The sequence below is a fragment of the Bufo bufo genome, chromosome 1, assembly GCF_905171765.1.
Source record: "Bufo bufo chromosome 1, aBufBuf1.1, whole genome shotgun sequence".
In the NCBI taxonomy this organism is placed as follows: Eukaryota; Metazoa; Chordata; class Amphibia; order Anura; family Bufonidae; genus Bufo; species Bufo bufo.
The window spans coordinates 661,674,686-661,963,043 of NC_053389.1; the positions used below are offsets into that span (position 1 = coordinate 661,674,686).

A 288,358-nucleotide genomic window follows, 5' to 3' on the forward strand; every position below is an offset into this window, starting at 1 on the left:
AAATTTGGTATAACAGCAGCTCTGGTTGTGAACGGAGCATAACATAGATGTAACAGCTACATGAATGCAGTTCTTGAAATGGGCCTGGAAAGAACCTGTAGTAGTATAGGACGTGTGAACGCAGCTCTGGGTGCGAGTAGAGTTAACCCGATATACCGAAAGAGTGGGGTATGGCAGAGACTTATTCTAACAACAAAACATGATATATAGCGTAGTATCAGCAGCGGCTGAACCTGACGGTCCAGTTGTCACCCAACATTTAGCTTGTCCTGGGCGATCCAGGTAACAAGACAAATGACATAGCATGGTATCTGCAGTAGCTGAACCTGGGCGATCCAGGTGACATACAACATTTAACTCGGCCTGGGCGATCCAGGTGACATACAACATTTAACTCGGCCTGGGTGATCCAGGTGACATACAACATTTAACTCGGCCTGGGTGATCCAGGTGACATACAACATTTAACGTGGCCTGGACGATCCAGGTGACATACAACATTTAACTCTGCCTGGGCGATCCAGGTGACATGTGGTAGGCAATTAAGAGTGCCGCATTTGTGGTATGGTATCTGCAGTAGCTGAACCTGGGCGATCCAGGTGACATACAACATTTAACTCGGCCTGGGCGATCCAGGTGACATACAACATTTAACTCGGCCTGGGTGATCCAGGTGACATACAACATTTAACGTGGCCTGGACGATCCAGGTGACATACAACATTTAACTCTGCCTGGGCGATCCAGGTGACATGTGGTAGGCAATTAAGAGTGCCGCATTTGTGTGAGGGGAGGCGGGGCGTTCACTATTTAAACCTGGCCCTCCTGCCCCCACTTGTCGGTTCGAACGATTTCGAATCGGCTTGTGGGTTGGTGCCAGAGAAGGGCGTGCGTCACTGGAGGATCGGGGGATCGGCTGCGTCGGGCTCGTCGCTACGGTGATTAGGTAGGCAGGGTGGCTTGCACACCCGTCTCGCTATGTATAACATATGGGGCTGCCGAGCGTGCCGCCGGTCCCCACGACTGCTTCCGGCACCCCGAGACAGGCACCCCGATCCGCTCCAGGCCCTGCGCTAAGCACCCCCGCTCCCACATGCAGCATCCCCCAGGCGGGCACCCCTCACCTGTGGCTCAGCAGCGACGGGTCACGACGTCCGCTCGCGTACCCTGAGCATCGGTCACGCCGGCCGTCGGCTCCACGACGCAGCGTTATATATCACTCACTCCCGTATCAGAACATAAACATTCGTTCCGCCGTAGAGGAAAACGCCTCCGCTCACACAGGGATTTATTCATTAGCTGCAATAAGTAAGTGGAGGTCCAGCTGCAGGATCAGGGGGCGGAACCCGAAACCTATAGGCGATTAATACGCCGCGGCTTTCCCTGTACAAATAGTCGATAGCGGTGGGCACGGGATGCAATGTTCCACATGGCGGAGCGCAAATCCCTCACAGCCGATCCTGATGCACGTTCTCCTGGTAATTACAATTAGCGAGGCAGTGAAGGTGGACATGCTTATGTGACTTTCAGTCGTGTCTAGGAATCCGCTGCAGAACAAACTCGTCTTCTTTACTGCGCCAAACTCAGGCAAGACAAGATAAGCAGATACTCAGACATGTGCACTGTATAACAAGTTATGATTTCAATGGTTAATCCTAACCTAGAAGGGAATCACTGGCTTGCTGCGCTCCAGCAGGTCCTGGCTTGATAGAGGGTGACACCTACAGGCCCATACTGGTACTGCAGTCCAGGTGCAGGGCTCCTCTGCTCAGGCACAGTGGCTAGGTACTAAGGCAGGAGTATAAAAATAAAAAAAAATAAAAATAAATATATAAATATTTAAATAAATTTGGAATATGTTCAAGGATCAAATATAAAGAGGGCTTCAAGGAGGGGGGCTGGCCACGTCACTTTGCGCACGCAGCCGGGCCGCCCGTAAGCCCATACGGTCAGGGGGTTGGTTCGGGCGCAGTCACAATAATCCGGTGGTTAGCTAGGGAGCGGTGGCATGAGTGAAGGGTCGCCCAGCCGGCGTGCGCTCACTCACACGTCTGTCCTTGGTTATTCAAGTCCACAGGTGGTGGGCTAACTTACGATACTGTGGGGTTCGTGGCTGTCATGGCCACCAGGTGAGTCAGGGGTGGTGCATGCGGGGGCCAACCCCCTCTTTTCTCCTGCATAGGCTTAGGGGACGGGGGATGGTGGACTATTATGTCCAGGCCTCTGGCGCATCTCTTACAGGGTGGCGCCTACAGTCGTGGCCTTTGGTGGGGGGGAAAAGAAAAAATTTTATAAAAATAAAATAATAATAATAATAAATAAAAAAAATAAATAAATAAAATAATAGTATAGATAGGAATGTTGCTTTGCCAGGTCTGTCACGACTACAGACTCCTTATAAAGCCCTGCCACGACTGCAGGCATCAGTCTGTCACGACTACAGACCCGCTCTAAAGCCCTGCCACGACTGCAGGCAACAGTCTGTCACGACTACAGACCCATTATAAAGCCCTGCCACGACTGCAGGCATCAGTCTGTCACGACTACAGACTCGTTATAAAGTCCTGCCACGACTGCAGGCATCAGTCTGTCACGACTACAGACCCGTTATAAAGTCCTGCCACGACTGCAGGTATCAGTCTGTCACGACTACAGACCCGTTATAAAGCCCTGCCACGACTGCAGGCATCAGTCTGTCACGACTACAGACTCGTTATAAAGTCCTGCCACGACTGCAGGCATCAGTCTGTCACGACTACAGACCCGCTCTAAAGCCCTGCCACGACTGCAGGCACAAATCCGTTACGACTACAGACTCATTATTAAGACCGGCCACGACTGCAGGCATTAGTCTCATGTCAACAGACTCGTGAGGTAATACTACCACGTCTACAGGCGATGGTCCGTTACCGCTACTCTCGATGTAGGGTCCCCTCACGACTACAGGGGCTAGTCGGTCACATCCACAGACTCGGTCGCACTCCCGTTAACTACAGGCACTGGGTGGGCATCTACGGGTAGTTGCGTCACGACTACGCACGTGGGTCAGCCACGGCCTGGGAGGTCAGCCTTCACGGTCACAGGTAGGTCCAGTTAGGCTTCAGTCTCCCAGCGGGTTCCAGTCACAATAACCAGCCCCTAGGTGAGGGGGGGCACTCCCGCACCGGCGCACAATGCCAGGGAGCTGTGCGGCTCCTCACGCGGCACACGGTTCAAACCAGCGGGGGCCGGGGCCCACGGTAAAGGAAGGGCTCCCTCTGATCCGGTGCACATTGCCAGGGAGTGGCGCTGCTCCCCACGCGGTACGAGTGTCCAGCCGGCGGTGGGTCGGCCCTAGCTGAGGAGGGGGGCTCCCCCGCACTGGTGCATTCTGCCAGGGAGCAGCGTGAGCTCCCCACGCGGATGGGGGGTAAGGCTCCTCATCTTCAATAAAGTCTGGCACGGGCCGCCGTGCCGTTAGGTAGGCAGGGATCAGGGGAAGGAGTACTAGGCTCGGTCAGGGGGAGCAGATCATAGGCGGTGGCTGGCTTCCTGCTGCCGGCCATACATAAGGTTCCAAGGGGGTTATTTAGGCACAGGATGTTAGTTAGTCCGTGCAGGTGATCTGCGTTATACCATGCTCTTCATGCTCGTACTCAGAGCTGTGCCCATACGGGAGCTGCTTAAGTGGTTGATAGTGAGAAAAAAAAAAAAAAAAATACATTTTTCAGTCTCTCACGTATGGCTTCTCCGTTTTAGGTTTACACATATGACTCCGCCATCTGAGCCTCTCACGCATGGCTTCTCCGTTTTAGGTTACACATATGACTCCGCCATTAGAGTCTCTCACGCATGGCTTCCCCGTTTTAGGTTACACATATGACTCCGCCATTAGAGTCTCTCACGCATGGCTTCTCCGTGTTAGTTTTACACATACGGATCCGCCATTAGAGTCTCTCACGCATGGCTTCCCCGTTTTAGGTTACACATATGACACCACCATTAGAGTCTCTCACGCATGGCTTCTCCGTGTGAGTTTTACACATATGACTCCGCCATTAGTCTCTCACGCCTGGCTTCTCCGTTTTAGGTTGGCACATATGACTCCGCCATTAGAGTCTCTCACGCATGGCTTCTCCGTTTTAGGTTACACATATGACTCCGCCATTAGTCTCTCACGCATGGCTTCTCCGTTTAGGTTCACACATATGTCTCCGCCATTAGAGTCTCACGCATGGCTTCCCCGTTTTAGGTTACACATATGACTCCGCCATCTGAGTCTCTCACGCATGGCTTCTCCGTTTTAGGTTACACATATGACTCCGCCATTAGAGTCTCTCACGCCTGGCTTCTCCGTTTTAGGTTGGCACATATGACTCCGCCATTAGAATCTCTCACGCATGGCTGCTCCGTTTTAGGTTTGCACATATGACTCCGCCATTAGAGTCCCTCACGCATGGCTTCTCCGTTTTAGTTTTACACATATGACTCCGCCATTAGTCTCTCACGCATGGCTCCGCCATTAGTCTCTCGCGCATGGCTTCTCCGCTTTAGGTTTACACACAGGACTCCGCCATTAGAGTCTCTCACGCATGGAGGTAAAAAAATAAAAAATAAAATAAAAAAGATTCCTCACCAGGCCCAGCTGCGCTGGGACTAGTCTCCCATCTCACCATAGCTAAGAGACTGATGGCCAATTCCTTGGCCAGTAATACTCTGAGGGCTTACAAGACAGCTTGGCGCCTGTTTCAGAGATATGAGAACACCTACCCGGCCGCTGGCCGGGGGCCTATCACTCACCTATTGGGCTTTGTCAGGGTTTTTGCCACTCTCAATTAAACCTGTCCTATAGCATTGTTAACTATACATGGCAGGTATTCAGCACCATTGGTACAGGCTACATCCGGACCTACCGTCACTCTTCTCCGCCCACCCGATCAAAGCGGCGTTGAAGGGTTTGCGCAAGATGTCTGTTGTGAAACGACATGGGCGTCAGCTATTTACCAGTAGCTTGTTCAGGCCGTGACAGGCAAACTGCAGGTGCAAACCGTTCGGGCCGCAGGTTAGCGCTCTGGTAGAAACAGCCTTGTACCTGGCTTTCCATGGATTCCTCAGGTCAGGCGAGCTCATGGGCACCAATACGCTGGCTGGGTGCTTGCGGAAAGGTCAGCTCATCCGGCGCGGGTCCATCTATGTCCTCACCTTGGCCTCGTCCAAGACGTCACGGCCGGGGCAATCAGTGGCGGTCAGATACTTTCCCACGGACAGCAGATGGTGTCCGGTGCAGGCCTTGGAGGCTTGGCTGCGTAGTATTTAGTCCAAGCGGCATGTTCTCCCGTACTCGAACTAGGCAATGCCCGGCTAACCACCGCGGCCTTTCTTACGTACATTCAGGTTAGTTGACAGGTTCAGGGGTCGATCACAGGACATTCCTTCCTCATGGGCGCGGCAGCGGCAGCGTCCATGCATAAGGTGCCAGTACATGTCATCAAACGGTTGGGTCGTCGCAGTTCCGCGTATTCCATGCGTAATATCCCGGATCCTTATACGAAATATCGTTGGCTTTCGAGTTTTGGTCTGTAGTTTCTGTTATCAAGTTTTCAAACTCCTATGCATGGTTCTTTTGGCCCCTTTAGGCTACCCTTCGATAAGCAGTTCCGGCATAACTCTGCTGCTTCTAGGTTGGGGGGGTGGAGTATAGGCTTAGGTAGGGTACCCTCTCAGCATGAGCCGATCCGAGCACAAGTGGTAGGCAATTAAGAGTGCCGCATTTGTGTGAGGGGAGGCGGGGCGTTCACTATTTAAACCTGGCCCTCCTGCCCCCACTTGTCGGTTCGAACGATTTCAACCCACCCAGGAGCCCTCCCTTCTTTCAGGTCTCATCATTGGGGTAGCCCCCTTTAGGCTACCCTTCGATAAGCAGTTCCGGCATAACTCTGCTGCTTCTAGGTTGGGGGGGTGGAGTATAGGCTTAGGTAGGGTACCCTCTCAGCATGAGCCGATCCGAGCACAAACAACATTTAACGTGGCCTGGGCGATCCAGGTGACATACAACATTTAACGTGGCCTGGGCGATCCAGGTGACATACAACATGTAACTCGGCCTGGGCGATCCAGGTAACAAGACAAATGACATAGCCGTGATCTGCCGTGGCTGAACCTGGACCATCCTGGTGACATACAACATTTAACTCGGCCTGGGCGATCCAGGTGACATACAACATTTAACTCGGCCTGGGCGATCCAGGTAACATGTAACTCGGCCTGGGCGATCCAGGTAACAAGACAAATGACATAGCCATGATCTGCAGTGGCTGAACATGGGCGATCCAGGTGACATAAAACATTTAACTCGGCCTGGGCGATCCAGGTAACAAGACAAAAACATATAGTATCAGCCGTGGCTGAACCTGGACGGACAAGGTAACATGCGGCCTGTGCACCTGAGAACCCACGCCTGTGAGTGAGGCTGTGGCTCGTATATGAAGAGCCTCCGCCCCTCCCACAAATGCAGGCTGACTAATCAGCCTTACCAACTTGCCGTTCAGCGGTGCAGTTATATGTTCTAAAGCCCTTTTTGCCGTGCATTATTGGCAAAAGGAAAATATATTTGCCATTCAGAGGTGCAATTATATGTTTTAAAGCCATTTTTGCAGTGTATTAGTGGCAAAATAAATATATATTTGCCGTTCAGTGGTGCAGTTATATGTTCTAAAGCCCTTTTTGTCATGTATTAGTGGCAAGAGTAAAATATAATTGCCGTTCAGCGGTGCAGTTATATGTTCTAAAGCCCTTTTTGCCGTGTATTATTGGCAAAAGGAAAATATATTTGCCGTTCAGAGGTGCAATTATATGTTTTAAAGCCATTTTTGCAGTGTATTAGTGGCAAAATAAATCTATATTTGCCGTTCAGTGGTGCAGTTATATGTTCTAAAGACATTTTTGTCGTGTATTAGTGGCAAAAGTAAAATATATTTGCCGTTCAGCGGTGCAGTTATATGTTCTAAAGCCCTTTTTGCTGTGTATTAGGGGAAAAATAAAAATATATTTGCCGTTCAGCGGTGCAGTTATATGTTTCAAAGCCTTTTTGTGCAGTGTATAAGTGGAAAAAAATAAGGATCTTTTTGCCTTTCAGCCGTGCAGTTATATGTTCTAAACCCTTTTTGTCGTGTATTAGTGGAAAAAAATAAGGGCCTATTTGCCGTTCAGCGGTGCAGTTATATGTTCTAAAGCCTTTTTATGCAGTGTATAAGTGGAAAAAAATAAGGATCTTTTTGCCTTTCAGCCGTGCAGTTATATGTTCTAAACCCTTTTTGTCGTGTATTAGTGGCAAAAGAAAAATATATTTGCCGTTCAGCGGTGCAGTCATATGTTCTGAAGCCCTTTTTTGCGTGTATTAGTGGCACAAATTTTTTTATTGCCATTGTGTGGTGAAGTGAGAAAATTACAGCCCTTTCTGGCATGTATTAGTGGAAAAATAAGGGCTTATTAGCCGTTGTGTGGTGAAGTGAGAAAATTACAGACTTTTTTGGGGTGTTTTAATTTTATTTTTATTTTTGTATTAGATTTTTTGGGCAATAGCAATACTGATGGATTACTGACCAAATCTTGACCGAGTGAAGGCAGATGCTCAACAAACAGGATCTGTCTTTTGGCGGTTATTGTTTTGACGGATCAGAGGAAGGGCAAAATAATCAGTGATGTCAACACAAACTTACTGCTGACACCCTCTCCACTCTGTCGGGGGGCTCTACTTGTATAAGCGTTTAATAGAACAGGTTCTGTAGACATCTATGTGGAATGAGCTGCCAACGGTGTAAAAGGAGTGCGCTTCTTCTTGGCGCTAACGTCGACCTGTAAGGCTAAGTTCATACTTGAGTTATTTGATAAAATTTGGCCCCGTAACTACCAAAATAAGTGAAGTGTGCAGTGATTCTAAGAGCCTGTTATCTGCATGTCATACTGACTCACAGTATTGTTTCACTACCACAGCTGACTCCCTATGCATGTTCCTGCGAGGCACAGTGTTCTACACCAGTGTTTCCCAACCAGTGTGCCTCCAGCTAAAGGCTGTCCGGGCATGCTGGGAGTTGTAGTTTTGCAACAGCTGGAGGCACACTGGTTGGGAAACACTGTTCTACACTATAAAGGCTCTCTGCAGCCAGGAAATAGCCGTCTTTTAACGCAACTCGCCGCTCATCTCTAGTTAACATGTTAAGGACCAACACCATAAAGGTTTCCTGATGTCGTTTTGGAAGCCAAAACCAGAAGTGAGTAATAAAAAAGAGTTGTTTCTGTTCTTTATACTTTCTATCCTTTTATGATCCACTCCTGGCTTCCAAAACTGCATCCAGAAACCTGACCATGTGGCCGTACCCTAATAGTGCAGTGCTGTCAGCTGTCTAGAATATTCGAAAATACGAAGATATATCACTATATACTAAATATTCACGAATTCTCGAAGTGCTGATATTTGTGATTAATATTCACTATTTGAATATTCACACCCAACACTAATTAACTACAGGACATGTAAGTGTTTTTTGCCTAGAGGCCTTTTTCTAATTGGTGGCATTTTTTTGCTCTGTATTTTTTCTTTACTTAAGTGCAGCATGTTGTAGCTCTTGAAGTTTATGTCAGCTATTTTTTCATCCCCTTCTCTATAGGGAAAAAACTCCTGAACAAAAAATGCCACCCACACATTTATTTAGCAAAAACTGAACTATAAAACTGGTATAAAAATTGCATGCAGTATGGAAAAAAGGCAAGCATTTTCTATGGTGTTTTTATTAGTGGTAAAAAAGTGCCCATTCCAAATTCTTGTGTGTAGGAGCCCACAGGCAGAATTTGCACAAAAGGGGAATTTATTATCCTCTTATGCCTCGCTTTTGGCATAAATAAGTCACCAAACCTGGTTTTGCAACTTTTTAAAATGTCATTGGGACTACATTTAGCCGCAACTGGTTTATTTACACTGTCCTCGACAGTTTTCAAAATCTGAGCATAGTGAGGTTGGCATGTGGACAAAGTCATCAGCCCTGACACATTTATTATCATTTATATCACAAACTGGTGTAAATGATGACTGAAATCTGGGATAGCTACAAGCTAGAGTAGATTTGAGTTTGGCGCATGAACTGCCAACAGAGGCTTTTAATTTATGACATGGCCTGCAACTCTTCATACATTGAATGCCTCCTCCAGCTACTTGGGACCCATCAAGACGAGCAGAGCACACGCCTGTCTTCATAAATTACGACCTTGTTTTTTTTAAAGGGTAACTGGCATGTTTTCATCAAAAAATATATTTTAGCATATGTTACTGCTGCAGCAGCATTATGCATAAAGCAATCTTTAGTTTCTTCACATACCACTGTTTTCCTTGAGTTTTTCTCTTTACGGCTGTTTAAACATTTACAATATGAGGACCTTCTCAAGGTGGCTCCTCTGCCAGTTCTCTGAGGCCAAAACTGCTTTCCCTCACTTCCCATACACACTTGCTGTAGCCAGCAGTTCCCTGCCAGCCAATTAGATAGGATTACTGAGAGACACGCCTCCTCACTCTGAAGCCTAATGCAGGTATGCAGTGTGAAGGACCGCCCCTCTTTCTTCTGTTTACATTAAGTTGGGAGACAGACAAGCCTTGTAACGGTCTTTTAAGGGAGCAGTGGAAAAGGACAGGAGACATTAATGAAAGCTGTTATTATAAGGTAATTACAGATATTTTGACAATCATTGACAGACTAACTCAGGTACACGTGCCTAGCTCTAATAAACTAGCAAATAAAAAAAATGACAGTTACCATTTAACCAGTAGATAACACAGAGATGAGACTTATCAGCTGTTCCATTATTTTTTAATTCCTTAAATGGATTGTCCAGGCTACAGATATTGATCACCTATCATCATCAGTATCAGATCAGCGGGGTCTGGTATGTGTCCTCTTCAGTGTTTACCTGCACACTGTCTATATGGTATTGGGGGTAAAGTGTAATTACAACTATTCATCCCATTTAAATGAATGGGAGTTGAATGAGGACTGCGCCCCTTCAAACAGCTGATCGGCAGGGGTGTCGGGAGTCAGACTCTTGCAGATCTGATATTGATGACCTCAGTATCTGAAGCATGAATAACCCTTTTAATGATCCACTTTAAGGGCACTAGAGTTCGACACATCGTGGATCGGGTTGACAGATTACTGGGAGGGGCTGGAAAAGATCCAGCGGTCATGGTCCATATTGGAACTAATGACAAAGTTAGAGGAAGGTGGAGAGTCCTTAAAAATGATTTACGATTTACACGAAATTACGTTATAGGATGGGAAGATAGTGCAGATAGAGACCAGGGGCAAAGTAGTGTGACTGGGGGAGGAATGGAAGGAGGGACTAGAACAGTTCAGAAGGAAAGGTGTAGGGTAAAAAATATACATAAACCTCTTTTTTTTTTTTTTATACTAATGCCAAAAGCCTGACTAATAAAACTGGGGGACTAGAATTTGTGATGTGTGAGGAGGACTATGACATAGTCGGAATAACTGAGACATGGCTGGATGATAACTATGACTGGGCAGTTAATGTACAAGGTTACAGTCTGTTTAGAAAGGATCGTCAAAACCGGAGCAGGGGAGGGGTCTGCCTTTATGTAAAGTCCTGTCTAAAGCCCACAGTCCGAGAAGATATAAGTGAGGGACATGAACATGGGGAGTCACTGTGGGTAGAAATACATGGAGGCAAAAATAATAATAAATTACTAATAGGAGTTTATTATAAACCACCTAGTATACCAGAGTCCACAGAAAATCTACTACTAAATGAGATAGACGAGGCGGCAAATCATAATGAGGTGGTTATTATGGGGGACTTCAACTACCCAGATATAGACTGGGAAACTGAAAGCTGTACATCTCATAAAGTAAACAGGTTCTTGGCAATAACCAAAGACAATTACCTCTCCCAGCTGGTTCAGAACCCGACTAGAGGGACGGCCATACTGGACTTAGTATTAACCAATAGACCTGACAGAACAACAGATGTGCAGGTTGGGGGACACCTGGCAAATAGTGACCATAAAGTAATAACTTTCCATTTATCCTTCAAACGAGCGTTTCTACAGGGAGGAACAAAAATATCAAACTTCAAAAAAGCTAAATTTAGCCAACTAAGAGAGTCCATAGGCGTAACTAACTGGGACAAAGCCCTCAAAAATAAAAATAACGCCACAAAATGGGATATTTTTAAAAGCATCCTAAAATCTAATTGTGAGAGGTACATACCTTATAGGAATAAAGGGTTAAGGAACAAGAAGAAACCAATGTGGATAAATAGAACTGTAAAGAAAGCAATAAATGACAAAAAGAAAGCATTTAAATCACTAAAACAGGAGGGGAGCTAGGAAGCACTGAAAAGCTATAAGGAAAAAAATAGAATATGTGAAAAAAAGCCTCCAAACTAGAGACCGAGAGACTAATTGCCAAACAGAGCAAAACTAACCCTAAAATATTCTTCAATTATATAAAAGGTAAAAAGTATAAATCTGAAGGTGTCGGCCCTCTACAGAGCAATGAGTGGGGAGTTGCAGAGAGCGACGAGGAGAAAGCAAAGCTATTAAATATTTTTATCTCCACTGTAATCACTGAAGAAAATAAACTGTCAGATGAAATGCAGAATGTAAAAGTAAATTCCCCATTAAAAGTGCCCTGTCTGACCAGGAAGAAGTACAACAGCGACTTAAAAAGATTAAAATAGACAAATCACCAGGACCAGATGGCATACACCCCCGTGTCCTAAGAGAATTAAGTAATGTCATAGCCAGACCCTTATTTCTGATATTTACAGACTCTATACTGACAGGAAGTGTTCCACAGGATTGGCGCTTAGCAAATGTGGTGCCAATATTCAAAAAGGGTCGAAAGACAGAGCCCGGAAACTATAGGCCGGTAAGTTTGACATCTGTTGTGGCTAAACTGTTTGAAGGTTTTCTAAGAGATGCTATCTTGGAGGATCTCAATTAAAATTAGCAAATAACACAATATCAGCATGGCTTCATGAGGGATCGGTCATGTCAAACTAATTTAATCAGTTTCTATGAGGAGGCAAGTTGTAGACTTGACAGCAGCGAATCAATGGATGTCGTATATCTGGACTTCTCCAAAGCATTTAAAACTGTACCACATAAAAGGTTAGTATATAAAATGAGAATGCTTGGACTGGTAGAAAATGTCTGTATGTGGGTAAGTAACTGGCTCAATGATCGAAAACAGAGAGTGGTTATTAATGGTACACACTCAGATTGGGTCACTGTCACTAGTGGAGAACCTCAGGGGTCAGTATTGGGCCCTATTCTCTTCAATATATTTATTAATGATCTTGTAGAAGGCTTGTCCAGTAAAATATAAATTTTTGCAGATGACACTAAACTGTGTAAAGTAATTAACACTGAAGAGGACAATATACTGCTACAGAGGGATCTGGATAGATTAGAGGCTTAGGCAGAGAAGTGGCAGATGAGGTTTAACACTAATGTAAGGTTATGCACATGGGAAGGAATAATGCAAATCACCCGTACATACTAAATGGTAAAACACTCGGTAACACTGACATGGAAAAGGACCTAGGAATTTTGAATCAATGTGTTTTTATTGACTTTTAGACATATTACTGATCAACAATGGACAGTTACAGAGTCAGCGCTTCACATAGCCACATTGGCAGCGCCCACTGAACCGTATTGCGGTACATCATTGCATAATCATAAAACAAACAAAACAAACAAATAATAAATAATAATAATGAACAACAAAAAGTTCTCAGTACATCCATAGGGTAAACGTGTGCATATGAAATGCCTAATACATCAGGTCTAGATTGAACAAGCAGACAAAGCAAGGTCAGTCAGAGGATTGCAATGCAAGCGGGGAAGAGCTCCATGAAATCCATTCTCTCTCAAACGCTGCGAATGAGCAACCAGCCCTCGCCCACATCTTCTCGTGTATGTAGGTGGAGTTAAGTTTGCGGGTGATATCTGTTAAGCTAGGGATAGTTTGGGTTTTCCAGTTTTGGGTGATAGCCAATTTGGTAGATAGGAAGAGATGTCCCAGCACCACCCTGACACCACATGGCATTTTATTCAAATCAATGTAAAGGAGGGCTAGTTCAGGAGTCGGCGGGAGCTGGCTACCCAATAGATCCGAAGCCAGGGAGAAAGTGGATCCCCAAATACCCTGCAGCAATGGACAAGACCAAAGAATATGATATAATGTGCCTCTCTGGCCACAACCCCTCCAGCAAAGGTGTGAGGATCCTGGGAAAATATGGCATAGGCGGTCAGGGGTGTAATACCATCTCAACGTTGTTTTCATTAGAGATTCATAATGTAAAGTGCATCTAAGGTTTTTGGAGATAAAGGCAAATGCTGAGGACCACTGCTCATCTGAAAACGATAGTCCCAGGTCTTTTTCCCAGGAGTGCAGAGGGGATGTTTTAGTGAAAGACCCTTTATCTCTGAGCATACTGTATAGGGGCCGGAGGCGTGTGCAATATGGGGGAGCTAGTGACCAGATTTTGAATACTTCCTGGTTACATAGAAGCGTGAGGGGAGCATTGGCTGTAAGGAAGTGCCTAATACACAGGTATTTATAGAAATCTGTATTTGGTATCTGGAATTCCTTGTGCAGTAACTCAAAGGAACATAGGGTGTCAGATGAAAATAGCTTTGAGAAGAGATCCAATCCCTTTGTCGCCCAGGATGAGATTGAAATGTTGGGGATTAGATGGTCGAGTACCATTATTGGAGTTGAGGGTAGGAAGGGTCCAGATACCGGGGAGCTTAATTTGTGGAATTGGGACCAGTTTCCTAACGCCATGGAAACTAGTGTCGAGGATGAGGAGGGTCGGTGGAATGATGGATGGAGAGCTGCCAACAGGAGAGATTTAAGGCTACCAACCGAGGATAGAGTTGCTTCCATTTGTACCCACTGTTTGGATTGGTTGTCTATCCACAATTCTCTCAACTGGGAGATTTGTGAGGCCAAAAAGTACTCATATATATGAGGGAGGCCAAGTCCCCCACGACGCCTGTCTCGCTGCATTATTGTAGTTGCAATCCTAGGCCTGTGTCCCTTCCATACTAGTTTATTAATCAGCGAAGTGCATTTCCTAAAGAAACTATCAGGTGGAGTAATAGGTAATGTTTTAAATAGGAACAAAAGTTTGGGAAGAATAAACATTTGGAACGAGGCGATTCTACCCACCCAGGACATTTCGTATTTGGAGAGATTGGAGAGGTCTTTCTCTAATATTTCTAAGAATGGGATATAGTTTATGACATATAGCTTCTTGAATGATGTTGACAGCTTTATCCCTAGATAGTCAATCTGGCTATCTTGCCAATCCAGGGCAAAAGTATTTTTAAGCGTTTTTAACTGTTCAGGGGAAATATTGATTGGGAGGGCCTGGGCAGCATTAAGTTTATAGAAGGAGAGGTCTCCAAATTGAGATATGATGTTGATAGCTGTTGTAAGAGACGTTTGGGGATTTGTCAATGTCAGAATAATGTCGTCAGCATATAGGCTGACCGTGTGTTCTTTGTCTCCTATATTAATGCCTGTTATTCCCTGGCACTGTCTCAAGGCCTGGGCTAGGGGCTCAATAGTCAAAATGAATATCAAAGGGGATAGGGGGCAGCCCTGGCGGGTACCATTGGAGATGTCAAATGGGTCCGAAAGTGCCCCATTGACCCACACCCTAGCACTAGGTTGGGTATATAATGCTTTGATAGCTGCCAGGATGGCCCCAGAGAATCCCATCTTCGATAAGACTGCGAAGGCAAATGACCAATTAATACGATCAAATGACTTCTCGGCATCTAATGTGACCAGCAGAGTAGGAAGTTTCGATCTCTGTACATAGTCCAATATATTTAGGGTACGTCTGGAGTTATCTTGTAGCTGTCTGCCTCTTACAAAACCTACTTGGTCAGCGTGGGTAAGGATTGACATATAGGGTGCTAAGCGATTCGCTAGGATCTTCGCGTATATTTTTGTGTCGGTATTTAAGAGCGATATCGGGCGGTATTTCTTTGTGTCATCCGCGGGGGGGTCAGTTTTAGGTATAGTGACTATTGTAGCTTCTAACATCTCTTTGGGGAGACTGCCTGTGTTCATAGTTTGGCAGAAAATTTGGCCTAGGTATGGGGAAAGTTCCTTTTTAAATTTCTTGTAATATGCGTTCGAAAACCCGTCTGGGCCGGGGGCTTTGTTATTAGGCAGCCTAGAAATGACACCAAGGATTTCCTGTTGTGTAATGGGAGAGTTTATGGCTTCTAGTTGGGTTTTGGTGAGGCTAGGGAGAGCAAGCGAGCTTAAAAATTGGTCAACCGCTGCTGCTGTTTGAGGGGGAGTGTCGTTCTGTGGCTTCAAGTTGTAGAGAGCTTTATAAAAGCTTTTGAAGGAATTCGCAATTCCCTGAGGGTCAATTATCTTTTTACCCGTCTGTTGTTCCGTAATGAAGGGGGTCTTAGCTTTGGCGGATCTCTCCTTCAATCTACGAGCTAGTAACTTTCCTGATTTGTTGTCTTGCGCGTAATATGTCGCACGAACTGTTTTTAGGTGTTTCTCATATTTATAGAGGAGACATTCTTTTAGTTGGAGGCGCAGGTTCTGCAGTTGGGTTCCAACAGTATCGGAAGTGTTGGTTTTATTGCAGGATTCTAAGGATCTGATCTGTTGGGTTAACGCATGAATTCGCTCCTCTCTATCTTTTTTTGCCCTGTATCCAGCTTTTATAAATAGTCCCCGCATGAATGCCTTGTGGGCATTCCACAGCGAGAAGGGGTTTGATACAGACCCATCGTTAATGCGGAAGAATTCCTCCAGGCCTTCAAGCAGTGTTAGTTTGTATTTAGGATGTTCCAACAGGAACGTATTATTGCGCCATGGGGAGTAGGGGGGTCTATTGGTGGTTTCACTAATAGTCAAAGTAATGGGCGCATGGTCAGACCATGTGATTAATTCTATGGAGGAGTGAGTGGCATTCCGCAGGAGGTGGCGATCAACTAGGAAGATGTCAATTCTGGAGTAGGTTTGGTGGGCATTCGAGAAGAACGAATAGTCCCTTTCTCTATCATGGTGTAACCTCCAAATATCATAGAGATCTTCCCTCAGTAAAATCTGGTTGAGACTCTGTGGGTGAGCTCTGGTCTTGGATGTTGAATCCAAGTGAGGATCTGAAATAGAATTAAAGTCTCCCCCCCCAGAGGACCAAGCCTTCCTTCACTGCGTTCACCTTATTCATTAATTTACGTAAAAAGTGCAATTGGTGTTTGTTAGGGACATATACAAACACCATCGTGTATGTCACATAATTTATAGATGCTATCAGTATAATATATCGGCCATTCTGATCTTCTATAGATCTGGACAACTGAAACACAACTGAATCCTTGATTGCAACCATCACACCCCTCTGTTTTTTCTTAAAATGTGAATGGAAAATATGGGGGAAGTGAGTATTTTTGAGTCTATGGGCATCCTCTTTCAACAGGTGTGTCTCAGTTGCGCAAATGATATCCCCTCCCAAAGCTCTCGTCTCCCTCCACAGCATAGACCTCTTAAATGGGCTGTTCAGGCCCTTAGTGTTGATGGCAATCACTTTAAAGACCATGTTGGAAGAAGACTATGCTGTGCAGGCGTAGCGCACCCATAAGATATAGAGCATTGCAAATAAAGGCATTTTATAGCAGTAGAGCCTATTAACTTCCCATCATGTGAGTGTACTGAGTAACAGGACATACAAAGAAAAACATATCTGCATAACTCAGATAACAAAATCAAAATCAAAACTGAAAAGGGACTAATAAAAACACGGCATATGGTGCCGCGAAACATTCGTTAGGGCAAATATCACGGCTCCTGGCCGGGAAGGACTGCACAACACTACCACAATCAGTAGTGTGTCTGTAAACCCACGATCACCTGTCACGGTGAGATTTCCTCTTCTGGGATACTAGTTGCCAACCAGAGTCCACGGGAGCAGATGGGCTGTGTCCCTGGTCCGGGACCTCCATCAGGATGTTCCAAGAGTCCAGAAGTTTCTTCCCGGATTCTAAGGAGGTGACGACGTGAACGGTTCTCTGGTGATGGATCAAGACTTTGGTCGAGAACCCCCACCTGTATGGAATGGTATTGTGCCGTAGAGTGGAAGTAAAGGCACTGAGGGATCTCCGCTGTTGAAGAGTAACGGCCGACAAATCCGCGAAGATCTTGATTTGGCTGTATGGAGAAGGCAGTGCGCCTAGTTTCCTGGATGCTGCTAATATGGCTTCTTTAATATGGAAGAAATGGACTCGCACCAGGACATCTCTCGGCGACGTGCTGGGAAGGTGTTTTGGCCTCATCACCCTGTGCGCTCTATACAAGGTAAGATCATGAGGAGAGAGATCTGGTATCAGGGCCGACATGAGGCTCTGTAGATAAGGGGTTAAATCCTTAGGTGCTATTTCCTCGGGGACCCCCCGGAATTTAAGATTATTCCGGCGCGACCTGTCCTCCAGGTCCACTACTTTAGCTTTGAGCCGGTCTATTTCTTCAGATAAATCGTTGTGGGAATCAATAAGCTGGTTATGTGATGAGGCAAAATCCCCCATCTTGGTCTCAATATGATCCACTCTGCCCTCCACCGCCACCACTGCAGCTTGAAGTGGACGGACTAGGGCGGTTAAGTCCTTATGCATGGACTCGCTAAGAAGGACTAACATGTCCTTTAATAGGTTGCTGGAAGCAGGCTTATCATCTGTCAGAATCGACTGTATAGCCGGGGTAGTGTGGTCACTCACCTCCCCGTTCGGTGCCTCTTTGGCCTGCTGCATTCGTGTTTGACCTGCCTTAGGCGAGTTTGAAGATGGCGCCTGTGTATTGGCGCGCTTCTGTGGGCTCCCTGCTTGAGATCCGCGGGACGCTCCGGGCTGCACATACCCCGTCGGGGATCCGAATGAGGCAGGTGGGAGCTGGTCATACGTGGCGTCTGCTGAGTCAACTGTCGTGTCAACCTGAGAGCCGTTCCGGGCCTCTGGAACATCGAGGCTTTGCTGGCCGGGATGAGGAGAAGCATCTCGAGGAGGGACGCCTTTACCCAGGTAAAAGTCCAGCTTTCCCTGGTTTTTCATGGATCTCTTGCCTCTAGTCATCATCCGGACCGTCTGTGGTCTCTCGGCTGCAGTTGGAATCTTGTTTGTGGGTTATATTATCCCGCTGTCGCTGAGGTAGTGCCGGAGCTCAAACTCACGCAGCCATCTTGCTCGGCCGGCAAACCACCAGGACCTAGGAATTTTAATAAACAGCAAAGTAAGCAGTAAAAACCAGTGTCAGGCAGCTGCTGCCAAGGCCAATAAGATAATGGGTTGCATCAAAAGGGGCATAGATGCCCGTGATGAGAACATAGTCCTGCCACTTTACAAATCACTAGTCAGACCACACATGGAGTACTGGGTACAGTTCTGGGCTCCTGTGAACAAGGCAGACATAGCAAAGCTGGAGAGGGTTCAGAGGAGTGCAACTAAAGTAATAACTGGAATGGGGGGACTACAGTACCCTGATAGATTATCAACATTAGGGTTATTCACTTTAGAAAAAGAGGGGAGATCTAATAACTATGTATAAATATAATAGGGGTCAGTACAGAGATCTCTTCCATCATCTATTTATCCCCATAACTTTGACTGTAACGAGGGGACACCCTCCGCGTCTGGAGGAAAGAAGGTTTGTACACAAACATAGAAGAGGATTCTTTACGGTAAGAGCAGTGAGACTATGGAACTCTCTGCCTGAGGAGGTGGTGATGGCGAGTACAATAAAATAATTCAAGAGGGGCCTGGATGAATTTCTGGAGTGTAATAATATTACAGGCTATAGCTACTAGAGAGGGGTCGTTGATCCAGGGAGTTATTCTGATTGCCTGATTGGAGTCGGGAAGGAATTTTTTCCCCCTTAAGTGGGGAAAATTGGCTTCTACCTCACAGGTTTTTTCTTTTGCCTTCCTCTGGATCAACTTGCAGGATAACAGGCCAAACTGGATGGACAAATGTCTTTTTTAGGCCTTATATACTATTTTACTATGTTTTGGCTTAGAAAAAATGCATTAAAACTTCATGTGTGTATTAAGTCTAATAGATTTGGTTTTGGCCTTACTCAATTTTATTCTGTTGAGAGAAAATAAATATCATTGAATGCATTTTAATTTCAACCAGGATCTATTTTCCAATAACCTTAATAACTTTCCTCACTAACATTCAAGCGTGCGTTATCAATAGCGTGTTACAGTTATAAATGCCATTGCATTTTATTATGTCATTTTACATAGGTTGTAAATCCAGTTAAGGTTCTAGATTGGGGATGTAATATTTTTTTGAGGAATGTACAAGTGTCCTTCTAGTTTTCCTCCAAGTACACTGGAATTAGTCTATTTGTCTGCAGGTTGATGTTTAACAGTTGGATTGTGCGAGTAAGCCATTAATGAGCTCCCTTCCAAATGGTGCTACTGGGCTTGTGACTGGTAGAGGTGCATTGGGTTTTCTATTGTGCTCAACCAATAACATCTTCCACTGACTAATGAAGGGCGGGGTGGTGTCCAGTCAGGATGATATAAAAGGTCAGGCACTAATTTCTAGTGCATTTCTGATTCAGAGAGCACCCCGCATTCTGCAAATTGGAAGGTTAGTAATATCCACAATGATCATCTGTGTTTTAGTAGATATTTATATTTTTATGTAGTGTCTTAACTTATAAACTCGTGATTGATTTTCATCCTATGTATCACTTTGTAATCTATCTATTTGATTGATACAAAGGACATCTAGAGTCTCATGACACAGCTTGTACCAGCTTCCTTGTTTTTACCTTATTTTATAAAGTGTAAGCATAAATAAGCATAATTGTGATATCACATGTAGCATCTGTCTCAATGCCACATGATTCGAGATGAGCGAATTTCATATTTTGAAATTCGTTCACACTTCGTTTGTTGGTTAAAGGTGAATTGCGTTTTGGATTCCGTTACCACGGACCATAACGCAATTCTATGACGGAATGCATATCGGAATGCCTTTAGAGGCATCCGTCCCGTTTCCGTTATGCAGGGGGTGGCATCTCAGAAAAATCGGGCACTAATGATTCATTCCTGATAACTGCCTGATGTTTTCTGCATGGGGACAAGTGATCAATACTATAATCACTCATCCCCATACAGGTTCTTTGTTTCCAGGCAGCAGATCCTGGTTTAGACAGGATGATCTGTCCAAAAACAATGATTTTGGGTACCACATCAATGATGTGTTTGCTTCTTTATCGGGTGATCTGTGACACCTTTACACAGTTCCGTTACAGAGAACAACCATTCCTAGCAATGCTCCTTCCTAATACATGTTCCTATCATCAGCCAGCTTAAAGGGGTGTTTAAAGAATAAATCTAAAAGTAAGATTACTATTAAATGGATGACCACAATATAGAGAACTCTGGTCCAAAGACTCATTGCACCCTCCTTTATCAAAATTTCTATTTCTATAAATAAGGAACATTACCTTAATTGAGTTTCTTTTATTTTTTGTTTCCTTTTTTTTAGACTTGGAGAAAGTGAAAGAGGGATACAGAAGAATATACAAGTTCTGCACTAAAAATAATGAACTTATAAGATATCAGAGGGAAAGTTCTATAGTTTTAGCATTGGGCATTCTCTCGTCAGTATAGTGTCATAAGATCACAATGAATAATTCCCCACAGTCATTTGCAGACACAGCTCCCCTTAGTCCAACACGTTTTCAGGTCCATGTGATCAGTGAAGGTTATGACAATCCCACCTGTGAAGGAGATAAGGACCCTCCACAGTATGAAGAGACATCTTTTGCTGGTGGAGACAGGCTTAGAATGTTCAATATCCTGCACAATGGAGACACTATTAAGACAGAAGGAAGTTTCCATCCTTACGACACTCACAATAACACATATTACATGAAAACATTTGGTCACAACACCATGGATGCTGTTCCCAAGATTGACTATTATAGAAACACTGGCAGTGTCTCCGGGATCAAGAAAATCCGACCGAGTCTGGCAGAAATCCATGAGCAGCTGTCAAAGGTAAGTCGCTTAGTAAGTACTCAGCGTTTCATCTGATTTCTTTTCTTTATTGCAACAGCATCCATTGGTCAGATGGCCAATTCCACACACAGATCTTTTGTTATACACACCAACTATTGGTCTGATTGTATATTGGTCAGATAATCTGTTGGTGTAATACAGCCCTGCTCCGTACAGTATTAGAACAAAGTTTTATGCGAATCGACTTCGAATGTTTCATCCGAAGTCGATTCGCTCATCCCTAATTATAATATGTATTCAATGCATTTGCATTAATGATGTGAATACATTTCTAGGTGTGCGGGAAGGTTGATTTATTTACCCACAGCAATTTTCTTACGCAAGATATCCGAAAAATCTGTCCAGAAAGTGGATTTCTATGTCTTTGCTACTATTACTGTATGTACAGGTGAACAGCTGTATGGGGAAAATCTGTGAATAAGGCTTTATGCACACGAGTGTATTTTTCATCCGCGTGCTATCTGCATTTTATGTGGATAACACACTGGCCCATTCATTTCTATGGGGCCATGCGCACGTCGGCATATTTTGTGGATCCGTGTGGCTGTTCTGCAAATTATATACTATATTCTGGTCCATTTAGCAGATGAGAATAACTATTTCTATTGATGGGAGTGAGAAAACTTTTAGAATAGACACGGAAGGTATCAATATTCTGCGGATCCGTGGTTTGTGGACCAACCTATAGGGTTGTGTGAATGAGGTCTTAGACACAGAACTTAACTAGCACAGTTTCTCCTTCATTTTGAGGATTGGTAAGTGTCCTGGCCGTTGTAATAAGTAGTGGCACCTTTAGTCCTAGTAGCGGTACGGCACAGTAGTGACAAGTTGCAGGACAACCATTTAGAAGGTTAGATTGTACATACAGTGATGCATTGTTATCTTATGTTTATGAAAGAACGATCAGTTTAATGTATGAGAAACAATGATTTTGCCTTTTATTATCCCTTTGTTCACCGCACAGAGACATTGCCAAAATTTTGTTCAAGTAATCACTGCAACTATTTACAAACAGGTCTTAAGTGATAATATCAGTTGATTCCTTAACCCTTTCATGCTCCTTGATGTAGATGTATGTCACAGGTGTGTAATGGTCTACACACCTATGGTTACACGGGAAGATATTACAGCAGATTGTAAGCGTTCCTTCCCGACAATCTGCTGATCGCTAGTGTAGGAGACCGCTGCATTTACATGCAGTGATCTCCTCCAGAGTATGGGGAGGAGCGATCGCTAATGCCATCGCTCTTCCCCATACTGACTTGTTTGCCGGCAGCAGATCGTGTTTATGCAGCACAATCTGCTGTCAAGTAAGGAGGATTTTTGTGTTCACCCAAATAATCCAATTACCCAATCAATGAGCGTTTCACTCGTTCATCAGGTAGTCGGCGGGACATTTACACCGCCAGATCATCGCTAACAGGCTTTACTATGAAAACTCGTTAACAATGATCTATGCGATTCTCGGCCTGCGTAAAGGGCCCTTAAGAAGTGTGTGGAGCAGGAGCTGAGCTTGCTGCATACATGGCAAATGCCAGGAGTGTTACAAAGCTGACCCCCACCTACAGCGGGCGAGATTGGAAATAACTCTGATCCTGGCTGTTTAACCCCCCAATAGTAGTGCCATCTGAGTGGTTAGACAGAAGGAGGAGACTTCCTATGTACATGATCGCCCCCCTTGACCCAATTGTGGGGTATTGCAGTGTATTATACAAGCAAACACAAGTTCACATCTCTTAAGCGGACTAAAAAAAGTAAATTTATATTTTACAAAATATAACAATACATAAATATTTAAAATTTAAACCCCCATTCCCCATTTAACATAAAAAAATAGCAGTAAAAATGTTTATAGAATTGGTATCACTGCGTACAAATATGTCCAAAATATCACATTATTTATCTAGCACAGTGAACAAAGTATAAAATAGAAACAAATCAAAAATTTATGATAGTAGATAACAGTTATTGGATGTTACTAAATTCTTAAATTAAAAAAATAAAACTGTAAAAAATAAAACCTTAAAACAAAAACATAAAAATTTGGTATCACCATAAGGCCTCTTTCACACTACCGTTTTTTTTTTCCATTTTGCAGGCCGTTTTTTGCGTTCCGTATACGGTACCATTCATTTCAATGGGTCCGCAAAAAAAACTGGAATGTACTTTGTATGCATTCCGTTTCCGTATTTCCGTTTTTCCATTCCGTTAAAAGATAGAACATGTCCTATTATTGCCCGCAAATCACGTTCCGTGGCTCCATTCAAGTCAATGGGTCCGCAAAAAAAATGGAACACATACGGAAAAGCATCCGTATGTCTTCTGTATCCGTTCCGCTTTTTTCTGAACCATCTATTGAAATTGCTATGCCCAGCCCAATTTTTTCTATGTAATTACTGTATACTGCATATGCCATACGGAAAAACGGACCGGAAAAACGGAACGGAAACAAAAAAACTGAACAACGGATCCGTGAAAAACGGACCGCAAAACACTGAAATAGCAATACGGTAGTGTGAAAGAGGCCTAATTGTATTGACCTGTATTTTCATGTCATTTGTACCACATAGTGAACACACTAGAATTGAGCGAAGCGAGCTTCGAAAGCTTAATCCGAAGTCGCTTCGTTCAAAACTTCGGAATAATACTGTATGGAGATTCGTCTCCATACAGTATTAGAATGTATGGGCTCCGATGTGCCAAAGTTAGTTATTCACAAAGTTGCGTGTGACTTCATTGAATAGTTTCGGTAGTTGATTTTTAAAGTGGAAAACCACATTGAAATTTGCAACCGAACTTGGCTTCGGTTCCGACTAGTACCTCGGACCCGAAGCCGAGTTCGATTTCAAATTTTAAAGTGGTTTTCATGTGTGACTTCGTGAATAACTAACTTTGGCTCATCGGAGCCCATACATTCTAATACTGTATGGAGATGAATCTCTGTACAGTATTATTCCAAAGTTTTGAACGAGCATCCGAAGCTCGCTTCGCTCAACTCTAGTGAACACCATAAAAATAAAAACAAAAAACAATGGTGGAATTACAGTATCACAAAATGTTACATAGCGCAGTAAATGGCAATCATCTGTTATCCCTACTGGAATATGTCTAGAAAGTCTTAAAGGGTCACTACTATGTCACCCCATATATTCTACTTCTTGTCCTTGCTGTTTAACTTCCTCTTTATTTGAACTTTTGGCACTGCAAATAGATTTCATTGACTTTTTCAGTCAATTCATTCACTGCGGCCAGAGAGTGCACCCCGTGACTCAATTAGAGCATCATACGTTTTACTGATAAGTGCAACTGCTGTTCTGTGGACATCTTTATCTAGGCCAATCAAGAGAACAACAGAGCTGTCATACTGTTATCCTAATTCAATTAATCTACTATTATACAAACAGGAAAAAAACTAAACAAATTAGCCTCAAAAAACAATGTTACGAAGCCTGCTCTAATTGAATAACAACCAATACAAAAACCCTATAAAATGGAAAAAAAATAAGCAGGACTCAGAACCTTGGATATAAAAAGTATTATATTGCAGCATATATAAATAAATATGTAGAGATAAATCATGTAAAATGGGGACAAAACATCTAGATATGGAGCAATGTCCACAAACGCGGTACTGAGTATGAATCCCAAAGCACCCACATAGCTCCCACAAAAGATGGAAATACATGTACATAACACAAAGGTAGGTAAGCCTGTGCCAATCTAAATAATATCAGGAAATAATGATAGATCTATGTAAATAAAGATGCTGGGCACTCTCAATCTATATGAAACCATACAATATATTAATAAATAAGATATGGGAATGGATAAGTAGGTAAAGACGTAGCATGCATTGATAATATTATGCGATTTTAGGATTGCTACGTCTTTACCTACTTATCCATTCCCATATCTTATTTATTAATAAATTGTATGGTTTCATATAGATTGAGAGTGCCCAGCATCTTTATTTACAAATTTTAGCCCAACAGAGGAAGGGTGATTCCTCTTTACTGTGAGCACCTCTACCTTGATTTTGTCACTCCAGTGCGCTACATATTTCCCTATAATGATAGATCTATATAGCAAACCTAATCCTACAGAGGGGATGAAGTAACATACCCACTCAAAGGAAAAAGAAAAAATCCAAATAAATATAACAAAAACCTAGGTCAGGACAATAACCAATCTGTGAACATGTTTGAAGGAGCGTGGTGCAAGGGGTCCAAGAACACACCTCAACACGCGATTCGCCTTCGCTTCATCAGGAGGCTTAATATGGACGCAGGCGTATTTCTGTTTGATAAATTACCCCAAAAAAGTTTGTCTTATCCTTGAGTCAAAAAATAGTCTGGTCCTTAAAGGGGTTGTCAGAAATAATTCTAAATCTCGAACAATCCATACAATGTCTTAAAATAAAAAATTATATACTCACCCGTTTCTCCAAAGTTGTTCTCAGAGGACGGACTAGCCATAGACCCTACAGGGAAATTTCCTGGTGGGCCAATTACCAGCCCTCCTCATGACCGCCAGCCAGGTACATAAAGATCTGATACTCTCAGCATTAATTAATGTAGGAGCATCAAGCATTTATGCACCTGGCCAGTTGCTACAGGTGCCCTCCTGAATTCAACTGTATTGTTGTCCTCAGGACGATGATACAGTTTGATACTCTGGCAGGGCGGCAGCATTTTGTGTTGCACTGTGGTATTTTGTTCTGTTTTGGCAGTATTTGGTTCTGTAGTACAGTATTTCTGGCCCTGCCTACTTATGTTGTACCTGTCGACTTGTGTTGCCGTCTTCTGTCTATCTGGCCCCATCTACAACATGGGGCCACTTTTAGTTTTTTTTTTCCAGGACCACATTAAGTTCCCAGCCCACACCTGCTGTTCTCTACTGCACTGGTCTGTTAACCCCCCCCCCCCCCCCCCCCCCCTCAGTTGTCTAATATAAAAATCATGTTATACTCACCACTTTCTCCAGCACCATTGGTCCGCTTTCCCTACTGCTGCATGTCTTTTAAACGGCACATGACTACCGCAGCCAATCACTGTCCTCAGAGGTCTACAGCTGAGGACAGTGATTGGCTGCAGTGCTGAGGTACCGAATCCAGGCACATCACAGCAATCAGCAACGTGTATGGTTATGTCCCTGAATTCAGCACCTCATCGTTGAAGTCAATCCCTGTCCTCATCTGTAGACTGCTGAGGACAGTGATTGGCTGCAAAAGTCATGTGCCGTATCCAGGCACATCACCACTGCAGTTTTGCTTTTGTTTCTTTTTGCCAATTGGGGGGGGGGGGGAAGGGGGTGAGCAGACCAGGGCAGCAAAGAACAGTGCTGTAGAAATGGGTGAGTGTATACATTTTAGGGTTGTCCAAGATTATTAATCATCTTTGGCAACTCCTTTAATTGGTTATTGATTAGAACATTTCAATATTTGTCTGTCTCTATGATTTCCATGCACTGTGGAGGAGACAGTCAGCGTGGCCCAGATTATTTGCCTCCTGCCACAGTATTGTGGTACTAAAACTGGGTCATGCAAATAAAACGGCATGTTAGATTTGATGCCAGAATTGTACCTAACTAAAATACCATACTAATGGACAGGATCTCCTCTAGTAAGGCCAGCTTCACACATATGCGGCAGTCCAGCTCAGTTTCCCTCCGGCGAGGTGCAGAAAACACCAGAGGGAAACTGAAGCTAGAAACGATCCCATAGTTTTCTATGGGATCATTCACGTTCATCTGGTGCATCACTGGTGATGACGGATGTCAGATGGCGTCAGACAGAAAAACGCTGCATGCGGTGTTCCTCTCTGTTGCCGGATCTGTGCACTGAAGTGCGGTACACATATATCAGTTGCTGGTATATGAAGTAGCTGGCCGGACACAACTAATATATGTGAAGCGGGCCTAAGACATTAGCAGGGATACAATAATGCACACTTACCACTGACTAATGTTAACAATACATACATTAGGAAATTGGAGGCCAGTTAGAAAGAATGATTATTGTACATCAGGATCGTCACTTGATGAGAAAATCCCACAGAAAGGGAACGCTTTTGCTGTTTTGTTAGGCAGCCAGACACTTGTGATAGATTTATCAGACGCTCCTGTTGTTGGGGTTATTTGCAGTGTCTGAACCAGCCATACAATTTCTTGATTTGGATACATTATCATAAAACACTTTGTTGCTGCATTTTGATCAGCCGGCATCTAAAAACTTTCAGGTGGAACCAGATTAAGAAAAAAAAAAGGGGGAAAAATTGTATATATAATAGAATAGAAATCATCCATCTACTGAAGGCATGGGACATTTATTAAGAAAAAGTTCTGGGCATACATTAAGGGCGAATAGTATAATCTTGTGTGCATACGGGAGAACATTGAGCCTAGCGCTGTATGAATTTCCATAAATAAAATCAGGTTGGCAGCCCCTGTAAATATAGAAGAAGGTGATTTGCATAATGGTACATGCTGAAATGAACAAGTCAATGCGTCAATCCATCTTCACCAAGATGACATGTTCTGATGAAGTTGGATTGACAACACCCAAATGTTGATTAGTTTATGTGAATAAATCTTTTCAAAATTGAATGTTGTCCGAGGTTTATTTCTTAAGCTGAGATGCGGGGACAGAGATATGTCAGCTGGTATCAGTACATTTACTTGTGTTAATAAATAATGACATTCAATATCGTAGACCCTGTCTGAGGAACGAAAACGCATTCCATGATTTTGCGCGCAGTGCGCTTTTAGTTCAGTATGAACTTCTGACTATTCCGCCTCAAGGATAAAAGGTTATTCTTCTAAATTCTATATAATTCACCGACAACTGACCAAGTGGCGTTCTTAATCAGTCTGTAGGTACTGATCCTGACTTATAGACTTTGCACCAGGGCCGAGTAAATAACACGCTAACTGTGCCAAATGGCTGCATAAATTTGAAACTTTTTGTGCACTAAACTCTAACGGGACATCTATGAAAGAAAGTGAATCTTACAAAGTTTATGGGAAGATCAACGATTAGAAATAACACCGACCATTTTTGAACAGGTTACTGCGCATGTCTGAAGATCTATTGCATCTGCACTATATTACGGACTATCTGTTTAAATCTTACCTCGTTCAACCTGGGAGAAGAATATCAAGAAGTCAACATATAGCTACATTGTGTAGCAGGATCCCATCTTACAATCTTTCTGATAAGTCTGATGAGTTTGTGATAAGGCTCATTTGCCCAACATGGTGAGATCTTGATAGACATTCACCATAGTGCATACCACAGTTACCAACAGAATAGACCTCTACCCTTCCACCATTCTCCAATAAGTAGATTGGGAGGCACATGTGGTTCTCAAGTCCCTGTATGTGACCACCCAGTGATGTCACAGCATTAGTAGAACCAGTAGGGTCAGAACCATTTTACTGGCAGTTAAGATTAGGGTAAAAGCCATATTGTCCGATCATATATTTACTTGGCTTTTTCCATTTTAATATTCAATGTAGCTCAGCTCATTCTGCTCCACTGTTTCTGTAACTTCCATTCACTACTATGGGAGTTACGGAAACAGCTTAGCCCATTCACCTTGGCTGTTTCTGTAATCTGCGGCATACAAGGGGTATTCTGATCTCAACCGTATATAGCTGAAATGGGAATAACCCTTTAATGCCTCTTTTGGTTTGACCCCAAAAATTTTTTTTTTAAACAATGTACAACTGAACGTTATTTATATATTAACGGGGTATTTCTATTGTGGCAAGTTATCCCATTCCACAGGATAGGAAGTAACTAGATGGTGGAGGCTCTACCACTGGGATCCCTAACGTTCACAAGAACGTGGACTCGTGGACTCCATTCCCCTGCGGGATACTCGAAATGAACAAAGTGGCAGGTCCTGCATGTACATCTGCAAAAAAAGGGGGGTTAGTCAGCACCTCCCAGTGCGCAGGTGCACGTTGCCATGGCAAAGACCTAGAGGAAAAAAAGAGACAATGCAGCAGCACCCTGCAAATCAGATAAAGTACAATAATGCCCAAAATTATAGTGCTAATGCTACTCTTATTTATAAAGGGAGATGCTTGGCCAATGCATTTTGTACAAAGCCATCTGAGCCCGTCTGCTGTACGTCAAGGTGATCTCTGTTAGACGGGTCCTAACAAAAAATACTACCTGTTATGCGCCATAATGGCTGCCATAAAGTTCAGGGTGTGTTGGATCCACATGCATGCTGGATCCACTCAGCTTTTTACCATTTTTGTGTCACGGCCTATGGTGTGCACTGTGACACTGTTGCTTCACTTGCAGTTGCCCGCGGCAACATGTAGATTTCCATGCTTGTGTGTGCACTTCCCCTTTAAGTGGCTTCCTCCCCTTGTCTGGTGTTGGAAGGGTTAACTCCCTTCCTAGTGTTTTAACACTGGGTTTATGTGTGTGTGGGTGTGGCTGCTTGGGCTATTTAGCCTCTGCTGGATGCCTGAAGCTGAGGGGTACTCCAACCATGATGTATGCTGGAGTTATCCTCCTGGTCTTCATTTGCCATCTGTCCAGTGAGGGCCACCATTGTGGTCATAGAAGATAGAAGATGTTCTATGTCATCCCGGTGTCTCCTTCCCTTCCTGTCCCTATGTGTATGGAGTGGGTTATGTTCAGGGTGTTTGTATGTCTAGTTGGTGTTACATGTCTGGTGGTGTTGGGTGCATGTTTACTAGACATTCCCCTGTCATGTTAATTGCAGCTATGTGTGTCCTGTGTCCCTGTGTGGTTGTGGTGTGTGCTGTGTCCTCTTATGTTGGTGTGGACACCAGCACTTGTGCACGGGTTCCAGTCAGTGTGTCTGTGGCAGGTAAGTGTGTAGTAGGTTTCACTTACCTGCCATCTCCATATGCTGTATGTGTTTTCCCCTCCTTGCAGCTTGGCCGGTGGAGACTCCTGTTCGTCCGTGTTGTGGAGGAACAGGTCGTCTTACCCTGCTCCTAGACCAGGGACTTCCTGAGGGTTAGTAGGGCCCGAGGTTCCGGAGTATGAGCCCTCCTACCATCTGGGTTGGCTCATACGGTTAGGAGTCAGGGTCAGAATTAGGGACGCATTAGGAGGTGACCTGCTCCCGGCGTCCTGGCCTAGCAGCTACCCGTTACCCACTGACACCGCACGGTGGGGGTTTTCCCCCACTCCCTGCCATGACATTTTGGTGCCATAATGGCCTCCATTACAAGGGATGCAGGTACCAACATGCATGCCGAGCCCACTCTATACCTTTCCTTGTGCCAGACAGCTTCCAATGAATGTAGTGAGAGCAGGCTACAGCTTTATACTGAAACTAATTAAAATCAACCTATGGGGCAGACAGGCTAATCAGGAGTGCACGACTCGCTGGAGTGCCACATCTCCAGCATTGTAAATCTGCAAAAAAAATGGGGGTTAGTCAGCACCTCCCAGTGCGCAGGTGCACGCTGCCATGGCAAAGACCTAGAGGAAAAAAAGAGACAATGCAGCAGCACCCTGCAAATCAGATAAAGTACAATAATGCCAAAAATTATAGTGCTAATGCTACGCTACGGTACCTGCATCCCTTGTAATGGAGGCCATTATGGCAGCAAAAATGGTAAAAAGCAGAGTGGATCCAGCATGCATGTGGATCCAACAGTCCCTGAACTTTATGGCGGCCATTATGGCGCATAACAGGTAGTATTTAGTGTTAGGACCCGTCTAACAGAGATCGCCTTGACGTACGGCAGACGGGCTCAGATGGTTTTGTACAAAATGCATTGGCCAAGCATCTCACTTTATAAATAAGCGGAGCATTTGCACTATAATTTTTGGCATTATTGTACTTTACTCTATCTGATTTGCAGGGTGCTGCTGCATTGTCTCTTTTTTTCCTCTAGGTCCTGCATGTACTCCACCCTTCCTGCAGCCCCATTCATCTCTATGGCAGATACTGAGACAGCCGTATACAGTGCTCAGCTATTTCCAGGACTCCCATAGAAATGAATAGAGCAGCAATGAGCATGCCAAACAGAGGACCTCCGTTCTCAGGATCGGTAGGGGTCCCAGTAGTACTAGTTATCCCTTATCCTGTAGATATCCTGGTTATAACTTGCCACAACTGGAAACCCCTTTAAATATTCTGCAGAAAAATGATCATAGTAAGCGGATATTCACATGCACATTTGTTGTAGAAATCTCTGTGAATCAGTTCCATTAATCTTTATGGGGTTATTTTGGTGGCATAGATTTCTGCCAGTCCCGTGGAACAGTCACAGAAATGTCTGCAACAAATATGTTAGACTTCATCCAGTCAAAAAGGACAAAGAAAGTTATTTTAATAACATAAATGTGGTTACTATTATTTTAGCTCCAGTTATGGATATATTCAATTGTCTATGTGAATGTTACACTACATTATACATTCCATTCCACTACCTTTTATATGGGGCAATGCAAAATAAGTGGAACTGCCTGTGTGGTCCCTCAGGGGATGAATCTATAGAGTTACGTGCTTTATGACTTATAGGTTTCTTAGGGCAGCTCTGCTGGTAAATGAGTAATTGTAGCTGCAAACACAGGAATTCAGAGCGCATTAATAGGACATTAAGAAGCGTTATTTATGGTAATGGAGTGTGAAAGTATGCATTAATTCTGATAATGCAGGAATCAACTGGTTTCAGGTGGCAATAATTGAAGGATTTTCTTTATCGGTTAAAATTTGGCTCCGTGCTTTTGCTACAAATAGAATTATACATATTCATTGGTTGGGATGCTTTCCTGCGCATTGTGTTAACCACTTTCCTATCAATAAAAACAGGAAAGCATTGCATAGTTGTACGAAGGGCAACTCGACATTTTCATGAATAATCACCATTTCTGTGCTGGATGAATATTAATATACCAGGGTTGGGCAATGAAATATGAGTTATTTATACAGTGCCATCATCTTCTGTGCCACTGCCCTGCAGAGTACCTCACATATAGCTTTATACTTGCAGCGAGCCCAGAGGAGAAGAGCAGAGGGGAGCACAGGAGTGATAGTAGCAAGAATGGTGGTCATAGTACTCCCTTGCTCTGTCGCACCCCTGGGCAGTGATGGGAAGGGCACCCCTGTTCTTTCCTTCTGGGCATTCTCTGTTCTTGGGGTTCTTCTTCCTGGTGTTGGCTGAGGTGCCCTTAATGTTAAGGGTTGCGTTGAGGTGCACGTTTAGTGTAGCAAGTTTCAACAATCAGTTTTGTAACCTGTCCAGAAAGGCCCTGTGACAGTATCCAGATGTCTGCAGCTTCAATTGCCAACATCATTGCAATTCATAGATTGCTACCAAATATTGTTATGTGAGTCTGCCACTGACCTGTATCTATCTATCTTGCTCATAAACGTGTGAATTCAGAAAGTCTGCTCAAGATTCCAAATAGAGAAATAATCTTTTGGCCTTTTGCAGATTTGCTTCTGCCTTCTATTTTGCTGCTGTGTATGTTTTTTCATTTACTCCAAACCCGTTTATATCCTGCAGAGAAGAGATTTTTGTTGGCTTTGTTTTTATCTTCTCTGTGAAATGAAGCATAATGCTATCAGCATACACTCTATCAAGTATTTCATAGCTCTTTGTGGAAATAATTCACTTCAATCTCTTTTTCCCATCTCCTCTACATTTTAATAAAGCCACCTAGGTCCAATCTCTGTATCTATAATCCTTTATATTTTAAACTCATATGAGTGTACTTGTTTCCTACTGTAGCTTGGAGGCCGTGGTTATACTGACCATTGTACTTCTGTACTGTGTTACACGTTTTCATCTGTTTTGAACCATATTATACAATGCTATTATTTATTCCTGTTGCTTATATAGGGCCAAAATGTTCTGCAGCCCCTCCCCCCAGCGGTGCTAGGAATCTAAGGCTAGCTTCACACTAGCACTAAAATCTTCGAGCAGACTGTTCATCTGCCAGAGTTCATTGTATTTGGCATAGCCAGAAAAGCCCTGCCAGGCCCCATTGACCCAGCGGGGATCCAGCCTGCAAGCAGTGCTTTTTGTCTGCTTTTTGTCCCCACCGTATCCCATTATAGTCAAAGATATTATCTGGCTATACCAGATACTATCAACTCCGGCAGGCTGCTCCTCTGCCGTTACAGCCTGCTGAAAGATTTTAGCGCTAGTGTTAAACTAGCCTAATATCTTAATGTCAAACTCGCACACTATATAGCACAAACAATATATTATACTTAGGGCAATTATAGGGAAAGAGCATTCATCTGAACGTTCGTTCATGATAATTAGCCCTTGTAAAGGGGCCGTTTCTAGCTCTTAGGCTAAAAGCTTACCTCTGTCTTATCGATCTGTAGAGTTCTGTAAAATCAGCCCACAGTGTACTTTCCTCAGTCTCTAGTTTTATTCTGAGGCATGCAGAGCTTATTTCATGGATTCAGTAGAAAAAAAAAAAAAGAGAAAAAAAATTGAGGCATGGTTCATCACTTATTGTATTATGGATCTATTCTGCCCTAGAAGCATGGATTCTATTGAAGATTTTGGTGACTCAATATAAGACAGTACACTTATTTCTAAAAGGTCTGTAATTTGGACCTGTAGGGGCAATCTGCATCATCATACAGGGTCCAGGCATGTAACTTTGCCATGTGCATGAGCCCTTAGATTTATTGATATTAATTTACTATAAAATTATAATTATAATATTTATATAATATAATATTTCTATAATTATATTAATGTACTATTAAAAATATTTATGATAAATACCCTCTGTGTATCAATAGCTCCAATGCTACATTCACCATCTTGTGAGCTCAAGAAAGCCCACTCAGCTATTATCAGTGACTAGCATTCTCTGTGTAAGTGTGTATACATACAAGGCTGTCAGTCACTGATAGCTGTACACAGGGGAGGTGTCATCAGTCATTGATAGCATTTTCTGTGTAAGTGTGTATATATACATGGCTGTCAGTCACTGGTAGTTGTACACAGGGGAGGTGTTATCAGTGATTAATGGCATTCTCTGTGTAAGTGAGTATATATATAGATAGCTGTAAGTTACTAATAGCTGTGCACAGTGGAGGTGTTATCAGTGATTGATAGCATTCTCTGTGTCAGTGTGTATATATAGATAGCGGTCAGTCACTGATAGCTGTACATGGGGGAGGTGTTATCAGTGATTGATGGCATTCTCTGTGTAAGTTTGTATACATAGATAGCGGTCAGTCACTGATAGTTGTACACAGGGGTGGTGTTATCAGTGATTGATAGCATTCTCTGGGTAAGTGTGTATTCATAGATAGCGGTTAGTCACTGACAGCTGTACATAAGGGAGGTGTTATTAGTGATTCTCTGTGTAAGTGTGTATTCATAGATAGCTGTCAGTCATTGATAGCTGTACACGGGTGAGGTGATTGATAGCATTTTCTGAGTAATTGTCTATATACCAATAGCTGTTAGTCATGGCCTTGTGTACAACTGAAGTTAGAAAAGCAGAGATATAAAAGTATAAATTACAAGTTTTATTGAATGTTTTAACACTACCACAAAAAATAAATCCATAAATAAATATATAGCAATCTTCTCATCTCTTTCTGCTGTATAACATGATGCCTGCAGGTTGAACTGCATTTCGTGATGACAGGTTCCCTTTAAAAAGCCTTTGCAGTGCTGCAATACTTATTATCCCCTTCTTTCTTATGGGAAAACAAGCTGCAGACAAAGCTAGTTCATTGCAGGTGAAGTAGAAAATCACTAGAATATTCACACAAACCAAGAGCATTAAACTAAAAAACCAATAAGATCACTGTAAATGTCATAGCAAATATCAAGCAAATGTCATTTCCCATAAAGAGTTAGGGTACAGGGGTGACTCTGAATAAATCATAACCGTTGGGGCTCTGTTCCTATTTTCAATCAAATGAAAGTGTTTCATCAAAAATGCTATAGTATTGTATCACAGTTCCATAGAATTGCCAATGGATTTCTAAGACAACAAGGACTTTGACATTTTCCACAATCTTATTCTCATGTCATTCTCACATCTTAGGGAACGGCCATATCGCAATAGTTTTTTAAGTAAGGTTTTATCTTCCTCCGAATCAAACCAGGTTTGAGAAAGCTTGAACCTGAGTATTTGTTTTAACTGTGTGACTATAAAATAGTGCTACTATTCTTCAATGTGAAATAGGTGACTATACCAACATGAATTTTATTCTTAATTATATAGGATGTAGCAGTGACTCCTGGCTCTGTTTCAAATGGAGAAGGTGCTTTGGGCGATGAAGAGCAGAATGAAGAGGATCAACAGAAGGGAGGATTTGTAAAATTTGGATGGATAAAGGGTGTTCTGGTCAGTTGGCAGCCTCTTGTGAAAAATCCTTGTGAACAATAGTGAAGGGGTATTCCCATCTGGACATTTATGGCACATTAATATGATATGCTATAAATGCTCAAAGGTGCAGGTCCCACCTCTGGGTCCTGCTCTTACCTCAAGAACCGGGTCCCACCATAAATGGAGAGCAAGCTGCACATGTGTGGCTTTCTCCATTCACTGCCATGGGACTTCTGAATATAGTCAAGTGCTGGCTCAGCTGTTTTTGAAAGATCCATAGTGGCGAATGGAGGGTTGGCTGCACATGCATAGCGTTGTCTCCATTCATTGCTAGAGGACTCCCAAAAATAGCTGAGCGAGCTCTCATAAGTGTATGGAAAGGAGGTTGCGAATGCACAGTGTGTTCTTCATTCATGTTGAAGGCTTGTTCTTGAGATGGGAGAAGGTCCTACAGGTGGCACCGGCACCTATCGGACATTTATGGCATATCCTATCAATATGCCATAAATGTCCAGATGAGACAACCCCTTTAAAATCTTAGCTTATGCAGATTTTTAATTACAAGATATTTTTGTCTTTTATCTTTACTATTCACATTATAGTACATTGAAAAATAAATAAATAAATTCAAAACTCTGCTAGCTTCTGTGGACCAGAGAGCAGTGTATTGTGGGAACTTATAAACTTAAGGGTCCATTCACACGTCCGTGTGTGTTTTGCAGATCCACGGATCCGCAAAACACGGACATCGGCGATGTGCGGCACTTAATAGAAAATGCCTAATCTTGTCCGCAATTGCGGACAAGAATAGGACATGTTCTATTTTTTTCGGGAACGGAATTGCGGACCCGGAAGTGCGGGTCCGCAATCCCGGATCTGGGCAGCACATCGTGCGGCCCCATAGAAATGAATGGGTCCGCAATTCCGTTCTGCAAAATGCGGAACGAAATTGCGGACGTGTGAATGGACCCTTAAACGTAGCCGCTAGGTAACATGTCTGACAGTGGTGTAGAGGAAATCTGCGCTCTGTTTTCATGGCAGCAGATATTTGAAAGCAACTAGTAGCAAATCTAGTAACTGCAAATACTTTCCTTTACATATTTCATCTACTTTTATCTAGTTATGTAAATACATAAATAGATAAAAGTAGATGAAATATGTAAAGGAAAGTATTTGCAGTTACCAGATTTGGAATTTTAAAAAAAAAGTTAATTCTGTGACTTGAGAGCTGCTTACATTCTTGCCTTTTAGACTACATTATCTTACTTTAAAAAAGCAGTGAGTAAATAGTCATATAGTGAGTAAAATGTAATAATCAGATATTCATCTAATATTTCGTATATTTTTCTAATAGGTCAGATGCATGTTAAATATATGGGGTGTGATGCTTTTCATTCGACTCTCATGGATTATTGGTCAAGCAGGAATTGGTAAGTGTGTACATGTAGCCTCCACCTGTCATGTGATAGGGCAGACAGCAGTGCTTAAAGGGTTATTCCTATCTCCCTAGCCTTTTCCCCCAGATCATGACTATAGGTGAAAATAAACATATCTGGCATTGTAATAGTTTTTTCCTGCTATCCATCTTTTTCACTTGTGCATGGACTGCTGCTTGTTCTCCAGCTTCAGCTGGATTGTGGGTGGCACTAATCCCTTACCAGCACATACACAGCTAGCGGTGCTGCGATGGCATCACATTAGAAGTGCTCACTCCTTGCAAGGAGGTAATATGCATGCACAAGCACCATCGCAATTGCCCGGCCATGTACAAACCAAAATGCTGAGTTGGAAGTGCGCAAGAGCAGCTGTGACCATAGGCAACAGAAGAGATACGTAGCTGGGGACAAGGGGGAGGGGGGGAGGGGGGGGGGGGGGGGGGGGGAGAAGCAAGAACTAAACATCAGTAAACTGTTGAAAAATCTGTGCATTCGCAAATATTAATATATTTTTTTTATTATCTATCATGTTAAGCTGGATTGCTGACATTAGAATACCCCTTTAACTGAGTGCCCAATAGTCCAGGAACAATTACCATGACATTATATTGAAACATTTCTACTGTATTTTTTAAAAATTTTTTTTAACTTTGCTTGATACGGGACAGAAACATTCCTCCTAGCGCACACCCCAAATTTCATTGTTTACAGTTGTATATATCTTTCACTGACTCTCATTGTAATATATAGTTATATCTTAATGGGTATATGCACCTTATGCAGTCAGTGCAGATTTTCATGCCGTTTTCACTGCATTTCTACACCAAATCCCCACCAAAAACTGCACAGATTTTGATGCAGATTTGCACCAGATTACAAAATCTGCACTGAAAATCCACACAAAGTACTTTCCTGGCACCGACCAATTATGTTCCTACAACTGTGAAAAACCCTTTTAGTTGAGAATCAAATGACCATTATAAACTTGCAAATTCCCCAATAAAACCAACAATGTATTATGATCTTAATAGGGAAGTACTTTATACATTTCAAAATATACAATACAAACTGTGGGGGTCATTTACTATGCTGAAGTACGCCTAAATTAGGGGTATTTCAGTCGCTATGTACGACTTTGCCCCGCTCATGCCAGGTCTAAACAATTGGGTGTGCTGTGGGCAGGGAAGAGGACAGGCCGGCAGGCCCGTCTCATTCACCATTTTATACGCCTGTCTTAGGTGTAGCAAAAGGTCTAAATGTAAGGCTACTTTCACACTAGTTAATATTTTCCAGTATTGAGATCCGTCATCGGGTCTCAATACCGGAAAAAAAACGCTTCCGTTTTGTCCCCATTTATTGACAGTGGGGACAAAACTGAACAGAACGGAGTGCTCCAAAATGCATTCCGTTCGTTTGGTTGCGTTTCCATACCGGAGAGAAAACCACAGCATGCTGCGGTTTTCTTTCAGTCATGGGATGACACAATAGAAAACGGATCCGTCCCCCATTGACTTTCAATGGATTTCATGACGGATCCGTCTTGGCTATGTTAAAGATAATACAACTGGATCTGTTCATAACAAATGCAGATGGTTGTATTATCAGTATTGGAAGCATTTTTGCTGAACCCTGCCGGATCCAGTAAAAACGCTAGTGTGAAAGACAGCTCAGTCAGAAGCTGTCTTACATTTAAAAATGGTGCTGGAGGCGCAGAAGTTATGGAGAGTCCTGCGCCTTTTCATAACTTCAGCGGATCCACTGCCAGTTTAGGGCTTTATTAGGAGCAGAGTCTAAAACGCTGGTCTTAATAAATGTGTCCCTGTATTTTTGGCGTTAAGTACAAATAAAAACATATACATTTGTCCTTTCATTTTTTGAATATATCTATATATCATAAAAAAGTGCAGCTGTCTTGTATACAAGTTACTAGTATTAATAATCACTGCAGTATAAAGCAATAAGCCCATGATATTACTTATGGTCCTAATTCTGCGCGTCTGACTACATTATTATGGGCTATTACATTGCCTTCCTGGCGGGCTTCTCCCTGGGATACTCATTACTCACACTCAGTGGCTGCGATAAGGAAATGCAATGTTATCTGGTCTTTCAATTTGAAACTGAAATCTCATAACTCAGCATTTCTCAAAAGTTATGTGTATTATGTAATGTTTTCTGTGTGTGTGCTATTGTATGTTATTGAATAAAATCCCCTATTTCTAATGTTATATTTAGATCATATTTTGTTGGATTAAGGTGGGTTTCACACCCCACAAATGCTGCATTTTTGTAGTGAAATTTTAAGACAGTGGTGGAGATTTATCAACACTGGTGTAAAGGAAAACTGGCTTAGTTGACCATAGCAACCTATCAGATTCTACCTTTCATTTTTCAGAGCTCCTTTGGTAAATGAAAAGTGGAATCTGACTGGTTGCTATGGGCAACTAAGCCAGTTTTCCTTTACACCAGTTTTGATAAATCTCCCACAGTTTTTGTCTCCCTCTTTATAGAGGAAAAAAATGTCTGATAAAAATGCAAGAAAAACGTATAACTACAAAACACTACACCAAAAAATGCTTGTAAAAAAACGCATGACTTTTAGTATGGGAGCACATTTAGGCTTCATTCACAAATAGTTTGTAGTAATTTCATATGGGCTTAAACAATGCCCTGAAATTCATGTTTTTTTTTTACAATTGTTTGTGCCATTTTCTGGTCACATATTTTTTGCGTGTTTTTTATACATTTTTGTTCCTATAAAGAAGCCTATATGAAAATGCATGAAAAAAAATAATACTTACAGTACACTGTGTGGAATATTTGAGAACAGGTATTGGCTGCAGAAGAAAAATGGTTGAACTTTTAAGAAAAAACAATGGAAACAAGTTTTTAGTGCACAATTAGAACAAAGCAAAAAAAAAAAAAAAATTATCCAAAGGTGTCCATAGCCTTTAATGTTGAGTACTGTGAAGGGAAAGAAACATGAGAAGAAAATTTAAAGGGGTTTCCCAAGCTCCTGATATTGATTACCTATCCTCTGATAAGCTGATCAAATTCCAATCTGGGGGGTCTGACACCCTTAGGTACCAGTACTAGCACTTTGATCGGGGCAGGAAGCGCAGCTCCATTCAAAGTGTAGTAATTATACTGGGTTGCTGCAGCTCAGCTCCCTTTCATTTGAATGGGACCTATCCTGAGGATAGGTCATCAATATCAGGAGTGTGGAAAACCTCTTTAACTGTAAACGTTTTGAGATAGGCAGATTTCTTCCATTTTTCTTATACACATATAACATGCAGAAGCATATACATGTAGAGTAAAGAACATCTCATCTAAGATACTTTACATACAGAATTTAGTGTAAGGGATTGCGCTCTCTCAGGGGGTCGCAATCACAGGCTTCTCCTCTGACAACGGAGTTCAAGTCCAAAAGGTGCTTTATTTTGGCACTTCAGCACCATCACACACATAAACATCGAAAATAAACACCTGCCCGTCTGGGCTCTACCTAATAGATGTGTTGTCTCTACCTCACCGCTAGAGCGCCGTTCACACACAGGATTAGATCCGGCTTCCTCAGCCATATACGGTCCAGCAGCCTCCAGGCTGTGACAAAACCACCACCCTTGGGGTGAGATGGTCCAGAAGTCCTCCTGATTCTGACCGTGCGACCCTCTTTTCGTAGGCGTCGCTGGGCCCCCCAAACTTCAGGCTTTACAAAGCCTCGTGGCCCCTCAGCCCTCCTGGCTAAGACCACACAGAGCCTCTCAGGCTTCCTCAGCCTTTCTCCCTCCAAGTCATACACAGAGGGTTGTTTTATCCCTCCTTGATGACAGCAGTAGGCCTCACCTGCGATCACCTCCGGCAAAAGACAATACATGTAGTGGAAGGGTGTGGACTGGCAGATCCCACTACCAAACCTATCCCCCACTCCACATGAAATCCAGCCCAGAACAACAGCTAGACAAAACTCTCTCAGCAAACTACACTTAGCTGAGACCACTGCAGCTTTCTGGATTTCAGTTATCTCACCAAGCTGAGGTATCTGGGTGAGATATACACGCTGTGTACACCTTCTGGGGCAATTTTTTTTATGATTGCATTTTACAAATTTTTTTTTTTCAGTTGGTCTTTATTAAAAATATTGAGCCGTTCTGTCACAAAGGGTTAACTTTTTGTCTAGCTTTGTTAATCCTAATTTTTACTTTCACTTTGTGTCGGTCATCTATTACACCTTATCTCTAAACTACTAAAAGGTCATAAACACTTATTTAAGCCACATTCTTATCAGTAACATAAGAACTGAGTTATAATGAGTGTTTATAATGTCCGATAGCAGAGATAAGGAGCCCATCAGCTGAGCTGCCTGATGGGACAGAGTGAAAATTCAGAGTCTGCTACTAGAGAAACTCAAAGCTGCAGAGAGACAGGGGTTCAAAATGTTTAATAAAGACCAGTTAAAAAATGTTTAGCTCAAAATGAGTACAATGCAATAATTCAAAAAATTCCCCCCAAAGGTGTACATAGCCTTTAAAATACAGGACCATAAATGTTGCAGTGAGGGTACCACACTGACACCTTGCACTGCACATTTTTTTTAATTACAGTTATTTATTCTTAAAGGATAGAAAAGGTTCCCTAATTTACAACAGTCTTTGTGATATAAAATATGTCTCATGTGCAGGGGGGCATAGCTATAGGGGAAGCGGCTGCTTTGGGGCCCGAACTCAGAAGGGAAACACCTAGGAGGACTAAAAGATTTTATTGTCAGGGCTTCTAAACAGTATTATAAAATGACATTATGTACAAAGACACTGTAGGAAATGGGCGGAGCTGCTGCCGTGCCTTGTCTGAGAGAGATCTTGACTAGCGTGGGGGTTGCATGGGAGGAAAAACATTTGCTGTGGGGCCCAGTCATTTTTAGTTACACCACTGCTCGTTTGAATGGGGAGTCAATGGTTTTGGTTATTGTAGGTGTTTATTTTTGATATTTTCTATGGTATTTTATTTATGAGGTCACAAAAGACTACTTTCAAAGATCCCCAGGGTGACATTTTACACTGGCAGAACTGATCTGGGTCTGCTAAGATCCAGCAACTCTGCTACGCCCAAAGAGCACATGGTGATCATGTGATCACTGGGTCCAATAGAGGCATTTCCTCTATTCACTGCATAGAGCTCATTGAGCACTCTGGGGGAGATTTATCAAAAATGGTGTAAAGGAAAACTGGCTTAGTTGACCATAGCATCCAATAAGATTCGACCTTTCATATTTCAGAGCTCCTTAAGAAAATGAAAAGGTGGAATCTGATTGGTAGCTTTGGGCAAGTAACCCAATTTTCCTTTACACCAGTTTTGATAAATCTCCTCCATTGTACCCTGGAAAAGAGAAGGGAGAAGTAGTTATAAACCACTTCTGTCTTCTCTGGATACCTGGCTGCTAGTCTTGAGCAAACTTCAAGTTTGGCGTACAAGGTTCGGGTTATCTAAGGCTACTTTCACACTCGCGTTTGGTGCGGATCCGTCATGGATCTGCACAGATGGATCCGTTCAGATGATACAACCATCTGCATCCGTTCAGAACTGATCCGTTTGTATTATCTTTAACATGGCCAAGACGGATCCGTCTTGAACACCATTGAAAGTCAATGGAGGACGGATCCGTTTTCTATTGTGCCAGATTGTGTCAGAGAAAACGGATCCGTCCCCATTGACTTACATTGTGTGCCAGGACGGATCCGCTTGGCTCAGTTTCATCAAACGGTCACCAAAACGCTGCAAGCAGCGTTTTGGTGTCCGTCTCCAAAGCGGAATAGAGACTGAACTGATGCAAGCATGCATTCTGAGCGGATCCTTTTTCGTTCAGAATACATTAGAATGCAAACTGATCCATTTTGAACCGCTTGTGAGAGCCCTGAACGGATCTCACAAACCGAAAGCCAAAACGCGAGTGTGAAAGTAGACTTAGAATTCTGTTATGGATTCCGCTACCATGGATCATAAGGTATGGTCCGTGGTAGCGGAATCCATAACAGAGTTCTTAGATAATCCCAACCCGAACTTTATACGCAGAACTTGAAAACACAAGTTTGCCCATCCCTACTAGCTTCCCGACAGCTGGTGACCTAACCTGTTCTTGCTAGATTGCAAAAACAGGATCATTTCTGCAACGACAGATTGGGAATCGCCTGTTAAAAACAGAGGCTGGTGTCCTGAGCTTGAAACTTTAGACATTTTGACACCGTAAGTGTGCTTGCAGATTCTCTTTAAAGTGTTTCTGAGCCTGGGCAGGTCAGATCGTGCAGTATAGGACCCTAATTAATATTACACCAACCTGGATAAACAGTGCCGCTGGGCCAGAACATCAGTAACATGACAAAATAGAACTGTTGCTTTGACTGGATTTTGGCAGGTTCATAAATGATTCTTATTTGCTCAGCAGGAAATCTCTACTGGCCAGTATTATATATCTAGGACGTGACATAGACGCAGGTTATGCTACAGTCTGCATTAAAATATGAAAAAAGTTCATAATGCCACATGAGAAATTCAATCAAGCAGCCTCGGTTCCTAAAAACAGGAATTAATTTCTCAATCTGTGATGAAAAAAACCTCCTGTGTGACCTTAGTCTTGAGAAACAGGATTTTGCCCATACATCCTCCTAATTGCACAGTGTGCACCGATTGTGGCATAAGGACATTCTTACCCACTGGCACTTTTTAATTGTGCGCTCATCATTCACTTAATGAGAATAGCTTATGCCGGAGCTGTAAAATAGAATTGGGTCATTTGGGATGTATAGAAAGATTGTTTCTTACCAAAGACAAATATTACCAATCGAAAAAATTCTCATTTTCTCTGGCCTGCACTTTAGCATATGTTGTGCCTGACAAATAAGTGCTCAGTGATTTTATGATGCATATCAAATGAAACCTTATAGCCACAGGGGTACAGCCACGTCTCTGTCCTGCCATTAAAAGGGAGCGTTTGAAAGCTGCCAATTCTTAGCTTAGGGCTTTCATGCACAATTAGTTTTCTAAGGGCAGTTTGGTAACTTATTTGGGTCATTAAGAAGTATTACTTTCCTCCCAGGTGTGAGAAAAGCCAGAAGAATATTCCTCTTAGAAGTTATTTATCTTGTGAACTGTGATGAAATTGTTAGATTTCTCTCCAAACGTGCTTCTATCAGTAGTAAACATTTCATATGGTCCTTAATTTAACATAAGCATTTTCAATCTTATATGAACATGGCTGGGCTGGCAGTCTCTCTGGAGTTGTGTAGAAGTATATTATTTGACAAAATAGTTTTGAATCCATAAGTCCGAGGGACAGGTTAGTCTTAAAAGCATATATACAGTAGTCCTGTAGCCATTTCAGTTTGTAGTTTAAGATTACGTTTACATGACTGGTGCAGTCTGGTCTCGGATGATAAGCTTGAAGCCTAGTTCTAACTTCAGTGATTTCTATCAGTGATTCTGAGCCAAAAAACAGGCAAGGCAATGTTCACATATGCGCTGTGAAGTCTGTTCCGGCGCATAGCCGGATACCATTGTGCACCATCAGATCCCCAGTCACTTTAATGGGATCCGGCGAGGATATATGCAGTGACTGGATCAAAGTGACAGAGTTCACAACGCAGATGTGAACCCGGCCTGAGGGTCAAAAACACAGAACATATGCAGATCTTTCCATCTTGTGCCCATTCACAAGAAAGGTAGTAGGGAGGAATCGAGCAACTATAGACCAGTGAGTCTGACATCAATAGTAGGCAAATTAATGGAAACCCTATTAAAGGATAGGATTGTGGAACATCTAAAATCCCATGGATTGCAAGATGAAAAACAACATGGGTTTACTTCAGGGAGATCATGTCAAACAAATCTTATAGATTTTTTTGACTGGGTGAATAAAATAATAGACGGTGGAGGTGCAGTAGACATCGCATATCTAGATTTTAGTAAGGCTTTTGACACTGTCCCACATAGAAGACTTATCAATAAACTGCAGTCATTGAGCATGGACTCCCATATTGTTGAGTGGATTAGGCAGTGGCTGAGTGACAGACAACAGAGGGTTGTAGTCAATGGAGAACATTCAAAACAAGGTAATGTTACCAGTGGGGTTCCACAGGGATCTGTACTGGGACCGATTTTGTTTAATATCTTCATAAGTGATATTGCAAAAGGCCTCGCTGGTAAGGTTTGTCTTTTTGCTGATGACACAAAGATATGTAACAGGGTTGATGTTCCTGGAGGGAATCACCAAATGGAAAAGGATTTAGGAAAACTAGAAGAATGGTCAGAACTCTGGAAACTGAAATTTAATGTGGATAAGTGCAAGATAATGCACCTGGGGCGTAAAAACCCAAGGGCAGAATATAGAATATTTGACACAGTCCTGACCTCAGTATCTGAGGAAAGGGATTTAGGAGTAATTATTTCAGAAGACTTAAAGGTGGGAAGACAATGTAATAGAGCAGCACGAAATGCCAGCAGAATGCTTGGATGTATAGGGAGAGGTATAAGCAGTAGAAAGAGTGAAGTGCTTATGCCGCTGTACAGAACACTGGTGAGACCTCACTTGGAGTATTGTGCGCAGTACTGGAGGCCATATCTCCAGAAGGATATAGATACTCTAGAGAGAGTTCAGAGAAGAGCTACTAAACTAGTACATGGATTGAAGGATAAAACTTACCAGGAAAGGTTAAAGGACCTTAATATGTATAGCTTGGAAGAAAGAAGAGACAGAGGGGATATGATAGAAACTTTTAAATACATAAAGGGAATCAACTCGGTAAAGGAAGAGAGCATATTTAAAAGAAGAAAAACTACCACAAGAGGACACAGTTTTAAATTAGAGGGGCAAAGGTTTAAAAGTAATATAAGGAAGTATTACTTTACTGAGAGAGTAGTGGATGCATGGAATAGCCTTCCTGCAGAAGTGGTAGCTGCAAATACAGTGAAGGGGTTTAAGCATGCATGGGATAGGCATAAGGCCATCCTTTATATAAGATAGGGCCGGGGGCTATCCATAGTATTCAGTATATTGGGCAGACTAGATGGGCCAAATGGTTCTTATCTGCCGACACATTCTATGTTTCTATGTTTCTATGTTTCTATATTTGATAATTATGTCTCCATTCCTGGTTTTGGTTCACTATGGCCTCATGCACACGACCATGCCATTTTTTGCGGTCCGCAAACCACGGATCCGCAAAAAACGGAAGCCGCCCGCGTGCCTTCCGCAATTTGCGGAACGGGCGTCCGTCAATATAAATGCCTATTCTTGTCCGCAAAGTGCGGACAAGAATAGGACATGTTATATTTTTTTGGGGGGGGCGCGGAACGGAGCAACGGTTGCGGACAGCACACGGAGTGCTGACCGCATCTTTTGTGGCCCCATTAAAGTGAATGGGTCCGCATCCGAGCCGCTAAAATGGCGGGTCGGATGCGGACCCAAACAACGGCCGTGTGCATGAGGCCTATCACTGATGGAAATCACTGACCAAATCACTGAAATGTGAACTAGGCCTAAGTTCTCTTGCAGATTCTGACATTTTTGCCAGCAAAAGGTCAAACACCATGACTGAACCTGACAGACCCTATTATAGGTCAATTAGGTCCACAGAGTCTCCTGTTTTATTAGAATAAGGCCTCATGCACACGACCGTTCTGTTTTTTGCTGTCCGCAAAACACGGAAGCTGCCCGTGTGCCTTCCGCAATTTGCGGAATGGAACAGGCGGCCGATTGTAGAAATGCCTATTCTTGTCCGCAAAAGGGACATGTTATATTTTTTTTGCGGGGCTACGTAAGGGAGCAACGGATGTGGACAGCACACGGAGTCAATGGGTCCGCACCCGAGCTGCAAAAACTGCGGCTCGGAAGCGGACCAGAACAACAGTCGTGTGCATGAGGCCTTAGGTCCACAGAGTCTCCCGTCTTATTAGAACAAAAAAACAGAAATGATGCATACTGTATGTGTAGCCAGCCTACATTGTAGTTCTCCTGTAGTCAGGGCCCTGTCCAGATACTGAGCTATTGTATATAAAAATATCATTTAGTAAACCATCCTGGTATTTGTAAATTAAAAAAAATCTTGCATGAAAAATTAATCTCCAGATCTAAGTCGTGAAATTTCTCGCCCCATACTTTTCAGTCATATCCTCTCCTCACCCCTGGTTGAGCTAACTGATAGAGAAGTAGCCCTGCTCACAGCTGAGACGTGGATACAATTGTATGCAATCTAGGCAATGCTCTGTAAGCTAAACGGTCTAGAATCCAGACTGATACACAGTAGCAAAATAGAAGCTAGATTTGTGCAGCCGCGAATGACGTCTTTAGATCACAGGGCATTGTTATCCAATAGCTGTCGGGCAACACTTATCTCTCTCGACCCCCTTTCAGCTCCCCCATTCTCATACACTTTTGATTTGGCTTAACATGTATGTGTGTTCTATGAGGGCAGAGGAGGAAGCTGCTGCCAGACACATCTGGTGGCGACTTATCTCCTGGGAGAACAAAAGGATCGGGCGAAAATATTCATCTTGTCCGATACTTCTCTCCCCCGACATCATCTGTTGGGGGAGAGTCAGGAGCTCTCCATGCATATTACAGTGTAGTCTAACAGTACACTGATGTGTATGGGGGTCTTTACGACTAGTTCACAGTGCCATCTGTCCAGATACCACACCAAGAACGGTCATGTTTTTTGTTGATGGAGTCACAGCTATAAACCTCGGCTGCATGAAGTGCAGCATGGCCTCCCATTGAAGGCAATTTCAGCGCTCCTGCCGGTGGCTTTTCCACTCATCATTTGCACCAAATTCTGCCAGCAAAAAAAACCCTGTGTGATTGGGACCTTAGGCTGCCCGTACATGTTCAGGTTTTAAGAGGCAGGTCCTACTCTTCTTTTCTAAATCCACAACTGGTTTATATTTTTTAAAGGGATCCTGTCACCATAAAATGCAGGCATTATGTTATAGAGCAGAAGGAGCTAAGTAGATTGGTCTACTGTATATAGGTTTGTGGAAAAAAGGTTCAGTAAAACTTGTAATTTATACATTCATTCAATGGCGCTGTACGGGAACAGAAGGAGAGAGGACCCTGCCCACGAGGGCTTACAATCTACAAGGTATGGGGAAGTGATTCAAGTACAAGTCTCAGTACAATTGATTGATAGCATTCTCTGTGTAAGTGTATATACATAGATAGCTGTCAGTCACTGATAGTTGTACACAGGGGAGGTGTTATCAGTGATTGATAGCATTATCTGTGTAAGTGTATATACATAGATAGCTGTCAGTCACTGATAGTTGTACACAGGGGAGGTGTTATCAGTGATTGATAGCATTCTCTGTGTAAGTGTGTATATATAGATAGCTGTCAGTCACTGATAGTTGTACACAGGGGAGGTGTAATCAGTGATTGATAGCATTCCCTGTGTAAGTGTGTATACATAGATAGCTGTCAGTCACTGATAGTTGTACACATGGGAGGTGTTATCAGTGATTGACAGCATTCCCTGTGTAACTGTGTATACATAGATAGCTGTCAGTCACTGGTAACACCTCCCTCGGGTGCTGATAACTCTACATGGGGGCAATCTTAAAGCAGCTCTAGATCACCCCTATTAAACTAGGCACATAGCCTGGTAGGGGTGATCCTACAGTTTCACATAATACCTTCCTCCTCACTGTTGGTGCCACGGTTGTTGATAAAATTATACTTTTGTTCCTTTGCTTGCAGGCAATTTCGAGCACCAGGAGGCAGGCTTTTTCAGTACGAGCACCGCTATGGGATGCCTACCGACGTCTAAACACCCCCTACCCCCTTGATTGACAGTGCTAGACCAAGTCAAAGTCATACTCTAGCGCCGTCAATAAAGGAAGGGGGTGTTTAGACGTCAGTGGCATTGCATAGCGGTGCTCGTACTGGAAAAGCCTGCATTCTTGTGCAGGAAAGGAATAAAAGTACGATTTTATCAACAATTGTGGCACCAAAAGTGAGGAGGAAGGAATTATTTTAAACTGCAGGATCATCCCCACCAGGCTATGTGCCTGCTGTAATAGGGGTGATCTGGTGACAGAGCTGCTTTAACTTTGAAAAAGCAAAGATATAAATGTATAAATTACAAGTTTTACTGTATATCAATCTGCTCAGCAACTTCTGCTTTATAACCTGCTGCCTGTAGCTTACACTTAATTTCGTGGTGACAAGTCCTTGTTAAAACTATCAGAAAACCTGATCAAAACCTGAATGTATATGGGCAGCCTTAAAGAGGCTCCCCCTTTTGCAAATATTAATCTAGTTCTTGTGGTGATTGGTGAATATGATAATTTATTTCAATTATTATCTATCCAGTCCCTATTTAGGAAAACAAGTGGGTCAATTATCAAAGTCTAGCGTTTTACGCTGGTCTTTGTAATTCCCCGCACACAGACAGAGGATGCACTTAATTTATGATGAGGTGCAGGTCTCAACATAAATTAGGCGTATCCTCTGCCAGTCCGTGTGCTTAGATTGAAATCTACTCCAGTCCCTAGCTGGAGTAGATTTCAATAGTCATTTACTACAGGAAACTGTCGCAAATGATGAATTGGCTGGGGGTAATGGTCCCACTTCCACCAGGCCCCAGTGATCAGGGCAGCTTAGAAACGTTGCGTGCACTTAGGGGGTTCAATTTATGTCACTTTCTGACACAGAGGGTCATAGTAAATCACCCCTAAGGTCATTTTGAGCCCTGTGTATATCTTGCATTTGAGAAAAGTATTGTCAAGAAGAGAATTTCTAATAGTAAAGGCTGTAGGCTTAATGGAGAGGTATGCTCTAGATAAGGCTCAAGAGGAAGTATGTTTTAATAGTTAACATACTGTATTTTTCTCTTCCCACTGAGGTCTTGGTGTCATTATCATCGGGTTAGCTGTGACAGTAACTACTATAACTGGCCTGTCCACCTCTGCAATTGCCACAAATGGATATGTCAGAGGAGGTAATAAAATATGAGCCATGAATGTTCTAAAGGTCGATGCCAGTTCAGAATCTCATTATTTTAAGGTAATCGCATACTTGACTTGCTGGAGGCTTTTTTTAGCGCCTGTTGGAGTATAGAGCAAAAGTGAGAGAAGAAGATGAATTCAGGATTTTAAATGTGGCCAAACGCTTCCAACAGTGGGTAATTAAGGCTTTCTCCTAGGATCTTAATTTCAGGATTTACATGAGAAGGACTGCTCTGCTCTTCATAAGTTGGTATTCAGTCACTTCTTCCTTTACAGCCCTTTTCGAGACCTTAGGCCAAGCTCATAAGTTCAAGGCATCAACATTCCCAGAGTTATACTGTATTAAAACACAAGATGCACACATAAAATATTTCATTTTCTTTTGCTACTGACAGGTCTGGGAGTTGTCATAATTTTACTTGCGACCATGGTAACTACAATTACTGGGTTGTCAACCTCTGCTATAGCGACCAACGGTTTTGTCCGTGGAGGTAAAAAGTTAAGGCTACTTAAGATACCGTGTTATTGCATGGTAGGAGATTACATCTATTCTTTTCTCAGCTATGGAAAGTCTCCTTGGGCCTCTGGGTATGGAGAACAAAGGTCAACAAGGTGTAAGGTAATGTCATCTTGCAGGATGCCAATATGTTACCAGACAGTCATAAGGCGTTCCAAACACATCATGAGGACAATGTCTTAGGATGGCCAAGGATAAATTGGCCCAATTTTACAATAATGGACAAAAGTTTGGTTTTGGACCTACAAGAGTATTTTTGGTCAGTTCCATTCCTATGACAATGAGATGATGTAATAAGGTCCCTTCCTATTTTTGTATCCTGTGAGAATGAGGTGAGTCACATAAAAATGGAAGATGGGCTATCAGTGACACATTTGTAATGAAGACCATTTCAGGTGGTGTCCATTGTACAAGAAATGATCTACTTGTTGGTCTTCATCACGGCCATTATTGTTTCTATGGTATGTATTATGCCCTATTACACTTCAGTGGTGCAAAATGCAAATAAATAAAAGTGTTACAAAATTTGAATGGCTAAAGGTCTTGTTAAACACTTTATTTATTTGCACTAAACATACCTTGTATGACTACGTATCGTTCGGCCCTGACCATTTATATACATAAGGACCAGTGTCTCATACATGGGGTAAATTTATTAGAGTGGTCTTCCAATGTCAAATCAGATTTTCAATTCGGTCTGTATTCCTTCTTTAGAGCTACCATTCTTTGAAAAACCTGATCTTCAGCACACGGCGCACAGTTTTTACAGGTGAAGCCTATGGTTTCAATATGTTTTTACCTGTACATGTTTTCAGCCATACAGCACACTACTAGTATGGGTGCCTTCACACATGGCAGGTTTTTTTGTAGCAAATTTCTAGTTTGCTTTAATATTTTTACCCCTGCTGAACACTAGTAAGGTAAGTGACCATAACCTCAGTGCATTTCAGGAGAAGCATGTTTTTTCTACAGCTGAATTCCAGGGAAAATCAATATTTGATGCTTTTGTTGGATGCAGGTAAATGTTACCTTTCTGCTGTTTTCAGGTCTTGGAGTGGTTGTCATTGCTCTCAGTGTGGTGGTAACCACACTGACAGGTCTTTCTATGTCAGCTATATGCACCAATGGCATTGTCAGAGGAGGTAAGTGCTTTTAAATACTGTGGACTATACATTTTCATTACTTCTGTTGCTATTGCTTGTAATTCTCATCACTTTGACAGGTGGTATATTAACTAGACCGACACGATCTTGGTAGACAGTCATCTGATGAAAAACCATAAGATTCCTGATACACATTTGTTGGCAGGAGCAAAGTGGCCATAGACACAACAGGGAAATTTTCCGGTGGGCCAATGTCCAAGACATCCTCAAGGCCGCCGGTCAGGTACATAATGATCTGATGCTCTCAGCATTAATTAATGCTAGTAGCATCTGGTACTCATGCACCTGGCTGGGAGAAGAAAGTGCCCTCCATTCAACTGTATTGCTGTCCTCAGAATGGTGATAATGGCTGCGGCAATATTTAGTGCTGAACTGTGTATTTGGTTCTTCTGGGGCAGTATTTTGTTCTGCACTACAGTATTGCTGGTCCCACCTACTTATGTTGCTTTGACTTCTGTCAATTTGGACCAGCCTATAACTTGGGGCTACCTTTAGTTTTTCCCAGTCTGCCCCTGTTAGTTGGTTTATGTCATCTTCTTCTGCTGTACCAATAGATTGAAAATTGGGACTGGGATGTTTTAGAATTTCCCAATTCAAAACTTTATAGTGATTTATATAGATGTATATGTTACTATATCACTTTTAAAACAGTTGTCCTATCCTCAGGATATTCCATCAGTATCAGGCAGGGTTCCACTAATCCGTACTCTGACAATCAGCTGTTACTTTGTGGCTCTGGGACTGGACGTTGGCTCCAGAACTACATAGCTTCATATCAGATGTAGTTAATGAAGTTGGTAACTGCAGCGCTGCTTCCAGCACTGCTGTTACCAGTTCCATCCACTATACTTTGCAACAAGGTAAAAGCTGATTGGCTGGGTTGTGGGGTTTCAGACCCCCGCTGATCTCTTATTGATGTCATATCCTAAGGATAGGCCGTCAATATCAAAATCCTGGACAACCGCTCTCAGCCCAGTAAAACATAAACGGCCACAAGTTCACATTAATTTTAAATTTGCTTATAGATCAGATTTCTCTTGTCAACACAGCATGGCCTTTCTCACAAAGCCACCCCTTTTTCATTAAACCACACCCTCTTTGTTGGGCTAGTCGCAGATAATTTTTCAAAATATAGATTCACCAAATTGCTCCACATTTTGGCGGAATATATGCCAAAATCAAGGTGTACTCACATTAGTAAATGTGGCCAAATGTCTTTATATAATAGAGATTGTAACAATATAACATTACCGGTTTCATCGCTTTGATGATGGGGACGAGGTATTTAGGCTACATAATTGTAAAGGTAAGTAAGTAAGGACAAAGGCTAATTCTTTGATGATGCCTTATGACAGAAACAAGTGAGACTATGTACAGTACTCATATTTGTCAGCTGGCCTCCAAGATAACCTTACCGTAAGTTTAGTAGAACCACATCCAGTTATGGTTGTTGGTAAGTTTAGTAGAACCACATCCAGTTATGGTTGTTGGTAAGCTTAGTAGAACCACATCCAGTTATGGTTGTTGGTTGGATGGTTGGTTGGTTCATGTTGTACATACTAATGGAATAAGGTAAGTGTAGATGAGTCCATTCACGTACCTGTTTTCTTTGCTCCATTAAAAGGGTTTTCTAGTCTGATTAAGTGAAAGCATATTGCCCAGATATGCCATTAATTTATGATCGGTGGGGTTCTGATCTCTGCACTTCCACCTTCTATGCTTTTCCTGCACACCAGCACTGATGGCCATCCAACCATGTAGGAAACTGTTTCTGGGGTGCTTCTGTGTTGAGGAAAACCATGATTGATGGGAAGATAGGTGGGAATCTGAGAAGCCAGACCCCCACTGATCATAAAATAATAGATATCCTATTGATATCCTAACACTTTATGATTTGAAAGCCTCTTTAATTTGTTAAGCTCTGTAATGTTGAAGAATTATTCCCAAATTAACTATACTGGCCCTTGATTTATGAAAACTAGTAGAAACCAAAACTGAGGTAGATTGGCTGATATGGATAACACCTTCAGTTCTTATCCATACATGAGCCCTAGTGAACCTTTTCCTTTATTATTTCTCATAAATGATAATTATTCGTATTTAATTTGAATAAAAATAAACTAAATATTTAATCAGGGAATAATTATTTTACATGTTCCACAATAACCAATAAAATATGAAGAGGAAAAAACTGGTAGGTCTGTACAATACTACAATCATACATGGACACATTCCTGTACTGTAATCTCAATTTCATCTCTAAATCATTCAGCTCTACTGGTAATCATGTCTATTGGTAACAAAACCAAATCTAAAGAGATAAATGTAACTTTATATACCAATGGCTCCTCCAATTCTCAAGTTCCATGAACAGACAGGATTCTTTGGTCATATCTGAAGGCAATATCAATTACATTTGAAGCAGCTTCATAGTTAAATGTTTAACAGAATAAATATAGAAAAACATAACAGGAACAACTTCAATACCTAACTTTTTAAAACTGCTCCTGTCTAAGCATAGATTAGTCATTTCCTGGCATGTTCTCTCAGTGACGTAGGGAAAGTATGGCAGGAGGAAAAATACCAGCTATTGTATACAGAGCCAAGGGATGGCGGTGAGCTTGAATATATTTAGGATGGCCTGTGCTGGAAGTTATTGAAATGTGATTTCATGGGCTATTTACTTGTGTTTGTTAGGCTCTGTTCACATCTGCCTGATGGCTTCCATTTATAACAAAGCCAGGACACAACGGTGGTGCTTGACGAACTCCATTGTGGTTTCAGCTGACCCAAATGTAAAAAGAGTTTAAAAAAGTTTAACTAAGCCTATGTGGTGCAAAAATTCATATGCCTGTCTCAACAATGGGATACTGAAAAGGTCTGTTCATGAAAATTGAAAATCTGAGTGACGCCAACTAACAATCTCATATATATCCATGTACTAAACTAAGTTATTGCCTCTTTTAGGTGGAGCATATTATCTTATTTCCAGAAGCCTTGGACCAGAATTTGGTGGATCTATTGGACTTATCTTTGCTTTTGCAAATGCTGTTGCTGTTGCTATGTATGTGGTTGGTTTCTCAGAAACTGTTGTGGATATTCTAAAGGTGAATACTGTGACCCTTGGAAAATATGATTTCGCCTTAGCTAGAATTACATACATGGTTAATGATTCTTGGTAGCAATAAACAATTAGAGTATATTGCTTTATTGTGGTATGGCTTCTACTGGCTTCTGCCAGTAGATGTTCCACCTTCTTGCCCTTCTTGACTTGTATCAAAGACAATGATAGTTTGCTGCTGTTTTCAAAGTGCTATCAAGGGCAATAGATTTGTCATTACAATATATTACTAACATTTGGACTTATGTCCCTGTTTTTATGCAACTACTAAAGCGTTGATGCCTCTGCTCATTGTACTTAAAACCAGAAATAGCTATGCTTCAGGTCCTTACAAGAGGCTAACTGCAGATTTGTTTGGGGAAATGCAATGAATCTTTGGTAACATAGTAAGCATTACGACTGTAAGGTGATACGCATACTCAGCGTGGGCATTCAATGTAGTTAGAAGGAAATAATTTGGTTTGTATGTAACATGCACATACTGTAGATCATATGTGTGACCTAAAACTCTACATGAAAGTCTTGAAAGCATCTTAGTCCATATCTACCACTTGCTAATGTAACAAGTAGCAGTTACATACTAATGCCAAAGTTGAATACCCTTGGTTAGGGGTGTGCCCCTGCACATTCTGACATTATGCAGGCAGTGCTGTCAGTGGCAGACTGTGCAAATACACAGCGCCAACTGGTAACACCCACTTGGACCTTCAGGCCTAACTGCTAGTAATACATTCATTGCTTCTAGAAGGGATAATAAGGGAATGGCATGCCATAGAGTAATACGAATAGATGCTCCACAATTGTTATTACTTTGGAAATGCAAGTAGTTACTGAAACAGACATGTCAGGAAAGTCCTCTTTAATGGACATAAACAGAATATACAGTAAAGTAGTTTTAGTTGTGGTGGCCCCCGTGTTTTTAGCGAGAATGACATTTGCAAAGTCAGAATCACCCATGTATGGCTTGTTGACATTGCATATGACAGTCCCAAGATTTTGATAAAGCTTAAATGGTTGACTTCTTTCACAACAGGATAATGATGCAATCATGGTGGATGACATGAATGATATTAGGATTGTGGGGACAATAACAGTAATCTTACTGCTTGGCATCTCTGTAGCTGGCATGGAATGGGAAGCAAAGGTAAGGCAATGAACTGCAAGGCTCTGCAAATAAATTGTGCTTTATATGAATTTGATTTATTTTTATCTTTTGCCTGCCACCATACAACTATATACGTTGTGGCAATAAGCTCTTAACTGTAACCCAACGTATAAAAGCGCCAGGCTACATTGGGATATTCCGGCGCCACATGGCGCTGCAGATCTCTGTGACTGTGCTGTCATTAGACCAGCAGACGTGGTCTCCCTTCATGGCATCATTGTAGCACCCTGCTATAACGATTCATCGCAGTGTAGGAGTGCTCTTCTTGATGTGAGAGTGCCCACTGCTGGCTGTAAAATTAACTGTGAGCCTGCAGGCTCTGAATTTACACCAAGAAGGGGTTAATTCCCTTTTTTCATAAAAAAAAACCAAAATAAAAAGTTTAAAAAAAATTATAAATAAAACATTAATAAAAAATTTATAAAAGTGAAACATAGAAAATAAAAAATTAAAAAGTTATAGCTATTGTTACTAGTTTTAGTTAGTGTAGCAGACTAAGTAAACACACATTTTTCCCCTTTTCATTCCTAAAAAATAAAATAAAAAATATATTTATTACTTTTAGCAATAGTGTAAAATATACAAACGTACACACATTTGTTAGCCTTTTTGCTTCTTAAAAGTGTAAACATTTAGAAATGTTTTATCGTGAAATCTTTGTAGGAGATACAAAAAAAATTGAAAAGAAAAAAAAGAACGTTTTTTTTCTGTCATCGAATGGCACAAAAGAAAGATGTTCCGTGAAGAATAATATCACATACATGTAGGTTTGATAGGCCCATTGCTACGAGGAAATGGAGTAAACGCTCTGGTAATGAAGAGGTTAAGAAATCCAACGTAAACAATGTTAATGGTTATGGTTCAGATCATAGTATCTGCTGAAAAGATACTACATATGTTTTCTCCAAATTATAAATCTTTGTACCTAAAAAAAGATTATTGGTTATTATCCTAATATGTCATATTATATACATATGCTTCAAGGAATTGCTTCTCAGTAGTAAGCCCTGCACATGAAAACAGTGTCCACATGACAGCAGTGACTATGACAAGAATGGCCTTCTTATCAGCTTGTTGCCCTCTAGGCTTCTATGGAATGACGTCCACATCAAGGACATTTGGTTTAAATAGTTGAGATACAGTATTAAAAGCCATATCAGGAAACACCTTGTAATGTGAACTTTGCATCATGGTTGTTTTACTTACGAATAAGCTACTAATGGATTATAAAACTTAAACTTTACTACTGTAGTTGCTTAACTTTTTGCAATGGATTATCTGAGCATGACTCCTTTGTCCTCTCTTGTCATCTCTTATACAAATGTAACATTTATGCAATATCATTACGGCAAGTAGTTACAAGATAATCTGCCATAAATGAGTAACTGATGCCAGACCTGTCTCTATACATTTACATTACAGACAGATGGCTAGACAGACAGAGAGATAGCTAGATTGATGTGTGTAAGAAGTTGAAGTTACAGAGGTTGTGCAGCCTGTTTGTATTAATGACCTATCCTCAGGATAGGTCATCAACATCTGATCGGTGGGCGTCCGACACTCGGCACCCACTCCGATCAGCTCTCCATGTGAGTGCTGCTTCCTCTTCATTACGCTACACGTCGTCTCGGAAGCACCGTGTAATTACAAGTACTCTATCCATTCACTTTCAATTACACTACGCCACCACTACAAGGAGGACGACGTGCAGTGTAATGAAGAGGAAACAGCACTGGCATGGATTGCCACCTCTTCTTCACACAGCTGATCGGCAAGGGTGCTGGGTGTCAGACCCCCACCGATCAGATATTGATGACCTATCCTGGGGATCTGTACAAAAAGGCTGCACAACCCCCTTAAAGAACCCCATGATAAGCTAATCTTAATAATTGAGTTACATTTTTTCACCCACTAATACCCTTCTGCAATAACAATGTACTATCTAAGGCTCCTCAATCTGTGAGCTATGGAGGCAGTTTCCACAAACACATGCTGCACAGGCTTTTCTCTGTTTGCCCTATTGTCAGGTTTAGCAAACTTCTGTACTTATTTTTCTGTTAAGATAATTCTCTTTCATTTTTTCTTAGTTTCTGATCTGAAAAATTCTCTTTTGAAATCTTTTGTATTTGAAATATAACATGAACATCTGCACAACCATCACATTTTAGGCTGCCAATGAAATAGGTCCCATCTTAAAGTCACAGATAAAAATGAATAAATGCATAGACCATTGGGATGATGCAACGTGCATTCTGTATTGTTATTAAGCCACAATGATGTCTCTTTTTTGTTTGAAGGCTCAAATTGTGTTGCTGGTTATCCTGCTTATCGCCATTGCCAACTTCTTTATCGGAACTGTTATCCCTACCACAGAGGAGAAGAGATCAAGAGGATTCTTTAATTATCAGGGTGAAGTACACAAGAGTCAAACCTAATTTAATGTTTCTGTGTAAAATTCTGTATATGTTAATGTCGTTATTTTTCCTTGCTCCGCTGCTGGACAGCGGCACTAGTGGTATTAGTCACCGATCGGCACGTCGTTGACCAATCCAAATTCTTAGAGCTACAAGCTTACTTACAGTTTAAAGCCTTATTTCAGGACTTGAGAATTGTGATGACTAGAAACCTCAATATCATTTTATGGCTATTTTTTTTTATATGTTTTAATGTCCCAAGGGCTTGTGGGTTTTAATAGGGCTCAATATGGATTATCACCATAAATACTTTTATAGCAGCAAGTGGTTACAAACTATAGCCAGTAAAAAACTAGTCATGGACAATAAGACACAGACTCTGATTCTTACATTTGGAACAGACATGACTAAATCCAGTTTATGGGTTACTTAGCTCCCCTTCCTGCATTCTACTGATCACTATCTTTATGCTCCAATGTTACAGGTTACTAAACATCATCTACTTTTATTTTAGCTGCAATATTTGCTGAAAACTTTGGTCCAGAATTCAGGAACGGTGAAGGTTTTTTCTCTGTCTTTGCTATTTTCTTCCCAGCCGCTACTGGTATTCTTGCGGGGGCAAACATTTCAGGAGATTTGGAGGTACATTTTTGCATTAAAACCTATCATGTTTTGTGTCCATGTTAAACAATATTCACTATTTATATAATGTACAGGGTGAATGAAAAGTCTCCGTACATACAGTGCTGCCCATAATTATTCATACCCCTGGCAAATTTTGACTTAAAGTTACTTATATTCAACCAGCAAGTAATTTTTTGGCGGGAAATGACATAGGTGTCTCCCAAAAGATAATAAGACGATGTACAAGAGGCATTATTGTGGGAAAAAAAAACATTTCTAAGCTTTTATTTACATTTGAGCAAAAAGTGTCCAGTCCAAAATTATTCATACCCTTCTCAATAATCAATAGAAAAGCCTTTATTGGCTATTACAGCAATCAAACGCTTCCTATAATTGCAGACCAGCTTTTTGCATGTCTCCACAGGTATTTTTACCCATTCATCTATAGCAATGAGCTCCAAATCTTTCAGATTGGAGGGTCTTCTTGCCATCACCCTGATCTTTAGCTCCCTCCACAGATTCTTAATTGGATTCAAGTCTGGACTCTGGCTGGGCCACTCTAAAACGTTAATGTTGTTGTCTGCTAACCATTTCTTCACCTCTTTTGCTGTGTGTTTTGGGTTATTGTCATGCTGAAATGTCCACTGGTGCCCAAGGCCATGTTTCTCTGCAGACTGCCTCATGTATTGTTTTTTCATGGTGCCGTTTACTGTGATTAGGTTCCCTGGTCCATTGAAAGACAGACACATGCAATGCGACAATTAACTGCAATATAGAGTACAAAATTGCATAATAATAACAAGTGCTACACTATAAGTGCGAGATACTTGGCAAATTGTTTTGTACAAAATTATTTGAGCCCGTCTGCCGAGCGTCAAGGCGATCTCTGTTAGACGGGTTCCTACGCTAAATTCTACCTGTTAGGTGCCATGACGGCTACCATACACTTCAGGAAGTGTAGGTTCCACATACCTACGCTAAATTTTACCTGTTAGGTGCCATGACGGCTACCACTTCAGGGAGTGTAGGTTACACGGCAGGCCCACTCCACGACATCACCGGCGCCAAATGGCTACCAAGGACTGCAGTGAGAGTCCACAAACTATCCCACTCCTGGTGCCATGGCTTCAGTGAGTGAAGGGGAGCAGGCCTGACTATGTACTAACACCAATTAAAATCAGCCTATAGGGCAGACAGGGTGGTCAGGAGTGCATGACTGAGGAGGCAGCCACACCTCCAGTACAAACTGCAAAGAAAAACCAAAAAAGGGGATCAGTCAGCACATACCAAACCGCAGAAGCACATTGCTATGGCAGGGAACAACATTGAAAGACAGAAACATGCAATGCGACAATTAACTGCAATATAGAGTACAAAATTGCATAATAATAACAAGTGCTACATTATAAGTGCGAGATACTTGGCAAATCGTTTTGTACAAAATTATTTGAGCCCGTCTGCCGAGCGTCAAGGCGATCTCTGTTAGACGGGTTCCTACACTAAATTCTACCTGTTAGGTGCCATGACGGCTACCATACACTTCAGGGAGTGTAGGTTCCACATGCATATTATTATGCAATTTTGTACTCTATATGTCTTTCAATGTTGTTCCCTGCCATAGCAATGTGCTTCTAAGGTTTGGTATGTGCTGACTGACCCCCTTTTTTTGTTTTTCCCTGGTCCATTGGCTGAAAACCCCCCAAAGCATTCGGTTCCCACCACCATGTTTGACAGTGGGGATGGTGTTCTTTGGGTTGAAGGCTTCTCCTTTTTTACGCCAACTGGACACTTTTTGCTCAAATGTAAATAAAAGCTGAGAAATTATGTTTTTTTTCCACAATAATGCCTCTTGTACATCGTCTTATTATCTTTTGGGAGACACCTATGTCATTTCCCGTCATCAAATTACTTGCTGGTTGAATAAAAGTAACTTTAAGTCAAAATTTGCCAGGGGTATGAATAATTATGGGCAGCACTGTAGGTAATAGAGGCAGTCATAGTTTCCAGGTTCCTGGATTATTTGCTGTGGTCCAATGATGTGGCCTCAGTGGTCCCTAGACACAGCTCACTCCATTCTCAGTTGTGCCTACATGTAAGCATACACGAAAAATGAATAATCTAGAAAAAAGCATTCAAAGTACAATTACACACATAACACCAGATTTGTTAAAGCAAGTTCTCCATGAGTGGAAGCGAGGCATCCACATGTATTTATAAAGAAATGACAACCATGTAAAGCATGTTCTGAGAATCTCTCAGCAGGATCAATCCTATTAAACCAGGCATTCTGCTTGGTAGGCTTGATTATGCAGAGTAAAACAACGTATGTTCCTCTATTGCACTGATCCTGAGAAAAAATTTCATATTTATATGCAAATAAGTTATTTGGTACATCAAGGGGCAGACCCAAGCCCTTTGAGCACCAGGAGTCACTTCCATCTCCTTGATTGACAGAGCCATGCATCTTGCTCCTGTATCATAGACTGCACTATTGGCGCATGCACAGTGCATCTGCCTCTGCTTCCCCAGCGGCACATATGACTACTGTGTATGCATTAATGACATCATCCTTCACCTGAAAGAGTAGACACATGGCTTCGTTCGGGGATGGATGACGTTATTGGCATGTTCACAATAGTCATCTACGCTGCTGGGGAAACAGAGGCAGACGCACTGCGCATGCACCAATGGTACATACTACAGAGCAGGCACCAGATTACTGTGACAGACGCTATGCGTGGCCCTGTCTATCAAGGGGATAGGGGAGTGGTTCTCTGCAAAACAGAGAACACCTAATTTACATATTTAAAAAACATATTTTTCTTAAGTATGGCGCAACTCATTTTAACTCAGCAGAATAAACCCTACTGAGCCTGGTTTAGTAGGGTTGATTGTGCTGACAGAGGAACGAACAATTTGGACTGTTTAAAAGGGCCCTATGGATGAGTCATCAATGTTAAAGTCCCAGAAAACCACTTTAACATGAAAATGATTTAAACCTTTAAGGGGTCAATGAATGTGCCCTATGTTATCTTTAAAAAAAACTGACATCACATCAAATCATTTGTCAGGATCCACAAGCTGCTATTCCAAAAGGAACCATGCTGGCCATCTTGATCACAACCATCGCCTATTTAGGAGTGGCTATTTGTGCAGGTAAGTGATGTAACCTATAGTGAATGGTACTTACGTGTTCTAGTTGTAAGGTTAATGATAGTAGTGCTCTCTACTTTCTGGTACCAGATTGACACAGTGGAAATGGCTGCTCAGCCATTCCTTGGCCGCAGTATTGACCGGCCTCAGCCAGTGATTTGCTGACTGTGCATTTACAGTCATTTTCCGTGTATCAAACTGATAAAATAAAGTAGAGAACATCAGGGACCGAAGCAGCATTGGAACAACTGTAGTTTTATTTTGTGGCAAACAGTGTCTTGAAAAAGTATTCGCAAGTCCAGGCAACCTTTTGTGATTTTGTGCACATGGTGGTTTAGTGACCGCAGCTTTTTTTTATTTGTTTGACTACCAAAGTTATTTTAGTGATTTTTTTTTTTACTTGACTTTTTTTTTTAGAATGTTTTTTTTTTAGTTTTTTTTTTCTTATTTTAGGTTTAATTTGGAGGAAAACCGCAAATTATTATTAAAAAGTATTATTTTTTTAATTATAGCTTTTTATTTCTTAAATATTAAAACGGACACAAAAATTAATTATTGAAATGGGTTCCCTATTTTGTGACAATCGTTTTCATATTTAACATGTATAGGTTTCAGAGAATTGGGCGATTATGGTGACGGTTTCTGCTAGCGACTGCATTTAAAAAAAAAAATTTTACTTGTCCCCCAGGAGGTCACATTTTTATTAACTTTTTTTTTCACTGTTTCCACTGTAACTGGGGCCTCCACAGGATCCCCAGTTACAGGAGAAAACAGCCCCCTGTGGGGGCACGACACACAGGCAGAGGTGATCAGGGTCTCCTTAGACCCTGAAGCTCTGTTCCTGCCCCTGCTCCAGACACCCCCGTCTGTCACGTGACCACCGGGACTAATAGAGGAAGCTGCTCTCTCCACCATGCGCTCGTACAGCGCTCTCCTGCGGGCACAGGAGAAGGCAGAAGCAGTAACAAACCACTCCTGGCTTCTCCTCAGGGTCCCCACTGTGTCTGTCATGACCTGCTCCTGCTAGATTGCTCGATTGCAGGAGCTTTAATCCCAGCCCTGATCATCATAGTTCATCCGTCCTGTACTAGTATATTAGTTTGTTATATAAGTCTGTCTGTGTTAAGTGTTCTTTTTATATAGATTTTTTTCAAATATAAGTCTGAAATATTTTATTTAGTTAGAGAGATTACACAGGAACGGTGCAAGAGTGCAAATGAGGAGCCGGGGACTGGCAGACTATAATGGCTGGGTGAATGAAATTAAGGAATTGATAAAAAAAATAAAAAATTATATCCTATCTCCTTTCCCCCTTCACTTCACAATCAATAGCAACCCGAGTCAGAGATTATCCCTTACATGAGGAAGTATCTCTGATCTCCATTAACTAATCTACTCCTTTTGCTGCTCCACAAATGCACATGCAGATAATCTGAAGGGAACAGCAGGTTACTGCAGCACCCTTAGGCTCCATTCACACGTCCGTGGTGTGTTGCAGACCCGCAAATTGCGGATCCGCAACACACCCGCCCGGCACCCCTCTAGAAATGCCTATTTTTGTCCGCAAGCTGCAAGCTGCGGACAAGAATAGGACATGTTCTATCTTTTGCGGAGCTGTGGACCCGAAGATCGGGGCCGCGCTCCGCAAATGAGGATGCGGACAGCACACTGTGTGCTGTCCGCATCCATTCCATCCCCATCGAAAATGAATGGATCCGCACCCGTTCCGCAAAATTGCGGAACGGATGCGGACCCATTTGCGGACGTGTGAATGGAGCCTTAGGCTACTTTCACACTCGCGTTTGGTGTGTATCCGTCATGGATCTGCACAAATGCTTCCGATCAGATAATACAACCGCATGCATCCGTTCAGAATCATTCTGTAACATAGCCAAAACGTTTTCTATTGTGCCAGATTGTGTCATTGAAAATGGATCTGTCCCCATTGACTTACATTGTGTGTCAGGACGGATCCATTTGCCTCCCCATCATCAGGCGGACACCAAAACGCTGCAAGCCTCCAGAGCGGAATGGAGGCTGAACGGAGGCAAACTGATGCATTCTGAGCGGATCCTTTTCCATTCAGAATGCATTGGGGCTGAACTGATCCGTTTTGGACCACTGGTGAGAGCCCTGAACGGATCTCACAAACGGAAAGCCAAAACGCCAGTGTGAAAGTAGCCTTAGCTGGCTGTGTATTAACCCTTTCTACAGTGCAAATGAACATGATATCTTACAATAAACATTTAAAATGCAGTTCAACAATATAAAACAGTATAAATGGACATAACTACTTAAATCATAGTACAAGTTGACCCTTCAAAGTGCAGTAAAGTAGGGAGTTGATGACTTTGCATATCAGCAATAGGGGAAAATGTCCACAATAGTCCATACTCCCATATACCCTTGCTCAAGGGCACTACACATGTTGGATCAATAAATTACTATCTGGATCATTATTGACTGGCACCTGCACCTCCTTTTCCCATTGAGGTGTCATCCAGCCTCTTTTATTTCACAGCTTTTTTAAACTGCGAAAAGTAGTAAAGCAAATTTGTGGAATTGCTTATTTTTACATTCTCTCCACACAAAAAAAGTTTTTCAATACATTATATGTATTCTAAAAAAATACAGCTTGTCCTACAAAAACAAGCTATGTCATTGGAACAAAGTTATGATACATTCCCTTTAAATGGATGGTATATCTGCATACCTACCACAGTGCAACTCCCTGTTTTATGCTGTTTTATCTGATAGATGAATTAAAGGGGTTGTGCCATAAACTACTTTTCTCTCTAAAGTTTATTTTCATCAGTTACTCAGCCTCCCATTCTCCTTAGTCAGGGTACTTTCACACTTGCGGCAGAGGATTCCGGCAGGAAGTTCCGTCGCCGGAACTGCCTGCTGGATCTGGCAATCCGAACGCAAACTGATGGCATTTGTCAGACGGACCCGGATCCATCTGACAAATTCATTGAAATACTGGATCCGTCTCTCCGGTGTCATACGGAAAAACGGAATCGGTATTATTTTTGTTTGCATTTTTAAAGGTCTGCGCATGCGCAGACAGGAAAGGCGGGTCCGTTTTGCCGGAACACTAATACACTTCAATGTAAATTAATGCCGGATACCAGCAAGTGATCAGTATTTTTGGCTGGAGAGAAAACTGCAGCATGCTGCGGTATTTTCTCAGTCCAAAAAAACATAAGAGGGACTGTACTGATGCATCCTGAACGGATTGCTCTCAATTCAGAATGCATTAGGATAAAACTGATCAGTTTTTTCCCGGTATTGAGCTCCTGTGACGGAACTCAATACCGGAAAACAAAAACGCTGGTGTTAAAGTACCCTTAGTTTTTTTTATTTACATTTTTTCAAATTGACCCCATTTGCGGTTTTCTCCTATCCCATCTGGCTTGAATCCTACTTCCTGGTTTGCTATGTGTCTGCTGTCCCATACCTCATACCTTAGGGCAGATGTGTCTTTACATCATCAGGACGTGGGACACTAACCATGTCCCTTGTTCGCACCAGTGATGCTTCCTACATCCAAAGTTACAAGACTCCAATGCAGGACGTAACCTACAGCAACTGAATATCAGAACAGATTTGCCACAGGGTGCAATGGTAGGCTAAAATATTTAGAACCAAGGAAGTTTTTGGTGGTATTTAGGGAAAGTGATATAACAGATATATCTGTTGGGTGGGATACATTTATATTAGTGGCACAACCCCCTTAATCTTAACCTGCACTATTGAGGTTTTTTTTAAGCAGTAAAAGTAGACTTTTATACAATGGAGTAGGGTACCATCAGATTTGTACTACTAGACAATGGTAAAAGAAAAAATATTATTAAGACTTAACTAGAGATGAGCAAATTTCTTGAAAAGCATCTTTGGAAAAAATTAGATTTAGGTCTGAATCAATTCTACCCCAGTGAAATCTGTTCCAATTAGCCTGAGAAAGTTTTTTCCAATTATTGCTCTGTCACTCCCACCCCATTTTAGGCTGCATTCACACGTCCGTGGTGTGTTGCGGACCCATAGAAATGCCTATTCTTGTCCGCAAGCTGCGGACAAGAATAGGACATGCTCTATCTTTTTGCGGAGCTGCGGACCCAAAATCGGGGCCGCGCTCCGCAATTGCGGCTGCAGACAGCACACTGTGTGCTGTCCGCATCCATTCCGTCCCCATAGAGAATGAATGGGTCCGCACCCATTCAGCAAAATTGCGGAAAGGATGCAGACCCATTTTGCGGACGTGTGAATGGAGCCTTAAGCTCTTTAATGCAGTGACAACAATAGCTAATTAGGACACTGACATATATAGCCATAGGTAAACGCATGGTTGATGGTGTTAACAAACAGTCTGTTTAAAAACACACTGTGCCATCGCATTTGTCATTCTTTTTCAAATTAAAAATGTTTAAAAAAATTGTCCCTTATTGGGGTAGATAGTGTTTATACACACAAGGAGTTATCAGGAAAAAAAACGGTGGCTTTTTCTAAACAAGCAGCCCAAAAATGATGCTTAAGGCCTCATGCGCACGACCATATGTGTTTTGTGGTCCGCAAATTGCGGATCCGCAAAAAAAGGATGACGTTCTGTATGGCATCCGTTTTTTTTGCGGATCCGTTTTTTTTGCAGATCCATTGTAATAATGCCTATCCTTGTCCGCAAACTAGAAAAAAATAGGACATGCACTATTTATTTTGCGGAGCAACGGAACGGACATACTGTGCGGACACGGTGTGCTGTCCGCGTTTTTTGCGGACCCATTGAAATGAATGGGTCTGCATCCTATCCGCAAAAAAAACGGTTCGGACACGGAAACAAAATACGGTCGTGTGCATGAGGCCTTAATGGGAGTAGATGCCTGCTCCTGTTTATACACACAAATATTAATGTCAAAAGAAACAGTGGTGTCTACCGAACAGACCTTGAAAAATTCTGCCTTTTTTGGGAGCAGCACAGAACAGTGTGGATGTGGAAATGGTAAGCTGTGAAGGAGTAAAATTGGTAGCAATAGTAGAGGCAGCAGTTGCAGCACAGCATAGAACATACAAGGCAGTAGATGTACAGCTGTGAATTTGTATTAGTAGTAGTGGCAAGGCAGTAGGTGTAGGAGTAATAGTAGTGGTAGCAGGGGCCATTGCAGTGGCAGCAGCAGTCATATGGTGTGGAAAATTTTGGTAGACAGCAAGATAGCAACAGTGACATGATCAGTCCGGCAATAAATAGGCACTGTCTGTTATGGCAGATATATTCATCGTCACAGAGCCATGCCTTGTTGGGCCAGTTCTGGCCACTTTTCCAATTTGTCTGCCCAAAAGTCTATGGGGTCAGGGAAGTGGTTATGGGCTGGAAAAAGGACACAGTCCAGGTAGGACTGTCCTCGTTGTTCAGTTGGTACATATCCATTTGTTGATTTGCATCAGCCTGGCGAGGCACATGAAGAAAACTGCTCCATCATGTTCATGAAACTGAACTGGCTGTTGCTGGTGCTGCTTCAGCTAATTATAGTAGGAGGGACAGCGGACAGTAGTTGACTTGGGGGGGGGGGGGGCGGAGAGGGGCATTCTGTTCAGACACACGGGTGGCAGGCTTCTGCTCACTGCAAGCTGCGGCAAGCTGCATACATAGTACTTCCTGGTAATACAGCAATTTTACCTCCCTTTAAACATCAGGAAAACATTACCCCATTTCGCTTTGATAGTAAGGATCTAAAAGCATGTCTATCCAATAACCATCAGATTGCCTGATGCTAATCATACGACTGTCAGTACGTACGCAAGCAAGCAAACAGCTCTTTCCAGCTCCACCCCACACAGAGATGATTAATCATCATGGCTAATGTCATCATCATCAGCCTTATCTTCCTCTACCTCCCTCAGCCTCATCTTCCTCTACCTCCGCCTTCAGTGTTAGCTCCTCATCTTCCTCCTCCACTTCCTCCTCCATGGGACTTTATCCATATAGTTCCCCAACAGCTACAGTGTGGCCAGCACCATGCAAAAGCTGCTCTTCTTCCAATGACCCTTGTTGCATCATTGTGAGTGTTTTATATAAATATCACAGGGATGACATCATTGATGCCACAGTTGTTCCCACTGAAAAATCTGATGGTCTCTTTGAAGGGCCTGAGTATACGACACGTGTCTCTGATGAGCTGCCATTGCCTGACCTCTAAACAACACATGTTCCCTGTTGAGGTGGTCTAGTTCATGACAAAATATTCACAGCTTGGATTTCTTGCGACTGCCGCAGCGTTTCATTTCTATGGGATCACCGCTACTTAGTGATCTTGGCCGCATTAGGTGTCCCGTGACCAGTGTCGCCGTGTAGCCCTTGCCTAACATGTACCTACCCATGTATGCCTGAAATGTAGCCAATATCTGACTTCTTGAAACAGTCCTGAAATTCAGCAATTTTGAAAGGAAGAGCTCCGTGCTTTATATGGTATTAAACCATTAGCAAACCCAAAAACATCCATAGATGGATATTTCACATTCAGTATTGCATATTTAAAGGGCTTCTGTCACCCCCAAAACACATTGGCGCAGGCGCTCTGAGAGAAGGACGCTCGCCTCCTCAGCACTCCCTCAGTGCGCCTGCGCCGATGACGTCTTCTCTTTCGGTGACGTCATCGGCGCAGGCGCACTGAGGGAGTGCTGAGGAGGCGAGCGTCCTTCTCTCAGAGCGCCTGCGCCGAATGAAGACAGGCGCGGGATTTGAAATGCTGACAGGGCCAGCCAGAGGAGGAGAGCGCTCGCTGGCCTGTCAATCAACAGGAGGAGGGGGCGTTTTTTTGCGGCGGCTACCAGCAAGTAGATGCCCTACTTGCTGGTAGTGAAGTGAATAGCATATTTTAAAAGATCTATTTTTAAGAAAAAGAAGCCACAGACAAAGGTAAGAGCCCTATATAGGGAATAGTCGTTCAATAAGGATTTTAACAAGCCCAAAAAAAAAAATAATTGTTTTGGGGGTGACAGAAGCCCTTTAACATTTTGCTTTCCTGCTTCTCATCTTCCTTTGTCTTTTATGAACCAGGATAACATCACACTTGTATTAGAAAGGCAATAAACCTGCGTTTGTTTTACTCTACAGCTGCATCAGTAGTGCGTGACGCCACCGGAAATATCAACGATACAATCACTTCTGCCATAAACTGCAATGGATCGGCCGCCTGCAGCCTTGGTTATGATTTCTCCGTATGTGAATATGAGAAATGTAACTATGGGCTGATGAATAACTTTCAAGTACGTATTGATCATCGGCTTCTGAAACAGCAGCCTACATTGTATTAGGCATAAAACATAATGGGCCGTTTTATAGCCTATTTTCATTATTGCCAATAACTTTCTATTTAGCTTCTCAACGGTCAATATAATTTATAATGGCAAAACGGTATACATTAATTCCTACAATAACCAACTCTTCTCTGTTCTGATGTTAACCTCTTCCTCACCATAAAAATAAGCAGATAGCGCAGTAAATAACATGGCAGCGCCCGAAAATGACACATAACCTACAGTACGACTACAAACACACACAGCAAACATATAACTGCAGCTTGATCTTATTATCATGGGTACTTTTAATCTGTTTAAGGCTAGGGTAACACAGCAACATGAGATGTGCGACAATAAGGCTAGGGCTACATGGCGACATGTGTCGCGCAACTTCTTATTGCCGGAAAGTGACACATTTTTCATAACAATACTCAATGGTGTCGCACTGCGACATGCAGCGACTGCGACACGACAGCCAAGTTGGATTTTTGTGCAACTGTTGTGTCGTAGTCACAGCATGTTGCATGTTGCAATGCGACGCCATTGACTATCATTTAAAAAAATGTTGCCATGTAGTTGTTCCCTTTTTTTTGCTTGACTTATTGTCACACGACACATGTCACCGCGTAGCCCTTGTCGAATCATGTGTAGCCTATCATGTGTCATGCAACATTCATGTTGCACCAATGTTGCGTGACATTTTTTGTAATAATAGTCAATGGAGTCGCACTGTTACATGCGACATACTGCCACTGCAACGCGACAGTGGCACAAAAATCTAACTTGGATGGACTATCATAGATATTGACTATCATTATAAAAAATCTTGCATGACTTTTCAGCGACAAAAAGTCATGTGACACATGTCGCTGTGTAGCCCTAGCCTAACCCTTTATGGACACAGACTAATTCAATTTTTTCAATTTCATTTTTCCTTCCCCGCCTTCCAATAGCCATACTTTTATTTATTTATTTTCTGTTACGCCGCTGTGGCCCCCGTTACATTCTCCCACACTGTATGCTAAGTAACAGCATCGGAACACCAGGGAGGAGACATCAACTTTTCTCCCTGGACGTTCCTTCTCCCTGGCTGTAGCGCTGTCCAATCGCAGCGCAGAACGTCACAGCCAGGGAGAAAGGAACGTCCAGGGAGAAAAGTTGATGTCTCCTCCCTGGTGTTCCAATGCTGTTACTTAGCATACAGAGCGGGAGAATGTAACGGGGGCCACAGCGGCGCAACGGAGCGGCGCCCAGAAATCATAGTAAGTTCAGGGACATCCCCCATATATGCCCTACATGTCCTGCTACTTAGTTAATAAAGTATTGACCCATAAAAGGTCCTCCAGTGGCCAGGGGGGCTCAAGAGGCAGCTGCTGGGGGCTCCCCAGGAGCAACTGGGCCCGGGGCAGCTGCCCCTTTTGCCCCGCGTTATAGACGATCCTGTACATATGGAGTGGGCTTAGCAAATGGACTTAGCGCACTCCATACACTGTACAATGCACAACAATGTAACTGTAGGTCACGGTGAAAGGGTTAAAGGATAACACCACCCAAAGTGTCTAAAGATTATATTAAAGAAGTGGGTGCAAATTTTCCACAGATATTCCCAGAGATGCAGAATCTGTGTGGAGCCTGTAAGCATGTTCTATGCATCTGCTGTATGATATATGATTATTCACAGTGGTGCTTGAAAGTTTGTGAACCCTTCATAATTTTCTATGTTTCTGCATAAGTCCTAACACCATATAAAGATAGTAATTTTTTTTTAAAAATGACTCCAAAATATTAGACATGTCTGTAAGTGGCAAAAGTATGTGAACCTTTACTTTCAGTATCTGGTGTGATCCTCTTGAGCAGAAATAACGGCAACTAAACGTTTCTGGTAATTGCTTATTAGTCCTGCACATTGGCGTGGAGAAATTTTATACCATTCCTCTGTACAAAACAGCTTTAACTCTGTTGGAAAAAATAATAATAAAAGCCCCATGTTGTAGGCAGGTCCAAATTGACAGAAGGCAGGGCCAATAAAGGTAGGCAAGAGCAGCAATATTGTAGTGCAGCACAAAATACCGCCCCAGCAGGACCAAATATACAATTCAGCACAAATTACTGCCACCCCCACCACTGCATTCAACTCAATCACTGATCTGAGAATGGGTCTGCAAAAAAATGGAAGTTACTCCGTGTGAATTCCGTTTCCGTATGTCCTATTATTGTCCGCATTACGGACAAGGATAGTACTGTTCTATTAGGGGCCAGCTGTTCCGTTCTGCAAAATATGGAATGCACATGGACGTCATCCGTATTTTTTGCGGATCCGTTTTTTGAGGACCGCAAAATACATACGGTTGTGTGCATGAGGCCTTATTCAATGAGAACCAGTACACTGGCAGACCTTGGTAGTGAAACAGTTAAAACTTTAATTATGATTGGAAAAATGAAAGAAAAAATGTCAAATGTAATTGTTCTGTGACCTTTTCAGGCAGAGTTATTATATTCTGTGTTCTAACCAGGATTCTTTTCAGATGTGACTTTTTATACTGACACAGGACTGTCACAACATCGCACACAACTTACAGTATTACATTTGATTTTTTTTTTGTAGGTCATGAGTATGGTATCAGGATTTGGCCCCCTGATCATTGCTGGCATTTTCTCAGCCACCCTGTCCTCGGCTCTGGCATCACTTGTCAGTGCACCCAAAGTATTTCAGGTAAGGATGCCATTATTTTATCGTCTCCTAGATGATCTTATATCTGTTGTCATCGGTAACACAGGGAAATGTTCTTGTACTTGTACTCACTTATTACTTATTACTTTTCTTGACAAAAAGGACCTGGTGCAACAATTCTTCTGGTCCTATTCCCAATCAGCTAACCAAAAAGATAGGGCTCGTTCACACGACCGTGTGAAGCCCGTGCCTGTGCTGTGGACCGCAAATTGCAGTCCGCAATGCACGGGCACCGACCATGGCCCAGCCGCATGGGGATCGTGGACCCATTTCACTTGAATGGGTCCGCGATCCCTCCATTCCGCAAAAAGATATAGCATCTTTTTGCGGGTGCGGAGGCACGGAACGGAACCCCAGAAAGCGAAGTGAATGGGTCCGAATCCGTGATGCGGAATGTACACGGAACGGTGCCCATGTATTGCGGATTTGCAAATGCGGTCCGCAATACGGCAAAGGGCAGCACACGTTCGTGTGAACAAGCCCTTAGTGAGATTCTGATCGACATATCTTCGGGATACAAAATATTTAGTTAAATAAAAATTATTTTAGGCAACATAGTAGTATTATTGATGAGGTGCAAAGCTGCACTAAAACCACATGCTCTACATCCATTTCTTTTCTTCATAAAGCTGTTCAATGAAACTGTATGGGCTTTGTTGCCACAGTCTAATTTTGTAATAACATTTTTTATTTTAGAAAATGAAATTTAGTAGCATACAGGCATTGCATCAAAATATGTCGAAATTATCCTATAAAGAAGAATAATTGCATACAAAAATATTTGGCATATAAAATAAAAGAGTTTGGCATAAAAAATAAAAGTGTACCAAACGGTACAATTATAGCAGAAGTTATAATCTGTTAATACAGGGTAATACAAAGCAAAATCAGCACTGAAGTCTTTATTATCCGCATTTAATGCTGAAAAGATAAAGGGGTTCAGAAAGAGTTATTGCATCCAAAAGTATGAGTTCTTCCTTTAGAATTTTGCTCACTTTAGACTCCACAACAAGCTTTGTATCAAATCAAAAACTATGCCAAACTGCCCTGTGTGAATTTGGTCTGATCGTATTTGCATACTCGTCATTTCAGTCACATCTTATAAGCAACTGTTTAGCAATAAAAGGGGTACAAAGATCTACTTGGTTACAGAAAATAGATATCATGATAGTTTACATTCACATCACGTACAGGATTGTGTATAATTTGTACATCCACTCTGCTCTTTAGAATCATATAATACAGGCACAGTACACAATTCTCATATTGTAGGGACTCTGCAGTAACTCTAGTAACTCTAGTCAGATAGTATCTCTAGTCTTAGGCTTGTTTCACATTTGCGCTAGATGCCAGAGATGTCTGGACCCGGCACTGCCGGACGCAACCAGATAACCACCGGCTCCATTAACTATAATGGGGAGTAGTGATGAGCGGCATAAACAAAACAATATTCGTTTTCACGATATTTTGCTAATTTTTCGCATAATATTCGCAATAAATTTGCAAACTCTAGAATTCGAGATCTGCAGTCATTATTTTGACAATTGCGCAAATTGGTACTAATGATGCGTATATTTTTTGCGCAATATATGCAACTTCACATTTTAGCAGGTCCAAGTAGATATTACTGATTGGTGCACTATGTATTGTTGTGACATCACAGCACTATGTCTGTAGTATGTACGTATGGACAGCAGAACCTATCACACTACCTAACACCCTGCACTGCAACAGCTACACTATATCAGGATATAACCTACACTGGCCATCTCTCACTAACTATCTGTATTATATATATAAGTTATCTATCTATCTAAAGTAATTTGATAAGGAATAGGATCCAGATGAAAGCACAGAGCACAGCAATGACACTGCTCTCTCTCTCAGAACTGCAAAAAACTGCAGAAAATGGCTGCTGGGGGGTTTCTTATATAGTAAGGGGTAGGCAACTTTCCTATTGGTTGCTAGGGATGTTGCTAAGCTCTGACAAAGATATTGCAGCCTTCTCATTGGCCCACAAGCAAGAAGGGAGGTTACTGATGAAAAAAAAACTCTAGAATATTCGCGATTACGAAAATATAGCACTATATTCTACATCCTCGCGAATTCTCGAAGTGCCGATATTCGCGATAAAAATTCACAATTAGAATATTTGCGATCAACACTAATGGGAACTGGTGTAGATCCGGCCACAAGCAGGCAAACATGCTGAGAAGCGGGCGGATGAAAACTGCTGCGTACAGCGTTTTTTATCTGGCTGATTATGTAGATATTTGCCAAGCTGCGGCCGGATCTCCGCCGGACCCGGACGGAATTCCATCAGCGCCCGGCAGTGACAGATTCGGCAGGCTGTTCATGGCCAAAACAGAGAAGATAGATGGGTAGCTAGATAGATAGAAAGATAGAAGAGATGAGATATGGATATATAATAGACTAAAGAGGTTATAGATAGATAGATAGATAGATAGATAGATAGATAATAGAAGAGATGACAAATAGATAGACAGATGGATATATAATAGAAGAGATGATAGATAGATAGATAGATAGATAGATAGATAGATAGATAGATAGAAGCAGTGGCGTCTCTAGCTTTCAAATTTTGGGGGGGCACACTGGGGGCCAGGACAAAAGTAGGGGGGGCAGCTATAACAACGATAGATTTACACAAGTACGCTTAGAAATGCTGCGATACTTTACCCAATACCTAAAACCGCAACAGGGAAGAAAAGTCCAGCTGTCTGTGGATGACACTTTTATAGAGAGGGGGATCTGTGGATGACACTGCTATGGGGGGGATCTGTGGATGCCACATACCGTATATAGCATCTTATGCTATATGTGTCATCCACAGATCCACCCCATGACAGTGTCATCCCCATTTCCCCCTCCATAACAGTGTCATCCACAGATCTCCCTCCCTATAACAGTGTCATCCACAGATCTCCCTCCCCGCCTCTCACAGGAGTGTACATATATAAAATAAACATATTTCACATGAACACTTACAATTACTTGGCTTGGCCCTTGGGGATCTCGGACGCCACTTCAACACTTTGGCCGGGGGCTCGGTGGAGCTGATGTTGTGTTTTATCCTAATGAGAAAGATTTCATAATAAGGATTTGGAGAAGAGGCAGAGGGATAGCAGAGCAGGGAGAGGCTGGTGCTGCTACTAGGGGGTCATACCATGGGTGAGTAATAACACCCACCATAATGCCCCCCAGTAGAAATAATTCTCCTTATAATGTGCAAAACATACCCCCTTATGCCCCCAGTTGAGCTAATGTCCCCCATAATGTGCCAGTATAAAATACTCCTATATAGTGCACCAGTAAATGCCTCCATAGTGCTCCTCTCCCCCCTTCCTGCTAGTGCCCCCCATAATGTACCAGTATAAAATGCCCCATATATCGTGCCCCAGTAGATGCCCTCAGTGTCCCCCATAATTTGCAAGTATAAAATACCCCTTCTTAGTGCCCCCCGTAGATGACTCCATAGTACTCCTCTCTCCCCTTCTCCATAGTACCCACCATAATGTGTCCCAGTATAAAATGCTACTGTACAGAGCCCCCCATATAAAACACCCCTTCTTTGTGGCCTCAGTAGATGCCCCTATAGTGCCCACCAATAATGTGCCAGTAATAAGTGCCCTCAATAACGTGCCAGTAACAAGAGCCCCCCAATGTGCCAGTAATAAGCCCCCATCATGTGCCAGTAACAAGAGCCCCCATCATGTGCCAGTAATAAGCCCCCCATCACGTGCCAGTAATAAGCCCCCCATCACGTGCCAGTAATAAGCTCCCCATGTTCCAGTATTAAGTCCCCCCATCATCATGTGCCAGTATTAAGTCCCCCCATCATCATGTGCCAGTATTAAGTCCCCCCATCATCACGTGCCAGTAATAAGCCCCCCATCACGTGCCAGTAATAAGCCCCCATCACGTGCCAGTATTAAGCCCCCCCATATTCCAGTATTAAGTCCCCCCATCATCATGTGCCAGTATTAAGTCCCCCCATCATCATGTGCCAGTATTAAGTCCCCCATCATCATGTGCCAGTATTAAGTCCCCCCCATCATCATGTGCCAGTATTAAGTCCCCCCATCATGTGCCAGTATTAAGTCCCCCCCATCATGTGCCAGTATTAAGTCCCCCCCATCATGTGCCAGTATTAAGTCCCCCCCATCATGTGCCAGTATTAAGTCCCCCCCATCATCATGTGCCAGTATTAAGTCCCCCCCATCATCATGTGCCAGTATTAAGTCCCCCCCATCATCATGTGCCAGTATTAAGTCCCCCCATCATCATGTGCCAGTATTAAGTCCCCCCCATCATCATGTGCCAGTATAAAGTCCCCCCCATCATCATGTGCCAGTATAAAGTCCCCCCCATCATCATGTGCCAGTATTGTAATAAGCCCCCCCCAAAGTGCCAGTAACACTATTGTAAAAAAAACAAAAAACAAAAACACTTATACTTACCTCAGTCTCAGCGATGCGATGCAGCCTCTTCCTGTGTCCCACGCTGTAATGTAAGGCTCAGGCGGCACGATGACGTCATTGCGCCGGCCTCTGATAGGCTGCCGGCCTAGTGCCTGCAGCCAGGGGCGTCCATAAAAATCACTGGGCCCCATAGCAGGAATCTAAATAGGGCCCCCATTCCCCTTTTATAGCCCCTCCCTTTGTTCCATGAACTATTCTAGCTGCTGCGTTTTATAATTTATGCCATCAGGGCCAGATTGGGATTACAAAACAGCCCTGGCACACAAAAGAGGTATAATAGATGCAGTGTGTACAGATGTATATTATATACAGCAGTGTACAGTTATGTGAGGTACGCGGTATAATATATGCATTGTGTACAGGTATATAGTATATTCCCTAGTGTTCTGATATGTGAGGTACAGGGTATAATAGATGCAGTGTGTACAGGTATATAGTATATACAGCAGTGTACTGATATGTGAGGTACGGGGTATAATATATACAGTGTATACAGGTATACAATATGTACAGTAGTGTAATATGTGAGGTACGAGGTATAATAGATGCAGTGTGTACAGATATATAGTAAATACAGCAGTGTATTGACACCTCGTACCTCAGATATCAGTACACCGCTGTATATACTATATATCTGTACACACTGCATCTATTATACCTCGTACCTCACATATATAGTATATACAGAAGTGTACTGATATCTGTACTAGGGATCGACCGATTATCGGTTTGGCCGATATTATCGGCCGATATTGAGGATTTTGAACGTTATCGGTATCGGCATCAATTTTGCCGATATACCGATAACGTATGGGGAACACAGAACGCGCTGCTGACAGCGCTCTCTGTGTTCCCTCCGCAGCACAGGGGAGAAGGAAGCAGCGTCTCCTCCCCCTGTGCTGCTGCTGCCGCTGCCGCCAATGAGGGGATAGAACATAAGAGGAGGGGAGGGGCTGTGGCCGCTGCGCCACCAATGAAGATAAGCCTTTCATTCATTCATATATACAGGAGGCGGGAGCTGGCTGCAGAATCACATAGCCGGCTCCCGACCTCTATGAGCAATAGCTGCGGTCCGCGGTAGTTAACTCCTCAGGTGCCGCGGATCGCAGCTACCGCTGATAGAGGTCGGGAGCCGGCTATGTGATTCAGCAGCCAGCTCCCGCCTCCTGTATATGAATGATCGAGAGACTTATCTTCATTGGTGGCGCAGTGCGCCCCCCCAAGCCCCCCAGTATTAATCATTGGTGGCGCAGTGCGCCCCCCACCCCCATCCCAATCCCGGCCAATAGTAAAAACATTGGTGGCGCAGTGCGCCCCCCCCCCACCCAGTATTAATCATTGGTGGCAGTGGCCACAGGATCCTCTCTCCCCTGCTCCTCCGATCGGAGCCCCAGCTGTGTAAGCCTGGGGCTCCGATCGGTTACCATGGCAGCCAGGACGCTATTGAAGCCCTGGCTGCCATGTTCAGCTCCATGCTGCTGTGTGCACTATGCACAGAGCAGCAGGGACAGTGTGAGATCCTATTCACCCTGATAGAGATCTATCAGGGTGAATAGGACAAAGGTTCTAGTCCCTAAGGGGGTTAAAAGTTAGTAAAAAAAAAAACACAAAAATATTAAGTATAAATGAAAAAGATTTATAAAAAAAAAATACACATTAACAATAAACAAAAAAAATACACATTAACAATAAACATATTAATTTTCAGCAGATTTGTGTAGGAATTTTTTTTTTTCTCAAAAATGAAAATTCCCAGAATATCGGTATAAATTATCGGCTATCGGCCTGAAAGTTCACAAATTATCGGTATCGGTATCGGCCCTAAAAAATCAATATCGGTCGATCCCTAATCTGTACACACTGCATCTATTACACCTCATACCTCTCATATCAGTGCACTGCGGTATATACTATATATCTGTACACACTGCATCTATTATACCTCGTACCTCACATATATAGTATATACAGAAGTGTACTGATATCTGTACACACAGCATCTATTATACCTTGTACCTCACATATCAGTGCACTGCGGTATATACTATATATCTGTACATATTTCATGTATAATACTGTGTAATATATGCAGTGTGTGTGCATGTATGTGTGTGTATCTATATATATATATATATATTACACACAGAGCAGTGTATTGATGTGAGACATAGAAGGTATAATACTGTAGATGCAGTGTTTATAGAAATATGTGGTCAGTTATACATTATGGTCACTGTGTGTGTGAGGTACATGAGGTAGTGGTCCCTGTAACTGTCTGAAGTGTTATACATGAGTGAGCAATGAGTAAAAACAGGGCATGGAGGGGAGGTAAATGATGAAAAGTGGAGGACCTCCTCTTACCTCTCCATTCCAGTCTGTATGGATCAATGCAGAGCTGCTTGTGAACTTCTAATACTTGCTATTAGGGGTTGAAGGACCTGTGATGATGTCATCACAGGTCCTGGCAGATATACCTTTGAAACCTAGGAACTACACCATTTTTGGTGCAGTTCCTTTGCTAGATTCTGCAGGACCTGTGATGTTGAAGATGATGTCATCACAGGTCCTGGCAGATGCACTGTTCTAACCTGGGAACTACACTTTACACTGTGCAGTTCCCTTACAGGACCTGTGATGACATCATCAAAGGTCCTTTAGCTTTAGAAAGATAAACAGGAGCAATTAGGGGGCGGGGCCTCTCCTCCACTTCGGGGCCTGCCTGCAGCCTATCAGAGGAAGGGGAAGGGACACGCCTCTCCCTCCCCTGCACCTCCGCTCAGCTGGCACAGGCAGTTTACAATGGAGATGAGCGCAATGGAAGCGCTCATCTCCCTGTGCTTGGCGGCGGCTCACTAGGTGGGGGGCATTTTAGTTGGGGGGGCACAGCATGATGTAGGGGGGGCCGTGGCCCCCTCTGGCCCCCCCCTGGCGACGCCACTGGATAGAAGAGATGAGATATGGATATATAATAGACTAAAGAGGTTATAGATTTGGGATAGATAGATAGATAGATAGATAGATAGATAGATAGATAGATAGATAATAGATGAGATGATAGATAGATAGATGATAGATAGATAGATAATAGAAGAGATGACAAATAGATAGATAGACAGATGGATATATAATAGAAGAGATGATTGATAGATAGACTGTATATACAGTAAAACTGCCATTGTCAGTAATAAATGCATAAAACTACATTATAGTTTATCAGACAGTCATCTAAAATAATATTAAATGCACACACAAAAAGATGACTAAAATAAAATGCTAGCATAAAATATCCTTATATCGGCGCTCAGTCTCCAGCTTTTGCTCTTGTGAGATTTCAGATTATCTTGCAGTTCTGTGCCAGAAAATTCTGTAACACTTTAGACTTTTAGCACTGATTTGATTATTTACTTGCAAAAATAGCATTTCTTTACTGCAAATAGTAATGGGCAATTGCAGCCTTCCAAAAACTAAATATAATATAGAAAACAGATTATGTATGTATGCATGTCTCACCCGGGGCACATAAAGAAAAGTAGAATTGGAGGTCATTGCAGGAATAGATTCCATTTACTCTATAGGATTTGGACATCATTATTTCATTTCTCACAGCCATTAAAGACAATCTGTCGGCCAGTAATTAGCATCTGCACCAGTGCAGGCATTAACTAGTTTTCATGTAGGCACAGAACATTTTGACCTTAATGTCCAGGAAAGCAGCATTCAGGTGATGGGTTAATAGCACGTAATATCACTTGTTAAGCCTGAGAGAGCCACTTGTAGCACAATCAACACCTCTAAAGTCCTTTCAAATTACCCGAGATGTTAGCGTCTTTATACTGCCTCCTCAAAAGGTTCAGTCTCAATAATTATCTGGTTAAATATTATACGGTTGTACCCATAAAACTGAATGCAACCTATGATGGCAGCTTTTTTTGTAATCACTTCAAGACCGTGAATCATCTCAGTGATGAAGGGTCATATAGTGGACTGGAACATTTTTATTGCAAAGAAATAAGTTAAGTGCGCGTGTATTGATTTCCCCACAGGCTCTCTGCAAGGATAACATTTACAAAGCACTTCACTTTTTCGCTAAAGGACATGGAAAGAACAACGAGCCAATCAGAGGATACGTTCTTACATTTGTCATTGCACTGGCCTTTATTCTGATTGGTTAGTGAATTAAATTTAATGCTAAATAGTAATTTTTTGAACATATTGGACAAAAATTCCATTATAGTACTTGTCTATAAACCTCAGTTCATCTTTGCACATAGAACCAGGAATGAATTAAAGGGATTGTGTCAAGTTTTTAAGTTGTTCCCTATCCACAGGACCTCTGGGTCCCGTTCGTATGTATCCTGATGGAGCTTACAGGCCAAGCATGCATTTGGTCGCTCTATTCATTCTCTATGGGAGTGCTGAAGATTGCTGAGTACAGCACTCAACTATTTCTGGCGGCCCCGTAAAGAATGAATGACGAACGGCCAGGTTGCCACTCCATCAGAGCAGGGGATAACTTGAAAACTTGGCACAAGCCCTTTAAAGCAAACTTTACTGTATGAACATGTAATTCTTGCTTGCACATAGTTGTACTGGTATCCTGGACTGACTGTGTTACATAATATAATGGTGCTTTACTGTCGTAATATGATGCTTTGCAATGTAGCCTATATAGCTCCACCTAAGGCTACTTTTACATTAGCGTTAGCAGGGTCCGGCAGGCTGCGGTTTTTGTCCGGCCGCCTTTCGACATGTTTGTCCCGTCCCCATTATAGTGAATAGGGGCGAAGCGGACTTCCGGCCGCACACGTGGGCTACTGTTAGTACAGATCAGGCAGGCTGTTAGACCCTGCTAACACTAATGTGAAAGTAGCCTAAGACAGGTTTGTGAGTGGTATTTATTTATCCATATACTCAATGAAAATAACGGAGCTTTTACTGAATTAATATTATGGATATTATTTTGTTTGCAGTATGGGGTGATTTAACAAGTGATAACCTATCCATAGGATAGATCACCAGTATCAGATCGGCTGAGGTCCGACACCCTGCACCCCCCATAGATCCTCTCTTTAGGGAGTAGCTCCCACCCTGGAACTACACAACACCGTTCACTGTTTAGTGGACAGAGCTGGTTACTGCAGCGCTACTCCCATGGAAGTGGATGGAGATATGTAGTTCTAGAGCAAACTTCTGCCAACAGACTTATTGCAGCAAAGCTGATCGGCACAAGGTGTCAACCTCTACAGATCCTTACAAGTGAGGATAGACCATCACTTGGAATATCCTGGACAACCCCTTTAAGTAATTAAAGGGTCTGGTTCACCTCAGACATTGCTGGCATAGCTAAGATATGCCATTAATATCAGATAGTTGCGGGTCCCACCTCCGGAACCTGCTATCTCCAGAATTGGGTCCCTAAAGTGAACAAAGAACAGCCATGCATGCACAGCCTTCATTGTCCACAAATGGAATCTAAAAATAGCCAAGCGCCAGATCGGCAGTCCCTTAGTAGTGAATGGAGCAGTGGCTGTGCTTGCGTGGTGCGCTCTCCATTCACAACTGAGGGACTTCGGAAAACAGCCAAGTAAGCTCGCGCAACTATTTTCAGAACTCCCATAGTGATGAACAGAGAGCACTCCGCGCATGCGCGACATGGACTCCTTCGCTCTGGAGGGCCCGTTCTGGAGAAATGAGTAGGTGGGACCCACACCTATCTGAAAAGGATATGTCATCAATGTCTAAGATGAGACATAAGATAAGCCAGCCACTTTAAGGTCTGCAGCTATTTACATATACTACTAAATAAGGTAAAGCACAGCATAAAACACCCAAGATTCAGCAAATGGTATGTTAAAAAGTAAAATGACAGAATAAAGATGAAAACAGAGACCCAGCGTTAAAACATTTTCTTTCCTCATACAGCTGAACTGAACACCATTGCACCCATAATTTCCAACTTCTTCCTGGCTTCTTATGCCCTGATCAACTTTTCCTGTTTCCATGCGTCATATGCAAAATCACCAGGTCAGTATAATGAAAATAGTCAAATCATGTGTAAGTGCTGGTATCCTGTGATAGCCCTGGGGCACATCCACAGCCCTCAGTCACACTTAATATTCAAAATATGTACCAAACATGCAACTGCTAAGCTTTCTCTACAGCTGCACCCTAGGGCCCATTGACAAAAGCAAATTATCAGGGTAGTTATTGGGAATGAATGTTAGTATGGACACTCGTTCCCAATAATTGCTCCGTGAGCAAAATAAGCTGATGTGTTGGGCAATGCAATCATAAAATCATTACTTGTCAGCAGTACTTTGCCTTTTGTAAACAGGGATGTGCTGCCGATAAGCAATGAATCTGTGTGGGGATGAACAATCACTACTGCAATCATCCATCACCATACACAGGGGGTGACTGGTGGGTGCAAATGCAGTTGAATGAGCTAGCATTAAAGGGTTCATTTCTGATCATTGCCCTGTGTATCGCTTCGTGTAGGGGGTACAGAGGTAGCAGGTACTACTGTGCCCAGGAGACTTATGGGGGCTACATAATAAGACACCAGTATTATAAAAAAGACATGGTAGGTGAGGGGCTCTGTTACAAAAATTACACGGAAGCCTGGGATCTTCAAGTTATGCCTCTGGCCCCTTGAAAGGTTCATGCTTCCCATAGAAAAATTGAATGGGACCATCTGTACCTAGTTCCTCACCCACATTCACCTAGTTCCTCACCCACATTCACCTAGTTCCTCACCCACATTTGCCTAGTTCCTCACCCACATTTGCCTAGTTCCTCACCCACATTTGCCTAGTTCCTCACCCACATTCGCCTAGTTCCTCACCCAAATTCGCCTAGTTCCTCACCCACATTCGCCTAGTTCCTCACCCACATTCGCCTAGTTCCTCACCCACCATTCGCCTAGTTTCTCACCCACATTCACCTAGTTCCTCACCTACATTCACCTAGTTTTTCACCCACCATTCGCCTAGTTCCTCACCCACATTCACCTAGTTCCTCACCCACCATTCGCCTAGTTCCTCACCCACCATTGGCCACCATAGGCATAGTGGCCATAATTAGGTAGGTGAGGAACTAGGCGAATGGTGAGTAGTTAATATAATTAGTCTGTCCTTATTCAAAACTCTACAAATCTAATTTAACAAATCTAAACAAATCTTAACAAATCTAATTTACAAATTGCTAATACTCAAAAAAGAATATAGTATCTTGCTGTACGCTGTTCTAATTACAATAACTGTATGCCGCTGAGTGACAAGTTCTATATCTGAGTGGTACAATATTTTATAGTCAAACTTTGTGACAGTTTATTAATGACCATCCCCTCGGCCTGCAATAAGTTCTAATAGGATATATGCAGGGCTTGGGAGCCAACATTACCACGTTTTGAATGTCTGTACAATAAGAAGTGACAAGAATGTCGATATTCTTCTTCCAGATCTTATCTTTAAGACATACAGTTTGGCATCACTGTATTGATTATGCATTTAAAATATGACACAATATGAACTAAGCCAGTAATGCAGGTATAATAATTGGCATGACGCAGGCAATCGGGAGATAAAGGGAATTAAATAAGACATCATTCTTCAATGTTTAAGATCCTTTTAAAAGTCTTGACTCCATAGTCTGAAAGAGATATGAGAATGTTACACAGGTTTTGGGACACTGGTCCATTAATGCACAATTGGGGCATTTAGTTGAAGGAAATGTCTGAGGGTAAAAACACTCTTTTATACTTAGGTTGTGTCTGGTATTGAGCTCAACTCCTTTCAAGTGAATGCTGCTAAATGGCAATACTAGACAGGGCCTATGAATACAATTGGAAGCGTTTCTGGAAAAATAAAAAAAAACAGCAGACAACCCCTTTAAGGAGGACCTATTACCTCTCCTGACATCTCTGTTTTAGTGACTACTTTCATTCCCCATGCAATAACAATTCTGTTTCATCTTTTCTTATGATTCTATTAGGGTCATTTATTACCAGATATATGCCCTTTTTGTGGTGTACACTGCGTGCAGAATTATTAGGCAAATGAGTATTTTGACCACATCATCCTCTTTATGCATGTTGTCTTACTCCAAGCTGTATAGGCTCGAAAGCCTACTACCAATTAAGCATATTAGGTGATGTGCATCTCTGTAATGAGAAGAGGTGTGGTCTAAAGACATCAACACCCTATATTAGGTGTGCATAATTATTAGGCAACTTCCTTTCCTTTGGCAAAATGGGTCAAAAGAAGGACTTGACAGGCTCAGAAAAGTCAAAAATAGTGAGATATCTTGCAGAGGGATGCAGCACTCTTAAAATTGCAAAGCTTCTGAAGCGTGATCATCGAACAATCAAGCGTTTCATTCAAAATAGTCAACAGGGTCGCAAGAAGCGTGTGGAAAAACCAAGGCGCAAAATAACTGCCCATGAACTGAGAAAAGTCAAGCGTGCAGCTGCCAAGATGCCACTTGCCACCAGTTTGGCCATATTTCAGAGCTGCAACATCACTGGAGTGCCCAAAAGCACAAGGTGTGCAATACTCAGAGACATGGCCAAGGTAAGAAAGGCTGAAAGACGACCACCACTGAACAAGACACACAAGCTGAAACGTCAAGACTGGGCCAAGAAATATCTCAAGACTGATTTTTCTAAGGTTTTATGGACTGATGAAATGAGAGTGAGTCTTGATGGGCCAGATGGATGGGCCCGTGGCTGGATTGGTAAAGGGCAGAGAGCTCCAGTCCGACTCAGACGCCAGCAAGGTGGAGGTGGAGTACTGGTTTGGGCTGGTATCATCAAAGATGAGCTTGTGGGGCCTTTTCGGGTTGAGGATGGAGTCAAGCTCAACTCCCAGTCCTACTGCCAGTTTCTGGAAGACACCTTCTTCAAGCAGTGGTACAGGAAGAAGTCTGCATCCTTCAAGAAAAACATGATTTTCATGCAGGACAATGCTCCATCACACGCGTCCAAGTACTCCACAGCGTGGCTGGCAAGACAGGGTATAAAAGAAGAAAATCTAATGACATGGCCTCCTTGTTCACCTGATCTGAACCCCATTGAGAACCTGTGGTCCATCATCAAATGTGAGATTTACAAGGAGGGAAAACAGTACACCTCTCTGAACAGTGTCTGGGAGGCTGTGGTTGCTGCTGCACGCAATGTTGATGGTGAACAGATCAAAACACTGGCAGAATCCATGGATGGCAGGCTTTTGAGTGTCCTTGCAAAGAAAGGTGGCTATATTGGTCACTGATTTGTTTTTGTTTTGTTTTTGAATGTCAGAAATGTATATTTGTGAATGTTGAGATGTTATATTGGTTTCACTGGTAAAAATAAATAATTGAAATGGGTATATATTTGTTTTTTGTTAAGTTGCCTAATAATTATGCACAGTAATAGTCACCTGCACACACAGATATCCCCCTAAAATAGCTAAAACTAAAAACAAACTAAAAACTACTTCCAAAAATATTCAGCTTTGATATTAATGAGTTTTTTGGTTTCATTGAGAACATGGTTGTTGTTCAATAATAAAATTAATCCTCAAAAATACAACTTGCCTAATAATTCTGCACTCCCTGTATATCTGGGGCAGATTCTGTCGCACGCCATGGTGTGGCAGAATCTGTGACTTCTTCCTCTCTCACGAGAAGTCTCAAAAAGGGGGGGGAGGGAAGGCCAGCAGGCCCGTCTCATTAATCATTTTTTAAGCCTGGTTTAGGCGTAGAAAATGGTCTAAATGTAAGACAGCAAGGAAGCTATCTGACATTTAGAATCGGTGCTGGATGCGGCGAAGTTATGTAGAGGCCAGTGCCAGCTATAGGGCTTATTAAAACGCTGGTCATAATAAATGTGCCCCTATGTTCTGCTATTACCTGCTAGAAGTTTATCAATAAATGTACAACTGGGTGGCACAACATAGTGGCATAATAATAAATGCTCCAGACTTTGTCATTTCACGTGGAATACAATTGTCTAGACATGTCAGGAGAAAGTCAGGTTCTGTTCAAACAACTGTAATTTGAAATTACTTGCATTCCAGCTACCCCATGAGCAGCCTGTTGTGGTAAGTGCTAAAGTAACCCCCTATGCACAAAATAATGGATAACTATCTGATTGATGTGGGTCCAACAACTAGGACCACTACTGATCACAAGAATAAGGGTTCCCTAGTCCCATTCATTCTTTATGAGACTGCCGGAGACAGCCAAGTACAGTGCTCTGCTATCTTCAGCAGTCCTATAGAAAGGAATGGAGTGGCAGTGATTATGTGTGACCTGATGGTCCATTCACTGGTGGACCCCCATTCTTGTGAAGGTCCCAGTGGTTAGACACCCATCAATCAGATGGTTATCCCCGATCCTGTGCATAGGGAGTAACTTTAGAACGTGGCACAACTCCATTAAGTCTGTTTGGAAACGTCCATTTATTTAGTTCCCTAATAGTTTCCGTACAGTTCCTTTCTACTTTTAACATTACGTCTTTTACAAGCACTCTGTAAAGGAAGATATACATTATCACATAATGCATCAATCTTGTATCAACAGGATGGAGACCTGCATTTAAATATTACAACATGTGGGTATCCCTCTTTGGAGCGCTGCTGTGCTGTGGTGTGATGTTTGTCATCAACTGGTGGGCTGCTGTCATCACTTATGGGATAGAACTATTCCTGTACATCTACGTGACATACAAGAAGCCAGGTATGATAAACTGTACAATAAATGGGTTAATTCAAGGTAAATTAATATAAAGAATATAACAACACTCTATCTGGATCGCTGGCACCTTCCATTCAGTTACAAGAATAATTAATGGTTTTAGAATTTCTTTAGTTTTGCTCTGAAAATATTTGTAGATGTTAATGACCTATCCTCAGTATAATTTATCAATATCACATTGATGGCACCCCCACCAATAAGTTGTTTTTAGCAGCCGCTAGCGTTGGAAACAAAACCGTAAATGGAGCCAGAAGCAGAAGGTTCCCTCCACTGGGTAGTGACCAAGCTGGTGTACAGCAGATCAGCTGATTGTGGGGATGCTGGGCGTCTGACCCCCACCAATCTCATATTGATGACCTATCCTGAGGATAGGTCATCAATATCTACAGGTTGAACCCCTTTAAAGAGAAGATGCCATGCTAAAAATGCAGTCCAATCTGCAGGCAGCAGGTTATAGGTCAGGAGGAGCTGAGAAGATTGGTATATAACTTGATTTATTTAATCCTCTGTATAATCTGGGATTAGGAGACCAGTGGGTGAGTCATACTACACAGTCATACAGAGAAGGCTGTCAGTCACTGACAAGGACCGCCCTCTGGTCTCCTAAGCCAAGAATGAAGAGAGGGTTAAACAGATAAATTACAAGTTATACAGAATCTTTTCTCACATATATATATATATATATATATATATATATATATATATATATATATATATCAATCTGATCAGCAACTACTACAGATATTCTGAAAGTGTTATGAGAAAGACTTGAAAGTGAGTGGAACCCACAAGTATGCTTGCACATTTATTCATCTGGGAAGGAGAAGTGATAACCACAAGCTGGTTATCAAAATTAAAGGTGCATTGGCACACGCCGACCGAGCAGAAAATTAACGGGAAGGGACCATTCCTTCCATGAGTGGAGGTAAGAGCTGCATTTACACGCAGCAATCACCTCCATTCTATGGCTACTGCAATATCTCGTCCTCATACAGATTCATTGTTTATGACTGAGATGTCTACATGAAAGACCGTTTCACCTGTTTTGCCCATTCATCATCCTGTGATCTGCGGCACATTTACATCTGCAGACTATTGGGAATGAGCATTCATACTAACATTCGTTCCCGATAATCGGGCCAACAATTGTGCGGTGTAAATCCACCTTAACTTGTCCACTCCATGTAGTTAACTGTAATGTAATATCATTGTTTTCTGGACAGATGTTAATTGGGGATCTTCAACCCAGGCTCTTCAGTACACAAAAGCCTTATCCAGTGCTTTGGACTTGAACATTATAGATGAGCATGTGAAAAACTTCAGGTATTCCCTATGATTTATCTGATTTTGAATGTGTTAGTAAAGTAAAGGTTATGTACCACTTAAAATAGTATTAATTTTAAAAAATCATACCGTTTTGTGTCTACAGCTCTTTGTAGATCTATAAATCTCTATGCTTACAGGCTACAAAGAAGCACTGTGTAAAGTGATCCAGCAGTCATACTCCCTTCCATCTGCCCTCTTTCTTGTTACTTACCAAACGTATGCTAGAAAGAAGTAGGGGAGAGATTAAAGGAAGAATGTTGAGACTACACTGGGTTTCTTTGTGTTCCATAACCATGGAGACACATTGGTCTGCATAGGAGCTGAAGACACAAATGGCAGGGACGAAAGATCTTTATGGGAACATTCTTTTAAAGAAAGATCTTTCATCTACAAATTATCTTTCTTTTAACAAAAGAATGTTGTCCAACTATCAGATAAAAATATTAAACACGGCCAACTTCTTTTCAGACGATAGTGCTCTGACATTGGTCGGTTAAAATGATTGTTCGTTTTTAGATTTCACCGACAAATGTTCATTTTGGTTAAAATGGTCAATTTTGACCAACTTCAGACTAATGTATATCGCCTCCTTTACTTCTCTTTATTTTGCAGACCTCAGTGCTTGGTTTTAACTGGTGCACCAATGGCGAGACCAGCCCTTTTGGATATTGCTCACTCCTTCACCAAGAACATAGGGCTTTGTATCTCCTGTGAGGTGTTTGCTGTAAGTAGAGAGAAATAATTGTACACACTTTGTATATTTCTCAGTTGCAAATAAAATCTTGTTTTGCCAGGAGAGAGGCTTAAACATGCCCTAATTGGGCCAGATTTATCATTAGCTCAAATCAGAATAATGGAGTGAAAAATGCGCAAAAAAATGCGCAAACGCTAAAACTGCGCACAAATTTGAAAAAAAATTTCTGCTCTGCACTATGCTCGCCAGTTTTCTGAAAGTGGGCGTGATTTCTTATGTAAATTAATCTCTAGACAGATTTACTATTGGGACTATTTAAAAAGTCGCAAAAAAGTTGCAAAAAAATGCGCAATTTCACTCCAGTGAGGACCATGCTTATCTTATGAGACTTTTTAATAGAACATGCAACTTTTTCGTAAGGACGTGCGACTTTTGTAAAGCTGCTTACTGACAGATAAACTGCTACCGTCAAACCACATTTATTACAGTCTTAAAGGGCCGATCATAAATCTGACTTGGCTAAAACTGACTTTAGCCATATGTGAAAGTGGAGTGAGCTGTCAGAGTCATGATAAATCTGGCCCATTGCTTTTTAGTCTTCTCCTTTTCCAGTTTGCTACTGGTGTAAGCATTCAGGCAGATTCTGGAACTTGTAGCGTAAAATACAATCGAGTGACGTTTCAGTACTCTGGTTTTAATGATTACATTAATTTATTTATTTGGGATAGGATATTGAACAATTTTCTAATATACATTAATTTAAAATTTTGCTCACATGCCTTTAATATATCCATGTAGTAAACCTTTCCCTAAAGAAGAAAATGGTACGGCCCGTTTTTATTCCTGTAAAATGCATGCATAGGAGAGCTGGATAAGACCAAACATGGCATCAGCCATGTTAGCCGTCATGTTTCAGCCATGGATACATTACAGATGACTGATACATGAGCTATACCATTCTACTGCATATAGGGGTCAACTGCCTGGTATGCAGAATTTTGAATACATGTATATTAGATAATTGTATGATTGCCTATTATTTAAACAAATAAGTAAAAAAAAACTGGAATGAATGACCCTAAGGATGTCAGCACAGGCCATTAAATCTTAGTAAATATCTATATATAAGATATTGCCCTTAAAAACCAAGAACATATATTTGAGAAAGAAAACACTTAAAAAAATCCTAAATTAAAATGAATAAAGAACCAATATATTTTAAAATATAATTTTATTAATAAAAATGTATTTCATTTTAAAATAATAAGATTCAATTTACAGTAATCCAAATCTTATATAATGGAATTAAAATTCATATATAGGTCCAGAAAAACTAAAAAGTAATTGATGTCCTATGCCAGGATTAATACATATCCTGCCAAAAAAGTGCAAAAGACTAAATATAATTAAATAAAAGCTAATATAATACTACATGTATTATATAAAATTTGTATTCATATATTGCCCTTTATTATTACATATAATAAAGTGCAATACGGTATATGAATAAAAATATAAGCTGAGAAATAAGTGAACACACAATATAAGTGAACACACAGGAAATGGATACGGGTTAGAAAATATCAGCTATAGTATACGACCTCTTAATAAAGTGCATATGCTATATTGCAATTAAAGAATACCGACCAGGCTGGGACATAGTAAATTGAAGTGTGGACCCAAATATCTCAATTCGTTTTGCTCATATGAAATATTAAGTCATAGTAAAACATGTCTTGGGTTATTCGCCACTAAAAATAGATTATTTCTATAGATAAGACCTTCAGAGTTCTTAAACATCAGTATTAGTTTTACTGCAGTTCGATGCTTCCAGCAATAAACTAGTTAATAGATCAGTATGGACTGAAGGCTCTGATATATCAGCTACATTACAGTTATGTTTTACAATATTCCCATCACTGGGTAATATGCACTCATACAACTGTGCTCTTCATTGTGGATAATAAAAGCATTTTATTTTCAGTTATAACATAAAAACATTTTCCAAAGATTGGGTTGAGCTGTAACGGTTCATTTTCATTTTGGTTTCATTCCGCCGAACCTATTTTATTGTGTTATGCAGGGACCACGCAAACAGGCTGTGAAAGAAACGAATGGTGGCATGATCAAGAAGCAGGCATGGTTATCTAAAAACAAGAAGAATGCCTTTTATGCTGCCGTTGCTGCTGAAAACTTCAGGGAAGGTGCAAGAACATTCCTTCAGGTAAGTTTCCGGCACAGAAACTGATCTTTTACCATACTGTAAGTAGCTGTATATAAACCTATATGTAGATTTATTTCCAGATGTCTTACTTATTAGTTGTTTGAGGTTTACATGATTAATTTGAAGTCCAAGTAGCAGAGCACTTAAAGAAGCACCTTGGGCGACCTTAAGTGATCAAGTGGGGTCCTGCCTCATTGGCCATTTTTTTTATAAAAAAAAGCTTGCTAAAGCAAAATTCGTATGTTAAAGGAAACCTGTCACGTTGGTACGTTAAAAGGAACCTGTCACTATCTGATTGGTGGAGGTCTAACACCCGGGACCCCTGCTGATCAGCTGTTTGAGATGGTATTGGCACTCGCAGTAGCTCTGTGGCCTTCTCTCTGCTTTCCCTCGGGCATGTGGTGTCACGTTCATCGGTCACATGGCCTTGGCGCAGCTTATCCCCATTAAAGTGAATGGGGCTGAGCAGTTATGCCAAGCACAGCCGCTACAAAATGGATGGCAATGTGCTTGGTGAGCAGAGAGAGGGCCGCAGTGCTACTGCATGCACCAGTGTCCTATCAAACAGCTGATCGGATTCCCAGTGTCGGATAGGTCATCAGTTCAAAAATCTCAGAAAACCCATTTAAAGTAAGCCCAAAGAAATGTATGAGTAAGAAAAATTTGAGTATAAAAAAGAAAACATTTACAGAGTGGTATAGGTTTTCAGCAGTTGCTCATAGAAAAGAGATAACGTTAAAAACAAAAAGTCAATGGCAACCAGTCCAAAGGAGGTCAAAAGGCCACTCTTTTGCCCTTTATCGGGTGCATGGGTCCCATAGATAAGAGTATGCACCAGCAATGACATAACAAGTAAACAATAATAGCTTTATTGCTTACATCCCCACCTGGCCATAAATCATTCAATATCTGAAACAGTTCATTACGGACCAACTGCATATTTTTCTCAAGACCCCAAAAGTTCTCTTCTGTTTACTGGAGCATCATCAAGCAATAATAAAAATCAAATTCCTGCTTAGAGGAACGTAGCTTCTAACCAACTATAGCAGGTAAGATACTGAGTCTTCTAAACCTTGCATACAACATAAACATGTCACGGCAAGTGATCCACGACTTCTAGTAATGAAGAAAAAGTCCTTGCAACATAAAAACTTCAGAACGTTTTCTGCTGTCATTAAAAATCTAACAATGTGTACCAGTGCTAGCGACTGACTCCAGAAAGCTCCAGGGCTGACATATTTCCTCACTGTTTTATACACTATTACATTTTTAATGAAGGCCAGATACACTTGGGAGTTTTTATAGATGGAGACTTTTTGCTTGATTATAAAAAGTTGAGGGTCACTTTTAATAAATGTTCAGATATCTGGAGGTAGCAAGTTATGAAGTCATTTTTCTGCTTCACAGAGAAACATTTACCAAATATATATATATATATATATATATATATATATCATTATCTACATTTGGGTGAAGGAGAATTTCACACAATTTTCTGGTTTTGGAAAAATATAAAAGCAATTATTCTATGAACCCCCACAAAGTTGATAGTCTCTTTTAATGAAACTGCTCTTATCCAGTAGTGGATAATTATGGAGTCATATTTCTGCTTCACGGAGAAACATTTAATAAATAGAAATAATTATTTAGATTTAGGTACAATATAGTATCGTTTTTAATATGATTTTGGAAAAAACATACAAGCAATAATTAACATGCACAGTTCTTACAGCTGAAAGTTGGACTTCTAGATACAGTCTAAATGTTTACGTAGACTGTGTCTCTAACAAATTGTCATATATATACATATATATATAGAGTAAAAAACCACTGGCAGCACCACCCTAGGAAGTATGGAAAAATAGACGGGTGCAATGTCCAAGTACGGTAAAAGGTGCTTACCCACTTATAGAAGACATAAATCGGACTGCACTCCAAGCATTTCTTCAAAAAAGTGTGTTTTTATTCACCCATATGGTGGCAAAAGCGACGTTTCGGCTCAAGCATGAGCCTTTCTCAAGGCTCATGCTTGAGCCGAAACGTCGCTTTTGCCACCATATGGGTGAATAAAAACACACTTTTTTGAAGAAATGCTTGGAGTGCAGTCCGATTTTTGTCTTCTATATATATATATATATATATATATACACTGCCTGTCCAAAAAAAATGTCACCACCTGGATTTAACTAAGCAAATAGTTATGAGCCTCCTATTGGATAATTACTGCATGGGCGATTATTTTTCAGCTGGCAATAAGTTATTTAACCCCAACTGGTGCAATGAGTTGCTTCTCATTTCTTAAACAACCATGTCAAAAGACACATCTCGTAGTCGTGGATGTTAGTCTGTTTGAGAAGGGTCAATTCATTGGAATGCATCAAGCAGAGAAAACATCTAAGGAGATTGCAGAAACTACTAAAATTGGGTTAAGAACTGTCCAACGCATTATTAAAAACTGGAAGGATAATGGGGACCCATCGTATTCGAGGAAGAAATGTGGCGGGAAAAAAATCCTGAATGATCGTGATCATCACTTAAACGTTTGGTGAAATCAAATTGAAGAAAAACAACAGTAGAACTCGGGGCTATGTTTAATAGTGAAAGTAAGGGCATTTCCACATGCACAATGCGAAGGGAACTCAAGGGATTGGGACTGAACAGCTGTGTAGCCATAAGAAAACCACTAATCAGTGAGGCAAACCAGAAGAAAAGGCTTCAATTTGCTAGGGAGCATAAAGATTGGACTCTGGAGCAATGGAAGAAGGTCATGGGGTCTGATGAGTCCAGATTTACCCGGTTCCAGAGTGATGGGCGCACCAGGGTAAGAAGAGAGGCAGATGAAGTGATGCACCCATCATACCTACTGCCTACTGTACAAGCCTGTGGGGGCAGTGCTATGATCTGGGGTAGCTGCAGTTGGTCAGGTCTAGGTTCAGCAACAGTATGTGCTCCAAGAATGAGGTCAGCTGACTACCTGAACATACTGAATGACCAGGTTATTCCATCAATGGATTTTTTCTTCCCTGATTGCACGGGCATATTCCAAGATGACAATGCCAGGATTCCTCGGGCTCAAATTGTGAAAGAGTGGTTCAGGGAGCATGAGACATCATTTTCACACATGGAGTCCAGACCTTAACCCCATTGAGAATCTTTGGGATGTGCTGGAGAAGGCTTTGCGCAGCAGTCAGACTCTACTATCATCAATGCAAGATCTTGGTGAAAAATTAATGCAACACTGGATGGAAATAAATCTTGTCACATTGCAGAAGCTTATCGAAACAATGCCACAGCGAATGTGTGCCGTAATCAAAGCTAAAGGCGGTCCAACAAAATATTAGAGTGTGTGACCTTTTTTTTTTTGTGGTGGACAGGCAGTGTGTATATGTTTGTTTGTTTTTGTTTTTCATCAGCCGTCATCTTTTGTCTCATTGTCCAGCATAATAGACATGGTAAATAATAAAGGGACATGGTTTTGCAAAGCATCATGTGTTGGTGGATGTGGTAGTATTTGTGCTACAAAAGTGAACAGTTAAGTGATTGTAATGTAATGTGAATTCTAAAGATTTGAGACTGAATACGTTTATGCAGGCTAAGTGAATAAATATAGTTACTAAGTTTGATTAAATATAGAAATCACAAACAGAATAGTAGAAAAGTAAATAATCCTCACTGGCATACAATATGGGTTGGGACTCCAGTTGCCATGTCGTAGCACATGGACGACACCCCAGGGTGTACAAGAGATGAGGCAAATCAATAATTGCATCCTACCTAGAATTAAATCTTCAATAGAGTGCCCCGGAATGTATGTGTGCCACAGAGTTTAAACATTTTAGCGCCTCCTCCAGTGTGCAGTACGCATGTCTCTGAGATCACTCAGGAATGTGATCTTATCAGCACAATGGGGGATGGGTACTACATTACAAGGCACATCACTACACAGAATGGTAATAATAAAGGGGGACAGAATTAAAGGGACAGAACCAATCAGTACTTAAAAAATACACTTACAATACGGTGATGCAGAGGGTACCTTATGGAGAGTGCCTAGTAGGAGTATGGAGTCTTATGGTCCTCTGGGTTTCTGAACCTTCAGATTGTGTAAGATCAGTACAAATAGCATAACCCCATGACCCCCAAATAATTTTCATTCATACAATGAACCCTCAAGTTACAATGGCTTCAGCATACAAATTCCAACATAAAATGGTCTTTCCTGAGTCATTAGAACTTGAATCCTGGCTCAAGATACAATACCTCAGATAGTACTGATCTGCAGCACATTTGATTGACTGGAAAGCCAACAAGTCAATATGGGCATTTCACTGGTAAAACATGTGTACTGACTGTCTAAGGTTGAGTAAAGCTTTCCGCTATTTGGTCAGTTATTGTGAGCCAAAACCAGGTGTGGCTCTAAACACAGAACAGGTACAAATCTTTACATTATAACTCATCTCTGAGTAGGTTTCACTACTGGTTTTGGCTCACAATAACTGATGGAAATAACTGACCAAAATAACTGGTGTGAAGTCAGTCTAAAGCCTCATGCAGACATCCGTGGAACATGATCCATGAGATACCAGACTGGCATTGCAGGAGCGCATGGCGTCATTGGTTGCTATGGCGCCGTGCGCTTTGTGCCGCAGTACAGTAATACACTCGTATGATCTATATGAGTGTATTACTGTACAGCCGTGGCGGCACGAAGCGCACGGCGTCATAGCAACCAATGACGCTGTGTGCTCCTTCAATACCACTCCGGTATCTCACGGACCGTGTTCCACGGATGTCTGCATGAGGCTTAATAGTGTCTCTTTACAGTACAGTACAGTACTGAATTTCATGTTCTGTACTGCTCTTTCCTGTGTCAGGATGAGCTGTTACTTTGGACACCAGGTGAAGGTGGCTGTATGTTATTCTTCTGGTACACTGTGTATACCATACAGGAAGGACCCTGATGAGGCTCCTGTCCTCATCATACATTTTTTAAATCTCCCATTCTCTCTTACCTTGGGATGAGATTTTGGGGCTATGGAACCAATCACTAGTATTCCATAGGGTTATTTTTGACTTTCCATAGTTGTCCCAGAACCAATTAATATTGTAACTTCAGGGGCCACTGTACTTTAATTGACTTACCTAACAGAAAAGCTTGGAATTAGCCCTTTGTCACACTTGCGTGTAAACTTTAGTGCATTATACATTAGATGGAATTAAAATACGCAGTGCGTATTGGAAAACATCCACACAAAATTTCAAGATGCCATACAACTGTCAGCAAATGCTCATTCGGCCGATTCCTTATGAACCTCCATACACATGCACACTCAGTAGGTCAAGCATGAGTGTGTCCTCAATGGAGAGATACAATAAACCACTGCAAGACGCCTCTGCTGGGGCTTATCTCCCCTGAGAACAAAGTAATGTGCTTGTTGAACTTCAACGTCAATTATCTTTTTTCCCCAACATAAGAACATTGCAAACATTTTACACACATTAGATAGTGGGTTCAGACGACAGTAAGTCTAGTGCGTATGTTCATGTTCAGGTTGACTGGGTAACTCTTATGCAGAAACAACCCAGTGTTAACATATTCAGAAATGTATCTCATCAATATGGCTGCACATTGGACTTTACCTTCTTATTTACTGATAGATGGCCATTTAAGGGCTGGGTGGGAATCCTCTTTAACATGACAGGTCCTCTTTAAAGTGCTTTCACAACCTATGTGTTCCAATAAAAACGGACTCATCCTACGAAATGGCTATTTTAGCTGTCCAAAGATGACAGGTTTGAGCTAAATGTTCTCTTGGAAACATGATCCTTTTCAGTCAAGTGTTCTAGTGGAAACTTCAGTGAGCAGATGATTTTTTTTCCCCATCTATAAAGCAGAATGTAAAATAAGCAGATTGTACTTGTTCCTGAAAACGCCCACAAAATCATTATGCCTTTTTAAATCTTTGAATGACAAAAATCAATAAAACTAAACATGTGATTGTGGAGAACATCGCAGCTGCACACTCATAAAGTCGTCCAGGAACAAACTTGTCATTTCTGTGACAATAAAACCCCTGGAAAACAGCATGTGCTCTGGAGATAGTAAGTTACAGATCTATTGAAATGACAGCTTGACAGCTGAAATCCGAATCCTTTTAATTGCGAGGAAATCATTTTTGTACATCTGAAGTCATTCATGAATAAAAGGAAACTTCCCCTTCCACAGACAAACAAGTGGGACACTGGTGCAGGCTTTATGGTGCTTCCTGCCAGATACAATACAGCTGTTTTGCAACCAGGATTTAGTTTTACCATGGTGCTTAAAGGGGTTGTGGGTTTAGTTAATATAAGGCACTTACTAATGTATTGTGAGTGTCCATATTGCTTCCTTTGCTGCCTGGATTCATTTTTCCATCACATTCTACACTGCTCATATCCATAGTTACGACAGTCCTGCAATCCATCAGAGGTGGCCGTGCTTCCACACCAGTGTCGGACTGGGGTACCGAGGGCCCACCAGTAAAATTTATTTTGGGGGCCCACCATACGGATACATTCAAATATAATAAATAATTTAACAAGTTTTGTATATGAACATAGACCGGTTGAGGTGCTGTACATTGAATATATGTATGTAGTGCAGTAAATCTAATGTGTTATGTGCCTCTTGTGTAGGGGGTGGGAGACTAGGGGCCCACCTTGCTCATGGGCCCACCGAGGGATTCCCCTGTACCCCTGTGGGCCAGTCCGAGCCTGTTCCACACTATAGGAAAAGCACTAGCCTATGTGCACTCCCACAGTCCCAGCCACCAGAGAGGCGGGTGCTTTTCCCTATTGTATGGTGCACGACCACCACTGATGGATTACAGGGTGGTGGTAATCATGGAAACGAGCAGTGTACAATGTGATGGAAAAATGAATCCAGCCAGCAAAGGAAGCAATATGGATAATAACAATACATTACTAAGTGCCTTGTATTAACTTCCTCTACATAATAAATTGTATTTGCTGAAGTGAGACAACCCCTTTAAAAAGAAACAACATATTCTGCGGCACTGTACAAAGATTGTCCTCATGCACCATTAGGCCTAGTGTGTGATCCGTGGCCGTATTGCGGCCCGCAATACACGGCCACAGTTCCGTGTGCATTCCGCATCACGGATGCGGACCCATTCACTTCAATGGGTCCGCAAATCCGGAATAGCGGAACGGCCGCACGGAACGGGACCCCTCGGAAGCACTACGGAGTGCTTTCGTGGGGTTGCGGCCTGTACTTCCGTTCCGCAAAAAGATAGAACATGTCCTATCTTTTTGCGGAACGGGTGGATCTGGGACCCCTTAAAGTGAATGGGTCCGCGATTCGATGCGGCTGACCTACGGCCGGCGATCGTGCATTGCGGCCCGCAATTTGCGGGCCACAGCACGGGCACGGGTCACACACGTTGGTGTGAACTCGGCCTTAGGGTCAAATATTTCTCTGACTGTCAACTGTCCTACCAGTATACTTTTGCAGTGTTGGAAGAAACGCATGCAGACCCAGAAAGAACAAACAAACTTCATGCAGATGTTGATCTTGGTTGCCCAAGATGCCAATGCTGCATGGTAATAGTAATAAATAGAGATGAGAAAATGTCTTAAAATTTTATTCAGGTCCGATTAGGCCAAATCAGGCTATTCTATTTGGGTCCAAATAAATGTGACCCGAATCAAAAGATTTCTGAAGAAGTCTATGTTTCACATTTACTAGAAATGCATGCATTAAAATGATGTATGCTACTGTTATATAACAGAATTGCTAGAAGTATCCAGATTCTCTGAATGAAGCCGTATTACATGGCATTACTGGTCATTATCAGGAGCCCTTCCTCTATGACGTCCATATACCCTAATAGGGCATATAGTAACGGTTGACCAGTTGGAACAGTTCCTTTAAATTAGGAACAATTAGATCATAACAAAAACATATAAAACCTCGAAATTATATAAATGTGTTCAATACCCAAAGAACCTGTTTGACAGTACATGGAGTCCTTGTTGCTCCTCATTAGGAAGGGGTAGACATTCCATGTGTCACCCGCATTTAGTATTGTGTTATAGAGGTATTTTAGGGGAGATTGCCTTTGCATTATATAATTCAATATGTCTTTGAAACTGGAAGATTAAGAAGGTACAGTATGAATCCATACATTGCTGTAGATCTTGTCCTAAGGCTAGTTTTACACTAGCGGTATGAGTTATTGCAGGCTCTCCTGGCAGAGAACAGCCTACCAGAGCTCTCTAAATCAGGCATTGCTGGATGGTACCGCAATGCCCACTGACCCTATTGACTATAATGGGGTCCGGGGGAGATCTGGCCTCTACCCGACAAATATGCTGTATTCGGCAGGACAAAAAGACTGTTGCAACTTAAATTTGTAATACTGTCCCTTAAGTCCTTCAAAAGGAATTAGAACTGCTGAGGTGGCACACAATGCGGTCTCCACTGTTTTAGGCTGGGGCAGTACAGAGTAGTCATAAAGAAAGTATGCATTTAAGGCTTCATTCACAGGACCGTATTTTTCATCCAACCTATTAATTTCTATGGGGCCATGCACACATCCATATTTTTGGCGGATCTGTGTGGTCATTCTGAAAATTATATCCATATTGAAGACAAAGATAATCCTTTCCTAAGGCCTCATGCACACGACCGTTGTGTGCATCCGTGGCCGTTGTGCCGTTGACTTTCAATGGGTCCGTGGAAAAATCGGAAAATGCACCGTTTTGCAGCCGAGACCGTGATCCGTGTATCCTGTCCGTCAAAAAAATATGACCTGTCCTATTTTTTTGACGGACAACGGTTCACGGACCCATTCAAGTCAATGGGTCCGTGAAAGAACACGGATGCACACAAGATTGGCATCCGTGTCCGTGATCCGTGGCCGTAGGTTACTTTCATACAGACGGATCCAAAGATCCGTCTGCATAAAAGCTTTTTCAGATCTAAGTTTTCACTTCGTGAAAACTCAGATCCGACAGTATATTCTAACACAGAAGTGTTCCCATGGTGATGGGGACGCTTCTAGTTAGAATACACTACAAACTGTGTACAACACTGCCCCCTGCTGCCTGGCAGCCCCCGATCTCTTACAGGGGGCCGTGATCAGCACAATTAACCCCTTCAGGTGCGGCACCTGAAAGGGTTAATTGTACTATCATATCCCCCTGTAAGAGATCAGGGCTGCCAGGCAGCAGGGGGCAGACCCCCCCCCAGACCCCCCCCCCCCCCCCTCTCCCCAGTTTAAATATCATTGGTGGCCAGTGCGCCCCCCCCCCTCTATTGTAATAATTCGTTGGTGGCACAGTGTGCGCCCCCCCCCTCCCTCCCTCTATTGTAATAATTCGTTGGTGGCACAGTGTGCGCCCCCCATCGGCCCCCCCTCCCTCTATAGCATTAACAACATTGGTGGCCAGTGTGCGGCCTCCCATCCTCCCTCCCCCCCCCCCATCATTGGTGGCGGCGGAGTTCCGATCGGAGTCCCAGTTTAATCGCTGGGGCTCCGATCGGTAACCATGGCAACCAGGACGCTACTACAGTCCTGGTTGCCATGGTTACTTAGCAATAGTACAATAGTAGAAGATTCATACTTACCTGCTGCTGGCTGCTGCTGCGATGTTCGTGTCCGGCCAGGAGCTCCACCTACTGGTAAGTGACAGGTCTGTGCGGCGCATTGCTAAATGAACTGTCACTTACCAGTAGGAGGAGCTCCCGGCCGGACACAGACATCGCAGCTCCCAGGTAAGTATGAATCTTTTACTATTGTACTATTGCTAGTAACCCGCTGCCACCAATGATCGGGGGGGGGGGGAGATGGGAGGTCGCACACTGGCCACCAATGTTGTTAATGCTATAGAGGGAGGGGGGGCCGATGGGGGGCGCACACTGTGCCACCAACGATTTATTACAATAGAGGGAGGAAGGGGGGGGGGCGCACACTGTGCCACCAACGATTTATTACAATAGAGGGAGGAAGGGGGGGTGGTCTGCCCCCTGCTGCCTGGCAGCCCTGATCTCTTACAGGGGGATATGATAGTACAATTAACCCCTTCAGGTGCGGCACCTGAGGGGTTAATTGTGCTGATCACGGCCCCCTGTAAGAGATCGGATGCTGCTAGGCAGCAGGGGGCAGTCATGTACACAGTTTGTAGTATATTCTAACTAGAAGCGTCCCCATCACCATGGGAACGCCTCTGTGTTAGAATATACTGTCGGAAATGAGGTTTCACGATCTAACTCATATCCGACAGTATATTCTAACATAGAGGCGTTCCCATGGTGATGGGGACGCTTCAAGTTAAAATATACCATCGGATTGGAGAAAACTCCGATCCGATGGTATAAAAGGGACTCCAGACTTTACATTGAAAGTCAATGGGGACGGATCCGTTTGAAATGGCACCATATTGTGTCAACGTCAAACGGATCCGTCCCCATTGACTTGCATTGTAATTCAGGACGGATCCGTTTGGCTCCGCACGGCCAGGTGGACACCAAAACGACTTTTTTTTCATGTCCGTGGATCCTCCAAAAATCAAGGAAGACCCACGGACGAAAAAACGGTCACGGATCACGGGAAAACGGAACCCCGTTTTGCGGACCGCAAAAAAATACGGTCGTGTGCATGAGGCCTAAGAAGGAGTAAGAAAAGGTGGAATGCACATGGAAGGTATCTGTATTGGCATTGTTTGTGGACCAAAATATGGACACTGTGTGCATGAAACCTTAGTCTAGGCTTAGAAGCTTTTACCAATACAGTCTGAGCCTAGTGAAGGCTTTCTCATGATTTAGCTCACTTCTGTATTTTTCATTAGAAATGTTTGAGATTATTGCACATTATTATTATTATTATTAGTGTTGAGCGAACTTCTGTTTTAAGTTCGGCGTCTAAAGTTTGGCTTCCGGTTAGCGGAGAATCCCGATATGGATTCCGAATTCCGTTGTGGTCCGTGGTAGCGGAATCAATAATGGCCGATTATTGATTCCGCTACCACGGACCACAACGGAATTCGGAATCCATATCGGGATCCTCCGCTAACCAGAAGCCGAACTTTAGACGCCGAACTTAAAACAGAAGTTCGCTCAACACTAATTATTATTCATATAAAAATGTTATTTATTAATTGTATATTATTCTGCAGGCTGCCGGTTTGGGAAGAATGAAGCCAAATACCCTTGTGATGGGCTTCAAGAAAGATTGGAGACAGGCCAGCACAGTGGACTTGGCAAACTACGTGGGCATATTGCAGTGAGTGCTCTTGGTTTTTGTAGGCCACTAGTGATGTTTGTTTCCATTTAGAAAACATATGTAGACATATGTTACCTTCATATATTTTCATATTTGATGCAGAATACTTGCTGGTCTACATTAATGATAACTGAGACAACAAGACCTGTATTTAAAAGAAATCATCATTTAGGATAAGGGTGCATCTAGCTGCCAACACCTGCTCTCAAAGGAATAGTCTTGCCAAAAATAGAGAAGCGCCAACATAAAATAACAGACCAAACACTCATGCCATAATTACATTTACAATGTATAATGCATTTCCTCTGCTCTGGGCCTTGAATTTTCAGATTCTCTGTCAGAAAAGCAACCCAACTGTTACAGTGATAATGAGAAGTCCACATGAAGAAAGCCACATGCTGTGTAACTGTAGTTCCAGTCACATTAAAGTCCAGTTCTTTATTTTAGCCCAAATAATGGATATTTTGTTGAAGGTAGTGATTAGTGGCTCAGAGAATGAAGTTTTTATATTCTAATACACATTGAAAAAGCCCACTAAACAGGAATAGAAAAGTGACATTGACAGAGGGAAAGTCTTTAACCCACAGATTACTTGCTACTCCAGTTTGTGAAGCACAGGTGAAACATGGTAGGGATGAGACTGAAGAACTGAAGAGAAAAAACACCAATAACAAATACATAAAGTTCTTGAAAATTGTATTCAACCATTTTTTAATTCTATCTTTTTTAAAGTGACAACTATATGGATACCATTTGTAGGACTTATGAATCTATCTAGGTTTTATTCAAATGACTGTTGAAATGCAAATACATATATTTTTACTCATCTGCAGGCCTACAGGGATTGAGCTTTCTTGACTAATTATATTATGTCATTCACTGTTATGTTTCATTTTTCATATATTTTATCTTCTGTGCTCTTCACACAGTGATGCATTTGACTTTGAATATGGAGTTGTAATTGTAAGGAATAATCAAGGATTCGACATCTCTGCAGTTCTTATGGCTCAAGGTAAGAATGTGAACATCCACAATGCTTAGGGCTTCTTCACATATGTCTGCTTTCTCTGCCACCTCCCCATACACATGCATGCTGGACTCAGCTGAGTGTGCGTGTGTTCTAAACAGGGAATAAGCTACTGCCAGACACCTCTGACGGTTGATTATCTCTCCAAGAACAAAAAGATTAGGCATGTTGAAAACCAACAGCCTCCTTCTCTCCCCTGACAATACATATTAGTTGGTTGGACGATCCCTCTGGGATTCAGCCAACAGTAATCTACTGTGTATGGCCAGCTTAAATGTGTAAAGTCAAATATACAACTTGCTTGTCATCTGAAAAACTGGAAAAGCTTACATATTAATAAACTATTGCACTGTGCAACAGCTATGCATTTTGGATGCTAAATGGGCAATGAGAATGAATATACACCCTGTACAGAATTATTAGGCAAATGAGTATTTTGACCACATCATCCTCTTTATGCATGTTGTCTTACTCCAAGCTGTATAGGCTCGAAAGCCTACTACCAATTAAGCATATTAGGTGATGTGCATCTCTGTAATGAGAAGGGGTGTGGTCTAATGACATCAACACCCTATATCAGGTGTACATAATTATTAGGCAACTTCCTTTCCTTTGGCAAAATGGGTCAAAAGAAGGACTTGACAGGCTCAGAAAAGTCAAAAATAGTGAGATATCTTGCAGAGGGATGCAACACTCTTAAAATTGCAAAGCTTCTGAAGCGTGATCATCGAACAATCAAGCGTTTCATTCAAAATAGTCAACAGGGTCGCAAGAAGCGTGTGGAAAAACCAAGGCGCAAAATAACTGCCCATGAACTGAGAAAAGTCAAGCATGCAGCTGCCAAGATGCCACTTGCCACCAGTTTGGCCATATTTCAGAGCTGCAACATCACTGGAGTGCCCAAAAGCACAAGGTGTGCAATACTCAGAGACATGGCCAAGGTAAGAAAGGCTGAAAGATGACCACCACTGAACAAGACACACAAGCTGAAACGTCAAGACTGGGCCAAGAAATATCTCAAGACTGATTTTTCTAAGGTTTTATGGACTGATGAAATGAGAGTGAGTCTTGATGGGCCCATGGCTGGATTGGTAAAGGGCAGAGAGCTCCAGTCCGACTCAGACGCCAGCAAGGTGGAGGTGGAGTACTGGTTTGGGCTGGTATCATCAAAGATGAGCTTGTAGGGCCTTTTCGGGTTGAGGATGGAGTCAAGCTCAACTCCCAGTCCTACTGCCAGTTTCTGGAAGACACCTTCTTCAAGCAGTGGTACAGGAAGAAGTCTGCATCCTTCAAGAAAAACATGATTTTCATGCAGGACAATGCTCCATCACACGCGTCCAAGTACTCCACAGCGTGGCTGGCAAGAAAGGGTATAAAAGAAGAAAATCTAATGACATGGCCTCCTTGTTCACCTGATCTGAACCCCATTGAGAACCTGTGGTCCATCATCAAATGTGAGATTTACAAGGAGGGAAAACAGTAAACCTCTCTGAACAGTGTCTGGGAGGCTGTGGTTGCTGCTGCACGCAATGTTGATGGTGAACAGATCAAAACACTGACAGAATCCATGGATGGCAGGCTTTTGAGTGTCCTTGCAAAGAAAGGTGGCTATATTGGTCACTGATTTGTTTTTGTTTTGTTTTTGAATGTCAGAAATGTATATTTGTGAATGTTGAGATGTTATATTGGTTTCACTGGTAAAAATAAATAATTGAAATGGGTATATATTTGTTTTTTGTTAAGTTGCGTAATAATTATGCACAGTAATAGTCACCTGCACACACAGATATCCCCCTAAAATAGCTAAAACTAAAAACAAACTAAAAACTACTTCCAAAAATATTCAGCTTTGATATTAATGAGTTTTTTGGGTTCATTTAGAGCATGGTTCTTGTTCAATAATAAAATTAATCCTCAAAAATACAACTTGCGTAATAATTCTGCACTCCCTGTAGCCTTACCTGTAGTATTCAGTCAGTATCTGTCAGCCAATAGGCTAAGCCTTCTATTTTGTCAATATTGATGCAAAAACAAACAATATATAATAATACATCCAGGATTCCCCATAAAAAAGTTTACAATGTACGGTTAATAGTGCTAAACAATCTATATCAATAGGCCACATAAGGTGACTATAGCCAAAATATACAATTACCTACAAAAGAAGGCCAGTCCGCACCAAAAAATCTGGATTGTAACACTAACATGTTAAAAAAACTGTAATTTTAAAACAGTCCAAGAAGTGGCATTACTGGATAGAAGACACATGGAAAATAGTAATAGTCATAGTATATCACAGTTTTATATGACCACAAAACCTCCATGGGGGACAGCACATAATACGTACCAAATTACAAATCCAAAACCCTGCTAAACTAAGAGAAATTCAGAAAGTATACAGTATTTGTTCAGTTATTACCCATAATGTGTCTCACAGTCCCGAAGGGCACCTACCCTGACACACATTTTGGCATGCCTTTGGGGCTTCTATTTTGTCAGCCTGTTTTAAATCAAAATTATTTTCAAAAAAAGCTAGTGGAGAGCCTAGGAAAAGATCTATACAATGCCAAAAGAAACACGCAGGCATTTTTGCCTATACAGTGCAGCATAGGCTGTTCTTGAAAAATAGGGTAGAGTCTCCTGTATACATTTTATGGATTTTTTTAGTTGATGATCCGTACTATACAGTATCTCACAAAAGTGAGTACACCCCTCACATTTTTGTCAATATTTTATTATATCTTTTAATGGGACAACACTGAAGATCTGACACTTTTATACAATGTAAAGTAGTCAGTGTACAGCTTGTATAACAGTGTAAATTTGGTGTGCCCTCAAAATAACTCAACACAGCCATAAATGTCTAAACCCATGGCAACAAAAGTGAGTACACCCTTAAGTGAAAATAGCCAAATAGTGCCCAATTAGTCGTTTTCCTCATGTGACTCGTTAATGTTACAAGGTCTCAGGTGTGAATGGGGAGCAGGTGTGTTAAATTTGGTGTTATCTCTCTCACACTCTCTCATACTGGTCACTGGAAGTTAAACATAGCACCTCATGGCAAAGAACTCTCTGAGGATCTGAAAAAAAGAATTGTTGCTCTACATAAAGATGGGCTCGGCTAAAAAAAGATTGCCAACATCCTGATACTGAGCTGCAGCATGGTGGCTAAGACCATCCAGCTGTTTAACAAGACAGGTTCCAGTCAGAACAGACCTCACCATGGTCAACCAAAGAAGTTGAGTGCACGTTCTTAGCAACATATCCAGAGGTTGTCTTTTCAAAAAAGACATATGAGTGCTGCCAGCATTGCTGCAGAGGCTAAAGAGGTGTGGGGGGGCAGCTTGTCAGTGCTCAGACCATTCTCCGCACACTGCACCACATTCATCTGCATGGCTGTTGTTCTAGAAGGAGGCCTCTTCTAAAGATGATGCACAAGAAAGCCTGCAAACAGTTTGCTGAAGACAAGCAAACTAAAGACATGGTTTACTAGAACCATGTCCTGTGGTTTGATGAGACCAAGATAAACTTATTTGGTTCAGATGGCGTCAAAAGTGTATGGCGGCAACCAGATGAGGAGTACAAAGACAAGTGTGTCTTGCCTACAGTGCTGCTGGTTGTGGGGAGCTACAGTTCATTGAGTAAACCATGAATGCCAACATGTATTGTAACATACTGAAGCAGAGCACAATACCCTCCTTTCAGAAACTTGTCTGCAGGGCAGTATACCAACATAATAACAACCTCAAACACACCTCCAAGACAACCACTGCCTTGCTAAAGAAACTGAGGGTGGAGGTGCTGGACTGGCCAAGGATGTCTCCAGACCTAAACCCTATTGAGCATCTGTGGGGCATCCGCAAACGGAAGGTGGAGGAGCTCAAAGTCTCTAACATCCACTAGCTCCGTTATGGAGGAGTGGAAGAGGATTCCAGTGGGAACCTGTGAAACTCTAGTAAACATGCCAAAGAGAGTTAAGGAAGTCCTGGAAAATAATGGTGGCCACACAAAATATTGACACTTTGGGCACAATTTGGCCCTTTTCACTTTTGTTGCCAGCGGTTTAGACATTAATTAGTTATTTTGAGGGCACACTAAATTTACACTGTTAAACAAGCTGTACACGGACTACTTTACATTGTATCAAAGTGTCAGATCTTCAGTGTTGTCGCATGAAAAGATAGAATCAAATATTTACTAAAATGTGAAGGGTGTATTCACTTTTGTGAGAGATTGTATATAAACCATCCTTCTCTCCAGGGGCAGACTTAAAGTTGTCCTGGAAAAAACCTAAAAGCAACTCCACGCTGTAGGCATGTGCAAATTGGCAGAAGGTGGGTCAACTCAAGTAGGTGAGGACAACACAAGTACCGTAGATGGGAAAAGCTGTAGTGCAGCACAAAACACCGCCCCAGCAGAACCAAATACCACAGTGCAGTACAATATACTGCCACCCCGCTACAGTATTCAACTGTATCACAGGCTTGAGGATGGCAATACAGATGAATTCAGGAGGTTACCTGCGGCTGCCGGTCAAGTGCATAAGTACCTGATGCTCCTGGCATTGATTACTACTGAGAGCATGAGATCATTATGTGTCCAGCTTCCCCTGGTCTTCGGCCCAGCGGAAAATTTCCCTGTCGGGTCTATAGCCAGTGTGCCCCTGGTTTTCTCCTTGATGGTTTTCCTCTAATGCAGTCTCCTTTGCAGCCCTGCAGCCAATATCTCCTACTATGTCTATGTGGTTTTAGATGCAAAGGGGACAGGTTATCATCCCACTGCACTTATCAGCAAGTGATAGAGCTGAGTGACATAAAATCTAAGTCCTTTAGTTAAAAAACTCCCTTAACTCGCGCTGCAGGATCTCCAGTGTATTCTGTGTGATGCAGAGTCACACTGCTCTCCCCTGCATGTAAGCTGAAAGGGAGAAATCTATCATTTACAAGCAGGAGGTAGGGGAAAGCAGTGTGAAGACTAGGACAATAAGAAAGTTCTAAAACACTCCTAAATCAAGCTGTCACTATCTGACAGTGGTGTTAAGCTGAATCTCATAGGAATACAGTGGACTTTTGTACTCAGCATTCACAGACAGCACAGAAAGCAGTGTGATTCTGGGGACTTTTATAACTTCTAATCAATGTATGCACTCACTGTGTTACAGCAATACATTAACATAAAATCAGTATCCGAGTAAATTTTCTATAAAGTTCCAAGTTTTATTACATTGCTTGTTAAAAGTCCTTGTCCCAGAACCCTCAAAACCAGGTGTGCAGGTTCCAGGACATGGACTTGTAATCTAATAAAGTTTGGGGTTCTATGGAAGAGTTTCTTTGATGCCAGACTTTACATTAATATATTGCTGAACCTATTTTTGTGGTGTCCATGCACACAAGGATCAGCTGTGATGAGTTATGAGCTGACTAGAGGTACTGTTTTACTTTATCACTGACACTATGGTTTTAATGCCGTCTGTGTGCTCCTACTGACTATTCATTTTTCCATTGTCACCAATATATTAAGATATTTTGCATGGAACTAACATATAGGTTTTAGAAAAAGCTGCAGTTAATTACTCGGTCACAATTAAGCTCAACAAGGTCACCGGCCTTTATAAATGAAATATCTGCAGACCAACTAGGAACTAATCACAGCATCAGACACCAAAATCTCAGCTTTCTGGCGCTGCTATATGAAATTATAGGGGATAAAAATATTGAATTACAGTTTTGTTTTATTCCTTCTCAGGGATTGATGCTTACAAATTACCGGTTTTATGCAAAGCTATAATTAATTCTGATTTGAGCTGTGGATTTCCTGTAATCTGTTTATTGGAAAGCAATGAAATACACGTTCTCTTGTTCACCTTGCGTTGCCATAACTCATTTTATGATAGTGGAGAACAGGGTGTAAAGGAAAATGTTACATTCAATGAAAGTGACATCAATTATGATAGTAATAAATGTCCTGGAACTGGTGGACTGAACCAGTATAGTAATGGTTTGTAGCACACAGTGACACATTCAGTTATGATGATAACATGCATGATTTATACTTTGTCACTTGTAATTCCCCATTCCATCTTCTCTAAGAGACAAAAGCTAAGCAATGTAAAAAAAAAAAAAAATAGGATTAGAATCGGAAATGTACATAGAATTAAAGACAAATGTAGTGATAACAGGAATTACATTAGTAAAAAATAAAATGGGTTGCTAAGTGCAAGAGTTTAGGCTGGGGCTCAGAGACTAAAGATCATTGTATAGAAATGCAGCCATGCAACATAATGCAAGGGGAATGGGGTTGCCACAACTGCGACCCCAGAATTGTAAAAAATTGCAAAAAAAAGATCGGATGCTGCTGGATTTTTGCTTTTTTGAGTTTACAGTCTTGTTGTTTGGTTGCACAGCACTTGTCATTGCTAGATTTGCCATGTAGGCCAGGCTTATAGTCCATTCATTGCTTTTGGGTGGTGAAGAACAGGGGCATACAGAGAGCAAGAGTGGCCTCAAAATGGAGTTAGCCCCTAGCGCTCTTGCCTTTCGACCTCCAAGAGCCAGAATCAGGACAGGTCTCAGGTATCATTCAGATCAGTGTTTTTGAAGCTACAAATTTTCTGCTTCCCTTCACAAAGCCATAGAGTTGAATAATACAGTTGCAACTGCCTGAAGGCACATGTAGGCACAGCTTTGGCTAAGTTCCTATATGCATCAAAATTCTAGTATTCTCTTCAGACATAGGAAAAGAAAACTGGAGTCACCAGATCTAGGATATGCCAGACACTGCAGGCACCTGACAGCTCCCACTACCTCGAATGGTGTATGTCAGGCTTCTGATGTGGATACCGGCATTCTACAAGACAACTGCTAGAACTTCTGCCACAGATGTGAACCTAGCCTTACTGAGGGAAAAATTATAAAACCATTTAAAATAAGCTCCCCCTAGTGGTTTTATCATTTGGCTGTGTAAAGGAAAGAAAACAATGGTACATTATTATTCAGCACAGAAGTTTGTACCTATTTAAATACAAAAAGGCCAATGAACAACACAAAAATGTCAGAAACCTGACATTAATAAGTGATTCCAATCTCTAATAACAGATAGCTCTATGTTAGGTATTATTGGGTGCCTTAGGGAATTCTACAGTTTTACTTTATACTGTACAAATATATTTTTGGATGAACATTTCTTAGAAACATGGTATACTGGTATGAGGTGTAGGCTAAAACCTGTCGGGAGATGTAGAAATCCTAAAGCATTGCAAATTCTGGCGCAAGCAGTATGGCATAGATTTAACTTTCTAACTTTATGCATGTGGCTTTTAATAATTGTGGACCAAAACATTGCAACAACATTTTTTGTAAAGTGGTGTAGGTGGGCCTAAAATGTAATAAGTCAAGAGACTGCTAGCAATATGTACAATGGTATCCATTTCCTCACTGATCCTGTTCAGTTCTGTATAAATAAGTCTAAAGGTGTCCATACATAGCTGTTCACCAAATGCTTGTTCAGCCAATACCTCAGAGGTGCATTGTGTTTTTAATTTATAATTTCTTGGTCTTGTCCTATTTCAATTAAAGAGTATAATTGCACACATGCTCAGTACAGTTCAATTTTTAGCGAACTATAATAAAAGTGAAGTATTAATTTGTACCTGGGTCAAGACAGGTTCTATTGCCCAGTTGGGCATCTGTAAATAGTATAGCCAATACCTCATAATACACATGTACACTTCGCTCAGTTGAGTGTGCATTTGTCTTCAATGGAGGAATAGTGAATAAGCCGCTGCCAAATTCCTTAGTCAGTGGATTATCTCCCATAGGAACATGGATTGGGCATGTTGTACGCCAAGATGACCAATCCATATTTCCCCTGAACCTTTCATTAGGGGAGAGTCAGGACACCCCCCACACATTAGTTGGAGTAAGATATATTATATGAATTGACCTCTTGGGTTTGTAAGATGTGTCCATTCTGCCTTCTCGCAGACCTCAGATCTGGCCAATCCTTATCTGGGAGGCAGACTGCTGCAGAAGAAAACATCTCACATTGCTCTGTCTGTAAGGGTGTCTAGATTAAATACATTCACTCCTTACATAAGACCCACCTTAGGCAGTCTCAGCTGACATAAAACTATAAGAGACTATAAGAAGTTGAACATTGTCTCCTCTGAAAGATTTCTGCAAGTTCTCAAACTTTCAGGAAAAAACTCAATAGTTTCTTTTATCCTATTTCATTTTAGTCCCTTTCACAGTTTAAAACAGCATTCTCATCATACTGCAATCCCATCAGGCAAATATGAATGTAATTTTGAAAGAATATAGGTTTTCATACAGGATCGTATATTTCCCTAATGACACCAGTTAAATTCCCTTCATTTTAGTTCCACTAATGACACCAGCTAAATTCCCTTTGGCTGCTATGCACTAATAATTTATACCCACATGCAACAAATTTGCAGAAATTTTTACAATTGAAAAACATTTTTATTATTCTGATTGGGTTGTTTTGGAAGAAAGTACATGGCTTTCTGCAAGCTTCATTCAGAAAGATGGGACAGTGGCATACATTTTTACAGTTTACATTGTGTGAATATACTCTTAGCTGTAACTCTCTTAGGGACAATTTACATGATTATCAGGCCATTTATTGGAGTTTAGCTATAGGAGGTGCAGAGGTAGCAATCGCTATCGGGCCCAGGAGTCTGAGGGGGCCCAAAGACCCTTGTGCCACATAAGATTACACTGGTCAAACGTGTAGAAACAAAAAAGCCACAGGCGGCACCGCTCCGTACTTTCTCCACCAAAACTGCATCTTCCAATACCTTGTATAATACAGTGTAAGTGGTGCACTGCCCTGAAGAAGGTACAGCTTCAACAATTGATTGTAGACATAGAATAAACAGGCGGCACTCACCACTGGAATCATCAATCTTCTTTATTCATCAATATGAGTAGAGATAAAAACAGGGCTGGGGCGGACTTGCTTCTCCCACAGCGCTAAGTCAAAAATTTGGCCTAAGGGGGTGCCGTTTCAATTTTTGCCTATAGCAGGAAGGCTATGTGCTCCCCTGCCCCTTGCCACAAAGCACTGAGGGAAGGGGGGCCCAAGCTGAATGCTTGCACCAGGGCCCATGAGCCTTTAGCTACGCCCCTGATTGGGAATTAACATTCCTACCAACACTCATTCCCAATAATTGCCTCATGTAAACGTGTTGGCGATCATCCAAGAAAAAGGCAAAATATTCATTCATTGGGTGATCTGGTTGTTTATGTAGCACGTACAATCATTTGTTGGCAGCTCATCGTCTTGTGTAAACAGGGAAGCGCTGCAGACAAACAAAGAATCTGTATGGGAACAAACAATTGTTCCTGATCATTGTCTTGTGTATCAGCCAGTGTAAATGGGTCCTTACTGTTAAAGGGAATTATTAGGATAGTAATTATATTGTGAGGATTATTAATAATGTGAACACCTAATAAACAATTTACAGTGGCTTCTAGGGAATTATATATTTTATGGCAATGTAACAGACTGTAGTGCTTTAGTGAGTCCTAATGCACATGTAGCAGGATGCTTAGACTGTAAAATCTTTGACATTTTATCTTAACACAGCATTTCCTAAGAATGTATCTGCTGCCATCTGCTGGACAACATAATCCATAACATGTCCCTGTAGAAACGGATACAAAATTTACAGACCACTGGGCTACAGGAAAGTGGTATAGATTTTTACTTTGTCTTGTATCACTGGTACATACTCTGACTCAATAGAAAGCTGTTTATTACATGCAACATAACCAGGGGAAGTTTGGTGCTTGCACAATAACTGAGGAAGCCATGTCAATCCCTTAGTGACTGCCAAGAGGCGGTGGTCACCAAGGGACCTTAGTATAGGGAGCTGCTTTTTTACAGCGGTCCAGTCTAAATGCTGCATGAGTCTCAGTTCGGTGACTGATTTAACGGTCCGGACGGGCAGAACCACTGATCCAAGCTATTTAACCCCTTACCTGCCACAGTAAATAGCGACCATGGCATCTAAGTGTATCAGAGGGAGGTAGCTACCTCTTTTGGGCATCTGTAAAATTGAGAAATTGCAAGGTGCCAATGACTTTGCATGGCAGCTGGGGGCCTAAAAAATTCCCCTAGGCCTGCCCTCAGAGTATGCCTATCAGGTTGTATCAGTGTACTACCCTGTACTGCATAAGTGGAACAGTGTATTATACAAGTGATCAGTAGAGCGCCTGTCAAAGTTCCCTTGTGGGACTAATACAGTGCATACAGAAAGTCTTCAGACATTTACATTTTTTTCACATTTTGTTATGTTGCAGCCTTGTGCTAAAAAAAAACAAAAAAAAACATCAACCTGCATTAAACACCCCACAATGAAAAAGTGAAAACAAAATTTGAGAAATTATTGCAAATTTATTAAAAAGGAAAAACAAAAATTTCACATAGACATAAGTATTCAGACCCTTTGCTATGACACTTAAAATTTTGCTCTGAGGCCACCCATTTCTCTGGATCATCTTGAGATGTTTCCACACTTTGCCTGGAGTCCACCTGTGGTAAATTCTGTTGATTGGACATGATTTGGAAAGACACAGCCCTGTCTATATAAGGTCTCACAGCTGACAATGCATATCAGAGCAAAAACCAAGCCACGAGGAGGAAAGAATTATTCGAAGAGCTCAGATACACGGTTGTTTGACTGCACAGAGCTGGAGAAGGGTACAAAAAAATTTCAGCTGCACTGGAAGTTCCTAAGAGCACAGTGGACTCCATAATTGTTAATTGCAAGAAGTCTGGAACATCCAGGACTCTTCCTAGAGCTGGCTGCCCCACAACACTAAGCAATCGGGTTGAACGGGATTTGGTAAGAGAGATGACTATACCATAAAAGTTGGGTGACAATGTATGGTCTAAGACTGGACAAACAGCTGTAGTCATCAGAGGCCTACTGATTGATTGATTGATTGATTGATAGTTGGATAGATAGATAGATCATAGATAGACAGGATAAATCATATCTATGTGTCATGTAGCTTTGGCTGCAATATGACCTAATATGAAAGGGCTTTCCACTGAACAAACCCTTTCAACATGTATGATGTGAGCCATACATACAATAGATTCCCACTAATTACAGTAAGTGCCATCCTATACACTATGGGTATAAATATTGTGGCTTCCAAGTGGCAGCATAATCAAACATTTACCTTGTAGGAGTGAAACCCACTATCTGAGAGGAGTTCAGGCAACAAAACTTCTCTGCATTAAAAAGTTGATTTCCCACATCTCATTGGGTAGTGAAGCGAATGCTTCATTCAACCTTTACAAGAACTTTAAAGGGAATTTTAATTGGTTTTTACTATGCTCAACTGTTGACAGCACTAGGTAGGGACTGGGGAGAACAGGACATACATACCTATCAGGAGCAGTGTGAATGTAAACTTAGATGCCAGATTCTGTTCCTGTGAGTGCTCTGGAGACAGAGCTTCACGGTGAAGTTTCTCTGCATTCAACTGCTTCAGAGCTGCTTAGGCCCTGTACCCAATTTATGGTGTTATTCCACTAATGATTTTGTAGATTAAATTAGTGTTGATCACGAATATTCTAATCGCAAATTTTTATCGCAAATATTGGCACTTCGAGAATTCGCGAATATCTAGATTATAGTGCTCTATATTTGTATTTGCGAATATTACATTTTTTTTTTCATCTGAACCCATGATCCCTCCCTGCTTCTTGCTTGTGGGCCAATGAGAAGGCTGCAATATCTTTGACTTTAGGAGTAGTGTTGATTGTGAATTTTCATATCGCAAATTTCTACTGCGAATTTTCCGATTGCTGATTTTCGCAATCAAGAAAATAATGACTGGAGATCACAAATTCGCAAATATATGACGAATATTTGCAAATTCGAATATTGCCCCTGCCGCTCATCAATGGATTAAATAAAATTCTGATCAACCTCTTTGATTTGCCTACACAAAACGTGGTGAGAATAGACATGCGCAAACCTGTTTTGTGAGCACAAAACATGAGAAGAGATTGTTTGATGGAAACATTGAGAAAGAAGAAGTGATTACCTTTCTAACTGAATCATAAGCATGATTAACGTTATATCCTATTGAAGACAGTCATCATGTTATTATAGCGGAGCCTAATTAAAGAAGAAGCATTAGTGATCCTAAGTGTCAGATGGGTAATTGAAGCTGGTATCATTTGGCTATGCACTGTGTAGAAACCATTTTATACACCATTTGCCAGGCAAGGAAGATTAGCTCTGTACTTCATTCTTGTACAATAAAAGGTAACTTTCCCATTGAGGAACCTTTACCACAGTCTAGTGCTCCTATCACATTAATGGATAACAAACTTCTTTATGCTTAATCCTGAATGATGCCCTTTTCTCTGAGAAAAATATGAGCCATTTGGGATAAAACTGGATATTCCATGTGCAATCTTTTTGTGATTCCATCTATATTTTAATGCTCAAAATATTAAGACAATAGAAATGTATGGATGCATCTATCTGGTAGAGGCACTTGTTGAAGGGAACTATGTAAATTAATTAGACCAGGTTACTTAAAGGACATCTGTCAGCAGATTTGTACCTATGGAACTGGCTGACCTGCTACATGTGCACTTGGCAGCTGAAGGCATCTGTATTGGTCCCATGTTCTTATGTGCCTACATTGCTGAGAAAATGTTTAAATATATGCAAATGAACCTTTAGGAGGTACGTCACTGACTTACAAAACAAACCGGCCTTGCCCTGCGCAATGCGGCGCAAGGCAAGGGGAGCATCGGAGCAAGAAAACTTAAAGGAGTGAAGGGGAGCTTATATTCGGTTTCAGCCCAAAACTTGGACAACCCATTTAGGTATATTATAATTCCATCCTGTTATTGAAGACGCAATCATAGATGCGCAAACTGATTCTACATTAATCTAATTTGTTCCAAATTTTCAAAAAGATTCAAATTTCAGCAAATAAATAAAAAAAGTCTGCCAGTGCAAAACAGGCTGTTTGTTACCACTGAATATCATGCGTTTACCTATAGCCATATATGTTGCTCTCACTTTGACTGCCAATTCAACTGAATTAGACCCAATTTTTGGGAAATTGGCTCACCTCTACTCTTAATATCGTAAATCATATATTAAAGGCCTAGTCATTAATAAATGTGTTTATTGCAGTAGAAAGGTGGCCATACACCTTAGATAGTAGATTGATGGTTGAACAACCATTGAACAAACGATTTGGTGAACAAACATTTTGCATACACAACAATACACATTGTAGTCAATATTGGCCGTTACAGTTGTTCAAATTAGCCATATATGTTAAATGACACTGGGCGACCAATGAACAATCTTTCTGGGAACATTCTTTTAAGAATGGTCTTTCGTCCATGAACCACCTTGCTGACAAGTTATAAAATTAAAAATAGAGGTGGATGTAGGACAACCCCTTTTTAGGTTTCAAGAACTTACTCTGCTCATAATTACTTCTATCTTCGTTTCTGGTTTTCTAGAGGAGTTCCAGAGACTAGAAAAAGAGAGACTGGCGCTTGAAGCAACTATTAAGGAGAGTGAATTTCAAGATGGAAATAGCAGGATTCGCAGGTTCTTCTCTAAATCTGACAAGCTGAATATTTCCAGTGAAGCTACTAAGAAAGGTAACAACATTACAAAGTTTCCACTGGCTTTCTTTAAGAAAAATCTTATGTGTGTGCAGTTGTAAGTCTGGGAATAAAGCTAACTTTATCCTTTTAAGAGGGAAAACCAAACAAAAAAGTTTCCCATTTTGTTTGTGTGAATTATTGTGTTTTCTGAATAATTTACAAAATGTTACCCGGAAGGAAAATATATGACTTCATCTAAATTAAAATTAGAGCCTGAAGGAATAGCTGTGCCATTTATATACATTACAAGTATTTCTACTGAGAACTATTTGTGCTATGTTCAGCTGTCAAAATAGCTTCCACTAAATAATAGCGTACTTTAGCTATAGCGACATTTGCATTTAGCTTGAAAGGAGTTCACACTTATTGCATGGTAAGCAGCCTGATTTCCTGCTTATGTATTCACAAATAAAGTGATTGCAGGAAAATATATAAATTAGATGTGATGTAGTATATTCTATTGTGAACCAGCCTCCAGTATTAGTGGCTATTGACTCATTTTTCGCAACTGACAGCAATACTTTGAATGCTCCATTCAGCATTTTTGTGTCTTGAACAAGTTCGTAAAGTTCTACTATACAAATGTATGCTTTAAAGTGAAACTCTAGGAAAATTTTAGCATAATAAAATGGACATAATGGGACTGTTAAAGCTTTTTTTTGGGCTCAAAATATTGATGACCTAGCCTCAGGAGGACATTAATGTCAGTGGGGGTCGATTTAGCCTCACAGCAGATCTGCCAATGTGTGGCCTCTTGTTTATATCAGTTCGCCTACCAGCATGTCATCCAGACGTCCACATAGTGGTGGTGGTGGTGTAGGGTGTTGGAACTTCGTCCTGTTAACTTGAATGGGACAAAGCTGATGTATCTAATGTATTAAATAAGGCCCTATTGAAACGGTCTGTTTTTCATCCATGATGATGTCCATATGGAGTCTTTTTTTTTGTTTGAATCAAATTCATTCCGCTTGAGCAACAAGGGGCTGTCCTGCTAGAAAAACTCCCCTCTTACTAGTGACTGACATGGCCAGACATCTCGAGATTAACAGAGCCAGGTGAGATGTCTGGCCTTGTCAATCAACAGGAAGAGGGGAGTCTCTTGAGCAGACGGGAAGGCCCCTTGCCTTTTCTCAGAGTAAGGGCGAATTTCATTCAAACAAATCGATTTGCTCATCTCTAGAAGGTGTTCTATTAGCACTGAACTGTGTGAACCGCTAGACTTGAAAAAGAGATTTCCTGGGCTTTTTAGTAATGGTCCAAACACTCATGGCATCCATGTGCTAATTATGGTTTTCCCAGATCCATAGATGTGAATGGATCAAAGTAGTGCTTGCTTCAGTTTTTTTCTGTGGGCCATTGGGCATCTGAATATACCCAATGGATTCAAAGGCTCCATGTGGTGTCCATGGAGAACACACACAGCAATCGTCTGTGATTCACTGACGTGTCAATAAGGCCTTAACTATTATTTCACAGTGGAGCTAAAATGTTCACAATCACACAAAAAAACTGATAGCAGCTACACATATAATTTGTTCACTGACACAAACTACACGTTCACACATTAAATAATCCTCTACCTAATGTAGTCTTCTAATATTTAGAAGAGAACCAGAGAATTTTTTTTATGGGAAAAGCCAATTACAAGGCTGCTCAATAAACCTGGAAGAATTCAATTTTCCTGTTTCTTGTAGAAATGCAACAACTTAGTACATAGTTTTGTGTCCATTTTGAAAACATTTTTATTTTCATTCCAAATTAGGCAAGACGCTTAGACAGATAATATGGCAGCATACAAAACCCACAAATATTAATAAATATGAATCACCTTCTTGAGGAAATGAACTTGAACTAAAAAAGGAATCTTTCACAAAAACAAGTCAATTTAAATATATTATCAACTTTTCAGATTCAGAACCATGTCATGTTCTCTGCAAACTGATCGCACATTGTATTTTAATGTAATGTTATTCCTGACTAAATTGATTTTATACACAAATATATGCATTGAATTTGTGATAGCTGGTGTTGACAGGGTCGGTGAGCTAGATTCACGGGCATAGACTGTATGATAACATTAGAATAAACTTGTCAAGAGCTATTTATACTCTGAAATATAAAAGCGAGCGGTCAAACACAAATGATAAAGTGTACACAAGTATGGATGTCTGATGCTCAAGAAAATGTATATCTGTCTGTAGAAAATGTATATCCCATAATTACCTTGTCAAATTATCATTCATTATGCCATTATCATGGAAATAATGCATTCTATATTATCATGCATTGTAATATAAATAGCCCATGACTGCACTTTTACTTTTACAATATTGTTTGTATATGAGAAGGAAAAACTTTCTCTGTGCCCCAGGCAGGGGTTCAGAATGCGTACCCTATCACATATACCTTTCATCATGAAGCTTTGCTTAAAGTGGACGTGTCCTGTCCTCCAGTGGCAGCTCTCTTTACCTGGCTGCAGTCTCTGATTTACAGATTCTGCTGGTATTTTATTCAAGTGCAGATTGGGCACTTAAAGTAGCCCTAAAAGTGGCCCCCATGTTATAGGTGGGTCCAAACTGATATAAGGCAGTACCAACACAAGAAGGCAGTACCAACACAAGTATATAGCGCTGACACAAGTAGGGGGGTCAGCAGTACCATAGTGCAGCATGAAATACCACCCCCAGCAGAACTCAATATCACTGTAGGGTCTATGGCCGCTCCTGATTTTATTTCTACTCCACCTTTCCCAATACAATGCAACTGGTGCTATTAGTTTCAGCTCCTAATATGCTACTGAGACCATGCACTGTCATTATGGTGGTAACCATTGCTAATTCTCGATAGGGAGTCAACCGGAGTGCTCCGACACAGTCCAATCAGTGTGGACAGCGTCAAGGTGCTATGTTTCACCCCTCTGTCAGTGGATGGCCTCAAAAGTATATTGAGAGCCAAAACTAATGGCACTGATTACTCAGGAACAGGGGAAGCTAAGGGGAAAAAAACAGCAGTAGAACAGTAGAAGCTGTGAAACAGCGGTTATGGCCAGGTAAAAAGAGCTGCTGTTGTTTGGAAACGTGACTTTAATGGCAATCATTCAACTATCAGTCCTGATTCACCCATTAACATGCATAGTTGGCTTTTATACACTTGCATTTGATGCTTGTGTGTGTGTGTGGATATATATATATATATATATATATATATACAGTACAGACCAAAAGTTTGGACACACCTTCTCATTCAAAGAGTTTTCTTTATTTTCATGACTATGAAGGCATCAAAACTATGAATTAACACATGTGGAATTATATACATAACAAACAAGTGTGAAACAACTGAAAATATGTCATATTCTAGGTTCTTCAAAGTAGCCACCTTTTGCTTTGATTACTGCTTTGCACAATCTTGGCATTCTCTTGATGAGCTTCAAGAGGTAGTCCCCTGAAATGGTCTTCCAACAGTCTTGAAGGAGTTCCCAGAGATGCTTAGCATTTGTTGGCCCTTTTGCCTTCACTCTGCGGTCCAGCTCACCCCAAACCATCTCGATTGGGTTCAGGTCCGGTGACTGTGGAGGCCAGGTCATCTGGCTCAGCACCCCATCACTCTCCTTCATGGTCAAATAGCCCATTCTTTCAAAGTTTTCCCAATTTTTCGGCTGACTGACTGACCTTCATTTCTTAAAGTAATGATGGCCACTCGTTTTTCTTTACTTAGCTGCTTTTTTCTTGCCATAATACAAATTCTAACAGTCTATTCAGTATGACTATCAGCTGTGTATCCACCTGACTTCTCCTCAACACCACTGATGGTCCCAACCCCATTTATAAGGCAAGAAATCCCACTTATTAAACCTGACAGGGCACACCTGTGAAGTGAAAACCATTTCAGGGGACTACCTCTTGAAGCTCATCAAGAGAATGCCAAGAGTGTGCAAAGCAGTAATCAAAGCAAAAGGTGGCTACTTTGAAGAACCTAGAATATGCCATATTTTCAGATGTTTCACACTTGTTTGTTATGTATATAATTCCACATGTGTTAATTCATAGTTTTGATGCCTTCAGTGTGAATCTACAATTTTCATAGTAATGAAAATAAAGAAAACTCTTTGAATGAGAAGGTGTGTCCAAACTTGGTCTGTACTGTATATATATATATATATATATACACACACAGAGAAAACAGATATATTAACATACTGTGAATTGCAGATTGATTATTGTGTGTGCCAAATAGGCCCATTTCTATGTGCCAATCAGCACTACCTACAGCACTGTAAAAAGCTTGGACACGGGGTTTGGCTGACTGTAAGAAATGCATTTAAAGGCAGAGCATTGTATTGTTTTTAGCGGATGAAGATGCCAGTATGAGGTTGTAAAGCAATGTACAAATGTAAATAAACTGTTGCTTTCATCCTCCATAAGACAGTCGGTCCACAACCACTAATTCAGGTTTCCATATTCTTATGTTGGCCGGTGTGATTGATATCCCCTGTTGAGAATGCTAGTAGTAGTGTCATGGGGCCTGATTTATCATTAGGTTTTCTTTTTACTCCATTTCTTTGTCTGTGGAAAGCTGGTTTGATGAAAATCAAATTCATCATTCCTTGGCTGGTCTATTGATAAATCTGGTTATTTTTTTCTTTCGGTTCCCTCAGTGTGATCTTAGTGGACCATTTTTATGCCCGGTTATATTAATAATACGCTATGTCCTGTCTGGAGTGAGTTTTCACTTTTTTTTTGCGACTTTTTAAAATGTTGCATGGATACATCTGGAGCAAATAAAATTTACATATGTAGCCACACCAGTTTTCACTCATTGCAAAAGTGGCTAAAGTGGAGTACTTTCAAAAAAGTCGCAACATTTTTGCGCAATTCAAATTGATGTCAGAAAACTGACAAACCCCAATGATAAATCAGGCCCATAATGTTTTCATGATAGTAAGTTCCCTGGCGCCATGAACCTCAGGCATTTGTACTGCCACAACTTATTTTCCTGTTTGGAGGCACAAGACCTCCATGAAAAATATATTATTTTTTTTTCTAAATTACTGTAGATACTGTACTCTTGGAACATGAAAAAAACTGGCAGACAAATTTTAGGCACAACAATTAAGAATATATGCACATTAAAATACAGATACTGCTTATACATTTATTGCAATTTTTGCTTTAACAAAACACTCCAAGTACACAAGGACCAGTGAATTGTTTCTGCCAGTATTCTGAGAAGATAACAATTTGTGGAAAGATGCACTTCAGATGCTTGATGGTGTTATCACCTCTCCCATTACGCTATGTTGTGCAATACTGAACATGTCAAGAGCTACTAATCGCCACTCTTAGTGCCCACATGACAGACCATCTATCACTGTAATTGCTGTCAGGCTACCAGCTCTCGGAGAACTGACGCAGCAAAATAAAAACTCCCAGATCCTACCAAAACTTCATGTCTAATAATGCTCTTCTTTTAGCTAAAGTCATAGGCATGGAGTATTTTAAGTTGTAAAATGTTTCATTTGCAGGATTTACCTTTAAAAGAGGACAAAGAAAATGTAAGGTGTTCAGAGTGCAATGATCTTTGGAAAACTTTATCCAGCTCACCTTCCTGGTGGAATGTGTAATCCCGGCTCCAGAGGCCCTAGGGGAGTGTTCCCGTAACAGGCTGCAAATAAGTGAAGAAAAAGGTCCCAGAGACAATAGAGATCCTCTGTCAGCTCTTCTTTATTAATCACATGTAGAAAACGGACATAGCCACCTCATACACGGCATGGACGTTGACGCGTTTCGGGTGAGTACCCTTAATCGTAGCCATTATGTCCGTTTTCTACATGTGATTAATAAAGAAGAGCTGACAGAGGATCTTTATTGTCTCCGGGACCTTTTTTTTCACTTATTTGCAATGATCTTTCTCTCCAGTTTTCCTATTGAAGATACTGCAATCACCCAGACTGAAATGGGTGAAGAAATCTCTATATTTCTGTATACAGATATAGGGGGTCATTTATTAAACTGAAATACACCTATTTTAGGCATATTCCTGGAGCACATTGCAGTGCAACGGCTAGTTGCGCCGCAATCTGCGACTTCTCGCTGCTCACAGTCTAAAAAAGTGGGCTTGGTGTGGGCACGGCGGAAGGGGACGGGCCGGCATACCAGTCACACTTACCATTTTCTACACCTGTTTCAGGCATAGAAAAAGGTCTAAATGTAAGACAGCTCAGAAGCTGTCTTACTTTTAGAACTCGTGGAGGATCCGCCGTAGTTATGTAGAGGCCTGCACCTCTTCATAACTCCGGTGGAACCACCACCAGCTTAGGCGTTTAGTAAGACCAGTGTCTAAACGCCGGTCTTAATAAATGTGCCCCATTGTATATAATAAAATGTTTCTGAATTTAGGGGGTATTGCCATAATTAACCCTTGGGACATGTAAAGTGGAAACAACCTAATATTCAGCTAATGATCTTTAGCATAAGGGTGCGGATTTTGTTGACGAAAAGTTCTGTGACTGAAAATCAGTTCCATTCCATGATTTCTGCAAGTCCCATTTATATGAATGGAACTCAGGGACCAACTGGCCATAGACCCTACAGGGAATTTTCCCAGTGGGCCAATGCCCAGGGGGCTGCCTGAGCCCTCCTCATGTCTGCTGGCCGGGTACATAACAATCTGATCCTCTCAGTATATATTAATTTAGGAGCATCGGGTACTTATGCACCTGACCAGTGGCATTGTGTTATTTGGTTATGCTAAGGCAGTATTTTGTGCTGCACTATGGTATTGTAGGCCCTGCCTACTTGTGTTGTCCTGCCTTCTGTTAATTTGGATCTGCCTACAACATGGGGCCACTTTTAGTTTTTTTCTAGGGCCGCATTAAGTTCCCAGTTCCGCCCCTGATGGCACTGATTTGCAATCACAAAAATGTTCTAAAAATTTGCAATGTGTAAAGGCACCCCAACAGCTCCTGATCTCAGATTTTAGTATAAAGGTGAAACCAAGGGTCAGTTGTTTTTTTTCTTAAGAACAGTGCTATATCAGTCCATGTACTATTTGGCATTGGAGCTCAGCACCATTTACTGTATAGTCTCTACTGAAATCTGGTTACCATATGCCGACCTCAAGCATTGCAGCTCTGGAGAGTTTGAACAGAATAGGTAAGAAATTCCAATAGAGGTCCTACCTAGGGGCACAGGTATAAAATCAGAATTGGAGTCTGTGAAATATGCAACGGGAGTGAGATTTTAGTCATAAGTACATGACAAAAATGTTGGTAGGACCATATTTATCCTGTTTAAAGCTATGAGATCCCGTCTATAATTCATCTTACATGTCACGGTGAGTCAGGATAAAAAGAGGAACATTTTGCAAACTTGGTTGCAGTTTTGATAGCAAATATGTTAAACAACCTACCAATAAAGGATGGAATGTGACAGATGGACTGAGCATCTGCAAGGCTAAAACATTACGCAAGTCAAGATTGATTCTTTTAAATAATATGGTCTGCGATCTTACATCGACTAAATAATTTAAGATGACATTTCCTAAACTGTTTGCATTGTTCTCATTTCAGCCTTCTGCTTAATTTGACAAATCCATTTCCTTTGTTCTAGGCAGCTGAAATTTCTATTTTTTTCCTGCATAACATTAAATGTGTGACATTTTTATAATCAAATTCCGTCTCAGTCTTGGAATATAAAGATACATTTTTAATAACACTGCTGACACTGACAGTTGAATCACTGAAGTCTGGCATCATTTAGACCAGTGTTGTTTCTTCATATTTTAGATGTCAGTACAGCACCACCAATGCACATGGGCGAGTATAACCAGAGACTTGTAGAAGCCAGTGAACAGTTTAATAAGAAGCAAGGGAAGGGGACTATTGATGTTTGGTGGCTGTTTGATGACGGAGGTAAGATTTACTACAGGGATATTTAAGAAACAACTCACTGCATTGAACAAATAATTTCATCTGTTACTTTAAACTTAAGGTATACCCAACCCAACATGAACTAACATACCCAATGACTATCCAAAACAGACAAGAATAGGACATGTTCTATAATTTGCGGAAAGGACATATGGATGCAGCCAGCACACGGATAACATAGAAATGAATTGCGTCCATGTGCAATCTGCAAATAATATGGTCATGTGCTTGAGGCCTGTGTTATAGTGTTCCTCTGTTAGTCCTAAAAGAATTTATGAATAAACTGATACCTGGGTGTTACCAGTTGCACACTCTCACACTGTCTAATCAATGTTGACAGTTTTTGACACGGACAACTGTAACACCCGCGGTCCATTTAGTCATAGATTTGTAGTAGGAGCAGCACATTGGAGAGCTGTACAAGAAGAGTTGCTCCAGAATTTTTACTGCATAGGGAGTAAAATTGTTCACCAAAGACTTGTCAGGGGTGGTGACAGATCCTCTTTAAGGCTAGGGCGGGGATGGCCAACCTGAGGCTCTCCAGCTGTTGCAAAACTACAACTCCCAGCATGCCCAGACTAACTACAGCTATCAGCCTACAGCAGGGCATGGTTGGAGTTGGAGTTTTACAACAGCTGGAGAGCCGCAGGCTGGCCATCCCTGGGATAGGGCTACATGGCGACAAAAAGGGTACAACTACACTGCAACATGCTGCAACTGCGACAGACGCTCAAAAATCCAACTTGGATGATCACAGCATTTCACATGTTGCAGTGCGACACCATTGACTATGATTATAAAAAATGTTGTGTGACCTTTCTGCGACAAGAAGTCGCGCAACAAATGTTGCAATGTAGCCCTAGCCTAAATGATGATTTACTGCCATTTCACTGATGGGTAAATTTCCGATTACATATCTTTATAATAAACAGATAAATTATGATCACAGTTATTGGTGTTTCACTAATGTCAAACATTAACATTCAAGTCATAACCTGAACTTTACAGACAGTAATAATGTCATTGTTGCCTCCATTGCCATGCTACCAGAGCAGATACAAGAGCCTTGCTGAATGGCATAGTACATAGAAGGGGGAAAAGTTGGAAAGACGAGGGCAGTAACAGTTGGCAATAGCATATTGGCTTCCTGTGTCTTAACTGATTGTCTGTCTCAGTTTTCACTTTGCTCTTTTGTCTTCAAAACCCCTGGCCTCTAGGGACTGCAATTTGAGAACGAGGCAAAGGGGGAGAGAGAATAAGATCGAATTTCAGGCTAACTAACTCATAATTTTCTGGTCGGATGTACTCAACTTACATCTATTGTTTTTTTTTTTTCTAGGTTTGACGCTACTAATTCCACATATTCTGACCCTGAGGAAGAAATGGAAGGATTGTAAACTGAGAATCTTCATAGGTGGAAAAGTGAACCGCATTGAGGATGAAAAATTAGTGTAATTATGCACATTGTTTGTCCAGCTTTAGTTTATAAACTTCAGACAGAAAGTAATCTTATGTAAATGCAACACATCCTCATTTTTCTCTTTAAAGGGGGTCATTTATTATGGGAAGTACGCCACTTTTTGGTGTACTTTTGATGCAGGTTTGGTCCCAAAGGGATTTGCAGACTGTGAAAATCTGCGACTTTTCGCCCCCTTACACCACTTTTCCGAGGTGGGGGTGGGCCAGCAGGCCCTTCTGATTCATTACTTTCTACGCCATGTTTCGGCCACCCATAAAGCGCCTCTGCATAACTTAGGCACATCAAGCGGCAGCGGACATGGAGTAAGACCAGATTCTAAATCGCCTGTCTTAGGAAATGTCCCCCTAAATGTTCATTATATATATATTTCCCGAAGGTCCATGCACATTTCCTTTCTTGCAAGCATCTAACAGTAGAAGGAAAATATATCTTATCTAAAGCAGAATTTATTTTGTAGCTTTTCATTTGGATGGAAATTAGTTTGGAACCGCAGGTACATTGCATTCATATTTTATGCTTTATCTTCACAGGATGGCCTCAATGCTCAGTAAGTTCCGCATTAAATTTGCCGATGTATATATTGTTGCAGACATTAACACTAAGCCTAGCAAAGAAAGGTATGTAACAGTGGCATATTGTCAGATTTGCTACACCAAATTGCAAAACTTTTATTACCTGTTTTATGGACAGAGAAATCTCAGTAAGCAGGAGTAACGGAAAACTCATTTAGCAATGCAGCAATACAGGAGCCCTGTGGATCAAGTACATTCAGAATGGCCTAATAACCACACATTTGCTGTAAAGTTTAAGAGTTTATAAACCACGTACTTATTATTAACTATCGGTAGTTTTACAGATCTTATTAATAAGTAGTCATGATTATCAGTCATTTTATACCTTTTATTCCCATTATTATTATTAGTTCTTTTTCAACGCTGCTTCACAATACATAGCCATTGTGTGCAAGTACAAAGGATTTATTAATTTTATTATTCTATTTACCTTAAAAACTCAACAAACCGGAATGAACTCACTGTATAAGATATATAAAGATCATTTGAAGTGAATCTATCAGATCATTCTGCCACCCTATCTGAGGTCAGGATATGACAGAAAGGTAAAAGCTGGATATATAGATTTATATGATATGGAGCAGGATTTCTCAGCAGGAAACAGGGCTGAGTTCACATTAGCATTCAGCCTTTCCGTTCTCCTATTCCGTTATAGGAGCAGGAGAACGGAAAGGATGGGTTCGGCACAAACATGAACCAAACGGAGCCTACGGACCCCATAGACTATAATGGGGTCTGTTAGGATTCCGCTCAGAGGAAGATTTTTGAAGTGGAGAGAAAAGTTGTGCGCGCAGGACTTTTGTCTCGCCTTCAAAAATCTTTCTCCGAGCGGAAAACAAACGGACCACATTATACTCAATGGGGTCCATAGGCTCCGTGCGGCTCAGTTATGTTCCAAATCCATCATTTCCATTCTCCTGCTCCTATAGCGAAGCAGGGGAACGGAAAGGCTGAACGCTGATGTGAACTCAGCCTAAATCGTGACGGGACTCCTAGGAGAGACAGAGTCCTGATTAACCCGCCCACACCACAGGTAGAGCTATCAATCTCTTAGGAGTCCTGTCAGGATTTACTCTACTTTTTACTCAGAGATCCTGCTTTAATTCACATAAATCTACATATCACAGATCTCAGCCTTTCTCCATTTATCATACACTGCTCTAAGATAGGGCAGCAGAAATTATTTTGACCATGCTAAGCTACTGACAGCACGAGGTAAGGGCGGAAGAAAAGCAGTATAAAAATACAATTTCTAGATCTTTTATCAAGTAGTGTGAATATGAAATTTTATTCTGCCAGATTCTGCTCTTTAAAGGTACACTAAACCCCGAAAAATAAGGAAAGAATCATAACCTACTAAGGAAAGTTTGTCATTAGCTCTTTCTGCATTGATATCTGCAAGCTGCTACAGAAAGCAGTATTGTGAAGTCTTGTGGAGCTGTACATACTGTCCATATAGTGTTATCCATACATTGTGACAGTAACCCAGCTTTCCCAGGATCCTAAAAGACAAATCTGTCTTGCTATGACAATATTTGAGAGTGAGGATTGGAATTTATCTTGGTGGATTAAGTATTCTGCAATATTTATTACAGCTCCACATAGTTGTAACTATGTAAGATCCTGAAAGGCAAATCTTCCTAGCTATGACACTCTTTAGGAATGAGAAGGGTGATTTGTTTTGGTAAATTTAGTATTCTACAGTGTCTATTAAAGCTCCACATGGTGGTAAACTAGCTTTAACAAAAGTCTGAAAGGTAAATTGGCCTACCTGTGGCACTATTTAGGAATGGGGAGGGGGATTTGTCTTAGTAGATTTAGTATTTTGCATTTTATTACAGTTCTACATGGAGGTAACCTACCTTTCCGATGAACCTTTGGCAGTCCATAAGCCAGAATGAAATCTATGGCATAGCTGCCGTAAATTTCAGTCAGTACTTATGCCACTTTCTGGTGTAAATAATGATGAATGACCCGCGGCCAATAGCCCTGCCCACACCTCACCCTCACCACAACCCCTTTTCGCAAACCTGGCGAGGGTGGTGTAAAATGCCAGTTGCAACTTAAAAAGTCAAAATGGCATTTAAAAAGGCGTAAGGTGAATGATAAATGTCACCCTTAATATTTAGCAGTCCCTATTACAGCTCCACATAATGTGTTACCCAACTTTCCCGAGACCCTGAATAACAAACCAGTCTAGCTATTCTACAGTATGGAGGATTGGTCACTAGGATTCTTACTCAGGTATTCCAGTCTACTGGCTAGCAAATATAGCCATGTATTCTACAATACTGGGAATTTACCATGAATAGGCTGATCTTGCATTCTGCAGTCTGGGAAAGTTGGGTAACAATCTCAGTGATGCATACTGCTTATATAAAATACAGTGCTTCCTTGATACATCATAGGAATCTATCATATGGTGCCACGGCAACATAATCTTTTGTCACCAATGCCACTGTACAGTATTCTCAGCTTGTTTTTCCAGAACTCTGAGCAGCAAGTTGGTATAGATATATGAAGAGACTAATCAATACATACCTAGCTAAATTTGCAATTCAGCAACCTGGGAAAGCTGAGTAACATCCTCTGCAGAGATGTAATGGAGGCCACACTTGGTACATACATTCTGTATACACTATAAGGCACATTTATTAAGACCAGCGTTTTAGACGGGGGTCTTAATAAATTACTGCACTGATGGTGGATCTGCCGCAGTTATGTAGAGGTGCCGGCCTCTACATAACTTCGGCGGATCCACTGCTGCTTCTAAATGTAAGACAGCTTCCTAGCTATCTTAAATTTAGACAATTTTCTACGCCTAAAACAGGCATAGAAAATGGTAAATGAAATGGGCCTTACGGACCGTTCCCTTCCCCAACCATGCAACGCCCACATTTTTAGACCTGGCGTGAGTGGGGGAAAAGTCTCATATTGCAATGCAAAGGACCTTTGCGTCTCAATCTGCGCCAGAAATACGCCTAATACAGGTGAATTTCTGTTTAATAAATCATCCATAAATATAATATCAGAACAACCATGAGTTTATATTTTATATATATATATATATATATATATATATATAGCGTGATCTACTGCATACCTCCACATGCTACCCAGTTTGCCAAAGCTACTTAAAGGCAAATCTGCACAATTATGCAGTGAAAGAAAGAATTATCACTGCATAACTAGGCATATTAGCTGTATTCAGCTGTATGTACTATGGCTGGTACTGTGTATATACTGTATGCTATTGTCACCACGGCTGGCACTGTTACAAAATCCCATGTTTACCATTTGTAACTAGGATATTCCTTCTAACAAAATGGTCATGCTCACTGTGTAGACAAAATATCCAGACTTAACCCATTCCCCTACTCTTAATTCCTGGCTTAAGTGCACTAGAATCTGAGTGGGAGAGGGAAGGGGAAAGACATGGTTGCAGCTTGAGAAAACAATGCACTGCTTTTCTAAATTTATTTGTCATGGTCTGCAGTTGTGATATTTGACAAAATAAGAGCAAATAACAAAGAGAATTAAGAAGATTATGTTTTGCTTTGTTTTTTGGAATTTTAGGTTTAGTGTCCCTTTAAGTGCATAGGAGATAGAACTTCACTGTTAAGTACTCTCTTCATTGAGCTGTTCTAACAACCCTTCTCCTCTATTCTGAGTGACACGAGTAGCATCCAACCAGGAGACCACTACAGCTGTGAACTGGTTCCTTCTTAGTAAAACTTATCATTCAGAAAACATTAGACAGACAACTTTGTAACTCATCAAGTGATACAACTTTTTTAATACAAATATACATGCATCAAAAAAGACAGTCAAAATGTCAAATTTGCTTCTATAGTTAGTGAAACTTATTGACAACAGTATTGTTCATATTTTAACAGCTGGAAATTTTTTGAAGAGATGATTGAGCCCTATAGACTCCATGAAAGTGCCAATGATGTACCCACAGCAGAGAAAATAAGGAGAGAAAACCCATGGAAAATAACAGATTCAGAACTTGAGATGTTCAGAGAAAAGGTATATGGCTTTTGTTTGTCATAACATAACTGACACTTCACATTACTTGAGTGTACAATATTGTTCAATCAGTACAATACAGTACATCCATACCTTCTAATGGCTATTTATAATCATCTCCTGTCTATGAGATCCTAGCGGAAAGGTTCTCGAGATAATATCTCTGGAGCTTTTATTATTTCCCTCTGTGTTCCCTCTAGCATCTCTTTAGATACTCCACTGAAGTAAAATACATATAGAACCACTTTCCTTTAGCTCTGTTTTATGGGCAGATGAAACCTGTGAAGAACAATTATCTACTGTAGCGAAAGAGGTATCTCCAAGGGTAAGAGAACCGTGTCACTAGGGCCACCTTTTGGAAGTGGCTCCAAATCAAAGTCTGACTTTTTAACAAGCCTCATCTGCATCTGATATTTGGCTTGGCTATTTTCCTTTGTTGTATCCAAAGGCTTGTTAAAAAGTCAGACTCTGAGTCATAGGGAGCCACTTCCAAAAAGGTGGCACTAGTGAGATGTTCTCTTACCCTGGGAGATATCTCTTTACATATTATTTCCCCATGGATCATTGCCATCGTCTTCATACACAGCTGGTCTCCTTAAAGGAAATCTGACACCAGGATAATCGCTATTGAAGTAAAGTCATAGCCTAATAGCACTTAGTATATTATTTCCAGATGTGCCTTTGTTCCAGCAATTTTTTTTTATCCTTTGAAAATCTAGTTTATTTGGTATGCAAATGAGCCACTAAAGTGCCCAGAGGGGCGTCCTTCTTGCAGGAAGGAGCCCAGGCACGCATCCTGCCACAATGTGTCCACCCACCCCTCCTACATCACATTCAAGCCACAACTCTGCCCCCCTTTCGATGCTCCCAGCATGAGGGCGGGCTTGGGCACTCGCAGGAGGAGTGCCTGTGCTCCTTCCTGCAAGAGTGACGCCCCTCTGGGCACTTTACTGGCTCATTTGCATACCAAATAAACTGGATTTTTAGAAGATAGAAAGCGTCTATTGCTGAAAAAAAGGCACATCTAGAAATAAGGTACTAAGTGCTATTAGGCTATGGCTTTACTTCAATGGCGATTATCCTGGTGACAGATTTAATTTAAGGAGAGCCAGTACCCCCCTAAGCTACTGTATTGAAAATGCTTCTTTTTTTAATGAGTTATTGACTTCTGGGCTACCTTTTCTTAAGAGTTAAAGGGTTTCTACCACCACATTTTGACCAAATTAGCTGTCAGACACTAGCGATGTGCTAGTGTCTGCTCTACCTAACCATGCTTTTGTAGTTCCTTTCTCTGCAGCGGTTACCCTAAAAAACGTAGTTTTATTGGTATGCAAATGAGCCTCTAGGTGCTATGGGGGCGTCTTTTCAGCACCTAGAGGCTCCGTCCACTCACCATTTCTGCCGCCCAGCGCGCTCCAGCCCGCCCCTCTCCTCTAGATTGACAGCCTACTCGCGCCTGCGCCGTGTGCTTCTGTATTCGGCGCAGGCACAGTGACTGTTGGACTGCTCCCTGCACCGTAATCGGCGCAGGCGCAGTGAAGATGCCGGCGCAGGGAGACAGTCACTGTGCCTGCGCTGAATACAGAAGCACACGGCGCAGGCGCGAGTAGGCTGTCAATCTAGAGGAGAGGGGCGGGCTGGAGCGCGCTGGGCGGCAGAAATGGTGAGTGGACGGAGCCTCTAGGTGCTGAAAAGATGCCCCCATAGCACCTAGAGGCTATTTGGCATACCAATAAAACTACGTTTTTTAGGGTAACCGCTGCAGAGAAAGGAATTACAATAGCATGGTTAGGTAGAGCAGACACTAGCAGATCGCTAGTGTCTGACAGCTAATTAGGTCAAAATGTGGTGGTAGAAACCCGATTATTGGTCTATGAGCACAAGTGAGAGCAGGAAATAATCCGGTACTGGTACAGGAGAAGTTGTTAAGGCAGCAGCATCGAAGGAACACAGACCTTGTTACAACCAGCATGTATTACTGGGAGTGACATGGCCACATGAGAAAAGTTTGTATTTAGGAGCAAATTGCAAACTGGAAATCAGGAGGTCTAAAATTTAGTGCAATTTTTTTTTTTAACTCAATGTAACCACTAACAAAAATACAAAACTCTATGTCAAAACGGTGTCACTAGCTTTTAAAAAGGTTGTCCAGCTTTCTAAGCCTTTTTTGCTAACTACCCACCCCACCTGACTTGCGGAGGGAAACATACCTGATTCCCACAGTTGGTTCTGACTCCTTTGGTCCCTACTGCCATTGCCGTACTCTGGTCGACGCTTGTAAACAGCTGGTGAATGGGGGTGGACACATTTGCTTCTTTAGCCAATGATGGACGCAGTGCTGATGTGTCCCCCAAGCTGAAGGTGACCCACTAGCAATTTCAGGGGGAGACTGAAGGAGCTGGAACCGAGGAGCAAGTATGTATACTTCCCTTTGCAGGCCCAGTAGTGTAGAGGGTTCATCCAAACAGACTTAGAAAGTTGGACAGCCCCTTTAAAGTCAAAGCTGTAATATTTAACAAAAACAAAGAATAAATAAAGTTATAAAAGGACTGTGGCAGGGCTTCATGGGAACATAGCGAAATTCTTATAGAATTCAATGTTTATGACAAAAGCGATCTGATGATCACATGAACTTTTAAAAAGTGTAAAAAAAAGTTATAAAAAAATATAAAATCTCACATCACCCCCCTTCTCCAAAAGTAAAATAAAAAAAATAAAAAGAGATTAAAAATTAAACCAAATAAACGTCATAGACAACGATCACACCCATACCATTAAAATATAAAAATATTTATCCCAAGTGGCAAATGGCGTAATGAAAAAAAAATCTAAATGACCAATTTACTCTTTTTTGGTCGCTTAAAAAGTCAAACACACCCCAAGATGTTATCAATAAAACATACAGATAATCCTGAAAAAAGTGAACCCTCCCACAGCTTTGTAGATGTAAAAATAAAAAAGTTATGAGGGTGAGAATATAGCGATGCAAAGAAAAAAATTCTACGTTTTTATTTTTTTTTAATATTACCTTAAAACACAAGAAAAACTATATACCAGTAAATGTGGTATTGCTGTAATCATACTGACCCAGAGAATGAACACTGTAAAAACAAAATTGTACACTGTATGCAAAAGTGAATGGTGCCATTAGAAAATACAACTTGTCCCATAAAAAAACTAACAAGTTATGGCTTAGTCCAGGATGGCTTAGTCCAGGTGTGAAAAAACAGAAAATTGCGGCTGAAGGGGCTAAGCAAAGAAGGACACTTGGCAAACATTAAAACAGGATCTCACATAGAGTGTGTGTGCCAATATATTAATTTCTGAAATATAAATTTGTACATCCACTATACGGTTTACTCATAAGTTTACTTTGTAATATTCTTCTGCAGTTAATATATTTACAATATGTATATTTTTACAGAGCTATCGCCAAGTGCGACTTAATGAACTTCTACAAGAACATTCTCGTTCTGCTAACCTCATTGTTCTGTAAGTATGATATAGTTTTGGGTCAAACAGGAAACTTAACTTTTAGTTCAATGCAAAATAATACAGGTGCATCTCAATAAATTAGAATGTCATAAAAAAGTTAATTTATTTCAGTAATTCAATTCAAAAAGTGAAACCCATATATTATATAGATTCATTACACACAGAGTGATGTATTTAAGAGTTTATTTATTTTAATGCTGATGATTACGGCTGACAGCTAATGAAAATCCAAAAGTCAGTATTTCAGAAAATGTAAATATTGTGTGGTGTTACACTCCAATTAGCTAACAACATAAAACACCTTCAAAAGTCTTCTAAGCCTTTAAATGGTCCCTCAGTTTGGTTTAGTAGTCTACACACAATCATGAGGAAGACTGCTGACTTAACAGTTGTCTAGAGGAAGAAGATAGCTGTTCAGAATTCGGTATCCAAGCATATTAATGCAAAGTTGAGTGGAAAGAAAAGGTGTGGTAGAAAAAGGTGCACAAGCAACAGGGACTACTACAGCCTTGAAAGGATTGTCAAGAAAAGGCCATTCAAGAATTTGGGGGAGGCTCAAAAGGCGTGGACTGTGGCTGGAGTTAGTGCTTCAAGAGCCACCACACACAGACATATCCAGGACATGGGCTACAACTGTCCCATTCCTTGTATCAAGCCACTCATGACGCAGAGACAATATCAGAACTGTCTTACCAGGGATAAAGAGAAAAAGGACTGGACTGTTGCTCAGTGGTCTGGAGAATTGTTGGAGAGGCACACAATCCAAGTTGCTTGAGGTCAAGTGTGAAGTTTCCACAGTGAGTGATGGTTTCGGGAGCCATGTCATCTGCTGGTGTTGCTTCACTGTGTTATATCAGGTCTAAAGTCGGCACAGCAGTCTACCAGGAAATTTTAGAGCACTTAAAGAGGACCTTTCACCAGACGAAAGCCTCTAAACTGACTATACAGAAGTGTAGAGCGGCGCCCAGGGATCCCGCTGCACTTACTGTTATCCCCGGGCGCCGCTCCGTTCTCCGGTTATAGCCTCCGGTATGTAAGTAGTTAGGCTCCACCCACTTGATCCTGCCGGTGTCTTCTTCTCCTATGCTGTAGCGCTGGCCAATCACAGCATAGCCAGGCTATGAGCTGAGCGCTGCGATTGGCCAGCGCTACAGCATAGGAGTAGAAGACACTGGCAGGATCAAGTGGGTGGAGCCTAACTACTTACATACCGGAGGCTATAACCGGAGAACGGAGCGGCGCCCGGGGATAACAGTAAGTGCAGCGGGATCCCTGGGCGCCGCTCTACACTTCTGTATAGTCAGTTTAGAGGCTTTCTTCTGGTGAAAGGTCCTCTTTAATGCTTCCCTGTGCTGACGAGCTTTATGGAGATGCTGATTTTATTTTCCAGCAGGACTTGGCACCTGCCCACACTGCCAAAAGTACCAATAGCTGTGCTTGATTAGCCAGCAAACTGGCATGACCTAAACCCACATATTGTCAAGATGAGAAGATGAGATACACCAGACCCAACAATGCAAATGAGCTGAAGACCGCTATCAAAGCAACCTGAGCTTCCATAACACCTCAGCAGTGCCACAGGCTGATCACCTCCATGCCACACTGTATTGATGCAGTAATTCATGGAAAAGGAACCCCGACCAAGTATTGAGTGCATACACTGTACATACTTTTCAGTAAGCCAACAATTCTGTATTAAAATTATTTTTTAAGTGGTCTTATATAATATTCAAATTTTCTGAGATATTGACTTTTGGGTTTTCATTAGCTGTGAGCCATAATCATCAACATAAAAAAAAAAAAGCTTGAAATAGATCACTCTGCATGTACAGTAATGAATATATATAATAGTGTACATGAGTTTCACTTTTTGAATTGAATTACTGAAATAAATTAACTTTTCAATGATATTCTAATTTACTAAGATGCACCTGTATATATGGTGATTTGTAGTCTACAATTTACAATAGAAAAAACATTATGTAGCTTCAGATATACATGTACATTTACATTGTTGTGCCTGCATATGGTTATTCACCCTCTTCGATCAGCAGGACACTTAGTTGTGATGCTGACACTGACTAGATGTCATACCATAGCCTCAGGATCTTCTGTACTAAATTGTTATTACATTGGCAATGCAAGTAGTTACTAAAACCAACATGTCAGGAGAGGTGACAGGTCCTCTTTAACCTGTATGAAACTAGCAATCAACAGGCCCTCATTGCTAAAAAGCCACATAGCTGAGGTATTGACTTTTGTGTTTACTGTATGTAACGAGTCTCGACTCGCTCTGCTCCACTCTCCCAGCACTCCCCAATTTCAGACCATAATGTCTGATTGTTTAGTCGTCAGTGATCCGGACCCGAACAACAGCTATGTGTCTTCTTAATTCTTGCAGAACAAACACCAGACAGGCTGTATGTGAGTTCAAACGGAAAATCACTTTATTGAATGAGCACAACGTACCAAGGGATTAGTTCGAAAGCTTGGCTGGAAGGCAGATGTGTGTGGCCATGCAAATGAGGATTTGAGAGATTAAAACCTAGGGCAGGACAGAGGACCATTACACTACTTCCCCCTTTGGAAACAGTCCAACAGCCTGGACATGGGGTTGTCGAGTCGGGGTAACGTAGGGGGGTTTGGTCTTACCTGGGTCCCCATAGAAGTGGAGTTGCCTTGAAGTTGGCTCTGTCGTCGGGTGGTCACGACCATGACAGTCTTTGGGGCATATGAGGTATTTAAATACCCCAAATCGTTCCCCAAAAGTACTTCCACGGGTATTTCGCGTAGCAATCCCACTCGCACTTGTTGCTCCCCTGAGCCCCAATCCAAGTGTACTCGGGCGGTCGATAAACGTAGTACCTTGCCTCCTGCTACCCTGACTGCAACAGTCTGGCCGGTCTGAGCCGACTGGGGAACCATGTGAGGCTGAATGAGGGTAATCGTAGCCCCAGAATCGCGAAGTCCCTGGGCCGGCTGTCCATTAACCCATACTGCTTGACAATGGTGCTGCCGATTATCTCCGGCAGCAGCCTGAACGGGATCAGCCTCGAAAAGCTTGCCACACTCTTCTTGAATATCCTAAGGGTTAGGCCCGTTCTGGAGGCAATGAGCCGCCTGCCTGGATGGATGGGTAGTCTCGCGGTACCTCGTGGATCGAGTAGGGCAATATCTCTGAAGATGACCCGTTTGGTTACATGTATAGCACTTTGGGCCAGTAGAAGGATTTGATCGGACTATGGGCCTAGAGGCAGACCACTGAGATACCTGGAGGGGGATTAGAGGCTGGTAGTCTGGGCCAAGGTAGTGGATAGCGCTCGCCTCTGCCGGACCTCCGAGAGTCCAGATATTCATCGGCCAAAGTAGCCGCTTGCTGCACAGTCTATGGTTGCTTGTCTCGCACCCAATCCCGTACTGTCGGAGGGGTGTGGTCAAAAAACTGTTCTAAAAGTACTAGCTGGGTGATGTCCTCTACGATATAAGCGTGGCTTCCCTGAAACCATCCCTTGAGGTTCCGCTGCAGACGATGTGCCCACTCTACGTAGGTTATGTTGACTTGTTTCTGGGATTCTCGAAACTTAACCTAACTGGTCTCAGGTGTAATGGCAAATCGGGCCAGCAGGGCTTCTTATAACCAGTCATAATCCATTGCGTCCTCGTCCTACATGGCCCGATACGCATCCGTAGCTTTCCCAGTTAAATTACTTATCAATAAAGCGACCCAATCTTAGGGCTGCACTTTATTTATCTGACATAATCTCTCAAAATCCTATAGGAACGCTTCAATTTCCTCTTCTCCCTCCTTAAATAGTTTGAACACGAGAGGGGGCAATTTTCGCCATTCTCCACTTATGTAGCCACTCTAGTTCTCTCTCGTGACGCTCATCCTGCAGCTGGATGTCTCTGATGGCATTCTGTATGGCGGTCTCGGATGGTTTAGCCCCATATAATGCCAATCGCTCTCGAACTCGTTGCTGAAACAAGTCTTCAACTGTCACGGTGGGGAGTGGGGGAAACCCCCCACCGTGCGGTGTCACAGGGTAAAAGGGGATCAGCCTGGCCTAAAGGAGTAATAAGGGAGCAGTTCACCTCCTACAGATTCCCTAATCCTCTCCCTGACTCTTCACCGTATGAGCGGACCCCGATGGTAGGACGACTCATACTCAGGATTCCTAGAAACCCTAAGTCGCCCTGGTAATCCCTCACCAAGGAGCAGGGAAGAGACGACCTGTTCATCCCAGTAATGGAGGAACAGGAGTCTCTATCTGAGGCCAGGCTGCAAGGAGATGGGAACACATACAGCATATGGAGATGGCAGGTAAGCGACACCCATAACACACTTACCTGCCACAGACACACTGACTGGAACCTGTGCACAAGTGCTGGTGTCCACACCAACATAAAAGGACACAGCACACACCACAAACCACACAGGGACCCAGGACACCCATAGCTGCAATAAACATAAGACAGGGGAATGTCAAGTAAACATGACACGAAACACCACCAGACATGTAACACCAAGCTAGACATAAAACACCCTGAACTTAACCCACTCCATACAAATAGGGACAGGAAGGGAAGGAGACACCGGGACAACACTGAACATCTTTGACCACAAGGGTGGCCCTCACTGAAAAGATGGTAAAGCCAGGAGCCGTGAACCACCAGCACACACCAAGCCTGGAGGAACACTCAGCTACAGGCTTCCAGCAGAGACTAAATAGCCCAAGCAGCCACACCCATAAACACATAAACCCAGTGTTCACAAAACACTAGGAAGGGAGTTAACCCAAACAGAGGAAGGAAACCACTTAAAGGGGAAGTGCACACACAAGCAAACTAAGCCACACATTACCACTGGCAACAGCATGCGTGGCAACAATGTCACGGCAATCACCCAGAAGGCCAAGACACTGCCACCGCATGCTCTCACAGCAACACGTTGCCACGGGCAACCGCAAGTGTGGCAACAGTGTCACAGTGCACACCAAAGACTGTAACATTAACGGACTGAGGTCCAGCATCACCATCCCTCTGATCCATCTCGGCTAACTCACTGATCAGGGTGGCCTTGTTCTTTCTCCCAGTGGTCCCTCCTCGGCTCTCAAGTAAGTCTTTCAGCATGTCTCTCCTGCAGGCTGCGTAGCTGGTCATTCCTTGTCGTGGTTTGGGAGTGTCCCAGTAACTGGAGAGTAAATCCCACCGCTGGCACTAATGTAACAAATCTCGACTCGCTCTGCTCCACTCTCTCGGCTCTCCCCAATTTCAGACCATAATGTCTGATTGTTCAGTCGTCGGTGATCCGGACCCGAACGACACCAGGCAGGCTGTATGTGAGTTAAAACGGAAAATCACTTTATTGAATGCGCACAACATACTGGTGTATTCAACAGTTTGAACACCTCCCCCAAACAACCACTCCCTATTGGTCCCTTGTAAAACTCCCTTTAAATGGACATGTAAATGAGGGCTTGAAACAGGGTAAGTAGGGATTGGTCCGAAAGCTTAGCTGGAAGGCGGATGGGTGTGGCCATGCAAATGAGGGTTTGCCACAATCACAGTGAGATTCAAATTTAGAGCAGGACAGAGGACCATTACACTGTATATACCTAGTATTTGGCATCTTAAGAATTACTGCAATTCACAGTAAGAAAATATTTCCAAGTATTCATTATCAGTGACTAGCATTTCAAATCAGTTTTGCTCTGAGCTACAGCTTTCAATCTCACATTCTGAAATGTTCTGTATAAGTAGTAGCAGCTGCTTGCTCTTCCTCAATCTGAAACATAATTTGGCACCAACTACTTAGCTATTGTCAGATAAGCATCCTACCGACATGTCTTCCCAGTTCTCTTAGGGTGCTGTCACTTGAAGCGGCTGCCACTTGGCCAAGCAGAAGTTGCAATGCGGCTACAGGCAGACAGAAGTGGCAACCATTGCAGTTCCATCTACTGCCTGTGGGTTAGAAAGAAGAGGGGTCAGACGGAATACAGTAACATAAAGCCTCTTTCTCAAAAGTGATGCGGATGGTGTCAGGATCTGTTCAGGGAAAAACTTCTGCGATTGTAGTGTGTTTTTGAAATTCAGTGTGTTTGTTTTTTCCCATCCGGATTGTATCTGGATGGCATGCATTTTTCACGTGAAGAAAAATTGAAGAATAACAATCTACATCTCATAGCAACCATTGGTGAAAAACGCATTGCATCTGGTTGCCTTCCTTTTTTCACTTCTATGGAGCCAGGGCTGTGTGAAAAATGCACAATATATAACATGCTGCCCTATAAGAGCTCTTTCACACGAGCGAGTTTTCTGTCCAGATGCGATGCACGTAGCGAACGCATAGCCTCCGGACTGAATCCTCACCCTTTCATTTCAATGGGTCTGTGCACATGTGTATCGTTTTTCGCTCATCATCTCTGCATTCAGGAAAAATCACTACATGTTCTATATTGCACATTTTTCATGCAGTCCTGGCTCTATAGAAGTGAATGGGGCTTGCGTGAAAAATGGAAAGTAACCAGATGCAATGCAGTTTTTATTGATGGCTGCTAGGAGATGTAGTTATTGATGTTGTTATTCTTAAGTTTTCCTTCACACGTGTGAAAAACGCATGCAATCTGGACACAATATAGATAGAAAAACGGAAAACTGATTGAAACTGCCTGCAAAACTATCAGTTTAATGTCTGAACACAATCCGTATCACTCATGTGAAAGAGACCTAAGACTGCAAATCAGACTACAGGATCAATGATATTTTTAATTAAGATTATTTCCAAAGTTGTTTAACTTTTTTAGATAAATTGGAGCAGAATTGCAAAAAACACATATGTATGGTACGATTGAGGATCCAAGCTATTTAAAAATATTGGTGAAATTAATTTTTTGTTCTTATTTGATTGATAGGAGCCTCCCTGTTGCAAGAAAAGAAACAGTTTCTGATCACCTGTACATGGCATGGGTAGAAATCCTTTCTAAAAATCTTCCAACTGTACTACTGGTCAGAGGAAATCACAAAAGTGTACTGACTTTCTACTCTTAACACCGAAAGCCTCAATTTCCATGCGATTGTATTTACTGCGTCTACAAAAAAAAAAGTGATATACATATTCAAAATTAATGCCAAAAACTAAAAAGGGAAATTTAAATTTGTGTGAAAATTCAAATTCTATCTTATATGGAAAACAAAAGCGAATTCAAATGACCAATGCTGAATGATATGGCTTGACAGGCACATAATTGTATTTTATAGTCTAACATTCTTATAATCAGCTCTCTGTCCTATTTTATTGAACTCAATATATTATCTTAGATCTGTTGTATCAATGGAATAGGAATTTTTGGCAACTCTATTATTGGGTTTTCTCAGTCTTGTTTGACCACCTATGAACTTAATGCTGTATTTTTATGGAAACACAGAAATTTTATAAATTTTATCAGTCCTATTGATTCACCGCTAGACATCTGAATGTATGTAAAGAGAATAAATCTATCTAAAAATGTAGTTTCAAGTTTTTAAATTCTTAATTTCATTTATTTCTTAAAAGGGTTGGCTGAGATTTTTCTCAGGATAGTCCATCAATATCTGATTTCTGGGTCCGACTCCTGTCATCCCTGCAGGTCAGCTGTTTGAAGAGGCCACCGAGGTCCGGTGAGCGCCATAGCCTCTTCCTAGGCCAGTGACGTCACATTCATCTGTCACATGGTCTAGGCGGAGCTCAGTCCCATTCAAGTAAAGCAAGACCAAGCACAGCGGAGGCCTCCACACACAGTTGATCAGTAGGGCTGCAGGGAGTCAACCTGATTGGATCTAACATTGACGACCTATTCCGAGGCTAGGTTATCAATATTAAACACCCGCACAACCCTTGTTCACATTTCTTTGGTTTACTATTGTTTGATTTCTTTGTCCATTTAGAAATGCTTCAGTCTGATTTAGGTTTCTTTTGAACAATCAATAAATGTAATAAGATATCTAACTGAACATCTGTCATATGTATAAAATACAACAGCTATTTTTAACAAAACAATAGGAAATGAAAGTACAGTCCGCGTGCTTATTCCAGTAATGTTATCATTATTATACTGCCTGTGAAACTGAGATCTCAACATAGGCATTTTCAGATTTTTACCTTTTTAATTCAAACAAACTACAATAAAGTTTTAGTGTAAATGTGAAAATATACAAAGTGCACAAAGTAGTTCCAGGTTGTTATTATTATGGACACAGACAGGGCCATATAAAGCATGATGAAGGCCTCTGGGCAAAAAAATCTGGTGGGGGGTTAACATAATTAAAAATTTTAATGAACAGTATGTCACAAAAGTGAGTACACCCCTTACATTTTTGAAAATATTTTATTATATCTTTTCATAGGACAACACTGAAGATATAACACTTTGATACAATATAAAGTAGTCAGTGTACAGCTTGTATAACAGTGTAAATTTGGTGTGCCCACAGCACAGCACACAGCCATTAATGTCTAAAACAAATGAGTACGCCCCTAAGTGAAAATGGCCAAATTGTGCCCAATTAGCCATTTTCCCTCCCTGGTGTCATATGACTCGTTAGTGCCAAAGGCTCGACCACTGGTCTAGTTTAGATGCTGCAGTCAGCTCATAGTTAGGTATAAATGCTGCAGTCAGTCCACAGTCTAGTGCAGAGATAAGCAACCTCCGACACTCTAAGGCAGCGGTGGGGAACCATTTTGCTGCCAAGGGCCATTTGGATATTTGTAACATCATTCGGGGGCCATACAAAATTCTCAATAAAAATTTTTTACTGCTGTATTTGGTCAAACATATAATTGACTTAGGGATAAGTTACAGAAATTGCACTTCAATTAAAATAATCTAGAGGGCTGTATTTTTGCAGCACAAAATAGCGCCTGCACTATATATATACAGTATATTACATACAATACAGGCGCCATATTGACCACACATAGCAGTCTAATTTTTAAGTTCAGAATGTTACTTATTTGACATTAATGGCAGGAAGCTAAACCCAGGGGGTCCAGAGAGGGGTTCACCCAGCTTTCACTCTCCCTGCCTCTTTCTTCGCAACTGTCCCTGCCTTTGTCCCTTTCTCAGCAAAATATCTGCCCCCACCTCCATCAGCCTGAAATCAGCCTCCTATCAGACCCCCCAGGCCTACATCAGCCTCAGATCAGACTCCCATCAGACCTCTAAGCCTCAGATTAGACCCCAATCAGACCCTTCCTAGCTTCAGATCAGACTCCCATCAGACCCCCAGCCTCAGACCAGACCCGGATCAGACGCCCAGCCTCAGATCAGCCCCCATCAGACCCCCCAGGGTCAGATCAGCCCCTATAAGACCCCCAAGCCTAAGATCAGACCTTCATAATACCCTCCCTAGCCTCAGATCAGCCCCCATCAGACCCTCCCCAGCCTCAGATCAGCCCCCATCAGCCCCCCTAGTCTCAGATCAGACCCCTATCAAACCCCAGCCTCAGATCAGACACCCCCAGCCTCAGATCAGACCCTCCCAAGCCTCAGATCAGACCCCCATCAGACCCTCCCCACCCTCCTTTAGCCTCAGATCAGCCCCAATCAGACATCAGATCAGATACTGTATTTAAGATAAACAAATAAACTTACCTCTCCAGCTCCGTACGGCGCTGCCTCTTGGCAGATTCACTTACCCTCCCTGTTCTTCTTCCTGCCGCACTATATTGTCACCTCACACCGCACAGCGTCAGGTCATAGTGCACGTCTACGTGCACTGCGTCCTGACGCTGGATGTGTCAGGACACAGTGTGGGGCTGAAAGAAGACCAGGGAAGGTGAGGACAGCCAGTGCAGTGCTGTTCTCACCTTCCTGTGCCTCCCGTATGCTAATGACCGCTTCCATAATGGAAGGGGTCATAAGCATTTTCACATTATGTTCTGGCAGGGGGCCGGGGGCCACATGAAATGATACCGTGGGCCCATTGCACAGCTCAGCAAAAAAATTAAACATGTCCTATACTTGTCAGTGAAAATCAGGACATGGCCCCATTAAAGTCTATGGATCGGCAAAAAAACTGAATGCAATCCGTTTTTTTGCTGACATGCTGAACTGTCCGCAAAAAAACGGATCCGCATTTTTGCGGACAGCATACGGCCATCTGATTGAGCCCTAACTGTGGTGAGACTACAACTCCCTGCATGAACAATTGCTTGTCTGTTCTCAGATCTCCCATAGAGGTGAATGGAGCATGCTGGGAGTTGTAGTTTCACAGCAGCTGGAGTGCCGGAGGTTGCTAATGTCTGGTTTAGCGTGAACACTGCAGTCAGCTAGTCCATTGTCTGGTGCAAACACTGCAGTCAATCAGTCCATAGACTGGTGTTAATGCTATGGTTTCCCCTAACTGAAATTCTTCCCTAAGGCTGAGCTCACACGGGCCAGTATTCCGCCCGGGTGCAATGCGGGAGTTGAACGCATTGCACCCGCACTGAATCTGGACCCATTCCTTTCTATGGGCCTGTGCATATGAGCTGTGATTTTCACGCATCACTTATGCGTTGCGTGAAAATCGCAGCATGCTCTATATTGTGCGTTTTCCACACAACGCAGGCCCCATAGAAGTGAATGGGGGTCTAGATCCTTATTACATGTGCCGAAGGAAAGGGGGGGCCTGGGGATCCCTGATCTAAGAAAGTATTATGCAGCCTCTATGTTTCAACGTGTGGTAGATTGGTCCCGGCACACTCAGTTCAAGCAATGGATCTCAATTGAGCAATCCACATCACGAACTCCTTTGGCCCTCCTTCCATGGACGGATAGGAAGGTCCCGAGTGACCTTTCTTCCCATCCTCTCATAGGTCCTACCTTAGCTCAATTCCGTAAGTACCAACAGATATCTACAATCTCCCCTGCACCATCTCCAATGTTCCCTATCCTAGGACATCCGGACTTCCCAGCGGGTTGCTCAGGGGGTCCGTTCGCACAGTGGAGGTCGAGTGGTAGGTGTAGGGCACCATTCTTCAGAACTTCTGGCAGATGGCTCACTTACTCTGAACTATTAGGTAGGACAGACCCCTGTCCTCTAGGTCCATGGAGATCAAGGCAGCTACATCATTTCCTTTCTTCTATCCCATCCACTCAGGGATATGATAGGGCACTCACTTCTTTTGAAAAAATATGTATAGGTTCCGGATTATATCGGCACTCTCTCTCAGAATTATACAAGGCATTGGTAACGCCGGGTTCGGACTATCTCCCACCTTACTCAGCAATATGGGCTCAGGACTTGCAGAGGGATATCTCCTCCGACCAGTGGCTTAGAATTTTCCAGTTTACTCATAAATCTTCCATTGCAAGTAAATATCAGGAGGCCAGTTACAAATTACTATCAAGGTGGTATTATGTTCCTACCCGTCTTCAAAGAATGTTTCCGTCGGCTTCTCCTCTATGTTGGAGATGTGATGCCTACCAAGGTTCCCTTCTGCATATTTTCTGGCAATGTGACAAAGTTAAACCATTCTGGGAGGCGGTCCAAAAGGCCCTGGCCTCAATTTTTCCCTTTTCAATCCCTAACACACCAGAGTTTTTCTTACTCTTTCTTTCGGACTTGCCGTTGATATTACTTCGACGATCTTGTCTACGTTATCTGGTCATAGCAGCTAGAGCTTGTGTCCCTGCGAGGTGGAAGTCTGGTTCGCCTCCCTCGGTGGGAATGTGGATTCAGAAAGTAGAAGAGATTCGGAGAATGGAGGAACTCACAGCATCTTTGAAAGGTGGTAACAGAGCTTTTGTTGCTATGTGGTCTCCTTGGTTCACCTTTCAGGACTCCACGGAGTATCGGAATTTGCTGTCCTAAGAGTCTAGGCCGGACACTACTATACTCCTCATTTATCCCCCCCTGCCCCCCCCCCTTAAATCCTTTCCCCCTCAATTCTTCCTTTTGTATCCTTGTCTTGTGCCCCCCCCCCCCCCCATTCATGTCATTGTCAGTCAAATTTTCTTTTATTTTTATGCTATGGCTACATTTTCTATGTTTTTTTTTTATTTTTGTATGGTTCTTGTTGATGAATCGATGTGCCTTATTGTCACCATGGGCTGAACACCAAACACAGATGTATGTGTTATATTTGTTTGTAAATTGTTGGATTATGCTTCATGATATCAGTCGGCATGGACTCGACTATTATTTTCTAAAGTATGTGATTCAACATGCAATAATGCTGTTATTTTTACAAAATAAGAAATAAAGAATTAAAAAAAAAAAAAAAAGAAGTGAATGGGGCTGCGTGAAAATCGCAAGCATCCGCAAGCAAGTGCGGATGCGGTGCGATTTTCACGCACAGTTGCTAGGAGATGATCGGGATGGAGACCCGATCATTATTATTTTCCCTTATAACATGGTTATAAGGGAAAATACACTGCGTGCAGAATTATTAGGCAAATGAGTATTTTGACCACATCATCCTCTTTATGCATGTTGTCTTACTCCAAGCTGTATAGGCTCGAAAGCCTACTACCAATTAAGCATATTAGGTGATGTGCATCTCTGTAATGAGAAGGGGTGTGGTCTAATGACATCAACACCCTATATCAGGTGTGCATAATTATTAGGCAACTTCCTTTCCTTTGGCAAAATGGGTCAAAAGAAGGACTTGACAGGCTCAGAAAAGTCAAAAATAGTGAGATATCTTGCAGAGGGATGCAGCACTCTTAAAATTGCAAAGCTTCTGAAGCGTGATCATCGAACAATCAAGCGTTTCATTCAAAATAGTCAACAGGGTCGCAAGAAGCGTGTGGAAAAACCAAGGCGCAAAATAACTGCCCATGAACTGAGAAAAGTCAAGCGTGCAGCTGCCAATATGCCACTTGCCACCAGTTTGGCCATATTTCAGAGCTGCAACATCACTGGAGTGCCCAAAAGCACAAGGTGTGCAATACTCAGAGACATGGCCAAGGTAAGAAAGGCTGAACGACGACCACCACTGAACAAGACACACAAGCTGAAACGTCAAGACTGGGCCAAGAAATATCTCAAGACTGATTTTTCTAAGGTTTTATGGACTGATGAAATCAGAGTGAGTCTTGATGGGCCAGATGGATGGGCCCGTGGCTGGATTGGTAAAGGGCAGAGAGCTCCAGTCCGACTCAGACGCCAGCAAGGTGGAGGTGGAGTACTGGTTTGGGCTGGTTTTATCAAAGATGAGCTTGTGGGGCCTTTTCGGGTTGAGGATGGAGTCAAGCTCAACTCCCAGTCCTACTGCCAGTTTCTGGAAGACACCTTCTTCAAGCAGTGGTACAGGAAGAAGTCTGCATCCTTCAAGAAAAACATGATTTTCATGCAGGACAATGCTCCATCACACGCGTCCAAGTACTCCACAGCGTGGCTGGCAAGAAAGGGTATAAAAGAAGAAAATCTAATGACATGGCCTCCTTGTTCACCTGATCTGAACCCCATTGAGAACCTGTGGTCCATCATCAAATGTGAGATTTACAAGGAGGGAAAACAGTACACCTCTCTGAACAGTGTCTGGGAGGCTGTGGTTGCTGCTGCACGCAATGTTGATGGTGAACAGATCAAAACACTGACAGAATCCATGGATGGCAGGCTTTTGAGTGTCCTTGCAAAGAAAGGTGGCTATATTGGTCACTGATTTGTTTTTGTTTTGTTTTTGAATGTCAGAAATGTATATTTGTGAATGTTGAGATGTTATATTGGTTTCACTGGTAAAAATAAATAATTTAAATGGGTATATATTTGTTTTTTGTTAAGTTGCCTAATAATTATGCACAGTAATAGTCACATGCACACACAGATATCCCCCTAAAATAGCTAAAACTAAAAACAAACTAAAAACTACTTCCAAAAATATTCAGCTTTGATATTAATGAGTTTTTTGGGTTCATTGAGAACATGGTTGTTGTTCAATAATAAAATTAATCCTCAAAAATACAACTTGCCTAATAATTCTGCACTCCCTGTAATAGCATTCTGAATACAGAATGCATAGTACAATAGCGCTGGAGGGGTTAAAAAAATAAATAAAAAAAATTAACTCACCTTAATCCACTTGCTCGCGCAGCCCGGCATCTCTTCTGTCTTCATCTTAGCTGTGTGCAGGAAAAGGACCTGTGGTGACGTCATTCCGGTCATCACATGATCCATCACCACAGTAAAAGATCATGTGACGGACCATGTGATGACCGGCATGTTCCCGCAACGCACCCGCTTTTCCCCCAACGCGCCCGTGTGAACTCAGCCTAAGGGCTTGAAATGACTTCAATTCTCCACCTATCAGCACCTGATGAATACTGTATATAAGATTCCTTTTTCTCTCCATCTTCCCGAGTTAACCACTGGAGCAACATTACACTTCCCTTTTCCCCAAATCGGCGTGTATTCCCAATAGCCTTGTATCCCCAGTCCAACTTTAATTGTATCTCAAATCTTTTGACACATGTAACCTGTAGGAAACCCCTTCCTTATTCCTTTCATTTCTAGTAATCCTGCTTCTAAAAATCCCCAAATATTATATTTATACACATACCGAATACCCATTTCCTTCAAAAATAATCTGTCTAACCTTATTCATGCTATTTTCCCATTCTTTATAAATTCTCTTATTAGTCCATTAATTGCATTAAAGAAAACCTATTCTGTAACACAAATTAAACTTGCGGTAATGTGAGCCTCACCGCCATAAATATAAACATCTTTCTCCATATCATCAATTGACCTCTAATTTTCTGTAAAGGTGGAAACATATTATCCTCTCTTTATCTTTCAACCTTACTAGGGACTACAATATATAAATACCTAAATGACTGAACTACCCGTAAATTACCCCATATCTGATCCAGCTGAAGACAGAAGGATTATCCCCAGTGTATTCTTATCCCAGAGTGCTCTCCATGTTTTCCAATCATATTCATCACCACTGGAATCGAAATCAATGGTTCATGTAGCAAGCGCACCAGATCATTCACATATAACAAAATACGATCTTCTATTTGAACATTTAAGGCTACTTTCACACCTGCGTTCGGGTGTCCGCTCGTGCGCTCCGTTTGAAGGGGCTCACAAGCGGCCCTGAACGCATCCGTCTGGCCCCAATGCATTCTCAGTGGAGGCGGATCCACTGAGAATGCATCAGTCTGCCAGCGTTCAGCCTCCGCTCCGCTCAGTGAGCGGACACCTGAACGCTGCTTGCAACGTTCCGATGTCCGCCTGGCCGTGCGGATCCGTCCAGACTTATAATGGAAGTCAATGGGGACGGATCCGCTTGAAGATGACACTATATGGCTCAATCTTCAAGCGGATCCGTTCCCCATTGACTTTCAATGTAAAGTCTGAACAGATCCGCTCAGGCTACTTTCACACTTAGAAATTTTTCTAAGTTATAATGCAGACGGATCCGTTCTGAACGGATGCAAACGTCTGCATTATAGGAGCAGATCCGTCTGATGAAACATCAGACGGACCCGCTTCGAACGCTAGTGTGAAAGTAGCCTTAAAGATCTCTAATTGCTTGATTCTCTCTAATCAGTTTAGCAAAGGGTTCTGTCCATCCAACTGCCATAGCAGCGTGATTCTTCCAGTGGAGCATCAGACACTTGACTTTGTGCTTGGTGATATAAGGCTTGCATTAACCTACTTGGCCATGCCATGAAGCTTTCCAAGGCACAGTTTTTACGCTGATGTTAAGGAGGTTTGGACTCTACAGTTACTGAGTGACTTCTATGAAATATGCACCTAAGCACTCTGTAAGGCCTTATTCAGATGTCAGTGAATGACAGATGTGTGCTGTCTGTGTTCTCCTTGGACAGCACACGTATCCATTGATTTTAATGTGTGTATTCACACATTCATGATTTACCACAGTCCGTGGGGCTGTGGTTACTTCATGGAAGCATGCCCTATTTTTGTCCATGTTTATCGATCCATCACGCCCATTATAGTCAATAGTCAATAATATGAAAAAAATACGGACACAACACGGATAGCATCTGTGTTTCATCCATGTTACACGGATCGCTGCTAGGATATGCTCTAGAAATAAATTTTCAGCTGAGCATTGTCCGTGGAATACGGATCAGTGCTCCAGACTAAAAAAAATATCAAGGAGCCATTGGCTCCTAACCTGAAAAATTTAGGAGCCAAATTAAATTTTTAGTCGCCAAATTTAAAATACATATAATTACGGTATAATAAAAAAAAAAAACATGTCTTACCTTGTGTAGTTGCCCATTTGTCTCTCCTTTTGATTCGTTCTTCTAACCCCATCAATCTTGAGGCTCACAGTCCTTCATTACACCCCCTCACTGTTCCTCCATTAAAACCCCCACCTACTCTCACCCACATGGCTACTGTAGTGTTCCAATAAAAAAACCAAAAAAACAACTGGGATGCTTAGGAGCATGAGGTTTCCTAAGCTACAGCCCACACAGTTAAAGGGGTTGTGCACTAATTTTTCAGAACTCTCAGACTAGCCAGATTCGCGTTGCTGATCATGCTTCTTTGATCGCTAGGTGCTGGGTCCTGGCTCATTCGCTTCCAGGCCTCCTCTGCTTGTCTTGGTTTTCTCCATGAAAACTTTTATCTTAATGCCGCTGCAGCCAATCACTGGCCACAGTGGAGATTTGCTCCCCTTACATCACAAGACCATTTAACATAATGCAAGGGAAGCAGTGGTCAGTTATTGGCTGTAACGGCGTCAAACAGGACGTTTTCATGAAGGGACTCAAGACACGGGGGCTGGGGAGCAAAGGAGCCAGGACCCAGCACTGGGGATCAGGTAAGTATGATCACCAACAAAGGTCTTGCCAGTCTCAGAAATTAGTGTATACAAACCCTTTCAAGGAGTAAATTTTTTAAGGGTGTTTCAAACCAGTATTCTTCTATATGTGACACAGAATGGGTTAAAATAAACTATCCCCACTGCAATCCTTAAAAGGCCAATCACTTACAAGGGGTTGTCTCATTACAGACAATGGGGGCATATCACTAGGATATGTCCCCATTGTCTTATAGGTGCGCGTCCCACCGCTGGGAACCGCACCTATATCAAGAACCGAGCCCTGAAGGTGAAGGAGGGCGCACTTACTATGGGGCCGACGAAAATAGTTATGCAGCCAGGTGCCCCCCATATGTTAGTTATGCCCCCCTATATATAATAGTTATGCGGCCAGGTGCCCCTATATACTAGTTATGCAGCCAGGTGCCCCCTATGTACTATTTATGCAGCCAGGTGCCCCCCTATATACTATTTCTGCAGTCAGGTGCCCACTATATACTATTTATGCAGCCAGGTGTCTCCTATATACTATTTATGCAGCCAGGTGCCCCATATATACTATTTATGCAGCCAGGTGCCCCCCTATATACTATTTCTGCAGTCAGGTGCCCCTATATACTATTTATGCAGCCAGGTGCCCCCTATATACTATTTCTGCAGCCAGGTGCCCCCCCCTATTTACCATTTCTGCAGCCAGGTGCCCCCTATATACTATTTATGCAGCCAGGTGCCCCTATATACTGTTTATGCAGCCAGTTGCCCCCTATATACTATTTATGCACAGCCAGGTGCCCCCTATATACTAAGGCCGACTGCCTTAATGAATACTTCTGTTCAGTTTTTACAAAAGAAAAAGGAGAAGGACCTCCACTAGAAAGGATGACTAATAAATCATTTGATGCATGTGTCTTTACAGAGGAAGATGTTCTAAGTTTGCTGTCTAAAGTGAAGACAAATAAGTCACAGGGGCCTGATGAGATACACCAAAATTATTAAAAGAGCTTAGTGGTGAGCTGGCAAAACCGTTAACAGATTTATTTAACCAATCATTAGTAACAGGAGTCGTCCCGGAAGATTGGAAATTGGCAAATGTCGTGCCCATTCACAAGAAAGGTAGTGGGGAGGAATCGAGCAACTATAGACCAGTGAGTCTGACATCAATAGTAGGCAAATTAATGGAAACCCTATTAAAGGATAGGATTGTGGAACATCTAAAATCCCATGGATTGCGAGATGAAAAACAACATGGGTTTACTTCAGGGAGATCATGTCAAACAAATCTTATAGATTTTTTTGACTGGGTGACTAAAATAATAGACGGTGGAGGTGTAGTAGACATCGCATATCTAGATTTTAGTAAGGCTTTTGACACTGTCCCACATAGAAGACTTATCAATAAACTGCAGTCATTGAGCATGGACTCCCATATTGTTGAGTGGATTAGGGAGTGGCTGAGTGACAGACAGCAGAGGGTTGTAGTCAATGGAGAACATTCAAAACAAGGTCATGTTACCAGTGGGGTTCCACAGGGATCTGTACTGGGACCAATTTTGTTTAATATCTTCATAAGTGATATTGCAAAAGGCCTCGATGGTAAGGCTTGTCTTTTTGCTGATGACACAAAGATATGTAACAGGGTTGATGTTCCTGGAGGGAAACGCCAAATGGAAAAGGATTTAGGAAAACTAGAAGAATGGTCAGAACTCTGGCAACTGAAATTTAATGTGGATAAGTGCAAGATAATGCACCTGGGGCGTAAAAACCCAAGGGCAGAATATAGAATATTTGACACAGTCCTGACCTCAGTATCTGAGGAAAGGGATTTAGGAGTAATTATTTCAGAAGACTTAAAGGTGGGAAGACAATGTAATAGGGCATCACGAAATGCCAGCAGAATGCTTGGATGTATAGGGAGAGGTATAAGCAGTAGAAAGAGTGAAGTGCTTATGCCGCTGTACAGAACACTGGTGAGACCTCACTTGGAGTATTGTGCGCAGTACTGGAGGCCATATCTCCAGAAGGATATAGATACTCTAGAGAGAGTTCAGAGAAGAGCTACTAAACTAGTACATGGATTGCAGGATAAAACTTACCAGGAAAGGTTAAAGGACCTTAATATGTATAGCTTGGAAGAAAGAAGAGACAGAGGGGATATGATATAAACTTTTAAATACATAAAGGGAATCAACTCGGTAAAGGAGGAGAGCATATTTAAAAGAAGAAAAACTACCACAAGAGGACACAGTTTTAAATTAGAGGGGCAAAGGTTTAAAAGTAATATAAGGAAGTATTACTTTACTGAGAGAGTAGTGGATGCATGGAATAGCCTTCCTGCAGAAGTGGTAGCTGCAAATACAGTGAAGGAGTTTAAGCATGCATGGGATAGGCATAAGGCTATCCTTCATATAAGATAGGGCCAGGGACTATTCATAGGATTCAGATATATTGGGCAGACTAGATGGGCCAAATGGTTCTTATCTGCCGACACATTCTATGTTTCTATGTTTCTATTTCTGCAGCCAGGTGCCCCTATATACTATTTATGCAGCCATGTGCCCCCTATATACTATTTATGCAGCCAGGTGCCCCCTATATACTATTTCTGCAGTCAGATGCCCCTATATACTATTTATGCAGCCATGTGCCCCCTGTATACTATTTATGCAGCCAGGTGCCTCCTATATACTATTTCTGCAGCCAGGTGCCCCCTATATACTATTTCTGCAGTCAGGTGCCCCTATATACTATTTATGCAGCCATGTGCCCCCTATATACTATTTATGCAGCCAGGTGCCTCCTATATACTATTTATGCAGCCAGGTGCCTCCTATATACTATTTCTGCAGCCAGGTGCCCCCTCCTATTTACTATTTCTCCAGCCAGGTGCCCCCCTATATACTATTTCTGCAGTCAGGTGCCCCCTATATACTATTTATGCAGCCAGGTGCCCCCCTATATACTATTTATGCAGCCAGGTGCCTCTTATATACTATTTATGCAGCCAGGTGCCTCCTATATACTATTTCTGCAGCCAGGTGCCCCCCTCCTATTTACTATTTCTGCAGCCAGGTGCCCCCCTATATACTATTTCTGCAGCCAGGTGCCCCCCTCCTATTTACTATTTCTGCAGCCAGGTGCCCCCCTATATACTATTTCTGCAGCCAGGTGCCCCCCTATATACTATTTCTGCAGTCAGGTGCCCCCTATATACTATTTATGCAGCCAGGTGCCCCCCTATATACTATTTCTGCAGTCAGGTGCCCCCTATATACTATTTATGCAGCCATGTGTCCTCTCAAAGGAAGTAAAAAAAAAAACTATAAATACTCACCTAGTTCCTCACGATCCCAACTCCAGCACAGTCCTCCCCAGCAGAAGCGCGGTGTACAGTTACACATGGGGCTGCTGTGTAGGAGGACGAGCTCACAGCTCATTCCCAGCCATACCCCTCCTGCTACACAGACCAGCAGCGCCATGTCTGACACTACATCGCGTTGCTGCTGGGGATCGCTGGCTGTGGTAAATGGTGGAAAGGGAAGCAGACTTCTTCCCTGCTTCACCATTACTATCAGCTATCTCTGCGTCCATAGGACTCAGAGACAGCTGAGATAAGGATATAAAAACACGGGGGAATAGCAGTCAAGCGCTGGAGGTGACAGCCATAAAGTTAGCTGATGGGGCCAAAGGGAGGGTATACTAAAAAGACAGTTTTTCTTAGTGCAATACCTATGTAAATTAAACTGGCAGGCAGGAAACAGAATCCTCGCAGACAGGAACCCAAGATGCGGGAACCCAAGCCACGCCCACCCTCTATGCCGGGTAGTGAGAGGGGCAGATCTTCACCCGGCAGACATCTGCAGCGTGTGTCTGCTGGATGAAAGCCTTTTCTTCTTAAAGAGGCAGAACAGCGGAGGGTCTAGGCACATTGGCAACCATTTTGGTCGCCATCTGGAGCCCTGCGGATGACACATGGAGGGCAAAAACTGGACCCACTAACCAAACAAGGACATCTTAACAGATGAACCACTGACCATCTTGTCACTGATCTCATCATGGGCACAGATGTGTGAATGAAGCCTAACTTTACGTGGTCTACCACTATGTGGCTGAGTTGCTGTGGTTCCTAAACACTTCCACTTTGCCATAATATCACCCATAGTTGATCGTGGAATATCTAAGGGAGAATAAATTTAATGAACTGACTTGTTACAATGGTGGCATCTCATTACAGGACCATGCTGAAATTCGTGGAGCTCTTTCAAATGACCCATTCTTTCACAAATGTTAGAAAATGCAGACTGCATGGCTAGGGGATGGATTTTTTATACACTTGAGGCAATGAGACTTATACAGGGAAAGGTGTCAATCACTCTTACTCTTACTGTTCCCTCATTCTAGGGATTGATGAGAGTCTCAGAGCACAGAACCCCACTGATCTAAACTTTTGATATGTCTCTATGACAAATTAAAAGTTTTCTGAAAAGTTAGTGACCCCAACAAATACTGCTGTCAGATCTACTACTCAAGTGTATTCAGTGGCTGTTTACTCTCTATACATGTGACCTACTGACTCATCAGTAACCATTATAAAGATATTTGCATTTATTGTGGAGATTTTGCTGTTTGTATTGCAAAGGTTGAAAACTGCAGCATGAATTGACATGTTGCAGATTTAAAATCTGCACTGAATCTCAAATTACCGAAGATCAGACCCCCCAATCCTCATCAGACCTCAGATCAGACCCCCAATCAGATCCTCAATTTTCATGAGACCTCAGATAACACCTCCAATCCTGAGACCTCAGATCAAACCCAATCAGACCCCCCAAATCCTCATCAGACCTCCGATGAGATCCCTAAATCTTCTTCAGGAGTACAGCCAGCACCAGGAGTGCTGTATTCACCGCTCCCTGGTCCTACTGTGTACTAGTGACTAGTCACTTTACAGGTAATAGTAATTTAAAATTTATTTTCACAAATGCCAGAAGTCTAGCTAGCAAAATGGGGGAGCTGGAGGCTATGGTACTAGAAGAAGACATAGATGTAGTTGGTGTGGCTGAGACATGGTTGGATTCTTTGCATGACTGGGCTGTAAATATTGAGGGTTTTACACTATTTAGAAAAGACCGGGTCAATAGAAAAGGTGATGGAATGTGCCTGTATGTGAGGAGTGATCTGAAGACAAGTGTGAAAGAGGCAATTATGGGTGAGGATGTGGAAACATGGGTGGAAGTTCAAAGGGATATAAACATGGAAAAAATAATACTTGGTGTAATCTATAGACCTCCTAACATCACAGAGGAGATAGAAACGCAACTGTATAACCAAGTAGAGCAGGCTGAACAGGCTGGTACAGTGGTCAGATTTTAATGGGAGATTTTAACTTCCCAGATATTTACTGGGGTCATGATTCTGCCTAAACCACAAAGGAGAGAAAATTCCTCAACTTGCTGCAGGACCACTTTATGGGCCAGTTTGTACAAGCTCCCACAAGGGGCAATGCTCTGTTGGATCTGGTAATTTCTAATGATGCAGAGCTTGTTGGAAATGTTACTGTTCGAGAAACACTAGGTAATAGAGACCACAATATAATTATATTCCCCCTACACTATAAGAAGCAAACTCTGCCAAGCAGAGCAAAGACACTGAATTTTAAAAAGGCTAATTTCCCTGGGTTGAGGGCAGCATTTCAGGGCATAGACTGGGAGCAGCTATTGTCACATAATAATACAGAGGATAAACTGGAGAGCTTTAAATCCACATTGAGTAATTGCACAAAAAATGTATTCCTTTAGGTAACAAGTATAAACGGCTAAAATTAAACCCCTCATGGCTTACAGCTACCTTAAAAAGGGCAATAAAAGACAAAAAAAAGGGCATTTAAAAAATACAAATCTGAGGGGTCAGCTGTAACGTTTGAAGATTACAAAGGGCTTAATAAAATCTGTAAAAAGGAGATAAAATTAGCAAAAATACAAAACGAACAGCAGGTGGCAAAAGAGAGCAAAACAAATCCCAAAAACTTCTTTAAATATATAAATGCTAAAAAATCAAGGTCCGAGCAGGTAGGTTCACAAAATAATGGTAAAGGGGGGTAGTCATTGAAGATAAGGAAAAGGCAGAGTTGATAAATGTTTTTTTTAGCTCTGTATATACAAAAGAAAAGAAAGGAGCTGATATCTGTGGTGCTGGGGCTGTTAGTACATCCAGTAATATACTCAATTGGCTAACTGTAGATATGGTCCAAGACAAGTTAAATAAGGTAAATGTGAACAGGGCTCTGGGTCCAGATGGATTACACCCAAGAGTGCCTAAAGCGCTCAGTTCAGTCATTGCTGTGTCCCTGTTTATAATTTTTAAAGATTCTCTAGGTACTGGTACAGTGCCAAGTGATTGGCGCAAGGCAAATGTGGTGCCCATATTCAAAAAAGGATCTAGGTCCTTCACAGGTAATTATAGACCAGTTAGTTTAATTTCTGTTGTGGGAAAAATGTTTGAAGGACTCTTAAGGGACTATATACAGGAGTATGTGACTGTAAATAATATTATAAGTCATAACCAGCATGGGTTTACCAAGGACAGAAGTTGTCAGACTAACCTGATTTGTTTTTATGAGGAGGTTAGTAGTAGCCTGGACAGAGGAGCAGCTATGGATGTAGTGTTTCTGGATTTTGCAAAGGCTTTTGATACTGTCCCTCATAGACGTTTAATAGGTAAACTAAGGTCTATAGCAGGGGTGGCCAACCTTACAGACACAAAGAGCCAGAAAAAAAATCATATGACTGCCAAGAGCCACAAGCTATCCGTTTACATAAATATGCGTGCACACGGCAGTATTACTGCAATTGAGTTATCAAATATTTAAAAGTGCATTTAAACCACCTTTCCTACCTGTAGTGTAGACAGCTTTAGTGAGACTTCTGGCAATCTTTGTTTTTCACAATGTGTTTCAAGATTTCTAAGATGACACCCTCATGCTCAGATGACCGCCCATGCTCAGATGACCGCCTTATGCTCAGATGACCGCCCATGCTCAGATGACACCCCATGCACAGATGACACCCTAATGCACAGATGACATCCTTATGCACAGATGACCGCCCATGCTCAGATGACCGCCCATGCTCAGATGACCGCCTTATGCTCAGATGACTGCCTTATTATCAGATGACCGCCCCATGCTCAGATGACCGCCTTATTATCAGATGACGCCCCATGCTCAGATGACACCCCATGCACAGATGACACCCTTATGAACAGATGACACCCTTATGCACAGATGACACCCTAATGCACAGATGACATCCTTATGCACAGATGACCGCCCATGCTCAGATGACCGCCTTATGCTCAGATGACCGCCTTATTATCAGATGACGCCCCATGCTCAGATGACACCCCATGCACAGATGACACCCTTATGCACAGATGACATCTTTATGCACAGATGACCGCCCATGCTCAGATGACCACCCATGCTCAGATGACACCCTTATGCACAGATTACCGCCCATGCTCAGATGACCGCCTTATGCTCAGATGACCGCCTTATTATCAGATGACCGCCCCATGCTCAGATGACCGCCTTATTATCAGATGACGCCCCATGCTCAGATGACCGCCCTATGCTCAGATGACCGCCCTATGCTCAGATGACCGCCTTATTATCAGATGACACCCCATGCTTAGATGACGCCCCATGCTTAGATGATGCCCCATGCTTAGATGACGCCCCATGCTCAGATGACGCCCCATGCTCAGATGACGCCCCATGCTCAGGTGACCGCCTTATTATCAGATGATACCCTCATGCTCAGATGACACCCCATGTTCAGATGACGCCCCATGCTCAGATGACTGCCTTATTATCAGATGACCGCCCCATGCTCAGATGACACCCCATGCTCAGATGACACCCCATGCTCAGATGACGCCCCATGCTCAGATGACGCCCCATGCTCAGATGACCGCCTTATTATCAGATGACCGCCTCATGCTCAGATGACACCCCATGCTCAGATAACGCCCCATGCTAAGATGACCGCCTTATTATCAGATGACCGCCCCATGCTCAGATGACGCCCCATGCTCAGATGACACCCCATGCTCAGATGCTCAGGGGTGATTTGACATAGGGGAGATGTGAGCATGGGGTGTCTGATTTTTAGTGTCTTATGTGAGCACTGGGGAGGCTTATTTTGTGGGTCTGATGAAGATTTGGGGGTCTTATCTGAGCTCATACTACCCCCATGTCAGGTAAGACCCCCAGATCAGTACTTTAATAAAATAAAACTGTGTAGGAGCCGGCTTATCCTACCTCTGCTGCCGCTGCTCTGAAGACTGTGGCGACCTCTCCACGGTGACCTGACGTGCACAGCGTCAGGTCAGAGCGCGGGCCTGCATGTATTATGGGGGGGGGGGCACCAATGACAACCTTTAATACAGATACAGGAGGCAGGTGCAGGCAGAATCACATAGCCGACACCTGGCCTCTATGCTGCGTTCCCCGGCACTTAACCCCTCAGGTGCGGGCTATATGATTCTGCAGCCAGAACCCGCCTCCTGTATTTGAATAAATGAGTGAGTTAACATCATTGGTGGCAGTGGAAACAGCCCCTCCCCTCCTCTTCCCCTCTGCATTCTCATTGGTGGCAGCGGCAGCAGCACAGGGAGGAGGAGGGGACTGCTTTCTTCTTCCTTCTCCCCTGTGCTGCTAATATTTTGAAAACCTGCGACATCCCTGGCCCGCTCCCCTGCGAGCCGCATATGTAGAGGAGACCGCGCTCCTCTGAGAGCCGCAAGTGAAGGTCCGAGGAGCCGCATGTGGCTCGCGAGCCGCGGGTTGGCCACCCCTGGTCTATAGGCTTGGAAAGTATAGTTTGTAATTGGATTGAAAACTGGTTGAAGTACCGTGTCCAGAGAGTTGTGGTCAATGATTCCTATTCAGAATGGTCCCGGGTTATAAGTGGTGTACCCCAAGGTTCAGTGCTGGGCCCTTTATTATTAAATTTATTTATTAATGATATCGAGGACGGGATGAATAACACCATTACTATTTTTGCAGATGACACCGAGCTATGTAGTACTGTACAGTCTATGGAAGATGTCCATAAACTACAAGCTGACTTGAACACTCTGAGTGTTTGGACATCAACTTGGCAAATGAGGTTCAATGTGGATAAATGTAAAGTTATGCATCTTGGTAGTAATAATCTCTGTGCTTCATATGTCCTAGGTCAGTGGTGGCGAACCTATGGCACGGGTGCCAGAGGCGGCACTCAGAGCCCTCTCTGTGGGCACCCACACCCTTGAAAATGTCTAAGCCGTATCAATATGCCTTAGACTCTTCCTGCCATTTATCAGCGCACAGCGCGCTATGAACAGCACAAGCAGCGCACTAAATGTAGGCAGGCTATTATACCTAAATGATAGATATACTATACTGGACTGTAGTATTCAGGTTACATTGCGGTGTTGGCACTTTGCGATAAATATGTAGGTTTTGGGTTACAGTTTGGGCACTCGGTCTGTAAAAGGTTCGCCATCACTGTCCTAGGTGATGTAGCACTGGGAGAGGACTAGAAAAGGATTTGGGTGTCCTTGTAGATGGTAGATTAAATGACAGCATACAATGTCAATCAGCTGCTTCTAAGGCCACCAGGATATTGTCATGCATTAAACGAGGCATGGACTCGCGGGGCAGGGATGTAATATTACCACTTTACAAGGCATTGGTGCAGCCTCATCTGGAATAGACAGTTCAGTTCTGGGCACCAGTCCATAGAAAGGATGCACTGCAGCTGGAAAAAGTACAGAGGAGAGCGACTAAACTGATAAGGGGCATGGAGGGTCTTAGTTATGACGAAAGATTAAAATAATTGAATTTATTTAGTCTTGACGATGTCTAAGGGGGATATGATTAACCTATACAAATATATAAATGGGCCAAACAAAAAATACGGTGAAAAACTGTTCCATGCAAAATGCTCTCAAAAGACAAGGGGGCAGTGCCTCCGACTGGAGAAGAAAGAGTTCAGTCTACAGAAGCGTCAAAGCTTCTTTACTGTAAGAACTGTGAATCCGTGGAATAGACTTCCTCAGGACGTGGTCACAGCAGGAACAGTGGACAGGTTTAAAAAGGGTTTAGATGAATTCTTAAAAGTAAAAAACATTATTGCTTATGAAAACGTGTAGAAAGCTGAGTCTCACTTCCTTCTGGGATTCGTGTCCCCACCTATCCCTTGGTTGAACTTGATGGACTTATGTCTTTTTTCAACCGTATCAACTATGTAGTGACCGCTTACATAATGAAAGCGCGGACTAGTATTTGCTCCATAAGATGCACTGCCATTTTCCCCCCACTTTTGGGGGGAAAAGTGTGTCTTATGGAGCGAAAAATACAGTATGTTTGGATTTCATTGCGAGACTTTCTGCAGCCTGTTTATGAGATATTATAATTTCTCATCTACTTTGCTGATACTATAAATAGTGTAAATCTGTAGCGCTTACGCCCCGAGACGCAAGACTACATGCTAAATAAATGTCTAAAATGCAACTTAAACATAATTTTGTACATCTCTAAAGAAGAAAACCAGCTTGTTTCTGAAACATGTTGGAGGGTATTGTGTCCCGTTCTGATTGATCCAAGGATTACTGTTGCATACAGAACACCATCAACCATGGCTAAATTGCTATGGTACATACTGTACCCCTCTTGATTATCTTGTGGAGGGTCTTCTGCAAGCAAGTTGCGGATTAACAATAAAGGATGCTGGAACCCAAATGGTTGTGTGAACTGCTGCTAAGGTCAGCAAGCCTGTTTTGTATGCAGACCTAGAGGCTCAAAAATGGATTGCAGTTTTGTCATTTCTGGCATGGTGCATGCATTCTCACATTTTGATCACCACACTGTCCTTACATTAGTATTTTCAGTGCGGCTATGAGCAGGACTGTTAAGGCCAAACTGGAGAAAAAGAGTACAATAGATCTCTAGTCCCCTGCCTCCCCAACTGGGCATTCAGTTGTCTCCTGTCATGTCTTTCCCTTCCCATTATGTCATGCTAGGTAGGAGCTGATGCTGATCACATCATCAGAGTGGGGGGGCTTCCTCTCTCACCCCATGTTCTCTCACAATCGACTGTGAGCTACCGTGGCTATCAGGGGCCTAACAATGGCCCCCAGGCCTGCCATGTACAGACGCTTATTAGGCCTTGCCAAAGCCATTATGTCAGCTTTACTGTGACTGACCTTATACACTGCAGTATTATTATTATTTATTATTTAAGTGGCATTTATTCCATGGTGCTGTGCATATGATAAGTGGTGCACATACATAAAGACAATTGCATAAACACGACGAGTTACAAACTGGTACAGATGGGCTTTGCCTGCAAGTGCTTACAATCTACAAGGATGGGTACAGAAGTACTGCAGTTTATTACATGGTTGGTTTAGAGGACCCAAGGTTCAAGTCCCCTACTGGATGTAAAAAAAAAACTGTTTGCAAAACTAAATAAAATAAAATATAATACAAGTCTTTAAAAAGTAAAAGCAAATAAATCTCTTTTTTTGTTTATATAACAAAATTTAAAAACTATACCTAATTTACGGGGTAGATCATGTGACGTTTGTATAGAGCCGGTTATTACGGATGCAGTGATACCTAATATGTCAGTTTTTCTTATTTTTTCAATTTTTTACAACTTTATTGTTTGTTTATTATGGGAAAGGGACGTGTTTTTTTTTTTTTTTAACTTCAAACTTAAATTTTTTTTAATGAAAAACACTTTTTTCTTTTTTCTTTTTGTCCCACTGTGGGACATTAACTTTTGGGGATCTGATCCACTGTACAATGCATTACAATACATTGGCTGTCAGTGTATTACCAGCAAAGAAGGGAAGGGAAAGAAGGTGTGGCAAGCACCAGAAAAAACACAGACGTTATTTGATCCAAACGGAAAACATGTCAGATCAAACCACGTGTTCCCAGTCTCACCGATCTCCTGCCACCTGTAACGGGAATGTCCCTGACACCCTGCCGCTGATCCAGTGGAAATTAGCACACTGTACCTGAATGGCGGCTGTTGGGAAGTCACTTCCCGATGCACCCTACATGTACAGCGGATGTTAGGAAGGGGTTAATGTTCTGTTACATGTTGTTCCTTGCCCCAAAGCAGTTTCCAATAAAAAAATTAAAAAAAAATGTAAATAAACTTTCAACAAACTGCAGTTGTCTCAGACATGGTGGTGAAGACTAGCTGCCATCTACGCACACAGAAAATAGAGGAGAATCTACTTCCTAACCTTCTCTTAGGCCAGTTTTACACTAGCATCATTAGTTAAGGTAGGCTGTTCTGGCAGAGAACAGCCTGCCGGAGCTGTCTGCATCTGGCATTGCCGAAGATCCTGCTGCTACCCAGCATTTTTCTGGACAAAAACTGCTGCACAGGGCAGTATTTGTCTGGCTAAATCCCAACATGGGCAGTAGTAGAATCCCTGATGAACTCCATTATAGTCAATGGGGCAAGTGGAAATTGTAGTAACATTCGGCAATGCTGGAACAGCCTGCCGGAGCTAATAACGATGACGTGAGATAAGCCTTAGTCACTCAGAAGCAGAAGCAAGATCATGGAGGACATTACAGGAAAATACTGACCTGTATGGTTGTGTCCTATGTAGCAGTGGAATCTCTTTGTCTGTGTCTGTCTCATTCCAGTCCTGCTCACTCCTCCCCCTCTCCATAGACTTGTATTGACATGCGTAATATGATACTTCAGGAGAGCTGATCTGTCCTGGGCAGGTTAAAGACATTTTTCTGAATGAAAACAAATTAGGAAGGTGGGAGGTAAACAACTGATAACATGAGTAGACATTTCTCTCTTATAAGACTTATTACTAATTTTCTTACGGTCGCCTGTATTATTGATTTATTGCAAAGTTGTGTGGAAAGTTAGTGACCATTTAAAGGGCGTCTGTCAGCAGATTCGTACATATGAAACTGTCTGACCTGTTACATGTGCTCTTGGCAGCTGAAGGCATCTGTGTTGGTCCCATGTTCATATGTGCCCGCATTGCTAAGAAAAATAAAGTTTTAATATATGCAAATGGACTTCCGGTTCCGGCGCGCACATGTAAGGAGGTGAGCAGAGCTAGCTCCGTTTCCCCGGACACAGACAGCGGGTGTAGCCGAGACCCGGGGCTTCGTTACCCCGACGGATTATCTCCTCATCATACCGGAGGGTAGATGGAGAAGTTTGTAGTGCGCAGTGGCACCCCGCTGACCAGCTCACCTCTCCCGCCGCGTGACTTGGTTGACCTGCAGAGGAGCAAGATGGCGGATGCCGGCAAGAGAATGACCCGCTCAACCGCGCAAAATCCTCAGTCGCAGGAGACGGCAGAGTCGATATACTCTCAGCTGGACACGGCGCAGCAAGCTGGAGATTTGGAATCCTCCTGTAAAGACATGGCCATAGCGGTGGCTAAATTACTAGCGCCAGATATTAAAGCCACTCTGGAGGCTACAATCTCCACTTCTTTACAGCAGCTCCAGACCACCGTGAACCAGCATACAGAGCAAGTGCAGGAACTCGAGCAGAGAATGGGTATGGTAGAGGACGAGCTGGAAAGAGTTCACACTCAACTTAGAGACGTAACGCAGTCTAATAAGGCGCTCCGAGACAAAGTAGAGGACTTGGAGAACAGATCCCGCAGAAGTAATCTGCGTATTCTCGGCCTACCTGAAAACATCCCAGCGCACCAGCTATCTCATATCTGCTCGACGGAGCTGCCGCAAGCGTTGGGACTTCACGACCCCGCGATAGTCGAGAGAGCGCATAGAATTGGCCCGCCGCAGGATAACCTGGGGGCTGAGCCTCAGAGACGACCCAGAACGACCATAGTGAAGTACTTGAAGTATGCAGATAAAGAGGCCATCTTGTTCAAGTATAGACGGCTTAAACAGCCGCTCAAGCTGCGTGGCCATCAGATCCTAATCTTTGGGGACTACTCCATGGAGGTATCCAAGAAAAGGAGAGCCTTCTCTCACATTTGCACCGAGTTAGTGCGCAAGAAGGTCAAGTTCGCCCTAATTTATCCGGCAATACTGAGAGTCTTCAGGAATGATGGGGGAGTGGACACTTACCTCACGCCTTCGGACGCTGCAGAAGCTCTAGAAGACTGCAATCCACCAAGGGAACCAGCCACAGGGACACCAGATGACGGAATGAACTCACCAAGAGGAGGACGCTTTAGGAATACAAGACGTATGCGGTCATCAGCATCCCCTGAAGCTTCTCCAGGAAGAAGGAGAGACCCTGCCGCCAGTCCGGAGTGGAGATGAACATTCTATCTACAGTCTAGAGGGGTGATAGTCATGATTCTTTGCAGCAGAAAGTATTCTATACTCTTGAGAAATTAAGTGGGGAATGTAAGGGATTTTGCTACTTATGTATTGTTTATGTTTGACGGGGAGAGAGTTAGCATACCAGTTTCATAACGGGATTATGTTTTGTCCGGGGAGGGGAGGTCGGTGAGGATAGAAGTGAGATTCGGGAATGGACTCTGGGCTACAGGTATGCAGCGATCTAGCCCAGGTCGGTGCGAAAAAAGTGAAGTCCACAAAAGATGTGATGCATTGTTTGAGGTTTATTGGGATTTTGTTGGGAGGGGGGGTTATGTTTGCTATGCCTTTCAATGTCGTATTTGTTATGTACCTAACGGGTAATGAGAAGGGGTGTTCGTCGGGGTCGTCCTCCCGGAGGTGTCTCTATTTCACCAATACCACCTACTCAGCTCAAATGATTAAATTGGTTTCCTGGAACGTTAGAGGACTGAGGTCCCCACATAAAAGAGTAATGGTACTACGTCACCTAAAGAAACTTCAGGCTGATATAGCCTTGATCCAAGAGACGCACCTCGGGGAGGCCGACTTTTGGCGGATGCGCCGAATGTGGGTGGGACAAGTGTACGGCTCTCCCTCAGATGGAAGGAAGGCGGGTGTGATGACATTGATCCATAAGAGGCTTAGATGTGAGATGTTGTCAATAGAGGCAGATGATAACGGCAGAGTATTGAAGCTTGATCTAGATACGGATGCGGGCAGGCTGACATTGTTTAATGTATATGGACCTAATGCCATGCAAACTAGTTTCCTCTCAAAGTTAGAGACGAGAGTAGTACAGGAGAGTCGTACGGGTGTGGTAGTAATGGGCGATTTGAATGTAGTACATGATACCCAGGAGGATTGTAAGAAGGTAGAATCACGGGATAGGGGAAGGCGGGGAGCAGGTGTTCAGAGAGTGACGCTTGACTCCTTCTTGCAATCTACTGCCCTGACAGATGTATGGAGGCATTTAAATCCGGCAGAGCGTGAGTTTACTCATTTTTCGGCGGCCCACCAGTCCTGGTCTAGAATAGACTATGCTCTTGTCTCACCGGGACTGATGGGAAAGGTGAAAGGAGCGGAGATACTAGATATTTTAATATCAGATCATGCCCCTGTGTCCCTATCCCTCTCGGAAAATGTGCCCAGAGGTACAGATTTCATTTGGCGTATGCCTAGTTATTTGGCTACGGATGAGGAATTCCTCCTACAATTGAAAGGATGGTGGTGGGAGTTTGCGGATACCAATAGGGAGCACCGAGACAACTATACCCTATACTGGGACACGGCCAAGGCAATTATTAGGGGACGCATAATTTCTTATGCTGCAGCTAAAAAGAAGAAACTAGCCCACAAATTGACTGAGGCGTCAGGTGAGGTTAGACGTACCTATACGTCCTTCCTAAACAGCCCGACAGATGCCAATAAAGTTCATTGGGTTACGGCTAAACACAATTATGATTTTTATGTTGAGCAGATTGCAAAAATGTCTGGGGATTATAAAAAAGCACAATTATTTAAATATGGAAATAAAGCAGGGAGGATGCTGGCTAATCTAGCTAAACCTTATGTGCCCACCACTAATATCAAAAGCGTGCTGAATACGTCGGGACACAAGGTCACAGACCCGAAGGGCATAGTAGACTGCTTTGGGCAATTCTATGCTTCTCTATATGGCCGAGCAGACTATGATGCTTCATTAGCGGAGGAGCTTATTTCTAAAATCTCACTGCCACGGCTCACAGTAGACATGTGCACCCATCTTAATGCCCAGATCACGGAAGATGAGGTAAAAAGTACCATTAAATCTCTTGCAAATGGGAAGGCTCCGGGCCCTGATGGATTTGGAGCGGACTTTTACAAGGGACTCAATGCGGAAATTGCCCCTTTTTTAACATTGTTGTTCAATAGCTGCATGGAAGGTCATAACATTATGCAATCTGGGAACATGGCATTTATTAAACTTATCCCCAAACCAGATAAGGATTTGGCGCAGCCGGCCTCCTACCGACCTATCTCTTTAATCAACCAAGACCTCAAAATACTGACCAAATTGTTAACAAATAGATTGGCACAACATATGCCATATCTTATAGGGCCCCATCAGGTAGGATTCATAAAAAATAGAGCGGCGGTGACAAACATTCGATCGGTACTGGTGGCGCAGGACTATATACATCACGGTCCTGGTTGTGTGGGAGGGGGCCCTGCCTTGTTGTCTGTCGATGCGGAGAAAGCATTCGACACTGTGAATTGGAACTGGTTGTGGAGAGCCATGTCTGCCTTTGGCATAGAAGGACCATTCAAGTCACTAGTTGAAAACATTTACCAGAACCCGCAGGCTCAGGTCAATACACCTGGCTTTCTATCGGCTCCTTTCCGGCTCGGCAGAGGCACGAGGCAGGGCTGCCCCTTGTCTCCCCTCCTGTTCAACTTGGCTCTGGAGCCACTAGTACAACATCTGATCCAATCGGATGTTTTTAAAGGGATTCAGATAGGTAAAAAAGAGATTAAACTGGTCTGCTTTGCAGATGACATCCTGCTGTTTATAGACTCCCCTCACCTTCACCTTCAAAAAATACTAGACACTTTTGAGTATTATGGAGGTACTACTGGTTACAGAATAAATGTTGCTAAGAGCCAATTGCTATTCCTGGATAACAGAAGTCCTCGAGTTCAGCTAGGGCGTGACTTTTGCAACGTGGAGGTGGTACCACAATATCTGACCTATTTAGGTATCAAGGTAGGGCGGCATCCATCCTCACTGTATAAGCTGAATTATGATCCCCTAATTAGGAAAATAGAACTGGAGCTAGGCAGATGGAATAATTTGCCGCTTTCGCTCTTCGGGAGGGCATATCTCTTAAAAATGATAAGTTTCGCGAGACTACTCTATCCAATTCAAACAATACCCCTCTTGCTGACGCACAATGATGTCACCAGAATCCAAAGAGCGTTAGTGCGGTTCCTCTGGCAAGGGAAGCGCCCAAGGATAGCGTATGACAAACTTTGCCTCACTAAGTGGGAAGGAGGAATTCAGATGCCATCGATAAGAAGATACAACCTGGCCTCACTATTTAGACATGCTAGGGACTGGCTAAAAGGCACCTCGTTTTTCTCGAATACCCCACTAGAAAGTGAATTGGTAGCGCCTTGGGATTTAGTAGCCTTGTTACATACTAGGATAAGGGACCTCCCTAGACCGTTCAAAAACTATGTAATTTTGAGGGATACTCTGGCAGCCTGGCGGAGCATTCATAGACTATACAAATTGCCCATGTATATCACTCCCTATATGCCATTATGGAATCTCCCTGCATTTCCGGAAGGTGGGCGATCTGGTCTTTTTCGACTGTGGAAAGGCAGGGGGATTCTGGTATTGAAACATTTGCTGAACGAGGGAGGTACTGGGCTTTTATCGTGGCCTGAGGTTCAATCCAAATATCAAATCCCAGCTTCTCATTTTCTGTCATATAAACAATTGCAATCATACTGCGGAGCGCAGTCAGTGAGTCTGGGTGATCCTGACAGATTGAACTGGTTTGAGGCCCTGGTGAGAACCCAGGAACTCTCTTTATCTGACCTCTATAAAAGAATGCAGAATATTCTCTCTACTCCCATAGGAGATAAAGTGTATAAGAAATGGGAGGAAGAACTAGGGGACGGCGCAGTTACTCCCAAGTTGAGGGAAGGAATGGAAAGAGTGAGGCAGGCGATTACGAGTGAACCGTGGAGGGAGATGCATTTTAGGATACTCCATAAGGCTACGTATGCCTTTGATCTTTCTTATAGAGATGCACCCGCGCACTATCTGAGATGGTGCCCTAAATGTCTGCACCAGAAAGCTAATCTGTTGCATGGGCTTTGGCATTGCCCTCACTTGAAGTCTCTATGGGAGGACTCTGTCGAGTATATCCAGCAGGTCTGGGGTATAAAGATTCAAATGATACCTTTGCATTGTATTTTCCATTATATCCCACTGGATCAGGGGTCTCCAAACTTTTCAACAGGAGGGCCACATTGAAGATTTTACAAGTATTCGGGGGCCGGAAAAAAAAATCAGTTATGTATTAAATTAAATGTATATATTTTACATGGATCGTTTTTGTAATCAGCATGATATGACTGAGAACAAAAGAGAAAAAACTTTAGCAAAACAACGCAAAGACACCCGTGTCCCTATCAGCGGTGTCCCCATCAGCACAAAAATGTCCCCATCAGCACAGCAATGTCCCCATCAGCACAGCAATGTCCCCATCAGCACAGCAATGTCCCCATCAGCACAGCAATGTCCCCATCAGCGGAGTCCCCATTAGCAGCTGATAGGGGCCACCACTGATGGGGACACTGCTGTTGGGGACGCGGCTGATGGGGACACCATTGATGGGGACACCCGTGTCCCTATCAGCGGTGTCCCCATCAGAACAGCAATGGCCAAATCAGAACAGCAATGTCCCCATCAGAAAAGCAATATTCCCATACAAAAAAAAAATATTCCCATCAAAAAAACAATATTCCCATCAGAAAAACAATATTCCCATCATGGGGACACCCACTGATGGGGACGCTGCTGTTGGGGACATTACTGTGCTGATGGGGACACCACTGATGGGGACGCTGCTGTTGGGGACATTGCTGTGCTGATGGGGACACCACTGATGGGGACACCATTGATGGGGACACCCGTGTCCCTATCAGCGTTGTCCCCATCAGCACAGCAATGTCCCCATCAGCGGTGTCCCCATCAGCACAGCAATGTCCCCATCAGCGGTGTCCCCATCAGCACAGCAATGTCCCCATCAGAACAGCAATGTCAGCATCAGCACAGCAATGTCCCCATTAATGATGTCCCCATCAGAACAGCAATGTCCCCATCAGCGGAGTCCCCATTAGCAGCTGATGGGGACACCACTGATGGGGACACTGCCTTTGGGGACGCGGTTGATGGGGACACCCGTGTCCCTATCAGTGGTGTCCCCATCAGAACAGCAATGTCCCCATCAGAATGGGGACGCTGATGGGGACATTGCTGTACTGATGGGGACACCATTGATGGGGACACCTTTGTCCCCATCAGCAGTGTGCCAATCAGCGGTGTCCTCAGCAATGTCCCCATCAGCACAGCAATGTTCACATCAGCAGTTTCCACATTAGCAGCGTCCCCATCATTGCTGATGGGGACGCCGCTGTGCTGATGTGGAAACCGATGATGGGTCACCGCTGATGGGGATACCCATGTCCCCATCAGCGGTGTCCCCAGCAATGTCCCATCAGAACAGCAATGTCCCCATCAGCAGTGTCCACCGCAACATCCCCATCAGCACAGCAATGTCCCTGTCAGCGGTGTCCCCAGCAGCATGTGTCCCCATCACCGCTGATGGGGACACCTCTGATGGGGACATTGCTGTGCTGATGGGGACATCGATTATGGGGTTACCGCTGATGGGGACATTGCTATCCTGATGGGGACACCATTGATGTGGACACCCATGTCCCCATCAGCAGTGTGCCAAACAGCGGTGTCCCCAGCAATGTCCCCATCAGAACAGAATTGTCCCCATCAGCAGTGTGCCCATCATCGCTGATGGGGACACCTCTGATGGGGACATTGCTGTGCTGATGGGGACACCATTGATGGGGACACCCGTGTCCTCATCAACGGTGTCCCCATCAGAACAGCAATGTCCCCATCAGCACAGCAAAGTCCCCATCAGCAGTGTCCCCAGCAGCACAGCAATATCCCCATCAGTATGTGTCCTCAGCAGCTTGTGTCCCCATCAGCGCAGCACAGCAATGTCAGCGTTCCCCATTGTGTCCCCATCAGCGTTGTGCAACACTTGCCTCCGCTGTAGCCGGCTTCTGCTCCTCTTCTTTTTTTTTTCTTCTTGGACTCCTGAGTCCCGACTCCCGCCCGCTGCTACACACGTGGATTTGTTATTTCAAACAGCGGGCGGGAAGAGGGGAGGTGCCGCACCTGTGACGTCACTGGTTGCCGGGACATCGGCGGTCCCAGCAGCCAATCAAAAAGCACAGCGTGACAGCATGGGCGGTTGTGCGGCTTTCGTTCCTGCAACCTGTCAGCTGCGGGCGGGCGCGGAATCGAACACACAACACAAGCGTGACAGCATGGGCGGTTGTGCGGATTTGGTTCCTGCAACCTGCCAGCTGCGGGCGGGCCGGATCGAACGCACAAGCGGGCCGGGGTTTGGAGACCCCTGCACTGGATGAAAGGGGGGAAATAACCCATTCTACTAATATTAAGGGGATACACTTGTTTCTTTTGGCAGTGGTAAAGACCATACTCAGGCACTGGATATATCCCACAGTTCCTACATTTCAGGAGGCTCTGGGGACCATGAAATATGTTATGTATCTGGACAGGCTAGATGTGGAGGGTAGCAAGGAGAAGTCTGCAAAACGATTCTTTCATACCTGGAAGAGTTTTATTGTATACTCTTTGACGCCGACGGAAATTTCAGAGGTCGTCAGACCTTTTGTGCACACTAAGTGGTATCTAGAAGGGAAATTGAAGGATACTTTGGGAGGACTAGAGGTGGATTAGAGGTGACAATACTAATGATTGATGTCTCTACCGCGCTAGAATATGTGATACTTTACCCAGGGGACTCACAGCGAGATATTGTTATGGCATTTCGAGTTGGGAAGCAGTTGGGAGGGAAGGGAGGGGGGTGTTTACCCGGGGGGGGAGAAAATTGAAAATTCGGATTAGGCACGTATTACTTGCATGCTGGACAATCATGTATTCATGCCTGCGAGCATGAGCTGTTGTGATATGTATACTTGTACACTGCCTTTTTATTCCGAAATAAAAATTGTTTTAAAAAAAATATATATATATATATATGCAAATGAGCCTCTAGGAGCAATGAGGGAGTTGCCGTTACGCCTGGAGGCTCCACTTTGCCTGCAACTGCTGCTCCTTCTCCATATTAATTGACAGGGACAGGGCAGTGAAAACGTCATCACTCCTGGCCCTGTCAATCAAAGTGGGTCAGCTGTCTCTGTATGGACATTACTCCTAGAGGTAGTGGCTTGGTGGCAGAAAAGTCCAAATCCCTGTACGAGGCTGAAAGAATGAAAAACAGGGTTCCACCTTGACAACTTCCTCAGGAGTAGCTCCCAGCCAAATCCATTCAGTGGGCAAAGTGGGTCGTCCATACCTGCTGCATTACATCCTGCTTGTTAAAGAGAATGTGTCCCCTGTATTTTTTTTCTGCCAATTAAAACCAAACTGTGAAACATATTGTTTTTTTCTAATCAGTTTTTATTTTCTGATTGTAGATTTTTTTTTTTATACTATTCCCGGAACACAATTATGGCGGCTGCCATCTTGCCTGAGCGGTTGATATGCCTTACAGCAGCCTCATGAACCACAGGCACAATAGAATGGAGGAGACTTATTATGGGAGAGTTTACTAGACATGCTGTGTGACCTGGGCTGAGGTCATTGTGAAGGGAGGGGGAGTAGATAAGCTGTGACCGACCCCTATTGTTAATGATGAATTCTGTTATCTATGTATAGGTGATATTTGTCATTGTTATTCTGCCTCTGAGGATTTAACCAATTGCCGCCACGCTAACGCCGAAAGGCGTCATTGCGGCGGCTCTCCCAGGCCAAGCTAACGCCGATTGGCGCCATCTCGCGTGAGCTGAGATTTCCTGTGAAATCACATTCCGATCACAGGATCGGAATGTAAGCGAGTGGATCTCCAGTCTGCCAGCGGCGATCGTTCACTGGCAGGCTGAAGATGCGATTTTTTTTAACCCCTAACAGGTATATTAGACGCTGTTTTGATAACAGCGTCTAATATACCTGCTACCTGGTCCTCTGGTGGTCCCTTTTGTTTGGATCGACCACCAGAGGACACAGGTAGCTCAGTAATATGTAGCACCAAACACCACTACACTACACCCCCCCCTGTCACTTATTAACCCCTTATTAACCCCTGATCACCCCATATAGACTCCCTGATCACCCCCCTGTCATTGATCACCCCCTTGTAAGGCTCCATTCAGACGTCCGTATGATTTTTACGGATCCACTGATACATGGATCGGATCTGCAAAACACATACGGATGTCTGAATGGAGCCTTACAGGGGGGTGATCAATGTCGGGGGTGATCACCCCATATAGACTCCCTGATCACCCCCCTGTCATTGATCACCCCCCTGTAAGGCTGCATTCAGATGTCCGTATGTTTTTTACGGATCCACGGATACATGGATCGGATCCGCAAAACACATACGGACATCTGAATGGAGCCTTATAGGGGGGTGATCAATGACAGGGGGGTGATCACCCCATATAGACTCCCTGATAACCCCCCTGTCATTGATCACCCCCCTGTCATTCATCTCCCCCCTGTAAGGCTGCATTCAGATGTCCGTATGTTTTTTACGGATCCACGGATACATGGATCGGATCCGCAAAACACATACGGACATCTGAATGGAGCCTTATAGGGGGGTGATCAATGACAGGGGGGTGATCACCCCATATAGACTCTCTGATCACCCCCCTGTCATTGATCACCCCCCTGTAAGGCTGCATTCAGATGTCCGTATGTTTTTTACGGATCCACGGATACATGGAACGGATCCGCAAAACACATACGGACATCTGAATGGAGCCTTATAGGGGGGTGATCAATGACAGGGGGGTGATCACCCCATATAGACTCCCTGATCACCCCCCTGTCATTGATCACCCCCCTGTCATTGATCACTCCCCTGTAAGGCTGCATTCAGATGTCCGTGAGTTTTTTACGAATCCACGGATACATGGATCGGATCCGCAAAACACATACGGACATCTGAATGGAGCATTATAGGGGGTTATCAATGACAGGGGGGTGATCACCCTATATAGACTCCCTGATCACCCCCCTGTCATTGATCACCCCCCTGTAAGGCTGCATTCAGATGTCCGTATGTTTTTTATGGATCCACGGATACATGGATCGGATCCGCAAAACACATACGGACATCTGAATGGAGCCTTATAGGGGGTTGATCAATGACAGGGGGGTGATCACCCCATATAGACTCCCTGATCACCCCCCTGTCATTGATCACCCCCCTGTCATTGATCACCCCCCTGTAAGGCTCCATTCAGATGTCCGTATGTTTTTTACGGATACATGGATCGAATCCGCAAAACACATACGGACATCTGAATGGAGCCTTATAGGGGGGTGATCAATGACAGGGGGCTGATCACCCCATATAGACTCTCTGATCACCCCCCTGTCATTGATCACCCCCCTGTCATTGATCACCCCCCTGTAAGGCTCCATTCACACATTTTTTTGGCCCAAGTTAGCGGAAATTTTATTTTTTTCTTACAAAGTCTCATATTCCACTAACTTGTGTCAAACAATAAAATCTCACATGAACTCACCATACCCCTCACGGAATCCAAATGCGTAAAAATTTTTAGACATTTATATTCCATACTTCTTCTCACGCTTTAGGGCCCCTAGAATGCCAGGGCAGTATAAATACCCCACATGTGACCCCATTTTGGAAAGAAGACACCCCAAGGTATTCCGTGAGGGGCATATTGAGTCCATGAAAGATTGAAATTTTTGTCCCAAGTTAGCGGAAAGGGAGACTTTGTGAGAAAAAAAAAATATCAATTTCCGCTAACTTGTGGCAAAAAAAAAATATTCTATGAACTCGCCATGCCCCTCATTGAATACCTTGGGGTGTCTTCTTTCCAAAATGGGGTCACATGTGGGGTATTTATACTGCCCTGGCATTTTAGGGGCCCTAAAGCGTGAGAAGAAGTCTGGGATCCAAATGTCTAAAAATGCCCTCATAAAAGGAATGTGGGCCCCTTTGCGCATCTAGGCTGCAAAAAAGTGTCACACATCTGGTATCGCCGTACTCAGGAGAAGTTGGGCAATGTGTTTTGGGGTGTCATTTTACATATACCCATGCTGGGTGAGATAAATATCTTGGTCAAATGCCAACTTTGTATAAAAAATGGGAAAAGTTGTCTTTTGCTGAGATATTTCTCTCACCCAGCATGAGTATATGTAAAAAGACACCCCAAAACACATTGCCCAACTTCTCCTGAATACGGCGATACCACATGTGTGACACTTTTTTGCAGCCTAGGTGGGCAAAGGGGCCCACATTCCAAAGAGCACCTTTAGGATTTCACAGGTCATTTACCTACTTACCACAGATTATGGCCCCTAGAATGCCAGGGCAGTATAACTACCCCACAAGTGACCCCATTTTGGAAAGAAGACACCCCAAGGTATTCCGTGAGGGGCATGGCGAGTTCCTAGAATTTTTTATTTTTTGTCACAAGTTAGTGGAATATAAGACTTTGTAAGAAAAAAAAAAAAAAAAAAGAAATCATCATTTTCCGCTAACTTGTGACAAAAAACAAAAAATTCTAGGAACTCGCCATGCCCCTCACGGAATACCTTGGGGTATCTTCTTTCCAAAATGGGGTCACTTGTGGGGTAGTTATACTGCCCTGGCATTCTAGGGGCCCTAATGTGTGGTAAGTAGTTTGAAATCAGAATCTGTAAAAAATGGCCGGTGAAATCCTAAAGGTGCTCTTTGGAATGTGGGCCCCTTTGCCCACCTAGGCTACAAAAAAGTGTCACACATGTGGTATCGCCGTACTCAGGAGAAGTTGGGCAATGTGTTTTGGGGTGTCATTTTACATATACCCATGCTGGGTGAGATAAATATCTTGGTCAAATGCCAGCTTTGTATAAATAAAATGGGAAAAGTTGTCTTTTGCCAAGATATTTCTCTCACCCAGCATGGGTATATGTAAAATGACACCCCAAAACACATTGACCAACTTCTCCTGAGTACGGCAATACCACATGTGTGACACTTTTTTGCAGCCTAGGTGGGCAAAGGGGCCCACATTCCAAAGAGCACCTTTCGGATTTCACCGGCCATTTTTTACAGATTTTGATTTCAAACTACTTCGCACGCATTTGGGCCCCTAAAATGCCAGGGCAGTATAACTACCCCACAAGTGACCCCATTTTGGAAAGAAGACACCCCAAGGTATTTCGTGATGGGCATAGTGAGTTCATGGAAGTTTTTATTTTTTGTCACAAGTTAGTGGAATATGAGACTTTGTAAGAAAAAAAAAATAAAAAAATAATCATTTTCCGCTAACTTGTGACAAAAAATAAAAAGTTCTATGAACTCACTATGCCCATCAGCGAATACCTTAGGGTGTATACTTTCCGAAATGGGGTCATTTGTGGGGTGTTTGTACTGTCTGGCCATTGTAGAACCTCAGGAAACATGACAGGTGCTCAGAAAGTCAGAGCTGCTTCAAAAAGCGGAAATTCACATTTTTGTACCATAGTTTGTAAATGCTATAACTTTTACCCAAACCATTTTTTTTTTTTACCCAAACATTTTTTTTTATCAAAGACATGTAGAACAATAAATTTAGAGAAAAATTTATATATGGATGTCGTTTTTTTTTGCAAAATTTTACAACTGAAAGTGAAAAATGACATTTTTTTGCAAAAAAATCGTTAAATTTCGATTAATAACAAAAAAAGTAAAAATGTCAGCAGCAATGAAATACCACCAAATGAAAGCTCTATTAGTGAGAAGAAAAGGAGGTAAAATTCATTTGGGTGGTAAGTTGCATGACCGAGCAATAAACCGCTAAAGTTGTGGAGTGCCGATTTGGAAAAAAGGGCCTGGTCACTAGGGGGGTATAAACCTGTGGTCCTTAAGTGGTTAAAGACCATCTGTCAGAATGATCAACCCATTAAACTAGGCATACTGCCTGGTAGGGATGATCATGCTGAGTTAGGGTGCCTTCACACGCGCAGATTTTGTGGCAGAAAATTCTGTGACTGATAAATCATTTCCAGTAACCTTAAAGGGAATCTGTCACTAGCAATTTACCCAAATTTTTTTTTCATGAATCCATGTTTAACAGAGTACCTTTTTTCCATCGGTCTTGTTCTTTTGATTGTCCGTCTTGTCATTTCTTCAAAAAATCGATTCTTATGATGTGTAAATGACGCTGTAAGGAGCCCAGAGGGGCGTTCTTCTTTCTCCACGGTGCCCAGGAACGCCCCTCTGAAGTGCCGTGCCCGCCTAAATTTGAAATCTAATAACGCCTCCAAGTTCATCTAAATCCCCTCCCAGAGGCGCGGCTAAGTGCTCAACAACGCCCCCTCCTCAGCGCCGCGCTCTGCGGCAAACACCCCGATCCTCCTCTCGCCGGCATCCCAAATCCCGCGCAGGCGCAGTGCCGACAGTCATCTTATCATAGCCCAGGAAATCGCCGGCACTGCGCCTGCGCGGGGATTGGGATGCCGGCGAGAGGAGGATCGGGGTGTTTGCCGCAGAGCGCGGCGCTGAGGAGAGGGCGTTGTTGAGCACTTAGCCGCGCCTCTGGGAGGGGATTTAGATGAACTTGGAGGCGTTATTAGATTTCAAATTTAGGCGGGCACGGCACTTCAGAGGGGCGTTCCTGGGCACCGTGGAGAAAGAAGAACGCCCCTCTGGGCTCCTTACAGCGTCATTTACACATCATAAGAATCGATTTTTTGAAGAAATGACAAGACGGACAATCAAAAGAACAAGACCGATGGAAAAAAGGTACTCTGTTAAACATGGATTCATGAAAAAAAATTTGGGGTAAATTGCTAGTGACAGATTCCCTTTAACCCTTTCCTGATGAGATTTTCAGTTTTTGCAATTTAGTTTTTCCCGCTATCTTCCCAGAGCCCTATCTTTTATATTTTTCCGTTCACATAACCATGTGAGGGCTTGTTTTTTGCAGGACAAGTTGTATTTTCTAATGCCACTATTTAATATTGTATAGGATGTAGTGGGAAGTGGGAAAAAACTTCCAAATGGGGTGTAATTGGAAAAGAATGCAATTCTGCAACAGTTTTATAATTTTTTTTACAGTGACTTATGCTCTTTATTCTCCAGGTCAGTACAAATCCAGCAATACCTTATCTATTTCTTGCATTTTGATACTGAAAGAAAATAAAAAAAACGTTAAAATTTTTTTTTTGCGCTTTCGGCACCATTTTCCGACCCCTATAACTTTTCTGTAGTTATGTGTACAGAGCTGTGTGAGAGCTTATTTTTGAAGGGTGATCTATAATTGATACCATTCTGGGGTGTGTATGACTTTTTGTCACATTTTTTGTGGTAGGAGAAGCGACCAGAAAATGGCAAATCGGACATTTTATCAGTTTTTTCGTTTTGACTTTTCCCATATGGGATTTTAGATTTTGATAATACAGGCATTTTCACTCGCAGCGATACCCATAATGTGTATTTTTTATTTAAATTTGAGTTTGAAAGGGGGTGATTTGAATTTTTATTACTTTTTTTTATAGATCCCATAGGGAACTATAACAAGCAATCATTGGATTGCTATTCTTATAGCCTCCAATGCACTAGCACATGAGTCTATGAGAAATGTACTGTGTTTCTAGGGTGCCCCTGCTATGCAGCAGCCTCCTGTCATTCTGAATGACAGGGTCTGCCGCATACATGCTCTGGCTCCTCCGATCGCCACACAGGGGAGTTGGAGCATATTCACGTGGCATCTGAGAGGTTAAATGTCCATGATCGGCATTACCGCCGGTTAAGGACATTAGATGCGGGTGTCTTCTGTATGAAACACCCGGCTGGAGCTGTCTGGAGCGTTGCAGATTATGTACAAAATATTTGTACCCTGCATGTTAATTAATTTTTTCTTGCAACACAGCAAGGCTCAACAGCAAACTAAACCTCAATATACACTCACCTAAAGAATTATTAGGAACACCATACTAATACAGTGTTGGACCCCCTTTTGCCTTCAGAACTGCCTTAATTCTACGTGGCATTGATTCAACAAGGTGCTGATAGCATTCTTTAGAAATGTTGGCCCATATTGATAGGATAGCATCTTGCAGTTGATGGAGATTTGAGGGATGCACATCCAGGGCACGAAGCTCCCGTTCCACCACATCCCAAAGATGCTCTATTGGGTTGAGATCTGGTGACTGTGGGGGCCATTTTAGTACAGTGAACTCATTGTCATGTTCAAGAAACCAATTTGAAATGATTCGAGCTTTGTGACATGGTGCATTATCCTGCTGGAAGTAGCCATCAGAGGATGGGTACATGGTGGTCATGAAGGGATGGACATGGTCAGAAACAATGCTCAGGTAGACCGTGGCATTTAAACAATGGCCAATTGGCACTAAGAAATTGGCCCAGAAAACATCCCCCACACCATTACACCACCACCACCAGCCTGCACAGTGGTAACAAGGCATGATGGATACATGTTCTCATTCTGTTTACGCTAAATTCGGAATCTACCATTTGAATGTCTCAACAGAAATCGAGACTCATCAGACCAGGCAACATTTTTCCAGTCTTCAACAGTCCAATTTTGGTGAGCTCGTGCAAATTGTAGCCTCTTTTTCCTATTTGTAGTGGAGATGAGTGGTACCCGGTGGGGTCTTCTGCTGTTGTAGCCCATCCGCCTCAAGGTTGTGCGTGTTGTGGCTTCACAAATGCTTTGCTGCATACCTCGGTTGTAACGAGTGGTTATTTCAGTCAACTTTGCTCTTCTATCAGCTTGAATCAGTCGGCCCATTCTCCTCTGACCTCTAGCATCCACAAGGCATTTTTTCCCACAGGACTGCCGCATACTGGATGTTTTTCCCTTTTCACACCATTCTTTGTAAACCCTAGAAATGGTTGTGCGTGAAAATCCCAGTAACTGAGCAGATTGTGAAATACTCAGACCGGCCCGTCTGGCACCAACAACCATGCCACGCTCAAAATTGCTTAAATCACCTTTCTTTCCCTTTCTGACATTCAGTTTGGAGTTCAGGAGATTGTTTTGACCAGGACCACACCCCTAAATGCATTGAAGCAACTGCCATGTGATTGGTTGACTAGATAATTGCATTAATGAGAAATAGAACAGGTGTTCCTAATAATTCTTTAGGTGAGTGTATATTACTCTGATTCTGCAGTTTACAAAAATACCCCATATGTGGTGGTAAACTGCTCTATGGGCACGTGGCAGTGGTCAGAAGGAAAGGAGCACCATATGGTTTTTAGAGGCAGATTTTACTAGAATGGTTTTTGGGCACCATTTTGTATTTGAAGAGATCCTGACGTACCCCTACAGTGGAAACCCTCAAAAAGTGACTCCCATATAGTAAGGGGGATACTGAGCACCCCCTAAGCGTTTTATGGAATTTGAAAACACTTGGCTGTAAAAATAAAAAGTTAAATTTCTTCCATTAAAATGTTGCTTTAGCCCCAATTTTTTCATTTTCACGAGGGGTAACAGGAGAAAAAGCATCCAAAATTTGTTACCCATTTTCTCCTAAATACGGCAACTTCCCATATGTGGTGGTAAATAGAGATGGCCTTGCGGTTCGCCCTTGCGATCGGTTCGCGGCGAACTTTGCTCGTTCGCTGTTCGCCGAACATGTGAACATATGGCGATATTCGCGCCCGCCATATTCTTTTACATTGTGAAGAACTTTGACCCATGACACATCCATCAGGTGGTACAGGACAGCCAATTGAGACATTTTAGCACATGGACATACCCCCTACCTTATAAATAGACCTGATCTGACTGCCATTTTACATTCTGTCTTTTGTCAGTGTAGGGAGAGGTTGCTGTGTGGAGCAGGGACAGACTGTTAGTGACACAAATCGCTAGCTAATAGGTCCACAAAAGTTCTTTTAAGGACTGGTATAGGTGTACTATTGTTTGGTGTGCAGTATATAGGTGTATAATACACTTATAATATACTTTCTAACATAGAAAGCATATTATAGTGGATTTGTATTGTGCAGCATTGTGACTGGTGAGCGGTTCTGCAGCGATACTACAACTACAAAGAGTGTGATAGACCAGTGGCCCCCCAAAACGACATATTGAAGCGGGGTGTTTTATACCAATATACACTGCTCAAAAAAATAAAGGGAACACAAAAATAACACATCCTAGATCTGAATTAATTAAATATTCTTCTGAAATACTTTGTTTTTTACATAGTTAAATGTGCTGACAACAAAATCACACAACAATTAAAAAATGGAAATCAAATTTTTCAACCCATGGAGGTCTGGATTTGGAGTCACCCTCAAAATTAAAGTGAAAAAAAACACTACAGGCTGATCCAACTTTGATGTAATGTCCTTAAAACAAGTCAAAATGAGGCTCAGTAGTGTGTGTGGCCTCCACGTGCCTGTATGACCTCCCTACAATGCCTCTGCATGCTCCTGATGAGGTGGCGGACGGTCTCCTGAGGGATCTCTTCCCAGACCTGGACTAAAGCATCTGCCAACTCCTGGACAGTCTGTGGTGCAACGTGACATTGGTGGATAGAGCGAGACATGATGTCCCAGATGTGCTCAATTGGATTCAGGTCTGGGGAACGGACGGGCCAGTCCATAGCATCAATGCCTTCGTCTTGCAGGAACTGCTGACACACTCCAGCCACATGAGGTCTAGCATTGTCTTGCATTAGGAGGAACCCAGGGCCAACCGCACCAGCATATGGTCTCACAAGGGGTCTGAGGATCTCATCTCGGTACCTAATGGCAGTCAGGCTACCTCTGGCGAGCACATGGAGGGCTGTGCGGCCCTCCAAAGAAATGCCACCCCACACCATTACTGACCCAATGCCAAACCGGTCATGCTGGAGGATGTTGCAGGCAGCAGAACGTTCTCCGCAGCGTCTCAAGACTCTGTTACGTCTGTCACATGTGCTCAGTGTGAACCTGCTTTCATCTGTGAAGAGCACAGGGCGCCAGTGGCGAATTTGCCAATATTGGTGTTCTCTGGAAAATGCCAAACGTCCTGCACGGTGTTGGGCTGTAAGCACAACCCCCACCTGTAGACGTCGGGCCCTCATATCACCCTCATGGAGTCTGTTTCTGATCGTTTGAGCAGACACATGCACATTTGTGGCCTGCTGGAGGTCATTTTGCAGGGCTCTGGCAGTGCTCCTCCTGTTCCTCCTTGCACAAAGGCGGAGGTAGCGGTCCTGCTGCTGGGTTGTTGCCCTCCTACGGCCTCCTCCACGTCTCCTGATGTACTGGCCTGTCTCCTGGTAGCGCCTCCATGCTCTGGACACTACGCTGACAGACACAGCAAACCTTCTTGCCACATCTCGCATTGATGTGCCATCCTGGATAAGCTGCACTACCTGAGCCACTTGTGTGGGTTGTAGACTCCGTCTCATGCTACCACTAGAGTGAAAGCACCGCCAGCATTCAAAAGTGACCAAAACATCAGCCAGGAAGCATAGGAACTGAGAAGTGATCTGTGGTCACCACCTGCAGAACCACTCCTTTATTGGGGGTGTCTTGCTAATTGCCTATAATTTCCACCTGTTGTCTATTCCATTTGCACAACAGCATGTGAAATTGATTGTCACTCAGTGTTGCTTCCTAAGTGGACAGTTTGATTTCACAGAAGTGTGATTGACTTGGAGTTATACTGTGTTGTTTAAGTGTTCCCTTTATTTTTTTGAGCAGTGTACTTTCATAATAGCGTATTTTGGTACTGCAGAAATTTTGCCTGTTTTGCTGTGTTCCCTCTGCTACACAGAGTGACAAACGTTACTGGAAAAAAAGTATTATAACTGGTGGGATAGACCAGTGGCCCCCCAAAACGCCAGATTGAAGCGGGGTGTTATATAACAATATACTTTCATAATAGTGTATTTGAGTACTGCAGAAATTTTGCCTGTTTTGCTGCGTTCCCTCTGCTACACACAGTGACAAACGTTTCTGGAAAAAAACTATTTTAACTGGTGTGAGAGACCAGTGGCCCCCCAAAACGACAGATTAAAGCGGTGTGTTATATAACAATATACTTTCATAATAGTGTATTTGGGTACTGCAGAAATTTTGCCTGTTTTGCTGCGTTCCCTCTGCTACACACAGTGACAAACGTTACTGGAAAAAAAGTATTATAACTGGTGCGAGAGACCAGTGGCCCCCCAAAACGACAGATTGAAGCGGGGTGTTATATACCTTTTTCCACATATACTACGCTTCTCTAAAGACTTTTGTCACAGGGTGATTTAAAAAATGACAGGCAGAGGAAGAGGCAGGCCCTTCCGCAGGGGTGGTAGGGGTAGGGCAGGAGCACCAGGCCGGAGCCAAAGTGGGAAGTTGCAGAAGGTGCGTTCGATTACGTCAAAGAGCGCACCAGACTTGGTTGAGTGGCTCACTCAGCCTTCCGCTTCCACACCCTCCTCATCCTCTCCATCTGCACCCTCTTCACTCTCTGCTGTGTGCACCCCCAAAGACACCAACACCACCACCACCATATACCCTCTGCTTGACTCACAGGAATTATTTTCCGATCCATCACAAGACATTTCCGATGCGCAGCCATTCTTGGCATTGGATCATGAAGAGGAGGTAGCAACGGCCACCACTCAGCAGTCTGACAACAGTACCCAGATCAGCCCAAGGAGGTTGGTCCCCGCTGTTGCTGCCTACTCCGAGATCTCTAATGTTAATGGTGGGGAAGGTGACGTCGATGATGACGTGTCTATGGACGTAACGTGGGTGCCCACAAGAGAGGAAGAGGAGGGGAGTTCAGAGGGAGAGATGGACCAGCAGATAGGGAGGAGAAGCAGGCAGAACTTACATTGCACAGGAGGGAAAAACCAGACTGCTAATGTATCAGGAGCGAGCCATCAACTATGTACGGTCACATCTGGCGCTCCCAGGACGCAGGCACATGGCTCCGCAGTGTGGGCTTTTTTTAACGTGTCTTCTGCTGACAATAGTGTTGCCATCTGCAGCCTTTGCATAAGTCGCAGTATGCCCAACACTCACCTAGGGATGACCGCCTTAAGAAGGCACCTGGCCTCCCATCACCAAGCCCAGTGGGAGCAACGCCGTCAGAACCCACAAAGCCACACTCCAGGCGCTCACCTTTCAGCCTCTTCTCCTTCTCCTCACTATTGTCCTCCACTCCACCTTCCATCGTGCCGTCCTCACGTTTATCTGGCAAAAGGCAGGCTTCTGTGGCCCAAATGTTCGAGCGTAAAAAAAAATGATAACCCTCTTGCCGAACGGTTGACCACTGACTTGTCAGAACTGATAGCCCGCCAACTACTGCCATAAAAACTGGTGGACTCGGAGGCCTTTCGAAAAATTTTGGCCATTGGAACACCGCAATGGAAGGTCCCATGAAGGAAATATTTCTTCCAGAAGGGCATGCCAGAGCTATATGGCCACGTTCAGCAGCAAGTTAATGTATCTCTGGCACACATTGTTGGTGCCAAGATACATCTGACCACAGACACGTGGTCTAGCAAACACGGGCAGGGAAGGTATATAACTTTTACTGCCCACTGGGTGAACCCTCTGACGGCCGTCAGGCATGTAACTCGTGGCACCCGTGTAGATTTGGTTTTACCGCCACGGATTGCATGCAGGCCTGCCTCTTCTTCTCCTCCTCCTACTCCATCCTCCCTCTCCTCCTCGGCTGACTCCTCCTTTTCCGCTGCTACCGTCTCTTCCGCTGCGCCTCCCAAGATCCCCAGAACCTATTTGACATGCCAGGTGAGACGTTGCCATGCTGTACTGCGTCTGTTGTGCATGGAAGCCAAGAGCCACACCGGCCCTGCACTCCTTTCAGCTTTGCGTTCACAGGCCGATCAGTGGCTAACACCGCTCAATTTGACAGTTGTTAAAGTGGTGTGCGACAATGGTGCCAATCTGCTGAGCGCGCTGAAACAGGGCAAAATTACACACGTGCCGTGCATGGCACACGTCCTGAACTTGGTCGCGCAGCGATTCGTTGTCAAATACCCTGATGTCCAGGACGTCTTGCGGCAGGCCCGGAAAATCCCGGGCCATTTCAGAAAATCTTACACGGCCATGGCTCGCCATGCTGACATTCAGCGGCAACACCACCTACCCGTCAGACGTCTGATATGTGACTGGCCGACGCGATGGAACTCAACCTTGTATATGCTTGATAGGCTGCTCCAGCAGAAACGTGCAGTTAACGACTACCTGTACTAACTCTGCGGCAGGACAGGTTCTGTGGAGCTTGTTTTTTTTTCACCGCACCAGTGGCTGCTCATGCGCGACGCATGCAGACTTCTGCGGCCATTTGATGAGATCGCCAAACTGGTCAGTCGCAGCCAGGGCGCCATCAGTGACATCGTACCTTATGCCTTCTTTCTGGAGCGTGCATTGCATCGTGTCATTGATCAAGCCGTCGAGGAGCAGGAAGATGAGGAAGTCGCAATGCTGGATGAATTCCCAAGGGGGGCTACTCCATCTGAGACAAGTCAACAAAAGGAGTCTGAAGAGGAGTCAGAGGAGGATGGTGCCGGGGCGGATATGGAGGAGCAAGAAGAGCATGCTTTAAACCTTTCTGGAATCCCTGGTGTTGTCCGTGGATTGGGGGAGGAACACATTATCCAGGACATTATCCAGGATGATGAGCAGGAGCCAGGCCACTACACCGCTTCCAGTTTAGAGCAAATGGGGGCCTTTATGCTCCAGTGTTTTAAGAGGGACCCCCATATAAAAAGCATAAAGGGCAAGGACCAGTACTGGGTCGCAATGTACTTAGACCCCCGGTACAAACAAAAAATTGCAGAAATTTTACCACCATCACAGGGGGCTGTTAGAATGCAGCACTTCCAGGCCTTGCTTCGAGAAATGCTGCATTCTGTTTTTGCGTGCGCTGGCAGAGGAATTTCCACTCACAGAGAAACAGTTGCGGGTACCAATCCAACAGCGCCTGCAAGAAGAGGGCGGTTTGAAGATGTGTTGGTCACCTCTAATATGAAATCATTCTTTCAGCCGACCCATCGACAGCTGTCCTCCGGATCCAGCATCAGGGAACGCCTAGACCGACAGGTGTCCGACTACATCGAGTTAACGGCCGATGTGGACGCTCTGAGAAGTGATGAACCCCTGGACTACTGGGTGGGCAGACTTGACCTCTGGCCAGAGCTTGCACAATTTGCAATGGAACTGTTGGCTTGCCCCTCGTCCAGTGTCCTGTCCGAAAGGACGTTCAGCGCAGCAGGGGGGATCGTGACCGATAATCGCACTTGCCTAGCTGACGACAGTGTTGACTACCTCACATTTCTAAAAATGAATGAGGCATGGAACTCGGAGGAATTCAACACATGTGACCAGTAGACCATGTTTGATTCAAATTCCTCATGACAGCCCACAAATATCCGCCACCACCCATAACAATTCATGGTCCCTGTCTTAGGTAAATACAGCGGCATAAAAGGCCTTTTATGTCCGTTGAATGACTAATTTTTGGGGCCTGTAGTGGCTGACAATTACTTTGTTATCCTGTGAATGCCTAATGTACCTCCAGCCACAGAATACAAAGTTCTTTGCTGTCAGGTGAACGCCTGTTGGCTAATTTTTGGGGCCTGTAATGGCCGACACCTTCTTCTGTATCCGGTGAATGCCTAATGTACCACCAGCCACAGAATACAAAGTTCTTTGCTGTCAGGTGAACGGCTGTTGGCTAATTTTTGGGGCCTGTAATGGCAGACACTTACTTCTGTATCCTGTGAATGCCTAATGTACAACCAGCCACTGAATACAAAGTTCTTTGCTGTCAGGTGAACGCCTGTTGGCTAATTTTTGGGGCCTGTAATGGCCGACACTTACTTCTGTATCCGGTGAATGCCTAATGTACCACCAGCCACAGAATACAAAGTTCTTTGCTGTCAGGTGAACGCCTGTTGGCTAATTTTTGGGGCCTGTAATGGCCGACACTTACTTCTGTATCCGGTGAATGCCTAATGTACCTCCAGCCACAGAATACAAAGTTCTTTGCTGTCAAAGCCCAGATCTTAATCCAATAGAAAATCTGTAGTCAGACTTAAAGATTGCTGTTCACAAGCAGTGGCGTCTCTAGCTTTCAAATTTTGGGGGGGCACAAGTAGGGGGGGCAGCTATAACAACGATACATTTACACAAGTATGCTTAGAAATGCTGCGATACTTTACCAAATACCTAAAACCGCAATGGGGAAGAAAAACCCCAATCACTCAGATTTCAACATGTCCTGGACTTTGAGAATTCGCAAAGATCTAGAATATAGTGCTAGATCTTCGTAATCGTTGGATTGTGCGAGCAATACGTGCATATTACATTGCTGATTTTGAAAATCAAGAAAATAATGACTGGAGATCACATGGCGAATATTAGGCCAAAAATTCGGGATATATCGCGAATACGAATATTGCCTATGCTGCTCATCACTACTGCATTCGTCAGATCGAAAAAGGTACACTGCTTGGGGCTGAGCAAGTGCCAGCTTAGGAGACTGATTGGGAATCACTGGTTCTCTTAGAAAAATAGAAACTCCTCCTCAAGGAAGTCTGCTGGGAAACGCAAACACATGTCATGCAGATCATGTAACACTCCCTTGCCTGATGGCAGTAACTTCTATTTCTGCTCAGACTGCAAAGCTAACAACTTTCCTGTGGAGGATCAGCCCCTTTCCAATAGGGATGTATTGCTGTGGATGAAGGATTGTGTCCATGATTCATTCAAACAGTCGACTGCTAAGGCCTCAGGCCAGGTAAAGGCAGAGCTATCCTCTTATACGGTTGAAAACAATGGAGGCGTGGGTTCAGATTCCACTTCAGCCAGTGCATGGTTTTTACAGATGGAGGAAGACATAGATAAAGGTGTACCAAGGGATGATATATTGATATATTATTGTCCTTTAAGAAGGTTGCTCTGGCTTCAGATTTTTTTTGTTGTGATGTCTCGGTGTAAAATGTCAGTTATTTAAATTCTGCTAGAACCAGGAGATTAACTCTCTACAATAGAGTTAAAAGATGCTTATCTGCACATTCAAAAAGCATCAAAAATGCCTGCGCATAGTCAGTTATGTCATCTGCAGTTTAAGGCACTACTGTTCGGGGTTTCATCAGCCCCATTCACATTCACAAAGGTGGTAGCAGCGGTTGTTGCGGACCTTAGAGAATCGGGTATAACTGTAATCTGATATCTGGACAACTGGCTGGTAAAGGGGGGAGACCGCAGAGAGACTCAAAGCGCATCTCTAGTTAATCTTCAACAGAATCCAGTCTTTAGGCTAGATAGTCAACCGACAAAGATCCAGTATTGTCCCATCTCAGCAGAAACAGTTCCTGGGGTTCATTCTGGACACCAAGGAGATGACCGTTTCTCTTCCAGTGAAAAGAAGGAACGTCTGCGCCAGAATGTACAGCTTCTGATGAAGGTCAGACCTATATCCCTTCGTCAAATGATGACGACATTGGTTCTTATGATGGCAGCCAGTCAGACAATTCCGTGGTCGAATTGGAACAAGAGATACCTGCAACGTGAAATTCTGCAGAAGTGGGATCGAGACCCCAATTTTCTAGACTGTACGACAATCGTCTTCAAGAAGACGAGGACATCTCTGAGGTGGTGGATGGCTTTAAAGTTTAAACAATGACAGAAAATTTGCCCCTCCCAGATATTACTACCGATGCTTCGGCTACAGGTTGGGGTGCCCACATGAGGGGCCAGAGGGCAAAAGGAGCCTGGACTTCAACAGAGAGACTGTTATCTCTCAGAGACGTGAGAGCTGGATTCAATGCCCTAATACATTTCCACCCCTTGTTCCAGGGACGAGCCATAAGAGTCAAGTCAGACAACATGACCACCGTTGTGTATTTAAATCGCCAGGGAGGTACTAGATCTTTATCCCTCCTCATAGAGGTGGAGCGGCTCTTTGTATCGACGGAGGCCAATATTCAACAGCTGTCAGCTGTACACATCAGAGGAAGGAAGAATGCTGTCGCAGGCAGGCTAAGCCACGACTTGCCCCTCCCGGGGGAATGGTCTTTGGACCCAGAAATATTCCTTCAACTCAAGAGGCGTTGGGGTCTACCCCAGATAGATCTGATGGCTACCCGAGCCAATGCAAAGGTGCCTCTATTCTGCTATCTGTTCAGGGAAGACAACCCTTGGGCCCTAGATGCCCTGTCAGTCCCTTTGGACTTCAGGTTGGTCTACATCTTTCCGCCCATTCCTATGATTACAAAGGTCTTACAGAAGATCAAACGGGATCAGTTCTCAACAATCCTGATATACCCATACTGGCCCAAAAGGGCATGGTTTACACCACTAATGCTGATAAGCAGGGAGACCTTCTGGAGGCTCCCAGAGATTCCACACCTAGTAACTCAGCACAGCAGATGTTGTCTGGATCTACACCACCTGAAATTGACAGCCTGGATGTTGATTGCCCCCTTCTAGCAGGGCAGGGCTTATCAGATGCGGTAATCAGAACGCTATCGCAGCCCAGAATTTTCGGTAGCAAGGTTTTGACAAAGCCAGGTACAATTAAGGTCCATATATCAGCCTTATCAGCTTCATTGGGCAGACAGTTATCCAGAGAACCACTAATACATAGGTTTGTTAAAGCAATCAGAAGAATTAGACCTCAGGTCATATACCCGATTCCGAGGAGGGACCTTTGTGTGGCTCTGGATCAACTTTGCAATGTTTCCTTCGAGCCACTGCACGACTCAGATTTAAAATATGTGTCCATGAAGGTTTGTTTCTTAGTGGCAATAGAGTGAGATACAGGCCCTGGCATGCGCCGAACCTTAATCTTTCTGCAAGATAAAGTTTTATTAAGGACATTGCCAGTCTTTCAGTCTAAGGTTCCATATTTTGCTAATCTGAATCAGCAGATTGATTTACCAATTTTTTTCCCAGAGCCGTCTTCAGAGGAAGAAAGTAGACTTCACTCTCTGGACGTGAGCAAAGCCCTAAAGATATATGTCCAAAGGACGAATGCGTTCAGGAAGAGGGACCATTCGTTTGTTTCCCATTCGGGAAAAACAAAAGGGGAAAGAACTGGCGAAAGCCTGATTGTCCAGATGGATAAGGGAGGCTATCATTATATGTTATGAGCAGAGGGGTCTTGAGGTACCTAAGCCTATAAAAGTTCATTCAACCCATGCGATCGCTACATCATGGGCGGAGAAGAATTTAGTTCCCTTATACCAGATCTGTAAAACAGTGTCAGGGAGCTCTTACAATACGTTTGTGAAGTGCTACAGACTGGATATGCGGTAGAGGGGAAAGAAGGCTTTTGGCAGAGCGGTAATAGAGTCCGTGGTATAATTTGAACCCTCCCTTTAGGATTAAGTGCTAAATCCCCATGGGTGCTGCTGCTGCTGAAGGACGACAAGGAAAGTGTAATTTTTCTTACCTAAATTCTCTTTCCTTTAGTCCAAGGCAGCAGCACATACTTACCCGCCCAATAAAATAAAATAATTTTTGGAACAGACCGGAGTGGTTTATTGTCTCTCTTAGGTTACTTAGAATTACACAGTAGGAGGTTCTAACCTAGGGAGTAATAAAGGATCTGAGATTAATTGATTCATTGACATCTCCCTGTCCTATGTTTCAGGAGGATTAGAAATCCCCATGGGTGCTGCTGCTGCTTTGGATTAAAGGAAAGAGAATTTACGGTAAGAAAAATTCCACTTTTTGTGAGGCAACGTGAAAAAAGACTGTTTTGGAGTAGGTTTTTTATCATTCTTTTTTTACAGTATTCACCTGAGGGGGCATCTCATGTGATATTTTTTATAAAGCATGGTTGTTACGGACGTGGCGATACCCAATATGTCTATTATTTTTATTTTTGTTAAGTTTCACACAGTAAATGCATTTCTTTACAGAATTAACCCCTTAAGGACCCAGCCATTTTTCACCTTAAGTACCAGGCCATTTTTAGCAAATCTGACATGTCACTTTATGTGGTAATAATTTGAAAATGCTTTTACTTATGCAGGCCATTCTGATATTTTTTTCTCGTCACATATTGTACTTCATGACGTGGTAAAATTGAGTCCAAAAATTTCATTTTTATTTATAAAATAATACCAAATTTACCAAAAATGTTGAAAAATTAGCAAATTTCCAAATTTCAATTTATTTACTTTTATAATAGATAGTAATAACTCCAAAAATATTTATTACTTTACATTCCCCATATGTCTACTTCATGTTTGGATCATTTTGTGAGTGCCATTTTATTTTTTGGGGACTTTAGAAGCAAATCTTGAAATTTTTCAGAAGATTTCCAAAACCCACTTTTTAAGGACCAATTCAGGTCTGAAGTCACTCTCTGAGGCTTACATAATAGAAACCACCCAAAAATGCCCCATTTTAGAAACTACACCCCTCATGGTATTTAAAACTAATTTTTCAAACTTTGTTAACCCTTTAGGTGTTCCACAAGAATTAATGGAAAATGGAGATGAAATTTTAGAATTTCACTTTTTTGGCAGATTTTCCATATTAATAAAAATTTTTCCACTAACAAAGCAAGGATTAACAGCCACACAAAACTCAATATTTATTGCCCTGATTCTGTCGTTTACAGAATGTGTGCCCATACATATGTGGTCGTAAACTGCTGTACGGGCACACGGCATTGCACAGAAGGAAAGGAACACCGTATGGTTTTTGTAAAGCAGATTTCACTGGGAAAATTGTGGCATTTGCCATGTCACATTTGAAGACCCCCTGATGCACCAGTAGAGTAGAAACTCCAAAACAGTGACCCCATTTTAGAAACTACACCCCTCAAGGTATTCAAAACTGATTTTACAAACTTTGGTGTTCCACAAGAATTAATGGAAAATGGAGATGAAATTTTGCGGACAAGAATAGGCATTTCTACAATGGGCCGTCTGTTCCGTTCCGCAAATAGCAGAAGGCACACTGGCAGCTTTCGTGTTTTGCAGATCCGCAATTTGCGGACCTCAAAAAACGGAACGGACGTGTGAATGAGGCCTGTAGTTTACAGAAACACTCCATATGTAGTTGTAAACTGCCGTACGGGCACACGGCATTGCGCAGAAGAAAAGGAACGCCATATGGTTTTTGGAAAGAAGATTTCACTGGGATAATTTTAAGCTGCCATGTCACATTTGAAGCCCCCCTGATGCACCCCTAGAGTAGAAACTCCAAAAAAATTACCCCATTTTGGAAACTACGGGATAAGGTGGCAGTTTTGTTGGTACTATTTTAGGGTACATATGATTTTTGGTTGGTCTATATTACACTTTTTGTGAGGCAAGGTAACAAAAAATAGCTGTTTTGGCACCGTTTTTTTTTTTGTCATTTACAATGTTTATCTGACAGGCTAGATCATGTGGTATTTTTATAGAGCAGGTTGTTACGGACGCGAAAATAACAAATATTGTTTCAGTTTTACATAATAAAGCATTTTTGAAAAATAATGTTTTTTTTCGGTATGAGATGACGGTTTGATTGGTACTATTTTAGTGTGCATATGACTTTTTGATCGCTTGCTATTACACTTTTTGTGATGTAAGGTGACAAAAAAATTTCTTTTTTAACACCCTTTTTTTTTATGGTGTTCACCTGAGGGGTTAGGTCATGTGATATTTTTATACAGCACGTTCTTACGGATGTGGTGATACCTAATATGTATACTTTTATTTATGTTTTACACAATAAGGCTACATTCACACGTCAGTATTTTTCTCTAATCCGATTTTCTGTTTTTTGCGGATCCGTTGTTCCTGAAAATGTTTCCGTATGTCATCCGTTTTTTGCGGATCCGCAAAAAACGGAAACATGTATAAATTTCAATAAGCAAATAAAGTTGTTTGGATTTCTTTAAAAAAAAAAAAAGAAAAAAAAGTTAAAATGTAATTTCCAGGAACGGATTCCGTATAAAACGGATGACATACGGAATGACATCCGTATGTCATCCGTTTTTTGCGGATCCATTGACTTTGTATTGTACCAGGATCCGATTTTTCAGGAAAAGAATAGGACATGTTTTATATTTAAACGGACATGCGGAACGGAACAACGGAAACGGACAGCACACATTGTGCTGTCCGATTTTTTCCAGGACCCATTGAAAATGAATGGGTCCAGATCTGGTCCTGATCTGTTCCGCAAAAAACGGAACAGATCAGGAAAGAAAAAACGGACGTGTGAATGGACCCTAACAGTATTTATTAAACAAAAAAAATCATGTTTTAGTGTCTCCATATTCTGAGTGTCATAGTGTTTTTATTTTTTGGGCGATTGTCTTAGTTAGGGCCTCATTTTTTGCGGGATGAGATGACGGTTTGATTGGTATGATTTTGGGGTACGTATGACTTTTTGATCGCTTGGTATTACACTTTTTGTGATGTAAGGTGACAAAAATGGCTTTTTTTACACCGTTTTTATTTTATTTTACGGTGTTCACCTGAGGGGTTAGGTCATGTAATATTTTTATAGAGCAGGTCGTTACAGACGTGTCAATACCAAATATATCTACTTTTTTATTTCAGTTTTACACAATAATATCATTCTTCAAACAAAACAAAAAAAGTTTTAGTGTCTCCATAGTTTTTTTAATTTTTTGGGCGATTGTCTTAGGTAGAGTATCATTTTTGCAGGATGAGATGACGGTTTGATTGGCACTATTTTGGGGTGCGTATGACTTTTTGATCGCTTGCTATTACACTTTTTATGATGTAAGGTGACAAAAAATGGCTTTTTTTTACACCTTTTTTATTTATTTATTTTTTACGGTGTTCATCTGAGGGGTTAGGTCATGTGGTATTTGTATAAAGCAGGTTGTTACGGACGCGGCAATACCTAATATGTATACTTTTTTTTTTTTAACACAATATAAGCATGTTTGAAACAAAAAAATCATGTTTTAGTGTCTCCATAGTCTGAGAGCCATAGTTTTTTTATTTTTTGGGCGATTGTCTAAGGCCTCTTTCACACTTGCGTTGTTGGGATCCGGCATGCACTTCCGTTGCCGGAGGTGCCCGCCGGATCCGGAAAAACGCAAGTGTACTGAAAGCATTTGAAGACGGAACCGTCTTGCAAATGCGTTCAGTGTTACTATGGCAGCCAGGACGCTATTAAAGTCCTGGTTGCCATAGTAGGAGCGGGGAGCGGTATACTTACAGTCCGTGCGGCTCCCGGGGCGCTCCAGAATGACGTCAGAGCGCCCCATGCGCATGGATGACGTGATCCATGCGATCACGTGATCCATGCGCTTGGGGCGCCCTGACGTCACTCTGGAGCGCCCGGGGAGCCGCACGGACGGTAAGTATGCTGCTCCCCGCTACACTTTACCATGGCTGCCGGGACTTTAGCGTCCCGGCAGCCATGGTAACCACTCTGAAAAAGCTAAATGTCGGCTCCGGCAATGCGCCGAAACGACGTTTAGCTTAAGGCCGGATCCGGATCAATGCCTTCCAATGGGCATTAATTCCGGATCCGGCCTTGCGGCAAGTGTTCCGGATTTTTGGCCGGAGCAAAAAGCGCAGCATGCTGCGGTATTTTCTCCGGCCAACAAACGTTCCGTTCCGGAACTGAAGACATCCTGAACGGATTTCTCTCCATTCAGAATGCATTAGGATAATCCTGATCAGGATTCTTCCGGCATAGAGCCCCGACGACGGAACTCTATGCCGGAAGACAATAACGCAAGTGTGAAAGAGCCCTAAGGTAGGGGCTCACATTTTGCGGGATGAGGTGACGTTAGATTGCTACTATTTAGGGTGTTCACCTGAGGGGTTAGGTCATGTGATATTTTTATAGAGCCGGTTGATACAGAGGCGTCGATACCTAATATGTCTACTTTTCTTTTTTTCCCCAATTTTATTTATTTATTTTTTGGGGAAAAGGGCGCTTTTTTTTTTTTTACTTGAAACGTTAATTTTTTTTTCTAAGACGCTAACAGTTGCCTAGGTCAAGAGACCCAGCCCTGGGACTGGATCTCCTGAGCTTCCGTAGCTGGCAGTCCCAATGCACTGTAAGGAGCTGTTCACACAATGGAACTTTCCGTTGGCGCGGACACCAAAATTCCGGAGTTGGCTGCGTGGTGTTTGCTTCCCATTGTTTTCAATGGGAACCAGCAATGCAGTTCACGGGCGGGCGGTTTAAAGCTGCAACTGCGCCAAGGAGGGACATGTTCCTTCTTGGCACAGTGTGTGGACATTCGCCTCATGAAGCAGCGGCGGGTGACGACTCGTGTCCGTGATAATTTTCTGCATGTAAGGCCTCATGCACACGACCGCATTTTCTTTCCGTGTCCGTTGCGTTTTTTGGGGGTTTTTTTGCAGCCCATATGCGGAACCATTCACTTCAATGGGTCCACAAAATAAGCGGAAATTACTCTGTGTGGATTCCGTTTCTGTATGTCTGCATGTCCGTTCCGCAAAAAAAGTAGAACATGTCCTATTCTTCTCCGTTTTGCAGACAAGGACGGGCATTGTTAGGGATCATGCACACAAACGGATTTTCTTTCTGTGCCCGTTCAGTATTTTTCTTTTTAGGATCCTATGTGGAACCATTCATTTCAATGGGTCCGCAAAAAAAGCAGAAGTTACTCCTTGTGCATCCCATTTGTCCGTTCCGCAAAAAGATAGAACATGTCCTATTATTGTCCGCATTACAGACAAGGATAGGAGTGTTCTATGAAGGGCCGGCTTGTCCGTTCCGCAAAATACGTAAGGCCTCTTTCACACTTGCGTTGTTGGGATCCGGCATGCACTTCCGTTGCCGGAGGTGCCTGCCGGATCCGGAAAAACGCAAGTGTACTGAAAGCATTTGAAGACGGAACCGTCTTCCAAATGCTTTCAGTGTTACTATGGCACCCAGGACGCTATTAAAGTCCTGGTTGCCATAGTAGTAGTGGGGAGCGGGGGAGCAGTATACTTACAGTCCGTGCGGCTCCCGGGGCGCTCCAGAATGACGTCAGAGCGCCCCATGCGCATGGATGACGTGATCCATGCGATCACGTGATCCATGCGCTTGGGGCGCCCTGACGTCACTCTGGAGCGCCCGGGGAGCCGCACGGACGGTAAGTACACTGCTCCCCCGCTCCCCTTACCATGGCTGTCAGGACTTTAGCGTCTCGGCAGCCATGGTAACCACTCTGAAAAAGCTAAATGTCGGCTCCGGCAATGCGCCGAAACGACGTTTAGCTTAAGGCCGGATCCGGATCAATGCCTTTCAATGGGCATTAATTCCGGATCCGGCCTTGCGGCAAGTGTTCCGGATTTTTGGCCGGAGCAAAAAGCGCAGCATGCTGCGGTATTTTCTCCCGCCAACAAACGTTCCGTTCCGGAACTGAAGACATCCTGAACGGATTACTCTCCATTCAGAATGCATTAGGATAATCCTGATCAGGATTCTTCCGGCATAGAGCCCCGACGACGGAACTCTATGCCGGAAGACAATAACGCAGGTGTGAAAGAGCCCTAAGTCATCTATATTTTTTAAGGATCCGGCTTTTGTGGACTGCAAAATACATATAGTCGTGTGCATGAGCCCTGATTCAGTGCTCCACTGCGGTATGGTTTAACAAGCAGATTCCCCATTGCAGTCAATAGGGGAAGTTCTGCATGCGTTTGTGGTGAGGATAAGGCTAAGTGTGAACCTAACCTAACATGCCCAGAAGCCGGCAGTCACAACCCTCCCTGAGGAGGGAGAGGTGAGTATTCCTGTCACATGTCTCGCACGGCTCTGGGCATCATGGCGGCGGCCACACTGGGTCGGATCTCAGGGCGGCTGCGCTGTGGCTGGTGGAGAGCAGCCCGCCGCCCGACTCACCCTTTTCGGGCGTACACCGAGCAAGGTAAAATGTATTCCTGCTGCAGGAGGACATGTTAGAGGCTACACCAGGTATGGTAGGAGAGCGCTGTGAGAGTCGTAGTCCTGCACAGTAGTACAGTGTACGGTGCAGGGGGTTGTGTGGAAATGACGTTTGTCTGGGCTGACGTAAATTTGGCGGGCTTTTTATTATTCGGCGGGCTTGTTGGATTTTAGCGCGTCCTGTCGCCACCATGCCGCTCACTCCTGTGCCTTCATCTCCCGCAAAACGGCCAAAGGAAGAAGGTAGCGAGAGGTGCACTCCGGTACTGCGCTTCGCCAGGTTGTCCGAGCATGCTGCCACCCCTACCAGAGGCTCGGCCCGGGCTGCCGGCTATGACCTGTACAGGTGAGGCATAGAAGTCTATACATTACATCCTGCTTTATATACCCGGGTTACTACATAATGTGCACAGGGAGCATCCCGGGGATTTACCGCTGCTTTAGTAAATGGGGCAAATTGCACCGAATCTAGACCCATTAGAAGGCTGTGGTCACATTACAGGGTGTCCCCTACCACGTTTGGCCCCCTCTAGTCCCAGTGAATGGGGATGAGCGCTTGTATAAGGCCCCATTCACACGACTGTATTTTTGGTCTGCATCCTATCCGTGTCTTTTGCAGATCGGACACGAGCCCATTATTTTCAGTGGGGCCACAAAAATGACCATGTCCGGTCCGCATCTGTATGCCCTTTCTGTAGTCCCACGAAACAGAACGTGTCTGTTTTGCGTACAAGGACAGGCATAGTTACAGTGGTTTCTCAGAAAAACGGATGCAACATGGATGTCATCTGTATTTTATTTGCGGACTGCAAAATACATACGGTCGTGTGAATAACCCTGGACTAGGGATGAGTGAACCCCTGACTGTCACTGATCAGGACCTGCAATGTGCACGACGACGTCACCGCGCTCTCCCTCATGGTGATGTCATCACGCATATCACAGGTTCTGTTCAGTGAAGATAGAAGAAGCTGCTGCAGCGCAATCAACTGGATGAGGTGAGGGTTTTTGTTTTAACCCCTAAATGGCCATATTGTTTTGCATTCTGTCTTAAGGCTACTTTCACACTTTCGTTCGGTGCGGATCCGTCTGGTGTCTGCACAGACGGATCCGCACCTATAATGCAAACGCTTGCATCTGTTCAGAACGGATCCGTCTGCATAACAGCTTTTTCAGATCTGAGTTTTCACATAGTGAAAACTCAGATCCGACAGTATATTCTAACACAGAGGCGTTCTCATGGTGACAGGGACGCTTCAAGTTAGAATATACTAAGGACTGTGTACATAACGGCCCCCTGTAAGAGATCAGGTGCTGCCAGGCAGCAGGGGGCCAGACTCCCCTCCCTCCCCAGTTTTAAATTCATTGGTGGCCAGTGCGGGCCCCCCCCCCATCATTGGTGGCAGCGGAGAGTTCCGATCGGAGTCCCAGTTTAATCGCTGGGGCTCTGATAGGTTACCATGGCAGCCAAGATGCTACTGCAGTCCTGGCTGCCATGGTTACTTAGCAATTTTAGAAGCATTATACTTACCTGCGATGTCTGTGACCGGCCGGGCGCTCCTACTGGTAAGTGACAGGTCTGTGCTATAAGTAATGCGCCGCACAGACCTTTCACTTACCAGTAGGAGGAGCGGCCGGCCACAGACAGCGCAGGTAAGTATAATGCTTCTAAAATTGCTAAGTAACCATGGCAGCCAGGACTGCAGTAGCTTCTTGGCTGCCATGGTAACCGATCGGAGACCCAACGATTAAACTGGGACTCCTATCGGAACTCTCCGCTGCCACCAATGATGAGGGGAGGCCGCACTGGCCACCAATGAATTTAATACTGGGGAGGGAGGGGGGCCGCACTGGCCACCAATGAATTTAATACTGGGGAGGGAGGGGGGTCTGGCCCCTGCTGCCTGGCAGCACCTGATCTCTTACAGGGGGCTATGATATGCACAATTAACCCCTCTGGTGTGGCACCTGAGGGGTTAATTGTGCATATCACAGCCCCCTGTAAGAGATCAGGTGCTGCCAGGCAGCAGGGGGCCGTTATGTCCACAGTTCTTAGTATATTCTAACTTGAAGCTTCCCCATCACTATGGGAACGCCTCTGTTAGAATATACTGTCGGATCTGAGTTTTCACGATCTAACTCAAATCCGATGGTATATTCTAACATAGAGGCGTTCCCATGGTGATGGGGACGCTTCAAGTTAAAATATACCATCGGATTGGAGAAAACTCAGATCCGATGGTATATTAATAGGGACTCCTGACTTTACATTGAAAGTCAATGGGGGACGGATCCGTTTGCAATTGCACCATATTGTGTCAACGTCAAAAGGATCCGTCCCTTTTGACTTGCATTGTAAGTCCGGACGGATCCGTTTGGCTCCGCACGGCCAGGCGGACACCAAAACGCTGCAAGCTGCGTTTTGGTGTCTGCCTCCAGAGCGGAATGGAGGCGGATCGGAGCCAAACTGATGCATTCTGAACGGGTCCTTAACCATTCAGAATGCATTGGGGATGAACGGATCAGTTCGGGGCCGCTTCTGAGAGCCCTCAAACGGATCTCACAAGTGGAACCCCAATCGCAAATGTGAAAGTAGCCTAAGAATGCAATTATCTTCAGATAACGGAAAATATTAAAGTGTAGTTCAGGTCTCCGCTCACGCCAGTGGGGTTCAGGATCGAGTTTAGATCCTGAAGTTCGGCTGAACCGGACAAACCCGAAGTTCCATGAGTTCGCTCGTCCCTACCCCAGGCGAATCGCCCCATCTGCTGGTAAATGGAGATAATGAGCTCCTGTCGGCATAAAATCTCACCACGGATTTAACCCAGTACGGGGCAAAGGTGACAACCCCCAATGAAATCTGTAACTTGTGGGAAAATCAGCTGCTGTATGCACGTCTGCTCATAGAACAAGATGGTGGCGTCTTATCACTTTCCTCTTTCCTTCCGTATGTTAGCGCCTACGATTACGTGATTGGTCCTCAAGATAAAGCTATCGTGAAAACTGACATTCAGATCGCGGTCCCCAGTGGATGCTATGGGAGAGTCGGTAAGTTCATGGGTGGTTTTCTGTAGGTTTGTCAAGTGGGACCACAGCCTCTGTGGTCGGGACTGAGTATGAAGGGTGGCTGTGCCATTGTCACAAAGACCCTTGAGCTTGCCACGTATGGAAGCCAGTTAGACGCTGCCAGAGGCAGGGCCTGACAGGAGGACTGTCAGTGTAAGGCTTAATGCACATGACCGTGTCCGTATTTGTAATTTACAGTGCAATCCATATGTTTTTCACTCCCATTACTGGTACGACTCTTACCCACAGTGCAAAGGAAAATGGGACACTTTCTGTAATTTGAGAAATGGACATATAGATGTCCATGTGCTGTCCATTTTATTTTTTTGAGGGGGGAGGACCCTTAGAAATAAATGGGTCTGTGTGCAAGGTGCAAAAAAATGGGATTCTGATATGGTCGTGTGCACGAGGCCTGAAACTTACAGGTAAAATACACTGCAATATAGAAGTATTATACTAGCAATCAGACTATAAGCTCAGAGCTCCCCCTGGGAATCTCAAAAATGGTTTTCTAAAAATTAAATATTTTAAGTAAAGAAGAGAAATACAATACCAAAACTAATACAATGTCAAGAAAAAGTATTGGGACACTCGATACCACGCACATAAAATACCCACACGTTAAAGGAAATGTCATCAGAAAATGACCTGTTTTTATATCACGTTATACGTATTTTTAATCAATTTTTAATGTTCCATGTATTCCATATATTTAAACAAAAAAGATAAAATCCTGCAGTTTTCACTGACCACTAGAAGGCACCACTCTTGGTCTGTATGGATCACTTTACTGCAGTTATCTGCTTATCTGTGATTCTAATCCTGCCTGTAATGATATCGTCTCTGTTTATAGCTGGACAGGATCCACCATTCACAATAGGTGATATCACAACTTATATACTCCCTCCTGACCTCTGCACAGGTCACAGATCGTGCCTAGAAAACTCTCCCATAGAAATCAATGAGGCCCTCCCCTCCTGACTATTGTGTCTATGGAGCATGGGGCTGCCGTAAAGCAATTTTCTTAATGCTTTATAAATGCTGTTAAGAAAAGCTCAGGTAGGATGGCCGCCACCATAATCGTGTTCAGGAAATAAAATTTAAGAAATCTGTGATCAGAAAATAAAAACATTAGAAAAAACAGGGGACGTCACTCTCTCTCGTTTTATTTTTGGTGACACATTTCCTTTAACCCCTTAAGGACTTAGGGCGTACCGGTACGTCCCATTTCCCGAGTCCTTAAAGGGGTATTATCATCTTAATGATCACTGTTAAATCTGTTAATGATTTAACAGTGATCATTTTTCTAAATATATTTAATTAAAGAGGACCTTTCACTAGAATAAAACATCTAAACTAACTATACAGACATGTAGAGTGGCGCCCAGGGATCTCCCTGCACTTACTGTTATACCTGGGCGCCGCTTCGTTCGCCCGGTATAGCCTCCGGTATCTTCATAGTTATGCTCCACCCAGGGGAACCTACCGGCGTCTCATTTGCTGTAGCGCTGGCCAATCGCAGCGCTCAGCTCATAGCCTGTGAGGCTTTTTTTCATATCATCACCACGACGGCCATACTAGGAGATTGACCCCTGACCTCTGTAGGGGCAGGAAGCAGAGAAAGGTTTAAATACCCCCCTCCCACCACCAAACACCGGTGTTTCCTGTCCCTACAGAGGACAGGGGCGGAGAAAGGTCTCCGCGGGTAGCCGCCGTGGAGATGAAGGCCTAAAGTGGATATGGAGTCGCGTACCTGCTTCGGCGGGACCCCCCTGTCAGCCCGCGGTCCTGTACTAACGCCGGGCAGGGGGGAAAGGGAGAGACTCTCCTCCGGTTGATCTGGGGCCTGCTCCCGGAGCACAGAACGCCCGCTGGTTCACTAAGCCATGCGGCGCCTTACAAATTCGTCACTTCCGGTTAGCTGTGACGTTTCCGGAAGTGACGTGGCCGGCTTCGGGAGGCGGGAGAATTCAAATGTATCCTCCTGCTGCAGCGTCCTGCGGTTAGTGCTTACCCTCTCTGGCTATCCTTCAGGATGTCTGCGTCTGAGCATGCTGAGGCCTCTACCCTGCCGTCTGTAAGTTCCCCATAGGGGAGAGTTTTTCTTCCTCTCTCACCTGGGCACACTATTGTGGGATTTTTCCCTGGATTAATGGGTTTTTTTCTTGGCTTTTCCAGACTGGTAAGGATTCTCTGAGAAAGCCCAAGAAGTCCTCAAAGTGTATTTCATGCCTTAAACGGCTACCTGATGACCACCCTAAGAAGTTGTGCGGGGATTGCATTTCTAGAATTGTCCGTGAGGAACAGCCGTCCCTCATGGACGAGATTAAATCTATGATGCGGGAAGAGATTAAATCCTCCTTTGCGCCTTTTTCTACACTTCAAACAGAGAAACCCGTTGTTTCGGAGCCCCCCGCCAAACGCCACAAATCAGACGATTATATTTCATCCGATTCTGAAGTTTATGGGTGTTCGGCTTCCTCCTCTAGACATATGGAGGATGAAGATAAGCTCTCTGAACGAGAATTTTCAGAGAACAGAAGGAAATTTTATTTCTCTTCTGAGGATATGCCCGAGCTTTTAAAAGCAGTCAGAGCTACTATGGGGGTAGAAGAGGTGCCTTCTACTCCATCAGTACAAGATGAGATGTTCGGAGGTCTCAGGGTGAAGAAGTCCAAAGTCTTCCCTATTAACGATAACATCAAGGGGATGATTTTGGATGAATGGGCAGGTCCGGAGAAACAGCTGGGAGTTGCCAGATCCTTCCAAAACCGGCTTCTTTTTGATCAAGAAGAAGCTAGGACCTTTAATACCATCCCTAAAATTGACGCCCAGGTAGCTAGGGTCAATAAAAAAAAAAAGCCTACCATTTGAAGATGCCTCTCAGCTCAAAGATCCATTGGATAGAAAGGCTGACGGCCTATTGAGAAGGTCCTGGGAGGCGGCCATGTTCACACTTAAATCGAACATAGCAGCCACATCAGTTGCCAGATCTATGTTCATCTGGCTCTCAGAGTTAGAGAATAGGGCCTCCAGCGATTCCTCAACAAATGAGATTTTGAGTGCTATTCCCCTGTTAAAATCTGCTACAGCTTGTTTAGCGGACGCCTCCGCGGAGTCGGTACGTTTTGCAGCAAGGGATGCGGGTCTGTCCAATGCAGCTCGCCGTGCATTGTGGGTGAAATGCTGGTCGGGTGACAAAGTGTCAAAATCCAGACTATGTGGCATCCCCTTTTCTGGAGAGTATGTCTTCGGACCAGAATTAGAAAAAATCTTAGAAAAGGCCTCCGATAAAAAGAAGGGGTTTCCGGAGGAAAAAGTTTATAGGAGGAAGTATCCCTTTCGTGCCCCTTCCAACCAAAGTAATCAATACAGTGGTAAGGGCAAGTCAGGCCGTTTCAGTTATCCCAAAGGGGGGAGGGGTAGGGCTCCCGCCTCTGCCCCCCAAAAAGGAAATGGAAACCAGTGACATCAGGGTAGGGGGGAGATTGAGGATATTTCCTCCCAACGGGGAAGAAACATCCTCAAACTCCTGGGCTCTGAGGATTGTAGAGTCAGGATACAGAATACAATTCTCGGATCCTCCCCCAAAAAGATTTATAGTCACAAAGGTTGCCGTCCCAGACTTCAATCATCCTATTCACGTGGGCATTCGAGAACTACTCGCAAAAGGGGTAGTGGTGGAAGTACCACGATCCGAACAAGGAAAGGGGTTCTATTCGAACCTCATCCTAGTGAAGGAGTGATCCTATTCAGGATGGAGACCCTAAGATCCATAGTTCCTCTGCTCCAGAACAATTCAGTAATGTGCTCGGTCGATCTGACCGACGCCTACTATCATGTCCCGATACATCCCAGCTCTCAACGGTTCTTAAGGTTCACGGTCAGAGACCATTTGGGCAGAATTCTCCATTATCAATTCACCTCTCTCCCCTTTGGCATATCCTCAGCCCCTCGAGTTTTTACAAAACTAATGATCGAGGTAGTTGCCTATCTAAGGAAGGAAGGTCTGACAGTTTTTCCATACTTAGACGATTTTCTGATCTCAAACAGTTCTGCTCTTCTGCAGAGAGATCAGAATTTTTTCCGTCAGACCCTAGAGGGACTGGGTTGGTTGATCAACATAGGAAAACCACAGTTAGAACCGACAACAAAGATCCAGTTCCGGGGGGGTTATTCTGGATTCCCAGAGACAGATAACCTGTTTACCTCTGAGCAAGATACAGGACATCCAAAAGAAAATCTCCATCTTCAACTCAAAGATGTTCTACTCCATCAGAGACTCAATAAGTCTCTTGGGGATCCTCACATCCTGCATACCGTCCGTTCAGTGGTGTCAGATCCATTTTCGAACCCTGCAGATGTGGATCCTCAGGGTCTGGGACAGAAGGGAATCTTCCCTAGACCAAAAGGTGATCATCCCTCAAAGGATAAAAACCTCCCTCCTTTGGTGGAAAAACAGGCTCAATATCTCCGGGGGGGGGGGGGGGGGGGGTGATGTGGTCAAAGAATCCCTACGCCCAGATCACCACGGATGCAAGCCAGTACGGTTGGGGAGCGAAGGTCGGAGATGTTTACTACCAGGGAGTCTGGCCAAAATCATTCAGTCTCCAGTCGTCAAATTTTCGAGAATTGATAGCAGTCTGGGAAACTCAAAAGCAAGCAAAGATTCATCTTCAAGGCCATCACGTAAGAGTCCTGTCAGACAATACGACAGTGATAAGATATTTAAATCATCAGGGAGGCACGGGTTCGAGCAGCTTGCTGGATTTGTCGGCAAAGATATTCACCTAGGGCGAAGTGAATGTTAATTCAGTGTCTGCAGTCCACCTAAAAGGGTCCCTAAATGTGGAAACAGACTACCTAAGCCGAGCAAAGATAGACCACTCAGAATGGTCCTTAAACGAGGAAGTCTTCCTGATGATATCGGACAAGTGGGGGAGACCAGCAATAGATCTCTTTGCCACTCGGGTAAACTCAAAATTGCCAGTTTTTTGTTCCCTACATCCCAGAGACAGCCCGAGATTTCTGGACGCTTTCTCTTTCAGATGGAACCGAGGTCTTCATTATGCGTTCCCTCCTCTTCCGTTAATACTGAGGGTGGTACAGAAAATCGTCCAGGACAGTACCTCAGTCATACTAGTAACACCCTACTGGCCAAAGAAGAGCTGGTTCCCAATCTTGTGAAACCTTGCCAGCGAGGATCCTTGGATTCTACCAAGGAGACGAGACATCCTTCACCAAGGTCCGATTCTACACCCGGACTTCCTCAACCTAGCAGCCTGGATCCTGAGACCCAAATCCTAAGGCATCAGGGACTATCGGATGCAGTAATTTCAACCCTAAAAGCTTCCAAAAAGAAAGTCACCTTTTCAATATACCTGAAGTTTTGGAAACGGTTCTGCTCGTGGTCAGGTTCGCCCTCGCCAAATACCTCAGCTCCAAACATCCAAATGATTCTGGACTTTTTACCAAAATGATTTGACATGGGATTAAGACCATCCACTCTTAAGGTACAGGTATCAGCCCTCAGTTGCTTTTACGACACCGAACTGGCGAACCATAGGTGGATAAAGCAATTCATGAAGGCAATAACGAGGTTACGTCCGACTCTAAGGTCTCAGGTCCCTACCTGGGATTTAAACATTGTCCTTAGGGGACTATCACATCCTCCATTTGAACCTCTGAGTTACTGCTCTCTGAAACTAAAATCCTACAAAACTGCCTTCCTGATTGCCATCACCTCAGCCAGAAGAATAAGTGAACTACAAGCACTATCAATTAGAGAGCCCTACCTACAGGTCCTGGACGACAGGATAATTCTAAAACTGGATCCGTTTTTTCTACCGAAAGTAGTCTCGAAGTTTCATAAAGACCAGGAGATCACTCTACCTTCTTTGTTTAACAACCCATCTAATGATTGGGAATCTACCCTTCATTCACTTGATGTCAGACGGGCAGTACTGGATTACTTAGAAACCACAAAAGACTTTAGGAAGTCAGACTGCCTCTTTATCCAGTTTGGAGGAAGAAACAAGGGTCAGAAGGTTTCCAAGTCCTCCATCGCCAGATGGATTAAAGCTACCATCGCTTGTTGTTGTTCCTTACAGAATCTTTCTTGCCCTGATAATATCAGAGCCCACTCTACTAGGGCAATGTCGTCTTCTCAAGCAGAAAGAGCGGGTGTCTCCCTTGAGGAGATCTGTAAGGCAGCCACTTGGTCCAGCATCCATACTTTCGCCAAGCATTATAGATTGGACCTTTTCAAAAAGACTGATTTGTCTTTCGGACAAAAAGTCCTTCAGTCTGTGTCCCCCCGCCCCCCCATAAATTCATATTTGATATACCTCCTTGTATGGCCGTCGTGGTGATGATATGGAAAGCCGAAATTAGTACTTACCGGTAATTCATTTTCCATGAGATCACCACGACGGCCCGTATTTCCCTCACTGTTAGTTACTTGGGAGTTGATATGATATATCTTCTCCTGTTTATTTATTTTAAAATTAAAACTGTGCTAAACCATTTTTTGTCACCTTACATCACAAAAAGTGTTATAGCAAGTGATCAAATAGTCATATGCACCCCAAAATAGTCCCAATAAAATCGTCATCTCATCCCGCAAAAATCATACCCTACCCAAGGTAATCGCCCAAAAACTGAAAAAATTATGGCTCTCAGACTATGGAAACACAAACATGATATTTTTTTTTTTGTTTCAAAAAAAGAAATCATTGTGAAAAAGTATACATATTGGGTATCGCCGCATCCGTGACAACCTGGTCTATAAAAATATCCCATTATCTAACCTGTCAGATGAATGTTGTAAATAACAAAATAAAAACTGTGCCAAAACAGCCATTTCTTGTTACCTTGCCTCACAAAAAGTGTAATATAGAGCAACCAAAAATCATATGTACCCTAAACTAGTACCAACAAAACTGCCACCCTATCCCGTAGTTTCTAAAATGGGGTCACTTTTTTGGAGTTTCTACTCTAGGGGTGCATCAGGGGGCTTCAAATGGGACATGGTGTCAAAAAACCAGTCCAGCAAAATCTGCCTTCCAAAAACCGTATGGCATTCCTTTCCTTCTGCCTTGTGCCCGTACAGTAGTTTACGACCACATATGGTGTGTTTCTGTAAACTACAGAATCAGGGCCATAAATATTGAGTTTTGTTTGGCTGTTAACCCTTTTTTTGTAACTGAAAAAAAATTATTAAAATGGAAAATCTGCCAAAAAAGTGAAATTTTGAAATTGTATCTCTATTTTCCATTAATTCTTGTGGAACACCTAAAGGGTTAACAACGTTTTTTGGGTGGTTTCTATTATGTAAACCTCGCAAAGTGACTTCAGACCTGAACTGGTCCCTAAAAATTGGGTTTTTGAAAATTTCTGAAAAAATTTGCTTCTAAACTTCTAAGCCTTGTAACATCCCCAAAAAATAAAATATTCCCAAAATGATCCAAACATGAAGTAGACATATGGGGAATGTAAAGTAATAACTATTTTTGGAGGTATTACTATGTACACTGCTCAAAAAAATAAAGGGAACACTTAAACAACACAATGTAACTCCAAGTCAATCACACTTCTGTGAAATCAAACTGTCCACTTAGGAAGCAACACTGAGTGACAATCAATTTCACATGCTGTTGTGCAAATGGGATAGACAACAGGTGGAAATTATAGGCAATTAGCAAGACACCCGCAATAAAGGAGTGGTTCTGCAGGTGGTGACCACAGACCACTTAGTTCCTGGCTGATGTTTTGGTCACTTTTGAATGCTGGCGGTGCTTTCACTCTAGTGATAGCATGAGACAGAGTCTACAACCCACACAAGTGGCTCAGGTAGTGCAGCTTATCCAGGATGGCACATCAATGCGAGCTGTGGCAAGAAGGTTTGCTGTGTCTGTCAGCGTAGTGTCCAGAGCATGGAGGCACTACCAGGAGACAGGCCAGTACATCAGGAGATGTGGAGGAGGCCGTAGGAGGGCAACAACCCAGCAGCAGGACCGCTACCTCTGCCTTTGTGCAAGGAGGAACAGGAGGAGCACTGCCAGAGCCCTGCAAAATGACCTCCAGCAGGCCACAAATGTGCATGTGTCTGCTCAAACGGTCAGAAACAGACTCCATGAGGGTGATATGAGGGCCCGACGTCCACAGGTGGGGGTTGTGCTTACAGCCCAACACCGTGCAGGATGTTTGGCATTTGCCAGAGAACACCAAGATTGGCAAATTCGCCGCTGGCGCCCTGTGCTCTTCACAGATGAAAGCAGGTTCACACTGAGCACATGTGACAGAGTCTTGAGACGCCATGGAGAACGTTCTGCTGCCTGCAACATCCTCCAGCATGACCGGTTTGGCATTGGGTCAGTAATGGTGTGGGGTGGCATTTCTTTGGAGGGCCGCTCAGCCCTCCATGTACTCGCCAGAGGTAGCCTGACTGCCATTAGGTACCGAGATGAGATCCTCAGACCCCTTGTGAGACCATATGCTGGTGCGGTTGGCCCTGGGTTCCTCCTAATGCAAGACAATGCTAGACCTCATGTGGCTGGAGTGTGTCAGCAGTTCCTGCAAGACGAAGGCATGAGCTGCTCCGATGATAGCCTCGGGGGATGCCTGGGTGAAAATAAGATATGTCCGGGTTCAACTCTGAACCTGGACAACCCCTTTTAACACCAAAAAAAATCTGCAGCGCTACTTCAGTTCCAAGATGTCAGATGCGACGTGTCGACTCAACTCAGTCTCGTGCCGGCTCTTGGAGCGCCCATGCAGCCAGACTAGCTGAAGTTCACAGGTGCTTCTTTCTATTCACTACTATCTTCCTGTATTAAGTACAGTATACAGTCAGGTCCATAAATATTGGGACATTGACACAATTCTAACATTTTTGGCTCTATACAGCACCACAATGGATTTGAAATAAAACAAACAAGATGTGCTTTAACCCCTTAAGGACTCGGCCCTATTTCACCTTAAGGACTTGGCCATTTTTTGCAAATCTGACCAGTGTCACTTTAAGTGCTCATAACTTTAAAACGCTTTGACTTACCCAGGCCGTTCTGAGATTGTTTTTTCGTCACATATTGTACTTCATGACACTGCTAAAATTGGGTCAAAAAAGTTAATTTTTTGCATAAAAAAATACAATTTTTACCGAAAATTTTGAAAAATTAGCAAATTTCAAAGTTTCAGTTTCTCTACCTCTGTAATACATAGTAATACCCCCAAAAATTGTGATGACTTTACATTCCCCATATGTCTACTTCATGTTTGCAGCATTTTGGGAATGATATTTTATTTTTTGGGGATGTTACAAGGCTTAGAAGTTTAGAAGCAAATTTTGAAATTTTCAGAAATCTTCAAAATCCCACTTTTTATGGACCAGTTCAGGTTTGAAGTCATATTGTGAGGCTTAGATAATAGAAACCTCCCAAAAATGACCCCATTCTAGAAACTACACCCCTCAAGGTATTCAAAACTGTTTTTTCAAACTTTATTAACCCTTTAGGTCTTCCACAAGAGTTAATGGCAGATGGAGAAACAATTTTGAAATTTAAATTTTTTGGAAAATTTTCCAATATAATCAATTTTTTCCAGGAGTAAAACAAGGGTTAACTGCCAAACAAAACTCAAAATGGGTTGCCCCGATTCTGTAGTTTGCAGAAACACCCCATATGTGGTCGTAAACTACTGTTTGGCCGAACGGGAGCACATAGAAGAAGGGGAACACCATATGGGTTTTGGAAGGCAGATTTTGCAGGACTGGTTTTGTTTATACCATGTCCCATTTGAAGCCCCCTGTTGCACCCCTAGAATAGAAATTTCAAAAAAGTGACTCCATCTAAGAAAGTACACCCCTCAAGGTATTCAAAACTGGGTTTACAAACTTTGTTAACCCTTTAGGTGCTCCACAAGAGTTATTGGCAGATGGAGAAACAATTTAGAAATTTCAATTTTTTGGAAAATTTTCCAATATAATCAATTTTTTCCAGGAGTAAAACAGGGGTTAACTGCCAAACAAAACTCAAAATGGGTTGCCCTGATTCTGTAGTTTGCAAAAACACCCCATATGTGGTCGTAAACTACTGTTTGGCCAAACGGGAGCACATAGAAGAAGGGGAACGTCATATGGTTTTTGGAAGGCAGATTTTGCTGGACTGGTTTATTTACATCATGTACCCTTTCAAGCCCCCTGATGCACCCCTAGAGTAGAAACTCCATAAAAGTGACCCCATCTAGGAAACTACGGGATCAGGTGGTTGTTGTTTTGGGACTATTTTAGGGGTAAATATGATTTTTAGTTGCTCTTCATTACGCTTTTTTGAGGCAATGTAACAAAAAAAAAAATTAAAAATTGTTTCTACATTCGCTATTTAGTTTTGTGGAACACCTAAAGGGTTAACATAGTTTGTAAAGTAACTTTTGAATACCTTGAGGGGTGTAGTTTCTTAGAAGGGCTCACTTTTTTGGAGTTTCTAGGCTACATCAGGGGGGGCTTCTAATGGAACATGGTGTCAAAAAAAAAACTGTCCATCAAAATCTGCCTTCCAGAAACCGTATGGAGTTCCCTTCGTTCTATGCCCTGCCGTGCGGCTATATAGCCATTTACGACCACATATGGGGTGTTTCTGCAAACTACAGAATCAGGGCCATAAATATTGAGTTTTGTTTGGCTGTTAACCCTTGCTTTATTACCGGCAAAAAGGATTCAAATGGAAATTTTGCCCAAAAATGGGTGTTTTGGCACCGTTTTTATTTTATATTTTTAACACCGTTCATCCGAGGCGTTTGGTCAAAAGTTATTTTTATAGCGACGACTTTTACGCACGCGACGATGCCCAATATGTATGGCTCTCAGACTTTGGAGACACTAAGCAGGCATCCTAAAAACTGCGGCCCTCCAGATGTTGTAAAACTACAATTCCCACCATGCCCTGCTGATGGCTGTAGGTTGTCTGGGCATGCTGGGAGTTATAGTTTTACAACATCTGGAGGGCCGCAGTTTGAGGATGCCTGCTCTAAAACTAATATTTTTTTGGGGAAAAAAAATTGTTTCCGTGTCTCCAAAGTCTGAGAGCCATAGTTTTTTATGTTCTCTAGTGGACTGTTGGGGATTATAAAAATTTAGTACTCCATGGAAGTGTGATACTCCCTGAAGCAATTGATAATGCAGAGGCCCGGATGATCGGGGCACGTGTCACATTGAGTAGTGGTGTCCTTCCGTATCCCCCTCTTGTGACACACTCTGCATCTTTTTTGGGTTCGTCCCTTCTTTCCAGTATGGGGGACCACACCTGGAAAGTGTTGGCCAGGGACGATCCGGGCGCCTCCAATTCCCGAGGTACTCCGGCCTGCTCTTTCCCGGTCCGAAAAGATCAGGTCTTTGAGGACTGCCTCATAGAATTGGAGGAATGTCCCTGTGCTGCCAGCGCTTCGGGATAGTACAAAAGAGTTGTACATGGCAACCTGCACCAAGTAGACCGCAACTTTTTTGTACCATGCCCGGGTTTTGCGCATGGCATTATATGGCTTGAGGACTTGATCAGAGAGATCAACTCCTCCCATATACCGATTGTAGTCGACGATACAATCGGGCTTGAGGACCGTTGCCGCGGTACCTCGCACAGGGACTGGGGTGGTGCTGTTACCGTGGATTGTGGACAGCATAAGGACATCCCTCTTGTCCTTATATCTGACCAGCAACAGGTTTCCACTGGTAAGTGCACGGGTCTCACCCCTGGGGATAGGTACCTGGAGGGGGTGGGCAGGGAGGCCGCGTTGATTTTTCCGCACGGTCCCACAAGCGAACGTGGATCTGGCGGCAAGGGACCTGAACAAGGGAATGCTGGTATAAAAGTTGTCCACGTACAAGTGGTAACCGTTATCCAGCAGTGGGTACATAAGGTCCCACACGAGTTTCCCGGTAACACCCAGAGTGGGGGGACATTCTGGGGGTTGAATCCGGGAATCTCGCCCCTCGTACACACGAAATTTGTAAGTGTACCCTGAGGTACTCTCACAAATTTTGTATAGCTTCACGCCATACCTCGCCCGCTTTGTGGGAATATATTGGCGGAAACTGAGTCTCCCCTTGAACGCAACGAGAGACTCATCAACCGCGACCTCCCTTCCAGGTACGTAGGCCTGCTGAAATGTGGCCCCAAAGTGATCGATGACCTGCCGTATCTTATACAGCCGGTCATAGGCAGGATCACCTCGGGGTGGACATGCTGCATTATCGGAATAATGCAGACATTTCCGGATGGCCTCAAACCGGGGACGTGTCATAACCATACTGTACAGTGGGGTCTGGTATAGGACGTCCCCACTCCAGTATTGTCTGACACTGGGTTTTTGGACTAGACCCATATGCAGCACGAGGCCCCAAAATGTCCTCATCTCGGCTGCACTGACCGGCGTCCAGCCACCGGGTCTAGCCAAAAATGAGCCTGGGTTTTGAGCGACGAACTGTTGGGCATACAGATTCGTCTGCTCCACCATCAGATTCACCAGTGGGTTACTGAAAAAAAAACTAAAATAGTCAATTTCAGTAAACCCCACTGTGGGAATCTGGATTCCAGGATTGCCAGCAAAATCCGGAATCTCAGGCTCAAAGTCCACTGGGGGACACCAGCTAAGTTCATCGGCAGGGGGCTCCGGTGGACTTATTTGGTGGGCCGGGAAACCAGTACGAACCCCAGGGCGGCTCGTACTAGGGTGGGCCACAGGATCCCTAGCATGTGGGGCCCCTGGCTCCGCCTGGCGGCGTCTCCGCCGCCTTGGTGGCTCATCGTCATCCGATGATGATGAGGAGGATGCGGATGACAAAAGGAACGTGGGGTCATCCTCATCCTCACTGGGGCTCTCGGAGTCGGAGGCAATCTGGGCGTATGCCTCCTCGGCCGAGAACATCCGGCGGGCCATGGGTGTGTGTGCGTGTGTGGCAAACTTTATTATATGTGCGTGTGTGTGGGGGCAACGGGTGTTCGCGTACTAAATAAGGAAAAAAAAGGGGCAAGTGTTTAGAAAAAAAAAAAAGTTCAAAGTTGCTGATCAGCGGTACAACGCTGATCAGCGGTGGGGCGGTGAGGCGGGCGATGCGCTAACAGTGGCCGGACAAAAAAAGAAAAGTGCCGGACAGTCAGCGCACGCAGAAAAAAAAAAAAAAAAAAAAAAAAGGGGGGGGGGGGGGGGGGGGGGGGGGGGGGGGGGGTGGTGAGGTGGGGGGGGTGGTGAGGTGGGGGCTGGTGGGGGGTGGGGGCGCTGGTGGTGGGGGCGCTGGTGGTGGGGGGGGGCAAGTGGCAGGGGGGGGTCTGGGGATTAGATGGATCAGAAAGAAAGAAAGAAAAGAAAGTTTAGTAAAAGTTTTTTTTTTTTTTCCCTAACTTTTCCCTTCTTTCCCTTCCTAACGGTGCCTCTCCCTCACTGACCCTAACCTACCTGGGTGGCGATGGGTGCAGGAGGGTGATGGACTACGATTAGGGGGACTCAGGAGCTGGACGCTGGACGGTGCTGCACGGTCAGGGTGCTGGACAGGAAGAGGAGGGGAGAGAGGAGCGCAGGAAGTTTGAATCTCGCGCCTCTCTCCCCTGCACCAATCAGCACCCTGGACAGCAGCGTTCAGCACCAGGGCCAGCGCCGCCTCTCCAAATCCTCGGACTGCGATAGGTGGTGTATAATTACGCCACCGATCGCAGTCTTTTTCCGGTTCATCGGGTCACAGGACACCCGAATGGACCGGAAACGCAGAAAACCGCAGGTCTGAATTGACCTGCGGTTTTCTGCGATCGTCGATACGGGGGGGTCAAATGATCCCCCCCCTGCATTGTTACGGGATGCCGGCTGAATGATTTCAGCCGAAATCCCGTTCCGATTAACCCCCGCGGCGACGGAATAGCAAATTAAAGCCATGACGTACCGGTACGTCATGGGTCCTTAAGGATTCGGGAACCATGCCGTACCGGTACGTCCTAAGTCCTTAAGGGGTTAACTGCAGACTGCCAGATTTAATTTGAGGGTATTTACATCCAAATCAGGTGAACGGCATAGGAATTACAACAGTTTGCATATGTGCCTCCCACTCAGACTAAAAGTAATGGGACAATTGGCTTCTTAGCTGTTCCATGGCCAGGTGTGTGTTGTTCCCTCATTATCCCAACTACAATGAGCAGATAAAAGATCCAGAGTTCATTTCAAGTTTGCTATTTGCATTTGGAATCTGTTGCTGTCAACTCTCAAGATGAGATCCAAAGAGCTGTCACGGTCAGTGAAGCAAGCCATCATTAGGCTGATAAAAAAACAAAACAAACCCATCGGAGAGATAGCAAAAACATTAGTTGCGGCCAAAACAACAGTTTGGAACAGTCTTAAAAAGAAAGAACGCACCGGTGAGCTCAGCAACACCAAAAGACCCGGGAGACCACGGAAAACTGTGGTGGATGACCGAAGAATTATTTCCCTGGTGAAGAAAACGCCCTTCACAACAGTTGTTCAGATCAAGAACACTCTCCAGGAGGTAGGTGTATGTGTGTCAAAGTCAACAATCAAGAGAAGTCTTCACCAGAGTGAATACAGAGGGTTCACCACAAGATGGAAACCATTGGTGAGCCTCAAAAACAGGAAGGCCAGATTAGAGTTTGCCAAACGACATCTAAAAAAGCCTTCACAGTTCTGGAACAACATCCTATGGACAGAGCAGACCAAGATCAACTTGTACCAGAGTGATGGGAAGAGAAGAGTATGGAGAAGGAAAGGAACTGCTCATGATCCTAAGCATACCTCATCAGTGAAGCATAGTGGTGGTAGTGTCATGGTGTGGGCATGTATGGCTGCCAATAGAACTGGTTCTCTTGTATTTATTGATGATGTGACTGCTGACAAAAGCAGCAGGATGAATTCTGAAGTTTTTTCGGGCAATATTATCTGCTCATATTCAGCCAAATGCTTCAGAACTCATTGGACGGTACTTCACAGTGCAGATGGACAATGACCCAAAGCATACTGCAAAAGCAACCAAAGAGTTTTTTAACCGCCTAACGCAGGGATGCGTCCTGCGGGCGGTCGTTTTGTTCCTCTTCGGCGCGTCATTCTGCAAGACTCAAGAGTTCCTGTGATCGGAAGGTAAACGAGCTGATTTACAGCCAGCCAGCGGCTTTTTTTTTTTTTTTTTTTCTTACTCCTGAAAGGTATATCAGATGCTGTTTTGTTAACAGCGTCTGATATACCTGGTCCTCTGGTAATCCCTTTTGCTTGGATCGACCACCAGAGGACACAGGCAGCTCTGTAAGTAGCACCAATCACTACACTACACCCCCCTTCCCCTGTCACTTATTAACCCCTGATCACCCCATATAGACTCCCTGATCACCCCCCTGTAAGGCTCCATTCAGACGTCCATATGTGTTTTGCGGATCCCCAAAACACGGACACCCGCAATGTGCTTTCCGCATTTTGCGGATCCGCATATTGCCAGAACTATATAGAAAATGCCTTTTCTTGTCCGCAATTGCTTACTTTTGAGGGGCATGGCGAGTTCATAGAAGTGTGTTGTTTTTTTTTTGGCGCAAGTTAGCGGTAATTTTTATTTTTATTTTTTTTTCTTACAAAGTCTCATATTCCACTAACTTGTGACAAAAAATAAAATCTCACATGAACTCACCATACCCCTCACGGAATCCAAATGCGTAAAAATATTTAGACATTTATATTCCAGACTTCTTCTCACGCTTTAGGGCCCCTAAAATGCCAGGGCACATGTGACCCCATTTTGGAAAGAAGACACCACAAGGTATTTCGTGAGGGGCATGGCGAGTTCATGTAAAATTTTATTTTTTGTCACAAGTCAGCGGAAAGGGAGACTTTGTGAGAAAAAAGAAAATCTATTTCCGCTAACTTGTGCCAAAAAAAAAAACTTCTATGAACTCGCCATGCCCCTCACGGAATACCTTGGGGTGTCTTCTTTCCAAAATGGGGTCACATGTGGGTTATTTATACTGCCGTGGCATTTTAGGGGCCCTAAAGCGTGAGAAGAAGTCTGGAATCCAAATGCCTAAAAATGCCCTCCTAAAAAGTACTCATTGGAATTTGGGCCCCTTTGCGCACGTAGGCTGCAAAAAAGTGTCACACATGTGGTATCGCTGTACTCAGGAGAAGTAGGGCAATGTGTTTTGGGGTGTATTTTTACATATACCCATGCTGGGTGAGAGAAATATCTCTGTTAAATGACAACTTTGTATAAAATAAATGGGAAAAGTTGTCTTTTACAGAGATATTTATCTCGCCCAGCATGGGTATATGTAAAAATACACCCCAAAACACATTGCCCTACTTCTCCGGAGTACGGCGATACCACATGTGACACTTTTTTGCAGCCAAGATGCGCAAAGGGGCCCAAATTCCAAAGAGTATCTTTACGATTTCACAGGGCATTTTTTACGCATTTGGATTCCAAACTACTTCTCACGCTTTAATAGAAACCACCCAAAAATGACTCTATTTTAGAAATTACACCCCTCATGGTATTCAAAACTGATTTTACAAACTTTGTTAACCCTTTAGGTGTTGCACAAGAATTAACAGAAAATAGAGATGAAGTTTCAGAATCTTGGCAGATTTTGCATTTTAATCCTTTTTTTTTCAGTTTCAAAGCAAGGGTTAACAACCAAACAAAACTCAATATTTATAACCCTGATTCTGTAGTTTACAGAAACACCCCATATGTGGTTGTAAACTGCTGTACGGGCACACGGCAGGGCGCAGAAGGAAAGGAACGCCATATGCTTTTTGGAAGGCAGATTTTGCTGGACTGGTTTTGACACCATGTATTCCCCCCCCCAAATGCACCCCTATAGTAGAAACTCCAAAAAAAAGACCCCTGTTTTGGAAACTACGGGATAAAGGGGCAGTTTTGTTGGTACTATTTTAGGGTACATATTTTTGGTTGTTCTATGTTACACTTTTTGTGAGTCAAGGTAACAAATTTTTGGCACAGTCTTAATTTTTTTTGTTATTTACAACATTCACAATGACAAGTTAGATCATGTGGTATTTTTATAGAGCAGGTTGTTGCGCGACAATACCTAATATGTATACTTTTTATTTTGAGTTTTACACTATCATTTTTGAAACAATAATTTTTTAGTGACTCCACATTCTGAAATCTGTAGTTTTATTTTTTTGAGCGACTGTTATGAGATGATGGTTTGATTGGTACTATTTTAGGGCTCTTTCACACTTGCATTGTTCTGTTCCGGCATAGAGTTCCGTCGTCGGGGCTCTATGCCGGAAGAATCCTGATCAGGGTTATCCCCATGCATTCTGAATGGAGAGAAATCCGTTCAGGATGCATCAGGATGTCTTCAGTTCCGGAACGGAACATTTTTTGGCCGGAGAAAATACTGCAGCATGCTGCGCTTTTTGCTCCGGTCAAAAATCCTGAACACTTGCCGCAAGGCCGTATCCGGAATTAATGCCCATTGAAAGTCATTAATCCGGATCCGGCCTTAAGCAAAACGTCGTTTCGGCGCATTACCGGATCCGACGTTTAGCTTTTTCTGAATGGTTACCATGGCTGCCAGGACACAAAAGTCCTGTTTGCCATGGTAAAGTGTAGTGGGGAGCAGTATACTTACCGTCCGTGCGGCTCCCGGGGCGCTTCAGAGTGACGTCAGGGCGCCCCACGCGCACGGATGACATGATCGCATGGATCACATCATCCATGCGTATGGGGCGCCCCGACGTCATTCTGGAGCGCCCCGGGAGCCGCACGGACGGTAAGTATACTGCTCCCCCCGCTCCCCACTACTACTATGGCAATCAGGACTTTAATAGCGTCCTGGGTGCCATAGTAACACTGAACAAATTTTGAAGACTGATCCGTCTTCAAATGCTTTCAGTTCACTTGCGGTGTTACGGATCCGGACAACGCAAGTGTGAAAGAGGCCTTAGGGTGCATATGGCTTTTTGATCGCTTGCTATTATACTACATGTGATAAGGTGACAAAATGGCTTGACAGTTTTTTATTTTATAATTTTTACGGTGTTCACCTGCGGGGTTAGGTCATGTTGTATTTTTATAGAGCAGGTTCTTACGGATGTGGCAATATCCAATATGTCAACATTTTTTTTATTTATTTATCTTTTTGTAAAACTTTATTTTTTCACTTATTTTAAATATCATCATTATTATTATTATCATCATATTTTGTCCCACTCTAACTTCAACTTTTGGGGGTCTGATCCCCCTTACAATGCATTACAATACTTCTGTATTGTAATGCATTGGCTGTAAGTGTATTACACACTGTGAGATCCAGCGGGCTTGCCTGCGAGATCCAGGGGGGCTGGATCTCACAGACTCTCCCGGAAGGCAACATCGATGCCTAAGGAAGGCATCGGGCTGCCATCGGGTCCCGGTTACAGCAGCACGCGGACCCGATGGCCACCCCAACACATGTCTGAAGCCTGCACGTGCTGCGATCAGCACTGACCGCAGCCGTGAAGGGGTTACTGCACCGGCATCAGTGCTTTCACAGATGCTGGCGCATGCAACAGAGTCCGGCTATCAGTGACTGCCGGACCCCTGCCGCTCATCGGGCCTGCGCAGCTCCTGCACACACCCGATCACCATGACGTACATGTACTTCTCTGGTCCTTAAGTCACGGCCAGATATGACGTACATGTACGTCACGGGTCCTTAAGGGCTTCTCCGGTAATTAAGAAAATGAAAATATGTAAATATTACTTTATTATAAATATATTCCCAAATACCTTTAAAAAAAAAAATACGTTTCAAGTAAAAAAAATTATCTTTTTGCCAAAATAAAGGGAAAAAAATTGAAATAGAGGGGGGAAGAAAAGTATCACATGACCTAACCCCTCAGGTGAATTCTGTCAAAAAAATAAAATTTAAAACTGTGCTAAAAAACCCCCCTTTTTTTCTTCACCTTACATCACTAAAAACACCAAGCGATCAAAAAGGCATATACCCCCCCAAAATAGTACCAATCTAACCAACACCTCATCGTGCAAAAAATGAGCCCCCTACCTAAGACGATCGCCCAAAAAATAGGACCATGGAGACACTAAAACATGATTATTATTTTTTTTTGTTTCGAAAATATTATTGTGTGACACTTTAACAAATAAAAAAAAGTATACATATTTGGTATTGTCAGGTCCATATCGACCGGCTCTATAAAATTACCACATGACCTAACCCCTCAGGTGAACACCATAAAAAACATAAAATAAAACCTGTGTCAAAGTAATTTTTATTATAATTAACTTTTTTTTTTTTGATATCTTGCATCACAAAAAGTGTAATAGCAAGCGATCAAAAAGTCATATGAACCCCAAAATAGTGCCAATCAAACTGTCATCTCATCCCGCAAAAATATCTTACATAAGACAATCGCTCAAAACCTAAAAAAACTATGATTTCACATGATTTTATTTTTATATTTTTTTTGTGGCTTCATTCAAGTCAGTGGGTCTGCAAGAAAACGGAACACATATGGAATGTACTCCGTATGTCTTCCTTATCCGTTCCGTTTTTGCAGAACATCTATTGAAAAATATTATGCCCAGCCCAATTTTGTTTCTATGTAATTACTGTATATGCCATACGGAAAAAACGGAATGAAACCGGAAACACTACTGAAACAAAAAACAACCGTTAAAAACGGCCCGCAAAACACTGATAAAGCCATACGGTCGTGTGAACAAGCCCTAATAATATTTTATGAAGTGCCTGCAGCCTGCTCCCCACCTCTCTGGTCCTCCACTGTCGCCATCTCCCGCTCTGTTTGCATCCGGCTGTGTATTGGCATAGTCATGTGCATCACTGCAGCCAATGACTGGCTTCAGCAGTGTCGTGGCCACAAGTAGCGCTGGACTGGTGCATGATATAAAACCTTGCGGGAACCTGAAGATGGAGTCGGCGTGGAGGTAAATATAAATCTTCTGTTTTCAGGGGGCAGGTTGTGGGCACTTAAAAAAAAATAAAAAATAAATCCGTAACGCTGGAAACCTCCTTTAGGGTCCATTCACACGTCTGCAAAATGGGTCCGCATCCGTTCCGCAATTCTGGCGAACGGGTGCAGACCCATTCATTTTCAAGGGGGCCGCAAAAGATGCAGACAGCACACAGTGTGCTGTCCACATCCGCACTTCTGTTCCGCAAAAAAAATAGAACCTGTGGTTATGGCCAGTGTAATGGCGAGTGTTTTACCTGTGTCAGGTGTACTAATTTACCTTTTCCTCTTGTTTTAGCTCCACGATCTGGTTTGGCAGCTAAAAACTTCATTGATGTTGGAGGTAATACATGTAAAAATATGAAAATGTTAAAGTGGATGTGTGGGCTGTCAATATGCTGCCCTGTGTGAGGACTGTGTAGAAGAAAGTCACAAAATTGATGTGCCAAATTTAGCAAGTATTAACCCACCTTTTGATAATTTAGTACAAATGATGGTAACATACTGGCTTCAAAAATTCCAGCCTTAGGCCTCATGCACACGGCCGTGTTCCGAGAGCGGTCCGTGGTAACCCGGCCTGTATTCCTTCTGACTGCAGGACCGCACGGCGTCATTGGTTGCTATGACGCCGTGCGCTTCATGCCGCCGCTGCTGTACAGTGATACTCTATACGAGTGTATCACTGTACAGCAGCGGCGGCATGAAGCACACGGCGTCATAGCAACCAATGACGCCTTGCACTCCTGCTGTCAGAAGGAATCCCGGCCGGGTCACCAAGGACCGCTCTCGGCCGTGTGCATGAGGCCTTAAAGGGGTTCTCCAGGCCTTAGAAGAGACTGGTGCGAACCTGTGGAGGGGAGCTCTTTTACATGGGACTCCGATGCCGCCACCTTAGTGGTCATGTAATGCGGGCTCTTCTTGCTGTGACAGTTTCTTTTCCTGTTCAGCTGCATTATAGTCGGTCAATTCTGGTTAATATCATTTTTAAAATGAGCCACTTCAAAACGTGAAAGTTTGCTGGGTGTAATTGGGAATCTGAATCCCTTGGCCCTGAAAGAGTTAAATGAGTAGTAAGACGTGTTCTCTTCACGACTTTGTGTGTACTGCAGGCTATAGGTTTCCGAGGATTAACTGCATAGAGGCCTAGACAAGTGCCTCCAAACTTACAACGCTGACTGACAACCGCACAGTAGCTAATGAGGTCCTTGTGTGGGGAGGGTCTGACCACACTGGGAAAACTGCATGTGAAGTGTGTAAATTAAACATGTTACTGGAATGCCCGCCGATTCCATTGACTATAATGGGGTCTAGCGGGCCGGTTGCTCCCTGGCAAATATGCCTGGATTTGTCTGGACAAAAACCAACAGCACGCAACGTTTTTTTGTCCGGCCGATTTCTGGCATTCTATGCCGGAGAGCTGTTGCAAATGTAAAAGTGGCCTTACCCATAAAAGGAGCAGCCACATTGAAAACAGCGACAAAAACGCTTGCAGAACTTAACCCTTTCATGACCGAGCTATTATTCTGGTGTTTGTTTTTTTCCCCCCTCTTACTCCCAGCCCTCCCAAAGCCACAACTTTTCAAATAACATTTCGGGGTGTGTACAACTCTTTGATCACTTTTAATTTAAATTTATTTTGTTTTTGTGGGAGAAGTGACCGAAAAACAACAAATTGTCAATTTTTGTTTCCCCCCCCCCCCCCCCCCCCCCCCCCCCAACTTTTTATATTTAATAGTATGGGCATTTTTGCACACCAGGATACTTAATTATGTGTGTTTTTTTTTTTTTGGTTTTTTTTGGGTGATTTTTTTTTTTTTTTTTAATTTATAGAAACATAGAAGTGGCTCCATAGAAATTAATAGGAAGCTGCCTCCTGTCATGCAGGAGGACAGGGGCTTTCACATACATACTCCAGCTCCCCCAATCCCCGCCAGGCTGAGCTGGAACACTCTGAAGTGCACGCTTCTAATTTTTCAGTAGGAAACAGCAGGGACCCTGCGGCTACTGTATGGTAAATTAGTAAATGGGCAGTGACCCTAACATATGGAGTCACGGGAGGCATAGAAATGCCCTAAAAATGTCCTAAAAATGTTGTGATGTGTTTTAATTGATTTTGGTTTACTAGCAAAACAAGCCCCTGACCAGGCCTTTCTGTAGTACTTTTCACTGCAGCACATACAGAATCTACACTGTAGCCATGTCTGCAACATGTGTGCTCACTGCAGCGCATCACTGCTCCGGAGTGCGCCTGCTCCACTCGCATCTCTGCAGAGCCCGTCATGGCAGGACACCCTGAATTGATGTGCCAGGCTTGAGCGGAGCAGGTACAGGCAGGAGCCCTGTCCTTACCTGGTGTAGCACGTTGGTGCGGGATGGAGGGTACAGGCAGCAGCAGCGATGTGCTCCTGCAAGTACGGGGCGCACTGCAGTGGATATTGTAGACTGTGATGCATCGCTGCGGTGTATGCACTACTGAGTGGCCCAAACGTCAGGGGCCTGTTTTAGAATTAAAACAATAAAATACATTTTATTTTAAGGTCATTTGCGACAGTTTAAAAAAATACAAAAAATATTTTAATGTGGGCAGTTTTGTTTGTATTTTATCATTTTAGTATAATTTTTTTTTTTTTTTATTCTTTTCCAGCAATATTTTATCTTCCTTTCCAAACCTTTTGAATACTCCATAGAAATAGAAGCACAATGTGACATTGTACTCTCTTCCACAGCTGGAAGGCGTAGGCAGCTATTAGAGCCAAGGCCCTGACACAGTTACAGCTTGCATCTGAGGGCCATCACATTAACCTGCCAGCACCAATGTGCATTTTCCACTGATGACTGCACTGTACTTTCCATCCCTATTACACAATGCAGAAGGCTGCTCCACATAGCTTTCCTCAGATTTTTCGGGTGTTAGTTTTTAAAGTTGCTGCATCTTTATTGAAAATGGTATTTAGCTGTTCTTACAGCTCATCATTTGTCTCTTCTTTCCATTTAGCGGGTGTCATTGATGAAGACTACAGAGGAAACGTTGGTGTTGTATTATTTAATTTTGGAAAGGAGCCTTTTGCTGGTATGTCCCATTGTGTAATGTAGGATTTTGTTTTCAGGCGCTAATCTTGAAGGGCTGCTATCTCCCTAACTAGTGGCAGTCTCGTCAGTGGAGGGGTCTAGCAGATGGCTATCACCTTCGTCCATTAAAGTAGCAACCCAAACTGACTGCATTATACTTAGTGGGGTGTGTTCCAAATCCATTACTTCTGTTATTTTTGTTCTGCTCTTCCAACTGAGCAGAACAATGGGACTTGCTGGTAGGAGCCCAGCTTAAGCTATCATTACTCCTATATATTTGTTTTAGTGTGGACAGACCGTGCAAAATAATTTCTTTAATACCATAAAAACTAAAGCGTTTTTCTCTGTAACAAAATATAGCAGAACTAAAAATAAAATCTGAGTTTTACCTCCTCAGCAGTTCCTCACGTTAAGCACAACTTGTCACTACATCCTTGAAACTGGGCATTACTATTCCCCTTGTCAAGATGTATCTGCACTGTCTGACTCTTGACACTCCTGACAGCGTAGGCCAGGGATCAGCAACCTCCGACACTCGCGCTGTTCTAAAACTACAACTCCCAGAATCCTCCTTTCATTTCTATAGGAGTTACAAGAACAGCCAAGAAAGTGTGCATGCTGGGAGTTGTAGTTTCACAGCAGCTGGAGTGCCGACGATTGCTGATCGCTAGTGTAGGCTCATCCAACTGGTAACACCCAGTTGACAATTTGTTCAAATGCTTCTAGTAGGAATAACACAATATCAGCCCAATGTAAACATCTATGTGACTATTGTATTGATGACCTACCCTCAGGGTAGGTCATTAACATCAATAATTACATCTATGGCGTCTCTATTCACTTCTATAATACGGCTCTGTCTGTTCAAGTGAATGAAGACACCATATTTGTAATTGTGCTGCTCGTCATTGCGATGTAAAGAAGGTAAACAGAGAAGAGAAGGCAGTGCTTGTATAAGTGCTGCTTTCTCTTTAAACAGCTGATTGCCGATCTGATATTGAGGACCTATCCTGAGGACTAAGGCCTCTTTCACACAAACTATACGGATTAAGTCCGGATGCGTTCAATGAAACTCGCACCATTTTGCACCTGATGCATGAAAAAAAAAAAAGCCTCATATACACAGTCCCATTGAAATGAATGGGTCGGGATTCAGTGCGGGTGCTATGCGTTCATGTCACACATTGCACCCGCATGGAAAACTCCCGCGTGTGAAAGAGGCCTGAAGGCGCCTCCACGAGCAGCAGATTTTGTGGCAGAAAATTCTGCAACTGAAAATCAGTTCCATTCACCTTAATGGGGCTTTCAGAAATCCATATGCTTGCTGCCCCATTCAAATGAATGAAACTGATGTTCAGTCGCAGAATTTTCTGCTATATGTGAAGGCGCCCATAGGCTACTTTCACACTAGCGGCAGGACGGATCCAACAGGCTGTTTATCCTGTCTGATCCGTACTGCCGCTAGTGTGAAAGTACCCTAAGGCTGGGTTCACACAGGCGTCACGTTTTGGCTGAGGATGCATCCCGAGTGCATTCCGGCAAACCCGTGCGAGTGTGTACGCAATTTCAGTCAGTTTTGACTGCGATTGTGTGTCGTTACGTTTTAAAAGCGCGGGTGCAATGCGTTTTGCACACGCGTGATAAAAAAAACTGACTGTGGTACCCAGACCCAAACTTCTTCCCTGAAGTTCAGGTTTGGGTTCGGTGTTGTGTAGATGTAATTATTTTCCCTTATGACATGGTTATAAGGGAAAATAATAGCATTCTTTAATACAGAATGCTTAGTAGAAGGTCAATTGAGGGTTAAAAAAATAATTAACTCGCCTCCTCCAATTGATCGCGTAGCTGCCGGTCTCCTGTTCTTTCTTCGGGAATTGTCAAAGGACCTTTGGTGACGTCACTGAGCTCATCACATGGTCCATCACCACGGTGATGGACCATGTGATGTGACGTCACCACAGGTCCTTTAGCCGGCAGCTCATAATTAAAGTAAGAAGTGATCGGCAACTACGCCATCAAGAGGAGGAGGTGAGTTATTTTTATTTTTTTTAACCCTCAATTGACCTTCTACAAAGCATTCTGTATTAAAGAATGCTATTATTTTCCCTTATAACCATGTTATAAGGGAAAATAGAGTGAATAGACTTTCATTTTAGCAACCATGCGTGAAAATTGCACCGCATCCGAACTTGCTTGCGATTTTCACACAGCCCCATTCACTTCTATGGAGCTTGCGTTGCGTGAAAAACGCACAGTATAGAGCATGCTGCGATTTTCACGCAACGCACAAGTGAGGCGTGAAAATCACCGCTCATGTGCATAGCCCCATAGTGAATGGGTCCGGATTCAGTGCGGGTGCAATGCGTTCACCTCACGCCTTGCACCCGCACGGAAATCTCACTCGTGTGAACCCAACCTAAGTGAGCTTCCTGAATAATGCCCCCAAATTTTTTATTTATTTTTATTGTTTTTCTTCGTTCTAATGCTACATTGGAATAAATGTATGTTACATTTCTCCCTTTTTGTGTAACTTTATTTCAGTTAAAAAAGGCGACAGAGTAGCTCAGCTGATATGTGAACGAATATTCTACCCTGATCTCGAGGAAGTTAAAGTAAGTAACACCATTGGGGTGCATTCACACGACCATATCGGTGTTTGCAGATCCGCCCTTCCCTATGATAGAAATGCTTATTCCCATCTGCAAAAACTGACAAGAATAGGACATATTCTATATTTTTTGTGGGGCCACGGAATGGACATTTGAATGCAGACAGCACACAGCGTGCTGTCAGTATTTTTTGCAGCCCTATTGAAGTGATTGGTTCGGCATCCGATCCGCAAAATTGCAGGAAAAAAAAATACGGTTGTGTGAATGGGCCCTAAATCTGATGCTTGTCTGGATTTTCTGTTGCATTGGTGATTGTAACGATAAATACAGATTGTCCAGTAGACGTACTAAATTGTGATACTTCGTTCTCAGGACTGGTGGCTATTCAGTAACCTGCTGCTATCTATGGTTTCCTCTGCAGGTCCTAGATGATACAGTGCGAGGTGCTGGCGGTTTTGGATCAACTGGTCAGAATTAATGTTTGGACAGATATTATTTGTAAATGAGTACTGTGACTGCAAACACAACCTGTGCGTTATTTCACTTGGTCAGTCTCCCCTTCAACGTCTTCAACATTATTTTTCCAAATGTGCCGTCCGAAGCAAAAGTGTTAACAAAACAGTCTAAGTATTTATTAACCATGGCAACCGTCTTGGAGGCTTTTTTTTTTTCTCTCTGTTCATTGCTAAAGTGTTCTGTACTTTTAAGCTTCAGAAACACAAACTTTGTGTCCATAGAAAACAGTGTGTAAGGCTGAGCACAGCACCTTGAATTCCTGTACTTACCTTTTGTCGTTAGAAATAATAAAGTATTTTCAATTTTGTTTTAAAGCTTTTTATTTTTTTTATATATATATATGTGTGTGTGTGTCCTTTCTGTTGAGGTGATAAATAAATTGTAAATGTCTCGGAAATGAATAAGAGCTGAGCATTTTCCTCTTGCACACATGGCATAATTTTAAGGGTGTTGTCTCACTTCAGCAAATAGCATTTATCATGTAGATAAAGTTAATACCAGGCACTTACTAATTTATTGCGATTGTCCATATTGGCTTCTTTGCTGTCTGGATTCATTTTTCCATCACATTATACACTGCTCATTTTCATGGTTATGACCACCCTGCAATCCAGCTTATACACTAGGAAAAAAGCATCAGAGAGGACGGCGCTTTTTCCTATAGTGTACAAGCACGGCCACTACTGATGGATTGCAGGGTGGTCGTAACCATGGAAATGAGCAGTGTATAATGTGATGGAAAAATGAATCCAGACAGCTAAGGAGGCAATATGGATAATCACAATACATTAGGAAGTGCCTGGTATTAGCATTTATTATGTAGAAGAAGTTATTTGCTGACGTGACACAACCCCCTTTGGAGAGTAGGAAGTAAGAAAGGCCTATGGATACTTTCGGGGCAGATTTTATATATATATATATATATTTTTTTTTTTTTTTTTATTGCAACTTTACTAGTTTTTGGTCAAAAATTATTTTGCCAATTGGTCTTTATTAAAAATTTTCAGCCATTATTGTGATGCAGAAGTTACATTTGTCTGTTTGTAGATTGTCACCCAAAGGTATTTGTAGCCTTTAAATGTCTGAGGAGCTTGTAGTTTCACACTCGAGAGGTGTACATCCTTTGCCATCTAAAAATGCAACGCATGCGAGTAAGGGCTCGTTCACACGACCATTGGTGTCCTGTTCCCGTATTGCGGACCACATTTGCAGATACACAGGCACCGTTCCGTTGTCATTCCGTATCACGGATGCGGACCCATTTATTTCAATGGGTCCACAAATCCGGGGATACGGAAGCACTACAGAGTGCTTCCTGGGGTTCTGTGCCTCCGCACCTCAAAAAGATAGAGCATGTTCTATCTTTTTGCGGAACGGAGGGATAGCGGACCCATTTAAGTGAATGGGTCTGCGATCACCATGCGCCTGCCCCACGATGCCCGTGCATTGCAGGCCGCAATTTGCGGTTCACATCACTGGACACCACCCTAAGGCCGAGTTCACACGAACGTGTGTGACCCGTGCCTGTGCTGCGGCCCGCAATACACGATCGCCGGCCGTAGGTCAGCCGCATCAGATCGCGGACCAATTCACTTTAATGGGTCCGTGATCCGGCCGTTCCGCTAAAAGATAGGACTTGTTCTATCTTTTAGCGGAACGGAAGTACGGGACGTAACCCCACGGAGGCACTCCGTAGTGCTTCCGAGGGGTCCCGTCCCGTGCGGCCGTTCCGCGATTCTGGATTTGCGGACCCATTGAAGTGAATGGGTCCGCATCCGTGATGCGGAATACACACGGAACTGTGGCTGTGTATTGCGGGCCGCAATACGGCCACAGATCACACACGTTCGTGTGAACTTAGCCTAACGCTGGGTGCTCGAACACTGGCCAAAAATTACTTTTAAAAAGCTACAAGAAAGTTGCCCAAATGATGCGGTTTTCAATATTTATATATACATTTATTTTTAATAAATTTTTATTTTTGGGGGGGGGGGGGGGGGGGGGGGGAATGGCTCGTCATGACAAACTGTGTGGCAGCACCCTATAAGTGGTCTCAAAACCACATGTCCTATTTGTTCATATCGGTTATAGAGGGAAGTTGCTGCAGGGGTAATGAATGTTTACACTAGGCTTCATGCACACGACTGTAGTTCGGGACCGCACCCGAGCCGCAGTTTTTGCATGGTGCGGACCCATTCACTTCAATAGGGCCGCAAAAGATGCGGACAGCACTCCGTGTGCTGTCTGCATCCTTTGCTCCGTTCCGTGGCCCCGCAAAAAAATATCTCATGTCCTATTCTTGTCCGTTTTGCGGACAAGAATAGGCATTTCTACAATGGGCCGCCTGTTCCATTCTGCAAATTGTGAAAGGCACACGGGCGGCTTCTGTTTTTTGCGGACCACAAAAAACGAAACTGTCGTGTGCATGTAGCCTTAAGGTGATAATCAGTGGTGAGGTTGATATCTTTTGATTTAACGCTGAAATCGGGGTGCTATCACTACTTAATTTTTCAGACAGGTGCCAGATCCCCCATAGCAAGGTCCACGCACAACTTTGACTTTAAAACTTTCTTCTAGCCTGGTTTTTGTTGGAAACCTGCTGCTGTTCTGGTCTCCTGCCTCTAGATGGCGTGTGTTGTACACTCCTAGTACTGCTTGATTTCCAGCTCTTTTATCTGATCCATAGGGACCTTTTTATAAAGGAACCCATTGGAAAAACTGCACAACTCCAGAAAGATACAAGAGGAGCACCCATTACATCCTATTGGCCTTTCTAATACAAGGCAATTTAGGTGTAAATTACATAGAAAATTTGGTCATGCGCTATTCTTGAGATTGGGGAGTCAATATTGCATGGTATTGCCAGAGTACTGTACCCGGCAAGTGTCTGAGCAGCCTTATTGTGAAGTATAGTATGACGCCAAGATGCCAGACCCGGAAGTGCTACTGGCATGATTCTAGATTCTTCACTGCAGTATTGCAGATAATAAAAAGGCAGTCACCAGCAGACACAGGTGGCTTATCCGACAGTGTAACTTAACAAGGGCTCATGCACATGAATGGGTGGCCTGTGCCTGTATTGCAGGCAATATGTGGCTTCCGTGGTATTTTTGTCTGTGCCTCCGCACCGCAAAAAAAAAGTACATGATTTTTATTTTTTGTGCTGTGGACTGAATGTTGCAGATCGTGGACCCATTCAAGTGAACGGGTCTGCAAACGGCGGGCACGCAGCCGGACCCCTGCATTACAGGGCGCAGACGTTTCTGTGCATGAGTCCTAAAGGATCAGTTTTAGTTGTGAAGTAGTCTTCTTGCCTGTAACTGTATCAAATGCAGCTCTTCCTTTATACTGTTCAATTGGTCAAAGTGGGGATTTAAATTTAGAAAGGGGGGGGGGGGGCACAGCTGTCTTGGCATTCAGTATCTAAAATAGAACACTCTTCTGCTGTAGGTATAGTTCAAACATATTGGCCAGTTTCTCCACTGCACTTACAAACTGATATGCAAAAACATGGTCCTTTGCACACCAGAATGTACTTTTAAGGCCCTTTGTGTGCTAATGCACAGGCAGGATTTGGGGGGGTGGGGGGGGAGAATACTGTCTCTCTAGTGCCTTAATTGGCGTGAGGAGATTTATAGGCCATACAGTCTCCTCTGGAATTTTGGGAAGAAAGGGATGCGGGCAATTATGGGTTAGCAATGATCCAAAGGAGAGCTGAATTCACATGCAGCAATCAGCCATTCTCTATGGGGATGAATGATCGCTACTGTTTTTGTTCGTCCTCCTACAGGTACATTGTTTGCCTGCAGCATATCCTTGTTGCACATAAAAGATGCAGTCACCCGGTAAACAAGCATTTGCTCGTTCATCAGGTGATCAGCGGCACGTTTAGGCCTCTTTCAGACGCACGATACGGATTGTATCGGGATCTGTTCAGGGAAGAACTGATGAATTTGCATGCAAGCCCAATCAGTTTATAGAACATGTAGTGATTTTTCCTGAATGCAGAGATAATCAGCGATAAACAATGCACAGACCCACTGAAAGGATTGAGTGAGGATTTAGTCCGGGTGCTGCCTGTTCATATTGTATTTGGAAGGAAAACTTGCTTGTGTGAAGTTAGCCTTACATGGCAATTTTTTTAGAACATGTGTTCCCATTCCTTGCCCCATGTAAAAGGGTGTTTAGTAAGTGACCTCTCTACCTCATGACAGATCTTTTTAACCCCTTAAGGACTTAAGTTTAAATTGTGATTGCCGCCTGGCGAGGGTTAATCGCAACAGGATGTCTGCTGAAATCATTCAGCGGGCATCCTGTCCGAACGCCGGGGGGGGGTACCATGACCCCCCCCCATGTCGGCGATCGCCGCAAACCGCAGGTTAATTCAGACCTGCGGTTTGCGGCTTTTACCTATTGCGGTGGTGGCGTGTGGCGGTGCCATCGGGTCCCCATGCGGCTGTAGGGGGGACCTGATGGCATGGAAGGCATCGCGCTGCCTTCCGGTGGAGAGCCTGTGAGATCCAGCCCCCTGGATCTCACAGGCCGGAAGCTGTATGAGTAATACACACAGTATTACTCATACAGCCAATGCATTCCAATACAGAAGTATTGGAATGCATTGTGAAAGTGATTAGACCCCCAAAAGTTGAAGTCCCAAAGTGGGACAAAAAATAAAGTAAAATAAAGTTTTCCCCCCGAAAAATTAAGTTTTGAGTAAAAATAAACAAAAACGTGATTTTCCCCAAATAAAGTTAAAAAAAAATAGGGGGGGGGGGGGAGTATATATATATATATATATTAGGTATCGCCGCGTCCGTATCGACAGGCTCTATAAAAATATCACATGACCTAACCCCTCAGATAAACCGTAAAAAATAAAAACTGTGCTAAATAAACCATTTTTTGTCACCTTACATCACAAAAAGTGTAATAGCAAGCGATCAAAAAGTCACACGCACCCCAAAATAGTGCCAACAAAACCGTCATCTCATCCTGCAAAAATCATACCCTACCCAAGGTAATCGCCCCAAAAATTATGGCTCTGACTATGGAAACACTAAAACATGATTTATTTATTTTTTGTTTAAAAAAAAGAAATCATTGTGTAAAACTTACCTAACATGTATACTTTTGTTTTTATTTATGTATCGCCGCATCCGTGAAAAATATCACATGATCTAACCTGTCAGATGAATGTTGTAAATAAAAACTGCCAAAACAGCTATTTCTTGTTACCTTGCCTCACAAAAAGTGTAATATAGAGCAACCAAAAACCATATGTACCCTAAACTAGTACCAACAAAACTGTCACCCTATCCTGTAGTTTCTAAAATGGGGTCACTTTTCTGGAGTTTCTACTCTAGGGGTGCATCAGGGGGGCTTAAAAAAAAACAGTCCAGCAAAACCTGCCTTCCAAAAACCGTATGGCATTCTTTTCCTTCTGCGCCCTGCCGTGTGCCTGTACAGCGGTTTACGACCACATATGGGGTGTTTCTGTAAACTACAGAATCAGGGCCATAAATATTGAGTTTAGTTTGGCTGTTAACCCTTGCTTTGTAACTGGAAAAAAATTATTAAAATGGAAAATCTGCCAAAAAAGTGAAATTTTGAAATTGTATCTCTATTTTCCATTAATTCTTGTGGAACACCTAAAGGGATAACGACATTTGTAAAATCAGTTTTGAATACCTTGAGGGGTGTAGTTTCAGTTTATAGAATAGGGTCATTTTTGGGTGGTTTCTATTATGTAAGCCTCGCAAAGTGACTTCAGACCTGAACTGGTCCCTAAAAATTGGGTTTTGAAAATTTCAGAAAAATTTCAAGATTTGCTTCTAAACTTCTAAGCCTTGTAACATCTCCAAAAAATAAAATAATCATTCCCAAAATGATCCAAACACGAAGTAGACATATGGGGAATGTAAAGTAATAACTATTTTTGCAGGTATTACTATGTATTATAGAAGTAGAGAAATTGAAACTTGGAAATTTGCAATTTTTCAAAAAAATTGGCGAATTTGGTATTTTTTTTATAAATAAAAATGATTTTTTTTTTTTACTTCATTTTACCAGTGTCATGAAGTACAATATGTGACAAAAAAACAGTCTCAGAATGGCCTGGATAAGTCAAAGCGTTTTAAAGTTATCAGTACTTAAAGTGACACTGGTCAGATTTGCAAAAAATGGCCAAGTCCTGAAGGTGAAATAGGGCTGAGTCCTAAAGGGGTTTCTGAGTTTTTTTTTTTTTGTTTTTTTTTTAACTGATGACCTAATCTCTGAATAGTAATGATGAAAGAGGGCACTCACTTGTAGATATAGTACATGGGCCAGATTTATCATTAGCTGAAGTCAAATTTATGGCGTTGAAAAGTCGCTAAAACTGCGAAAAAATTTGCGACTTTTATTGGCTCTGCGCTATGCTCGCCAGTTTTCTGAAAGTGGGTGTGTTTTCTTATGTAAATGAATCTCTGGACAGATTTATTATTGCGACAATTTAAAAAAGTCGCAAAAAATTGCGAAATTTCACGCCAGTGAGGACCATGCTTATCTTATGCGACTTTTTAATAGAACATGCGACTTTTGTAAAGCCGCTTACTGAAGGATAAACTGCTACCGTCAGACCACATTTATCACAGTATTAAAGGACCATTAAATCTGACTTAGCCAAAAGTGACTTTGGACATCTGTAAAAGTGGAGTAAGATGTAAGTGTAATGATAAATCTGGCCCATAGTGTTTATTGCCACATAATATCAATGTGACTCGTTTAGCTTAATCCTGAGCCTTATTCAATTATGTAATTGTTTGAGGAAGGCTCAGGCTTGAGTCGAAATGCGTCACATTGATATGTGGCAATAAACAGTATGGGGGTCATTTGTTTAAACCGGTGTTTTAGATGCCGGTCTTAATATCCCCTATAGCTGGCAGCGGATTGCCAAAGTTGTGTAGAGGATCCACCGCAGCTTCTTAATGTAAGACAGTTATACTATTTTCTACACCTAAACCAAGTATAGAAAATGGTAAATGAGAGGGGCCTACCCATGCCCACTTTTTTAGACTTAGTGTCAGCAGGGAAAAGTCGCAGATTGCGACGCAAAGGACATTTGCCTGCACCAGAAAGACACCTAATGTAGGTGTATTTCTGGTTAGTAAATGACCCCCTATATGCATACAAGTGAGTGCCGGTCTTTCATCATTACAGTGTTGTGCATCGGACGACTCCCCCAGGACACGAGCACTATGCCATGTCACACAGAATGCTATCCTCTGGATGGGTTGTCATCTGATCAGTGGGGGTCTGACACCTGGGCCCACCGCCAATCAGCTGTTTGAGAAGGCAGTAGTGCTGCAGCCTTCTTCAGCTTTGCTTGGGCTATGTGACATCACCTTCATCGGTCATATGGCCTAGGCTCAGCTTCGCCCCATTGAAGTGAATGGGCGGAGCTGCGATACCAAGCAAAGCCGCTATATTATGTACGACGCTGTGCTTGGTGAGCCGAGAGAAGGCTATGGCACTACTGCAAGTGCTGCTGCCTTCTCAAACAGCTGATCAGCCGGGGTCCCAGGTGTCGGAGGATCTAGAGCAGGCATGCTGCAACCTGCAGCCCTCCAGCTGTTGCAAAACTACAACTCCCAGCATGCCTGAACAGCCTACAGCAGGGCATTGTGGGAGTTGTAGTTTTACAACAGCTGGAGGGCCGCAGGTTGAGCATGCCTGATCTAGAGAATAGGTCATCAGTAAAAAAAAAAAACTCTTGGAAAAAACCCTTAAGTTTCTATTGTGTTTTGGTGTTAACATGGTTAAACTGGTTCCAGTATAAAGTAAACTTTAATGCCCCTGCCTATTTCCTGCACTGTCAAACCTTCACTTGTAAGAAATAAGTGTCCTTTTATTTAATAGAGTGCAGCGTGAGGTTTTTGGCAGAAACATTGCTTTGGACTTGCATAAATTTGTGACCTCAAATGAAGGAGAAGTAAAAGCTTGCCTCAGTGTCCATGATAACTCCTGTCTTGGATACTGACACGTTTAGCACTTGGCACTTACCTACAGGTGAAACTCAAAAAATTAGAATATTGTGCAAAGTCTTTTTATTTCAGTAATGCAACTTAAAAGGTGAAACTAACATATGAGATAGTCTCACTACATGCAAAGTGAGATATTTCAAGCCTTTATTTGTCATAATTTGGATGATTATGGCTTACAGCTTATGAAACCCCAAAGTCACAATTTTGAGGTACCCTTCACTCAGGGGGTATGGATTAATTAGCTGACTAGAGTGTGACACTTTGAGCCTAGAATATTGAACCTTTTCACAAAATTCTAATTTTAAAGGGACACTGACAGGCCCAAAAAGCATATTTAGGTATATACACTGCTCAAAAAAATAAAGGGAACACAAAAATAACACATCCTAGATCTGAGTTAATTAAATATTCTTCTGAAATACTTTGTTCTTTACATAGTTGAATGTGCTGACAACAAAATCACACAAAAATAAAAAAATGGAAATCAAATTTTTTAACCCATACAGGTCTGGATTTGGAGTCACACTCAAAATTAAAGGGGAAAAACACACTACAGGTTGATCCAACTTTGATGTAATGTCCTTAAAACAAGTCAACATGAGGCTCAGGAGTGTGTGTGTGGCCTCCACGTGCCTGTATGACCTCCCTACAACGCCTGTGCATGCTCCTGATGAGGTGGCGGACGGTCTCCTGAGGGATCTCCTCCCAGACCTGGACTAAAGCATCTGCCAACTCCTGGACAGTCTGTGGTGCAACGTGACGTTGGTGGATAGAGCGAGACATGATGTCCCAGATGTGCTCAATTGGATTCAGGTCTGGGGAATGGGCAGGCCAGTCCATAGCATCAATGCCTTCATCTTGCAGGAACTGCTGACACACTCCAGCCACATGAGGTCTAGCATTGTCTTGCATTAGGAGGAACCCAGGGCCAACCGCACCAGCATATGGTCTCACAAGGGGTCTGAGGATCTCATCTCGGTACCTAATGGCAGTCAGGCTACCTCTGGCGAGCACATGGAGGGCTGTGCGGCCCTCCAAAGAAATGCCACCCCACACCATTACTGACCCAATGCCAAAACGGTCATGCTGGCATTGCTGGAGGATGTTGCAGGCAGCAGAACGTTCTCCACAGCGTCTCCAGACTCTGTCACATGTGCTCAGTGTGAACCTGCTTTCATCTGTGAAGAGCACAGGGCGCCAGTGGCGAATTTGCCAATCTTGGTGTTCTCTGGCAAATGCCAAATGTCCTGCACGGTGTTGGGCTGTAAGCACAACCCCCACCTGTGGACGTCGGGCCCTCATATCACCCTCATGGAGTCTGTTTCTGACCGTTTGAGCAGACATGCATATTTGTGGCCTGCTGGAGGTCATTTTGCAGGGCTCTGGCAGTGCTCCTCCTGTTCCTCCTTGCACAAAGGCGGAGGTAGCGGTCCTGCTGCTGGGTTGTTGCCCTCCTACGGCCTCCTCCGCGTCTCCTGATGTACTGGCCTGTCTCCTGGTAGCGCCTCCATGCTCTGGACACTATGCTGACAGACACAGCAAACTTTCTTGCCACAGCTCGCATTGATGTGCCATCCTGGATAAGCTGCACTACCTGAGCCACTTGTGTGGGTTGTAGACTCCGTCTCATGCTACCACTAGAGTGAAAGCACCGCCAGCATTCAAAAGTGACCAAAACATCAGCCAGGAAGCATAGGAACTGAGAAGTGGTCTGTGGTCACCACCTGCAGAACCACTCCTTTATAGGGGGTGTCTTGCTAATTGCCTATAAGTTCCACCTGTTGTCTATCCCATTTGCACAACAGCATGTGAAATTGATTGTCACTCAGTGTTGCTTCCTAAGTGGACAGTTTGATTTCACAGAAGTGTGATTGACTTGGAGTTACATTGTGTTGTTTAAGTGTTCCCTTTATTTTTTTGAGCAGTGTATATGACAGTACAGGTCTTATAAAGTGTATTAGAATCATCTAAGTGTCCCCCCTGTCCACCTTATAAATACAGTAAAATGAAGTTTTATAACCTGCTTGAATCGTGTTCAATCTGCCCAAGGGGCGGTGTTTCATCTCAACTTGCGCCCAGCCAGCCTTGCCACAACTGTCGTTTGAAGCGCCGCCCAGCTCATCAATATTCACTTCGCTGGGCGGCTACTAGTGTCCCCGGCTATCTTCAGCGCATGCGCCCGGCACCCTCACTGGCCGGGATCGCATCGCGCCTGCGCACAGTCTGATTCTCAGAGGCCGATGCAGCCTCTGCTGCATGCGCCGGGCACAGTTCAGAGCAGCGCTTCAGAGTAGCCGCCCAGCGAAGTGAATATTGATGAGCTGGGCGGCGCTTCAAACGGCAGTTGTTGCGAGGCTGGCTGGGCGCAAGTTGAGATGAAACACCGCCCCTTGGGCAGATTGAACACGATTCAAGCAGGTTATAAAATCGTTAATTTCTAACGATAATTTGTTTTCCCTTAGTCCTAACAGCAGCACAGATGGGGGTTAACTGCCCCTGTGGACTGGTAGGACCGGCGGAATTTTAAATGAGCCCAAGAACCAATAAACGATCTTCAGCTCCCTGAAAGGGAGGAGATCACCCCCAGCCCACCGTGTTTTTAACAAGCAAAATGTATTTAGGGTGGGATATTTGTGTGCTGCTGTTAGGACTAAGGGAAAACAAATTATCGTTAGAAATTAACGATTCCCTTACGTCCTACCAGCAGCACAGATGGGGAGATAGCAAGAAGAATCCCCTAGGGAGGGTCCTCATGCCTGGCAGAACTAAGAACTGTCTGCCCAAAAGCCGAAAACTCTGCCACCCTAGCATCTATCCTATAATGGGAGATGAAGGTTGACTCAGAGCTCCAGGAGGCCGCCTTACAGATCAACTCTAAGGGGAGAAGTCTTCTCTCCGCAACAGAGGTGGAGACAGCCCTAGTAGAATGGGCTCTCACAAACTCCGGAGGATCTAGGGATTGGGAGACGAAAGCCTCCCTAATGGCCTCCTTGATCCAGCGACTAATGGTAGCTTTAGACGCTTTACGGCCTTTAGACTTACCGGCAAACAGGATGAGGAGATTCTCATCTATCCTGAACTCTCTGGATCTATCCACATAGACCTGGAGGCACCTTGAAATATCGAGCGGGTCTCTTGCTGGAGTATCAGAGGAGGAGGCTGAAAATAAAACTGGTAAAGAGATTACCTGGTTGATATTTTGGAAGGTAGGCACCTTAGGCCTGAAGTAGGGTAAAAACTCCAGGAGTACTCTGTCCTGTAGGAAGATAATATAAGGGTGAATTGCAGAGAAGGCCTGCAATTTAGAGATTCTTTTGGCTGAAGCTACAACCAGAAGAAAAACCATCTTTAAAGTCAAAAATCTGAATTCCACCTCCTCCAAAGGCTCGAAGGGGGGAGATGCTAGCCCCCTGAGCACTACTGAAAGATCCAAACTAAGAAGACAGGTTGGCATTAGCAGGAGGTGCTCAAACCCACATGCAGTTGTGCATATACTGTATATAGGGGAGCAAATCCTGCACTTGTGGCCCGTTGCTAATGGCAATCCCCAGCAAAATGCATACAATGGAGGATGCCCGCGGCGAACCACAAGTACCACAATAGACATCCTACACAAGGTAACAAGTGCGGATGTGATAATTAATATAACAATATAACAAAACAATAACAAACACAGGTGCACTCTGCAGTCTCACTAAATCCTCAAACTGATTTTAAAATTGAGAGATTAGTCAACATGTCCTACGGTGTAGAACATGTCTAAGCCCGGACACCACGACAAGGTTTCTCAAGTAGCCCGGGACCCTACACTCTCCTACCTGAGCCGTATGGGCGATACCAGGAGCCAGTGGGCAAATTACAGGAGCATAAGGCCGACTCACAAACAACTCACCAGTTATCTCCAGCATGTGGCCATGCTTGCAATGGGAGGAGGGAGGAGTCTGTGAGTCCCACTCAAGACTTGCTGATATGTCCCAGGCCTCACAGGTGCACCTAAATGTGACCTGTAGATGGAAAACAGGCACATTTAAATAGGAGTTTATACACCTCCAGGAATCTATATATACAAACTAAGAAGACAGGTTGGCATTAGCAGGAGGTGCTCAAACCTACATGCAGTTGTGCATATATATAGGGGAGCAAATCCTGCACTTGTGGCCCGTTGCTAATGGCAATCCCCAGCAAAATGCATACAATGGAGGATGCCCGCGGCGAACCACAAGTACCGAACTGAAAGATCCCACTGGGGAATAGGTTTTTAGTATAGTAGGCTTTAGTCTTTCAGCTCCCTTCAGGAAGCGTTTGATGAGTGGGTCCCGAGAATGTGGCCTGTTGAGACAGGCCGAGATGGCACAAATCTGCACCTTCAAGGTAGCTGGAGAAAGACCTCTATCTAATCTATCTTGAAGGAATTGTAGTATCGCAGGAAGGGGCGGATCTGTGGACACCACCTGTTTGGAATCACACCATGACATGAAGATTCTCATGATCCTGGAGTAGGCCTTCTTTGTAGACTCTGCTCTGGAATGCGACAAAGTTCTCAGGACCGACTCGGAAAGCCCTTCTATGTTGGGAAGGGACTGATCAACCTCCAGGCTGTCAGGTTGAACCTGTGCAGATCTGGGCAGAGGTGAGTGTCCCACGACACCAGGGTCTGCTCCGGGGGGAGTCTCCAGTATTGTCCCCGACTCATCTGAATGAGCTGGGTAAACCAGGATCTCCTGGGCCAGAACGGTATGATGGCTATTACCGAGGCCTGATCCTGACGGATTTTCATCAATACCCTCGGTATCATGGAAAACGGAGGGAAGATGTAAGCCAGCCTGAACCTCCACGGTATCGACAGAGCATCTATCGCCAGGGGGTTGTCTTCCCTGTACAGGGAACAGAACCTCAGCACCTTGGCGTTGAACCCGGTTGCCATGAGATCTACCTCTGGCATACCCCATCTGTGAACTAACTGCCTGAAGATCTCCGGATGCAGAGACCACTCCATGGTCGGTAATCCTCGACTTAAGCGGTCCGCTATCATATTGAGGGAGCCTCGAATATGAATGGCAGATAGATGGGAAAGGTTCGTCTCTGCCCACCGAAGAATTACCCCGATCTCTGACAGAAGGGGCAATGATCTTGTGCCTCCCTGCTTGTTTATATAGAGAACCGCAGTCATATTTTCTGACTGGACTTTCACCGCTTTGCCCCGGATCTGAGGGGCGAAGTGAAGGAGGGCTAGCCGGATAGCTCGCATCTCGCGAAGATTGGAAGAAAGACGCCGCTCCAAAGGGGACCAAGATCCCTGTACTGGGGATCCGTCCAGGTGAGCGCCCCAGCCTACAAGGGACGCGTCTGAAGTCAATATTACCCAAGCTGGTTGGGTCATAGACTTCCCTGCTGGTAGCTGAAACCACCATCTGAGGGAATTCCGGGTTTGACCGGACAGGGAGCACAGGGAATCTAGCCCCGCAGGGCTGCCGTTCCATAAGTGTAAGACCTCCGACTGAAGAGGATGGAGGTGCCATAACGCCCAAGGGACTGCGTCCGCAGCCGCTGACATGAGCCCCAGCATCTTCATGAGAGTCCGGATAGAGACTCGGCGAGGGACAAAAGGACTCTTGATAGGTCCTGAATCCGCGCTCTCCTTTCTAGAGTCAACCGGAGGGACATCTCCACAGAGTCGACCACGAATCCTAAATAATGGATTGAAGTCGATGGGCTCACATTCGACTTCTGCCAGTTGATAATCCAGCCCAGGCGGAGGAGAAAGGAGATTGCGATCTGAAGATGGTGGGTAAGAACCGGAACTGAAGAGGCTATGAAGAGCCAATCGTCCAGATAAGGAATAATAGTCAGTCCTTGAAGTCTCAAAGCTGCCACCACCGACACCACAACCTTGGTGAAGATAAGGGGGGCGGAAGAGATTCCGAAGGGAAGCGCGGTGAACTGAAAGTGCCTGCGAACCCCTAAAATCTGGACCGCGATCCTGAGGAATTTCCGGGAAGCGGAATGGATCGGGATGTGAAGATACGCATCCTTGAGGTCCAGAGTAGCCATGACGTCCCCAGGGTTGAGGATATGGCTGACTGACCTTATGGTTTCCATGCGAAACCTGGTTTTCCTTATAAATCGATTTCCTTATAAGTCGATGATCATCCGGAGATCTCCCGTCTTCTTGGGAACCAGGAACACTGGAGAATAAATCCCTAGGCCTCTCTCCCCTGCCGGCACCTCCTCTAGGGCTCCCTTGGAGATATAGTCCTGAATATAAGATTCTAGGATCTTTTGTTTGGCAGACCCGAAGTTTCGCGTGGCGATGAATCTCTCTGGGGGGAGGGAGATAAAATCTACCCGGTACCCGGCAGAAACTATGTCCTGAACCCAGGGGTCTGCGATCAACTGGGCCCAAGGGTCTTTGAAATGGGAGAGACGGCCCCCCATGGGAATCTGGGGGAGGGGTACGGGAAAGTCTAGAGGAGATACTGCAGGGGCAGCAGGGCTTATCCAAGAGCCTCGAGGAGGCCCATAGTCAGGAGGGTTTTGCCTCCCTGGTGGGTTTGCGGGAGCGTCTCGAAAATTTACGAGACGGCCCCCCCCCCCAATCTCTGCGCCTAGCCTGCTGCCCTGGACGGCCTCCGCCTTTCTTCTCTTGTCTGGGGCGTCCCCGAAAGGGCTGCTGGGGGAGACTCTTCCCTTTCTTGTCGGAGAGTCCCTCCATTATCCTGTCCAATTCGGACCCGAACAGCCTATCCGGCTCGAAGGGGAGCCCACAAAGATTAAATTTGGACGCATTGTCCGCGATCCATGGCTTCAGCCAAAGTGGTCTGCGGGCAGCTGAAACTAGGGCCATAGTTTTGGCGGCCAGCTTCAGCTGCATCTGGGTGGAATCGACCAGGAAATCCATCGCCAGATTGGCTGATTTGAAGGCTGCCAAGATGTCGTCTCTCGAAACGCTCTGGTCCACGTCCGTCTGGATCTGGTTGAGCTTGGAGCGTAGAAAGGAGGCTACTTCAGTGGCCGCATTTGAAGTTGATGCGGAGGCAGCAGCCGCCGCGTAACCCCTTCTCACATTACAGAGAGAAGGGTCTCATCCGCTCTAAAGACACGCTGTGTCCGTCCGGCGGGATCGGAGGACTCCCCCATGTCAACATCCTGGTCCCCCGACCTGATGGACTTCAGTAACCTCTGCGTTTTCTCTGGAGGAAAAAAGCAAGAAGTTAATTCTTCCTCAGAAGAAGACCCCACGGAACAGGGGGTAGGTCTCTCGACCGGTGCAACCACTTCCATGGGAGTCTGAGAGGATCCTGGTAGCCTCTCATTAAGCAGACGCACCACTCCCTTAATGGAATCATCCACGTAGGTCTTTGTCCACTGGAACATTTCTTGCATCGTGGGTTCCGTGGATGCCTGTGTGCGACAACTCTCACACCTGGAGTAAGGACAGTTGTCGTCTAGAGGTGTGTTACAATCGTAACAGGCCAAATGCTTCCTCTTGGCCCCAGACTTCCACTGATCCGAATCCTTAGGGGAAGCCATAATTCTGTAAAAAAAAGAATAAACAGGTCATAACACCTACAAACACCAGGAGGAGGTGATACAAGACCATATGGGCGCCCACCAGCACGGAAGAAAAAAGAGCTGTGGAAGAAGAAGAACAACCCAAGCCAAGCAATATCACTAGAATAACACTAGAATATATCAAGGCACAGGGAACTCTGGAGCTAGCTTGTGAAAGCGATGCAACCAGAGCACTGAATGACAGGCTCTGGGCGCTTAAAAGGAGGAAGCCCCACCCCCTGGGCGGGCCCTATATCGAGACCAGCCCAGAGAGGTAATAGAGCCTATACTGGCTCAGCTTGACCCTATGTGTCTCCCCAAAGCTATCAGGATGTCCATAAGGAGACAGATTGAATAGAGTGGTGAGGTTTAGAAACCTCACCACATCGATACGAAAAACCGGAAGTGACGTAGCGCACCTGGTGCGCGTCACTTCCGGAAGATGGCGGCGCCCACAGCGCCGCACACATGCGGCAATGGAGAGAACGGGACACCGCAAACCAGTGGAAGAAGCCGCAATAAGGCCTATAATAAAGGCAATAAGAGCAAAAAAAGGGCGATCCTAGATTAAGGAACAAAAGAGCCCCTAAGCACTCTTCAGCTCCCTGAGGGGGAGCGACACGCCAGTCCAACTGTCCAGAGGACAGAAAAAAACACGGTGGGCTGGGGGGTGATCTCCTCCCTTTCAGGGAGCTGAAGATCGTTTATTGGTTCTTGGGCTCATTAAAAATTCTGCCGGTCCTACCAGTCCACAGGGGCAGTTAACTCCCATCTGTGCTGCTGGTAGGACGAAAGGGAACTTCATTTTACTGTATTTATAAGGTGGACAGGGGGGATACTTAGATGATTCTAATACACTTTATAAGACCTGTACTGTCATATATATATACCTAAATATGCTTTTTGGGCCTGTCAGTGTCCCTTTAAGCTGCATTAATGCAATTCCTTTTAATTTGCATTACTGAAATAAATGGACTTTTGCACGATATTCTCATTTTTCGAGTTTCACCTGTATTGTTACATTGAGATGCTAGAGTATTAAAAGTACATACCTGTTTCATGAGTTTATAGTCGATGCAAATTATGTTTGGTATTTAATCTCTTTTAAAGATGTGTAATGCTCTATGCTGAAAGCAAGCAGTTGTATTGAACATGTTATAGATCAGTGATTCCCAATTATGGCAGTGTTAGACTGCTTTCAGTGTCTTGATCAGTTATTATGAGCCAAAACCAGGATTGGAGCCTACACAGCTTTTTATTATTTACTTTACTCACTTATCTAGCGCTGACAAACAGTATTCCACAGCAATTTACAGATATTACCACTCGCTGTCACCAGTGGAGCTCCACAGTCTAGATTCCCTATCAGTATATATTTGGAGTGTGGTAGGAAACCCATGCAAACACACGGAGAACATATAAACTCCAAGCAGATGTTGTCTTTGTTCGGATTTGGATCTGTAGTACAATGATTCCATCAGATCCCTGAACGTTACTTTTTTTTGTCCAAATTTAGAGAGAGTCAAGTCTACCTTTTCTCTGTTGGATGTAAGGATTTTTAGCTGGAAGACCCTTGGAAATTGCTATACCCTTCCTAGAAGCTGCAGCTTCATGGTTTTGAGTAGCCTACACATTTAGGCCCTATGCACACAACCTTATTTTTGGTCTGCATCCAATCAGCATTTCAACTGGGCTGCAAAAAATGCGGACAACATACTGTCTCTGTTCTGCTGTCGTGTAAAAAAAAATAGAACATGTTCTTGTCCATTTTGTAGGCATTTTTAACACAGGACGGAACATGTGGAACAGGACGCACATGGCCGATATCCATGTTTTGTGGATCAGTGACTTGCGGAGTCGTGTGCACTGCCTTAGCTTGTATTTCCAGGGCCAATGGAAACCAGCCTCATCTGATTTCAAGGAACCCCTAGCAGTTCTCTGTGCCCTTCACATTCCAGAACTAGGATGGACAACTGCAAGTGTGTGTATGTATGTGTGTATATATATATATATATATATATATATATACATACATACATAAGAAAAAAAAAACACCAGCAGCACCATCCAAGATAAAAAAGAGAAGGGAACGGATGCAGAGCCCAAGTATGGCAATAGGTGCTTACCCACTGATCTAGAAAGAAAAATTTGACTGCACTCCTGTAGACTTTCCAAATAGTCAGTGAAGAAACTTTATTCACCCATGAAGTGGCACAGAGCGACGTTTCTCAAGGCTTGAGAAAGGCTCATGTATGAGCCTAAACGTCGCTCTGTGTCACTTCATGGATGAATAAAGTTTCTTCACTGACTATTTGGAAAGTCTACAGGAGTGCAGTCCAATTTTTCTTTTTATATATATATATATAGACTGAATAACCACCGCTACACTATTAGAAAGGGACGCACAGACCTTCCAGTTCCCAGACACTTTAGCTCAAAAAAGCATAGTGAAAAAGAACTTAGGTGCTGGATCATTGATCAGGTGCAAATGCCACGGAGAGGTGGGGACCGGATTTCTCTACTCAAAAAAAGAGAAATGTATTGGATTCAGACCTTAAATAGTTTACACCCTAATGGATTAAACATTGACTATAGATATGTAGGTGGGTTATGAATGGGGTGGTTTGCCTTTTTATGCTTTTGTATTACGTCAGGCGATTCTTTTGCAGTAGACGGATTTATTGGCTATAATACATTTCTTTTAAAATTAGTAACTCAAAAATTAGTAATTAAAAAGAAAATTGTGAAATGAATTATATATATATCACTGCTAATATATTTTTATTTCATTATTTTAGGTACAATTGTACTTTTGGAGAAGGTATCTTGCAAAGTTGATGGACCTGGACAGTGGATGAGAGACCTACGTTGAAAAAAATGGTTTCTTTATTATTTATATATTGTTCTCTTGTGGTGTCTTGCACATGTCCCGAAGGTGCAATATAGGGAATTTTTGTGTCAGTTGTTTCATTTTTTCCAATTTTTATTAGAATGGAATTTAGGTTCATATCATTTTATGTTGCCGACTTAACAATAAGTAACGTTCTGATACATGATAATGAGGAGACTCCCTCTTGGTCACGTATTATAGCAGGTTTGGAACCCACAGTACTGATGGTACCGACGTACTTCCAGGACTGGGGTAACGATTGGAATTGAGCCTCCTTCTTGGAAAAGGAGGGGACTCTTCCAACCTGCCCATATTTCGAGTGACTTAATGTGGAACGGAAAACGGCAATTTACATAGTATACATCATATATATTTACAATAGGGCAGCATTCCCTTATCCAATATGGTGGTTACTATACCGGGGACTAGTTACACGCATGCGCTTCCTTTTTAGGTAGTTCACGTCATCCCGTGTATCTACTGCATCATACGTCGCCCACGTCACTGATATGTGACTCGAACATGTGCTTGCGTCCCATAGAGGGCGCCGGAGTATGACGCAGCATACGTCGCCCACGTCACTGATATGTGACTCGAACATGTGCTTGCGTCCCATGGAGGGCGCCGTAGTATGACGCAGTAGCCGGTCGGGACATGCGCATAGACACTGCAAGGACGCGCTGTACAGCGCGATGGACAGCGTGGTCGCTAGCACTATTCCAGGTACCAATTAACTTGTTTTCTCCTCTCACACATGTGTATCGTTATGATTTCTGTAATCGTCATGTCCTGAGTAGAATACAGCTGTGACCAATTAGGGCTTTGGATGAATTCAGATGTGATTTTGATACATTATGCACTTTATGCACTCACTGTTTTTTTCACTTTATTCAATTATATTGAATTGGCAATATGTTGTTCTATTTGTAATTTTTTTGCAGATATGATTGTAATTATCAATTAAGTTTAAGCACTAATTGTTATGATTGACACCCCTTTATATGTAACTTGTTCACATCCTATCAATGCTTGAGAAAGGCTCATTGCGAGCCGAAACGTCGCTTGTGCCACTTATGGGTGAATAAACCTTTTTTCATTGAAGACACAACTGGAGTGCAGTCCGATTTCTTTGTTCCGTATCAGTGGGTAAGCACCAGTTACCATACTCGGACCTGCACCCTCTCTACTTGATTTCTGTTTTGGTGGTGCTGCTGGTAATTTTTTTCCATATATATATATATATATATATATATATATATACTGCTCAAAAAAAATAAAGGGAACACTTAAACAACACAATGTAACTCCAAGTCAATCACACTTCTGTGAAATCAAACTGTCCACTTAGGAAGCAACACTGAGTGACAATCAATTTCACATGCTGTTGTGCAAATGGGATAGACAACAGGTGGAACTTATAGGCAATTAGCAAGACACCCCCTATAAAGGAGTGGTTCTGCAGGTGGTGACCACAGACCACTTCTCAGTTCCTATGCTTCCTGGCTGATGTTTTGGTCACTTTTGAATGCTGGCGGTGCTTTCACTCTAGTGGTAGCATGAGACGGAGTCTACAACCCACACAAGTGGCTCAGGTAGTGCAGCTTATCCAGGATGGCACATCAATGCGAGCTGTGGCAAGAAGGTTTGCTGTGTCTGTCAGCGTAGTGTCCAGAGCATGGAGGCGCTACCAGGAGACAGGCCAGTACATCAGGAGACGTGGAGGAGGCCGTAGGAGGGCAACAACCCAGCAGCAGGACCGCTACCTCCGCCTTTGTGCAAGGAGGAACAGGAGGAGCACTGCCAGAGCCCTGCAAAATGACCTCCAGCAGTCCACAAATGTGCATGTGTCTGCTCAAACGGTCAGAAACAGACTCCATGAGGGCCCGGCATCCACAGGTGGGGGTTGTGCTTACAGCCCAACACCGTGCAGGACGTTTGGCATTTGCCAGAGAACACCGAGATTGGCAAATTCGCCACTGGCGCCCTGTGCTCTTCACAGATGAAAGCAGGTTCACACTGAGCACATGTGACAGAGTCTTGAGACGCCGTGGAGAACGTTCTGCTGCCTGCAACATCCTCCAGCATGACTGGTTGGGCATTGGGTCAGTAATGGTGTGGGGTGGCATTTCTTTGGAGGGCCGCACAGCCCTCCATGTGCTCGCTAGAGGTAGCCTGACTGCCATTAGGTACCGAGATGAGATCCTCAGACCCCTTGTGATACCATATGCTGGTGCGGTTGGCCCTGGGTTCCTCCTAATGCAAGACAATGCTAGACCTCATGTGGCTGGAGTGTGTCAGCAGTTCCTGCAAGATAAAGGCATCGATGCTATGGACTGGCGCGTCCATTCCCCAGACCTGAATCCAATTGAGCACATCTGGGACATCATGTCTCGCTCTATCCACCAATGTCACGTTGCACCACAGACTGTCCAGGAGTTGGCAGATGCTTTAGTCCAGGTCTGGGAGGAGATCCCTCAGGAGACCGTCCGCCACCTCATCAGGAGCATGCACAGGCATTGTAGGGAGGTCATACAGGCACGTGGAGGCCACAGACACTACTGAGCCTCATTTTGACTTGTTTTAAGGACATTACATTAAAGTTGGATCAGCCTGTAGTGTGTTTTTCCACTTTAATTTTGATTGACTCCAAATCCAGACCTCCATGGGTTGAAAAATTTGATTTCCATTTTTTTATTTTTGTGTGATTTTGTTGTCAGCACATTCAACTATGTAAAGAACAAAGTATTTCAGAAGAATATTTAATTAATTCAGATCTAGGATGTGTTATTTTTGTGTTTCCTTTATTTTTTTGAGCAGTGTATATATATATATATATATATATATATATATATATATATATATATACAGTACAGACCAAAAGTTTGGACACACCTTCTCATTCAAAGAGTTTTCTTTATTTTCATGACTGAAAATTGTAGATTCACACTGAAGGCATCAAAACTATGAATTAACACATGTGGAATTATATACATAACAAACAAGTGTGAAACAACTGAAAATATGTCATATTCTAGGTTCTTCAAAGTAGCCACCTTTTGCTTTGATTACTGCTTTGCACACTCTTGGCATTCTCTTGATGAGCTTCAAGAGGTAGTCCCCTGAAATGGTTTTCACTTCACAGGTGTGCCCTGTCAGGTTTAATAAGTTGGATTTCTTGCCTTATAAATGAGTTTGGGACCATCAGTTGCGTTGAGGAGAAGCCAGGTGGATACACAGCTAATAGTCCTACTGAATAGACTGTTAGAATTTGTATTATGGCAATAAAAAAGCAGCTAAGTAAAGAAAAACGAGTGGCCATCATTACTTTAACCGCTTTACGTCCGCCCATAGGATATAAACGTCCTATGGGTGGACGTCTATTTCTGAAAGCACGTTTTAAAACGTCCTTTCAGAAATAGCAGCTGCACGCTAATCTTGCAGTTGCTGATCGGGTTGCCCGCTGTCAGTGACAGCAGGGCAACCCTAAGACAAGGCAGGGACAGTTCCCAGGTGTCCCTGCCTTCCAGATCGCTGCAGACACAGCTTCCTGTTCCGGCACGGCGGTCATGTGACCGCCGGGACCGGAGAGTGCAGGGGCTGTGTGAGGTCTCTCAGAGACCTCGATCAGCCCTGCTCTGAGGCTGTACAGCGCTGGATTGCTGCTGTACAGCCTCTCTAGGGGTGTATTTGTCCTGTAACTGGGGCTACTATGTCAGCCCCAGTTACAGGAGAAATCAACAGTGAAAAAAAAAAAAAAAAGTGAAGTAAATGTCCCCCAGAGGTCTTGTATGACCTTATGGGGGACGAAAAGTGTAAAATAAAAAAAATAAAAATAAAAGGTTGAAAATAAAAAAATAAAAAAAAAGTTTCACATGTAAAAAAAAAAAAGTCCCCAAGTAAGGAATGAAAAAAAAAAAGTTAAAAATAAAAAAAGTATACATATTAGGTATTGCCGCGTCCGTAAAAACCAGCTCTATAAAAATATCACATGACCTAACCCCTCGGGTGAACACCGGACAAAAATAAAATAATAAACTGTGTCAAAACAAGCAATTTTTGTCACCTTGCATCACAAAAGGTGCAACACCAAGTGATCAAAAACGCGTATGTCCCACAAAATAGTACCAATAAAACAGTCACCTCATCCCGCAAAAAATGAGCCCCTACATAAGAAAATCTCTCAAAAAATAAAAAAACTATAGCTCTCAGAACATGGACACATTAAAACATAATTTTTTTGTTTCAAAAATGCTATTATTGTGTAAAACTTTAATAAATGAGAAAAAGTATACATATTAGGTATCGCCACGTCCGTAACAATCTGCTCTATAAAAATGTCACTTGACTGAACCCCTCAGGTGAACGCTGTAAAAATAAATAAATAGAAACTGTGCTAAAACAACCAATTTTTTAATCACCTTGCCCCATAAAGTGTTATAATGAATGATCAAAAAATCATATGTACCCAAAAATAGTACTAATAAAACTGGCACCTTATCCCCTAGTTTCCAAAATGGGGTCACTTCTTGGGAGTTTCTACTGTAAGGGTGCATCAGGGGGCTTCAAATGGGACATGGCATCTAAAAACCATGTGGAGTTCCTTTTCTTCTGCGCCCTGCCATGTGCCCATACAGCAGTTTATGACCACATGTGGGGTGTTTCTGTAAACCGCAGAATCTGGGTAATAAATATTGAGTTTTGTTTGGCTGTTAACCATCGATGTGTTAAAGAAAAAAATTGATTAAAATGGAAAATCTGCCAAAAAAGTGAAATTTTAAAATTTGATTTCCATTTTCCTTTAATTCTTGTGGAACGCCTAAAGGGTTAACAAAGTTTGTAAAATCGGTTTTGAATACCTTGAGGGGTGTAGTTTCTACAATGGGGTCATTTATGGGGGTATCCACTATGTAGGCCCCACAAAGTGACTTCAGACCTGAACTGGTCCTTAAAAAGTGGGTTTTGGCAATTTTCTTAAAAATAAATAAACTTCTAAGCCTTCTAACGTCCTAAAAAAATAAAATGACATTTCCAAAATGATGCCAACATAAAGTAGACATATGGGGAATGTTAAATAATAAATATTTTATGAGGTATCACTTTCTGTTTTAAAAGCAGAGAAATTGAAATTTAGAAAATTGCAAATTTTTCAAATTTTTGGGTAAATTTGGGATTTTTTCATAACTAAAGGTGAAATATTTTGAATCAAATTTATGACTATCATGAAGTACAATGTGTCACGAGAAAAAAATCTCTGAATGACTTGGATAAATAAAGGCGTTCCAAAGTTATTACCACATAAAGTGAGATATGTCAGTTTTGCAAAATTTGGCCTGGTCAGGAAGGGGGCAAATGGCCCAGATGGCAGGTGGTTAAGAAATGAAGGTCAGTCAGTCAGCCGAAAAATTGGGAAAACTTTGAAAGTAAGGGCTATTTGACCATGAAGGCTGTAACGGGGTTCCGAAGGTGCACTCGGTCCCCCATTACCCGCAGACCTGTTGCTTAGCTTTGGGAATGAGGATCTGTGTTTGACCTCATTCCCAGGGCAGGGAATGGCTCCCTGCTCCTAAGTCTGCCTTGAGCGCCGAGCTGATCACTCGGTGCTCGACTGGTTGGTCTGTCGGTCATGTGACGCTGGCCACGTCACATGACCCTCACTCCCCACTATAAATACAGGCAGCCTGCTGGCCACAGGTTGCCTGTTAATTTAGGTTCCACCTGTGATTTGGTCTTTCCTGGCGTACTTACCTCCTGCTGAATTCCTGACGATACTCTGCCTGCTCCTTGTGTACTTTGCTGCTCTCCTGGTATTTATGACCCCGGCTTCTCCTGACAATTCTCTGCTTGCTCCCTTTGTACTTTGTAGCTTTCCTGGTATTGACTCGGTCCGTTCACGTCCTGTTGTTTGTCTGTCTGTCTGTCATCCCTGCACTTATTCCAAGTTAGGGATTGCCGTCCAGTTGTCCCCTGTCATTAGGACTCGCGAGGCAAGTAGGCAGGGCCAGGGGTAAGGGTGGAGCGCAGTGGTCACTTCCCTTCCCCCTGTGTGTGTGTGTACGCGACCGTTACAGATTAACAGGCCCAATAACCACTGTATTATGAATCCTCTGGTGACCCTGACTGACCATGTCTCTAATCTGACGCAGAGGGTGCAGGAGTTAGGGGAAAAACTCAGTTCTTTTGAGTTAGGGCAAGGTTCTTCCACTCCTCAGGCCTCCAGTCCGTATTTTGAGCCCCAGATTAAGCTCCCAGAACCTTTTTCTGGAGACCGGAAGAAGTTTCTCTCTTTTAAGGAGAATTGTAAACTTTACTTCCGTTTACGCCCCGTGTCCTCTGGCCCCGAGAGTCAACGCGTGGGCATTATCATTTCCCAATTACAGGGTGATCCCCAGGACTGGGTGTTCTCTTTACCTGCTGGCGCCAGTTGTTTATATTCTGTGGAGGGGTTCTTTCAGGCCCTGGGTACCCTCTATGATGAACCAGACAGGGCTCTAGTAGCCGAGACGGCTCTAAAGGCACTGGTTCAGGGCAATCTACCAGCGGAGGATTATTGCACCCAATTTAGAAGGTGGTGTGTCCCCTCAGGATGGAACGAACCAGCCCTGAAGAGTCAGTTCAGGCCAGGTCTGTCTGATAAATTAAAGGATCTTCTGGTCAGTTATCAACTTCCAGAGACCTTAGAGGAGATGATGACCCTTGTTGTCCGACTCGACCGACGGGTTAGAGAGAGACGACAGGAACAACAGTTCTCTTCCCAGATGGTAGTCCAGCCAGAGGCCTATCCCAGAGACAATGCTGAGCTCTCCACCGAGGAACCCATGCAGGTTGGCATGACCCGAGGGAATCTTCGCCGCAGACGTGGAGAATGCTTTTACTGTGGAGATCCTGACCATTGGATCAACCAGTGTCCTAAGAAGGTCCTCTCTGTCAAGTCTCCTAAGGCAAGGCAACCTAAAGACCAGGTACACCCTGAATTTTCTAAATGTAAGCTTTCGGTACCCATTACGATTTCTCTGGGAGTAGATAAATGGCCGGGTAAGGCCTTTATTGATTCTGGCTCAGCGGCTAGCTTTATTAACTCTGAGTATGCTGTAAGATTGGGTATTCCTATGTTTGCCTTACCAACTCCTATCCATGTCATGGCTATTGATGCTACTCCTCTTATTGGTGGTACGGTGAGCTTATGTACCTCAGAGATTTCTCTAACCGTGGGTGTGTGCCACTCAGAGAGATGTTCACTTTTAGTCCTGGAGAACCTACCGGCTGAGGTGGTACTAGGGTTGCCTTGGCTCCGACTACATAACCCCACTATAGATTGGTCCAATGGGGAGTTGGTGAGATGGGGGCCTAAGTGTGACTCGTGCTTGTCCGTGGTACAGGCTGGGGTCTCAGTAAAGTCTGATACTTTACCCACTGTTGTTATGGAATATTCTGATGTATTCTCATCACCAACCCCGGAGGTTCTACCCCCCCATAGACCTTATGATTGTACCATAGAGCTAGTAGAGGGGGCCAAGTTTCCTAAAGGACGAATTTATAATCTTTCTATGCCCGAACGCAAGGCCATGGAAGATTATATTAAGGAGAGCCTTGGTAAAGGGCATATTAGACCTTCTGTCTCTCCTATGGGGGCGGGGTTTTTCTTCGTTAAGAAAAAAGATAGTGGTCTTAGGCCATGTATCGATTACCGGAGATTAAATAAAATCACTGTCCAGAATAGATACTCCCTCCCATTGATTCCGGATTTATTTAACCAGGTTCTGGGGGCAACCTGGTTTTCCAAAATTGACCTGAAAGGGGCATACAATCTAATCCGAATCAAGGAGGGAGACGAATGGAAGACGGCGTTCAATACTCCGGTAGGACACTTTGAATATCAGGTGATGCCTTTTGGACTCAGCAATGCCCCAGCTGTGTTCCAAAACTTCATGAATGACATTCTTAGGGAGTTCTTAGGTAAATTTGTTATTGTCTATCTTGACGACATTTTGATATTCTCTCCTGACTTCGAATCCCATGTGTCTCATGTTAAACAAGTATTAGAGGTGTTGAGGGAGAATCAGCTATCCGCTAAACAAGAGAAATGTGTCTTTGGTGTACAGGAGATTCTGTTTCTAGGGCATGTTCTGACTCCTCACGCCTTCAAGATGGATCCTGGTAAGGTACTAGCAATTAAGGAATGGGTAAGACCTTCATCCTTAAAGGCCTTACAACGGTTCTTAGGTTTCGCCAATTACTATCGTAAATTTATTATGAATTTTTCCGTAATTGCTAAACCGTTGGCCGACCTTACTAAGAAAGGGGCGGATTTGGAGAATTGGTCTACTGAGGCCATTTCTTCCTTTGAAACATTAAAAAAGGCATTCAGTAGCGCTCCCATTCTGATCCAGCCTGATCAGGAGAAACCTTTTTATTGTGGAGGTGGATGCGTCCGAGGACGGCGCAGGAGCAGTCCTTTCACAAGGTCCTGCTAGCCTCACTAATCTGAGACCATGTGCCTTCTCCAGGAAATTCTCTCCAGGCTTTTCAACCTACTGAGGTACCACCTGAATCCATCCTGCCAGCAAAAATCTTCTTAGCAGCTCTTACCCAGGATATCTCGGCTCGCATTGTCTGAACAACATCTGGCACCGGTATCCACCCCAACAGATAAGTTGTTTGTTCCCGTACAATTTCGTCTCCAGCTGTTGGGTGAGTGTCACGATTCTGCCTTTTGTGGACATCCGGGTGTTGAGGGCACTAAGGATCTGGTTTCTAGATCTTATTGGTGGCCCACTCTAACTAGGGATGTCAAGTCCTACGTGTCAGCCTGTGAGGTTTGTGCCAGGTCCAAGACACCTAGGACTCGCCCTGCTGGTAACCTACGACCCCTACCCATTCCCAGTAGACCCTGATCCCATATCTTGATGGACTTTATAACTGACCTACCGCAGGCGGAGGGTAAGACTGTAGTTTGGGTAGTGGTCGATAGGTTTAGCAAGATGGTCCATTTCATTCCCCTGTCTAAACTCCCGAATGCCAAAACCTTGGCGTCTATTTTTGTGAAAGAAATTGTTCGATTGCATGGTATCCCGGAAAATATTGTTTCTGACAGGGGTGTGCAGTTTGTGTCCAAATTCTGGAGGGCCTTCTGTCAAAAATGTAAAATTTCATTTTCTTTTTCCTCTGCCTTTTACCCTGAGAGTAATGGGCAGACTGAACGCCTTAATCAGTCTGTCGAACAATTCTTGAGGTCGTATGTTGCTGATGACCAGCAATTATGGGTGAAATTTCTTCCATTGGCTGAATTTGCTTTGAATAACCGTGTCAATTCTTCTGCTGGGGTTTCACCTTTCTTTTGTAACCATGGTTTCCATCCCCTTTTTCATTCTGGGTCATCCGTCTCCTCCTCTAACCCTGAGGCGGATAGGCTCTCCTCTGAACTGTGCACAGTTTGGGCCCGGGTTCAATCGAACTTAGAAAAGGCTCAAAGTTCTCAGAAACTCAAGGCCGATAGGAGACGTTCAAGGGGGGTGAATTTTCAGGTTGGGGATAAGGTATGGTTGTCCTCCAAGAATCTCTCTCTTAAGGTAGATTCTAAAAAGTTTGCTCCTCGTTTTATTGGACCATATAAGATCACGGAAGTGATTAAGGCTACTTTCACACTAGCGTTCGGAGCGGATCCGTCTGATGTTTCATCAGACGGATCCGCTCCGATAATGCAGACGTTTGCATCCGTTCAGAACGGATCCGTCTGCATTATAACTTAGAAAATTTTCTAAGTCTGAAAGTAGCCTGAGCGGATCCGTTCAGACTTTACATTGAAAGTCAATAGGGAACGGATCCGCTTGAAGATTGAGCCATATGGTGTCATCTTCAAGCGGATCCGTCCCCATTGACTTCCATTATAAGTCTGGACGGATCCGCTCGCCTCCGCACGGCCAGGCGGACACCCGAACGCTGCAAGCAGCGTTCAGGTGTCCGCTCACTGAGCGGAGCGGAGGCTGAGCGCTGGCAGGCGGATGCATTCTCAGTGGATCCGCCTCCATAGTGATGGGGACGCTTCAAGTTAGAATATACTGAGAACTGTGTAATAACTGCCCCCTGCTGCCTGCCAGCACCTGATCTCTTACAGGGGGCTGTGATCCGCACAATTAACCCCTCAGGTGCCGCACCTAAGGGGTTAATTGTGCGTATCATAGCCCCCTGTAAGAGAAAAGGTGCTGCCAGGCAGCAGGGGCCAGACCGCCCCTCCCTCCCCAGTATTATATTCATTGGTGTCCAGTGCGGCCCCCCCTCCCTCCCCAGTATTGAATTCATTGGTGGCCAGTGCGGCCCCCCTCCCTCCCCAGTATTATATTCATTGGTGGCCAGTGCGGCCCCCCTCCCTCCCCAGTATTATATTCATTGGTGGCCAGTGCGGCCCTCCTCCCTCCCCAGTATTATATTCATTGGTGGCCAGTGCGGCCTCCCCTCTCCCCCCCTAATTAAAATCCCCCCCCCCCCATCATTGGTGGCAGCGGAGAGCAGCATTATACTTACCTGCGATGTCTGTGACCGGCCGGGCGCTCCTCCTACTGGTAACATAGTAACATAGTACATAAGGCCGAAAAAAGACATTTGTCCATCCAGTTCGGCCTGTCATCCTGCAAGTTGATCCAGAGGGAGGCAAAAAAACCCTGTTAGGTAGAAGCCAATTTTCCTCACTTTAGCGGAATAAAAATTCCTTCCCAAATCCAATCAGGCAATCAGAATATCTCCCTGCATCAACGTCCCCTCTGTAGTAGCTATATCCTGTAATATTATTACACTCCAGAAATACATCCAGGCCCATCTTGAATTCCTTTATTGTACTCACCATCACCACCTCCTCAGGCAGAGAGTTCCATAGTCTCACTGCTCTTACTGTAAAGAATCCTTTTCTATGTTTGTGTACAAACCTTCTTTCCTCCAGACGCAGAGGATGTCCCCTCGTCACAGTCACAGTCCTGGGGATAAATAGATGATGGGATAGATCTCTATACTGACCCCTGATATATTTATACATAGTAATTAGATCTCCCCTCAGTCGTCTTTTTTCTAACGTGAATAACCCTAATTTTGATAATCTTTCAGGGTACTGTAGTTGCCCCATTCCAGTTATTACTTTAGTTGCCTTCCTCTGGACCCTCTCCAGCTCTGCTATGTCTGCCTTGTTCACACTGGAGCCCAGAACTGTACACAGTACTCCATGTGTGGTCTGACTAATGATTTGTAAAGTAGTAGGAATATGTTCTCATCACGGGCATCTATGCCCCTTTTGATGCAACCCATTATCTTATTGGCCTTGGCAGCAGCTGCCTGACACTGTTTTTTGCAGCTTAGTTTGCTGTTTATTAAAATTCCTAGATCCTTTTCCATGTCAGTGTTACCGAGTGTTTTACCATTTAGTATGTACGGGTGACTTGCATTATTCCTTCCCATGTGCATAACTTTACATTTGTCAGTGTTAAACCTTATCTGCCACTTATCTGCCCAAGCCTGCAATCTATCCAGATCCCTCTGTAGTAGTATACTGTCCTCTTCAGTGTTAATTACTTTACACAGTTTAGTGTCATCTGCGAAAATTGATATTTTACTATGCAAGCCTTCTACAAGATCATTAATAAATATAAAAAGAAGAAAGGAGTGAGCACTCACACTATCTGGACCATGGGGAATAAATGGTATTTAATAAATGGTAATTTGTATCAACACTCAAATATAATAAAATCACATAAAATGATAAATGGTACCAACATAAAATCACACTGACGAGTGATGGTTGCGTAAACCTTGCGTAATAAATATTCACAATTCACACTTGACACCACATAAGATTATATGGTGACAATGAAACCGCATTATGTGGTGTCAAGTGTGAATTGTGAATATTTATTACGCAAGGTTTACGCAACCATCACTTGTCAGTGTGATTTTATGTTGGTACCATTTATCATTTTATGTGATTTTATTATATTTGAGTGTTGATACAAATTACCATTTATTAAATACCATTTATTCCCCATGGTCCAGATAGTGTGAGTGCTCACTCCTTTCTTCTTTTTATATTGTCTACTAATTTTTGGGTTCGGGAACCCAAGTTGTGAGTTTGTAGCACCTACCCATAATCACCTGAGTGTGAGCCAACCACCAATCTACTCTATCATTAATAAATATATTGAAGAGAATAGGGCCCAATATTGACCCCTGAGGTACTCCACTAGTGACAGTGACCCAATCTGAGTATGTACCGTTAATAACCACCCTCTGTAAATGGTAAGTGAAAGGTCTGTGCGGCGCATTATACTTGCCTGCGATGTCTGTGACCGACCGGGCGCTCCTCCTACTGGTAAGTGAAAGGTCTGTGCGGCGCATTGCTTATAGCACAGACCAATGAATTTAAAACTGGGGAGGGAGGAAGGGGGGGGGGGTCTGGCAGCACCTGATCTTTTACAGGGGGCTATGATACGCACAATTAACCACCTGAGGGGTTATTGTGCGGATCATAGTCCCCTGTAAGAGATCGGGTGCTGCCAGGCAGCAGGGGGCAGTTATGTACATAGTTCTTTTAGTATATTCTAACTTGAAGTGTCCCCATCACCATGGGAACGCCTCTGTGTTAGAATATACTGTCAGATCTGAGTTTTCACGAAGTGCAGACACCAGACGGATCCGCTCCGAACGCAAGTGTGAAAGTAGCCTAAGTTGGTGAAGTGAAATTAGAAAAATATATAAATTAAACTATTGTTTAGAAATAGAAAACAGAAATTGGCATGTGCGTATGTATTCCCCTTCTTTGTTAGGAAGCCCATACAAAGGTCTGGTGCTACCAATTACCTTCAGAAGTCACATAATTAGTGAAATGATGTCCACCTGTGTGCAATCTAAGTGTCACATGATCTGTCATTACAAATACACACCTTTTTTTAAAAGGCCCCAGAGGCTGCAACACCTAAGCAAGAGGCATCACTAACCAAACACTGCCATGAAGACCAAGGAACTCTCCAAACAAGTAAAATGTAGGAAAAAAGAGAAAATCCAGCTTCCAAACGACCAATTGAATGCTTTAATGCAAAAACGTGCTGAAATCCGGACATGTACACCAAGTCTACGTGTTTCAGATCAATAAATTCAGATCCTTACTCATGACAACATGATAGTGTAAGACACTGGCCTTAAAATAAGAGGCAGGTTCAGCATGCCAGGTGGACACAATCAACACATAGCTCCACCTCAAAACTTAAAAACATATGCTAAACATGACAAGAGAAAAGGGGAAAAGCTGCAGAAAATACAGAGAAAGTGTACCAAGGTCAATAATGTAATATAAGATCATGTCTGCGATTTAGACTTGTTGGTACACAAGTACCCATAGTAAAAATCCAGTATGATTCTCTATTTAAAAGAACTCTCCTGTGATCACCTCCAAGTTTGGGGATGTTAACCCTTTCCACTCCTTGCACCACAAGGCTACTGGTATCACCTGCATGACAAGCCGCATAGTGTGAACTGACCGCAGAAACATTTCGGGTCAGCGCATGTGGAATGTCAGAAATGTGTCGGCGAATTCTGGTTTTGAGGCTGTTAGAAGTACAGCCTATGTATTGTAAGCGGCAGTGGCGTTGCTAGGGCTGGTGTCACCCGGTGCGGTAGAATCTGGTTGAATTCTGCACTGTAGCTCGTGGAAAAAATTGGGGCTCTATTCTTTGAACTTACACTATTGGAATTTGAGCCGGTGCCAGCCCTGTTCTGAGGAAACAATAAATCCATGCGAGATTTGGACTTGACCTGAGCTGCATCCTAGGTCAGACTTCTGTTGCTGTAACCACGGAAAACAAGGCGCTCAGCAGCTAGGTTGAGCTCTTCCCTGAGGTCCGTGTCATTAGAGCAATTCCGTGCATGGCGTATGAATTCGCCTGTAGGGATATTGCGTACAACATGAGCAGGGTGACATGAGGAAGCAAGCAAGGTGCTGTTGCCCGCCGTCTCCTTGCGGTAGGTGCGGGTAACTATGCTGGACTCACGAGTGTTGCCCTTCAGAGTCAAATCCAAAAACGCAATAGAAGTGCAATTGAAATTGAGAGTAAATGTCAGATTTCTAGTGTTGTTATTTAGGAACTCCTCAAACAGTGGTATGGCAGTGTGGTCGCCTGACCAGATGAACAATAAGTCATCAATATAACAGCCATACCACCGTAATGAGGGGGCCCAAATATTGTCATCAGAAAAAAGATAGCAGGATTCCCACCACGCCATGTAGATGTTGGCCATGGAGGGCGAGAATTTTGCCCCCATGGAAACACCGGTGCGTTGGAGGAAAAAGCGGTGGTTAAATATGAATAAATTGTGTTTTAATAGAAAAGAGACAACATTGCATATGTAGTCTTGAAATTCTAGGCTGTAATCAGCATAAGTATTCAAGAACCAGCGTAAAGAAACTATGGCTGCATGGTGGGGGAATGACAGTGTAGAGAGATGTGACGTCAGCAGTTATCCAGACATATTCCGGTTTCCAGGGAAATTGATGAAAGGACTGGAGTACAGTTCTAGTATCTAGAAGGAAGCCCGGAATAGTCTGGACAAGTGGCTGCAACAAACTATCCAGGAAAGCCTGGTTTGTGGATCTTGGGTAGAGAGTGGAAGATGGGAATAATAGGATGTGGGACATATATAAAATCACTTTGTTTTTGATCCATGAATCCACTCTTAACCCCCAAAGACAACAAAGAAAGCAGATCCTTTTGGAATTGGGGGGTGGGGTCATGTGACATCTCCAGATATGTGTCCGAATCTCCTAGCACAGTGGTCGACAAAGTGCGGCTCGCGAGCCACAAGCGGCTCTTTAGCCCCTTGAATGCGGCTCTTACAGGGGCCCCCCAGCGCCGGCCCGCAATACTAGCTCTGCTAAGTTTTCTAACTCCCCTACGCTAAGCGCAGCTGCGCATGGAGTCCTGGGCGGCGCACGGTCCGGACTAATATGGAAAGGAGGGCCCCCCGCCGGCGGCCGCTCTGAGCCCCGCTCTGCCTGCCTCTTTAAGAGACTCGAGCGGTGGCTGTGAGTGAGCGTGCCGCCGCTGCCGCACAGGCAGGCACGTCTTCACGTCTGTCTGACGTTGCCACAGCTCCGCCCCCAGAGCAGAGAAGAAGAAGAAGGAGTGAGCAGCGGCAGCCAGCCACAGCCCAGACTCTGCCAGGGAAGGCCCACAGCCCGCCGCCCACACAAAGGAGAATCTTCTGAGACTGTGACAGGAGGCAGCCAGGTAGGTAGGTTGATTAATTATAAAAACAGACATATCTCTCATGACTCTGAGTCATCCCCCCCCCCACCCATGCACATTTCTCCAGTCCAAACAGAACCAGGGCGGCCCCATGAGAGATTCATGAGAGAGATGTCTGTGCATGTGCTGGCACTGGCACTGCTGGAGAAATGTGCCATGGGGCCGCAGCCGCCCTGGTTCTGTTTGGACTGGAGAAATGCGCATGGGGGGGCCTTATTGTTTTTCACCTAGCAAAGCTGGAAAGAGCGTGTACATCTCATATCCCCCATATTTCCTCCCACTATTAGGAACCTCCTCCTTCCAAACGTCGGAACGTGCTGCATCACAACAGGAAGTGATGAGGGTAGTGAAAATTCCCTGGTAGGGAAAAAATTAGGCTCTTAAAAGAAATTTCAATCGCGGTTTTGTTGATATTTGGCTCAGTTGACTAAAAAGTTTGCCCACCACTGTCCTAGCATAAGAAGGTTTTGGGACGCATATATGGAGCGGTCCATGACCACAACTGACCCCCCTTTGTCCGCCTGTTTAAAGACGACATCTGTCATATTTTCAAGCTCCTTTAGAGCCGTTTTTTCAGCAATAGACAAATTATAATTGCTATTAAATTTGGATCGGGACTGACAGTTATCCCTCAAAGCAACCAAATCTCGCTCCACTGATTCCTGAAAATGATCAAGAGCCGGAGAGCGAGACTGTATGGGATAGAAATTATGGATTATGCGTTGCAAATTTATGAGAGAAATCAGACATAGACGAACAACTAGAAACGTCCCGACATTGCTGCAAATGAGAGATGTGGACAAGTTCCTGAAAGGACGTATTCACATGACTGGGAAGAATTGTGGCAGACGGTATTGAGACAGGAACAGAAATAGCAGGGGAAGATTCACCTGTGTCATCATGGGCAAAGTGCTTCTTTAAGGTAAGGTCCCGAGCTAGTCTGTTCACATCCAGTAAGGTTTTGTAAATGTCAAAGTGACACATTGGTGAAAAAGAAAGTCCTTTGGATAGAACTTGAATCTGTGGTTGGGAGAGTATCATGGAGGAAATGTTGATCACCTGAGAGTGGACTATGTTTTTCTCTGACGCGAGGGGTAACGCCCACCTTTTCTTGTGTCTGCGCCCTGCTCAGCGTTTTTTGCTGATTTTCCAGGGCAAGCAGTTTCCTCTGCGGTAACGTGAGGTGTGGATGACGCGCTGGGACGTGCGATTTCTGACACTGAGTCGGAGGAATCGATGTCTGTGGAACTGAAGCTGACTTTGGAAAACCTGGATTTCTTTCCTCTGTACATTCTTCTCATAATAGAGCAAGGAGTGTTGGTTTTTGCAGCAGACCAGTTATAGACATTGTTGGTTTTATAATCTTGCATGTGTCTGCCGAATTTATCCTGCTTAATAGCAATCAGGGTATCCTCCATTTTATTTAAATTTAATTGGAGTTCCTCATCCAGATCTGAGAAAATGGACGAGTCCGCCAGAGGTGTAATGGAGTTTTGAACAACTTTGATTTCTTCCCTGAGATTAACCAGGGTCTCCTCCTCATGAGAGATAATCAGTCCCATTAATTTGATGGAGCAGTCTGACAATATATTTTGCCATTTGGTAGTAAAATCCTCAGAATAAATCGTTGTGTTTTTTTTTTAGCAGCCTCAGGTCGCGAGGAATCATTCCTCTGTCCACATACTTCTTTAGTGAGGTTAAGTCCCACCAGGTGCGCATTTCACGTGTGAGCAGCTTTTCAAGAGAATTCATATGAATTTTGAGATCCAGAGCATTGCATGAATCCTCATCTTCTATATTGAATATAGCATTAATTTTCTTGAGTCTTTCATCACAATTATCAATGACTCTAAGTGAGGTATTACACATGTTGGTGGTGTCCATAAGGAATATATGTATCCAGCACTAAATATAAACAGCAAAGACCGGGAGCACTACAAGACAGTTCCTGAATGAGGACAATCAAAGAGAACAGGAGTCGAGGCTCACCTGGTCAGGGTCTGAGATGGAGGCACGGATAATCGCCAGGAACTCAGCGATAGTAAAATGTAGGAAAAAAGAGAAAATACAGCTTCACACTATGCGGCTTGTCATGCAGGTGATACCAGTAGCCTTGTGGTGCAAGAAGTGGAAAGGGTTAACATCTCCAAACGTGGAGGTGATCACAGGAGAGTTCTTTTAAATAGAGAATCATACTGGATTTTTACTATGGGTACTTGTGTACCAACAGGTCTAAATCGCAGACATGATCTTACATTACATTATTGACCTTGGTACACTTTCTCTGTATTTTCTGCAGCTTTTCCCCTTTTCTCTTCTCATGTTTAGCATATGTTTTTAAGTTTTGAGGTGGAGCTATGTGTTGATTGTGTCCACCTGGCATGCTGAACCTGCCTCTTATTTAAGGCCAGTGTCTTACACTATCATGTTGTCATGAGTAAGGATCTGAATTTATTGATCTGAAACGCGTAGACTTGGTGTACATGTCCGGATTTCAGCACGTTTTTGCATTAAAGCATTCAATTGGTCGTTTGGAAGCTGGATTTTCTCTTTTTTCCTACATTTTACTATCGCTGAGTTCCTGGCGATTATCCGTGCCTCCATCTCAGACCCTGACCAGGTGAGCCTCGACTCCTGTTCTCTCTTCATTGTTCTCCAAACAAGTAAGGGACAATGTTGTTGAGAAGTACAAGTCAGGGTTAGGTTATAAAAAAAAATAAAAAATATCCACATCTTTGATGATCCCCAGGAGCACCATCAAATCTATCATAACCAAAACATGGCACAACAGCAAACCTGCCAAGAGTCGGCTGCCCACCAAAACTCACGGACCGGGCAAGGAGGGCATTAATCAGAGAGGCAGCACAGAGACCTAAGGTAACCCTGGAGGAGCTGCAGAGTTCCACAGCAGAGACTGGAATATCTGTACATAGGACGACAATAAGCCGTACGCTCCATAGAGTTGGGCTTTACGGCAGAGTGGCCAGAAGAAAGCCATTGCTTTCAGAATAAAACAATAAGGCACATTGTGAGTTTGTGAAAAGGCTCCCAAAATGTATGGAGGAAGGTGCTCTGATCTGATGAGACTAAAATTGAACTTTTTGGCCATCAAAGAAAAAGCTATGTCTGGCGCAAACCCAACACATCACCCAAAGAACACCATCCCCACAGTGAAACATGGTGGTGGCAGCATCATGCTGTGGGGATGTTTTTCAGCAGCCTGGACTGGGAAACTGGTCAGAGTTGAGGGAAAGATGGATTGTGCTAAATACAGGGATATTCTTGAGCAAAACCTGTACCACTCTGTGCGTGATATGAGGCTAGGACGGAGGTTCACCTTCCAGAAGGACAATGACCCCAAACACACTGCTAAAGCAACACTTGAGTGGTTTAAGGGGAAACATGTAAATGTGTTGGAATGGCCTAGTCAAAGCCCAGATCTCAATCCAATAGAAAATCTGTGGTCAGACTTAAAGATTGCTGTTCACAAGCTCAACCCATCCAACTTGAAAGAGCTGGAGCAGTTTTACAAGGAGGAATGGGCAAACATCCCAGTGGTAAGATGTGGCAAGCTCATAGAGACTTATCCAAAGCGACTTGGAGCTGTGATTGCCACAAAAGGTGGCTCTACAAAGTATTGACTTTAGGGGGGTGAATAGTTATGCACATTCAATTTTTCTGTTATTTTGTCCTGTTTGTTGTTTGCTTCACTATAAAAATAAAAAATAAATCTTCAAAGTCGTGGGCATGTTCTGTAAATTAAATGATGCAATTCCTTAAAACAATCCATGTTAATTCCAGGTTGTGAGGCACCAAAATACGAAAAAAGTAAAGGGGGAGGAATACTTTTGCAAGGCACTGTAGTAGGTAGTGGTGAAAGTCAATGAACAGGGATGCCTAAGATTTCATCCAGTTTGGTAGAAGGTCGTTATCTTCCTTTATCAGCACTTCACCTCATAGAAATCGACAACATAATTGATAATTTGTTACCACTTAATTGGGCAACATAAATGTCTGATAGGTGCATGCCACTCCTCTTGAATACAAACCTATCAAGAAAGATTTTTTTCTCATGGTGGCTGCACGTTCCGAACTGCCAAAAAGCGAATTTAGAGGACTCTGCACTCTTGACCACTTTTCCATTCACTCTTGATCACTTTTCCATTCACAGTAGCCACAAGATGGGCTTGGGGGAAACCATATTATCAATAGTGGTGTCTTCAAGCAAAAGTTATTTAAAGTTATTTTTATGTTAATGTCTCCATTTATTTCCACGGGGCATGTGGTCTGCACGGAAATCCTCCCTTAGCTCTCCTCACCTTTAGAAAGAAAAGCTAATTTGAATATCTGTTCCCCAGAAACCCAGAGCCAACTAGTTGCTAAGATATCATTACAAAAGAGAAAAATAAAAAGTTCCTTTGAACATAATTAAAGAAATAATTTTTGTCAACATGATTGATATCCATAGCATTAAAAGAAATAACATGATCCGAAAAACTTTAAAAAAAAAATAAATGAGAGAAATAATAGACATTTTCAAAACTACCACATTCATCTACAGATACTATATATAATTTCATATGATAGTATGCATAATTCTCAAAAAAAGGAAGAAAATATTAACATAGTCAAGTAAGGATAGAATATATAAGAGGTTAAGTGTTGCCAGGCATTGCTTAGCTGCACATGATTATAGAGTGGTGATAAAGGGAGGGGGGGGGGGGTTACCCCCAACTCAACATCCTTATATACACATGGCTAGATGTCACAGAACCATGACATCTAGACATATATACACTCACCTAAAGAATTATTAGGAACACCTGTTCTATTTCTCATTAATGCAATTATCTAGTCAACCAATCACATGGCAGTTGCTTCAATGCATTTAGGGGGGTGGTCCTGGTCAAGACAATCTCCTGAACTCCAAACTGAATGTCAGAATGGGAAAGAAAGGTGATTTAAGCAATTTTGAGTGTGGCATGGTTGTTGGTGCCAGACGGGCCGGTCTGAGTATTTCACAATCTGCTCAGTTACTGGGATTTTCATGCACAACCATTTCTAGGGTTTACAAAGAATGGTGTGAAAAGGGAAAAACATCCAGTATATGCGGCAGTCCTGTGGGCAAAAATGCCTTGTGGATGCTAGAGGTCAGAGGAGAATGGGCCGACTGATTCAAGCTGATAGAAGAGCAACGTTGATTGAAATAACCACTCGTTACAACCGAGGTATGCAGCAAAGCATTTGTGAAGCCACAGCACGCACAATCTTGAGGCGGATGGGCTACAACAGCAGAAGACCCCACCGGGTACCACTCATCTCCACTACAAATAGGAAAAAGAGGCTGTTGAAGACTGGAAAAATGTTGCCTGGTCTGATGAGTCTCGATTTCTGTTGAGACATTCAAATGGTAGAGTCCGAATTTGGCGTAAACAGAATGAGAACATGTATCCATCCTCTGATGGCTACTTCCAGCAGGATAAGGCACCATGTCACAAAGCTCGAATCATTTCAAATTGGTTTCTTGAACATGACAATGAGTTCACTGTACTAAAATGGCCCCCACAGTCACCAGATCTCAACCCAATAGATCATCTTTGGGATGTGGTGGAACGGGAGCTTCGTGCCCTGGATGTGCATTGCTCAAATCTCCATCAACTGCAAGATGCTATCCTATCAATATGGGCCAACATTTCTAAAGAATGCTATCAGCACCTTGTTGAATCAATGCCACGTAGAATTAAGGCAGTTCTGAAGGCAAAAGGGGGTCCAACACCGTATTAGTATGGTGTTCCTAATAATTCTTTAGGTGAGTGTATACAGTCTTGTGAAAAAATTAGGACACCCTTTGAAAGCATGTGGTTTTTTGTAACATTTTTAATAAATGGTTATTTCATCTCCGTTTCAACAATACAGAGAGATTAAAGTAATCCGACTAAACAAAGAAAACTGAAGAAAAGTCTTTTCAAGATCTTCTGTAAATGTCATTCTACAAAAATGCCTATTCTAACTGAGGAAAAAGATAGGACACCCTTGCCCCTAATAGCGAGTGTTACCTCCTTTGGCTGAAATAACTGCAGTGAGACGGTTCTTGTAGCCATCTACCAGTCTTCGACATCGGTCTGAGGAAATTTTACCCCACTCCTCAATGCAGAACTTTTTCAGCTGTGAGATGTTTGAGGGGTTTCTTGCACGTACAGCCCTTTTCAAGTCACCCCACAGCATCTCAATGGGATTCAAATCTGGACTTTGACTTGGCCATTCCAGGACTCTCCATTTCTTCTTTTTCAGCCAATCTTTGGTTGATTTACTAGTATGTTTTGGGTCATTGTCATGTTGCATGGTCCAGTTCCGCTTCAGCTTTAATTTTCTAACTGATGGTCTCACATGTTCTTCAAGCACCTTCTGATACACAGTAGAATTCATCGTGGATTCTATGATGGTGAGCTGACCAGGTCCTGCTGCAGCAAAGCAGCCCCAAACCATGACACTTCCACCTCCATGCTTCACAGTTGGTATGAGGTTCTTTTCTTGGAATGCTGTGTTTGGTTTACGCCAAACATGTCCTCTGCTGTTGTGTCCAAATAATTCAATTTTGGACTCATCTGTCCAAAGAACATTATTCCAGAAGTCCTGGTCTTTGTCAACTTTATCACTGGCAAATGTCAGTCTGGCCTCGATGTTTCTCTTGGAAAGCAAAGGTTTCCTCCTTGCACACCTCCCATGCAAGTTAAACTTGTACAGTCTCTTTCTGATTGTAGAGGCATGTACTTCTACATCAACAGTAGCCAGAGCCTGCTGTAGTTCTCGAGATGACACTTTAGGGTTTTTGGATACCTCTTTTAGCATCTTGCGGTCTGCTCTTGGGGTGAACTTGCTGGGGCGACCAGTCCTGGGCATGTTGGCAGTTGTTTTGAAAGCCCTCCATTTGTAGATTATCTTCCAGACAGTGGAATGGCTGATTTCAAAATCTTTTGAGATCTTTTTAAATCCCTTCCCAGACTCATAGGCTGCTACAATCTTTTTTCTGAAGTCCTCTGACAGCTCTTTTGCTCTCACCATGGTGCTCACTCTCACTTCAACAGTCAGGAGCACACCAAACTAAATGTCTGAGGTTTAAATAGGGCAAGCCTCATTCAACATGCAGAGTGACGATCTACTAATTATGTGCACCTGGTGTGATATACCTGTGTGAGATCTGAGCCAATTTAAGAGGGAATACATGTGAGGGTGTCCTATCTTTTTCCTCAGTTAGAATAGGCATTTTTGTAGAATGACATTTACAGAAGATCTTGAAAAGACTTTTCTTCAGTTTTCTTTGTTTAGTTGGATTACTTTAATCTCTCTGTATTGTTGAAACGGAGATGAAATAACCATTTATTAAAAATGTTACAAAAAACCACATGCTTTCAAAGGGTGTCCTAATTTTTTCACATGACTGTATATGTGTTCACAAGGCTAATTGCCACCAGGTCAATACATCTGAATACACATACAGATGTAGCAGGGTTAGCACTCAAACTCTAAGGCTGGGTTCACACTTGAGCGTTTTACAGCGCGTTCAAACGCGCTGTAAAACGCTCAACACATGAAAACCAATGCTTCCCTATGGCCCTGGTTCTCACTTTAGCGTTTTACAGCGCTGAAAAACGCGCTGTAAAACGCCCTACGCTTAAACAAGTACTTGAGATTCTTTGGGGCGTTTTGACGCGCGTTTGTGGCCATAGGACATTGCAGTCAATCACACAAACGCGCGTCAAACGCGCGTTTACTATTGCAAAAAACGCTCGTCAAAAACGCGCGTCAAAAACGCGCGTTAAACGCGCATATCAAAGACGCTCAGGTCTGAACCCAGCCTTAAGGCTGAGTTTACACGGGTGAGATTTCCTCGCGGGTGCAATGCGGGAGGTGAGCGCATTGCACCCGCACTGAATTTGGACCCATTCATTTCTATGGGGCTGTGCACATGAGCTGTGATTTTCACGCATCACTTATGCGTTGCGTGAAAATCGCAGCATGCTCTATATTGTGTGTTTATCAACGCAGGCCCCATAGAAGTGAATAGGGCTGAGTGAAAATCGCAAGCATCCGCAATCAAGTGCGGATGCGGTGCGATTTTCACGGATAGTTGCTAAGATGACAGTCTATTCACTGTATTATTTTCCCTTATAACATGGTTATAAGGGAATATAATAGCATTCTTTAATACAGAATGCTTAGTAGGTGGTCAATTGAGGGTTAAAAAATAATTAACTCACCTTCTCCTCTTGATCGCGTAGCTGCCGGTCTCTTCTTACTTCTTTAATCATGAGCTGCCGGCTAAAGGACCTGTGGTGACGTCACATCACATGGTCCATCACCGTGGTGATGGACCATGTGATCTGACGTCACCACAGGTCCTTTAGCCGGCAGCTCATGATTAAAGAAGTAAGAAGGGACCGGCAGCTACGCGATCAAGAGGAGAAGGTGAGTTAATAATAATTATTTTTTTAACCCTCAATTGACCACCTACTAAGCATTCTGTATTAAAGAACCCAAACCTGAACTTCTGTGAAGAAGTTCGGGTCTGGGTACCACAGTCAGTTTTTTATCACGCGCATGCAAAACGCATTGCACCCGCGCGATAAAAACTGAACAACGGAACGCAATCGCAGTCAAAACTGACTGCAATTGGGTACCTACTCGCGCGGGTTTGCCGCAACGCATCCGGACCTTATCCGGACACGCTCGTGTGAACTCGGCCTGACTCAAATTTCTTAAATCATTGTGTTATCTTGAAACAAAAACCATTGAAAAGCAATTGAAGGTGTTTGCTTAGTTTAGATAACTCATCTCAGAAAGCATGAGTGTTAACTCTACTACATCGGTTTTTAACCATAGAGTTAATTGCCACAAGTTCAATACATCTGAGTACATCTGAATACACATATTTGACCACAGGGACGGGCATCTAGCTGTTGATTTGTATAAAGCTTAATTTCATTCCCCAAGTCATCTCACAATTAGGGATGAGCAAACCCGAACTGTATAGTTCGGATTCGTACCGAATTTTGGGGTGTCCGTGACACGGACCCGAACCCGAACATTTTCATAAAAGTCCGGGTTTGAATTCGGTGTTCAGCGCTTTCATGGCGCTTTTTGAAAGGCTGCAAAGCAGCCAATCAACAAGCATCATACTACTTGCCCCAAGAGGCCATCACAGCCATGCCTACTATTGGCATGGCTGTGATTGGCCAGTGCAGCATGTGACCCAGCCTCTATATAAGCTTGGGTCACGTAGCGCTGCACGTCACTCTGCTGATACAAGTGTAGGGAGAGGTTGCAGCTGCGACGTTAGGGCGAGATTAGGCAGATTAACTCCTCCAAAAGACTTCATTCAGTGATCGATCTACAGCTGTGGATCATTGAACTGCTGCTATTCAATTGCTCAGTGTTTTCAGGTGGCCATTCTGTGGCTTGTGGTGCGCCAGCACAAGCTGCCACCAAGTACATTTAACCATCAATAGTGTGGTTATTTTTTGCTATATCCTACATCAGGGTCAAGCTTTCATCAAGTGCATTTAACCATCAATAGTGTGGTTATTTTTTGGCCATATACTACATCAGGGGCAAGTTGAGCCTGTCACCCAGCGCCTAAAAAATAGGCCTCACATTTATATTCATCCAAATCTGTCATTACTGCTTTAGCTGGTCAAGTTATTTAGTGTCCGTCAAAGCACAGTTTTTGTTCTGGGTTGAAAAACAATTCCCAAATTTGCAATTCTCTAAATTAGTGGTTTCTGCTGTATCAGGCCTACTTTAAATCTATCCCTAAAAGGGTATATTAGATTCAAGGTGCTGATAGGGTAATTCTCAAAAACTTCACACACACGCTACAGTGCAGATCCAAGTCTAATTCTGTGATTAAACGTATACCTGTCACCCAGCGCCTAAAAAATAGGCCTCACATTTATATTCATTCAAATCTGCACTGTTTTAGCTGGTCAAGTTATTTAGTGTCCGTCAAAGCACAGTTTTTGTTCTGGGTTGAAAAACAATTCCCAAATTTGCAATTCTCTAAATTAGTGGTTTCTGCTGTATCAGGCCTACTTTAAATCTATCCCTAAAAGGGTATATTAGATTCAATATAGGTGAACAGGGCACTCAAGGATAGCTGCGACCGTGTATTTTAAGCAAAGATGAGCTTTATTGATAATATAAATATATTTGATGCATAAAACAATCAAGAATGCAGTAGAATAAATAGGTTATTAACAAATAAATATAATGAATATTCGACAGAGCAAAGGCTATTATTCGATTAATCAGCAAATATTCAATAGTCCAATATTGTAAATCTTGGATCCAATGATTGTGAACATCCAAAGACTTGTTTGCAATAGGTCTATTCGTTTTTTACTTTCATATTGAGACAACAGTCATATGCTTTGCAGTTATTCAAATAGTCGCGGCGGCGTCCCGCCAAAGCGACGTGAATGGTATTACCACTGAGGAAGGGGTTGGACCCCGAAACGCGTCTGGTGCTACACCCCATCTTTGTACTGAAAAACCTACCTTACCATTAAATCGACCATAACCGAACAGAGAGCCGGCTTTAATCTCCTGATTGAATACTGCTACAAATATCTAAAGGCAGATCCTGGGAGTAAGTACACTTGAAGGCTCTTGTGATTATTTCGGACGAACACTTGGTCGATACAAAGGTAATGGACTTAATTCGCTTGCAAGCTTTTCAGCAGTGAGTTGCTGCCATTCACGTCGCTTTGGCGGGACGCCGCCGCGACTATTTGAATAACTGCAAAGCATATGACTGTTGTCTCAATATGAAAGTAAAAAACGAATAGACCTATTGCAAACAAGTCTTTGGATGTTCACAATCATTGGATCCAAGATTTACAATATTGGACTATTGAATATTTGCTGATTAATCGAATAATAGCCTTTGCTCTGTCGAATATTCATTATATTTATTTGTTAATAACCTATTTATTCTACTGCATTCTTGATTGTTTTATGCATCAAATATATTTATATTATCAATAAAGCTCGTCTTTGCTTAAAATACACGGTCGCAGCTATCCTTGAGTGCCCTGTTCACCTATATACGTATATGCTTTTCTAAATTGAGTGAGTGGCCTCAATTTACAGGAGCACCTGGTGTCGTTTGAGTGTTCTTAGTGCGACATCTTACTCAATTTTATATTAGATTCAAGGTGCTGATAGGGTAATTCTCAAAAACTTCACACACACGCTACAGTGCAGATCCAAGTCTAATTCTGTGATTAAACGTATACCTGTCACCCAGCGCCTAAAAAATAGGCCTCACATTTATATTCATCCAAATCTGTACTGTTTTAGATGGTCAAGTTATTTTTAGTGTCCGTCAAAGCACAGTTTTTGTTCTGGGTTGAAAAACAATTTCCAGTTTTGCAATTCTCAAAATTAGTGGTTTCTGCTGTATCAGGCCTACTTTAAATCTATCCCTAAAAGGGTATATTAGATTCAATGTGCTGATAGGGTAATTCTCAAGAACTTCACACACACGCTACAGTGCAGATCCAAGTCTAATTCTGTGATTAAACGTATACCTGTCACCCAGCGCCTAAAAAATAGGCCTCACATTTATATTCATCCAAATCTGTACTGTTTTAGATGGTCAAGTTATTTTTAGTGTCCGTCAAAGCACAGTTTTTGTTCTGGGTTGAAAAACAATTCCCAAATTTGCAATTCTCAAAATTAGTGGTTTCTGCTGTATCAGGCCTACTTTAAATCTATCCCTAAAAGGGTATATTAGATTCAAGGTGCTGATAGGGTAATTCTCAAGAACTTCACACACACGCTACAGTGCAGATCCAAGTCTAATTCTGTGATTAAACGTATACCTGTCACCCAGCGCCTAAAAAATAGGCCTCACATTTATATTTATCCAAATCTGTACTGTTTTAGCTGGTCAAGTTATTTTTAGTGTCCGTCAAAGCACAGTTTTTGTTCTGGGTTGAAAAACAATTTCCAATTTTGCAATTCTCAAAATTAGTGTTTCTGCTGTATCAGGCCTACTTAAAATCTATCCCTAAAAGGGTATATTAGATTCAAGGTGCTGATAGGGTAATTCTCAAGAACTTCACACACACGCTACAGTGCAGATCCAAGTCTAATTCTGTCCGTAAACGTATACCTGTCACCCAGCGTCTAAATAATAGGCCTCAAATTTATATTCAGCTAAATCTGTCATTACTGGTGTGCCTGTATTAGTGTAATACGGTACCTAAATAGATAGCCAGATAGTGTTAGGTGTCTGTAAAAAAAGGCCTGAATTTTAATTCAATATATTGGCCCGAATAATATTTTTCTTATTGTGGTGAACGGTAACAATGAGGAAAACATCTAGTAAGGGACGCGGACATGGTCGTGGTGGTGTTAGTGGACCCACTGGTGCTGGGAGAGGACGTGGCCATTCTGCCACAGCCACACGTCCTAGTGTACCCACTACCTCAGGTCCCAGTAGCCTCCAGAATTTACAGCCATATTTGGTGGGGCCCAATGCCGTTCTAAGGATGGTAAGGCCTGAGCAGGTACAGGCATTAGTCAATTGGGTGGCCGACAGTGCATCCAGCACGTTCACATTATCTCCCACCCAGTCTTCTGCAGAAAGCGCACAGATGGCGCATGAAAACCAAGCCCATCAGTCTGTCACATCACCCCCATGCATATCAGGGAAACTGTCTGAGCCTCAAGTTATGCAGCAGTCTCTTATGCTGTTTGAAGACTCTGCTGGCAGGGTTTCCCAAGGGCATCCACCTAGCCCTTCCCCAGGGGTGGAAGAGATAGAATGCACTAACGCACAACCACTTATGTTTCCTGATGATGAGGACATGGGAATACCACCTCAGCACGTCTCTGATGATGACGAAACACAGGTGCCAACTGCTGCGTCTTTCTGCAGTGTGCAGACTGAACAGGAGGTCAGGGATCAAGACTGGGTGGAAGACGATTCAGGGGACGATGAGGTCCTAGACCCCTCATGGAATGAAGGTCGTGCCACTGACTTTCACAGTTCGGAGGAAGAGGCAGTGGTGAGACCGAGCCAACAGCGTAGCAAAAGACAAAGAGGGAGCAGTGGGCAAAAGCAGAACCCCCACCGCCAAGAGACTCCGCCTGCTACTGACCGCTGCCATCTGGGACCGAGCACCCCAAAGGCAGCTTCAAGGAGTTCCCTGGCATGGCACTTCTTCAAACAATGTGCTGACGACAAGACCCGAGTGGTTTGCACGCTGTGCCATCAGAGCCTGAAGCGAGGCATTAACGTTCTGAACCTTAGCACAACCTGCATGACCAGGCACCTGCATGCAAAGCATGAACTGCAGTGGAGTAAACACCTTAAAAACAAGGAAGTCACTCAGGCTCCCCCTGCTACCTCTTCTGCTGCTGCCGCCGCCTCGGCCTCTTCCTCCGCCTCTGGAGGAACGTGGCACCTGCCGCCCAGCAAACATGGGATGTACCACCAACACCACCACCTGCGTCACCAAGCATCTCAACCATGTCACACGGCAGCGTTCAGCTCTCCATCTCACAAACATTTGAGAGAAAGCGTAAATTCCCACCTAGCCACCCTCGATCCCTGGCCCTGAATGCCAGCATTTCTAAACTACTGGCCTATGAAATGCTGTCATTTAGGCTGGTGGACACAGACAGCTTCAAACAGCTCATGTCGCTTGCTGTCCCACAGTATGTTGTTCCCAGCCGGCACTACTTCTCCAAGAGAGCCGTGCCTTCCCTGCACAACCAAGTATCCTATAAAATCAAGTGTGCACTGCGCAACGCCATCTGTGGCAAGGTCCACCTAACCACAGATACGTGGACCAGTAAGCACGGCCAGGGACGCTATATCTCCCTAACTGCACACTGGGTAAATGTAGTGGCGGCTGGGCCCCAGGCAGAGAGCTGTTTGGCGCACGTCCTTCCGCCGCCAAGGATCGCAGGGCAACATTCTTTGCCTCCTGTCTCCTCCTCCTCCTACTCAGCTTCCTCCTCCTCTTCTTCCACCTGCTCATCCAGTCAGCCACACACCTTCACCACCAACTTCAGCACAGCCCGAGGTAAACGTCAGCAGGCCGTTCTGAAACTCATATGTTTGGGGGACAGGCCCAACACCGCGCAGGAGTTGTGGCGGGGTATAGAACAACAGACCGACGAGTGGTTGCTGCTGGTGAGCCTCAAGCCTGGCCTGGTGGTGTGCGATAATGGGCGAAATCTCGTTGCAGCTCTGGGACTAGCCGGTTTGACGCACATCCCTTGCCTGGCGCATGTGCTGAATTTGGTGGTGCAGAAGTTCATTCACAACTACCCCGACATGTCAGAGCTGCTGCATAAAGTGCGGGCCGTCTGTTCGCGCTTCCGGCGTTCACATCCTGCCGCTGCACGCCTGTCTGCGCTACAGCGTAACTTCGGCCTTCCCGCTCACCGCCTCATATGCGACGTGCCCACCAGGTGGAACTCCACCTTGCACATGCTGGACAGACTGTGCGAGCAACAGCAGGCCATAGTGGAGTTTCAGCTGCAGCACGCACGGGTCAGTCGCACTGCGGATCAGCCCCACTTCACCACCAATGACTGGGCCTCCATGCGAGACCTGTGTGCCCTGTTGCGCTGTTTCGAGTACTCCACCAACATGGCCAGTGGCGATGACGCCGTTATCAGCGTTACAATACCACTTCTATGTCTCCTTGAGAAAACACTTAGGGCGATGATGGAAGAGAAGGTGGCCCAGGAGGAGGAGGAGGAAGAGGGGTCATTTTTAGCACTTTCAGGCCAGTCTCTTCGAAGTGACTCAGAGGGAGGTTTTTTGCAACAGCAGAGGCCAGGTACAAATGTGGTCAGACAGGGCCCACTACTGGAGGACGAGGAGGACGAGGATGAGGAGGAGGTGGAGGAGAATGAGGATGAAGCAGGTTCACAGCGGGCTGGCACCCAACGCAGCTCGGGCCCAGCACTGGTGCGTGGCTGGGGGGAAACGCAGGACGATGATGATACGCCTCCCACAGAGGACAGCTTGTCCTTACCTCTGGGCAGCCTGGCACACATGAGCGACTACATGCTGCAGTGCCTGCGCAACGACAGCAGAGTTGCCCACATTTTAACGTGTGCGGACTACTGGGTTGCCACCCTGCTGGATCCACGGTACAAAGACAATGTGCCCACCTTACTTCATGCACTGGAGCGTGATAGTAAGATGCGCGAGTACAAGCGCACGTTGGTAGACGCTCTACTGAGAGCATTCCCAAATGTCACAGGGGAACAAGTGGAAGCCCAAGGCAAAGGCAGAGGAGGAGCAAGAGGTCGCCAACGCAGCTGTGTCACGGCCAGCTCCTCTGAGGGCAGGGTTAGCATGGCAGAGATGTGGAAAAGTTTTGTCACCACACCACAGCTAACTGCACCACCACCTGATACGGAACGTGTTAACAGGAGACAACATTTCAATAACATGGTGGAACAGTACCTGTGCACACCCCTCCACGTACTGACTGATGGTTCGGCCCCATTCAACTTCTGGGTCTCCAAATTGTCCACGTGGCCAGAGCTAGCCTTTTATGCCTTGGAGGTGCTGGCCTGCCCGGCGGCCAGCGTTTTGTCTGAACGTGTATTCAGCACGGCAGGCGGCGTCATTACAGACAAACGCAGCCGCCTGTCTACAGCCAATGTGGACAAGCTGACGTTCATAAAAATGAACCAGGCATGGATCCCAGAGGACCTGTCCATCCCTTGTGCAGATTAGACATTAACTACCTCCCCTTAACAATATATTATTGTACTCCAGGGCACTTCCTCATTCAATCCTATTTTTATTTTCATTTTACCATTATATTGCGGGGCAACCCAAAGTTGAATGAACCTCTCCTCTGTCTGGGTGCCGGGGCCTAAAAATATCTGACAGAGGCCTGTTCCAGTGGTGGGTGACGTGAAGCCTGATTCTCTGCTATGACATGAAGACTGATTCTCTGCTGACATGAAGCCTGAATCTCTGTTATGGGACCTCTCTCCTCTGTCTGGGTGCCGGGGCCTAAAAATATCTGACAGTGGCCTGTTCCAGTGGTGGGTGACGTGAAGCCTGATTCTCTGCTATGACATGAAGACTGATTCTCTGCTGACATGAAGCCTGAATCTCTGTTATGGGACCTCTCTCCTCTGCCTGGGTGCCTGGGCCTAAATATGTGACAGTGGCCTGTTCCAGTGGTGGGTGACATGAAGCCTGATTCTCTGCTATGACATGAAGACTGATTCTCTGCTGACATGAAGCCTGAATCTCTGTTATGGGACCTCTCTCCTCTGCCTGGGTGCCTGGGCCTAAATATGTGACAGTGGCCTGTTCCAGTGGTGGGTGACGTGAAGCCTGATTCTCTGCTATGACATGAAGACTGATTCTCTGCTGACATGAAGCCTGAATCTCTGTTATGGGACCTCTCTCCTCTGCCTGGGTGCCTGGGCCTAAATATGTGACAATGGACTGTTCCAGTGGTGGGTGACGTGAAGCCTGATTCTCTGCTATGACATGAAGACTGATTCTCTGCTGACATGAAGCCTGAATCTCTGTTATGGGACCTCTCTCCTCTGTCTGGGTGCCTGGGCCTAAAAATATCTGACAGTGGCCTGTTCTAGTGGTGGGTGACGTGAAGCCTGATTCTCTGCTATGACATGAAGACTAATTCTCTGCTGACATGAAGCCAGATTCTCTGTTACGGGACCTCTCTCCTCTGCCTGGGTGCCTGGGCCTAAATATCTGACAATGGACTGTTCCAGTGTTGGGTGACGTGAAGCCTGATTCTCTGCTATGACATGCAGACTGATTCTCTGCTGACATGAAGCCAGATTCTCTGTTACGGGACCTCTCTCCTCTGCCTGGGTGCCTGGGCCTAAATATATGACAATGGACTGTTACAGTGGTGGGTGACGTGAAGCCAGATTCTCTGCTATGGCATGAAGACTGATTCTCTGCTGACGTGAAGCCAGATTCTCTGCTATGGGACCTCTCTCCAATTGATATTGGTTAATTTTAATTTATTTAATTTTTATTTTAATTCATTTCCCTATCCACATTTGTTTGCAGGGGATTTACCTACATGTTGCTGCCTTTTGCAGCCCTCTAGCTCTTTCCTGGGCTGTTTCACAGCCTTTTTAGTGCCGAAAAGTTCGGGTCCCCATTGACTTCAATGGGGTTCGGGTTCGGGACGAAGTTCGGCCGAACTTCTCGAACCCGAACATCCAGGTGTTCGCTCAACTCTACTCACAATGTCACAAGCCAAGATCCCTTTGCAAGTGACACAGTAAGAGTAATTGGAATATAGTGGAAAACATATCATAAGGACCTCGAGAGAGGTTAGACACTAAAGCTCAATGGGTTGTAGCGACGGCAAATTTACAACAGAACTTAGAAGGATATTAGTTGAAAATACCTGTACATGAGGGAGTCTGAATCCACGGCGTGCATAGCGCATAACGCACGCCGTGGGTATATAAAGGAAGTTCCCAATTAACAAGCGTTGTGCCCAAACATGAGGTCCGCCCCCATTCCGTCTACTAATCCTATCATAATGGCCGTTATAATTCACTCCAGTGCGACGTCATCCCACCCCATGTGCATGCGCTGTAGCTAGGAGTAGGTTCCGTCGCCATCTTGGATAATGGCAAACCCATTAGACCCGGATCGCTACCAAAGCGAAATGACGGTAGTTTGGAAGGCAGCGCAGCAGGGGTCACTAGGTTATTCTAAGATGTCCTAATCCGCAATTGAGGAGAAAACTCAACCTACATTTGTTTAGGAAAAGCAAAACATCCAAGTGTGAACATCAGGCAATCAGTGGCTTGTAGTTGTCAAACACAGACTGGCTCCTTCCTCTAGAGCGGTGTTTGTTTGAAAAAGGCTATTGTGCCGAAACGTCACATAAAGTGTTACTTTGCCGCATTACAATAAATACTAAGAACACCAACGCAAATTTTGCTGGAGTTTGTTTTATCATTCTGTTTACAAGTGTTAGTTGACAAGGAAGCTGCATACATTATAATGTACCTGTAATACACAATTACCATTGCGAATTTTCTAAATAAAACCTATATAGTTCACTGTAAAAATCTCAATATTATCAGTAGGAAATTAATATTAGTCAGTGACAAAAATAAAGTACCCTTTAAAACATAGCCTTTAGTGACCACGAATATGCCTTTTTGCGGTGGTCACTAAAGGGCCTTAGGCTGGACCGCCGCCTTTTACAGCAGCCCAGTCTAAGTGCTGCATGGGTCTTCCATGCAGCTGAGAGTGGGGGCTCGGCCCTCACATGAGAGGCCCCAGACCTGTCTCTAGAGTGTCCCAGCAGGCCGTGCCTCTCTGGACTCAGCCTAATAGTGAATGTCAGTATAGCACTGACATTAAAATACATTGCACTACAGGAATATTGCAAAGGGCTGGTGGCTGTGGCTAGTGGCACTGACTGATGGCTAAGACTGCTGGCACTGTGACTGGTGGCTGAGACAGCTGGCACTGACTGATGGCTAAGACTGTTGGCACTGTGACCGGTGGCACTGACTGATGGCTGAGACTGCTGGCACTGTGGCTGGTGGCTGAGACTGCAGGCACTGTAAATGGTGGCTGTGGCTGGTGGCACTGACAGGTGGCTGAGACTGCTGGCACTGTGACTAGTGGCACTGACTGATGGCTGAGACTGCTGGCAATGTGACTGGTGGCACTGACTGATGCCTGAGACTGCTGGCACTGTGACTGGTGGCTGTGGCTGGTGGCAATGACTGACGGCTGGCACTGACTGGTGGCTAAGACTGCTGGCACTGTGACTGGTGGCACTGACTGATGGCTGAGACAGCTGGCACTGACTGGTGGCTGAGACTGCTGGCACTGTGACTGGTGGCTGTGGCTAGTGGCACTGACTGATGGCTGAGATGGCATTGTGACCGGTGGCACTGACTGATGACTGAGACAGCTGGCACTGACTGGTGTCTGAGACTGCTGGCACTGTGACTGGTGCCTGTGGCTGAGACTGCTGGCACTGACTGGTGGCTAAGACTGCTGGCATTGTGACCGGCGGCACTGACTGATGACTGAGACAGCTGCCACTGACTGGTGGCTGAGACTGCTGGCAATGTGACTGGTGGCTGAGACTGCTGGCACTGTAACTGGTGGCTGTGGCTGGTGGCACTGACTGATGGCTGAGACGGCTGGCACTGACTGGTGGCTGAGACTGCTGGCACTGTGACTGGTGGTACTGACTGATAGCTGAGATGCCTGGCACTGTGACTGGTGGCTGAGACGGCTGGCAGCGGCTGCTGTCTGTGGCTGAGTGCTGGGACTGTGCGGCTGTGTGATGCACAAACAGTAATGGCGGCTCTCCGACGGGGAGAGCACACCATAACCTGCAAGCGGCGGCGGTAATTGGCCGGCGCGCAGGTGTGGGCGGTTTGGGCTGCGTGCATAGCGCCGTGTGATGATTGGTCGGTGCGCCATGCGCGTTGGTGTGGGCGGTGCTGTTGCATATGGGGCGGCAATGATTGGGCGGCGCTCTGGTGCGGTCGTCGGGTGGAGCACCGTGTGTTGACTGGACGGCGCGCCGCGCATGCGCATTTTATTTATTGGCGCACACGCACGGACATACAGCCCTGAGCAAGCACACAGGGCTTGAAGTATAGTAGATATATATATCCTCTATAATAAAATCCCTGTGTGCGTGCGCGTCCGTGCGTGTGTGCCGATTAGTGAAGTGTGCATGCGCGATGTGCCCAGTTCCACCGTGCCTCCTTCTCCCCCTCCGGCTTCCGCTGCAGCTGACTCACACCCCGGGATCTGGGCCCTGCAACCGCCGCCTGCCACAGTGTATCCTTCACCGGACACCCTTACGTACCGCCCACACCTGCGGAGAGTGGCCCAGTACCTGCTGCAGCATTGCATCCTGGAGTTCATAGAACTCCCAAAGAGCCTGGGTGGACAAAGCTGGGAGCACTGGGGACCTCTGATTCTGGACCCCGGGCAGGGGCGTAACGATCGCGGTCGCAGGGAGTGCGACTGCGACCGGGCCCGGCGGGGGGAGGGGGCCCGCTGTACTAACATGTAATGAAGCGCTGTGAAGGGGCCCGGCATGAAGTACAGTGACAATGCCGGGCCCCGTCAGGGCGCTCCATTACATGTTTAATATGAGGCAAGGTGGGGGAGGTTTGCGCAGAGGGGGTGGGAGGAAGAGGGAGGACGCGCGCACTCACTCACATACACTCGGCCCGGCAGTTCTTGTCACTGCCGGGCTGTCTCCAGATCATCAGTGAAGCAGGAGCTCTAGCGCTCCCTCTGCTGGCCGCACATCGGGCTGCTGGCTGTGGGAGGAGCTCTGAAGGCCCGGGAAACTGCCTTTAGTACAGCCAGCAGTGCGATGTCAGTGTGGCAGCGCAACATCAGGGAAGAGGGTAAGTATGTGTTTTTTTTTTTTTTTTCCTAACACTGCAGACTGGGGGCAAAGGGGAAGGGGGGGGGGGGGTTGATGGGCACAACTAGAGTGAGGGGGCACAAAAGTGGGCATCTCTACTGAGGGGGCACCTAATCTGCCATAACTACTGTGAGGGGGGCACATAATCTGGCATAACCACTGTGAGGGGCACATATGTGGGCATATCTAATGTGAGGGGCACATAATCTGGCATAACCACTGTAGGGGGGCACATATCTGGCATAACTACTGTGAGGGGGGCACATATAAAGGCATAACTATGAGATGGCACATATAAAGGCATAACTACTGTGAGGGGGGCACATAATCTGGCATAACCACTGTGAGGGGCACATATGTGGGCATATTTAATGTGAGGGGCACATAATATGGCATAACCACTGTAGGGGGCACATATCTGGTCATAACTACTGTGAGGGGCACATAGTCTGGCATAACTACTGTGAGGGGGAACATATCTGGCCATATCCACTGTGAGGGGCACATATCTGGGCATAACTACTGTGAGTGGGCACATATCTGGGCATAACCACTGTGAGCGGGCACATATCTGGGCATATCCACTGTGAGGGGCACATATCTGGGCATATCCACTGTGAGGGGCACATATCTGGCATAAATACCGTGAGGGGGCATATATTTGGCATAACTACTGTTAGGGGGCACATATTTGGCATAACTACTGTGAGGGGCACATATCTGGGCATAACTACTGTGACAGGAACAAAGGTGGGCATAACTGCTGTGAGGGGCCACAAGAAGGACATAACTTTTGTGAAGGGACCACAAGGTGGGCTTAATTACTGTGAAAGGCCACAAGATGGGCATTACTACTGTGAGGGGCCACAATGTGGACATTAGTACTGTGTGGTAGCACTTAGGGGAAATGTCCTAAATTACCCTGCTATACATTGGCATAGCTCAGTCTACCAGGCCAGCAGAGCGCCCCCAGCTGGTAGTTTCACAGGGGTAGTCACCATCCCTTCCTTATGTGATTATTCTTTTTTTTTCTATCACCACAGGGACCTTGTTCTGGATCCAGCGGACATCACACCGACGCCAGCGACACCCTGGATGAGGTAGGACCAGATTTTATTAGGATTGGGTGAGTGTAGCCATGCATTGGGCTCTTTCACACGAGCGGATCCCGTGTGGCTAATCTGCTGTGTGAAAGAGAGCCAAGCCCCGCTCCGGACAGCAGAGACACCGAGCAGTAACATGATTGATAATCCTCCATGCCTCTCTATGATCGTTTTGCTACAAAATCACGGTGACCACTTTATCTCCCTGTGATTTTTTAGTAAAAAGGTCACAGAGAGGCACGGAGCATTATCAATCGTGTTACTGCTCCGTGTCTCTGCTGTCCGGAATGGGGCTTGGCCCTCATTCACGCAGCGGACTAGCCACACGGGAAAGCCATTAGTAAGAAAATCTGCCGCTTCTTTATAAAAATCGGGGGGTAGGGGGGCCCCGATACAAAGTTTGCACTGGGGCCCATAACACTCTAGTTACGCCACTGACCCCGGGTATCTGTCGGCACAGGGGGCACATGTTAGTCCCCGCAGCGGCAACATCCTCCTCTCTCCTATTTCGCCCAAACCCCGCCCACCAAAGTCAGGAAATGCCTGCACAGTAGCAATTGAGAGTTGATTAGCCGGCGCGCCGCGCATGCGCGCTTCACTGATCAGCGCACACGCACGGACGGTCACGCACACAGGGATTTTATTATATGTAGATTCAAGTTGCCACACTTTCACCAGATGAGGCTCTCCAGATATTTGAGAACTTCTTTTGTCTACTCTATTTGGTCATAGATGTTGACCAGCCAAAGCGTTCTTACTTTTGTAATGCTGAAGATCAATAAATGAGATGACAAACTCTTTGCACTTTTAGACAGTAGGGCATGTGGGGACGCACACCCTATTTCTGACAAGACTCCCCCTGCCATACCACGGAGTAATCACCCCACTTCTTGGTGGCTGTCCCTAAAGCTAAATGTCCCTACCTAACATCCCAATGCGTTTCCGCTATGGAGTCATGACGTAGGTTCATCAGGGGACTCAAAACTTGGGTTCCTAATGGCACAAAAAATGGTATGGATTAGGGACCTACAGGGATGGTTTCACACGAGAGACTACCCGCAGAAAATGCTTGAATGGGTGCATTCCACAATTATACACATGCCTAACCTGACAGTGACCTAGATTATGCTCCAGTTCCCCTGACAACTTCCACAGTATATTCAGCTCTTCCATTTCGTGTGCATGACTTATATTACATACCCAGATGCAGTTAAATGTTACCTTTCACTTTGTTATGTAATATCAGTACTGATTTACTGCTTCTTCAGTCTCCAGGGAAATCTTCCTCATCCAAGTGCAGCACATAGAGTAAAACCATACTATGGTAACCTCTGAATTCTGGGCGTTCTTGCTTTCCAGGGAGCTTCTGGGCATGATGCTGAGTAATCTGGGAAATAAGTCAGATTCTTGAAAGAATTGATGAGCTTTATTTTCCATTGCTGTCTATAGTCTATAAAATCCCAGCTTGGTTTCAAATGATGAAACAACTGGCTTAGAATGGTTCCATTGCACATGCTTTCCTAGATTAACATTGATGAATCCACGTGAATTATTATCGTGAATGGCTTTCTTTTCTGCAGTGTCCCACATGTCGCCGGCACTGCCTGCCGGATTCTAACAACGCTACTGTAAAAGTACCCTAAGTCTCTGGAACATTGGATGCCATATACTAGGCAATGAACTGTGTGAACCTGCTCATAGTGACATGGGTACATGGTAATATAGTTTGATAGACTGAAAAAAGACATCTGTCCATCCAGTTCGGCCTGTCATCCTGAATGTTGATCTACAGGAAGGCAAAAAAAACTCTGCATGGTAGAAGCCAATTTTCCTAATTTTAGGGGAAAAAATTCCTTCCCGACTCCAGTTAGGCAATCAGACTAACTCCCTGGATCAATGACCCATCTCTAGTGGCTATAGCCTGTAATATTATTACACTCCAGAAATATATCCAGGCCCCTCTTGAATTCCTTTATTGTAGTCACCATCACCACCTCCTCAGGCAGAGAGTTCCATAGTCTCACTGCTCTTACCGTAAAGAATCCTCTTCTACATTTGTGTACAAACCTTCTTTCCTCCAAACGCAGAGGATGTCCCCTCGTCACAGTCACAGTCCTGGGGATAAATAGATGATGGGATAGATCTCTGTACTGACCCCTGATATATTTATACATAGTAATTAGATCTCCCCTCAGTCGTCTTTTTTCTAAAGTGAGTAACCCTAATTTTCACAATCTTTCTGGGTACTGTAGTCCACCCATGTTACCCCCAGCCCCCATAAACTAGCAAATTAAATGATAACACTCCACTTGATTGACGATAGTGCGCATTGACTGGGAAATGATGGAATTGGCTAAGCTCTAAAGGTTGGATAATGTTTGGTAGTGTTGCAACGAAAGAAAGGCTGCATGATGCCAGTGACTGCTTCTCTACATGTCTAAAATGAAAATATTTTTTACCTGCAAAGAATAATTCAGGATAATTCAATCAAATGAAATGATCTCATCTGCTAAAACGTGAATAGTAATGTATTGTGATTGTCCATATTGCCTCCTTTTCTGGCTTGATTCATTTTTCCATCACATTATACACTGACCGTTTCCAATCCAGCAGCAGTGGTCATGCTTGTATACTATAGGAAAAAGCGCCGGCCTCTCTGGGGGCTGATACGGTGGGAGCGTGCATAGGCACGCATGCATAGCAACTCCAGTCACATCCACCTCGTATCTGCACTGCAGCAGTCGTTGTATCTCCCCGAAAAGAGCAGTGTATAATGTGATGTAAAAATTAATGAATCCAGCGAAGGTAGTAATATGGACAATCACAATACATTAGTAAGTGCCTTGTATTAATTTTCTCTACATGATAAATGCCTTTTGCTGAAGTGAGACAACCCGTTTAAAGAAACAATCCCTTTAAAGCTACAGTGCATTTGGAAAGTCTTCAGACCCTTTCACTTTTCTCACATTTTGTTATGTTGCGACCTTGTTCTGAAATAAAAAAAAGATCCAAGTTTTTCCCTATAATTCTGCACTCTACCCCATGATGAGAAGGTGAAAAGAGAACGTTACAGTGTTTGCAAATTTATTAAAAAGGAAAAACTAAAATCTTGCATTGACAGAAGTATACCGACTCTTTAGTTACTCAGTACTTAGTTGAAGCACCTTTGGCAGTGATTACAGCCTCGTCTTTTTGGGTGTGATGCCACTAGGCTTCCACTCTTGGGTTTGGCGAGTTTCTGCCATTCTTCTCTGCAGATCCTCTCAAGCCGTGTCAGGTTGGATGGGGACCAGGCTCGGACTGGCCCACAGGGGTACAGGTGAATCCCCGGTGGGCCCCTGAGCAAGGTGGGCCCCTAGTCTCCCACCCCCTGGACAAGTGGCACATAACACAGTAGACTTATTGCACTACATACATACTGTATATTCATTGTACAGCTCCTCAACCAGCCTATGTTCATATAAAAAACTTGTAGATCATTAAAGAAACTCCCCAGTTTATTATAATAAACAGGTTCAGAGCTGAGATGACTTCTAGGTATAGAGGAAAGCTAGCCAGTGTCCTCTTTTCCCCAGGTCCTACCTTCTCAAAGTTGCTGCAAGGACCCCCATATTTAGTAATCTGGTAGCATTTTTCTAGTGACTTCTGCTGTGTGAGTAAGTAATATTTGAATATATCAAATAAAATTTTACTGGTGGGCCCTAGGCCCCCCAGTCCAACACTGATGGTGACCATAGGTGGACAGACATTTTCAGGTCTGTCAGAGAAGTTTAACAGGGTTCAAGTCAGGGCTCTAGCTCAAGAACATTCACAGAATCCCTAAGCCACTCCTGTGTTGTCTTAGCTATGAGATTAGGGTCATTGTCTTTATGGGAACTTTCTCATTTTGGGGTATTGAGTGCAGAATAATGGGAGAAAATTAGATTTTATTTTTTTATTTTAGCAAAAGGCCACAACATAACATAATGTGAAAAAAGTGAAATGGTCTGAAGACTTTCCGAATGCATTACACATCTGCAGAAGAACCCACTTGTGAACATGGTCTTACACTTCTGAAGTTGAAAATGTAATATTTATTATGCACATATAACACAATGGCAGCTTGAGTTTGTTTTATAGCTATTTCTTTTCGCATACTAGGGCAACAGTTATATTTTCTTTTCATGAAAAAAATGCATGGTTGGATTCAGAGACACAATTGTTACTGCCAGCACAACATACTTCCAGCAGTATTATGCAATACCAACCAAATAAATTACATTGGAAAATAAACAGTAAAACTGATTACCCTGTCGAAATTATCAGTTCTGCAATCATGACTGGACAAAAATGAGGTATGTATTCTATTTGGGAAAAGATCAAAGACAAAAGCCCTGTGGACTAATCTTGTCTTATAAACTCTTCAAAATATGGAATGTAAAAATGTGGTCTTTGTGCAAATCAAAAACTTACTAGGTATAATCTAAATATATCTGTGAATCTAATGCTGTAGTTATGACATGTCTGATATTGTGCAAATCAATCATCAAATAGATTCCAACAGGGCCGGACTTCCCATCTGGCAATTCTGTCAAATTGTGCGACGCTAGGGCAAAATATAGTATCTAGGGCTTGGGCCTCCGATGTTTTGCCCAGGGACCAAAAGGTAGTGTCTGCTGCAAATAAATAGTAACATAGTTTGTTCTGGTATGTAAGAAATGAAACAGCGGCACTCACCGGTGTGCGTCAGCAGCTTTATGTAAGAAATGAAACAGCGGCACTCACCGGTGTGCGTCAGCAGCTTTATTTCAAAGACGAACTAAGGCAGGGGGCAGACAATCCAAGCACGCAACTAACAGCGGCGGCCGTTTCGCGCTATCTGCGCTTCATCAGGCTGTGACGCACAGCCTGATGAAGCGCAGATAGCACGAAACGGCCGCCGCTGTTAGTTGCGTGCTTGGATTGTCTGCCCCCTGCCTTAGTTCGTCTTTGAAATAAAGCTGCTGACGCACACCGGTGAGTGCCGCTGTTTCATTTCTTACATACCAGAGTTTGCCACAGTCTATCAACTGTCTTCAGCCGTGCACCGCCGAGTGCGTACCTCCTCGCTAGCCTGTGATCCGCACTGACTGTTTCATTTGAACTTTGTGCTTGTTTGACTGTGCCGCCCCCTACCTCACTTGTTTGGATAACATAGTTTGTTAGACTGAAAAGTTCAGCCTGTTATCCTGCAAGTTGATACAGAGTAAGACAAAAAACTCACGTGAGATAAAAGCCATTTTTCGTAATTTAAGGGGGAAGAAAATTCCTTCTCAACTCCAATCAGGCAGGCAGAATAACTCCCTGGATCAACAACCCTTCTTCATAAATCTAACAACTATACCCTTTAATATTATTACACTCCAGAAATACATCCAGGCCCCTCTTGAACTCTTTTAGTGAATTCACCATCACTAACTCTTCCAGCAGAGTTCCATAGTCACACTGCTCTTACTCTAAATAATTTTTTGTAACGTCTGATCTGAGGTCTGATGGGGGTCCGATCCTAGACTGATTGGGACTGGGGGGGGTCAGATCTGAGACTGATTATATCAGATCTGGGGGTCCAACCTGAGGCTGATGGGGTCTGGGGAGTCCAATCTACGGTTGATTAGGGCTGGAGGGTCCAATCTGAGACTGATTATATCTGATCTTAGATTGATTGGGTCTGGGGGTCCAATCTCAGGCTAATTGGGGCTGGGGGTGTCTGATCTGAGACTGATTAGATCTGATCTGGGGGTGTGAGACTGTTTGGGACTGTGCGGTCTGATCAGAGGCTAATTTTGGGTCTGATCTGAATCTCATGGGGGCTGAGGGGCTGATGGGAGGCTGATGGTGGTTGGGGGGGTTCTGATCTGTGGCTGATGGAGC

The 288,358-nt window shown here is 43.6% G+C and overlaps 2 protein-coding genes and 1 long non-coding RNA gene across 5 annotated transcripts; 2 read left to right on the forward strand and 1 right to left on the reverse strand.

The window, feature by feature from the left end:
- The first annotated feature begins 19,550 nt into the window (after positions 1-19,550).
- On the forward strand, positions 19,551-142,555 carry SLC12A1 (solute carrier family 12 member 1). Of its 3 annotated transcripts, none has more exons than XM_040414000.1 (27): positions 19,551-19,684; positions 20,591-21,105; positions 35,342-35,464; positions 36,801-36,876; positions 49,776-49,871; positions 54,526-54,665; positions 55,713-55,823; positions 58,142-58,253; positions 58,773-58,900; positions 61,954-62,038; positions 69,144-69,295; positions 71,934-72,041; positions 80,605-80,728; positions 82,484-82,585; positions 87,122-87,277; positions 88,519-88,618; positions 89,234-89,345; positions 91,399-91,539; positions 102,718-102,824; positions 103,754-103,836; positions 117,388-117,531; positions 125,324-125,449; positions 126,807-126,918; positions 127,478-127,564; positions 131,416-131,551; positions 134,976-135,043; positions 141,958-142,099. In XM_040414000.1, exons 2-27 carry the CDS (start codon positions 20,731-20,733, stop codon positions 142,091-142,093), a joined length of 3,240 nt encoding a protein of 1,079 aa, XP_040269934.1. In that variant the 5' UTR covers positions 19,551-19,684; positions 20,591-20,730; the 3' UTR covers positions 142,094-142,099. The 3 variants fall into 3 exon arrangements, with proteins under 3 accessions (XP_040269934.1, XP_040269932.1, XP_040269933.1); XM_040413998.1 differs by lacking the exon at positions 49,776-49,871 and adding an exon at positions 51,442-51,537; XM_040413999.1 differs by lacking the exons at positions 19,551-19,684; positions 49,776-49,871 and adding an exon at positions 51,442-51,537 and having other exon boundaries at positions 20,731-21,105; positions 141,958-142,555.
- Positions 116,939-141,270, reverse strand: LOC120985828. The gene is made up of 3 exons (XR_005775589.1): positions 141,108-141,270; positions 122,525-122,532; positions 116,939-116,949 (listed from the first exon to the last, which is right to left on the reverse strand). It is a non-coding gene; the product is annotated as an uncharacterized LOC120985828 (long non-coding RNA).
- Positions 142,556-197,790: 55,235 nt separating the features above from the next.
- On the forward strand, positions 197,791-227,425 carry DUT (deoxyuridine triphosphatase). Its single transcript, XM_040415771.1, has 7 exons — positions 197,791-197,901; positions 198,093-198,264; positions 200,875-200,966; positions 221,263-221,307; positions 223,960-224,034; positions 226,575-226,645; positions 227,064-227,425. The coding sequence occupies exons 1-7, from the start codon at positions 197,799-197,801 to the stop codon at positions 227,118-227,120; spliced, it is 615 nt and encodes a 204-aa protein (XP_040271705.1). The 5' UTR covers positions 197,791-197,798; the 3' UTR covers positions 227,121-227,425.
- Positions 227,426-288,358: the final 60,933 nt, after the last annotated feature.

Excerpts from the sequence above, each read along its gene's own strand:
- DUT (XM_040415771.1), top strand. The coding sequence starts at position 197,799 with ATGGCGGCGGCCACACTGGGTCGGATCTCAGGGCGGCTGCGCTGTGGC. Across the intron at positions 197,902-198,092 it reads TCGGGCGTACACCGAGCAAG|CGCGTCCTGTCGCCACCATG; the intron begins GTAAAATGTATT and ends GTTGGATTTTAG. Across the intron at positions 221,308-223,959 it reads AAACTTCATTGATGTTGGAG|CGGGTGTCATTGATGAAGAC; the intron begins GTAATACATGTA and ends CTTTCCATTTAG.
- SLC12A1 (XM_040414000.1), top strand. The coding sequence starts at position 20,731 with ATGAATAATTCCCCACAGTCATTTGCAGACACAGCTCCCCTTAGTCCA. Across the intron at positions 35,465-36,800 it reads GATGGATAAAGGGTGTTCTG|GTCAGATGCATGTTAAATAT; the intron begins GTCAGTTGGCAG and ends TTTTTCTAATAG. Across the intron at positions 58,901-61,953 it reads ACATTTCAGGAGATTTGGAG|GATCCACAAGCTGCTATTCC; the intron begins GTACATTTTTGC and ends ATCATTTGTCAG.